Source organism: Jatropha curcas, chromosome 1 (genome assembly GCF_041381405.1).
Source record: "Jatropha curcas cultivar XTBG-Jc1 chromosome 1, XTBG_Jcur_1.0, whole genome shotgun sequence".
Classification (NCBI taxonomy): Eukaryota; Viridiplantae; Streptophyta; class Magnoliopsida; order Malpighiales; family Euphorbiaceae; genus Jatropha; species Jatropha curcas.
In genome coordinates, this window is record NC_143151.1 from 31951371 (window position 1) to 32222838 (window position 271468).

General features: G+C 33.8%; 45 protein-coding genes, 4 long non-coding RNA genes, 6 other non-coding genes and 2 pseudogenes across 74 annotated transcripts; 30 read left to right on the forward strand and 27 right to left on the reverse strand.

The window, feature by feature from the left end:
* The first annotated feature begins 2041 nt into the window (after positions 1–2041).
* On the forward strand, positions 2042–3138 carry LOC105635002 (dynein light chain 1, cytoplasmic). The gene is given in 3 exon segments (XM_012217980.4): positions 2042–2401; positions 2702–2857; positions 2859–3138. Coding segments are annotated over 3 exon segments (369 nt in total). The 5' UTR covers positions 2042–2263; the 3' UTR covers positions 2934–3138.
* A 388-nt stretch (positions 3139–3526) lies between these two features.
* Positions 3527–5621, reverse strand: LOC105635003 (hydroxyphenylpyruvate reductase). The gene is made up of 2 exons (XM_012217981.4): positions 5012–5621; positions 3527–4880 (listed from the first exon to the last, which is right to left on the reverse strand). The coding sequence occupies exons 1-2, from the start codon at positions 5432–5434 to the stop codon at positions 4362–4364; spliced, it is 942 nt and encodes a 313-aa protein (XP_012073371.1). The 5' UTR covers positions 5435–5621; the 3' UTR covers positions 3527–4361.
* Positions 5622–6121: 500 nt separating this feature from the next.
* On the reverse strand, positions 6122–9252 carry LOC105635004 (D-isomer specific 2-hydroxyacid dehydrogenase family protein). Its single transcript, XM_012217982.3, has 2 exons — positions 8677–9252; positions 6122–6852 (listed from the first exon to the last, which is right to left on the reverse strand). The coding sequence occupies exons 1-2, from the start codon at positions 9100–9102 to the stop codon at positions 6334–6336; spliced, it is 945 nt and encodes a 314-aa protein (XP_012073372.1). The 5' UTR covers positions 9103–9252; the 3' UTR covers positions 6122–6333.
* Positions 9253–10607: 1355 nt separating this feature from the next.
* Positions 10608–13728, forward strand: ROPGEF12 (RHO guanyl-nucleotide exchange factor 12). The gene is made up of 7 exons (XM_012217984.4): positions 10608–11130; positions 11237–11353; positions 11716–11870; positions 11964–12038; positions 12147–12419; positions 12504–12824; positions 13012–13728. The coding sequence occupies exons 1-7, from the start codon at positions 10992–10994 to the stop codon at positions 13408–13410; spliced, it is 1479 nt and encodes a 492-aa protein (XP_012073374.3). The 5' UTR covers positions 10608–10991; the 3' UTR covers positions 13411–13728.
* Positions 13729–13987: 259 nt separating this feature from the next.
* On the reverse strand, positions 13988–15314 carry PSAH2 (photosystem I subunit H2). Its single transcript, XM_012217983.4, has 3 exons — positions 15111–15314; positions 14918–15044; positions 13988–14274 (listed from the first exon to the last, which is right to left on the reverse strand). Exons 1-3 carry the CDS (start codon positions 15236–15238, stop codon positions 14095–14097), a joined length of 435 nt encoding a protein of 144 aa, XP_012073373.1. The 5' UTR covers positions 15239–15314; the 3' UTR covers positions 13988–14094.
* Positions 14722–14795, forward strand: TRNAT-AGU (transfer RNA threonine (anticodon AGU)). Its single transcript has one exon. It is a non-coding gene; the product is annotated as a tRNA-Thr (tRNA).
* A 617-nt stretch (positions 15315–15931) lies between the features above and the next one.
* Positions 15932–16631, forward strand: RPS17 (ribosomal protein S17). Its single transcript, XM_012217985.4, has one exon. It carries the CDS (start codon positions 16022–16024, stop codon positions 16481–16483), a length of 462 nt encoding a protein of 153 aa, XP_012073375.1. The 5' UTR covers positions 15932–16021; the 3' UTR covers positions 16484–16631.
* Positions 16632–18795: 2164 nt separating this feature from the next.
* On the reverse strand, positions 18796–23870 carry GL2 (HD-ZIP IV family of homeobox-leucine zipper protein with lipid-binding START domain-containing protein). The gene is made up of 11 exons (XM_012217986.4): positions 23711–23870; positions 23284–23579; positions 22561–22678; positions 22225–22419; positions 21750–22121; positions 21571–21672; positions 20973–21182; positions 20123–20297; positions 19766–20037; positions 19586–19672; positions 18796–19504 (listed from the first exon to the last, which is right to left on the reverse strand). Exons 1-11 carry the CDS (start codon positions 23786–23788, stop codon positions 19124–19126), a joined length of 2286 nt encoding a protein of 761 aa, XP_012073376.1. The 5' UTR covers positions 23789–23870; the 3' UTR covers positions 18796–19123.
* A 6871-nt stretch (positions 23871–30741) lies between these two features.
* Positions 30742–36588, reverse strand: LOC105635009 (uncharacterized). 3 transcript variants are annotated; one of them, XR_005177739.2, is made up of 3 exons: positions 36354–36588; positions 35977–36106; positions 30742–31169 (listed from the first exon to the last, which is right to left on the reverse strand). It is a non-coding gene; the product is annotated as an uncharacterized LOC105635009 (long non-coding RNA). The 3 variants fall into 3 exon arrangements; XR_002284459.3 differs by lacking the exon at positions 30742–31169 and adding an exon at positions 31775–32574; XR_001046903.4 differs by lacking the exon at positions 30742–31169 and adding an exon at positions 31775–32383 and having other exon boundaries at positions 36354–36587.
* Positions 36589–36892: 304 nt separating this feature from the next.
* Positions 36893–40124, forward strand: LOC105635011 (CURVATURE THYLAKOID protein). The gene is made up of 7 exons (XM_012217987.3): positions 36893–37050; positions 37160–37268; positions 38051–38145; positions 38418–38504; positions 39420–39482; positions 39720–39757; positions 39894–40124. Exons 2-7 carry the CDS (start codon positions 37166–37168, stop codon positions 39946–39948), a joined length of 441 nt encoding a protein of 146 aa, XP_012073377.1. The 5' UTR covers positions 36893–37050; positions 37160–37165; the 3' UTR covers positions 39949–40124.
* Positions 40125–40437: 313 nt separating this feature from the next.
* On the reverse strand, positions 40438–40632 carry LOC119370180 (U2 spliceosomal RNA). Its single transcript, XR_005177757.1, has one exon. It is a non-coding gene; the product is annotated as a U2 spliceosomal RNA (small nuclear RNA).
* A 741-nt stretch (positions 40633–41373) lies between these two features.
* LOC119370181 (U5 spliceosomal RNA) lies at positions 41374–41489 on the reverse strand. The gene has a single exon (XR_005177758.1). It is a non-coding gene; the product is annotated as a U5 spliceosomal RNA (small nuclear RNA).
* A 674-nt stretch (positions 41490–42163) lies between these two features.
* LOC119370179 (U2 spliceosomal RNA) lies at positions 42164–42357 on the reverse strand. Its single transcript, XR_005177755.1, has one exon. It is a non-coding gene; the product is annotated as a U2 spliceosomal RNA (small nuclear RNA).
* Positions 42196–44826, forward strand: LOC105635088 (pentatricopeptide repeat-containing protein CRR2, chloroplastic). Its single transcript, XM_020679663.3, has one exon. The coding sequence runs from the start codon at positions 42538–42540 to the stop codon at positions 44014–44016; it is 1479 nt and encodes a 492-aa protein (XP_020535322.1). The 5' UTR covers positions 42196–42537; the 3' UTR covers positions 44017–44826.
* Positions 44534–48924, reverse strand: LOC105635090 (Tesmin/TSO1-like CXC domain-containing protein; the record flags this gene model as incomplete). The annotated part of the gene is made up of 10 exons (XM_037637721.2): positions 44534–44874; positions 45090–45173; positions 45281–45460; positions 46013–46104; positions 46204–46310; positions 46672–47028; positions 47818–47986; positions 48084–48137; positions 48247–48411; positions 48656–48924. Coding segments are annotated over 10 exons (1521 nt in total), but the record flags the coding sequence as incomplete, so codon positions are not given.
* Positions 48925–53480: 4556 nt separating this feature from the next.
* GC5 (golgin Putative 5) lies at positions 53481–62272 on the forward strand. The gene is made up of 20 exons (XM_012217988.4): positions 53481–53638; positions 54037–54243; positions 54498–55375; positions 55536–55607; positions 56231–56305; positions 56955–57069; positions 57398–57459; positions 57897–57944; positions 58493–58777; positions 58873–58932; positions 59026–59109; positions 59208–59273; positions 59355–59453; positions 59531–59749; positions 60174–60288; positions 60365–60579; positions 60786–60845; positions 60940–61053; positions 61765–61839; positions 61938–62272. The coding sequence occupies exons 2-20, from the start codon at positions 54096–54098 to the stop codon at positions 61971–61973; spliced, it is 2826 nt and encodes a 941-aa protein (XP_012073378.1). The 5' UTR covers positions 53481–53638; positions 54037–54095; the 3' UTR covers positions 61974–62272.
* A 1087-nt stretch (positions 62273–63359) lies between these two features.
* SGB1 (Major facilitator superfamily protein) lies at positions 63360–71827 on the forward strand. The gene is made up of 15 exons (XM_012217989.4): positions 63360–63790; positions 64256–64374; positions 65017–65122; positions 65218–65285; positions 65371–65503; positions 65905–66004; positions 66152–66264; positions 66359–66452; positions 67322–67475; positions 67557–67700; positions 67792–67865; positions 68461–68549; positions 68968–69082; positions 69961–70145; positions 71055–71827. Exons 2-14 carry the CDS (start codon positions 64272–64274, stop codon positions 70135–70137), a joined length of 1470 nt encoding a protein of 489 aa, XP_012073379.1. The 5' UTR covers positions 63360–63790; positions 64256–64271; the 3' UTR covers positions 70138–70145; positions 71055–71827.
* A 732-nt stretch (positions 71828–72559) lies between these two features.
* On the forward strand, positions 72560–74186 carry CCMH (cytochrome c biogenesis protein family). 2 transcript variants are annotated; one of them, XM_012217993.4, is made up of 4 exons: positions 72560–72920; positions 73071–73247; positions 73568–73699; positions 73791–74186. In XM_012217993.4, the coding sequence occupies exons 2-4, from the start codon at positions 73104–73106 to the stop codon at positions 73989–73991; spliced, it is 477 nt and encodes a 158-aa protein (XP_012073383.1). In that variant the 5' UTR covers positions 72560–72920; positions 73071–73103; the 3' UTR covers positions 73992–74186. The 2 variants fall into 2 exon arrangements, with proteins under 2 accessions (XP_012073383.1, XP_012073382.1); XM_012217992.4 differs by having other exon boundaries at positions 72562–72882.
* A 109-nt stretch (positions 74187–74295) lies between these two features.
* On the forward strand, positions 74296–75628 carry LOC105635091 (protein PLANT CADMIUM RESISTANCE 8). The gene is made up of 5 exons (XM_012218080.4): positions 74296–74502; positions 74664–74812; positions 74900–74971; positions 75047–75259; positions 75339–75628. Exons 1-5 carry the CDS (start codon positions 74471–74473, stop codon positions 75428–75430), a joined length of 558 nt encoding a protein of 185 aa, XP_012073470.2. The 5' UTR covers positions 74296–74470; the 3' UTR covers positions 75431–75628.
* A 1047-nt stretch (positions 75629–76675) lies between these two features.
* LOC105635015 (protein PLANT CADMIUM RESISTANCE 8) lies at positions 76676–77957 on the forward strand. The gene is made up of 4 exons (XM_012217994.4): positions 76676–76961; positions 77214–77285; positions 77389–77601; positions 77743–77957. The coding sequence occupies exons 1-4, from the start codon at positions 76760–76762 to the stop codon at positions 77832–77834; spliced, it is 579 nt and encodes a 192-aa protein (XP_012073384.1). The 5' UTR covers positions 76676–76759; the 3' UTR covers positions 77835–77957.
* A 1237-nt stretch (positions 77958–79194) lies between these two features.
* AAE13 (AMP-dependent synthetase and ligase family protein) lies at positions 79195–86639 on the forward strand. The gene is made up of 17 exons (XM_089725880.1): positions 79195–79612; positions 79798–79967; positions 80189–80362; positions 81035–81194; positions 81360–81448; positions 82054–82122; positions 82267–82320; positions 82457–82564; positions 82996–83094; positions 83325–83417; positions 83505–83582; positions 83674–83775; positions 84733–84823; positions 85365–85438; positions 85626–85805; positions 86102–86155; positions 86250–86639. The coding sequence occupies exons 1-17, from the start codon at positions 79426–79428 to the stop codon at positions 86292–86294; spliced, it is 1827 nt and encodes a 608-aa protein (XP_089582006.1). The 5' UTR covers positions 79195–79425; the 3' UTR covers positions 86295–86639.
* Positions 86640–87056: 417 nt separating this feature from the next.
* On the forward strand, positions 87057–88310 carry LOC105635017 (uncharacterized). The gene is made up of 3 exons (XM_012217997.4): positions 87057–87459; positions 87577–87717; positions 88040–88310. The coding sequence occupies exons 1-3, from the start codon at positions 87292–87294 to the stop codon at positions 88193–88195; spliced, it is 465 nt and encodes a 154-aa protein (XP_012073387.1). The 5' UTR covers positions 87057–87291; the 3' UTR covers positions 88196–88310.
* Positions 88311–88554: 244 nt separating this feature from the next.
* Positions 88555–89790, forward strand: LOC105635092 (hypothetical protein). The gene is made up of 3 exons (XM_012218081.4): positions 88555–89142; positions 89223–89363; positions 89464–89790. Exons 1-3 carry the CDS (start codon positions 88984–88986, stop codon positions 89668–89670), a joined length of 507 nt encoding a protein of 168 aa, XP_012073471.1. The 5' UTR covers positions 88555–88983; the 3' UTR covers positions 89671–89790.
* Positions 89791–93412: 3622 nt separating this feature from the next.
* Positions 93413–97086, reverse strand: LOC105635016 (Major facilitator superfamily protein). The gene is made up of 4 exons (XM_012217995.4): positions 96800–97086; positions 96312–96529; positions 94736–95289; positions 93413–94662 (listed from the first exon to the last, which is right to left on the reverse strand). The coding sequence occupies exons 1-4, from the start codon at positions 96897–96899 to the stop codon at positions 93699–93701; spliced, it is 1836 nt and encodes a 611-aa protein (XP_012073385.1). The 5' UTR covers positions 96900–97086; the 3' UTR covers positions 93413–93698.
* Positions 97087–100888: 3802 nt separating this feature from the next.
* On the reverse strand, positions 100889–104438 carry LOC105635020 (Isochorismatase family protein). The gene is made up of 5 exons (XM_012217999.4): positions 104143–104438; positions 103944–104057; positions 103050–103284; positions 102852–102968; positions 100889–101127 (listed from the first exon to the last, which is right to left on the reverse strand). Exons 1-5 carry the CDS (start codon positions 104188–104190, stop codon positions 101054–101056), a joined length of 588 nt encoding a protein of 195 aa, XP_012073389.1. The 5' UTR covers positions 104191–104438; the 3' UTR covers positions 100889–101053.
* A 2232-nt stretch (positions 104439–106670) lies between these two features.
* Positions 106671–110184, reverse strand: LOC105635021 (transcription factor bHLH68). 2 transcript variants are annotated; one of them, XM_012218000.4, is made up of 9 exons: positions 109534–110163; positions 108980–109349; positions 108809–108883; positions 108460–108525; positions 108177–108242; positions 107968–108024; positions 107780–107824; positions 107447–107494; positions 106671–107178 (listed from the first exon to the last, which is right to left on the reverse strand). In XM_012218000.4, exons 1-9 carry the CDS (start codon positions 109704–109706, stop codon positions 107047–107049), a joined length of 1032 nt encoding a protein of 343 aa, XP_012073390.1. In that variant the 5' UTR covers positions 109707–110163; the 3' UTR covers positions 106671–107046. The 2 variants fall into 2 exon arrangements, 1 of the variants encoding a protein (XP_012073390.1); XR_002284423.3 differs by having other exon boundaries at positions 107131–107178; positions 108106–108242; positions 109534–110184.
* Positions 110185–111419: 1235 nt separating this feature from the next.
* Positions 111420–116510, reverse strand: TED3 (Pex2/Pex12 N-terminal domain-containing protein / zinc finger (C3HC4-type RING finger) family protein). Its single transcript, XM_012218004.4, has 8 exons — positions 116196–116510; positions 115492–115605; positions 115212–115365; positions 114506–114642; positions 114306–114406; positions 113639–113756; positions 112334–112500; positions 111420–111944 (listed from the first exon to the last, which is right to left on the reverse strand). Exons 1-8 carry the CDS (start codon positions 116310–116312, stop codon positions 111821–111823), a joined length of 1032 nt encoding a protein of 343 aa, XP_012073394.1. The 5' UTR covers positions 116313–116510; the 3' UTR covers positions 111420–111820.
* A 989-nt stretch (positions 116511–117499) lies between these two features.
* Positions 117500–118351, reverse strand: EMB3123 (PPR containing protein). The gene has a single exon (XM_012218006.4). It carries the CDS (start codon positions 118310–118312, stop codon positions 117593–117595), a length of 720 nt encoding a protein of 239 aa, XP_012073396.1. The 5' UTR covers positions 118313–118351; the 3' UTR covers positions 117500–117592.
* Positions 118352–118473: 122 nt separating this feature from the next.
* TRNAS-CGA (transfer RNA serine (anticodon CGA)) lies at positions 118474–118555 on the reverse strand. The gene has a single exon. It is a non-coding gene; the product is annotated as a tRNA-Ser (tRNA).
* A 7916-nt stretch (positions 118556–126471) lies between these two features.
* Positions 126472–129936, forward strand: LOC105635024 (auxin-responsive protein IAA27). The gene is made up of 5 exons (XM_012218007.2): positions 126472–127249; positions 127970–128199; positions 128859–128997; positions 129342–129403; positions 129592–129936. Exons 1-5 carry the CDS (start codon positions 126690–126692, stop codon positions 129627–129629), a joined length of 1029 nt encoding a protein of 342 aa, XP_012073397.1. The 5' UTR covers positions 126472–126689; the 3' UTR covers positions 129630–129936.
* A 296-nt stretch (positions 129937–130232) lies between these two features.
* LOC105635025 (DNA-directed RNA polymerase subunit beta) lies at positions 130233–134784 on the reverse strand. The gene is made up of 4 exons (XM_012218009.4): positions 134256–134784; positions 132909–133353; positions 132680–132795; positions 130233–130863 (listed from the first exon to the last, which is right to left on the reverse strand). Exons 1-4 carry the CDS (start codon positions 134650–134652, stop codon positions 130442–130444), a joined length of 1380 nt encoding a protein of 459 aa, XP_012073399.1. The 5' UTR covers positions 134653–134784; the 3' UTR covers positions 130233–130441.
* Positions 134785–135471: 687 nt separating this feature from the next.
* LOC105635026 (protein JINGUBANG) lies at positions 135472–138287 on the forward strand. The gene is made up of 2 exons (XM_012218010.3): positions 135472–136198; positions 137367–138287. The coding sequence occupies exons 1-2, from the start codon at positions 135647–135649 to the stop codon at positions 138093–138095; spliced, it is 1281 nt and encodes a 426-aa protein (XP_012073400.1). The 5' UTR covers positions 135472–135646; the 3' UTR covers positions 138096–138287.
* A 942-nt stretch (positions 138288–139229) lies between these two features.
* Positions 139230–145723, forward strand: LOC105635028 (Putative eukaryotic LigT). 6 transcript variants are annotated; one of them, XR_001046906.4, is made up of 15 exons: positions 139466–139632; positions 140010–140079; positions 140427–140568; positions 141027–141262; positions 141965–142002; positions 142083–142162; positions 142364–142431; positions 142918–143233; positions 143561–143673; positions 143750–143815; positions 144039–144129; positions 144311–144378; positions 144707–144762; positions 145252–145289; positions 145404–145504. XR_001046906.4 is itself a non-coding variant. In XM_037637656.2 (14 exons), the coding sequence occupies exons 1-13, from the start codon at positions 139601–139603 to the stop codon at positions 145281–145283; spliced, it is 1440 nt and encodes a 479-aa protein (XP_037493584.1). In that variant the 5' UTR covers positions 139230–139600; the 3' UTR covers positions 145284–145289; positions 145404–145625. The 6 variants fall into 6 exon arrangements, 5 of the variants coding, with proteins under 5 accessions (XP_037493584.1, XP_012073401.1, XP_012073402.1 ...); XM_037637656.2 differs by lacking the exon at positions 144707–144762 and having other exon boundaries at positions 139230–139632; positions 145164–145289; positions 145404–145625; XM_012218011.4 differs by lacking the exon at positions 144707–144762 and having other exon boundaries at positions 139473–139632; positions 145404–145723.
* Positions 145724–147722: 1999 nt separating this feature from the next.
* Positions 147723–148969, forward strand: DELTA-TIP (delta tonoplast integral protein). Its single transcript, XM_012218014.4, has 3 exons — positions 147723–147947; positions 148035–148285; positions 148378–148969. The coding sequence occupies exons 1-3, from the start codon at positions 147821–147823 to the stop codon at positions 148744–148746; spliced, it is 747 nt and encodes a 248-aa protein (XP_012073404.1). The 5' UTR covers positions 147723–147820; the 3' UTR covers positions 148747–148969.
* PNSB3 (NDH-dependent cyclic electron flow 1) lies at positions 148817–150688 on the reverse strand. Of its 2 annotated transcripts, XM_012218016.4 has the most exons (6): positions 150402–150686; positions 150214–150324; positions 150067–150123; positions 149712–149774; positions 149478–149540; positions 148817–149345 (listed from the first exon to the last, which is right to left on the reverse strand). In XM_012218016.4, exons 1-6 carry the CDS (start codon positions 150609–150611, stop codon positions 149262–149264), a joined length of 588 nt encoding a protein of 195 aa, XP_012073406.1. In that variant the 5' UTR covers positions 150612–150686; the 3' UTR covers positions 148817–149261. The 2 variants fall into 2 exon arrangements, with proteins under 2 accessions (XP_012073406.1, XP_012073408.1); XM_012218018.4 differs by lacking the exon at positions 149478–149540 and having other exon boundaries at positions 150402–150688.
* A 401-nt stretch (positions 150689–151089) lies between these two features.
* Positions 151090–157069, forward strand: TRZ4 (tRNAse Z4). 2 transcript variants are annotated; one of them, XM_012218019.4, is made up of 12 exons: positions 151090–151533; positions 151677–151766; positions 152754–152798; positions 152941–152995; positions 153183–153226; positions 153347–153721; positions 153807–154075; positions 154160–154307; positions 154410–154460; positions 155273–155676; positions 155761–156439; positions 156687–157069. In XM_012218019.4, the coding sequence occupies exons 1-12, from the start codon at positions 151168–151170 to the stop codon at positions 157005–157007; spliced, it is 2847 nt and encodes a 948-aa protein (XP_012073409.1). In that variant the 5' UTR covers positions 151090–151167; the 3' UTR covers positions 157008–157069. The 2 variants fall into 2 exon arrangements, with proteins under 2 accessions (XP_012073409.1, XP_012073412.1); XM_012218022.4 differs by having other exon boundaries at positions 151393–151533; positions 151677–151761.
* Positions 157070–157468: 399 nt separating this feature from the next.
* Positions 157469–162345, forward strand: LOC105635032 (ENTH/VHS family protein). The gene is made up of 6 exons (XM_012218025.4): positions 157469–157783; positions 157948–158189; positions 158826–159575; positions 159850–160005; positions 160682–161656; positions 161881–162345. The coding sequence occupies exons 2-6, from the start codon at positions 157983–157985 to the stop codon at positions 161920–161922; spliced, it is 2130 nt and encodes a 709-aa protein (XP_012073415.1). The 5' UTR covers positions 157469–157783; positions 157948–157982; the 3' UTR covers positions 161923–162345.
* Positions 162346–162918: 573 nt separating this feature from the next.
* LOC110008590 (uncharacterized) lies at positions 162919–168632 on the reverse strand. 3 transcript variants are annotated; one of them, XM_012218026.4, is made up of 14 exons: positions 168359–168631; positions 167320–167737; positions 166905–166996; positions 166431–166589; positions 165975–166341; positions 165586–165704; positions 165427–165499; positions 165133–165356; positions 164974–165030; positions 164699–164864; positions 164276–164371; positions 164018–164188; positions 163273–163332; positions 162919–163195 (listed from the first exon to the last, which is right to left on the reverse strand). In XM_012218026.4, the coding sequence occupies exons 1-14, from the start codon at positions 168403–168405 to the stop codon at positions 163049–163051; spliced, it is 2196 nt and encodes a 731-aa protein (XP_012073416.1). In that variant the 5' UTR covers positions 168406–168631; the 3' UTR covers positions 162919–163048. The 3 variants fall into 3 exon arrangements, 2 of the variants coding, with proteins under 2 accessions (XP_012073416.1, XP_012073417.1); XR_002284416.3 differs by having other exon boundaries at positions 163107–163195; positions 163273–163918; positions 168359–168632; XM_012218027.4 differs by lacking the exons at positions 164018–164188; positions 164276–164371.
* Positions 168633–168958: 326 nt separating this feature from the next.
* LOC105635034 (uncharacterized) lies at positions 168959–172610 on the reverse strand. The gene is made up of 4 exons (XM_012218028.4): positions 172106–172610; positions 171137–171225; positions 170881–170978; positions 168959–169324 (listed from the first exon to the last, which is right to left on the reverse strand). Exons 1-4 carry the CDS (start codon positions 172113–172115, stop codon positions 169231–169233), a joined length of 291 nt encoding a protein of 96 aa, XP_012073418.1. The 5' UTR covers positions 172116–172610; the 3' UTR covers positions 168959–169230.
* Positions 172611–172729: 119 nt separating this feature from the next.
* Positions 172730–176150, reverse strand: LOC105635094 (uncharacterized). Of its 2 annotated transcripts, none has more exons than XM_037637698.2 (9): positions 175905–176150; positions 175105–175181; positions 174219–174447; positions 173921–174075; positions 173745–173790; positions 173562–173653; positions 173323–173419; positions 173171–173227; positions 172730–173073 (listed from the first exon to the last, which is right to left on the reverse strand). In XM_037637698.2, exons 1-9 carry the CDS (start codon positions 176046–176048, stop codon positions 172987–172989), a joined length of 984 nt encoding a protein of 327 aa, XP_037493626.1. In that variant the 5' UTR covers positions 176049–176150; the 3' UTR covers positions 172730–172986. The 2 variants fall into 2 exon arrangements, with proteins under 2 accessions (XP_037493626.1, XP_089579976.1); XM_089723850.1 differs by having other exon boundaries at positions 175105–175186; positions 175905–176044.
* Positions 176151–183598: 7448 nt separating this feature from the next.
* Positions 183599–184659, forward strand: LOC105635035 (Integrase-type DNA-binding superfamily protein). Its single transcript, XM_089723863.1, has one exon. The coding sequence runs from the start codon at positions 183757–183759 to the stop codon at positions 184492–184494; it is 738 nt and encodes a 245-aa protein (XP_089579989.1). The 5' UTR covers positions 183599–183756; the 3' UTR covers positions 184495–184659.
* Positions 184660–191795: 7136 nt separating this feature from the next.
* On the forward strand, positions 191796–191868 carry TRNAR-UCU (transfer RNA arginine (anticodon UCU)). Its single transcript has one exon. It is a non-coding gene; the product is annotated as a tRNA-Arg (tRNA).
* A 5073-nt stretch (positions 191869–196941) lies between these two features.
* Positions 196942–201396, forward strand: LOC105635095 (uncharacterized). The gene is made up of 6 exons (XM_089722698.1): positions 196942–197137; positions 197278–197705; positions 197788–198129; positions 199586–199719; positions 200206–200747; positions 201338–201396. Exons 1-6 carry the CDS (start codon positions 196942–196944, stop codon positions 201394–201396), a joined length of 1701 nt encoding a protein of 566 aa, XP_089578824.1.
* Positions 201397–201779: 383 nt separating this feature from the next.
* LOC149499398 (uncharacterized) lies at positions 201780–205402 on the reverse strand. 3 transcript variants are annotated; one of them, XR_016322242.1, is made up of 4 exons: positions 204636–205402; positions 202700–203017; positions 202532–202611; positions 201780–202425 (listed from the first exon to the last, which is right to left on the reverse strand). It is a non-coding gene; the product is annotated as an uncharacterized LOC149499398 (long non-coding RNA). The 3 variants fall into 3 exon arrangements; XR_016322244.1 differs by lacking the exon at positions 204636–205402 and adding an exon at positions 203939–204076; XR_016322243.1 differs by lacking the exon at positions 204636–205402 and adding an exon at positions 203206–203343.
* Positions 201997–204290, forward strand: LOC105635036 (uncharacterized). The gene is made up of 3 exons (XM_012218030.4): positions 201997–202438; positions 202598–203022; positions 203141–204290. Exons 1-3 carry the CDS (start codon positions 201997–201999, stop codon positions 204188–204190), a joined length of 1917 nt encoding a protein of 638 aa, XP_012073420.3. The 3' UTR covers positions 204191–204290.
* Positions 205401–209358, forward strand: LOC149499399 (uncharacterized; annotated as a pseudogene). Its single transcript, XR_016322241.1, has 3 exons — positions 205401–205970; positions 206076–206489; positions 206639–209358. The product of XR_016322241.1 is annotated as an uncharacterized LOC149499399 (transcript).
* Positions 209359–219624: 10266 nt separating this feature from the next.
* On the forward strand, positions 219625–220868 carry LOC110009549 (uncharacterized). Its single transcript, XR_016322245.1, has 3 exons — positions 219625–219737; positions 219877–220300; positions 220383–220868. It is a non-coding gene; the product is annotated as an uncharacterized LOC110009549 (long non-coding RNA).
* A 3795-nt stretch (positions 220869–224663) lies between these two features.
* On the forward strand, positions 224664–233271 carry LOC149499400 (ankyrin repeat-containing protein ITN1-like; annotated as a pseudogene).
* A 383-nt stretch (positions 233272–233654) lies between these two features.
* LOC119370126 (uncharacterized) lies at positions 233655–237356 on the reverse strand. The gene is made up of 3 exons (XR_016322683.1): positions 236643–237356; positions 234414–236429; positions 233655–234305 (listed from the first exon to the last, which is right to left on the reverse strand). It is a non-coding gene; the product is annotated as an uncharacterized LOC119370126 (long non-coding RNA).
* On the forward strand, positions 233868–236295 carry LOC105631706 (uncharacterized). The gene is made up of 3 exons (XM_089726274.1): positions 233868–234318; positions 234480–234904; positions 235023–236295. Exons 1-3 carry the CDS (start codon positions 233868–233870, stop codon positions 236193–236195), a joined length of 2049 nt encoding a protein of 682 aa, XP_089582400.1. The 3' UTR covers positions 236196–236295.
* Positions 237357–237380: 24 nt separating the features above from the next.
* LOC105631705 (uncharacterized) lies at positions 237381–239997 on the forward strand. Its single transcript, XM_037637645.2, has 3 exons — positions 237381–237977; positions 238083–238498; positions 238648–239997. Exons 1-3 carry the CDS (start codon positions 237521–237523, stop codon positions 239932–239934), a joined length of 2160 nt encoding a protein of 719 aa, XP_037493573.2. The 5' UTR covers positions 237381–237520; the 3' UTR covers positions 239935–239997.
* Positions 239998–241687: 1690 nt separating this feature from the next.
* On the forward strand, positions 241688–244237 carry LOC105631564 (uncharacterized). Its single transcript, XM_012213721.4, has 3 exons — positions 241688–242368; positions 242453–242871; positions 242982–244237. Exons 1-3 carry the CDS (start codon positions 241924–241926, stop codon positions 244146–244148), a joined length of 2031 nt encoding a protein of 676 aa, XP_012069111.3. The 5' UTR covers positions 241688–241923; the 3' UTR covers positions 244149–244237.
* Positions 244165–245080, reverse strand: ENODL7 (early nodulin-like protein 7). The gene is made up of 2 exons (XM_012213878.4): positions 244760–245080; positions 244165–244678 (listed from the first exon to the last, which is right to left on the reverse strand). The coding sequence occupies exons 1-2, from the start codon at positions 244965–244967 to the stop codon at positions 244317–244319; spliced, it is 570 nt and encodes a 189-aa protein (XP_012069268.1). The 5' UTR covers positions 244968–245080; the 3' UTR covers positions 244165–244316.
* Positions 245081–245940: 860 nt separating this feature from the next.
* On the reverse strand, positions 245941–252670 carry EMB2083 (AAA-type ATPase family protein). The gene is made up of 11 exons (XM_012213720.4): positions 251101–252670; positions 250283–250455; positions 249840–249941; positions 249571–249735; positions 249313–249453; positions 248541–248699; positions 248053–248138; positions 247702–247780; positions 247047–247169; positions 246734–246790; positions 245941–246656 (listed from the first exon to the last, which is right to left on the reverse strand). The coding sequence occupies exons 1-11, from the start codon at positions 252434–252436 to the stop codon at positions 246444–246446; spliced, it is 2634 nt and encodes an 877-aa protein (XP_012069110.1). The 5' UTR covers positions 252437–252670; the 3' UTR covers positions 245941–246443.
* Positions 252671–258855: 6185 nt separating this feature from the next.
* Positions 258856–261446, reverse strand: LOC105631561 (CASP-like protein 3A1). Its single transcript, XM_012213718.4, has 3 exons — positions 260935–261446; positions 259961–260096; positions 258856–259281 (listed from the first exon to the last, which is right to left on the reverse strand). Exons 1-3 carry the CDS (start codon positions 261225–261227, stop codon positions 259060–259062), a joined length of 651 nt encoding a protein of 216 aa, XP_012069108.1. The 5' UTR covers positions 261228–261446; the 3' UTR covers positions 258856–259059.
* Positions 261447–263104: 1658 nt separating this feature from the next.
* LOC105631560 (mitotic phosphoprotein N' end (MPPN) family protein) lies at positions 263105–266320 on the reverse strand. 2 transcript variants are annotated; one of them, XM_012213715.3, is made up of 4 exons: positions 266162–266320; positions 264974–265580; positions 264139–264250; positions 263105–263648 (listed from the first exon to the last, which is right to left on the reverse strand). In XM_012213715.3, the coding sequence occupies exons 2-4, from the start codon at positions 265549–265551 to the stop codon at positions 263340–263342; spliced, it is 999 nt and encodes a 332-aa protein (XP_012069105.1). In that variant the 5' UTR covers positions 265552–265580; positions 266162–266320; the 3' UTR covers positions 263105–263339. The 2 variants fall into 2 exon arrangements, with proteins under 2 accessions (XP_012069105.1, XP_012069106.1); XM_012213716.4 differs by having other exon boundaries at positions 264974–265563; positions 266162–266319.
* Positions 266321–267252: 932 nt separating this feature from the next.
* Positions 267253–268257, reverse strand: LOC105631559 (uncharacterized). 2 transcript variants are annotated; one of them, XM_012213714.4, is made up of 3 exons: positions 267915–268257; positions 267757–267825; positions 267253–267609 (listed from the first exon to the last, which is right to left on the reverse strand). In XM_012213714.4, the coding sequence occupies exons 1-3, from the start codon at positions 268080–268082 to the stop codon at positions 267403–267405; spliced, it is 444 nt and encodes a 147-aa protein (XP_012069104.1). In that variant the 5' UTR covers positions 268083–268257; the 3' UTR covers positions 267253–267402. The 2 variants fall into 2 exon arrangements, with proteins under 2 accessions (XP_012069104.1, XP_012069103.1); XM_012213713.4 differs by having other exon boundaries at positions 267253–267612; positions 267915–268249.
* Positions 268258–271468: the final 3211 nt, after the last annotated feature.

Here is a 271468-nt window from a genome sequence, read left to right on the forward strand (position 1 = left end):
AATCAATAGGAGACGCTGTCTCTTTTCTGTAGGTTTGTAGTGTTGCGGTTCTCAGTAACGACAGTAGAGTCTAGTTTAAGATAGCTCACACGTCGTGACTCCTATACAACAGAGTCAATATTTAGACATCATGTTTAACGAAATGTTATCGTGAATGATTAATATAAATCAAGCAGACGGATGATCAATGTCTTTAAGAATAAACAATGCAACTCTTTTATGGATAGGTTTAATTTATAATTTCAATAAACCAGTTAAGTTTACTATAAGTTCAATATTATTAGAGTTAGATCTTTTTGGTGGAAGAGAATCTGAGTGTTTTTTTAAAAAAAAAAATTAATGCGATTTAAATAGGATTAAATTTATTTGAATGGATTCGAGACATATGTGATTTAGTAAAAAAAATCAGACATTGAACACAAGATATATGAAATTAGGATTAAGCAAACGGCCGATTCAGTTCAAATCGAACCAAATCAAAGCCATAAATACAAATTAAAATTTCTTTACAACAAATCAAACCAGATCGAAGTTTGTATGTGAATCAAATCAATCGAACCAAATCTGTCAATTCGGTCTATTTTTGTGAATTTATATAATTTCGGTTCGGTTCTAAATCTAACTGCTTAATTTTTATGTAATTGAATTGAACCAAATAATAAATTTGATTCAAACCAAACGAACCGACTAATTGAATCTCTCTTAGACATCTGACCGAACCAAATCGATATGAGTCGATTCGATTCTATCAGTAATTTTGCTTACCCCTATATGAATCCATACAAATACAGTTATGATAATATTTAAAAGCAGGATAAAGACACAATATTATATATTAATACTTTAATTATTAATTTAAATAAAAATAATTAAAATTGTTTATGAAACGAAAAAGAAGAAATTGTTCAAACCATTATTCAATTTCTTGAATAACGAAACTGCAAAATACATTGTATTGCAGCGCATCATAATTGAAAAACCTTTTGGCTCTTTGTTCAATTATTGCTTGTCAAGAAACATATTCTTCAATATCAAACAATAATATTTACGTAACAAAAGATGGTTTTCTCATCACATTTCTTTCATTTTAATAGATAAAATTTAGTAATATTACCCCAAATTAGGGTAAATTTATCAATATTGACTATATAATTGGCGACAGTAAATTTTTTTCCCATTTTTGATCTCAATTTTTTTATGGATAATTGAATATAAAAATGGGAAATTATAATCTATTCAATTATCGAAGCAAAATTGACAACTAATACTCACGAAAAAACAAACAATCCTTGACTTCATTTTGAGCCTCACCAGCTTTATCCTTCCATCTCTATCCTCAATGACTTTGACACAAGTAAGAGAGAGATAAAGAAAGAAAGAGAGTTACTTTTTGGTAAGGTAAAACCAAAAAAGGTCCTCAATATGACGAAAGAAAATGACACAGAAAATTGGACTATGTGCCAACCCCAGTATTGTTCCTCCACTATTGGAAATGAGAGAGAGAGAAACACACATGGTTTGTTCCGTCGGAGTGCGTAGGTAATTTCGTATGGGATAAATATAATTAATTAAAAGGATATATAATATAAAGATTGAATCAATCAAAATGGTTTAAATTATTTTGTATTAAAGATAAGTCTAACTCATTATAAATTTAATATTAAATATATAATTGAATTTGATTTGATTAATTTGCTCTTAAGGCCCAGATTCTCAATATGATATCAGAGCCTGAGACCCAAACTTGCATGAAGGAAGTTTCCATATTGGGTCGTACTCTGATTGACCCATGTGTTGGGCCATCGTATACTTGTCAAGTGGGTAGTCTCACTTGAGAGGGGGAATGTTGGAGTATGTGGGTAATCTTATATTGGATAAATACAATTAACTAAAAGGGCATACAACGTGAAGGGTGAACCAACCAAAATAGGTTTGGTCATTTTACGTTAAATATAAATTCAACTCGTTATAAACACAATATTAAATATATAATTGAATTTGATTTGATTAATTTGGTGTTAGCCAAGATTCTCAACATCTTCTCATAAGGCCTTGTGTTTCTTTTACATCGGTTCTTGCACTTTTAAAAGTAGAGTTTCAGAAAAAAAGGAAAAGATTCTCTTTTTTTTTCTTCTGGAGTTTTCTTAATTTGGTCATTTTCAAGATAAGAGATAAATTTGAGTTGATTGTTCGTATCAAAACTGGGTTTTCTTTGTTTTGAGAGAGAGAGAGAGAGAGAGAGAGCAAGAGAGCAGAGGTGAAGATGTTGGAAGGAAAAGCTTTGATAGAGGACACAGACATGCCTGTGAAGATGCAAATCCAAGCTATGGCTTCTGCTTCTCAAGCCTTAGATCTCTATGATGTCCTGGACTGTAAATCCATTGCTGCCCATATAAAAAAGGTACCATCTTTTTCTCAAATACACTCAAAAGTTGAAAAACAAGAAGAGATTTTTTTTATTAGTTTCTTACTGGCCATTGTTTAGATTATATTTACCCCTCTATACGTATCTATACACAGAGGTTTCTTTTTCTTTTGGCCTAGAACAAAAGAAAGGTTTATACTTTGTTACAAGACTAATAATTTCTTTTATTTTACTGGAATATACTAATTAAATTAATTACTGATAAAAGAAAATAAAAGAGAAAATGGGTTCTTATGCAATTTTTTTATTGAATTTTCTGCTATTCTATTTTGACAGGAGTTTGATATGAAATATGGAGGTGGATGGCAATGTGTGGTGGGTTCCAATTTTGGGTGTTTCTTTACTCATACTAAAGGGACTTTCATCTACTTCACATTGGAGACCCTCAACTTCCTTATCTTCAAAGGGACTTCTTCTCCTTCTACTACCCTAAGAGAAATTACTTGATCTATCAAGTAATTTCAGAGAACACGAAATAACTTCTATCCTTGAGAAATCGACCAGGTAAGTTCAGAGCAGAGCATGAAAAGTGACTCGATAGACTGGGGAGAGAGGTAGAAAAGAAGAGAACATAGATGACCACATGAAAATTCCTATGTATTTTCCAATGTGATTAGAAGCCTTGTAAATTTAATGGTTTTAAGGGCACTTGTTAATGTCCCTTATTGTATACTAGATGGTTGCTTCTAATTGTAATGGTTTCTCCATTCTCAGTTTTCTCGTTTCCCTTTATGCCTTTATTTTTATTCTTGGAAAATGTCACATTCAATGTACAGGACCCCAGGAATAAAAATAGTATCTGGCGTCATTTATGAAGATTCAAATGTATCATCATAAGACACTAATCTTTCCAAATTGAATCACTATCAATGCAATTATGAACTATATATAAAATAAAAGCAGGATGTAGATATGGCTGAAAATAGTAGCGTGTCCTTTCAAGGTTATCCTTACTAGAAAATAAATAGAGAGTTAATGCAAACAAGTAAAACAGTACTGATACACGGTATTTTCTACAAGCTCATCAATTTAGTGAAACTTCAATTATGGGGGTGGGAAGGTTCACTTCGATAAGACACCTTGCTAATCAGTATCGCATCATGAGAATAAGCTCAAATTTTATTAGATTTTAATGGTGGTGAAGAACAAGTAGCTACATGAGAAGAGTCTTGGCTTCCCCAAATTTCCTTGGAGGTTGCTACTAAAACCAAAAGAATATTGGAAAATTAGATTACTAAATAAGGCTAAATGCTTTCTCAAATTCCAAGCTAACAACTGAATGTTTTGTAATGATTTTTTTCTTCGACAAATTGATAGTGATAATAAAACTCATCAGATATCAATTGTACTTAAGTATACTTGACGACAGCATTTCAAAGCAATAGCTGAAGCAACTTTCCTCACATATAAAATCATATCACTGGAGTCGAGCGGGGCTTGTTGCTGAAAGTGTGCTCCCAAGTTTGCAATCACAAGGTCTGACGTTGCTTTGTTGGCCTCTTTAACTTCATTCCCCACCACAGGAGGTTGAATGACAACATTATTGAGGCCAAACAAGTATTCGGGAAATATTGGTTCGTTTCCATATATGTCAAGCACCACCTAGCCGGCCTTCAAACAGGTCCACCAAAATGTGTATCACATCCATTGTTGATAAGAACGCCGAGTAGTGACTTACAGTGCAGCAAAAAGATTCACTCTTTGCAATTGCTTAAGCCAGCAATTGCTTCAGCATAAGGTTCAGTAGAACCTCTAGCAATGTTGATGGAACTTATTTCCCAAATTAGATTGCTCTCAGAAATAACAAAGCCAACTGCTGAAAATTTGGAAAGCCTCATAATGATGGTGATATAATCAGTAGCACATAAGGATACAAAATGTCAGCATCTAGTTCAAGCCGCCAAATCAATCAACTCATGCACCTTCCTTCACATAATTATATAACAGGAGTCGAGAGTGGCTTGTTGCTGAAGTGCGCCTCCAGGTTTCTAATTACAAGGTCTGCCATTGCGTTGCTCGTTTCTATAGTGTCGCTTCCCACATGAGGCTGAAGGACAACATTGTGAAGGCTAAACAACTCTTCAGGAACATTAGGCTCATTCCCATATACATCAAGCCCAGCGCCGCGTAGCCTGCCTTCCAGAAGTGCAGACACCAGCTCATGTTCATCAACATGAGCACCTCTTCCAATGTTGATAAGAATCCCCTCTGGACCCAATGCGTCAACAACTTCGCGATTAATTATATGTCGAGTTTCCTGAGTCAAAGCACATGCCACAACAAGGATCTGGCAATTTTTTGCCAAGTCCAAAATATTTGAGAAGTACTTGTAACCTGTATGTGCCTTTTGAGTTCTGGAGTAGTAACTCACAGGGCAACTAAAAGCGTCAGCTCTCTTTGCAATTGCCGAACCAATCCTGCCCAACCCAACAATTCCGACTGATTTACCACTGAACTGAACAACAGAAAATAATTATTATAAATAAATTTGGAACTAGAAACCAGGTGATTTCAGTCTCAAGTCAAAACACCCAACGCAACCCATTTCAACAACCATTTAAGAAGGAAAAAGAAACAAAAACAAACCTTTGTTGCTAATTCAAAATCACCAGCTCTCCACTTTCCACGTCTCACATATCCATCACAAGCACAAATCCTCCTCAAAACTCCCAGTATCAATCCGATTGCGAGGTCAGCAACATCATCAGTCAACACGTCAGGTGTATTTGTAACTCTAATCCCCTTCTCTTCACACTTTCTCAAATCAATTTTATCTAGTCCGACACTGTAACTAGCCACAATCTCCAAATTTGGCAATGCATCAATCAGCTCAGCGTCTGCGCCAATTTTAGTGTTGCCCACAATTGCTTTGATTTTGTCTTGATTGGTTCTCAAGAACTCACCTTTTGAGTTACTTTGCCAGAGTTTGAAGAGCCTGAAGCGAGATTCTAGTTCTTGTTCGAGGTATGTGTACATTGGGCAGGTCATTAGGACTCCGATCGTCTCCATGTTTTAGTGGCTGTGTGTTTTTATGTGAAAAATTGAAATGTAAACGATACGAAAGAGAATTGAATTGGGAATTAGGGATTGGCATGTCTCTCTTTTTATACAGAATTTGATGAGCCCGTTAGAATTGTTTGGATTGGGGTTTTGGGGACCTTAGTGGCTGAGCTTAATTAGGTAAATTTGTTCTTTATTCAAAAATAAATTCATATATCAATCAGATTTATAGATGTGATTACTAATTAAAGAAATAAATCTCATTGTTTCGCATGAAATTAATTTGACAATAAATCTGTTAAAGAATGCTATTGACAAAAATTCTCATGTTTAATGTATTATGAACTAAATTTTTAAATTTTTAAAATTCATGGCTTTCTCCACATGTAATTTTATTAAAATAAATACATGTATAATTTTTTTTTTAAATCTTAATAGATTATTTCACATAATTAAAGAAATATATATAATTAACTCTATACTTTTTTTTCTTTTAAGAATTCATAATAAATCTTTACATATTTTTCATTTTCGTATCACAGACATCCTAACCTTTACAAGATTAATCAGTCCACCCTTAATTGACAATTTTTATACATATTCCATTGGACAAATTTGAAATAATTATTCAAACCACCCCCTTGCACATTGCTTCTTGCAGATGGTAAGCTTGTCAAATGAAGGGGAAAAAAAAAATACAGAAAAAAAGATGCAAACAACAATGTATTTAAGCAGCAAGAAGATAATCTTCAACATACAATTCAGAATCTCTGAGAATATTTTTCTTCCATTAAGGCATACCGTACTTGGCCAAAACAGGAAATAATGCTAGCTAGATTAACTGCACGTCACAAAAGCATAATGAAGGCTCCAGTCAATCTTGTATTCACAAATTTTTTATGTCAAAATCAAACCACTGGTGTTAACAAAGGTTTGTTCAAAAAGTGTGCTTCCAAGTTGCCAACAACAATATCAGCCATTTCTTTCCTCGTTTCCTCTGTGCCACTTCCTACATGAGGCAACAGGACTACATTCTCCAGCCCAAATAGCTGCTCGGGAACATTTGGCTCATCCTCGAACACATCAAGTCCAGCACCACCAAGCCTGCCTTCAAGTAGTGCAGACACCAGCTCAGGTTCATCAACATGAGGACCTCTACCAATGTTGATGAGGACACCCTTTTTACCTAATGCATTGATGACTTCACGGTTGACAATGTGGCGGGTTTCCTCAGTTAGTGCACACGCAACAACAAGGATTTGGCAGTTGGCAGCCAACTCAACAACACTTGGATAGTACTTGTATTTTACATCTCGCTTCTCTGTTCTAGCAAAGTAACTAATTGGACAGCTAAATGCTTCAGCTCTCTTGGCAATTGCCATGCCAATCCTACCCAACCCAATTATGCCAACTGACTTCCCAGTGAACTGAAAAAAAGGTAACAAATAATTCAGATAACCATCAAGAACCATAAACATATGAAATGAACCAATAAAACACCACCATTATAGTCTAATTTGGTTAAATTTTGTGCCTAAACAAAATTATAAGATGTGAACCGTTGAAACAATTTCTCACGTAGACTGAATTGTTATAGAATGCTAGAAAGTTAAAAGCTCAGAAAAATCTCGCATTCCCATATGTATCCAGTAAGTTGGAGTTAAGGTCTCACAGACAAGTCATAAAGCAACCAAGAGAAATAACAATTTATTATAGTAATAGTTTATTTTTTATATTAAAACATGCTGCACCTATGCTAAATAGAAATATAAGAGATACATGCAAAGCACAAAGAAATTTCACGGCTCCACATCCAAAATTAAGCAGCCAGCCTACGTCATATAAGGTTAATTAACTTCTGATTGCTCCACATAGATTTGCACTGCTGCTTTAAATAACTATCTGCACAACAAATCATTTACTTTCCAGTTTCCACTCAACTTTTGTTTCAAAGTCGAGTATCCAAAGGCATACTTGAAGCTGGAAGTTTAGAAATTTAGCTCTTTTAATTTTCAGCTATTCTAACATCACATGATATGCTCATTTATCATGTCTTACCCACATGCTACACGAAGATAGAATCAAGATAGACTTTTTATATTTAACTATGAATTCCCAGGATCAAGTATTTTAAGAATTTTTCATGGTCCTTTAAATGCTTTCAGGCATATGTTTTGTTTAAAATGCAAATAGAATATTAACCCACAGCATCAATGCTCCAATACTGAATTAAGCTGCCACGCCACTGCTTTCACAAACCAGGGATGTAAAAATCAACAAATCCCCAATAATGCAAATTGACAACAATAATTATAGAAATAAATAAATAAATAAATTGTTACAATTGTCAAATAAACTGAGCACACACCAACAAGCAACCAAACCTGTTTAAATGCTCTTGATAATAAACATATCAGCTAAAACAAAAATGAAAAGAACTACTTAGCGCAGCAAGAAGATTGAGATACAAACAACACAAAGCATAACTATTGGCTCACAGGTCAAGAAGTGGTTCATCAAATTATCATTGCTCGGAGGAAGAAAAATCACGTTCTCATGGGCTATGACTATATTTCAGATGCGGTCAATCAAAACAAGGTCTGATTTCTTTTGTTAAACTAATTTTCAAGTCCATTTCCTCACTAGCCTGGAAGAATACTGCAGTCACAACTTGCAAACTAATGGCATCAACTCCAAAAGTGACCATCAATGCCAATAGACACACAAGGGCCACCAACTAAAGCTCCACAATCTAGAACCACTAGAACCATTTGAGAAACATGAACCAATGTAATTCTCCATCCATATTACGAAAAGACAAAAATAAATTAGATGTGAGAAAGTATTAGTTTATCCGTTCAAAAAGACACAAACTACTAATTAGCCATCCCACAAGCCTACTTCCATAAGTGAATTTACTCTATCAGGCGGTCAATGCCAAAAATATTGCTCAAAGTCAAGAATGAATTCGAAATCCATCACATAACAAAATTCCTAATTTTTTTGAATCCTAACTGAATAATTTTCAGATACAACACAAACTTTTGGCCCCTAAACTAAATAAAAAATAAAGTTGTTTTACTTCCTATAAATTCCGCTCAATTGAGCATAGGGGTTCTGAATCATCACTAATCCCAATACATTGAGGCCAGTTTCTCACAATTTAAAAAAAAAAAAAAATGGAACACACGTCTGAATAACCCAGAAGTCAACAAAGCAAAGAAACGACCGCAAAATTGTAAAGCACAAACCTTAGTAGTCAACTTATAATCACCCTTTCTCCACTTCCCGCTCCTGACATACCGGTCACTCTCACACAACCTCCTTAACACAGCCAACATCAACCCTATAGCCAAATCGGCGACGTCATCAGTAAGAACATCAGGTGTATTTGTGACCCTTATCCCTTTCTCCCTACATTTGGGTAAATCGACTTTGTCGAGCCCCACACTGTAACTGGACACAATCTCCAGCTTCGGCAATTGGTCGATCAGTTCGGCATCGGCACCGAATCCGGCGTTACCCACGATGGCGCGGATCGAATTCTTATGGGAATTGATGAATTGGGTCTTGTCTGGGGCGTTTTGGAGTTTGAGGAGGGTGAAGCGCTTCTCGAGTTCTTCGACGAGGTAAGGATAGGTAGGCGGGCAGGTCATGAGAACACCGATCGACTCCATTTGGCTTCTTTGATGGATGGAGTCTGTGTCACCTGATAGTGAGAAATGAGGAGAGCGTTTTTGTACGAGTGGGGTTATGGAGCTGAGACTGAGACTGGGTTGTGGTTTTGCGTAGTTTTGGTTGGTCGGTTTGTGGCTTTCAGTAGCGAAGTGTGTGGTTCAGTGGTTGGTTTGGTTATATCACATATGAGTTTTGTTTGGATTTTATTGTTTGTTGTTTCATCTATGGACCGGTTCAGGACAGCAGAGGAAATTCAGTTTTGGGACGGCTAGTTGGAGTTGGACTTCCCAACATGTTATCAGTTTTAACGGTAAACGGACACGGAGACGTTATTTTATTCATAAAAATAAAATAATTAACTTTAATGGACCAGCTATTATAATTACCAATTGAATTAATACTGTCATTAGGATCAATATATAACCTTTTATAATAGAGCAATGCTAATGGCTCCAGTTGAGCCCCAGCTCAACAAGAATATTTAGTCATGCATTTACCTAATTGCCCTTTAAAAGCACTATAAACATTTCTTCTATCAAAATTCTAGTTGAGTCGATCTCAATTTGAGCCAAATATTTTTATTATTAAAATATCACCTTACCAACTACCAAATTCATTCATTCACCCTATTCTCTTTATGCAAAAAAAATTATATCACTCCTAATTCAATTTTTATTTTGATATATTCAACCCTCGAACTAATAAAATTATATTAATTAAATAATTTACTTTACATTATTTTTTTATTGAATAATCTAAACAATTAAAAATAAACAGATTATTATTCCATGTAGTAAACACAAATTACATATAAAAATCAAAAAACGCTAAAAAAAAATGAAAAATCATTGATAATATATAGAAGTGTTCAATATTATCAAAATTCATAGTTTTTAAGAATAAATTAAATCCCTGTAAAATTTGAAGTGTCGCATTATTTTTTTTCACGTAAATTATAATGTTAAATTTATGTATTTGGTTTATGATTAACAAATTATTAGACTAGTGGAGCTCCATATAAGGGTAAGAAAGTTAAAATCAAAATTTTCGGGAAGGTTTTAGCAAAATACCTCCCCAGCTCTAGCACAAAAATATACCTGAATACAAGTCTTTTCTTCGTTGGATCGAATCATAATTGGAAATGGAAACTAGAAAACAATATTGAAGAATCAACTTCTTAAAAAAAAAAAAAAAAAAATTAAGAAACGATGCCCATCCATCTTATTTATTTCCCTTTCTAACAAAAACAGTGTTTTAAGTTTTCTTTTCTCCTAAAATCACAGAGGAAATCATTTGAGAAATGGAAAATCACATGCAAAAGTATATATTTAGACTTCCAATCTGAACCGTCCATTTGTTGACTTGATGTTTTGACGAAAAATATAGGAGATTTAATGAGAGAGACAGAAATGGCGATTGCACATATATGTGTGTCTTCCCGAGTTCTTTGCAAGGTTTGACCTTTCAAAATTAAAAAACAACCATTCAATTCTTGAAAAGAAAAACACAAACACAAACACAAATTAATCAAAAATCTTTCCCTGTTGTCTTGTTTATTTCCTCTTAATACACCTCATTTCCTCAAACATGCACCCCACGTTCTACCAACACTTTCAATATTCAACAATAACATCAAGATTAACACAAAAACGATAATTATTAATTAATCACAAGAGCAAAAAAAATTCATTTTGAAGTTGAAAAAAGACCAAGAAATGTATTGTTTTCAAGTTTAAACTGTTAGAATGTATTGGGTTATAGTTTCTGTTCTTTGTTCATACCTTTATGTAAGAACTATAATGGTTCGAGCTATTGAACAAGAGCAAGAAATTTAGCTCTTGAATAAGAGCAAGAAATTTGTCAGGTTAAATTGTTACATTTTAAAGGTATGAACGAAAATTCAGGACGTTCTAATGTCAAGGGTCTTAGCGCTGATGATGCTGCTAAACTTGAAGGTGGTCCTAAGTCAAAGGCTAATAATAAAGATGACGCAGGAATTACACTTCCAGAAGTTAAAAAGAATCCAGGCAAGTTTAGTTTTAAATTAAGTTAGCTGGGATTGATTAATTTGCTTATATATATCAAATCTTTTATTGGTTATGCTTTTCATTTTCTTTCTTGGGTTTTCATTAGAAATGGAGCAGATGAAGGAAAGGTTTGCTAAATTGCTTCTGGGAGAGGATATGTCTGGAGGAGGAAAGGGTGTTTCTTCTGCGTTAGCATTGTCAAATGCCATTACAAATCTTGCTGGTACGTGGATCTCTTTCTCCTTTTATAATATGGAAGTATTTAAATTTTTATCATTTTCCTTTTCTCGAATATTCTTCTTCTTCTTCTTCGTCTTCTTCATCCTCTTGAAACAATAATTGGGAACAAAAGATTTGTTTTTCTTGGAAAAAAAAAAAAAAGTATTTACAGTTTATTACAAATCGTTTGTAGGTGATTTGACATTGGGATGGAAATTTTTTTTTTCCGAGAACAGCAATACCAAACATATCCTAAATAGTAATTTTCTTTTTTTTTTTTTTTAAGAAAACCAGGTTTCAACCTTGATGCCAATCGAGCTCTAGTATGCTGATAGCTTACATTGCTATTTCTTCTCTCTTTTGTAGCTTCTGTGTTTGGTGAACAATGGCGTCTAGAGCCCATGTCTGAAAAAAGGAAAGCAAGGTGGAGAAAAGAAATTGATTGGCTCTTGTGTGTGACTGATTACATTGTTGAATTTGTTGCTTCTCAGCAGAAAAACAAGGATGGGTCGTGTATGGAGGTAAAAGTCTCCCTAGATTCTGTTTCTTGAATTTATACATCTTTCTCCCTCACTCGCACGTAAACTTCTTGTCTTTATTTCTCCATTTCACAGATAATGGTGACACGACAACGGAATGACCTTCACATGAACATCCCTGCCTTGCGCAAGCTTGATGCAATGCTTATAGTAAGAAGACAAGATGTTTCATCTTCTTAGTTTGTTGAATGTGAATGATAATAAAATAAAAAAAAAAAAAATAATCTAATGGTATGGTAATGGCTTTGCAATATTCAGGGTTGCTTGGATAACTTCAAAGAACAAAATGAGTTCTATTATGTTTCAAGAGATGCACCAGACTCCGAAAAAGGCAACACCAAAAGAAAAGATGACAAATGGTGGCTTCCTACTGCTAAAGTTCCTGCAAATGGTCTATCAGAAGCATCAAGAAAATTTCTGCAGTATCAAAAAGATTGCGTAAACCAAGTGCTAAAAGCAGCCATGGCTATAAATGCAAATGTTCTAGCGGAAATGGAGATTCCTGAAAACTACATTGAATCCCTGCCAAAGGTAAATAAGGAAAACAGCAAAAATTCTCATCAACAGATCACTGATACAAGAGAATTGACCACATTTTAATCTTGCTTTTGTCAGAATGGAAGGGCAAGCCTTGGGGACTCGATTTATCGGTCTATTACTGTAGAATTCTTTGATCCAGATCAGTTTCTGTCCACCATGGACTTATCAACAGAACATAAAATCCTAGACCTAAAGAACAGAATTGAGGCTTCTATAGTGATCTGGAAGAGAAAGATGAACCAGAAAGATGGGAAATCTACTTGGGGTTCTGCTGTTAGTTTGGAGAAGAGAGAACAATTTGAAGAGCGAGCAGAAACTATCTTACTCATTCTCAAGCAGAGGTTCCCTGGAATTCCTCAATCTTCACTAGACATTAGCAAAATTCAATACAACCGGGTAAGGATTTGTCCCTTTCACCGTGAATCTCTGAAGCATTAATACTTCAATTGTAGACCTATATATCTATGTCCGATACTTCACATATTAAGTACTAATACTTTTCTTCCATCAGTGTGACTGAGAACTATTCTGCTAATAAATTCTATAAATGCTTATGAAATTGGAACTTCTTCTTGGTAAACAGGATATAGGGCATGCAATCTTAGAAAGCTATTCAAGAATTCTAGAAAGCTTGGCCTACACAGTTCTGTCTCGAATCGAGGATGTTCTTTATGCTGATTATGTTACTAGAAATCCATCATATGCTGGACAGAAGAGGAACCCTTTAAAAGAGACACCTCAAGAACCTTTAAAAGACGAGTTGTCAAGGAAATCGTCAGAGGGTTCAATGACACTGTTGGATTTTATGGGTTGGAACTTGGAATTGAATGAAGGGATAAAGAAGGAATCATCTGGAAATTCAGATGAGATGATTAAAGAAGAAATAAAGCTAACAGAAAAAATTGCCAACATAGTGACTATGAAGAAATCTTCCTACCTTGACAACTTAGGAGGCGTAAAAAGCCCAACCGCCCGTCACTAAGATAACAACAATAAGAGGAGGAAAGAAAAGAAAAGATAGAAGATATAAACAAAAGAGTGACAAACCAGCCTGCATTGACATAAGAATTTTGGTTGTTTTTTTTTTTTTTTTCTTCTAGTTGAGTTTTTTTTCACTTTTATTCTTAGTCCTTCCTTTTGTAAACAGGGGAAGAGAAGACACAAGGGTAAAAACCATTGTATTTGAAGTATTTCTATACATTCTTTCATTTGTACATGAAATGCAAATGTAGTAGCATCTTAGAGTTTAATGTCATTTTGATCGAGTTCAAAATAGACTTTAATGTCATTTTGAACAGAATTCTTTTTCTTTGTCTCTTAAATTGATTCTCTTCCTTCTGAAAATAGGGAAGAAAGAATATGAGAGTAAAAACTGTTATAATATTTGAAGCATTTGATTTATTATTTCATTTGTACAAAAAATGTTCTGGAAAGTCTATTTGATATCTATTGTTTGAGCTACTATTGCAAAACACTATTTTGATCAATTTCAGTCTATAGCAGCATTAACACAATGCACAGAATGGCTGTATAACTAGAGAATGGCCAAGTTCACACACTGGAAACAAATATTTCTTGAATTAATAACACTAAGTAGGCTTCAGAACTTACAAAGTAAAAAGATACATACTATGAAAAAGATAGAAGATTATCAGGAGTAAGTAAATTAGATCTTGCCACGTGGCCCCTTCTTTGGTGGAAGTTGTGGGCCCTTCTTGATTGGTAAAACGTCACCAGAAGCTGTAGCACTCAGGTAAGCTAAGGTGGAGCCACCTCCTAAGATCAAGAACTTGAGTAACAAACCCCTCTTGGTGAATGGAGCTGCAAATGTCTCAAAGAACTTGCTCTGCAATTTCATTGACAAAATGCAACGTATAAGTTACAAGAAAATACATAATGGCAAACAATAAATGGCTCCCAAATTATAGACATTTACGAAAAATGTATTATTATTAGCCTAATCTGCAATTATAAACTCAATGTCTAGAGTCATGTTGGAAAATCAAAAATGAAAGTTGATTTTTTTTTTTTTTTTAACTATTTGTTGTTACAAGCTATCATTCGCTATGTTGCATCTAACCATCACAACATGCACCAGCTGCCAAAAGTTTTCTTTACACTTTACAACAACTTTAAATCTTGAAACTTATCAAATTATTTATGCCCTCTACAAATTTTCTTCCCAATCCTGTTCATGTTTTATGCACATCCTTCACCTGGAACCAAATCATTTATGAACATTTTACAAGACCAAACCATGAACAATTTACAATTTAAGCTCATAATATTATTAGCTTCCATAGCTCAGTTGGTTAGAGCACCCGTTTAGTAAGCGGGAGGTCTTGAGTTCAACCCTCAATGAAAGCAATTTATTTATAATTATATTTTTTTAATACATTTTTTCTACCTTAGACGAATTACCTCTCTCAATGAAAGCAAATTTTTTTTTTTCAATTTCTAATTACATTTTTCTACCTTAAACAAATTACCTGCAGTGGGTTGTATGGAGATGGAGCATCTGATCCGTACAAGTCCCATTGGCCAGTAGTGTTACCCAAATCCTCCAAATCAAAGTATACACTCTTATCACCATACTTAGCCACAACAGCACCATTCCTATCAAAGAAAAACAAATTTTGTCAAACACTTGAACATTTCTCAATGGAAAAAAAAAGTTAGTACCTTATGTTTTTGGGTCTCAAGCTTTGGCGAGAAGGCTTGACATGGAGCTTTGTTCCTGAGAGGGAGCTGCCACCAAGGCCCTTAACGGTGGCTGGCTGCACAGAACCAAAGGTTGCTAGAGAAGCCATGCCTTAGATTTTCTTTTGGTTCCTCGCAAACTTGTGTGCTGTGTCCTTAAGTTTCCAGTTAGAGAGAGAGAGATGCAAAGGAGTTGGGGGTTTTTGATCTTTTGCGTGGATCTTAGCTGGACACGTGGCATAATGGGTTTGCTTGAGAGAGATTTGAAGAGTTATTTGTGTGGTGCCATGTGGTTGCAGATGGATAAGCCTATCCATTTTATGATTTCCTACTAAATTAAACCCATCAACTAGGTTACCCTTTTTTTTTTTTTTTTTTTTTTTTTGCATTGCATTGCATCAAAGGAGAATCCAAAATTGTAGAGTTAATTACAGTCATAGATTGCTCCGACATTGATTTATTTGCATAAATAAATACTAAAAAAAGTGAAATTAGAAAAAGAAGCCATAAATGAAGCCCATAATGATCTACACTCAATGAGCTAAAATTGTCTTCATGGCCGAGGGTAGAAAGCCCAAAAGGCCTAGCTCCTTTCTCAAAGTCTACAGTCCAAGCCTCCATTATAATTTGGTGGGCTGGAGCGCAGGGTACTATGAAATCTAACCTAAACAAAAAAGAAAATCAGAGAAAAGGATTCACCCTAGAATATAAATTCATGTTCTTTAAAAAATATGTCTGAATATTTTGTATAATTTCCTTATATGTAATTCCATATAAGAAAAATATAATATTTATTAATTAAAAAGAGTTTAGATAACTGATAAAGCCTCCCCCACTTCCCCTCTTATCCCTGAAGTCCCAAACTTCAGAGAGAGAAAACAGTGCCACTAACAATGTCTCTCACATCCTCTTTCAATTCTCTTACTCTTTCATCCCCTTTCCTCCATGGCACAACCCCCATTTCTCACTTGTCAAAGCCCACTTCTGTTTTTTCCTTGCAACCCCAGAAACCCTTCACTTCTGTCCCTCCAATCAGAGCCATGAGGTCAATGCAAGGCAAAGTGGTTTGTGCTACAAATGACAAAACAGTCTCGGTTGAGGTAACCCGGTTGGCTGCACATCCAATATACAAGGGAAGGATTAGAAAGAAGAAGAAGTTCCAGGCTCATGACCCAGAGAACCAGTTCAAAGTTGGGGACATTGTTCAACTCGAAAAAAGCAGACCCATTAGCAAGACTAAGGCTTTTATTGCTATTCCAGTACCTGCTAGGAATAAGAAGGAAAATAAAGAGAATCAAGAAGTGAAGGTGCCTCAGGAGCTCGGAATTCCTTTGGAGTCTCAACAGCCAGCTTAATTTGAGGTTTATGGTTATGTAATTGTGCTTCTTTTGTGAATTTTGTGATGTATTTTGATTTCTGGCACTAATGTTATTTGGTTTTTAGTGTAATTTAATGCTCTTAAAATTGAATTTTTAAATATGATTGTTCTAGTTTTATTATCAATTTACTTTTTTTTTTGGGGGGGAAATTAACATAAACAGGTTCGCTTATTGTCTGTGAGTTGGCTGAGTATTTGTATATAGGAGGAGCATATGAGTTATTTTGGGGTTAGAGTCTTAACAGGAGAAGAGGGTTGATCTTAATTTTCTTGGTTGCTTATTTGCAAATTGCAATTGATTTGAATGTAGTTAGCTGTTTTGGATTTTGTGGTGATACCTTAGTTGAATTGTTGTGTAATGCATGTAAAATGATTCATACCAGTCTTATGATACTGCTTTTAAATTTGTGTTGATTGTGAAGTTGGGTTATGCTATTTCAGAGGTATCAATTGGGTAAAAATAATATCTGACCAATCAGGAAAAGAAAAAAATGTTCCTACTGCATTTGCTCATTTGTCTGAATTGGATTTGGTTGATACCATTACATTATTGTTCATAAATAACTGTTGGTGCTTTGGTTTTATGGCTATATATATTTTCTAGTTATACAGATGAACTTGCTGCAAGAGCAACATTCGGAAAATGAATGGGGTTTCTTGTTGCACATTCTATTTCATTTTTTCTAAAATCTATTGATTATATATATATATATATATATATATATATATATATATATATATATATATATATACAGTAACATCAGCATTATTGTGTCTGAATGCAATCATATTTGATGAATTTCTGATTATGATGCTGAGTAGTCTTAATCTTGGGCTGGAATCATGAGATGAAATTACTAATATGCTTACTAAGATATTAACAGGGCATAGGTTTGATATGGAGAACTGAATATAGATAGAAGCTATATGAAATGGCTTGAAAGTTACACCATTGCATGTGTTGGCAATGATCATCAGTTTAACGCGTTTTTTTTCTTTTCATCCTCTGAATTTGGTTCCTGTGATCAGTGAAGATTTTCATGCTGCAATTGATTCCCATTGATTCCAAGAAGCAGCAGGATTAGTGTATGACTGTATTTTGATAGCCACGCTCAGTGGTATTTTTTATATGCCACTGAGATTGAATGTTTTGAGTTGTGCATCATTTTTTTTTTATGGAAATCGTTGATCAGTAAGAACTGAGTTTGGTCAAAGCTGCTGCTTCTCTTGGCTCTGGTGATGAGTGTGAAGGTAATTAAATAGTGATTATCTGTATAACTGAATTTCTTTGAATGGGGTATTTTTAATTGCTATGTAAAGGCTAGGGTATTTTGAAGGAGTAGCTATTTGAGAATTGGAAAAGGAAATAATCAAAGTAGCTAGTTAATTTTAGCAAAGATAAAATCGAGAGTGACAAAGTGATGCATGTCAGCAAAAGAAGGTAACTTTGTGGTTGTAAATCAGAGCAGCTTTTGTCTCATGCAGGAAGATGAGAATAGGTTGAAACTTGAAACTTCAGGGGTATGTCCAATTGAACGAATAAATCACATGATGAAGAAGATGATAACTGTTTAGAACTCATGGGAATCTAAGGACTTTTGTATCTTTAGCCAAGGACAAGCTACATATATGGATGACGTGTTGATATCAGGGAATGTTTTGGTTAACCTTAATCTTATGTCTGTGTTAAAGGTCAGGAAGCCTGTTAAGTGGTTGATGGAAATCTGAATGACAATTGTACATCAATGTTATGCATTTTTCAATTTCTGAATTTTAAATGACTATCAATACAAATAAAATTTTACATGATATACATGTTTCATGCTTCTTTTGGCAGTGATTGATTGCCTAAATGAATGTACACTGCTTTATGCAGTGTTTTTATGCTGCTATCTTTCAATATTAAAGATTCTCAACTAGTGTCCCTTATGGTTTGTCCTGAGAATCTGCACCTACCATCATCTGAATGTGTTGCAACATGATTACTCCAAGCTTGTCTGTTTTGTGACTTATGCATAATTACTTTATGGATAGATTCTTAGCATTAGAGTGAATATTGATAACAAATGATGCATATACACTACCCCAACTAGTTTGAGTTTTTGTTGCTATAAGATCACAAGTCGTGGTGATTTAGAAATGATTTTACTTTTTCTCATGATATGTCAGTCAAGTTTATTCATTCGAGAATGAAATTGCTTTGAATTTTTTGGGATTGCTTTTCATAACCATTGTGGTCTGATACTCTGCTTGAATCGTTTCAGATGGTGAACTTTGATAAGGTGGCAATTGAAACACCCACAAAATGGCATCTGATAAATATTAGTTATATACATGAAGATATTTCACTCTCCTAGATCTATAAAATTTGTAAAACACACCCCCCTCACACTCTAGAATACCAAACCAGAGAGATGCACTGGGCTCCAAAGCCCCCCACTCAACCACAAACAAAAAAAAAAAAAAAAAAAAAAAAAAAAAAAGCAATCCCATATAAAACCATCCCTCTATGAGAATTAAAATTTGGAGGGAATAAAGATTAAAAGAAAAACCCACCTAGAAACCTATAAGTTTTACAATTAATTTGTGTCGTTCTAACTATCAAAGCTAAATCTGATCAACTATCTTCACACTGCAAGCTTGTCTTAATATTTCGCAATGTGCAGGATATAAGCGTGTTAACAGACTCCACAGATTCCATAGTTAGTTTTGCTGTGGGGGATGTATTAGTTAAGATTTGGAACGCCATTGTCAACAAAGATCCCCCTTCTGTGCCCTTTTCTTCTTGCCTGGAAGTGATCACTAGGGGTCTTGATTCGAGTCCATCAGGCAGAATTGAAAATCCTGAGGGTAATACAGCTATATTGCTTGAATCACATCCAGTAATCACAGATTGCATTCCACTTATATCCACAGCTGCATACACTACCATCGATTCGTAAGCATTTGTGCAGCTATCTTGTAATATCCACATTGTATTTTCTTTTGATTTCATTGTCTGCGATTGAAAAGTTTAAACTCATGAATAAAGAGAGAGAAATAAATTTAACTCCAAACAGAAATAGAAGAACAAACTCACTTGTATAGCTACTGCGTTGCCTCGATCCTGCCCTTTCGCCAAATTTGCAATGGATTGTACTGTACCTCCATTTGACATTATATCCCACTGAAACAAAAACCAAAATATTTTATTAGATCAAGCAACTCTGCTGAATTGCAGTATATTTTATCTAAAGCAATCATATGTTTTAATATATACCTCATTTCTGCGTGCATCATCTCGTAAGAAATCGAAAAGGACATGAGGAGAGACAGGCAACCATACAGAAGAAACAGCACATAAAATCACTCCCAAGGGTTCACCAGGATCATTTAAATTCTTTCTGGAAGAAACCCTAATGTCTTCTCCTGTTTTGCTTGTGACTTTGTTCCATGTATGGTAGCTTGATGCTCCGATTGCGCGACAAAAGCTCCATGTCATTCTTTGTGCCAGTTTCAGAATACTTTTCCTCCCAGCTAGAGTTGCAACCCCTATTTTTCAAAAACGGTAATAGTTGGAATTAGAAGTTCCTAAAAATGGAAATCAACAGGGAAATTGCAGAGAATATTAGTATACCAGTTGAATCTTTTGTAGGAACATTGGTTGCCATGAAGAAAACAATTCTTTCACATTGAAGCTGCAGTGTTGCCATCCAATGCCTTGCACCAAAAGCTAGACCACTATTGACAATGGTACGGTACATTGTATGAACTGTGCTTTTCTGGCATTCTAAGTGTTCTACCCAGGTCACCTGAAAGATTTAAATCCATCAACTTCAAATATCTTAAAAATACAATCTTTATATTATTAATTTCCAAATAAATTCCCCCCCCCCCCCCCCCCAAACAAAAATCTTATAAACCAAAAAAAAAATCACAAATTATATGTACAAATTGTCAATTTTAAGACATTAATAAACATGTACAAACTATCTAGGATAAGTATAAGGATTTGAAACACATTGAAATACTTAAACTTTGTCCATTTCTGATTTTGAGGCTCAAGGTGCATTTTTCTATTTGAAAATGGACAGAAGATATCAATAATGTGAAACCAAATTATCAATCTTGATTCTTGAGGGGATTGAAAATTGAAACTAGATTTGATAAAAAGGGAGACAAAAGAAAACAAATAGAAGCAGCCAAAAGTATTTGTTTGCAAAAGACAAAAAATGGTACTATTGAAATGGTTTCAAGCAATAGTGAGAAAGAAACAAAAGAGAATTAATTAGTTGCGGCAAATGAAGTGCAAACATTTTTGAAAAATCTGCAACCATGATTCTTGTTGTCTCTCTACAAGAAGAAAAAACAAAAAAAATACCTAAACACTTGAAATTGTATAATTGAGTTTCAACATGACATTTCACCCAACTTCCGATTGAGATTTAAAAAAAAAAAAAAAAATGTGTGTACAGAAGACAAAGTACCTTGCAATGGCCATTTGATTTGTCCTCAATTATGCAGCCAGAAGGCCTTTTTCTGCACTTGACAAGTGACGCATCAATATTGTCTTCAACTTTGTCAACAGAAACATCAACAATTGCCCATTGCTCCGCACTAAGTTGCTTGCAATATCTAACAAAATATATTTCTCTGGTAGCCACCATTGGAGTCAGCATCTGCACCTCTGCAAACATCTGCAACAGAAAGTTAAAAAAAAAAAAAATTACCAATCAATTTTTATTCAAAACCCAATTAACCAAAAAAAGACGATTTAAAAAATTAAAAAAAAAAAGTGGTCCACACCAGTCTCTTTCTTTCTGTAGATATGATTATTATGTAAGTTTTCAAGCAAAAAGTATTTGTATTTATCAAAAAGTTTAAGACTTTAAGGGAAATGGGTCATCCCAATTATTATTTGCAGCGTAAATTTTTGCGTGGTAGTTGCTTCTTTTATGCTAAAAAAATCCCACTTCAATCAAGTGCTCATGATTTTGTCTTCACAAAAATTGATGTTGATTTCCTGTTTATGAATTCTTTTCTTAAATAAACATATTTATATGTGTAATAATTAACGAGACTCACCAATTGCACTGCCCCATTTCTATTTGGACCTTCCCCATTTGAGATAACATCAACTGTGGCTGCCTTAGAGATCAAGCATGGGAACATTTCCTTCCATTGATTCTACAGTAAACAAATTAAGATAATTTAGATAATTAAAGTGCATTATTAATACTTACAATAATTTTTATATCTCTTACCACATCGATGAAACTCTGAACTAATCTTGGAAGATCAACGAACACTACTCCAGTCTCTCTAGATGCTTCAATGGATCTTTTTGGTCTCCCATTACTTTGATTTTCACCTCCAAATTCTTTCATGTACTCGTCATAATTAAGAATTTCGCGACCGGTCTCCACACTCCTAATCCATAATGGTTCTCCAGCAGTAGCCATTTTTCTAAGCTCTTCCATTGCTTGATTAACAATTTCCATGATTCTTGACTTCTCAAGCCCAAAGATTCCAGTGTAAAAATCTAACGAACTTCTATTTTCTTGCTCACTTCCGGCCGAGCATGAAGGTGCTGCCCCTGGAGGATATTTTCCTAATGCTGTTCGAAGCTTTTCAACCTATATACACATATTTATGTATGCATGTAATTAATTAACATTTTTTCTAATTATTGCATCAAAATAATCTTGAAAATCAATTATTACAATTATTAATTCTAACCTCGACTTTAAGTTTCGCATTTTCGATACGTAATTGTTGTTCCTCAGTTGTTAAGGCAGTGTCTCTGCTGGTGGTAGCCATCCCACAATTAGGGCAACAAGCCTTATTAATTGTCTCCCTCATTGCCTTATTTTCCTCTCTGAGTTTCTCCATTTCTGTCTTCAATAAAGAGTTCTCATGTCTCTCTTGTATTGCCTGCAGCAATACGATAGTCATGCTATTATTATTTTGTATATATATAATAAAAATATACGGTAAATTTATTATTGGGATTACGACTTAATTAGTTATTATTGTTACAGAAAAATAAGAACATATTAGTAAGAATTACTCGACCTTAATTTGAGTTCTGCGATTTTGGAACCAAAACTTGACTTGTCTAGGAGCAAGACCTAGCTGTTTGCTCAATTGTTGTCGTTGTTTTTCATCTGGATGTGGAGATTCTTTAAATAGCCTGCAAATCAGTGCAAAATTATAATAATTAATCACATAAATATGGAAAATGATAAAAGTAATACTAGCATAGGCCACATTTTAATGACCCTAATTTGGAATATTCCATATGAAAAGAAATGCCTTTCTGTGTGTTCTTTTGTGGGTTAATTGATGGCAATAGACTTGTAAAACAAAGGAAAAAGATACTTTACAACGTAATTCTGAGTCATCTTTTTTAATTACTTTATCATAGTAATTATGTAATCTTTAGGACTAGGAGTTCATAGTAAAAATATGAAGTACGTAGAGGTAGACATAAAAATAAAGTATTCTTATTAAGTACATCGTACTTGCTAAAGTATGTATTTAATATATATATAGTCTTAATTATTAAAATCTCGAAGTTGATAATTATAATTATCATGCATAGTTAATTATTAAATAATTAACTATAGTTTATTATTAATCTTAAAGAAAACAGGCCATGCACACACCTAATAATAGCTCATGTATTGCACCTATAATTCCAAACTAACTGCAGCTATAATAAATTATTATATGTAGCAAAGAAATATATATTTTTTTTTTTTTGAAAATAAAGTGAGAAATTAAGAGAACTCATACGCTTCCATTTCTCTAATTTGCTCAGCAGTATGTCTATGATATTTCTTTCTCTTCTTTTTCTTGTTCTTATCATCACCACCACCATCTTCATCATCATGTTCTCCTTCGCCTTCAAAGTCATCATCTGATCTTGATCTCATTAACCCCGAGTTTTCGCTACTAATTTCAACAGTTTCTTCTCTTCTTTCTTTTTCTCCTTCTCCTCCTCCGCCTCCGCTTCCTTCATCTCCTTCCTCCACCTCCATCGCTCGACCTTCCGCCAAGGGTGCATTATTCGCTCCCCTGAATATTCCCGCCTTCAAATAACAATTGAACAAATAATTATTAACTATGTATAAAGAAAAAGAAGCAGTGAAGATGGTATAGTAAAGAAAAAACAAAAACAATAATAAAGAATAAAAATGAAGGAGAGAAATGATGATATTACAAGACTGAGAGAGAGAGCAGGAGAAGCAAAGAAATCTTTGGTATGAGAAGAAGGTGGATTAGACATGTCAACTCCCATGGCAAAGAGAGGGCTTTCTCCTTGGGGTGATGAAATGGTTGTTTTAAGGAGGAAGTAAACAACAATGGAGATAGAAAGAGAGAGAGAGAGAGAGAGAGAGAAAGAGAAAGTGGGGTCTTATTGAATTAAGGATATAAAACAAAAAATCAAGTTAGTGTTTGAGAAAGAAAGAAAAAGGGCTGGTAGGAGTTGACTGTTAGATATTCTTTGAGTGAAAATGTGAGGACCCAACTAACTCTAAGCAGTTGAATCTACTCTTTCCAACGGTATTTCCAGCTGGCTAGCTCCCTTTATTTCCTATTGCTATATATGGCTTTTCAGCTTATTGGCTCCACCCAATAAATATATTTATTAATAAATATAATTTCTTTTCAATTTTTATATTAGTGTAATATTCTCCCATTTTTAGCAATAGCCTTTATTTTTTTTACTAAAAAATCACAAGTTTCATGTAATATATAATCATGCATTGTCTCTTTGATATAAGAAAGTTTCAAAATTTATACACAGACGAATTATAATGATATTAATAATAAGATTTTTATTGGAAAAAATTATTAAACCATTATATTTACTTATTAAGGATATCAACAACGCAGAGTCAGAGTCAGGAATCAAAATTAAGAAGCAAAAAAAATTTTCAAAAATTTTGAGATCAAATAAAAATAATAATTTTTTTCAAGGAAAAAAATTTAAAAAGAAAAAATTTTCTGATTTAAAAAAAAATAAATAAAAAAAGAGGTAGGAGCTTTAGATATTAGAATCATAATCTAATATTGATGACCTTTCTTTAGTCATCAATTAAATTAATTGAATTTCGAGTGATGAAATTTATGTATTTTATTATTTATCAAATTTCTGTATTTATTGATAAAAAATAGTTTGGTTATGATCCATGTATTAATAAATTCTATCATAATTCCAAAGGTAAAATTTATTTATCAAATTCTACCATTTTTTTTACTAATAATGAAATTTAAATTACTTAATTCTATTCCAAAAATATCTCTTCAACAAATTAAATCTATAGATTTTATTTTCTAACTAAAAATAATAAATATAAAATTCCGTATATTTCCATAAAATTTATGAAATCATGAACCTCACATTTTTATATCCTTACCTTAATACTTTTGTTGGCAACTTTGCCAAGTTCTTTTCTAATTCCCATTCTTAGATAGCCCAATGGCCTCTCCTTTCCTTATATTAATGGCTAAGAATATATTTTTGTCAAAAAATAAAAGAATAGAGAGACTTTAAATCCATGAAAAGATAATGAAATTATATTTATCATTGCCTTTACTCTCTTTCAAATGAATGGTTCATATGTATATATATGTATGTATGTTCTTTTAATTTATGACCATACAAAAAATAAAGATAATGCATTATTACTTTGTTAATTATAATTAACTTGTTTTTTTTTTTCTTGGTATATTATTTAGAAAATAATAATTAAATTATGGTCATTATTAATTCAATTAATTATCTCCATCTTTCTTCCAAGAACATAAATATATTAGTATGAAAAATTTATTAAAGTAAGTTGGTGAAGAGTTAGGTATATATATGCATTTTCATCTCCCACACGTTTTGCATAACTCTCTTGATTAACAATTATTCATTGCATGTGGCTTTTATTTACTCCATTTCTAAAATTATTGGGCAATTTCACATTATAAAATTTCAAACTAATTTGTCAAAATTAATCTTACTCATAAGATTTTTTTTTTTTTGAAATTTTATATAATTAATATACATGAAAAATATATATAATTTATTTATTTAAAAATTGTAAAACATTCATCATCATTTATTATTAAAATTTATATATGATTTTGTTGCTTTCTATTATCTATTGATTTTTTTTTCAATAAATTAATTATTTTTTCAATTTAAAATTTTAAATAAAAATGTACTCTAAGATATTTTTTATTTTTTTAGGAAATGAGATATTTCTTATATAAATTGTTAAACTAGATATTTTTAATTGAATTTAAAAATTTCTTAATAAGAAAATTGTTGAATATTTTTTTTCTACAATTAGAAGAAAGAGATTGGAATATAATTTTGTTGTTAGGTCGTAATCCTGTATGCATTTATTATTAACTTATAGTTAATTTTTTATAAAAAAATTATTGAGTAAAAACATATATATTTGAACATGAAAACTTTTCTTAAAACAAATAAAAAACATATAATGTTCCTCTATTAGATTTCTATTTTTAATTTTTTTTTTTGGATCTTTTTAATTTTACATTTACATTGAAAGTTGATTTATTTTAATATCAATAAATGATCAATAAACATCTATGATTTATTTTTTTAATAATTTTAATTATATGATTAATTATTTAATATCTTTAATTATTTTGACATTAATATATTTGAGGAAAAAAAAATTTTCTTTATCAAGAGAGCTGACTCTGGACTCTATATGTATAAAAAAAGAGAAACACAAACAAATAATTAAAAATAATTCATATATTTGATTAAAAGTCGAAAACTACTTTTCCTCATTACAACTATGAAACAACTAATGGTCATAAATATATCTTAAACAAATCAAATTGAATTTAGTTTCAAATAAATTATTGAAGGTGTACATCAAAAAATTTAAACATATGCAACAATCCAATGACTATAATTTCTTTTAATTTTAATATCAATTATACTTTTCCCACGTTTTTGTTTACTATACAAATAATTTTTAGAAAAAGCATATCAATCTTCTTTAAAGAAAAATAATTATACATTTCAAATAATAATACTAAAACCAAAAATATTCCATCAATAATTATTTTATATATATATCAAAAAAATATCTCAATAATAATAGACATTATTAATAATTTTACTGCAACAATTTTTATTTTTTTGAGAAAGTTAAAAATCTGGTCTCTTATTATTTCCATATCTTTATTTATTTATTTATTTATTTACAAGAGGTGTTATCTTCTTTTTTTTTTTTTTCTTTTTGTATGAAAGGAAAGGAAAGCGGCTTGGATTAGCCGAGCCGTTTTACTGGAAGCAGCCAAGTGGAGGCTAAAGTCATAGAAAAAGATAGGGTCACAGCTAACTTGCACGGTAATATGTGAAGGTGGGGGTTATCCACTTATATTGTACTATGTGTCTTGATGTCATTTAAAAGGATTCAATTAATGAATTTGGCTCCAAGCTTTTGAAATTGGATAAGATAAGTCAAAATGACAAAATTCTTGATTCTATTATCTTAATTACACTTCACTTATGATAATAACACATTTTACATATTATTATTCTACAACCACTCCCATCACTTAATTAGAGAAAGTAAAGGCTTTTTTTTTTTTTTTAATTCACCAACAAATTTTCCCCAATTATTTTTTAATTGCTAATTTTTCAATTTACCTAACTGTAACATCCCAGGCTCTACCGAGATATTGTCCGCTTTGGGCCCCAGGCCCGCACGGTTTTGTTCCTGGGCCAGGGAACCACCTCCTAGCCCAAAACGCGTCTCGGGAACTCAAGGCCTGCTACTCCTTATGTACAGTACTTCCACCTTGTGCTTAGCCGATGTGGGATTTCGCCTAAGGTGCAGTCCCTGACATACACCCCCCCTTAGGGACTCAGCGTCCTCGCTGAGGTTTGCCCCACCACCAGCCATAGGGACAAGGCTTGGCTCTGATACCAAGTTTGTAACATCCCAGGCTCTACCGAGATATTGTCCGCTTTGGGCCCCAGGCCCGCACGGTTTTGTTCCTGGGCCAGGGAACCACCTCCTAGCCCAAAACGCGTCTCGGGAACTCAAGGCCTGCTACTCCTTATGTACAGTACTTCCACCTTGTGCTTAGCCGATGTGGGATTTCGCCTAAGGTGCAGTCCCTGACACTAACCCTAAATTATTTCTTGTTAACATTTATTAACATGAGCACTATTGAAAGTGAGTAAACCAAACATATCTTTTCTTTTTAAATGAGTTGTTAATCATAGCTAATTAACTTAAGTTGGAGAAGAAAATTCATTTGTGCCTTACAAAGTAATTTAAAAAAAAAAAAATTGATGAAATACCTAATTAGATTGCTAATTGGGATGGAGACACAGAAACTTCATTTTCCACTTGCCATTAATGGTCTTTAGGTATAAGATTTAAAATTTAACAGAATAAAAAATTTATTAGCCATTAAACCCTTAATTATATTGGGGAGATGAGGAGCCATATATATTATTTAACACAAAAAAAAAAAAAGTTAATTATTTTATTTTTGTGATCTAAGTAAAGGTCCAATAATTTTTCGGCTTGGCTTTGGTAAAGATATAATTTTTAGGGTTTTGACTAGCAAGTGTTAAAGTTTCATTCTTCAACTTACAGTTTTCAAAACTAACTCATGAGAGAGTGTTTTGTTGGGTGGCAAGAACAATAGTGGAGGTCTTTTTTCCCTTCCTCTTCTTTCTTTTATCTTGTGCCCATTTATTTATTTTATTTTATTTTATTTGAGAGGGATTTTTTTAATTTTTAATATAACAATGAAGTTGTAAAGCTAATTTTTTTTTTCCAAACTAATGGAATCTTCCCTTTTAATTAAAATAAATTAAGCTTATTTTCCCCCATCAAGACCAAAACATCTTGATCATAGTTAATGCTCCAGACAAGAGGGGGAAAAAAAATCTCATATAAGCCATTATTAGCCATCACCTTGTATAATTAAAGTTTTGGTGCTATACATGTTATGATTGAGTTGATCTGATCTGCAATTCAAACAACATCACAGTAAGTTTTTTTCCTTTCCATTGTTTTATTATTTCATATTCCCAATTACTGTTATGTGCTTTGTTAGTTAGGAATGGTAGCTGATATGAAGCAATCACATGATGCAGGAAAAATCTAATAAAAAAAAAAAGAAATAAAATATATTAATTGATTTGGAGTTCCTTTTGGATTTCTCTCTCTGCTTTATCTTTTTTTTTTTTTTCTTCTTCTTCTTCCATTCCATACAACTATTTTTTCATAAAGTTTCTTATAAGGCAAGTCGAGGATCCAAATCTTTGAAATGAAAAAGAGTCTTGAAAATCAAAAGGGATAGAGGAAAATGTGGAAATTTTGTCATAATTATTGAGAAAGAGAATTCAGAATTATGATGTGATTATTAGGAAGTTACAAGGAAAGAGGAGAAAAAGTTTAGTATAGAAAAGAAAAGATTACAGTACTAAAGTATCAGCTATTTCAATTATACAGAATGGTGTCCATAGAAAGTTAACTAAAAGAACTTGTAATCTATGAAGAAAAGGCTCCTCCATTTAAAGGATAAGTCAAAAAGTGATATGAATATACAAAATGTAGATAATGCAAGACTAATCAAAATATTATTTATGAGATTAACAATTGGTTTCCTGCTTTTCTTTTTCATTCAGCTCATTATCCATTTAATCATTCTTATTTTTTTCATCTTATTACTAAAAATATATTCTAATTCTGTCCCTAGCTCAAATAATTAAGTGTTTGCTTACAAAAGCAAATCACATTCAAAAGATTATAAACACTTAAGATATAATATTCACAGTTTGCTTGCATATTGTGATATCAGTGATATGCATGCATGCAGACAATTATATGTTTCACAAATACAAACTACAAATAGCATGTGTAAAGAATAAAGACAGATGGTAGACTTAATATATATAATACTTGTTGTGAATAGATCATGTATATAACTTTGCATATTAACAAGTTCTAATTTAAATTTCTTGATCACCATTATAATCCATATAATAGCTAGGCTACACAAATATATGTTGTTCTAGTAAATTCCTGCATCAACATCATCTTAATTATAATATTATATCAAAACAAAAGTTTCAAATTTACTGCTTTCTTTTTTTTTTAGTTAGGCTTCTGCTGGACTTTGAACTCACAATCTCACAGCAGTAAATATGACTGCAATACCATTGAACCAAAGCTCATTGGTTCTCTCTTTTCGACTCTCATATCTTTCCATGTCCTAGAACTTATGGATTTTGAATATTACCATATGTCTAACAAGAACTTTGCCTCTGTAAACACACAATATGATAAAAGCCTTCCAATATAGTAATTTGCATAAGCTAAGACTAATAAAATGACATTTAATTAGAATTTTCCAATTAAACTAGCCTGAAATTTTAACACGACACGAAATCTCATTAGACCCACTAAATGCAGAAAGAACACCTTTGTAGGGATGCTGTCGCGTTGGGAAAGTAGTCAAATAAGGGTGCCTTGACAGGCTGTTACGACACCATTAGCAGGAATCACGAAAAATCCTGCATTATAAAAGGGTTCTAATCCACATTGGGGAAGTGGTTCTAATCTTTATCCAACTTTGAGAGGCAGTTAGATGTTGAAGAGTAGATGTTGGAAGTCAGGTAAATAGCTACCACCACATGATGCCATGCAATATTGAGTATATCATAACAAAATGGAACAAAAGCTGATAAGATTTAATATAATAGATTTCTTACAAAGAGCCTTGATGTGTATCTGTACAATTTTATGTCACTCGTCCATGAATGCCCATTGCTTAACATTAGGTCACACAAGTTTCAAGATGAAAACGGATTGACCACCTCTTCCTCTCCTTGTTTTGATTGTAATTGAACTAATAAAAAAAATTTAGTTCTCTCCCTCTTCAACCCTCTTCGCAAAGGACTCGTTAGTTGAAAAGCAAAAACGTGACCTAATGAAAAAGAAATAAAGCACAAGCATGCACAAACTATAGCAACTGCAGATAAATGACCGAGTGAGATTGAGTAAATTCTGATTGTCACTTCTTTTCTATCCTATCATCAACTAAAAAGCTTACATCATGGAGTTAATTCTGTGAAGAATTGTTTTCTTTTTGTGTTTGAACCCTTAAATCTCTTTAAGCCTTAGCTACCCAGTTTTTATATCAAAGTAATCATTCCTTCCGACTTGAATCTCCCTATCAAATTCATCCAGAAATTCATTAGTTGAAATCACAAGAAGAGATTTTTAAAGCAAGCAACCTGCATCAGGAATTCTCCAAATTTAACACAATCAAGTATGGCTGGAGCTCTTAATTTCAAAGCAGTTAGACATTAGACCAAAACTATGTTATAATAAATAGACTAAGTAATAATACAATTAAAGAATTCATTAGCACTAAATTCCAACAATCTCTATTGAGTAGTTCAATTTTGTAACCAGGCCTGAAAAAATAACTACCAGTCCAAAACTAACTCAAGTATGCCTTCCCTACATCTCCAGCTTATGTTGTTGCTTTTATGAAGCTTAAAAGTAAAGCCAACTGGATTCTTTCAAGATAAAGTCATCGCAAGAACATGGATACACAATTGTCGGTGTTTATGATGACCGATTCTCTATAATCATATCCAGTGATCTTATCTGAACAAGGAATGACCCAGCCGATATTCAGCTTCAGAAAAAGCGAAAGATGTCTAACAAAAGTAGGGTGCAGCATAGACAAATAAAGAAAGTGTTACTAGAGATCTATGGATGAAATATGATATATCTAGGTTGTCACAAAAACCACAATGGTCAATGCAACTCATGCATCAATTTTAGACAAATAATCAACAAGCACGAAACAAATTTACATAGTTTTGCACTCACTGAATAGTGACTATTAAAGCAATTGCGACATGATTTGACACAACAAGTAATGAAGAAAATTCTGGAACCCATCCTTTCATCAATGGCATCCATGTATAGGATGCAAAACATACATTTTATGTTATTATGGGATTGGATAGCACAAAATTCAAGTCAGAAACTAGCACTGAGTCGGAAGTGTATTAAAGCATAAAGAATGGTTTGTACTTTGGAAATGTTCTTTGTCAACAATGTTCCGTTGGATATTTGCATAAATTTCTAAATATTAATAAAGAAGTATGACATAGAACGGTTACGTAAATGAGAATAAACGATTATACTCCACCAGGAGTTTTGATCAATGTCTTTTGATCTGATGAATAAAATAGATAATTAAGTTCTCAAAGAGGATTAAGTTCTCAAAGAGGTTTATTGATATGAACAATGATAAAAGATAATGAATATGTTCATAATACAAAATAACATATTTATAGGTTTAGGCTTAAACATTAAAAACCTAAAAATAACACAAGAAAACGTAACTAGACAAAACCCTAGTAAGGATGGTGGCACGGGCGTGCTAGAGGTGACACGGCTGTGCTGGAACTCTCAGAGGCTAGCACGGGGCGGGCTTGGCATGACACGGGCGTGCCGGAACTCGAATTGTAACTAGACTCGATGGCACGGGCGTGCTTGTCATGGCACGGGCGTGCTAGGACTTCCAGAGGCTAGCACGGTCAGGCTATCTGTGGCACGGGTGTGCCTGAATTTCTTGGTCTTGGGCATGCCTCGCGTCCTGGACTTCCAGAGTCTGGCACGGGCATGCTAGAGGTGGCACGGCCGTGCATCTTTTTCCTTGGTTTGCATCGATCCAAGTCTTCCAAATATTGAAGTGCAAGTTGCTCCGCATCAAAGTATCATTAACTTTAGTTGGCAGCTTAACAGCCCCATAACATTTGAGAAATGCACTTTAAGTAAATACAACTTTATTTCCACAAAAATGCACTCTGCACAAAAAGAACTAATGTAATAGATATTTTTGGTGTTGACAAGTTTATTTGAAGAAATTGTTCAAGAGTATGCTCTAGTGCAACAGGCTTCATGAATTGCAAGCCCTAGGATGGATGAGATGCATGTGGCCGTCACCCTGGATTAAGGTGTCCTTAAGAAAATATTATTACAGGATTAATCCCAATGCCTACAAGATCCACGATAACAAAGTGGAGGTTAGTTATTTCCCAATATCTATACAAGTTACAATAGGGAATGCACAAAAGGAACATAATGTCTAACAAATAAAACCCTGGAATAAGGTAGCAAGACACAAAATTCTAACTAAAAACTGGCAACCTTAACAAGTACAGACTAGAGGACTGAAAATTTAATGTGGAAAAATATTTTCTTCTGTTTGATTCATCAATAGGGACAAATATATATACACATACAAGATACTATAAACTTATTAGGAATCTAACTCCTAACAGAGTTCTATTCACAACTAATCCTTAACACTCCCCCTCAAGTTGGAGCATAGATGTTAATCATGCCCAGTTACAAAGATAGTTAACCCGACGTCCATTTAGAACTTTCGTAAAAATATTTCCTAACTGTTCACTTGTTTTAACGTGCTCTGTAGAGATAACAACCTGTTGTACTTTTCACGAATGAAATGACAATCAATCTCGATATGTTTTGTTCGTTCAAGGAATACTGGATTTGATGCAATGTGAAGAGCAGCTTAATTATCACACTATAACTTTGCAGGCAATGATGACTTGAAGCCAATTTCCTCTAATAACTGACGAATCAAAATTAATTCACAAGCAGATTGTGCCATAGCTCGATATTCTGATTCAGCACTCGATCGTGAGACTATATTTTGTTTCTTGGTCCTCCACGATATTAAGTTTCCATCCACAAAGACACAATATCCTAAAGTTGATCTTCCATCAACCTTCGAACCTACCCAATCTGCATTTGAAAAACACTCAATGTCCAAATGCCCATGATTACTGCAAAGGAGACCACGACCTGGATTACCTTGCAAGTAGCACAAAATCTGTCCTAAAGCTTCCTAATGGATAACAGTGGGAGAAGACATAAACTAGCTTAAGACGCTCACAGAGTAAGCAATATCTGGATGTGTTACTGTAAAGTAATTCAGTTTGCCCAATAACCTTCTATACATCTCAGGATCATCAAATAGCTCACCACCAATTGAAAGTTGCAAATTAGGAGTCATTGGAGCACTGCATGGCTTGACACCCAACTTTCCAATTTCCTTCAGTAAGTCAAGGGCATACTTCCTTTGAGATAAGAAGATGCCTCTCTTACATCTAGACACTTCAATAACCAAAAAATACTTCAACAATCCTAAGTCTTTTGTCTGCAACTGAGCCTGGAGAAATGACTTGAGTGATGTAATGCCGACTAAATCACTCTTTGTAATAACAATATTATCAACATAAACCACAAGTAGAATCAAACCAGTCTTAGTACTTCTGAAAAATACAGAATGATCAGAAGTACTCTTCTGCATGCCAAATTGATGTACCACATTGCAAAATCTACTAAACCAAGCTCGAGGACTCTGTTTTAGGCCATAAAGAGATTTCGAAGTTTACACACTTTACCTGACTCCCCCTGAGCAACAAAGTCTGGTGGTAGCTCCATGTTAACTTCCTCCTGAAGATCCCCATAAAGAAGGGCATTCTTAACGTCCAGCTGATGTAAAGGCCAGTCAAAAGTAGTTGCTAAAGAAATAAATAAATGAACAGAAGACAATTTGACGACAGGAGCAAAAGTATCAGAATATCAAGGCCACAAATCTAAGAATAGCTCTTAGTAACTAATCGAGCCTTGAGACGAGTAACAGACTTATCAGGATTCACTTTAACGGTAAAAACCCACTTACAACCAATAGCTTTCTTACCTACTGGGAGAGGCACAAGATCCCAAGTACCATTAGCATCTAAGGCAGTCATCTCCTCTCTCATTGCTGCACACCAACCAAGATGGGACAAAGGTTGGGCAATAGTGTTAGGGGTAGAGACAGAGTCTAGGTTACTTACAAAAACACTTCTATTCCAAATGAAAGTCCCTAAACATTTTTGGGCTAACACTGTCTCTACTGCATGTTATTTACTCCTAGAATGGTCACCAACACTGACAGCCACCACATGCAGGGAATCCAGTGATCGGATTTTGAGGGAACACCAGAATTTTCTATGCAAATGGGAAAAATCAAGTTTAAAGAGCCACAAGCTATGATACCATGTAAATTTAATGTAGAAAAATATTTTCTTCTGTTTGATTCATTAATAGGGACACATATATATACACATACAATATATTATAAACCTATTAGGAATCTAACTCCTAACAGAGTTCTATTTACAACTAATCCTTAACAAGGACAAAGGAAAGAATGATCTTCAAAGATAGTGACCACCAGTGTAAAAGAGCAAAGATGTAAAAGTTTGTGATAAAATCCTTCTTCTACTATAAAATGTAATTTCTCACAAAAATGCTAAATATAGGGGGAGATCTTTGTACATGGGAGGTATAAAGAAGAAACCATACCAGGATTAATTATTTTATCAACAAGACACTCGGGGATCCTATTGTGGGTTTCTATAAACTGTAAATGCACCAAGCAAAGGTAAATGCTCCTACGTGCAATTCTCCAATTCCCTAGTTGTTGTGCTTTTCTTTTTGAAAAGAAAAAATAATTGAAAATGGAAAGACATTTTAATGGAATGATAGAGGTCTGATCTGAAGGACCACATAATGAAGGAGGAAGGGCCTCCCTCTTCAATAGAATGATTCTTTTGCTAGGAACCAGCGTACTTGAGATAGAGTGCCAAGCCATGTATATCCCACTCTTGCTAGTCAGAAGTGGTTAAATTCCATAGTTTTGGTATATGTAAAGAACAATCTTCTGGAGGAGTTAAATTGTGAAGTGGAAGATAAATAATCATTTAAACTAGTTGTTTCCTTTCTCCTTTTTCTCCCTACATCAGATTATAGTTGATTTTCTAAATTCTCTTCTGCTGGCAATTGACAACATTTGCCTAATTCTCTGCTGTTGGACTCCTGTATCTGTTCACAAAGACCATCACCATCATTTAAATCCTCCAGAGCAAGCCTTGACTAATATTTATGGATGTGTAGTCTGCTAGATAAATTGTGCAAACAAGCTTAGGGAGAAATCTATTTCATCAATAGAGTAGGACTGAGGTATGTGAGTTGTAACCAACTTTAAGTAAGGCATAATAAATAAATGTAATTTTAGGTTTTAAAAAAGATTTTAAACAATGCTTTTTCTTTCTTTTACTCACCCAAATTTCAAACCCTATTGAAAGAATAACAAAGAACTGTTCAGTCCATATATTAAGCAATTAATTAAAAAAAGCATCGAGATAACTGCAAAGCATATCACAAAAACAGAAACATCCAATTCAAATGAAATTTACTACAAGAAAATAAGAAAAGAGATTCATAAAAATTCACAATAACTACACAAAATCCTCTTTGTCAAACTATCAGCAATCAAATCAAGATACAAAGCATTAACTAATAGATTAAAAAAAATGCTCACCGACATGATGCTAATCTGATTCTGCTGTTGTGTAAAACACGTTGCATTCTTCATCCAAATCCCCAAAATCAGGATGCCAGTTTATCCTTACAGGACTCACAAATTTGTCTCTTTAGGCCTTTAAGGACTCCTGCATTTCAGTTGAAATCTATTTAGAGTCACCCTCAAGAACAACGATCAACTTTATTAAAAGAAACCAAAAGTTTATATTCATAAAATCATCCAAAATTCACATTTTTCATTGTCTTGGGTCAATTACAATAATGAAGCAATATTATTAAAACTGAAAGCAACCTAATACAATCCATTGCTTTATATCACTAAAAGTTTCCATCTTTCATTTAATGTGAGAGCCAAACAGAATCAGTATCTCTCACCTTAATAATGACACGGGTCCGTTTGTTTAGTACGAAAAAATGTAGGAGGAGAAGATTCAAATCAGAATTTTTAATCCAGCCCTCTGGGTTGCGAAGATAACAAAAACTTATGCAAATTAATAGCGAAATATTTTGAATTCTCTGCAATTCTGGGAGTTGAGGGTTTGCGGACGTTAGTTTGAAGAGTAGTAGCTATTAGCTAAGCTGCAGGGATGGCGAAACAAATCCGTTCACCAACTTACAAAAATTTTGGAGATAAAACGCAGCGTTGCAGGATTTGGTAATATGGAATGGGCCTTTATTGGACTTGGTTGCCATCTCCTCTTGATGTCCAAGCACAACTGTAGAAGTAGGGCACGTTAACTGGGCTCAGGCCATGAAATATTGGGTTAGAAGGTTAACGCTTTTCCCTTGTTTAAGCGCATAAGAATGTCCTCCCTGTCGTCCACAAACGACAAGGAAAGTCTTTCCTGCCGTTTTAATGAGAGGAAATGTTTTTCGTCCTTTGTAGAGGGCCGGACTTGTCGTCGAGAAATACGGTCACTTCACTTGTTACTTTCTATACACCCAGCCACACTTGAAAAATCCTATTCTGAGGTTAGTAGTCGCTCTCGCACCATCCTGGCCAGAGAGACCGAACATTTCTGTGGTGTTCATATCTCAGTCGCTCCCTCTCTTTGTCTCCGCAATCAAAGAGGTAAAAAATGTGCCAATCCCAGTTTTGTTTTGTAAAAAGCAATTTACCAGTGCTTCTCATAATTTGATCTTTTCTACTACTTTGTTTATTCAAATATATTTTATTTCAGGTGGAGATGGCTTCCATTGTTGCAAACTTACCGCCTACAGTCTTGGTGATCCCAAGTAGAAGCACCCTTTTTAGTACTCGTCAAAAGCTTCGCGTTTCTCCCATTAGAGGTAAGCCTTATAGCTTCTAAAGATTCTAACATGGCTGTTATTCTACTTTTAACTTCAGGAACTCTATGGTTTGGTTCAACCGTTCTTGTCTATCTATAATAGTTTTAGAACGTTATTTTATTGGAAAATTTGATTTTTGAAGCTCTGTTGCTCTTGGTGGATAGTGCAAGAAAAACTGATATCTAGAAATTAAGTGTTAGGGTGAGCTGAGAGTTGGTTGAATGAGCAGGATAAAAACAAACCGCCTGCTCTTGCCCTTTGATGTCAGGATGAGTCCATCTTAAAGCAATTTAGAATTCTATATTTTAATTCTGAAATTGGTTATGTTTTAGCTAAATTCTATGGAAATTGATAGAATTTGCAAATGAATCTGAACATAATAAGGGTATAAGTTAATAGCTAAAATGATTCCATATTTACAATCCAATTCAAACAAGTGAATCCATTTGACGAACATTTGGTTTTTTAATGAAATTCATCTACACTTAGTGTAGGCAAGAATCAAATGAATGCTTCATTAAATCTACACCCTGCGAGCTAATGGAATTTGTCCACGAGTTATGAATTACGGTCTTCATGTTAAATTTAGGGTAATTTCCATAAGTTAGGAGTCCAGACATTGTTGTTGTGGTATTGAAAGCTTGGGTTTGTGATTGAGAATTCATAATGGAATAAATTTGCAGAAGTCGGTTTGTCATGCAAGGAACCTGGGTTACATTCCTCTTTCTTTGCTTATACTCTCTTTTCTTTTCTCCTAAAGACTTGACAATCTCGCATTGCAGAGAGACAAAGTTGTGCAGCTGTTGTTGTGAAGGCTGCTGGAGAAAGCTCTGAGTCATCTACCTCCCTCAGCATTGTTAAGTCTGTACAGAATGTTGTGAGTCTCCTTTATAAACTTTCTTTTCTGTTGTGTTCTTTGTCAGTTTAACTGTTTCTAGCCCCTTTTATAATCATTTCTTCTTATATTTGTAGTTTCTACTAACAAGCAAAGATGAAATTGTATTCATGTTGCTGACTACAAACAATATACTTGTTTTTAAGATTCACAGATGCTTTTATTATAGTTGTTATAATTATGAATATATATAAACTTTAATGCCCATGTAGCATTTAACTGTTTCTGATATATCTTTGATTGATTGAAAACAGTGGGATAAACCTGAAGATCGGGTGGCTCTTATTGGTTTGGGGTTTGCAGCTATAGTAGGTCTATGGGCATCAGCAAATCTTGTATCGGTAAGTACTTTCACTCATTCCTTTGAATATTATAAGATAATAATATTAGCAAAATGGATATACTGGAGACGTCTTGAACCAAAAATTAATTAATCATGCAATTAAATGAGTATGGTGGAAACAGCCTGCTTGCTATTGTTAATCGGTCTGTTCAAGCTCCAGGATCAGTTCTGGCTATTGCGAAATGAATCAAGTTTCTCTTGCATAACCGGCCATCTTTTTGGATTTACCACATTTATACAGAAGGCAACTTTTGTGCTGATTGGATGGCCAAGTTTGCTTCATCTCTTCCATTAGGTTCTCATATTTTTTATGATCCTCCTTCTGGCATTCCTTTAATGTTGCATGTTAGGGACATTGCTTATTCCAGATTCTGTTCTAGTTAGTTTGGTTTCTTTTCTCTTGTATTTACCAAAAAAAAGAAAAATGAGTATGGTGGAAATTGATGATAAAAAGATTAAATGGACCTGCATACAAGTATTAATTATTATTATTATTATAATACATCCATAATCCACCAGCCTTTTCCTTTTCTATTCTCCTACTTATGTAAGGAGTTAAGCATCTATCTTTTTCTAATCAAGGGAATGCAAGGCTCTATATACTCCCAATTTGCTTATGCCTTCTAATCGAGTCTAAAACCAAATTAAAGTTTAGATATTTTTCATGAAGATGTCTATATAGTTACAGGAAAAAAGATCTGGAAATTAAGTTTAAAGTTTAAACCATGAGAGGGGTGATTTTACTTATTTTAGTTATATTTATAGTAGAGATCTCCGAATAATATATTACCACCCTCCCAATCAGCACAGAGCAATACATATGCCAATGCACACTCTACTTATCGTTCTACTGCCTTTGCCATAACAATAAATCTGATAGTTTTATTTTGCATATTTTAATTGGTATTAACAGGCTGTTGACAAGTTGCCGGTCATCCCAAGTGCATTAGAACTAATTGGCATCCTGTACTCTTCGGTGAGTTCATATATCCACCAACTATTCCTGATAATGTGAGATGAAAAGAAGCAAAACTGGCAACAGCATAAACAGACCTTATGTTTGACAGAATTTAAGCTTCATTTACTACCTTATCTTTTTTTTTTTTTTTTTTTTTCTCTCTCGGTTGGTTGCTTTACAAGTTATTATGATCTCTACTGCATTTGTATTTTCTTTATTTGCTGGCACTAATACAAACTTCTGTATTCATTTCAGTGGTTTGTATACCGGTACCTCCTATTCAAACCCGACCGGTACGTAAAGTTCCAGAAACCTTTTGTTTTGTTTACCAAGTTAATTTAAAATGTTTTAATAGCGCATGATCCTCATATGGAATCCTTATTTTTCCAGTAACTGAACTTTTTAATTGTTACTCATTTTTGCCTACAGGGAAGAGTTAGTCCAGATCATCAACAAAACAATATCTGATGTATTGGGCCAGTGAATAATGCTTCCTAATGCAGTCTGTAGTGTAATTTCAGATCATGGATCTTTTCTATGTTAATGCGTCAGATGCATCTGTATTAGTATATAGAAGCTATGAACATTTGATTTAAGTATTTTAATTGGTGGATACAAGTTTTTGATAAATCAAATGAAATCCCAAGTTCCTTTTTTTTTTTTTTTTTTTTATTATTTTCACTCCGTGCTACTCTTCAATTGTTTAGATTATGTGAATTCGGTTAATTGAAAGACTGAGCCTTACCATAAGCCATCAGAGGTAATTCTTATATAGTAGTCAGTCCCAAGTATTTTAAGTATCTCCGTTTACAAAATAATTACGTCATAATTACACTATTTAGTTTCTACGAAATAACTTGGATGACTTACAGACTCGAACAAATCATCACCCACGAGCTACCCTCTTTTATATTGGGCATTATTCAATGAACTTCACTTTTGGCCCAGTAGGAAAAATTTAATACTAGTATTGGTGGGGCGCGCCAGGCCCTTGCAGCAGTTCAACGCATGGGCGACGCTCGAAGACCCCAGTAGCAAGCCACTGGAATGGGCCCTCCCCTAAAAAAATTAATTTAATATCATGTGGACCAATGGCCCACGTATCAGATATTAAACTGATAAGAACAGATACTACACTTGATCTTAGCCAAAAGGCCGAGAAAGGTATGCTTAATTCTGTGTCTCGTCTTCCATTTTGTTACCCTCCTCAGCTTGGCCATTTCAGATTATTTTTCGATGTGGGTTTTAGCATAACAGTTCACATCAAAATCTATTAGTGCATGAGATATATGATAATGCCAGGCTTTGGCTTATGGTTTGCTGAGAAATAGAATAATAACGGCGGCGACAAGGAGTATGTAATAAGTTAATTTCATATTTCTACCGAAAACTTCACCTGAATTAGGGATCTATAGATGAAATGACCAGCCATATTGATTTAGTTTTTATTGCTTGCCAAATTTATTTAATGAAACAGAGCTATCTGTTAACCAATGTGAAGATATCTTTTTAGCTAATTATGAAAACCCAACAAGGTGCTAGTTCAACACCATTAAGAACTAGATGTATTACGAGAAGGAAGAGGCATAGGAAAGTAATAGGAAGTTAAAAAGAAACTGATTTAATTTGAAAGGGTTGTTTTATATAGAAACATATGGAGAAGCCAACTCCCTCAGTTTTCAGTAGTTCTATGCAGAAGTATAATAAAGTTTATGTCAAGGCCTTTCTTATTACAACTATATCAGTTTAATGTGTTATTTCAATTGGGTATTATATATGTATATTCGCGTCACACATATTTACTAGTACACAAATAAAATAGCATATCGGTGCAGGGTTCGATCAAACTGTATCAGTGCAGTATACCCCTATAGGACATTCATCAAAGCATTTAACTCAGTTTGTTGGTTGGCTCTATAAAGAGCTAACCTTCAAAAATTAGCGTATGCCACTATTAGAGGCAAGCACACGGTATTCTTTAGTAAAAGGCGAAAGAATAGTTCGCTTTGTGCTTACCACATGGCTCCGTTGGTATTAAAGATGGAATTGCTTTCAACTATATAGGCAGGTTTCAGTCAAGGTTGTTAAGTTCTAACCAATGTGGGATTGAATTATTTCTATGAAAAGAATAAGACTGTACCACATTCTAATTAAAATGCCAAGGATATGATGCCTGCATGCATTATCTATATGCTACTATAGAATGCTTTTTGGCTCCCGATCGTCGCTGGTAACTATTCTCGTAAAAGAAAACATCACTTAGATTGGTTGTTAAAAAATTATATGAAAGAAATGAAAGTTAATAATTTCATTTGGATGACATTGTTTCTCAATAGATTTTAAATTTAAGTATATCAATCCTCTAAATTCAATCTCAGTTATTAAATAATAGAAATGAATATTTAAAAGTCTATGCAGGCTAATATCTTCTAATTAAATTAAAGCCTAATTACTCCAATGAACTTCCTTTAGAAAAGAAATCCACAAACAATAAATATAAATACTCTTAGGGAATACTATAAAATGAACTAAACATCCGAAACATTTGCTAACATAATTAAATGTTTAAAACTTAAAATTGCAGGGCTTCTCCCAAAACGGGAGCCCTTCCAGAAATTTTCGAAGGCCAAAGTTCAACCAACCCAGGCCCAAGCTCACCGTATTTGGGGCTCCTAGGAAAAGTTTTTTAACTAGCTTTGGTGGGGCGCGCCAGGCCCTTGCAGTAGTGCAACGCATGGGCGACGCTCGAGGACCCCAGTAGCAAGCTACTGGAATGGGCCCCCCCTAAAAAAATTAATTTAATATCATGTGGACCAATGGTCCACGTATCAGATATTAAACTGATAAGAACAGATACTACACTTGATCTTAGCCAAAAGGCCGAGAAAGGTATGCCTTCTTTGTTGTTGAGTTTCTTTATTTATAATAGTCGTTCCCTTTGTTCTCTTTGTTTTCTTACGATGTGGGATCTGAAGGCAGTAACCACATGCAACCGTCCGCGGCTGCAAGCTTAAGTTAAAATATGCTATGGCCAAAACGTTATTATTTGGCTCAATAATTGGCAAGTACTCAAATGAGTCCTTGCTTTCAAACAAGACTGAAACGACCTTTACTATGTCATCTGAAAACCCGATTTTCAATTCATTTAATGCACATCTCAACCACTGTTAAACCCAAAGCAAAATCACAAAATATCGTTTCTTTTTCATTTTCTTCCAATCAAACACCTTCATACTATGCACTCTTTCTCCAATGTTGCCTCAACCAAAAGGCTCTAGTCCCTGGAAAACAGCTCCATGCTTGCTTATGCCATCTGGGTCTTGGATTTGATGAATTTTTAGCGACTAAATTAGTCAATCTTTATTGCATTTGCAATTGTTTACGTGAAGCACACCTGTTGTTTGATAAAATTCCTAAAAGAAATTTGTTTCTCTGGAATATATTGATCCAGGGATATGCGTGGTATGGTCCCCACGGAGTTGCAATTGAGCTTTATTATAGAATGTTTGATTATGGTTTAGTGCCTGATAACTTTACTTTCCCTTTTGTTCTAAAAGCGTGTTCAACGGTTTCAGCTATTGAGGATGGGAGAAAGATTCATGGACAGGTAATAAGAAGTGGATGGGAAGGGGATGTGTTTGTAGGTGCAGCTTTAATTGACATGTATGCAAAATGTGGTCTTGTGGATAATGCACGTGAAGTTTTTGACAAGATTGCTGTAAGAGATGTTGTTTTGTGGAATTCTATGCTTGCTGCGTATTCTCAAAATGATAAACCAGATAAGTCAATTTCTTTGTGTAGTGAAATGGTGTTGTCAGGTTTGAGGCCAAGTGAAGCCACTCTTGTGACTGTCATATCAGCTTCAGCTGCTATTGGACTCCTTCCTCAAGGTAAGGAGCTTCATGGGTTTGCATGGAGATGGAGGTTTGAGTCAAATGATAAGGTGAAAACAACATTATTGGATATGTATGCAAAGTGTGGTTCATTGAAGGTGGCCCATAATTTGTTCGACCAACTGAAAGAGAAAAGGGTTGTATCTTGGAATGCAATGATTACTGGGTACGCAATGCATGGTCGTACAAATGAGGCGCTGGAATTGTTTGATAAAATGAGGGAAGTGGCAAAACCTGATCATATAACATTTGTCGGTGTTCTGTCAGCTTGTAGCCATGACTGTTTGCTTGAAAAAGGTCGGTACTTTTTTGAATCAATGGTGAGAGATTACCATATTGAACCAGCAATTCAGCATTATACGTGCATGATTGATCTACTTGGCCATTCAGGTCGATTAGTTGAGGCTTATCATCTTATAATGCAAATGAGAATGGTGCCAGATGCTGGTATATGGGGTGCTTTACTGAATTCATGTAAAATCCATGGGAATGTAGAGTTCGGGGAACTTGCACTAGAGAAATTGATTGAGTTTGAACCTGATGATGCTGGCAACTATGCGATATTATCAAACATTTATGCTCAAGCCGGGAGATGGGATGGAGTTGCAAAGTTGAGAAAATTAATGACTGATAAGGGACTGAAAAAAAGTATTGATTGATGTGGAAAACAAAATTCATGCACTTGTTTCTGGAGACACTTAAGCATACTTAATCTGAGGCAATATTTGCTGAGTTAAAGAGTTTGGAATTGGACGAATTAATGGAAGATGTTGCTTTGTGCCTAATATAGGTTCAAATTTTCATGGTGCAGAAGATGGTGGAAAAGACTAATAGGACGCACAGAAAAAGGCTAGCTATTGAATTTGGATTGATATCATTTTAGAGATGGATTATATACTGTTGGTCATTCTTGGTGAACTGAACATAAGTTGGATTGCAAGATTCATAGTTCAAGAACAAAAAAGTATGGTGCAATTGGTGCGGTGCATTGGAAAAATCTAAGGTAGGGAAATGAAGAAGAGCCTAAGTGATGGTTGCTGTTTTCAAAGGAGAAATACATAAAAAAAATTATGCAAATCCTTGGATTGGAAGTAGACAGGATAAATTTAACAAAATGAAGACATCGGTAGGAGGCAAGAGAGACATTATCCTTATTTTGGAAGAACATAACTTGAATTTTAGGAGCAAATATAATTATCCTTTGCATTTCTAGCGAATAACATCGAATAGGATAGATTCAAATAACATGCACTGTTCTCATCATTTTGTTCCTTGGAATTTGAATAAAAACTATGGAAGAGAATTGAGTCTCCAGTCATAGGTGAGAAAGTGGGTGTTTTTTTCATTTTTTTTTTTTTTCTCTTGGATTGTTACCAACTGTGGCAGTAACCTCACTTGAATTTGGAGATGTTTAAGCATTCTGTTCACCTTGAGCTTTTGGAGTAAAATTTAAACCTATCTTTCGGTCAGATCTCAGTTTAGATCAGATTTTAGTGCTGATTTCACTAATTCTGCTGCTGCAAAGTTCAAACCAAATGTATCACAATTCTAGCTGATAAAATTTCCACATTGCGAAAAGGTATGCTAAAATCAATAAAATTTCGCGTACAGAAAGTAACTTTTTGTTCTGTTGAAAGAACTGGTCTAACATATCTTTCTGTTGAATTGATGATGAAAATCTTTTGTGTTAGTAATTTTTATATTACATTCATAATCAATCGGAAAACCTTACCTTTTACCCCTCCAAAAGTGATGAGCTTGGCAAGACAATCATGTAAACATGTCAAAGCAAGCCTTTCCATCTCTCCATAGAAATCTGCAGTAAATCCATGATTCAGAATCTCTTCTGGAGAAGCAGGTCCATGGAATAATATTTCTTCCTCATCACACATCAATTCATCTCTCTGAGATAAAAAAGCCTACCTTCTTGCACATTAGTACCATCAGATCTAGAGACCTCTACATCAAGGGTATCAGTTTGGTTGCCAGTACTCAAGTTGTTATCAGACGTCACTTTCTGATCATCAGGTTCCTTCTCCTGATTTTTCCCATTCTGGTCTGCAGGAATTGTGGCTATCTGGTTTTCTTTTGCTTCCTGCATGTCTACAGTGGCATTTTTTTTTTTTTCATGGAAGAAACGTCGCAGCATTCAAATGTGAAAAGTCCCATCGTGCACACAACTCATACAAGATCAATCATAAAATTCTTCTAAGGGTGGAAGCAATCATAGGAAAAGGAAAAAAATTTACATAATTCATGTCAATAAAAAAATGGTAGGAAATAAGAAAGCAATTACAAGAAAAGAGAGAGAGAGAGAGAGAGAGAGAGAGAGAGAGAGAGAGAGAGAACAATAGAAATCTTTTGCAAAAAACACAGTAAGATGCTAATCAAAAGGGAGTTATTATAAAAACACATACTCAGTAGTTTTCTTCTGTTTTAAATAAGCCTAACTTATAATTTATATCAAACTAATTGAACCAGCAAATAGTCAATTGGCCAACTATGGAAGTGAGTTCTTGATTTAAGGAAGATGAGAGAGGCGGATGGCCAGATTGGGGAGTAATCCTACACTCAAATTCATGTGTTCTTAACCTGACCGTAAAATTTGTATGCTTTAATCCGGAATCTGTTATATTTCATGAGGTGTGTTAATACCGGGAAGAATTTTAGCAGCCTTGGATGCCACCACCAAAAATGAACAGAGCTCTCTCGTGTCGAGCGGTTGAACGACGTCCGCCAACAATGATCTTGCCACAATTAGCAAGGCTAATTAGTTCATGCAGATGGAAAACATAGAAAATCCTAATAATTGGAAAACTTTAAGGACTACTAGGGAAAACAAAGACCTGTATGCAAACTTTGAAGAGCCCAAGACTGTAGAACTAAGAATACAGTGAGCAGGAGTAACAGAAAAGGTAGGGAAGGAACCAGAAACTGTGACTGGATTTTCCTGCTAAAAATCATAGAATATACAGCAACTTAAGTAGGAAAAGATGGATAAGTGAAGTAATAAGTCAAAGAGAAAAATTAAAGAATAAAGAAAAGTCCATCCCTATCCAAGAAAACATAAATAATTGAATATTCAAAGGAAGGTGGAGATGGATAATATAGCACTGAACCGCAGAGATCAAGGTAATGTAGAGAATAAATATAATGAAGACAAAATCAAGCCTATTCGAGCTAAGGGCAAGATAATTCCACTTTTATTCTCATAGCAAAGCTAATTGCTAAAATATCATATTCCCATTAAACTTACAAACTACATATGTAAGATACGACCAAAGTCAGGACTCTGGATGTGAAAATTTCCATACCTGTTGATCTTGTTTAATGTCCTGAATTTCCTGCTCTTTCTTGTCCGAATCAAGAATCTCTTGGTACTTTCTCTTTCTGGTTTCTTGAGAGAAGCTATAGCCTGAGGATCCAATAGCAGCAAAAGTAGCAGCATTTGTCTCCTCAACAGAGGCTTTACTGTTATCATATTCTCCCCAAGAATGAGCCGTTCTCTGCTCATTTACTTCCAGATTCTTGCACTTAACACATTTGCAATTCTCTGAGCATCTGATGTTTGCTTGGAAGCACTCGCAGTACTTCTTGATGCAATTAGATTTTTTGCAGTGGCATCCCTTCTGTTCTCCTACGAGCATGATTGGAACAGTCTTCGCATTATCCTATGTTTGTGCAAAACACGTTAAATGCAGTTAATAAAGTTAAGACAGAGAAACAAAAAGACATTTATGTAAGAAACAAGAAATCCATCAGCAAATTCAAATTGTTATCCACTAATCAAACTGCATTGTAAAACTTCAACACTAAAACTCACATCTTTAAAATGTTCTGTAAATTGAATGTTCCATGATATAAGGCAACAATATTATGTCAAGTGAGGAGTTATTCGGTAATGCTGAAGTTTAAGGACCTAGGAAGGCTAATTCTACCATGTTTCTTTAGTTCATTAAGGATACACATTTGTAGACTTGATATTCTCTCATGGTAAATTTTCAATTCTTTCATTTCTTTCAGTCTGCTTGACGTTCAATTTTTTGCTGTTATAAATCCCAATTGAATTAAGACCCTAAGCAAAAAAATAAGTAACTGCTAGACATGCGAGCGTAACTGTTATAAGAGCATTAGCAACAACGGTAATACAGCAAACCTGAGGTGAAAAATCAGATCTTTAACTACTAATAGAGGATATTTTTCAGTTTACTGAAATTTCAAGAACATATGTTATATTCAAAAGTTGTTTAACTAATTTGACTTGTGTGATTTGCATTGGGCTTGAAGTAAGGAACAAATCCAGCAAGCAAGCTAAGAGGAGTGAGGGTGAAAGACAGTTTAGCATACAAACAGTACATAAATGGTTCTAAGCAACAACAGAATGAAGAAAGATGATCTGATCCTGATTAATTCAGGACGATGGCTTGCTGAATGGACCTACACGGATAACACTTGCATACCCCATCAGTTTGGGAACTGCTAGCAATCTTTGGCTTGAAAGCTTTTCGGTTACGCTTCAGAATACTTTCAATAGTTGATTTCCTTATAGCCTCATTCTCAATATTATTATGACAAGCAGAACAGCCGCAACCATCACAGAATGCTCCAGAAGCAAAGCATTCACAGTACCTGCCAATTTGTTGATGATCATTTTCTAGTTAGTGAGAGCCAACAAATGTAATTTCCTCCTATTATGCAGCATATCATTAGGAAAATCCATTCATACATGCATTGGGGAAAAACACCATTTTCGTAGGCCGAAGCAACAACTTCTGGACAGCTACAAAGAATCATTGATACAGGATAAAATAATGATACGTATATAGTTAAGTACATTAATGTAAGATTTGTCTTTTACTTTTTCAAATATATGTAGATTCTGGACTCACAGTTGTATGCATTTCGATTGCTTGCAGTGACATCGTCTGCGAATCATTGGAGCACCGCTGATTATTCTGGCGCGTAACCGTGGCATCAATCTTGGAGAGTCTAACTTCCCATCATGAAATAAATAAATGGAAAATTTCAACAAAATATTATCAACTTTTCCCGATCTGACAACAATAAAGCGTTAGCAAAAGCGATTCCGTATCAATAGAGGCAATCGCACGCAGAATTGCAAAGCTAAACATTTCTATGCACTGGATTTTTTTTTTTTCTTCTCAAGGAAGGTTTTCAACTAAAACGTTTTTAGTGAACAAAATTCAGAGGGTAGTTAAAAGAGAAATACAATCGCAAGTCATTCCAAATTCCAATTAATCAAATCAGGGAGCTATTTTAACTTAGAAGAGGACTCACATTGCAGGAAATGGAGAACGTGGAAGCGAAGGTGGATCTGCCTGCGGCGATGTAGAGACCAGAGGTGACAAACCGAACTCAGTGAAAACTAGCCGCCTAGCCAGCTTTCTTTGATTGAAACTTGATGTGTCCGTAACAATTATTGTAGTTCTTTCTACTGATTCTAGCGTTTTAGGCGGGAAATCCAACGTCACATCAACAGTATGTATTGCTTTTTCAAATGATTCAACTGTTTTTTGGCGGGAACTCTCCACCCTCGTTTTGCTCCATCAACACTTTAAATTCTCGGAAAAAGATGCTAGGTTAATTAAAATTCGAATAAATAAATACTTCTGGACTCTGTTTACAACCCGATAAAGTGTGAGAAACGATGAGGAAAGGCCAATGTTCAAAATTTTAATGTGATCTTGGAAAAGTAAAGTATGAGTATGTAGTAACGATTAAGTAAATGCCTAAAAATGAGGCAAAGTCCTTCGGTCTATAGTCTATACAAGAGCAAACTCATCGGGAAACGTACGCTACTAACCTTTATCTTTTGCTTTTGGATTCGTTTTCTCAGCAACCAAACAGAATTAAAAGCTTTCAATTACACTAAAACAATGCAAATAGGCAAAAAGAAGTGAAGGAAGAGAATTACAGTGAAGCTAGATTTCGGAGAGCTCCGAGTCACTGAATAGAGAGAAAGAGACAGATATTGGAACGAAACTTAGAGAAATTTGAAATCTGATGAAATGACTCGCTTGCAATTTGTAAACATGTATAGGGCGGAAAGTATCCTTGAGACGACAGGAAGAAGTTCTTTTGAAAAGAAAAAAACATATTTCTTGCGAGTAATTATAAGTTGCTCATTTCAGTCGCGGTTTATTGCACCTCCTTTCCGTTCCAACTCGACGCTAACAAACGATATTTTTACTTTGTTTCTACTTTAGGTAGTTACTAAAGCACTGGTTTTTTTATAAATTTTATCGAAATGAAATTTCAATTCTAATTTTTTAATTAATTTGTATAATGAAAGCTTTTAATATTAAATTCCAGATTAATTTTTATATTTATCTCTCAATATGCAGGTTTAAAATTTAAAAATATTTAAATATTAAAATATAAAGCTCATGTAAATCTAATCGTCTGTTTATCCTTAATTTTTCATCTAAAAAGCCCGAAACTGTCAGTACAAATATTCAAAAAATAGATTAATTTACAGCTGAATTAAAATCCACAGTTTATGTAAAAGGCTTTATATCATAAAATAAAATGAACTAAATTCTAGCGGTGATAGCATATAATTTCCCTATAATAACAAATATAAAAAAATGATTACATACAAATATTTTAAATGACAACATTATTTTTAATTGGTTATGCAAATAATAAAAATGTAAAATATTATATTTAATCTTTTCATCCATTAATATCATCTTTGTACTAGTAAAATATCCACTATTATTGAAAGACACATCCTACAATCGTGATACCCTCACTTTTATTTTCCAATTATCTTTATTTGTATTCAAAATTTCAATTATATCGTACTTTTAACTTGTATTGGATAATTTACAGCTGCAAAAACATGTTAAATAGTCTTTAAAAAATGAGACAAAAAAAAGTTTGAGCTACCCCATTACTGAAAATAGTTGAAATGAAGAAAATTCTGAACTTTAAGAAAAAAAAAAAGAATAATATATGTAAAATGAGATATCAATACACTTTTGTCAAAAATACATAAGAATATAGTGATACAACTTAATATATATTATTTTTAAGAAAGTTAAAGTGTTTCTTGAGAGTGAACAATTTAAAATTTTTAAAAAATGCATTACTGCACTATTTAAAAAAAATTAAACGAAAACACTAATAAAAATACACAAATAACCAAATCAAGCGTTAAAAACATTAATACACTAATAAAGCATTGAAATGTTTGTGTAACTTCACAAATTTGAAGCCATTAATATACAGAAACGTTTGTTATTAAACTTTATCATTTTTTAAAAAATTTAATAATTAATAATAATTACTTAAATCCATTAATACATTAAATAATCAAATCAAATCAAATCAAAAATATTAATTCAAAATAAATCAAAATAAAAATGTAAATAATCAAATCAAACCAAATCAAAAACACTAACTCAAAATAAATTCAAACCAAACCAATATATTAATACATTGAATAATCAAATCAAATCAAATCAGAAACACTAACTTTAAATAAATTCAAATAAAATCAAATCAAACCAATACATTAATATATTAAATAATCAAATCATAACATGCTAATTAAAAGCCTGATTGGAGGAATATACCACATGTCAAATTAAAATGCCAAGTGGATATGACACATGTCAACTTTCTAAGGAAAAAATGCTTACTTTATATATATACTAGCAATATATCCATGCTATGCACGGTTAAAAAAAAATTAAAATTAGAGAATATATATATATATATAAATATAATTTATAGATTATTAAATGAAATTTATTTTATTGTGCTATTAAAAATATTATAAAAATATATTAATAGTAAAAAAATAGCTTGATTTTTTATTATCAAATTTTTTATTATTAAAGTAAAAATTAGTAGATAGGTATGTGTTCAGGAATATGGATTAAAAATATTGAAATTTATAGAGACAAATAAAAAAAAAAAGCAAAATGGAAGGTGGTAAAATTCATTAATTTGATTTATTTTAAAATTAATGTAAAATATATTTAACTCATTATTTCATTAAAATTCATGAATAAATAATTTATTTTAAATAATTAAGAGTTGTATAAATCTTCAACTTATCATATTATTAATACTATAATTAATCAATTATATTTAACATAATTTAATTTAATATAAAATTTTTTAGTTTTTAATATTAAATAATAGTTGCATATATCATTCAAATTTATAAATTATGTAATTTATTTATATCATTAAAAGTTATATAAATTGTTACTCAATACACTGTTAATTCTCTAATGTTATATTAATCAATTATATTTAAGATAGTTTAATTCAATCATAAATTAATTAATTTTTAAATAAATATAAAAATAAACAATTAAGCCACACACATGTCATTAATTTAGAATCCCACGTGACAATACTAAAAAAAATTCTTCCTACTTTATATATATATATATATATATATATATATATATATATATATATATTGATATTGATTTATGAGAATATATTAATAATTTTTAATTTTTAAAATTTTGTTCATATTTATCGAGTGTAATTTATTTTTATATCATAGTTAAATTAAAAATTCACAACTATGATTGAGATGACTCAAACTCAAGACCTACTAAAGATTTTTCACTCTTCACATAAGTGAGAAGACCAACCAGACCATCACCTAATTGGTATAATAATGTTTTAATATGATATAAAATAGTGTTTTAATATGAGATAAAATTAGTATTTATTTTACAGTAAAATTAATTGCAGCATTTTTAATTTTAAGAATGACAATTTAGACCTTTTACTATATATTTTTAGAAAATCGATTTGTTCGAGTCATTTTATTAATTTTGTGAAACAAATGAAATGTTACTAAACGGATTGAGTATATTCATGTTGTTTCGAAAAATTATTAACTCATTCTTAAATTTATACTCATTAAACTATTTAATTATTCCATTTAAATAGTGATATTTTTATAGTTAAGTAGATGATTAAATAGTACTCTAATGTTAAATGTGAAGGACAAATAATAACATTATTTTAAACGTAAGTTATTAAAGAAAATTGAATATTATATAATATTTCATGGTAAAATAAGTACTTTTTGGATATAATAATTAAATATATTAACAACACTTATAGTAAACTTCTAAACAAAAAAAAGAAAACACTTATATGTCGTAAAAGATTTAACGGTAACTCAATCAGTAATCTTATCAAACTGTAAAAATATTTAATAAAAATTTAGAAACTGAATAATTAATTATCCTTTCTTTATTGATCAGGCATTTGAAATTGTTGAATGAAAAATGACACCAAAAGGTGATAACAAATAATGAAAATTTAGGCTAGAAGAGAAAGAAATTAGTTCTCCTTTAAGAACGGTGATAAAATATAAAGATAATTACTATGTAGTATGTACGTTTTAATTAAATATATTGGTAAGGATTTCAATTTTCAAAAATTTGCTTTTTTTATGAAAGTTTAAATGTGAATTTTTGCATTCAATTTAATATGTATGTTCACTAATTAAATTTTATTTATTTCATTCTTAAAAGTATATTATGCAAAAATATAAAAAATTTTACAATCTAATTTGCCACTTCATTGATGAGTTATCCATGAAAATGCATGGTTCATGGTATAAAAAATTAAAATTCAAAATCTAGATATCACTCTCTCTTTTAATTATTTTCAGATTCAAAAATAATATTCATAATTTGGTATATTCTACTGACTTTTTTTACGAGCATTATCATATATATTTTTAAGTGTGAAAGCTAATCTGATTTTATGTTAATTTATTTATTTTTTTATAAATTTGTTATGTTTTTAAATGACAAATAAATTAAAGTCTTCAATGAATGGAAGTCTAATAAAGATTTCTCTATATAAATATTTTTCCACAAATTTAATATCTCGTATTAACTAATTTTATTTTCTAATAAATTTTTTTTTTGGAAATTTTATTTTCTTATAAATTTGTTATGTTTCTAAATTACAAATAAATTAAAGTCTTCAATTTGGATATGGTAAAAAGATATTTTTGATTCAACAGCTTACCATCCTTTATGACCTATGTCATATTCTCATTTACTCAATCTTACTGCCCAGTAATCTACATTTACCGGTTCATTGGATCGACTGTCATTTCTCTATTTCCACACCGAACTAAAACCATTTCCCCTCTCTCCCTCCTTTTCCATTTCTCTCTCAAAGCCAGTGCCAGATAACCATCAACAGCTTAACCAAAATCAGAGGCAGCTATGGCTTAAATCCTATCGCATTCCCAATTTTAAGGTTTTTATTTATGCTCTCTTGCCTTTTCACCTCTTTTCTATATCATAATATTCTCATGAATTTCATTAGATTGATCACGTTCTTTGCAATAATTTTAGTATCTGAAACCCTTCTTCCATTTGTTAATCAAGTTCTGTTTAGCTACTTACTCAGTCTTACTCACGTTTCTTTTCTTCTTTTTTAATTTTTGAATTTGAATTCCTACTGCTTTTATAATTTAAGATGAAATCTGATTGCATTCAGATCTTGAAATATGTGTTAGTGTCGGTGATATAATCGAACTAATGATCTTGATTCTATTTAGAAACAGCTCCATTGTTGGATTTTTTGTTTGTTTGTTTGTTTGTGATCTATGATTAATTATTCTTTTTTTTTAATGGCGTATCGGATTTTTAAAGTCAGGGATTTGTATGTGGGAATAGGATTGAATTGTTTTCAAATTGGCTGTGCTTAAAAGATGGCGTGGTTTAGCGGGAAGGTCTCCTTGGGGAACTTCCCGGATCTTGCTGGTGCGGTGAATAAGCTCAGCGAGAGCGTCAAGAATATTGAGAAGAATTTCGACACTGCTCTTGGCTTGGAGGAGAACCCCGAATCTAGCAGCGAAGGTACTCTCAATCTCTCATGTATTTCTTGTTTTTAGTTCTCTTAGTTGTTGACAAAATATTAGGAGCTGCAAGTGCCTCTTTATTGAGGAGCGTAGTACAAGTTGCATTCTTATTCAATTTGAAATTGGTTAATTCAAATAATCGGTTTAACAGAAATTATCGAATGGCACATTCTGCATCTTTATACAAGAAAATTTTAAGTTGTAAATTAGAGATTGCTTATATTTATAATTTCTCTCCAATTTGCCTTCCAGCTTCGGGACTATGGCCGGTTATGTCCTTTATGGGGCAGAAAAGTGAGGATAGTGATACTGAATCTTCGGGGAAAAATGACTCTCCTCAGAAATTGTCTACAGTTGAGGAAGATGAGACACGGAGGTCTGTTGGCAAACAATCTACAGTTGAAGAAGAAAACCAAGGGCTCAAAAATGAGAAAGAGGATGAGCATCCAGTGATTGTGGAAAAAAAAGATAATGTGATCTTAGAGCCTGTCAAACATGAATCTGGACCTGTTGAACCTCCTGAATCTGTTGATCATGATGTTAAGACAACGGTTTCAGTTGATAATAAGCAGGAGGAACAGATATCAGAAGTGGGTCCTGCTGATGAATCAGAGTTGGTGGAGATTAAGTCAGGAGTTGTTGGAGTCAATCAGATTGAGGATGATACTGTCATGCATGCTGAGTTGCATAGCGTGGTTGATAGGCATGAGAGGAAAGATGAACAGAAGATGCAAGCAGAGGACACAGTAGAAGAAGGTCCTGTTATTCAGGCTGAAATCTCAAATGATGCCCAAGCCGAGGCATCAATTGATCCCCAAGCTGGAGTTGATCCATCTGGTTCACCAGTCAGCACTGAAGAGGTACAAAAGGATCGACGAGTTTCTTTCCCTACTGCACTTCATGTAGATGAGGCTTCAGAGATGGCTGCTTCTAGTGACAATGATGCAAATGTTAAAATAGTTTCAGAGGACAAGCAAGCTAATAGTGGTGAGATGGAGATCAAAGAGCAAAGGTTGAGCTCGGCATCAAATGTTTCTGACTCCATAGATTCAATGATCGAATTAGAAAAGGTGAAGATGGAGATGAAAATGATGGAAGCTGCATTACAAGGTGCTGCAAGGCAAGCTCAGGTATTTCACTTGATATAAAAACTGTTGTCTGGGAAAAATAAATAAAATACTAGGAACTTTTTGTAACTACTCTGATACATTCTCCTCGTGCTATCTTGTGTTTTTTAGGTGTCTTTTGGGGACATCTTATACTTGTATTTATTTGTGTAAAATATTTCAGGCAAAGGCTGATGAGATTGCAAAGTTGATGAATGAAAATGAGAACCTGAAAGCTGTGATTGATGATTTGAAGGTAAATATGAATCTTACTTCTTTTATTCCTTTGCATTACTATGGACTAATTACATATTTATGTTAGCTTATTTTATTAATAGACTTTTTTTTTTTTTTTTTTTTTTTTTTTTTTTTTTTTTTATATTCTGAATCATGAAAATAGCATTTTCCAACTACAATTTGTTGCAATACTCCATTTTTTTGGTGTAGGTTATAGTTTTGATGGTAAATGCAGTGGTATTTTTAACTTTTACTTGCTATTATTCAGAATTAGGATAAAGCTTGTAATGCATTGCATTCTACTTCTGTGTTTATCTAGCTATGCTCTTCAATATAGATGCTTTATATCTCCAATGCTGTCACATGCTTAGCTTGTAACTTAAAATTCTGATTTATGCCCTAAGATTCCCCCCATCTGATTAGTTTTATGGGAGGTGGTCATCGTGTGCTTGTTTGTACTTACAATTTGATGGGTTACCTAATGTCTATTGGAGAAACTTGTTCAGCTTCCTTTAATTTATTGTGCTGATGATAATTTTTTTTTTTTCCCTTTGACCCCTCTTTTTAGTTTGAAGCTTGATTATATTATGTTAAACTCTTTCTTCTGTCTCTGGGCTAACTTGACTGAATGGTATGGAACAGAGAAAATCCACTGATGCAGAAATTGAGTCTTTAAGAGAGGAGTACCATCAAAGGGTTGCAACTCTTGAAAGAAAGGTACGCTCTTTCATGTTTTTCCTTGATAAATCTACTTATTTTTAATAATAATAAAAAAAATCATTCATTAAAGCCTGATTTAGTGCCTTTTGTATATTTGCAACTGCAACCAGAAATGAGTTGTTATTGTCTTGGAGAATGAACAACCTTGATTGTTACATGTTTAGCCCAAGATATAATAAAGATTGGCTCATACAGCTATATGTATTGCTTAACATATAGATCCTTTCTGCTAATAGGTCGTGTACTGCAAGATATTCTTAGCTGTTCCATGCAATATATTCTTGAAAAATGATGCTAATATGTAATTTTTGTCTACATTTCTGAAAGCCAAGAATGATGTTTTGGCTGTTTTTCTGCAATACCTTTTGTCATATAATTATGTTACATGTAAAAAAAAATGATGCGGAAAAAGGTGTTTCATGTAGATTGTTGGCAGCATTTGGATTTCAATATGTCTTAGAAATGTATAATGTATTTTCAAAGGCCAGTATGATCTAAAAAATTTCATGCAGCAGATCTCGTACAAGTAAAACTTAAAAGTTTAGCTTCTTGTGGTCATATTTTCTGTATGCTTTAATGGAGAAAGAAACAGTTTATTAATCTTATTGCCTATATTTTTGTTACTAATTTCTAAGTTTGGTTATAGGTTTATGCACTTACAAAGGAAAGGGATACACTCCGGAGAGAACAGAATAAAAAAAGTGATGCGGCTGCTCTTCTAAAGGAAAAAGATGAAATTATCAGTCAGGTTATGGCTGAAGGTAGAGCTACCATTGAACCAATCTTCTCCTGTTCTTCTATGGAAAGAAATACAAAAGTTTTTCTGTTACCATTTTGTGGGGGCATGTTGAAGCTATTCTGTTTCTCATGTTTAGGCATGTAGGACCAGTTAGGCTTAGGCTTAGGCTTACATAAATTGTCAATTATTGTACTTATATTTCTTCTGCTAATAATTGTTATTTCGATGGAATAACTTGTTCACAAATGCATTATTTTTGCTCAATTGACATATACAATGACTTAGCAAAGTAATGAGGCTCTTGTTTTTGTACACACTACATGTTTGACGATATTTGTTTGCTATTACAGGAGAGGAACTTTCAAAAAAGCAGGCTGCTCAAGAATCTACAATTAGGAAATTAAGAGCTCAGGTTTTTACAACCTTAATAATTCTCTGAACTCTACACTTTGTTTGGGAAAATAAAGAAGGGAGGAAGAAAAATAAAGGGGAAGGAAAGTTTTGAAAAAAGAATTATATATATATATATATATATATTTTTTTTTTTCCTCGTGTTTGGATATGGGAGGAAAATAGAACTATTTTCCTTCTGTTAACACATTCTTATAGCTTTTTCTATTTTTCTCTCCAATTTGGAGAGAGAATTTTGAAAAGGAAAAAAAGGCTTGTTTTCTTTCCCTCCTGATTTTTCTTCCTCTTCCCAGATAAGGGAAAATCAAAATGCTCTCTTATTTTCTTGTCTCTTATTTTCCCTCATCCAAACAAGGGGTTAATGTTTAATAATAGTGCAGCTGCCTTTCTGATGTGGGAAATGTTCTCTTCTTTTACACTGTTTTCGTGTAAGCTTAGATTCGGGAACTTGAAGAAGAGAAGAAAGGCTTGATGACTAAACTTCAGGTAATTTGGTTTAGAACTTCTTTTTTGCTTTCTTATTTTTTTCTAATATTACTTTTCCTTCCATTTGAATCTGTGATGAAATTATCTACTCTATATATGCTTGTTTGATTTTTGGACCTCTATGTGCTTGGATATTTCTTTGTCAATAATGGATTAGTTCTTAGAGCACTTGCAAATGATAATTGTAGCATTTATTTTATGTATTTGCTATGGTTGGCTTGAATTTAGCCAGTTGAACTGTTTGCAATGTTTTTCAAATCATTGTTCAATATCTTCTGATATCTGTTTATTGGTATGTGCATCTATATGACGTGAAAATAAAGGCAATTCCACAAAAACATTGGGGTGGAGGAGCATCCATTTAAAATTTTATTATTGTATCTGATTTGGTCCTCTGCTTTTCATTTTATAAATTATCAGCAAGCGCTAGTGAAAGTCGGTTTCATAGTTGTCTATGAATGTGCTTGTGTTCAAATAGTTATTTTTATGGTCATTATTTCGTGGTGCAAATATTAAGTGAAGTTTACGAACTTCTGATCCACTTCCAGGTGGAAGAAAATAAGGTAGAGAGTATCAAGAAGGACAAGACAGCAACAGAAAAGTTGCTGCAAGAGACAATAGAAAAACACCAAGCAGAACTTGCAGGACAGAAAGAGTATTATACAAATGCTTTGACTGCAGCCAAGGAGGCTGAATCATTAGCAGAGGCACGAGCAAATAATGAAGCCAGAACTGAATTGGAGAGTCGTCTGAGAGAGGCTCAGGAGCGTGAAAGTATGCTAGTTCAGGCACTTGAGGAATTAAGACAAACTTTGAGTAGAAAGGAGCAGCAGGTTTTTGCTCAATTTGGCAAGATTGTTGATTGGATCCGGTTAACCTGCTATAAGTGATGGTTATATTACCTTTTTATTACTTTTGAATTTTGTAGGCTGTTTTTAGAGAAGACATGCTCCGAAGGGACATTGAAGACCTTGAAAAACGTTATCAAGTGTGTTCAACTTTCACCTATTGTGTTTTAAGTAAAAGCTTTATTCTGCATTAGTTTTTAGTTGTTATAGGTACTTTTACTTATTCTTTCTAGGCAAGTGAGCGCCGGTGTGAGGAGTTGGTTACTCAAGTTCCTGAATCTACAAGGCCTCTTCTAAGGCAAATAGAAGCAATGCAGGTATTGTGGTGATATTTAAAGTTCTACAGGGATCTTTATGCTCTTCAAACTCTGGTTGGTTTGTTTATACATTATCTTCTTTCAACTATTGGTGATAGGAAACAATGGCTAGAAGGGCTGAAGCTTGGTCTGCTGTAGAGAGATCTCTAAATTCTCGACTCCAGGTTCGTAAGCATATTTCTAGTTATGATATAAAGTGTGCAAAATTTGTATGTTGTATTGATTAATTTTTGGTACTTTTTCAGGAAGCAGAGGCCAAATCTGCCTCTGCAGAGGAGAGAGAGCGATCTGTGAATGAACGCTTGTCACAAACCTTATCACGAATTAATGTTCTTGAAGCTCAGGTATCCATGGGTAACCTTTTGTTAGTGATGGAGTCTTTTTTATCATTAAACTTACTGAAATCAGTTGTATGCTTCAGATTTCATGTCTTAGGGCAGAGCAAACGCAGTTAAGTAGGTCCCTCGAAAAGGAAAGACAGAGAGCTGCTGAAAATAGGCAAGAATACCTTGCAGCCAAGGAGGAAGCCGACACTCAGGAAGGTCGTGCAAATCAACTTGAAGAGGAAATTAAACAGCTGAGGCAGAAGCACAAGCAAGAGTTACAAGATGCACTAATGCACAGGGAGCTTCTACAGCAGGTTCCATTTTTAATTTTTTTTTTTTTTTTTTTTTTTTTTGGTACCATTCATGTAGAGTCAATGGATTCCATAATCGGGTGTTCAAGATCTACCTTTCTTTCCAATGTTTCTTGGCCATTTACTATGTCATAGCTAGGATTTGGTTTCATTGATGCTTTGGTGCACCATGCTCAACTTGATTTGTTTCAATCTTTGAAGAAATTAACCAATGAAATAGGGGATTGTTGCTTTTCTCTCCCCCAAACTGATCTGTTTGAAACTGATATTAAGGAAAACAATATATTGATATTATTAGAATGATTTCTTTGAGGCTATCTAGCTGGGTGGTTTTGCAGAAATTAGATAAGAAAATTTTCTTGAGACTTATTTATCATTGGCAGTATAAAGTTTTATACATCTTCACTAAGCTGTTTATTTATTACAGGAAATTGAAAAAGAAAAAGCTGCTCGGTTGGATCTGGAAAGAACAGCTCGCATCCATTCTACTTCTGTATCTGATCAATCCCCTATAGCAAAGAGCAATTCTGGCTTTGAGAATGGTATGGTTATCTATTTTGCAGCTTCGCGCTAGTTTATTTATTTTTTGCCTTGTTCATATTTTCTGATATTTTTCAGGAGCCTTGAATCGAAAGCTTTCAAGCGCTGGCAGTCTAGGCAGCATGGAGGAGAGCTATTTTCTGCAGGCTTCTTTGGACACATCTGACAGTTTCTCAGAAAGGAGAAATCCTGGAGAGTTGAGCCCATACTACATGAAGAGTATGACACCTAGTGCTTTCGAAGCTGCCCTTCGACAGAAAGAGGGTGAACTTGCATCATACATGTCTCGCTTGGTAAACATCACTTTTAAAAAAAAAATATTTGCTTTTGAAATATGTGCTGCTACCACATATTCATTCTGTATGTTTCTTGTGCTTAGTGAATCTGGCTTCTGCAGAGCTCTGATACATTTTCACTATTCTATGAGTTTATGGGGATAAAACTTGTCACTCTATTTCATATACACTGGTAGGTTAATTTTTTTTTTTATTTGCTTCAGGCATCCATGGAGTCGATCCGTGACTCTCTTGCAGAAGAGTTGGTCAAAATGACAGCACAGGTGAGTTTCTGTATGTTAATCTGGGCAAGTCAAATTTATGATATAGGTGATTTCCTACATCTCATCATTCTTTTCTGATTTCTTCGGTCTACAGTGTGAAAAGTTGCGGGCAGATTCTGCCTTGTTACCTGGAATTCGAGCAGAGCTAGAAGCACTTAGGCGCAGGCATTCTGCTGCACTGGAATTGATGGGTGAACGTGATGAGGAGGTACGTATATGATAACTCAGTTTGGGATCGCTTGTTTTGATTTCAGAGAAACTTTTGACCATTAAATTGTTGTGGAATGAGGCAATTCAGTACGGTATACAAAGCTGCTTCCATTTTTTTGTCCTCTATTCCTGCTACATGTTACTATTACTTGATGCTATCCTTCAGACTTTAGAAATTGTTCCAGCATTTTGGAGGAGTCTTATGATACAATTCCTAGCGTGCTCCCGACTGTAAACACTAGTAGTTCTAAGTTTTGTTTTATAGGCTAGGAAATAAATGGGTAAGGAGATAGTAGAAGCAATATTATGCTTATGTGGTGAATTGCAAGGAGAAAAAGAATATGCATGAAATGATTCTATAGCTATCGAGGGTTCTGTGCCTGGCATTTTACATACAGTTGACCACTTGTTTGATAAATACTGAGAAATATTTGAAGATAGAGAACTATAGCTCAAGGGTTGCCAAATTTTCATTTGCTTATTGTGCTTTCTACCAAAATTGGTGTTATTTTAACAGTGTGACCATGTATGAGAATCATTTCATTTTAGAGGGAGATGGTAAGAAAATCTTTTTAATTCATTGAAGGGGTCCAGTAGATATAATTGGTAGCAAATGTTCATCAGGAAATATTTTGTTCTTCTTTTGTTCAATTCGTATTTTATTCAAATGGAAAATGCCATTTTATTCCGACTTGCTGTTTCTTTCTAGTTGGAGGAACTGCGTGCTGATATTGTAGACTTAAAAGAAATGTATAGGGAGCAAGTAAACTTGCTTGTGAATAAGGTATCTTTCAACCTACTTAATTTTCTTGTTTTATCTTTCACAATTTCCCCAAAATTTGTTTCATTCATTCATTGACAGATGCTTGTATTTGTTGGCAGATACAAATAATGAGTTCATCAATGGGCAATACCTAAGAAGTCAACTTAACAGATCTACCAACGAGTTGGGAAGATCACGGGTATAGTTTATAGTGCATTTAGCTTCAGGAGTTTTTCCTCTATACTCAATCGTTTGGATTTAGCGTTTTGTTTCAAATGTTTTGACACGAGTCATTTAAAGAGCATATTCTTGTCAAAACTTGAAATGTATTGTAATTTAGATGAATCTGTTGTATAGAAGAAACCTGAAAAAAGATGGATCTGTTTTTTCGGCTTGAAGATGTTCTCAATTATTTGATTCATTGATCATAATTAAAGACATTTTTTGATTTCCATTTTCTTTAGAAAAGAAATCAAAGACGACTTGTGCCTGTGCACTTTCAGTATATATAACTCATTTTCTTACATTTCTAGGGAAAGATTCTCACAGGGATTGGATTTGCTCCAGATTGCTTGCGAGTTCACTTCCAGCAAGAAAGGTCTATAAGTACGTAACATCACCGATGTGCATTTTGGCTGGATACCAGCTGGTGACAGCCTACAAAGTATTCTATAATACTTTTGTGGTTTGATTAAGACGGATAAACTGTGCATCTTATTCAATAGTTCAATAGGATCTTAAACCTTTATTTTACGAGGGAAAAAAGGTAGAATATACTCTTTCGTACGATTCTCATGCGTAACTTTCGCTCGCAGAGAATGGCGAGGGGGGTACCAAATTGGTACCATGTGATAGGTGCAATCTGGCGGTACAAGAATCGTATTCGTTTTTCGATTGCCGTAATGTGGCTTGGGTTCTACACTACGATGACAAAAGCCCATTTCTGTAAATACACTCTCATGCTTGTTTTTATGAGCTGTTGGTTTCGTTTTTGTATCATCAAGCTTGGGCTTTGTTCATATTAATTTACATTTTCCTATACCATTTATGAATATTTTTTTCATAATAATAATAAATGTAAATACTCTAATCGAAAAATGGATTTATTTACCTGCTGTAAATTGTTATAATGAATGTAAAATCATAAAATAAAAAATTTCAAATTTATTGGGATTAAATCCAAGTTTCCCATTATATTGTTGCTTCTTTGTTAATTTTCGCTTATTTTAAATGGGCCGATAAAATAATTGGATGGGAGAAGGGTGGAAAGGAAACGGAAAAATGTTAAAAAAGAATTATTATTATTGTTATCATTATTTTATAGGATTACACATTTTTGCTATTATTAAGTGCTTTTTATTCCTTTTCAACAAAATAAAATCGTAATGTTTTGGCCTTTTTTATCAACCAATGAACCAACTTCTTTTACATTTTAGTTTTCCCTCGTGTCCGCATGTTAGTGGACAACTAAAATAAAACATATCATAGACCGAAAACACCAGATCCAACTCCCCACTGACCAGCAATCAAAGACGCAAAGGTGACAGGTGTTACGTGGCGAGCGTCTCCTACCTCTCCTCTCTCTCTCTCTCTCTCTCTGCTTCCTCTCTACTAAGCACAAAACACCAGTACCATTTGTATAACCACCTGCGCACGTTAGTAGTAGCCACTTTCCTCCCTCTATCTCTCTCCTTCATTCCGCAGATTTCCTTTTCTTCATAAAAAAGGAAAAAGGAAAAAGCGGTTTCGAAATGGTCGCTTCGGATTTCCGTTTCCTCAGTTGAAAGCTGACACCTTATTATTGTGTAATTAATATAAACTCACAGGCGCATTTTAGCCACCTGAAACACTATTCTCCTTTTCTTTTTCTTTTTCCTTCGCCACTCTGTCTGTCTCTGTTTTTTTGCCTTTCAATTGCAAATCTGTTTCTGTCGCTCCATTTTGGTCGCTCCTGCTAACCATATTCATATAGGTACTCTTTCTATATATGTAATGGAAATGTGGCTTCATATTGTGTTTACTTTTGTGAAACTGAAAGCTGTTAATTCTTCTCTGATTCTTAGATTGATTTGAAAATGGTGAGTTTTTGTAAATTTTTAATCTGTGAAACGGTAAGGTGTTTTCGTTCTTTTTCCTTTATATTTTCATTCCTCTCTCTCATAAATCAATGTTGTTGTATCAATTATACAATGTCCATTCCTGCTTTTCTTCATTTTTTTTTTCTTTGTGATTACGAGTCTGCGACTGGACTATATAACCGCGAAATTCAAATCGAGAGCTGTAGATGTTTGCTGCATCAGATCTAAAATTGATAATTTACGTTTTTTTTTTAATTTCATTTTGTGGATTTGTGTGTTAATGAAATTAATATTGCACCGAATTTAGTAACTTTTAATATTTAATTAGTAAATTTGATTAGTGGTTGATCATTTGGTAGTGGTGGTCTCTTGCTGATGTTTGCCATGAGAGGGCGTCATATGGACGTTGCGTCCTCGATGTACAAGCGTGTTCCATCGAGAGACTTTATAAGTGCTTACGATAGAGAAGAAAGTTCAGGTGTGTTCTTAAATTTCCATATTTTTGTTTTAAGATTTTTTTTTCTTCTTTTTTTATTTAATTTCAAGTTGGGCTTCCAATATTTTTAATTGCATAGGCAGTTTTTGTTTTGCCTTTTTGAGGAACTTTATTGACTATTGAGTGTCAAATATTCTTTTATTTGAAGACATTTAACATTTAATTATTATTATTGTTGCTCTGATGTGGCGGTACGTTTTGTTCCTCCAGTCTAATTAGATTCTGCAGGTGTAATTGATATATTAATGCAAGTTGCTTGGAATGGGAATTTTTCCTTTTATTTTTTGTAGGTTTTAGTGTAGTTCGATTATTAATTAATAAAGCAGCTGTGTGAGGAACCTCCTTATTGCTTGTACTGTAGGGATCTTACTTGCCCAGTTGGGCAGTTCAGTAGCCCATTGGTATATTCAGTTCAATTTTTTGAAATCTGATTGAAATCACTTTTCCTCGTCATGACAACAAATAACCATCAAAGAGCTAATGGATCTAATAATACAAGCATACTTTGTTTAGTTAGTTAATGTTTACAACGCTGCACATATAGCATTTCTTTCTATGTATAGCTAATTCTGTAATTCTATGACATATACTAACTCTAGACTGATTTTCTCTTGTGGACTGTAGTGCTGCATGGCACAGGCAAAGATAATGGAAACCCTCTGGGGAGGCGTTCTTTGTGGCATGTACTGGTTGCAACTATTTCTTCTTTTTTGTTTGGCTACCATCTCGGGTAGGCCTCATTAAAATTTAATCCTCATTTGCTTTCATTTTCATGTTAGAGGATTTCAGAAGTGATAAATCCAATTGTTTCCTTGGCTGATACAGTGTAGTTAACGAGACACTAGAAACTATTTCTTCAGACCTAGGCTTTAGTGGGAATATGATGGCTGAAGGTACTTTCCGAGATGGACGTTACTGTTTTGTTTTATGTTTTCCTTTGATATATCATTCTGACGTGTTCTTTTAAATTAAATGTAGGTCTAGTGGTGAGTACATGCCTAGGGGGTGCTTTTATTGGATCCATATTCAGTGGTTGGATTGCAGATGGAGTTGGGCGACGCAGGGCGTTTCAGCTGTGTGCTTTGCCAATGATAATCGGGGCTTCAATGAGGTATATGCCTGCAGGCTCATATATTTCATCTGCAAATTTTGTTATTCACTGGTCTTTCCATAAGGATGTTTAAAGCAGATATATATAGCAAAATAGTGGAGTTTTTTTCAATTAAGAAGATGGAAAATTCTTGGTTATGAAACGATGCATCATGAAACAAATTAAATTGTTTATTATGAGGTTTCACTCCTGTAAGTTTTATTGAATAGATGCCAAACATAATTTTGTGTGTATGTGTATTGTGATAGGCTGGAATTATGTAAATTATCTTGGTATTTTTTTTTTCTCATATATATCTGATAATTTCCTTGCTTCAAATTCCCTGTTTCTACACATTACTGTCCAAGTATTAATACGTTTTTCTTGTATGCTTATGGTGCTGTTCAAATGTAATATTGCAGTGCAACAACCAAAGATCTATGGGGCATGCTTTTGGGAAGGCTGTTTGTTGGAACTGGGATGGGTATTGGCCCTCCTGTTGCAGCTCTCTATGTGTCAGAGGTGTATATTAATTATCTGTTTACTAATATAATATTATTATTTTTAATTTACGTTGTTTTGGCTGCTAGCTCTCCTATTTTTCTTTCCTCAAATTCTCTTATTATGTTGATTTGAGAAGGATCCTCATTATATACCATCAAAAAGCAGGTTTCACCAGCTCATGTTAGGGGTACTTATGGCAGCTTAACACAAATTGCAACATGTCTTGGAATTATGGGTTCTTTGTTTATTGGAATTCCAGCCAAGGATAATGTGGGCTGGTACGATATGGAAAATAAATGTTTCTGGATTCTCGTTGAGAGACGTTGATTCTTACTGTATTTAAAATAATAAGTTTTTTTTTTTTTTTTTCAGGTGGCGCATTTGTTTTTGGGTGTCTGCCATTCCTGCTGCAGTCCTTGCTCTTCTCATGGAGTTTTGTGCTGAGAGTCCTCATTGGCTTTTCAAGGTTTTCTGCTCTCAGCTTTAGATCACTTTGGTTACTTGGGTTTGCATTTTGGCTGAGCTTTATATGGCCTTACTGAATTTGATTCCAAGTCTGGATGTATCTAAATACATGTCACCACTTACACAGTTCTTTGAACGACGTTGTTAAATTTCTTTTTATATATATCTACATACTCTATTCAATGAAAATTTCATCATGGAAATATATCTGGCCTGGTTTGGGGCATTGGTTGAGCTTAGTTTGGCTCTACTGAAGTTTGGTTCCATGTATGGAAGTATCTGCATGTATAACTAACTATACACGCAGATAATTGTAAAAACAGCAATTTAAATTTTGTTTTTAATGATGAAAATCTACATAGAATTCGAAGATTGCATTCATCATAAGGAATAGTTCTTAGTTTTATATCATCATCAGATAGATGTTTAAATAGTCTTGGCTCCCACTGACGACTTAAATTTTCCAACTAAATGGTTATCTGAGATATTTAATTTAAAAAAGTATTCCAATTAGATTCAGATTCGGTTGAATTTGATAAAAGTGATTAGGAGATCCGCTATAAGGTACACATGTCAAACCATCATGGTAACATCAAAAGATAATTCTGCTCAGTTCTTGCAAAAGGAAGTTCAGAATCATTTAATGTGCATGATGGATATGAAGCAGGTTGCCCTCCTTGTTTCTATTTTTCTTTTACCTCTTAAATTTGCTCGGAACTCTTTGAATAATGTTTTGTGTTCTGCTATATTTTTGGAAAGTCTATAATAGAACAACTGGTAACAATATAGCTGGACAGCTTTTGTTACCATTGATATGTTGAAGATAATTTTATCAAAGTGATGCGGACTGAATTTTCTGGATTGCATCAGAGAGGAAAGGGTGCTGAAGCGGAAGCTGAGTTTGAGAAGCTTCTAGGAGGATCTCATGTCAAATCTGCAATGGCTGAGTTATTGAAGTCAGACCGAGGAGATGAAGCAGAAAAAGTAAAGTTATCGGAGTTACTCTATGGTCGCCATTTTAAAGGTACAAATGTTCTTTTATTTGTGGTAGCATATATAGATCAGTTTCCCTCCAGATAATTACTTTTGACTTCTCTATTTGCAGTGGTTTACATTGGGTCTGCACTTTTTGTCTTACAACAGTTATCTGGCATAAATGCTGTATTCTATTTCTCATCAACTGTCTTTAGAAGTGCTGGTGTTCCCTCTGACTTTGCAAACACATGTATTGGAATTTGCAACTTACTGGGTATAGATATGGCTTTACTCCCGTGCCAGACATTTTATTTGTGTACTATGGTTTGGCTGTTTCTCCTGATTCTTTCTTAATATTACATCAGGATCAGTGATTGCAATGGTTTTGATGGATAAACTAGGAAGAAAGGTGCTTCTTATTGGGAGTTTTTCTGGAATGGTAAGGAAAAAAATATTTCCTGGAACAAGTTTCCTTGTTTTTGTTCCTTTTATGTGGTGGTTATGCCTGTTGTAAACTGAAGAAATACTCTTTTCAGTTAAGGTACTGAAATGGTGGCTGGGGAAGTTACTGTTCAGTCTCGTGTATAAAATAAAATAGTTGTTCTTATGTCTATCTGCACTCTTATGGTCACAAGCAGATGTTGTGATTTTGTCTTAAAACTTATATTTGATCATTCAGTTGAATGACTAGGTAGTCATCTAACTTAGTCATAAAATTAACTCTGATTATCCATTTTTGTGATGGCCTCAAACATTGAAAAGATTGGTCTGAGGTCCAAATTACAAGGATTTTCTTGACAATAATAAAATTAGGAAATCAATTATATGGTAATAAGGTTGTGAGATCAACATATGTTTGTACAAACTGTAGCATGTCTGATTTTCAGTTCTTTATTTTCTTTCACAACCATAATCCTTTGGAAAGAAACATGTTACATTTGTGATTCGTGATACCTATCCATATCTGATTTTGCACTGCGCAAAATAACTGTTGACGTATGTCAGCTTTTTACCTTTTGCATTATGATGTACAGACAGTGTCAATGGGTCTTCAAGCTGCTGCAGCTAGTTCGTTTGTGCCAAGCACTTCTGCATTATATCTATCTGTTGGAGGCATGCTAATGTAAGTAGCCAGTCTACAACTTGTACAGAAAGATAGTATATACAAGTATAAAATAACTGAGAGATTATCCAATCTCATGAGTCATGAGAGCTTGATTCATTTCTATCAGATGGTTCAATATTAATAAGAATTTTATAACTGATTCTGTTAGAACAAGGCATCATTTGAAGATTGAAATGGCAACTGGCCAAACCTGAGAATTATATAAATTGCTTTAGTGAATAGTATATTCTAATATTTGAGTACTTTGGATAGTGAGCAAACCATGTTAAAAGTTGCCAGAATTAGTCTTCTTCCCATAAGTTGTCAAATGGAAAGGAGTAACCTTAAAAGACCTGTCTGCTTTCTTAATATTTTATATCTCTGCCAGGCTTGCTCTTTGATATCTGTTATTTGAAACATGAACCTGATGATGCAGGTTTGTGTTGACATTTGCTCTTGGTGCCGGTCCAGTCCCTAGTCTACTTCTCTCCGAAATACTGCCAGGTCGAATTAGGGCAAAGGCAATGGCAGTTTGCATGGCCATACATTGGGTAATTGTCTTCTGCTAGTCTTCCTGTTATGTTTTTGTCAGCTTTCGTCTTTCTCCCTATTTTACAAGTCGCATCCAAAATTTTATGACTAGTGAAATTCAGTTTTATAACTCTAATGAATTTTAGATCGACTGAGATGTCACTTTCCAGTTGTCTCCTCTATCTATCCATCTGGGAAATTGCCATTTCTTGAGTGTGGATCTTTAGTGATTCAGAATGCAATATTCTATATCTCAACCAACAGTGCTGTATCTACCATTTATATAAATTCCCAGAATACAATTTATGTTTAAAATATTAATTACAGATTAGTGAGCTAAATAAGACATGGGAGTGGAAATAACAAAGTCTCGGAGTTTTGGTATTTTGCCGAAAGGCCTAGAGTTGCAAATCCTTGGGTTGAGTACTTGGTGCTGTTATTGCACTTAAATAATTTTTGTTTTCTATTTTGAGCATGTACATTAAAAGATGCCTATCCTCATGTACATTAAAAGATGCTTTACATGCTGATGTTCTTATTCTGCCTTTCTGTTCCCTTTCCATTTGTCATAAGACTTTTATTAGTTTGCGTTACACTTTCATACCTAAGAATAAATGGTTTGAATGGTGCTAAAGTAAATTATGGACATCTTGGCCACTAGTGCTGAAATTTCAATTGTTGGTTTTATGAACTAATTCCTTTGTTGTTTGAATAAATTTGTCCATTCCCCCTCTATTTCATGGTACAGTTTATTTGAACTTTTTCAAGTAATAATAATATAAATACAAAGTACACATTTTTTTCTGTTTTGCTTTCATTTCTCTGTGTAATTTCAACTTCTTAAACTTTTGAATTACTATTGCTGGATTGCTGATAGAACCTTGGGCGTGTCTCATAGGTGATAAACTTCTTCGTGGGTCTATTGTTTCTGCGTTTGCTGGAGCAAATTGGGCCTCTAGTCTTGTATACAATTTTTGGTAGCTTTTGTTTGTTGGCAGTGATTTTTGTGAAGAAGAATGTGTTAGAAACAAAAGGAAAATCTCTCCAAGAGATTGAAATTGCACTACTCCCATAAGAATAAAGGTAATTCCTTATTCTGATACTTTACATTTTGTTATGAACTCCTTTTTTTTTTTTGGGGGGGGGGGGGCTTAGCTAAAACATTTCCTTTAGTCTCTATTTTAATTCCCTCTATAACTTGAATTTACTGTTAGGTGCTAATTAAGCAGTTAGATGATAATAAAATTGGAGGGCATCCATTTTTAAGCATAGACATAAGTTTATCCATTGTTTAATGCTTGAAAACTTGACAAACAAACTTGGGCAAAGGAAGCATCCTGATTCATTCAATGTTCATTACAGGGCAATCAATGAATATCATGTTTACTTCTCAGTTTTAATATTGGTCATTTCACTTTTTTTCTCTACAATGAATGGCATCAAATGGCATCTTACTGCATGTTGGATTATTTTCATTATACATTTCAAGGTCAATTTCCCAAGTAGTGCATATTATGCAACAGTTCATTTTCTTTTTCCTCTTTCTGTTTCTATTAACGAATATCTTACTTGTGTATGTTGTTTTTTTATTCTTCTTCAACTATTTAATGTTCTATTTGTTGATTTCTCACACTCAGACGTGTATGGGTCAGATTGTTCCTTTTGGCACACTTCTGATATTGGTGCTTCCCTCCCCATAAAAATTTGATTTTCTACAATTGGACGCTGTTCTTTATTTATTCTCTCGTGTCAGTTTATTCTCATGGCCTATTAAAAATCATTTATGTTTCTGAAGATTAATGATCATTATATGGATCTTCTTTTAAAAAATAATTCTCTGTTTATCTTAAATAATTTTGGTGGTTCATCCGTGTCTTCTCTATATAAATTGGAAGCAAAAGTCAACCTACTTTGCTTCACAAATAAAGCTCAGATCAGAATCAAGAGTCAACTGTTGGCTAATCATTGTTTTCCAATTTCACTTGTGTTCAGTCCAGTATTGTACTTTTCACCCAGGAATTCGAGATGAAGTATAACGAAGAAGGTTTAGGCTAGATAGACGGCAAATGCAGCATACATATTACAATTATGGACTTGAACCTTTAAAAGGGCAGTAAGACAGGATAGAGATAAATATAATCATGATGCCTCGGAGTTGGTTTGGAGATTCAAAGAGCTGAATTGAGCTTCTTATGTTTTTGTCTTAACAAATTTGCTACTTGGAAGTTGCAACCAGCTGCTCTCTATTGGTCAAGCATGCCTAACCTCATAGCTTCTTCCTGCATTTAGTTGTACGCTATGGTTGGAGCTGGGACTTGAAAAGGGAAAAATGGCTGAAAGAGCTACTGGTTAAGATGGAGATTTATTTTGATTCTCTTATTTCATTTTCCAAATCTGAGGATCATTTATGATTTGCAGGGAGATAAATATATAATTGGCTATTCATTTTCCCTATATTTCTTGCACTGGTTCTTGGCTTGTTTATGGCTTCAAGTGAGCTTCTTCGTGGAATTATGGAGAGCTGGAGAACTTCAATTCTCAATTTATTTTTCTGAGAATATCATAGTTCCTTTGCATTGAAGTTATAGAAGCAATGTGATGGACAAAAAGATTGTTCTTACAGCATATGTTCACTTTACCGTATTCAACCGACGTGCAAGAAAAGTTTTTACTATGGCACTTATAGCATTAACTATCACTTGTAACAAGTTATGTAGTGGAAGATTTCAATAAAGCAAACTCCTTTTGAAGGTTCAACAAATAAACATTGCAAATTGTTGGTGTTGCAGATGGGTAATCTTTAAGGAAAATTTTGCCACAAAAATTACAATTTGAGATGGTGAATCTTTAATTTGTTATACATTTTAGACTTTTAGGTTCTGGTAAGAACAAGGGTGGAGTATCATTGGAAATTTAAAATGATCCGTTTGGGGGGTAAGCACTGTTTTTTGTCAATTTGGTTCAGTTTTCAATTTTTAAAAATCAAGATAGTCGAATTTATTCAATAAATTAATTTGAATCAAACCAATTTGAAATATTAAAAATAATCAAAAAATTTGAATTGAATTAGTGGAATTACACAAAACAAAATATATATAATCAAAATTGAATTAATTGAAAAATCAAAACTCCTATTCCCTTTTAAATGGTAAATCAATGAAAACTCTTCCGAATGGAAGGCTTGAGGGCTAAAATTCCTTTTACTACAATATAAAATTACTTATCAATTATTTGAAATGCATGGTGACATAACAAATGATGCTTGGCTTGTGACACAAGCTGATGCCATAAGACTTAATTGGATCCTTTTCCTGTCAACTTTTATTTATATATAATTTCTATCTTTAAATGAGTTTCTTCACCCCCTATTAGACTGGACTGTCCTTAAAATGGACATCCGTGTAATATGTAATTTTGTTTGGAATTTACTTGAAAATTGTAACTTGTTGTCAACAAGCACCATACTATGAATGAGTAATTGTTCTCTTAATTTAAATGACACTGTCAAGTACCAAGGTCAACGAGCCGTCGTTTTTATGATATAGAGTGGCAGAGTGGTCTGTTGAGGACAGGACGTGGCATGTTTTAAAGCACATGTCGTTTATCGTTGATGGATGCCTCTTGGATAAAGCTAGCGTTAAATGACAGGTCCTATAACTTACAGACGATTGCTTTCAACTGAACGAACCGTATTCTGCCGTTTACGGCCAATACGAAACGTCAACGTTTATCACCGAAACCAGAATATATATACTCGGTTCAAAAAATAAAAAAGAAGAATATATAGACAAAGCTCTCTCTGTTGGTTGTATTTATCCTGGTAGAGTTGATAAATTTATTAATTTTATGAGATTTTAGGTTTGTTTCTGCTGAATTCAGTCTAGATTTTATCAATGTTTTACTATCATTTGTATTTTTTTTTTTCCTGTCTAAATGCCTACCATGCGTTTGATGAAATGCAACACTGAAAATAGAGGTCAGTAATATTACTGGATTTGTTTGTTTCAGCTGCTGTGAAATAGGATTATATACCAACTGACAATGGAAAGCGAAGATGATGTGGTGAAGAAGACACAAGTTGTGGAGGCTCGGGCAAGGAATATTAGTCACAATGTTCGGTGCACGGAGTGTGGGAGTCAATCCATTGAAGATTCTCAAGCAGATATTGCTATTCTCCTCAGGAAGGTATAATATCATTCAATAAATCATATAACATATTGAGTTATGATTCTTACTGCTTGTTAAAGCTTTGATATTTATGGAACCATTTCTCTGTATCTGGGTTGCAATGCTTGTTGTATAATTGATCAGTTTATTAATTTTTGGTTTAGGCTTGAACTTTTGTTTTTCTTTTTTGCTGCTTAGCTAGCTTTTTAAATTGTCATGAACAAGATTGTGTAATTCTTGCCAGTTACCATTCCCTTCACTAGATAGGATTCTTCTTGGAGGTTTCTGTTATCATAGATTATTCCTAAATGACTGTTCTGATAATTATTTGGCTGTAGCTAATTCGTGATGAGATTCAGTCTGGGAAAACCGACAAAGAGATCTACAAAAAACTTGAGGATGAATATGGGGAAACTGTACTTTATGCACCAAAGTTTGATCTACAAACTGCAGCCTTGTGGCTATCCCCGGTTAGTTTAAATTCCAAAGTAATTATTATTAAGTAAATTAATTGTTTCTTTAAATTTTATACATTACCAAGTAATTGGTATCTTGGGATAGCTTCTAGTTGCAGGTGTTGCTGGAGGAATATGGGCTTTCAAGAAGCACAGGCAGAAGACTAATGTACACATAATGGCATTGAATCTTGTGAGAGGTGTTCCATTGACTCCAAAAGAGAAGGAAAATATGTTGGAGATTCTCACACCTCCTGCCTCAAATGCAGCTAGTCCGTCCTTCTGGTGGAGAAAGTGGCGTAATTGATAATGCCTTTCTTCTTTTGACTGCTGCAAATCTTCTTCAAGCTCTGGAGTTTTGTGGAGGGAACTAAAGTATTATGGTAGTGATCTGAAATTAACTTGTTTATAGGGGCTGGAATTGTTGCAAAAAAGAAACTTAAACCATTGGAGGATTTTGAATGTAATAGTGTCCAATTTTACTATTCAGCTTTGCTTATCATGCTTGGTAATGTTTATGATTTTTTTTTTTTTTAATTTGACTAAATTATCTTTTTATCTCACCTAATTACATTGATCTTGTAGCTAATATTTTTAGCAGAAACAGTGGTAAAATTGGAAATGATTAATTAATACTCATTAATCAACTTTTCAAAAGCTGCAAATAATAATCAACTTTTAATCTTAGGTTTTAAAAACACAGGACAATCAAGAGAAAAGCATAGAACCAGAACATAATCATCCTTTTTAAAATATGCGACGCCATGGAAAAGTATAGAAGCTTCCATGAGCTCCATTGGTCTTAGATTTGAGAGCAGGTACGCTATTGACTTCAAAACTTTGAAATCTCATAATTTCTGTTCACATTTTCCAAACAATCTTTATATTCCTTTTATGTTCGTCGACAAAGAATTGACAGACTGCAATTAAAAAGAAGATATTGATCAATTAATTTGAATTTGTTTCATCAAATGGATAGGCTTGAAATCACTAACCAGCTTGAAACTAGCACAACAACTATTGAGCCTCCATTTGAGACGACTCAAGAATCTTGGTATGCTGATGAACTGATTCTTGGGCATCCGTGGACGACAGGATTGTTCGATTATCGCAAGAATAAAAGAAACGGTAAAATTAGTTTCCCATCTCTAAATCTTCCAATTTTTTTTTTTTATTTGAACATCAATAAAATCATGTTCTTTCTTGTGTTGGTAGCCATTCTTACAGCATTTCTTCCTTGTATGACTTTTGGACAAATAGCAGAAGTGTTGGACGAAGGGAAGTCTAGTAAGTCCTTTTTTCTTCTTGCAATTCTATAAAAATGGATGATGATATTAAGGTACTTACTAGTGATGATTGCAGCTTGTGGACGAAGGGGTTCCTGTTACTTGTTGTTGATGCTTACTTCCTATGCTCAATGGGTTTGGAGCACTGAGTATAGAACCAAGCTAAGAAGGAAGTTTAATCTAGAAGAAGGTCCTTATACAGATGTGGCAACTCATATTTTTTGTCCTTGCTGTTCTCTTTGCCAAGAGTTTAGAGAGCTTCAAAATAGAGGACTTGACCCTGCTTTAGGTAAATCTCTCTATTCTATCTTTATACATTTACAAGTTCTGAAATTTGAGATGAGTTATTTTATGAATGTTGAATGTAGGTTGGAAGGGAATCCTTGCTCAACAACAGGGAAGACAGTCTGATGATGAAGAATTAAATGTTCCTCCATCAAACCAAGTCATGTCCAAGTAAATTTATTAGTTTTATTTGACAATAAAAGGAAAAAGGAAAGAGATTATTCACCTGAATTTTGTTCTTGCTTTGAATATTATGTTTCAAAGCTTGTATAGCAGAAAAAAGAAACCTGTGAAATTCTCAGAATTGTGTTATTTTCCAAGCTAACTGAATAAGCCAATAAGTGGTTATGAAATCCCTTCAAGTTTAATTTGATTTTGAAAGTATTGAATGTTATTAACCCTTGTTTCATTTCTTTTATTAATTTGGGGTGCTTCATATCAATGAACACTTGAACTCCATAACTTAAGTTTGATGTGTAAATGGAACTACATTTGTAACCAGGCGTTGGTCCTTCTCTAATTTCCCCCCAAACTGCATTAATTAATTATCAATTTTTTATGAAGGAAAATTTAATGCTTGTTGATTCGTCATTAGTGTATTTAATGATGTGTTTTTGTGAACAAACTCCTTGTATATCTTTCTATATCCGAATTGATCCAATTTTTTCTCTAATGGTATTATTTAGACTATATTTGTTTTCGGAAAATAACTTGTCTAGAAAATATTTTTCAAATTTTCCTATGCCTGGGTCCAGGAAAATCAATCAACAGAAAAATATTTTCTTGGTAAATCAAGAAAAGTCATCTTTAAGTAAAACTAGGTCATATCCAAAGAAAGTTGAACATACTCTGTTTTGTTTACTTATTTATATGTTCTCTGTTCAAAAACAGGATCGTCAAGAAAAGCTGGCAAAAAGAGATCAATTTGAAGAGTACTTCCTCTGAGCATTATTTAAAAACTAGAAGAAAGATTTCTTGTCATTTCAATTTTCTATTATTTGCGCTTCTAGAGCAACCATATACTAGGGAATAATGCATGTTGAAATTACATATCTGCCCAATGCTTAATCTAGTTTTCTGTTGCACTTCTTCTTTAAAATTATGATTAATTTACTAATCACCTGAGATTCCAACAAAAAAAAAAGAGGAATAACATATGATTCATTCAAATCCTCTTTCCCTCCAAACAAACAACTGAAGAAAAGAAAAGAAAAGAAAAGAAAACATAACAGAACAAATAAAATAAAATTAAAAAAAAAAAAAAAGAAAGAAGTATTACAATAAATGACAAAATTGTTCACTATTTTCTTTTTTTCCAAAGCCGTCTCTGCTGAATTTTTCTGCAGACTATTTTCGATGAAGATAAAGTAAGAATTTAATAAGATGTGATAAAGACAAAGATATATATAATAATGAACCCATTTATTAAGAAAGTCTCTCTAAGGATTAGCTTGGACTCAGGCATCAATAATTGGAGTTAGCTAGATATTGTATCTCTGATCATATGGGTAGGCCGGAGACCAACCAAGTTGTTGAAACAGTTCAGCCTGCAACAGTAACGCCACCAACATGGCAGCAAGTTCAAGAAAATATTCAACATGGGATTCCTCAGGATCCTTCTGCTACTCCTGTGGTGGTTGAGAATATGGTTACTGGACATCCTTGGACGACTGGATTGTTTGATTGTCATGAACACCAAACAAATGGTAATAATCTCATTGCACAATTTCTGAAATTTTCCCTTCTTAATTTAAATAAAGCCATGTTGATCAAATTCTACTTCTAAATAGCCTTCGAATGAACTCTTTATTTGTTCTATGTATTGTTTCGAATATTGAGGAGAGGATCCAAACTTACGTTCTTGAACTCCTGGGATTCGATCATAGGACTCCACTGTAATGTTAGTGGGATAACACAAGAGGGCTAATCTTACCATTTGTTCTTGTTTGTCTTGGCAGCCGTTATGACAGCATTTTTCCCTTGTGTAACATTTGGGCAGATAGCAGAAGTACTGGATGATGGAGAGATGAGTAAGTCACTTTCCTCTAACAAGTAGGTTAAGAATTAAGATTAGCAAGTTTCACACATTACTAAAGATATATTAACATTAATTATCATCTATTCTTGTTACAGCTTGTCCTTTAGGAAGCTTCATCTATCTGTTAATGATGCCTGCTTTGTGCTCTCAATGGATTATGGGCTCCAAGTACAGATCAAAGCTAAGGAGGATTTATAATTTGGTAGAAGCTCCTTACTCAGATCTTGTCTCCCATTTCTTCTGCCCCTGTTGTTCTCTTTGTCAAGAGTTTAGAGAGCTTAAAAACAGAGGATTTGATCCTTCCTTAGGTACCTTACATTTCAATTCCTTGCAGTTTTTATTATTTCATTATCTGACTGAAGAGGTGAACTTAATACAATACAAAAAATCTCGAAAAACATATTCTTTCTTTGTGGGTTTTAAATTTTAATTGTGAATTTTGATTGTAGGTTGGAATGGGATACTTGCTCAACAGCGCGAAAGACATTATCATGATCAGCAAGTAAATGCTCCTCCCCAAGATCAAGTCATGTCTAGGTGAAATTGTAGGTTGTCTTGTCAAGTTCCTGAAATTAAAACAGCTTCTGTCTTATGGTTTGATTTATATACATTGTTGTCCAAAAGATTATTTTTATTACAAAGAACACTGCATTTGAAGTTATAATTCCAACATCTTCCTTTCTTGGGAAATGTATTTGGTATTTGACAGAAGCTATAAGCCTGAAACAGACAGAAGAAAGACTGCTCAATTGAAGCTCGATGCCAATGTAGGAAATTCTTTCGGAAAAATAAATAATACACAAATAATAAGTACAAAATTATTCCACTACCAAATTTAAAGTTCATCAAAAAGTATTTCTTGAAGTATTTATGACACATTTGCTATTAGTAATCTGTCTTGTAATATCTCAAGGGAATCCAAAGTAAACTTCAAAAATTCAAGAATTATAAAAGGATTGGTGGTTTTTTTATAATAATAAAAAATAAAAAAAAAAAACATTGAAATTATAAAAAAAATTTCCCTGTTTATAAATAGGGGTAAGCACGTGCAAATGAATAAACCAAAATTTTTTCACATGTAAATCAAATTAAATATTAGTAGCTAGATGTGTAATTGAAAACCATGTGACATTTTAATTTCAATAATTAATTAGAATGTCTAATAATACTTCCGTTCCATTAAATTTTAACAGGACCACTAATCCGGTTCGAGGTTTATCGGGTTTGGGGTTTAATTATAATTAAATTATTAACTTAAACTATTTTAGTCATTTTCTTCAAAAAAAAAAAATGTCACTTTTAAGAAATTAAATACATCATAATAATTGACTATTTGATCATTCACGCTTAATTTAGAATTATTATTTAATCATTCACGTCAAATGTTGAATTACCATCTATTCACTAGCTATTTTTGTGTACATGAATAAATAATTTATGAGATTGAATTTTAGAGACTAAATAATTTATATATTTAACCCGAATGGATATCTCAGTAATAAAGAGTATTTGCGACATTGATCACTATGACTTAAGTAATGAGTTCGAATCTCTCGCAATACAAACTCTTTCGAAGCCGATTAAAACCGGCATGGATTTCCTAAATGAATTTATAACTGAATACTCCCAGTTTCCATCCAATTGATAATAATTCCTATATTTTTTACATGAATCAAATCAATAAAATTAGAGATTTTTTTATAAAATAAAGGCCAATATGACTCTTGAATTTATAGTTATGAATAAATTTAAGGGATTAAATAGTTATTTACCGTAAATAATATCAAGCACTAACAGCCACCAAACACATCCTATGGAAAAGACAGCTACAAAAGAGTACAAGGTACTGAAGTCTAAAACCACATGCGTAAAATAATATCGTTCACAACAGTTCCCTGAAAAAGTTAAAAATCTGTTATTTTCTTCTTTCTTTCTATCCAATCGCCATTTGTATTTTACAGTAGCAGTGGAGATCTTTCATCTTTCAAACAAAGGTTAAAAAACTAATTCACTGAACCTTAACCTTCAACTGTAATTGCGGTTTCTGAAGATCACCAACCCTCAACCGCACAGGACACCATCATTTAACTATTACTAATTTCTTCCCTTCCGAACCTTCTCTTCTCACCTAAATGTGCTCCTCATTTAAAGCTCTTACCAAACACTTAAACGTCAGTTACCGCCCTCTTCATTACTATCACACCTCTGCCTGTCGTCTATGTCTCGGCCATTATACGCGTCTTGGATCGCCGTTTTCTTCTCCTTCTCTATCTCTTTCGGGTTTTGGTTCTCGTTTCTCCTGTTATCGGTTTTACGCTTGTAAGTGTATTTGTCTTGATCACCATTGTTTGCTTTGCGGATTTTGATTTCTCTGTTTCGTTAGTTTTTGTTTTTAGCTTTTTGCCGGTTTTTTGTTTGAAGAAATGCCCAGCTCATGATATTGAAGAATTTTGTTTAATGTTTTCTCATTTTAGAATTGTTTTCTTTATATGGTGGTCTTGTAGCGCCACATCCTGGTGTATTTATGGAGTTGGTCAAAGCAGTTTATAAGCAGGGTAATGCGGCTGCAGAGAGCATAGCTATCAGAGCGGACCAGAAGAGTTATAGTTATGGACAACTTTTCTCCTCCGCTTCGAACATATCCAATCTTTTGTGTAATGCTGGATTAAAGACTGTGAGTTGAAAATTAACCAAATCATTATGATATGTTTTTGGCATTGTGGTCTATTTCACTGAATTTTGGGGCACTGTTAAAAGTAAATTACATTATGTTATCGCTTAGCCATGTTTAAGTTTGTACTTAAATGGGTCTTTCTGGTTGAAAATTTAGTTAAAGTTATTCTTGAATATTTGGACTCGTGAAGCTAGCAAAAACTAAAAATCTTATCTTTGTAGATTGATGGTGTTAGAGGAAATGGAGATCTTGGTGGAGCTCGGATAGGGATTGTGGCTAAACCTTCAGCTGAGTTTGTTGCCGGGGTGCTGGCAACTTGGTTTAGTGGAGGTGTTGCAGTTCCGCTAGCGCTCAGCTACCCAGAGACTGAGCTCTTGCATGTGATGAATGATTCAGTATGCCTGAAACCTATTCTCCATCTTCTCTCTCTCTATCTATCTATCTCTCTCTTTTGTTACTGTGGAATTGCTCTCTTTACATTACTGTTCAAGGTAAAACAAGTCTGTGTCAGTAACAAGTGGCCAGCGCCTGGAAAATGATTAATAATTTCTCTTTTCTTTTAAAAAACTGACTGCTAGCATCGAAGACTCTTATGGCTTGTTACCATACATTATGTTGATATTTGTAATTGCTACATGCCACACCAGAATGTTTTTCTATATATTGCATAACAACTGCAAATCTGGTTTTCTTCATGTTAGTTCTATTAAGTACTGATGTTCATCCTTCAGACAAATATTATATTGTCTTGATGTTGATAAAATTTTTTGGTTTCCAGTTCATCACTAGGATTGTTTCCCAACTAAAATCATGTCTTGAGTTATGCAAATATACTGAAAAGGAGTAGATTGTTCCCTTACGTTTTAACTCGTCTTGCACTTAGTCATGTCTTTCTCTAGTCAATTATGTAAAATTTGCTACTATTTAAGCTGGATAGCATAGTATGATAACCGTAGATTTGATAGGAAGTGCCTGGGAGTATTGCTATCCTGCAAAATTTTAATTATCTTATTTTGCTTTATTGTGAATCAATTGTCATAAATCTCTGATTTTCATTTGATTAATAGGAAATATCTATGGTATTGAGCACTGAAGAGCATTATGAGCTAATGCAAAATATTGCTGCAAAAAGTGCTGCTCAATTTTCACTTATTCCATCTGTTCCCAGTACTACTTCTCAGACAAGTCAACATCATTCACAAAATGGAGCCATGGATACAGATAGAGGTCTGTTGAGGAAAACTGAGGACTCATTTGAGATGGGTGGTTCATCATTTTAGGAAATTTATGGAAGATCTATCTTATACATATATACACAAGTGGCACCAATTTTGTTCTCTTTTTAAAAAAAAAAAATTTCTTTTGAAGATGTTGAGTATGTTGATGGTGCAGGTGATGATCCTGCATTAATTGTTTATACAAGTGGCACAACAGGAAAACCTAAAGGCGTCGTCCATACTCACAGAAGTATCACTGCACAGGTTACCTTATACTCCTAAGTTTGATCTTCTGTTTCTGTTTTAGTAACCCTATGATATGGCCTCCTGTACAACTTCTGTGTCAGTTATGTTACTTTCAGTAGTCAATCACAAACAATAGATGGTACCATATATAAATTGTATGATGGATAGGAGTTGTTATTAATACTAGAAAATGATACTGAGCCAACAATTATTCAGTGCTCCTGGTGCATGGTGCACCCTCTCTTGCGTTCATGTTGAACTTACCCTCCATAATTTCAGTGGATCCACGTGAATGTGAATGTAGGTTGCACTATTTTAATGTGCTTTGGGCGCACTATGTCAAAATTTCTATTTTTCTTAGTTATCCCTCCTTATATGGTATACTGTTATCTGTCTTACTGGTAGAAACGTGTCACTTTAGTCATTAGGTGGGATAATAAAGGTGGCAGAAAAATGGAGCATGTAGCAGTACTCTTACAATTTTAATCACTTTAGTATCATTTAACCGTACCCTGAAAATAGTACGGCTGAATACTGAAGACACAAAACTTTCTTTCTTTAGTTCCATTACTATTTTAATGATTTGATTTAGCATTGAGTATGAATTTTTGGCTGAATTGCAGGTTCAAACCTTGGCAGAAGCTTGGGATTATAGATCCAGTGATCAATTTCTCCATTGTCTGCCTTTGCATCATATCCTTAAAATTGTAGCCCATATATTACTGTAATAAAGGTTGCAAGTGATTAGAGGTTGAACATGCTACTGCTGATGCTTTCATTGCTTTAGTGAATTTGTGGAAGATCTTTTGTCAAACTGATCCTTAACTTATGATAAACATGTTCATGGACTTTTCAATGCTCTATTTGCCCCTATATATGCAGGTTCCACGGTAATTTTGTGTTTTTGCTAGCTCCAATACAGACATGTGTTCATGTGTACACATGCAGATATTCCTGCTGGAAAATGATATTTCATTTAGTTGGTCATATTGAATTTGGCTGTAACACCTGTTCATGTTACTGAAGGTTGAGTTTATGCCTAAATTTAGCGTGAGGGGAATCTGGCAAAGATGGCGAGAATCATATCCGATCAGTGGGAATAAAGCTGATGATGCTATTACAGTGTTCACAGGAGTAAGTCTGTTCTTTACATTAAGCATGCTTATGCAAATAGGAACAACTGTTTGACTGACTGACCATTCATGTATTATATAATTTTTCTAGTATAATTTTATTGGAAAACAGTACACTGTATCTCATTCATGGTTTCTCTAACTTCATTTTCTTATTCTCCAATTTCTTACTGTTCTAGAATCTCTGAACTTGCAAATTCTTTTTCTTTTGCACATCAGCTAATATGTTTTTTGTTATACTTTTGAGTAAATGTTGGAATTTGTGTCACTTGAATGGATTCAAAAGGAGCCTCATAAGGTCACCCTATAATACACCTGCTTTCTTGGTTAGAGTTTGTATTTAAAATCTGAAGTTCTAAATTTAACAAATTGTGCTTAAACTGGTGAAACTGTCATTTGAAGTTTTAAGTCATATGCCTTTTTAATGTACAGGTCCCGACCATGTACACTCGATTGATACAAGGTTATGAAGCAATGGACCCAGAGCTTCAAGCAGCTTCTGCCACTGCTGCAAAACAGTTGCGCCTAATGGTAAATACACTTGTAAAACTTGTTCGTTATATATATTGATTTTGAACACCTGGAAGTATTGCATTTAATCGATCAATGATTTATTCTGCAAATAATATCTTCCATCGGTATGATCTTTTTTCTATCACTTGAATTGCTATTGACAATATCACTTCTTTCTTTTCCTGGCCAAAGCCAACTGCTTAATGTTTTGGTCATATGCCAAATCTTTTTTTGTTGTATTTCGCTAGATGTGTGGCTCCTCTGCACTCCCTCTTCCTGTCATGGAACAATGGGAGACCATCACAGGACATCGCCTTTTGGAAAGATATGGCATGACTGAGGTAATTGATCTTTTTAAGAAATGGGGAAGCGCAAGTTATGGTTTTCTTTCTGATATTCTTACTTAATATCCGAGTTTAATTTTTTAGTTTGTCATGGCAATATCAAATCCATTAAGAGGTGAACGGAAGGCAGGCACTGTAGGCAAACCATTTCCTGGAGTGCAGGTATATACACTTTTAATTAAAATATTTTACTTCTGTGTTACTCTGGTCTCAGCAACTCCTGACTCTGTCTAAATGCCTTGTATTCCTACAGGTCAAGATTGTAGAAGATCAAAGTGAAAACGACACAACAGGGATGGGTGAGCTTTGCGTTAAAAGCCCCTCATTATTCAAGGAGTACTGGAAACTTCCTAAGGTATTACTGCCTATCACTTTGGCCTTTTTCTCTCCCTGTGCCCTTTTTCTTTAAAAGAATATATATATATATATATATATATATATATATATATATATATATATATATTGCGGATATTGTATTCTATTTGGGCCAATTTGGATGGGTTCTTTTATTCTGATATCTAGTTCTGTTTTATATTTTCGAATTTTCATGTCATTTTAAGTTCTCCGAATTTATGTGACACCATTATGACTCAGAAACATGATGTATTTCACAAGGTTTTTCCTTTTATTCAAATGAAACTATAATTGATAGAATAATTTAGCGTCCACTTCTTTTAGAAGAAGTTAATATTTATTATTTTAGCAGAATTATAGAGCTTCACTCATATTTATATTTTTATGTGCTCTAAACTATCTGCAGAAGTGTTGACCTGATTGTGATCTTGTTGTTTTCAAGTGTTAGCATGATTGAACTCTTTTCAGATTTCAAGTTTAGAACTTGCACAATATAGTGCTGTAATATTTCTTCTAAATCTGTGATGATATACTTAGAGGCAGGACTCATTCTCCTGTCTGAACATATTTGGTAACAATTTAAGTGAAAAGTCATAAATTTTCTTTTGATTCTAATTTATGTCATTGACTCAACAAAGTTCAGCTCTTTGCTGGAAAAGGCTACTAAGGAAACCAGGCAATGGCCTATCCAAATCTATCCCATTTCTTTCTTTTTCAACTTTCTTTTTGTTTTGAATGTTTTGGATAAGAATATTTCCTTATAGATTAAATATCCATTTGTAGTTTCTTCAAGGTAGAAATATGTTTTCTTTTTTCATGCTAGCACTTTGTTAGGCTATGCATTCTCTGAGGTGTACATGTTCTAATTAAGGATGGGCTCATCCTCCAGCTTAAATTATATTTAAAGTATTTGGATATTAATGTCTTCAGTTATAATAACCTTTTGATTACTTTGCAGGTAACCAGTGAATCTTTTACTGATGATGGCTTCTTCAAGACAGGTGATGCTGGCAAAGTAGATGAAGATGGATATTACATCATTTTGGGACGTAAGCAGATCTTTATTCTCCTGTATTTTTATTGATCTGTTGTATTTTAATTGCAAAATATACCCTTCTACATGGAACATGACCTGTTCTCCAACTTATTCTGCACATTGATAATATGTGACAGGCATATTTATTGTCTTTGCCACCTGCAGTATCAAGTGAACTAATATCGCATGCTGATTGTTAAATTTAGTGTTTGCTTCTGGCTGATTCAGAATGGAGCTTGTACAATTTTCTTCAGTTCCCGTACATTGTTTTTCTATAAAATAAAATTCATTGTCTCATCAACCCACGTTGAACAAGTCTCGCATGTTGAAATTCCCTTCTTGATTTCCCTACCACACCCCCTTCTCACTCTCTTTCTTTCCCCTCCTATGTAATGCACCCATTTATTCCTTGCCATCTGTTAATATGCCCATAAGTCATTGAAGTTAGTTTTACCAGCATGCAAGAATTTTGGCTTGGAGAATGGAGTTGATCCAATTTTTTCTGCTGTGTTCCTTCGTCTTGTAGCTCATAATTCTTTGATGTTACTTTTCAGGTACAAGTGCTGATATTATGAAAGTTGGGGGATACAAATTATCAGCATTAGAAATTGAATCAGTTCTTTTGGAGGTGATTATTTCTCATTCTCTCTATTACAGTAATCCGACTCCATGGCCATAAATCACTGTCTACTATAGCATCTAATGTTTTTCCTTTTTCTTTTCTCTGACTGTTATTTTGATAGTTAATACAAAACAGTTTGATTATCTGTTCTAAGAAAGAATAAGGTTAAAACAAAAACTTCCCCATTTTACAGCACCCATCAGTTGCAGAATGCTGTGTTTTGGGTTTGCCAGATAAAGATTATGGGGATGCTGTGTGCGCGATTGTTGTTCTAGAGGAAGCATCAAAGAGAAAAGGAGAGGAAGAATCAAAGCCTGCTCTAAGCTTGGAAGAACTCTGTTTGTGGGCTAAAGACAAACTTGCTCCATACAAGGTATTTCAGCCTGGCCATCTCTCTCTTTCTTCCTTTCTATTGGCAAATATGAATGAGTTATAATTTGTTAGGGTGCCTTTTCTTCTAGATGTAGTTATGTTCATTCATTAACAATGAAATACTGTATCAGGTACAGTAGTTTCCAAGTTTTGTCTTCTTTTTTTTTTTTCCCCTTTCAATTATTGGTAGTTAGGCATTGAGCAACAAGTCACTTGATCTTGATGATTAAAACTATTATGATTCATCAAATGACAACAACAATATTCAAGTATTCACAACATGTCTGCTTTTCCCAGTTACCTACTAGATTGTTCTTGTGGGATTCAATGCCTCGAAATGCTATGGGAAAGGTATATGACTTTCACCTTTTATTTTTGCAAGCATTGCAGCAATTTCTATTCCTATACCATTATTTAGTTAATGACCTTTTTACATGAATTTCAGGTGAACAAGAAAGAGTTGAAAAAGGTGCTGGCTGCTAACCAGTAAATCCATAGCATTTGGCTTTCAAACAGAAATGAATGAAATACCAAAATATGCGGCTTCACATACCATTTTCAGATCGCCCGCGGTGGTGCATACCTGTAGAAGCATTATTGGAACTAGGCTTCGTTTAATTCATGGATAGGTTAGGAGTAAAATAAAATTTTCTTGTTCTAATAGTTGTTTCAACTCTGAGTTAAATTTTAAATGCGGAATGTTATTCCATAGCACAGCTATTTCATGTTGCCAATTTTGACTTTGAAGTTCAATAATGTAATTATTTTTGTAAAGACTAAATATTTTACAAAGTTATACAATTCATCTTCTACACAAAAGGGAAGAATATAGAAAGTGGGATATCTCGTATTTAAATTGTTTTAACTGAGTTTTCATTAATTTGGTGAGGTAAATGAAATACTATCTTGTATTATATATCACAATATTATTCGAATCTAATGGATCTTCCTATGAAAATAAATGTATGCACCGTTAGGAAGAGGACTCTTGTTTAATCCTTGAGGATTGTATTGTGATAACTGAATTAGTTTTAAGGCTTTATTTAATTGGCTTGTAATCCCAATTAAATTGGAGGTACAGGGCAACAATTTAATCTTTTCCTTCGAAATTCAATTGAAAAATTGTTATTTTTGTGGTTAAAATATTTTATAATGTTTGACTATTTTATGTTCACATTTAATTTAATATTACTATTTGATGTTTCCCTAATTTTTAAATGGGAATACTAAATAACCTAACCAAGCTTAACCTCATGGATGAGTTCGTTAATTTGTTAAAACAGCAGGAAAAGGAATGAATGTGATATTAATTTCAAATCTTCAACCGACACTGACTCATTTAGAAATTATATTGGGTTGGGAGGCGCCGGCAATTTAATTCTTTCATCTGATTTGGTTGAAACCCACCAAACGCAAGAGGCACAATTTCCCTTCTACTGATTACAAGAAAACTTCACCATTGATAGACCCAAAACAATCAGAGAGAAATGGAAGAAAGCGACCGGAAAGTCCAAATATCCAACAGATGGCTTCAAGCCCTATCTAAGGGTACTACAGGTCATCAACTGGAAGCCTTCTCCCTTGATGGCCTTGAAATTCTGGAGGCACACGAGGGTTTTATTCGCTGTAACTTCGTCGTCTCCAATCGCATATCTGTTAGTTTTATTTTTTTCTTCTTAATTATCATATTTCGTTCAGTGGCCATCTTCTTCTTTTTTTATCTGTTCTGTTTGTGAAGGTTGTGATATTTTTGATTATTGAATGATTTTCAGGACGGAAATGGAAATTGGCATGTAGGAGCCATGGCCACTCTAATTGATGATGTTGGGGCGGCTGCCATATTCTCTTTATCTGGCCATGTCAAAGCATCTCTGGATTTCAGCATTTCCTGTTACTCTACCGCTAAGATTCAAGTACAATTTCTTTATGTTCAATTCTTCAAACCCTAATACACTGACAATTGGCAATTACTTGATTTGAAAGCTCTAACGTATTTCAATTTGTATAAAAGATATGCTGAAAAAATCTATGCTTTGACAAAATCTTAGAGCCAGTTCATAATTAGGACAAATTACAAGTTAATTAAATAGAACGTTTGAAATTAAAAATCTTCAAGCACTTTGCGTGAACTAATGATAAATTATATTAATGGTAATTGACTTTATTACAATTTGGTTTGATTTTTGATTTATTTATTGAAATTTAGAAGAACAACAATGTATTTTCACATGGCAGGAAGAAGTTGAGATAGAGGCAAAGGCTGTAGGAGAGAAAGGAAGGCTTATGTCAGTATTGATAGAGGTAAGAAGAAAGGGTAATGGAGAATTAATTGCTTTGGGTAAGCAATGGATGGCCTCTAATAACAATGCAATTAAAGCAAGTAAGCTTTGAGCTTAGACCCTCGTCTATGGTTCTTATGTTGTTTCGTATTAATTAACAGAATATGTCAAATTAAGACACAGTCATTTTTGTAATTGAAAATGTGGTAAAACTATTTTTACTGTTATATGGATTGATGCTGAGTAATTTTTACATTACAGATTAATATTTAGGAATGATAAATTACTTAATGTATACAAGTGACATAAAATTTGAGTATTTTTAAAATATGAAATTTCTATAATTTTAATATTTTTTAACTAATATTACAATCAAACAATAAAAAATGAGTTGTCTGAAAAGTATTTTTCAACAAATAACGTCAGGTTATTTTTAAAAATAAACTAAATTTAATTTATTGAGAAGATCATGATTCTTATAGAACTCTCAAATCAAATCTCAATGGTCTTTGAATTTAAAAATTAAAAAATAATATATATTCCCTAAGCATTGGAGAATTTCTAAAATATAAAATATCCTCAGTATGAAAACTTAAACGGACAAATCGATTCTTGTATCTTACATCAATCAATTACCCACTGCTTCACGTATGTATTAATGGAAATTTAATTAAATTCTAAGAATTTCCAGAGCTTCAACCACCAGGCCACTAGCAATTAATGTGAACTGAGATTCTGTAATATCAACAATTTTATTTATTTTATAATGAAGTAAGGCTTCCCATTACAGCAAGAAACATTTAATCTTAATATTTAATTTAATTTTCAAATCTAAACAGGAATTTGCAAGATTATATAAACGGATTCATCATTCCATCTAGTCTGCCAAAATAAACAGAAATGGAAGAAGAAAGAGTCAAGATTTCCAAGAAATGGCTTCAACAGTTATCAAAGGGCAATGGGAGTCCAATTGATGGCTTAACTTCTGACAGCTTGAAAGTTGTGCAGGCACAGAAAGGCCTTATACGTTGCCGTTTGGTTGTTTCAGAGCGCCAAGCAGTTAGTTTTCATTTTATCTTTAAGCTCAGTTAATTAATATTCTTGTGATTAATTATTTATCTTACATTAAAAATAAATAGGATGGTGATGGAAATTGGCATGTGGGAGCTATGGCAACTCTGGTTGACAATATTGCAGGAGCTACAGTCCATTCTTTTGCTGGCCAAATTAGACCTACTCTTAATTTCAATATGTCTTATTACTCTTCCGCCAAAATTCATGTTCGTTCTCTTTTCTTGACTCTTTTTTTTAAAATATATATATGTATGGAAGAAAAAGAATTTATGCTTCTTATTATAATATGAAATGATACGAGTACAGGAGGAAGTAGAGATAGAGGCAAAGATAGTGGCAGAGAAAGGAAAGCTAGCAGCAGTGATGGTAGAGATAAAGAAGACTGATAATGGAGACCTAATTGCTTCAGCGAAACAATGGACTGCTTCTAATAACAATGCAGGCAGAGAAAGTAAGCTTTGGACGGCTTTAAATTTTACTAATAATAAGAAAAACCCAAAACCTAAGCTTTGAGCTTCTAATTAATTAAATTTAATCACGCCAATTAATCTCACCCTTCACTGTATAGATTTTAATTAGTTTGGTAGCTCATTGGACTTTATTTTTTCATGGAAAATAATTTTTAATTTTTTATCGTTGTACCGTCAGTTGTATGAAGATTATGCTAATAATAATAATAATAATAATAATAATATATTAATATTTTAGAAAAATATATAATAGTAGTTGACGAATTATAGAATGATTGGGACACGTGTAAGATAAAATATCACAAAAAATCTGGGGTGAATCACGTGGACTTTTTATGATTCAATGTCAACTGTGTTGCTTGGTGGTTCATTGAGATCTTATTACATGCAGACGCAGGTAAGTTATTCAAGATTTGTCAAGCATGTTTAATCAACTAAGCACAAGTGTGTTTATCCAACTTATTTAATAAACAGACATAATTTATTACAAATTTACCATCGTCTTCTTCTCTGCTCTGTTTCCTGTTCTGTTCATAAAGGATAGATATGATATGCGATTTGTAGAATGGAGATGGAAAATGGAATCCGGAGCCATAGCAACTGCAATTGATGTTGTTGGGGCAGCTGCCGTTGTTTCTGCGTTTGGCAGCTATATCAAAGCGCTAGCATCCCTTGATTTCACCATTTCCTGTTATTCTACGGCTAAGATTCAAGTATTTTCTTTAATTATTTATTATCTCTCAATCCACAAATATAAAAAATTAATTTAAAAATATTAAATCGTGGTTTTCAAAGGAAGAAGTAACAGGTGATTATAATAAAAATTAATTGATTGCGAATACATAATTCTAAAGTCAACAATTTATATTGTAATCTAATATTATGATCAAAGATATAGTTTTTTTTTTTATTAATTACCTATCGGTTTGATGGTATGAGACACTAGATTTTTTAAGCAACATCGAGACTGAATGGTTTAAAAAAAAAAAAAAAAGATATAGTTTATTTAGATGTTTGTTTTATGGGGTCCAAAATATAAAAGATGAATATTTTTAAAATAAAAGTGAGAAGCAAAAAACAATAAGGATTTGCAATTATGGTTTGGATGGAGGAAGAAGAGAAGGGACCATCCTCAACTGGACCTTACTTTGTTTAGTACTAGTATGATCCAAATGCTATTATGCTAATGCTCACTGGGCCTAATGCATATGGACCAACAACTCTTCAATATCCTACAGCTCATGGTTACACTTTTTTTTCTTTTTTTCTTTTTTTTTTTTTTAAGATCAGATATTCTTAGAAAAATAATAATAATAATAATAATAATAATAATAAGTTGGGCAAGTGGTTGTAAAATATGGAAGAGGACTGAGGAGAATATGCTGATAAGAAATGGAATTAAATAATATATTCTGCAGTTGGATGATGAAGAGTATATAATGGCCTACATGCAAGAATGTTATGAGACAGATAATAAGTTTTGTTATTTATTCATTATTATCCAAGTAGTCATGTCAGATTTATGGTATTAAAAAAAAAAAAAAAGCTGATTTTATACTTTATAAATAAATACTACAAAAGAATTTATATTTAACTAATAAAACATTTTAAAAATAGGAAAAAGAAAACTATCTTTATAAAATAATAAAAAGACAGAAATAAATAATTAAAGGTCCAAAACTCATTAAAAATCTAAGAAATAGTGATGTGAACTTTCTAAAAAAGGATATTCATATTAAAAACACGAATTTAAAATTTACGTATCAAAATTAGAGGACTCAATAAATTATAAAAATGTCCTGAGATTCTTATACAGACGATATGAAATAAAGAATTTGAATATTCTTTGTAGAAAAATGTTTTAACAAATTAATTAAAATTTTGATTTATAAATCTTTTTGCAAGTTAAAAAAAAAAAAAAAAAAAAAAACATTAAACGTGGATTCGTTTTACCAATTGGCTTGCGAGTACTTGAGTTGTTCACATGCAATGTAACAGTGTTATTATATGTCACTTGCCAACAAAATCTAACCACTGCCTTTTTGACTTGAGCACCTCTGCCTTTGTTAGTGATTCATATACAACTTGGCACATGCTTCAATTTGTCACCCAAAAAAGCCATTTATCAAGCAGAGAAAACACAACTTTGATTTTATCATTTATGGTCCTGTCTTTAAAGCTTTAACATTTATTAGAAAATTAATAAATAATATCACTTTAATAATATTAACCAATTTAATAAATATTATTTTAAAAAAATTATATCTATTATGTATTCTACGACGATGTCTCCACTTAATTATTTGGCATTTAATCAATTAAAAGTATTAAGTTCATTGTCTTAATTATCAAATAAAATGATACTCCCTCTGTTTTATTTTAATAGCAATAAATATACATTTTACATTGTTTCATTTTAAGTGATTATTTAGGATTTTGAATACTTTACTTAAAAAAAAAAAAATCATATGCAAAAGCAGATTATAATTATTATTTCCAAATCCAAAAATTTGACAATAGGTAGAAGCGAGTGAATTAAATATCAATCTTTGTGAACTCAAAAAGAAAGAAATAATTGGAAGTTGGCTTCTTTTTTTTTTTTCTTTCCATTAGGTGAAGAAGGACCACGACAGAGGGGAATAGACACCCTTTAATTTCTATAAATGTGATAATAATATATACCTAAACAACATCATTTTAAAAGGACCTACCCTACATTTGGGACAACAGATTCCTCTGCCCTAACATTATTATTCACTATTCATCTTCAAAGGCTGGTATGGACTATGGATCCCACCACCAATCTTTTCTTTTGCTAATCATCACTATCTCATAAACCATACCAATCTAAAAATTTACTTGTATACTTATATTGTTTTCTTTTATAAAATACAATTTATTGAGTTAAGAATGAAATAATAATTTTGGTTAAACATTAGGAATTTCATAGTAATTTTTTCCCACAAGCAAATCTTCAGGTAAAAAAAGAAGACAGTAAAAATAATTGGGTTAAAGAGTGATTATGAAATGATTATAATAAACCCTTGCAAAGACTTTTTCAATGATTGCAAACAGTGGGCTTTAAGCAAAATAAGAAGCTATAAAATTAAAGTCCACATGCATCTTCTTTCATTAATTGCCTTTTTGCATGAAAATACGTGCACCTTTCACCGTTTAAATCATTAACTTTTTTTAGTTAATTAACATCGTGCCTTAACTAATCACCTACCATGTTATAAATATGTACATTTCATATGAGAGTGAATATGCTCATTGTTATATAAATTTCAAAATTTCTTTTTGATATCATCACGATCGTTTTTCCATTATTATTTAACAGTGAAAGAAAAACTAATTTTTGTCGAGTCATGTAGAATTATATTAAAAACCCTCTCTAATTCCATTACTCGTTATGCTATTACTGACGTAGAATTTCTATATAGATTAGTTATTGTCTAATTAAAATTGATTCCATATAAAAAAGAGAGACCCAACAACTTTCATAAATTTCTGCATAAAATATAAAAAAAATAATGATAATGATGACCATGTTGACGACAAAGACAAGGCTGATAATAACACTCTAACATATATACCCTCCATTCTTATTTCATTAAAGTCACAATAATGTTATCATAATGGATCTTATTTTAGATCTCGAATGGGATGTTTTTATCATGATTGTGATGGTTTAGATATCAATTTTCAAAATTAAGTTTATGTCTCAATCTTAGGTATATATCTATAACGCTATCCGAGAGAACGACTAAGAAAATGTAATCAACTGATACGCAAAATATAATAATTCAGAATTTCGTTGAAAAAATATGTTACAGAATGTGTATATTGTATATATATATATAATTAAGACTCAGAGAACACCCATATGTGATATGCAAATGGGTTTACAGGAAGATTTAATATATAATAACTGCAAAAATGATATATAAATATACTTAATTCTCACTATCACACAACAATCACACAATGGTTACACTCCAATTGATTAATTAATTAATTAATCAAGCCAGAAAATCCACTAAACTCTTGATAATTCTTCTCCTTCCACCCCTAAACTCTTGATAATTCTTGTCCTTCCACCCCTTTATTATTAGCTTCATCTTTAATCATCGCCCCTAAAATAGATAGTTCTTCCTCTTCTTCCTTACTGAACCCATTCCCTTCATCTCTAACCTTCGTTATTCTCTCCTTACAGGGTCCATAAGCCCAACTACAGAGTACAAAATATACCAAATTAACAGAACTCATTATTGCAAGAAGCCAATAATAGTTATCAATGTGACCTTTGTTGATATTACTTGGAACCCAACCATCTCTGCCTCCTTTTGAAGTAACATTATTAACAGCACTTAGAATAACACTTGCTAATATGTTTGCTACTGCCATTCCAAGTCCGTTCAGTGCTCCGGCTATACTAGACATGCTCTTAGGAAACTCCGAGTAGTAAAACTCCGTTTGGCCGATTGCATTAAATGCTTCTGCTAATCCATTCAAGCAAAACTGTGGTATAAGCCATGATGCAGACATGTTCAACACAGCTTGAGGATTATTTAAGTACCCATCTCGAATTGCTTTTCTTCGACGAACGTTCTCAACAATGCCTCCAACTACCATGGCTATGCAAGAAATGAAAAGTCCTATTCCCATTCTTAGTTTAACGCCAAGGCGAACTGGTTTACCTTTGATTTTTGCTGCTAAAGGAAGGATAGCGCGGTCATACAGAACAACCCATGCTGCTAGAGAAATGACTACAAATGTAAAGTAAGAGCCTGCAGGGATTTTGAAATTCGAAGTAAGATGTCGGTCCATGGAACTCGCTTGCAACACTTGAAATGTGCTTTGGCTAACGTTAATTGATAACATTATTCCTGTCGACCAAATAGGAATAACTCTAATAAGTGCTTTTAGCTCTTCTACTTGCTCTACTGTGCATAGACTCCATGGATTTGCTGCTGATCCATCTGGGGCTAAATCTTGTTCTTGATTTCTTATTATGCAAGCTTTGTTCAAGAACCTAATGGCATAAAATTTTATTAATTACAGAACATGTATAAACAAGTTGATTAGTTAATCTGTCTAAATCATACCTCAGATTTTCAGTTGGGGCAATGAACTCCGAATTCTTGTTTCGATGATATTTATCATCAGAATCTTCAAGAGGGAAAGGAACATTTCTATTCTTGTAGGCAACAACAAGAACTTGCATAAAGCCAGTGAGCAAACTCTTTTTTGCTTTCGGTTTAAGATAAAGCGGAGATGCAACCAAGAACAAGAAAAGTGCAAAGAACATTAGAATTGCAGGAACTCCAAAACCAACTCTCCAACCTTGATGATCTTGAATATAAACAATTGCTGTCAAAGCAATAATAACAGAAACAGCTGTGGAAGCATAGTACCAGCCAAAATAACTCTCTAAGACCCTTTCATTTTTGGGGTTAGATCTGTTGTCTATTTGATCAGCTCCATATGCTAAAGAACATGGCCTAATGCCACCGGCACCAATGGACATTAAGGCCATGGAAGAGAAGAGCATGGTCAATTGACCTCCTGTTGGGGTTTTACAGCTTGTTGGAGTCATTAGATCACAAGGTAGCGGCTTCAGTCGTGGAATCATTGCTGTTAACCATAGCAGGATCACCCCCTACATCAGAATTTGATGTCATTTACTATTAGTGCATTTATCTTTTACTAATTATTAATAATTTTTAATTACGCCACAGCTGCAGTTTGAACTCATGACTTTACATTCCTGAAAATGACTTGTATGCTCCAATTTAAATCCAAGGATTCAACATAATTGATAATCAAGATTGCTTAAATTCCTTTGCTGACCAACTTCAAGATTTCTAAAAAGTTTATGGTTCTGTTTCAATACCTTCCATGGAAATAAGTAAATAAAAAGAGATTATGATTATGATGAATTCATTATTTTTGTCCTTTTGCTTTATTATTATGATGACTCCAGTTAGAATTGAGACTTGCAAAACCCAGTTCAAATTAAGGGTTTTTATGCATAAAAAGAAAACAAAAGGAAAAAAACAAAAATTCAAAAAATGAGATTGAATCGTTTCAACCAACGACCAAACTTGATAGAATGTGGCCCTGTTTTCACATGTCCAGTCAGTCCCTTTCAGCTTTAAGAGGTCTTTAAGGAATTGTTGCCAACTAGTAAAGACTAGACACAGACAGTCACACTGAAGAGATAACAGCACACAGTAGACACCCACTTAATCCTCTAATCACATAGTATTTATTTATTTATCCCTTTGAACATAATTAACTTAATCACATACATAATTAATTAACTCGAGCATATAATCACTTAAGGTCATAACGAAAAAGAAAGCCCATCGAGTCTTTCTTTTTTCATTGGTTTATTATTAGGCTTTCATAAATAGTTCAGACTTACATATTCACTATCTGGACATGATTCTAACAACTTATTTTTTAAAACTAAAACTTCTGTTTCTTTTTCTTCGAATTATTTTGGTTAATTTGAGTGTAACTAGATTTAAAACTCTCAACCTTGTATCTCTGGTAAAAATACTGATAAAATCCAATAAATTCTTCATTATCATTCTCTTTTAGCAATATCACGGCAGAGTGAAAACAAGATTAAACTCATAAATTGCAAAGGAAAAAAAAGGGAAACTAATTAATTACCGAGAGACTGGCGATGGAACCAATGCCAATGGTGAGGAAGCGACCCAAGTAAGAATCAGAAAGGAAAGCACCTAAAAGAGGCGAGAAATTGGTTGCAGCATTCCAAAGGAAGATTATATTGGCACCCTTAGCCACACTCATGTGATAATCTTTCAACAAGTATAATATCATGTTCGGTAAAAGCCCATAGCTTGCCACCTTCTCAAAAGCCTCATTTGCTGTTTACAAATTATAAACATTATTACTCAAAAATCAAATCAAGATCCAAACACATTGAACAAAGAAAGAAAGAAATTTACCGTAGCAATTTTCATTATAATTAAAAACCCAAAAGGTTTCAACAAGATTTAAAGATAAATAAACTTCAAGAATCCAAGAAACTACATGTTCTTGAAAAGTTTGTGCTTTTCAAGATTGTAAGACCAACAAAATTTCAAGAAACCAAGAAACTGCATTTTCCTGAAACTTTATGCGTAATTCGTACGTACCTATAATAAATGGCAAGGTAACGAAGCCACCTTTTCTTGTTTTTGGAGTAGTCGTCATGACTTCAGTTTGTCTTGATGCAGTCTCTTCCGTTTTCTCCATTTTCAGTGCACTCTAGCTTCTTCAAAGAAGGAATACCATAGAGAGAGAAGAGAATACTGAGAGAGACTCTTTAGTCCTAGGAGTTGCTTAGTTTATGTGATTTAGTGGACAAAGAAAAGAATGATCTTTGTGTAGTAGTTCCTTTGACAGGAGATAAATATAAATAAAAAACATAAATAATAATAATAAGAAATTAAATAATTATCACAGTTGCACTCATATTTATATTTATATATAAGATAAAAAGATAAATTATTGAAGTGGAAAGGGAACACACCATGATCCTATCAAGCTGCAACTTTTTGCTTGCCGGTTACATATACACTTCACAGTTCACACACACCTCCTTTTTCACTTCTTTTCATTTTCCAAAAATACAAAATTGCAAAAGAAATAATTAAAAAAAATAAAATAAAATGGCTTCTATTTTTTAAAAAGAAAAGAGTACATCTGACTGACAATACTCTTTTTGGGGATAAGATGTGGTAGGCTCCACAGTAATATAAGATGGTCCCACTTCCTCTTTTGCTTTTACTTGTGAAACTCTCTCAAGTCAATTTATGCAGACACTGAGAAGCTCAAAAGGAAAGTATAATTATAATTTCTGTAAAAGCTCAGAGAATTTGTGGAAAATGGGGTGGCCTAGGCCCACCAGGTCGGTTCAATTCAAACTAGATTAGAACCAATCTGAGAGAAAAGCGGCTGAAATCGGTCACATTTGAATCCAATTCTGGTTCTAAAATTTGAAACTTTAACCAGCTGAAACCGGTCAATTTCAACCATTTAAGATGAGAAAAACAAACAAAAAAGGTTCAGAAAATGGCAAGAACCGAAATCAAAATTAAACCGGCTCAGCCTGAGTCGGGCTCGATTCCTATTTCTAGTTGAACCGGGCAAACCCTAGGGTGGGGTGGCTGCACGTGGATTATCGTATTTTAATTAATATACTATTCTATTAAGCACATAGAAAAATATAGGATGACTAATTTTATAAGCCATCCGATGTAATGATGATGGATGCAATATTGAAACTTGAAACCTGAGGCAGTAGAAAAGCTAAATTATAGTATATAAAGTACAAGTCTTACAAGAAAAATAGTTTGAACCTTGCAACTATATTGTAATAGTACTATATTCCTACATTTTTTTTGATAAATATATCACAATATATAGTTGATCATGGTGTATTTTATTTTTAGATTCTAAAATAATCAATCACATTATAATTTATTAATTATTTCCGGGTATCTATACACATTATGTATATTTTGATCATGGGATGCAATCAATTCATTTAAGACAGTGAAAATATATTTTAAAGTGTACTTACCAAAAAGCCAAAAGTTGAATACTACATAATTTAAGTTGCGGGACCAAAAAATTCACGAGGAAGCAATTGAATTGAAACTTTTTCAAAAAAGAAATATATATATATATATATATATATGTAAGGTAGTTGAAAGTACAGTTATTAATTGAAGTCGGGGGGTGGCTCGTGAGTGGTTATTGGTTAGGTTATGTGACGAATTTTATTAAATTGGGGGTACATTTAGTACAGTAGAGACAAATGAAATTTGAAATGCGGGTTTCAGGCTTTTTTAAATCATAACTGTAAATGCTCTAGTATAGTGTCTTAATTTCAAATGTTGATGCCTGTAAAAGTAATCTTTATCTTCTTTTTAAATGGTAAAAATTTATTGACCTGAGAGCAACTTCTACACATTAATAACATGTGTATTATCCCAAAACCAAATTAATAATGTATGTTCAATTGTAAAAATAAAATTTTAATTTTGAAAAAATATGATCTGGTGAATCCCATAAAAGATCTGATATCGCCAGTAAGAATAAGAAATCACACGTGTGGGTGGAGAGTACAGTACAGACTACAGCAGGAGAAGTGGAAGTAAAGGTAAAAATGTAAGAAATTGAGAACAAGTAATAATTCTACCTGAAAAGTCAGAGTGAGTTTTGATTCTATCAAAATTTGCAGAATCAGATTGTCAAATAATGGTGGGCCCTAAATAAAAGACAACAGAAAGACGATGCCCATGTCCCTCCCTCTACTTAGCCAGCCCTTTTGCGTGTTCCACTCTCGCCCTATATACACTCTTCTCCTTTATCTTATTTTTTTTTTTATTTATTTTTTTCTGGATAAAGGTTAGACAATGCTGGTGAGCAAAGGCTTTTTCTCCTTACTTTTTCATGTTGTAGGAAATAATTTTTGAAGATTTCACATTGGTTGTCTTAATTAATTAACAAACGTTACCTGGTGGGGTGGGACCAAACATGCTTTATTAGTCAATATTAATTGTTGAATGATTTTTCTTATCAATGTCTAATTAGGGCTCACATTCGTTAATTCCGTCAATAAACATGCAACTTAAAACAAGGAAAAAGGTTGTTCCCCCTCCCCCCCTTACATTATTAGCTTAGAAAGATTAATGTGGTCATTAGTTGTCACATTCCAATCATTTCAACCTTAATAATAGAAACCACTAAATATATACCAGTTATCTTATCTGTGCATGGCTCGGAAACACAGAATAGTTAGTTAAATAGTAGCAGCAGGAGGCGAGGCGAGGCGTGTTCAAGAACGATCACATTCAAATGCATAATTAATGAAAATAGATTTGCAATAAATCATTAGAGGAAAGAGGGTAGTCCTCCTGAGTCATGTAGATCAAGCGTCAAGCTCACACCAATGTTCCAACTCTAATATTTTTCATGTCAACAGTGCTGCCTGATTCAAACAAATTAACCTGGGACCCATATATAATCAATATTGTACTTTGATGGGACAACACAAAATATAATAAAATTATTATTATTATTATTATTATTATATTGAATAATTAAAAAATTTTATATAAAGGATTATAGCCTTGGCCTTAAGAGTGAATCTCGCAGACACACTAATGTTAAGTCACACAAAATTGCATAAAATTAGAAATCACCATAAATCTGCAATTTCAAAAATTACCCAAGTCAACAAAATAGAAATATACACGCAAGCCAATGACCATCAAAGCATGCGTTTCTATTCATATGCCATGTCAAATTTCACAACAGCAACTAGAGTCTGAAAATAGACACAGTTACTACAGTTCCTCAGGTTGGAGGTTCATCTAAGCCGGTAGTCCCTAATGGCATTTCATAGGTTCTTTTAAGACGAGTCATGTAAGAATTGCAGTTTCAAACAAAAATTGTGGTACAATATATGTATAAGGCCTATGAAGCACTGTCTTGTCTTATATTCTGTCTGGCAAAATGTATATATAACCTGGTAGAGGACAATTTTTTGTCATTCTCTTCAATCTTTTGAGAATGACAAGCCTATTGAGTACTTGAAGCATGGGTTGTGATGGATCAATGCTAATGAGAATGATGCAAGACTCATCAAGTTGAAAACTTTTTGGTCAAGTTATAACTTGCCAAAATGTGTAGTCCACACGGATGAAACATTAACATCTAGTCCCATTTAAACAATTACTACTTAAAAAAAAAAAAAGAAAAAAAAGAAAAATCTACTGCTGCTCAATACACAAGGAATGGTCTTCAATCCAACCCCAAATGGCACCCAATTATGACATCACATTTTTTCCAGCAATGTTAAGAGTCATGATAGATGATATTAGTGTAAGAATCATAATATGAATATTATGATAGATGATATGCATTTCACTTTAATTCCTTTTCCGATCACAGGGCAACAAATGCTACCTCATGACTTTTTGGTGGACTTCACCATTCATCAATTATTTGGTTCCAATCCAGAAGTGCCCTCAACAATATAATATTGCACCTAGTGTGTTCACATCCAATAATTACATTGAACTTAACCAGGAAACATAGTCAACATCATTCAGAACTTGAAAAGAAACTGAATAATTCACTTGCAAGTTGCAAACTCTTTCAAATTCACAGTAAAGTTTTCAAATCGTGATACGGATTGCTCAGCATCAACTCAATAATACAAAGCAAGAAACTGAAAGAACAAATATTTTATTGCATTTTCTCAACTAGATTTAGTACATTGATGAGCACGCAATAGCAAGTTCATGAACCAGTTAGAACTTGTCCATGAGAGAGTGTTTGACAGATTCTGATATAAGGACCATAAAAGATTCAGTACTTTGTCATCATCCGGTAGATCAAGCATCGGACTCGCACCATTCATTTAAAGTGGGGATTGCAACTCCTATATTTTTCATGTCAAAAATATTGGCTGGTTCATAGAAATAGAAATCCAGGTCAGTCATGTGTGCCAATTGTGCAATCAGTACAGCAACGCGATATAGAAAACTCTCAAATTATCAATTACAAATTAAAAGAACATCCACACATGAATAACAGACAAAAAGATAATAATACACTTTTCCATAAGCCAAGTTACCAAGCATGCTGAGTGGGAAACAATAATCAGAAGTTAAGCAATGCGAATGGACAGATCTTGTTTCATTAAAAAAATGCAATGCGAATCGGGAGTTCAATAAAGTCCCACCTAGTTTGGAAGTATTTCAAATTAGATAAAATACTTGTACAACAACTATCTTAATGTTATGGTATGGCCTAATTGTCCAATCAGTTTACAGTGCTAAAGTTGTTTCATCTGCCTTATCCGTTTACAATATTCCCATTTTAATATCGCGTATTTTGCTTTTTTTTGTGCATTGAAATCTAGAGAAGATCCCAAAATTCATATCCAGAAATCTATGAAGAAACTAGCCGGTTTGAAAAATCTTAACCTCTCCTCAAAGCTTATTTTCATTTCAGCTGTCTTACATGATATCAGAACTAACAAAATTTTGTCCTAGGAACTTTTATGCAAAATTTAAGATCGATAGGGAAAAAAAAAACACCTTTATCCAGTGAATGCAGTTGAGAAAGCATTTAAATTTTTCCCTTATATCCTATAAGTTTGTGTACAGCATCCAATTTTGAGTTCAAGATTTTAGCCTAATGATTTAAACATACTTCAGCCACAATATAACAGCTTAAGGGGTGCATTTTAGTCTCTCAAAGAGATGATTCTCTTCAATTCCTTCCAGCACTTAAAATGAGGACAAGACATGCAATTAATAAACGCATTATACTTACCATGTCTCATAAATCAGCTCTAAGAAAAGCCAAAAACAGATCAATTGGGTTAGCCACCTGATATTTAGCGGGTCTTACTTAACTGTAATATTTAAAGACAAATTAACCACTCGCCCTTGCATGTGTTATATCTAGATTCTCAATTATGTGTCTATCTTGCATTTTCAATTACCAAATAAGCTGCTTGTTTTCATAACTAGTCCAAACAAACTTGAAAGTAGACCAAACTTTGTACTGCAAACAAATTGAGAAATTTCATATAAGTTTAAGTTGCCATGGTGTGATTACAGTATCATTGTTATCCAATTTTTGCTAAAACACACAAACTGAAGCCTCCCAATCTATGTGTCAAAAACACAGAGAACATGCTCGAACAGAAGACTGACCATGGATACACATATGTATATATATACACACACACCTCATAATTGCAAGTAAGCTCTAATATTGAAAATCTAAAGTCTCCTAGATACTTTACTAATGCAGCAAAGAATAGATGATAAACTAGGTATGGACAAACAAGCCATCAAACTTTAGTCTTACTGTCAATTTTCTCGGGGAAATTAGAAAATTGTCCTCATGCCCATGATTCAGAAAAAAAGGGAGCCGACTTAGTGAGACAATTACACAATTATAAAGTAAATTATTTGTAAAAGAAATTTGAGGCAGTATCAGACTTGATGCCCCTCTTAATTCTTATTATAACTCCCCCCCTCTCTTTCTGATTTTAATCTGACAATGACCTTTATTCATTTAAAATTATCAAAAATCTTGAAAGTGTTAATTAAAACACAGGACAACATCCATTCTAAAATAAGCCATACTCGTTTCGAGCAATGCAAGTATACGTACCAATATGTACATCAGGTGTAGCAGCAGCTGTGGCATCAACAACAACGGAAACATTTTGGTAATCCAGAGCTACTGCATCAAACACAGTCTGCCTAATGCAATTTGGAGTTTGAACACCTAGACATGCAACAAATTACTCAAACCACATGTATATCAACAACAATAGTAAATGGGTCAGTTTCCTGGAGTTGCACCTACCAACAATCACCAAATTCTTAATTCCTTCAGTTTGAAGAAATGAATGGAGATGGGTGTTAAAAAATGCACTGAAGCGTGTCTTCACCACCTTATAATCCCCCTCTTTGATCACAAGGCCATCAACCAGTTCTGCACCCTCACTTCCCTTAGAGGTGGGACCCACTTTACCCGCAGAGTAATAATGCCGGCGGAAAAGTTCGACATCTCTTCCTAGTGGGTCATGTTCGCGAACAGCCTAAACCCAAAAGGTGCCATCATACTCATTAGCGTTATGAACTTCGCTTTTCCAACTCATATATAGCAACAATATATTAAGATTGCATTAAATTCTATAAATTTTGCAAAATCAAACAGAGCGCAAAACAAAGCATACAAAGAGCAACGCAAGCCTTCGTGGATTTGAGACAATTGGCAACTAAGATGTTGCCTTCCAAGGAAAAAGAAAATTTCTCCAAAAAACTAATTGAAGCATTCAACATCACAGACATGTTTGAAACTTGGAAGTAGCCCCCAAATTTTTTGAAAAACCTATCTATTACAATAGTTCCTCAAGTCTTTTGCTTCTTTTTTCGCCTAAAAACCCTTTCTTTAATAGGACAGTCTTTTTGCAACGACCATGGCCATTTAAACAATTTATCAAGTAGTTATAAACATAAATTCAGCAGAATTCTGTTTGGGAAAAATTTTCCCTGAAAATATTTGGTCCCTAAACAAACAACGCAAATGAATTTGGATTCCAACAATCACCAAAATATACAACATCCTTCCACTTTCCAGTGGAAATCAAAATTTTCCCCAAGAAAATAGCTTGCCCATGAAACAAGCAGGTGTATGATAGAAAGATATCGAGTTGTGTGTGTTAAGAACAAATGCGAAGCAGTAGAAAATACTTACCCAAACAACAAGGATGCCGCGCTGCCTAGCAATTTCAACTGCCTTAATCACATTCGGGACGATGGCTTCCCCTCCATTGACTCTCATCAATCCATCTTCTAATATAAAATCATTCTTCAATCCACAACAACCAAAACTAAATTATACAAATTTCATATATATATCAATAAAGACACAGAAAGATGTAAAAAGAGAAAACCTGCATGTCAATGACTAAGAGAGCAGTTTGTTTCCATTTATCTGCCATGTGACTTCACAAATTCGCTAATACCAGCTCAAGGTCCAAAAATACAGACACAGGCGAATTGCTAATCCTCTACTTTCACACATCTCAAAGGTTCGACTGACAATAGAACGGTATGTGGACGACATGCCGTTTCATTGTTTTGACAGTATGATATAACGATGACTCATTCCCGACTCACGAGCAATATCAACGACTGGTCATTGAAGTTCAGATAATTAGATTACATACGAGCTCAAATGTCTGCTTCATCCGTCCAAATGACAAGCACACGGCCAGAACATTCATGCCGTTTTGGTAGTGAGATTGAGAAGTCCAGAGAATGGCCCAAACGGACCATCAAACGAAACTGAGCACAGAAGTCCAGAGAAAGGCCCAAATGGATCATCAAAATGAACTTATTTCAGTAACGATATTTTAATCTGAAGCGTGAGTAAACGTGCGGCGTCCAACGACCGCGCGTCGTTCCATATGCTGATATTTTGACGTTGAGCTTGAATTAATCTCGACCACGTGTAAAAGTAAAAGCACATAACTATACGCCGTCGTTTCCCGTGATAGGAGTATGATTTGATGTAATAAAAAAAATTTGAGGTTTGAAATGATTGAAGTAAGGGTAAAAAGTTTTTATAGTAACTTTCAAGATAATAAAGGGAACATATGTAATCTGATCATTGACGAGGTAACAACCTTTTCAATAGACGTAGGTTTGAACATAAGCGTGCTCTTCTTCGTCCTTTACACATTCATTAATTATTGTCGCAGACCAAATTAAACACAGTACTAAGAAACATATAAATATACACACACACGCATCAAGTTACGTGTTAACTTAACAAAGCCTAGCTGAGTGTGACGCAAACAAAACGTCAGAATGACGAGGGATAATACGTGTCAAAACGACAAGGCAAAGGGTGTGTGGCTCCATGTCACTTGAGTGCATCTAAAAAGCGGTCTAAAAAGACCCAAGAATGGGGTCCATATTAGCATATTCGGGTCAGGCACTATCCACATGCATTTTTTTTTTTTTGGCTTTTTTCTATTTTATTTTATTTTTTCAGAGTTATGTATGAGTTAGATAAGGTTAAAGAACAAATATGCATTCGTATAATGAGTACTGAGTAGTAATAAAAAGTTGCCTTTAGCTAAGAAGAAAAAGAATGTTTTTTTTTTTTTTTTTCCTTTTTTCTAAAGAAAAAAAATTGATAAAAATAATTTACCCTTTTTTTCAAGATAAAAAGAGAAAAAGAAGTCTTTAGAGTACAGTGTTTTGTTGTGTAGTTGCAGACTTATAATTGTGAGGATGAATAATAATGGTGAAACAAATGGGATTGGATTCATTTCACAATTCATACAATTCTTTCTTTCTTTCTTTCTTTTCTTCTGGTTTTCTTTTTGGTTGCTTACAATAATTTCAGAGACTGTCATAAAATTACAAAACCAGAGAAAAAGGCAAAACTATGTAACATGAATTTCTGTTTTCTTTATAAACTGTCTCATTTTAGGTATATATATATATATATATATATATATATAGAGAGAGAGAGAGAGAGAGAGAGAGAGATTCAATCATAGAATAGAAAACCTAGCCTGCCTGCCATCTCTTTCAGTTCCTTGATCGTCTATTGGCTCAAATTTTATCAATTTTCCTCTATATTTATTTGGAAATAATAATAATAAATTAGTATACATTCCAGTTTATTTGATTCTTTTATGGCTAAGTGAATGTATAAACTGTAGTAAGAAAAGACTTAATTATATCTGATGCATACGTCCAACAAATTTAATAATCACGGTTGACAAATGAAATGGTAATAAATATACGTACACACAGTATAAGTAAACATTTTCCATCAACATGGGCGCATGAACTCATATATATCTATATATCGGAAAATCAAACTTTAATTTCAATCATTGTTAATTAGAATTATCCAAAAGGGTTACAGTTTAATGCAAATGCTTTGAGATTAATCAAGTCATTTAACTAATAAGTGGTGCTCTAAGAAGCACAAATAGACACACAAAGAATGGTTTATGTTCTTCCTTGAAGCTACTTATAGACGTGGATGATTTCTTAAATTATCAATCGTTTCTCTTTTTCATTTTTAAAAATTTGAAGGTGATGATCTTTCTACACCATAATCACTGCTACAAATCTTCGAATTTCCATAACTATTTCAGACCCACTCATATAATAAAAGTTTACAAATAATTCATCTTACTACAATCAATTTATTTAAATCCTTTTCAATTCCTCTATAATTTGAACATTACTATTATTTATTTGTTACTCTCTTTAACCCATATATATATATATAGTCTTATTTTATTTTTTAAAAGACCGTTTATTATTTAATTTCTTAATATATCCCTATTTAATTTACATCAAAATTTGAAATTGTATGTACTACAACTGGGCAAAAAATTGCTTAAAAATGTACTTAATGGATTGGAATGAAATGAAATAACACATAAAGAACTAAGACTAAAAAGAATGGCATTTCTTTCCTTTGATATAATATTGAGAAGAAAGAATGTCATCCCTAAATAAGCATCTTGAAATCAACCGAAAAAAGAAAAACTTAATCGAGAAGCTTCATTATATGAAATGAAGCTCTATAACATAGAGAAAAACATAAACAGACGTACAAAGATCATTAATTATCTTAATTAAGTTAATTAATTAGAGGGTACATGCAGATGCAGGAGCAATAGCTTGGGCACTTCCAGTAGTATCTTTTAGAATGCATAGCATCATGAGCAATCAGCCTTTGGATTGTTTTGCAGAGTGACTGCTCATGATGTTATATCATTCAATCAAATTATTTTCTCCAAAATGAAAAATGCCACCGTCGATCAAAACCCGCCCCCGATTGCCGGAGCCCAATAATCAGCACCATTGTCACTTCCAACATGTTGAGTGCAAGATACAGGAACTAAGCACAACCCTCTACTCTTCAAGTCTTTTGGCTTGTCTTGGCTATTATCCTGATATATAATTAATTAACAAATCAAAATAAAGCAAAAGGGTATCATTACCAATACTTTTTTCATAATTAACTTAATTTCTACCAATGATTTAATTTCAATGTGCATAATATAATATTAGAGCTATAATGAGGGATAAAGATAATGATGATTGTAAAGTAATATGTATATAACAAGGAAAAAATTGTGTATATATGTATATTAATTAACAACAAGTCAAATGAAGGAGAAAACTATAGTATAAAAATGGAGAAAGAAAAAAGAATACCTGCTGGTTAGGACCTCCTTTTCTTTTCAGGCAGATGTCATTCAAGAGCTAAATGAAAAATGAAAAGTTCAAAAAAGAAAAGGATTAGTGTTTTCCATATCTTTCTCATATATCCCTTTTTTTGATTCCCAACTATTCTATTGCTGTTAAGTATGCTTTTTAGTTAACTTTCATTTAGGTAAAGTTGTATAAAAAGCTGGGAACCTTGTTCTTGTTCTTGTTCTTGGTCTTGGTTAGCTAGCTATATATATAATTATATAAATATATACAGATTAGACTTGTTTTTCTCGATTTTTTTAATGGAACTGATGGATTCAAAAAAAGAATGCATACCTGACCTGGGTCTTCAGGAAATACACAGTTCCTTTCTCCTTGAACCTAATGATAAAAGAATTCTTTCCCATTACTTGAGTGTTTAATTATAAATATAATTTTGTACAGAAAATGTATATATATATATATATATATATATATATATATATATATATATATATATATATATATATATATATAGAACTTACAGAATGTTGATTTCTAATGTTTGATGATGCAGTGGTCAAGTAAGGAGAGCTAAGGGCCTGGATATACATAAAGATTATTTATTTATGAAAGAAATATTAATGATTAGAAAAAGAAAGAATAATTTGAGCAACTTTAACTGCATGCTTTGTCTCGCTGATTCTGAGTTAGTTGCAGAGCCAGAGAGTATAAAATGTGGAAGAAACATCACCTCAATTTGACCTTGAAGGAATCTGATATATCCAATAGCTTCTAACAAGACAGAAGCTGTGTCAGTCTGCAAAAGAGGAACAATTAACACATCACACCCACACTCCCCAACTCTTCTTTTTCTTCTTCTTTAATGTTAAAAAGAGAGAGCCAAAAGAAAAAAGAGAGAGAGAGAGAGAGCTCAATTTGATTCTAACTTTTTTTTTCTTTGTATTAGGGTTTTATATTTTTGTGATAAAAAAATTTAAAAAACTTCTTATTGAGAAGTTAATTAGAAGTTTTACCTTTCCAAATGGGGAAACTAGCTGGTGAAGGGCTGTGATTCTGTCGCCCAACTTCTCCTTCCTTACCTGGATTAGTTTAGTAAAATTATATATTAATTAAAGTAAATTATTGTATACATAGAGAGCTAGAACTTAGTTTTGTTAAAACTTGTACTATTATATATTTAATTTAATAGATGAAACATAGCAGAAGAATCACACATGCCTAAAGAAATGACAATCAAGAAAGACATTACCCAAACACACACTCAGTGACTCAGACATATGCGCACACCCATGCTCTCTGAGTTAAAGAAAGAAAAAGAGAGAGAGAGAGAGAGAGAGAGAGAGAGAATTGCTATAGTTATACCTTTAGAGGTGGCTGACTTGAAGATGGCTGAACCCTAGGCTTCTTACATACCCCACCGGTGGCAGTGCTATTACACTGATTAATATTTGATAAAAGAAGAGAAAAGAACATATGTAAGAAACCCAAATGAACAATTTATTACTATACAGGAAAACAGTTGTATGTACCCACCTCGGATGATTGATCTGGATGTTGATTTCTGATATCTGGTGGTTTATTATAAGAGAAGTCAAGAATATTGCTACTAAGAGTTGTAACACAAGACCTAGGGGAAGAGACAGGCATGACTTGTTGTTGCGACCAGCAAGTAGCAGTAGTAGTAGTAGTAGTAGTAAGTTGATGATGATGAAATTCATCATCTCCATGACCGTACAAATTGCTATTATGTGCAACTTCTTGCTTTACATCAGCAACTACCTGAGGAATTCTTGAATATGATGGATTCAAGATTTGGTCTTCCCAATTTTCTAACTTCTTTGGCTTAAAATGACCCACTCCAACTCCATATCTGTCTTCTTCTTGATCTCCAGTCAAACCACCCCTAGGGAAAAAAGTTAAGAAAAAATAACCATTTGAGCTTGATAATGGATAATTCAAAGAAAAGTGTAACACTTTAACTGTAAAAGAAATTGTATCTGAATTTTAGATCAGAAATTAAAGAAACTTTATAAAACAAAAATATAATAAGAGATAAGGTTGGAAAAAAGATAGAGAGAGAATAATACAAAAGTAGTTGGCTCCATGATTGAGGAAGTTCTTGATTATCAGGCAAAGAATTGAAAGGAAGTGAAGAAGAAGAAGAAGAAGATCCAAACACATATTGAGAAGGAAAGAAAGCAGCAGAAGTCTGTTGTGATGGTGGATGCATGCTCCACCTACTAGGGTTTCCTGCCATCATTAGCTTTGCACTGAGGAAGAAGATGAGCACTCTTTCACTCTTGCCCAATAATCTTCATTCTTGCCTTCAAAAAAGAAGCATATAAAGATAAAATTTTCTTTCTTTCCCTTCACTTTCTTTCTTTCTTTATTTTCTTTTCACTTTGTCATACTATTTCCTTTCCTTGTTTATGCAACCTTACAAGAGCTTATTATCTAAAGGTTTCAAAGTCCTGTTTACTTTCTCATATGAGGCTGAAGAAACTTTGAGTCCATTTCCTCAAAGAATTTTTATAGAGGATGTGGGGTTAGAGAGCTTTGCATATGTTTCCTTCTCTTTCCCTTTTCTTTCATTTATTTATTAGCCTTTTTTATTCTTTGCTTTTTTGCTTTATTATAAAGTGGGGGCAAGAAAAAGCTGGTGGGCAGTGTTTCAGTACATATAAACTAATGGTTTTTGTAGGAGCTTATATAACTTGTTTCCTTGATTTGGGGTGCTACATTGGGATTGTAATTTTGGAGTTAGGGTTAGGGTATTGTGTGTGTGCACACACACACACATATATATATATTTAGGATTATTAGGGTATAATTGTATTAAACCTCAATCTGTCTATTTCTCCTTTTTCTAGTGCAATAATTCAACTTACCAAACAGAAAATACTCATAAATCTAATCAGTGGATGTAAAGCCCTAACATTTTAAGATAATACAAAACACAAAAGCAAAAGAAAACTTCTATACCCACACCCTATTTTATATGTTTGTGTACTATTTAATGTATTTATTTAATTTCCTTTACATTACTCTATTATATTTATACTGTGGTTGGAGGCTGCTAATTTTGCACTAAGCGTGCACATGCTTCCAAGCAAAAAGTTGGATCAGCCAGTTGATGGTTTTCATTTAATTTAAACTGCAACTCAGGGACAAAATATAATGATTGAACATTTTAGCCTATAGTACTTCTTTTATTTTCTTGCTTAGAATTTTGAGTTTCATTAGAATGTTTTTTGTGGTACTGTACAGATGCCTGGACATGAGAAGAAGAAACCAGGATGCCAAGAGATGTTTTCTTATAAATATCAAAGAAGAGAGCATTTTGTTTTTGGATCATTTGATTTGTTGTCTTATAAGATGAAGCAATTCTTGAAGGGTATATATTGTAAGTGAAATATTCAAAAAAAATATAAAATTATATATATCTAAAACAGTAAAGATCATAGGATTGACAATCCTTTGACTGATAATGAATCCAACATTTAGGAAGGCCCACAAATTCAATGAAAATGATTGTTTTGTGGAATCCTAACATATATAATGTTGCAATATATTGTACGATTAATCTGAAAATCAGACAACATTGCTCTTCTAATTACAAAAGCCACATTATCTGGCAGTAGTGAAGAAATATAAATTATTTTCAAATCTTGATGATGGATGTGCATAGTGCAGAGCTCTAGACCACAGTAATATTATAAAAACCACCCAGAGAAAGAGTAAAAGAAGATAATGCAAGAAGAGAGAACATCATAACCATTAAAGAAGGCAAAGCTATTTTGGGTCAAAGCACCAAAGTTTTCTTATCTTGTTTCCAATCTTGTGTTTGGTTCCGATAAAGGGATAAATAACATCAAGCTTTGCACACGCTTCCACTCAAAAAGTGAGGCTTTGAGTTGGAGACATGAATGAACCATACGCATTTCTCATGAAAAACAGAAAACCCAACAATTGCTTCTCTCGTCAATAGTGATTGAAGCCACTGATATGAGCTTTTATTTGTTGTAATCACATGAACCAATTCATATACAGAAATCAAAAGACTTTGATAGGACCCAACTATGAGTCAAACTCCAATAATTCAAATAAGCTGCCGAAACGTTTCTGTATGCAACTGTAAATCAAGAAGCCAAGAATTGGAGAGCTTTTGAAGAATTATTTGTGAGCCAGCTAAAAGAATTTTTTTAATTTTGCATAATAATGGAGACAAAGAATGATTCCCGGCTCAATTAGGGGAATAATTGCTTCTACAGGAAACTCTTCATCCCTTTGCTTCAATTGTATGTATGCCTAATTTAGGCACATTACAGTACTCTATTGTTTATCTTCTTCCTACTGTTCTCTATCATTCATTGACTAAGAATTTGTATGACTGGCTGAACTGCCATGCCGCTGCATAGCTACCACTGGTTCACTGCATCTCGGACACCGGAAAGATGGAGATGCAGCACATCGTGTTCGAAGGCAGTAGTAGCAGTACCTGCCAATCAGGGAGGGGGAAACAAAAGAGATTGAAGCAAAACTTATCCACAAAAAAGCCACACTTAGAAAGAGATGTAAAGAATGTGAAGATTGCTGTAGACCGTGTTTGACCATGAAGTGATGGTAACCCAAAATTAGTGTTCATGTATATTGTACAAACTTGGAATTTAGGACATTACCACTACCACTTGCATATGAACCCACTGGGCTTGGGGAAAAAGGTAAATATAATAAATAGGAATTAATAGGCCCAAGGATCAGGAATGGGTAATTACGCCGTACCACCATGCTATGCATGCAGAAACAAAAAGATGCCTAACCTCCAAGAAGAAGTAGCTTTCCAGAATTTGAAAATAACTGGGGTAAACAGGTCAACAATTTATATACCTGTGCTGACAGGGGAGAGCCAGGAATGGAATGGTTGGAGTTGTCTGGCAAACAGGGCAATTACCATCATCTACTGAGGAACTGGAAGATTTGTCTTTTGAAAATGGGCTAAGCAAGTTTTTAATGGATGATGAATTAAGAAGAGGAAGCAGCAGCAGCAACATTTCCTGCACGTCAGCCAATAAAAGTAACTCCAATCAGTGGCCAGAAGACAAAAAAAAACTCCAAAAGAAGCAACCATAATCGAGTAACTGCTAACTACTACATATCATACACAGCTAGATTATATAATCTATGGTGGAGGCTGTCATCAAGAAAAAAACAGAGTTTCAGCAGCAAGCCATCTAATAGAAGCCTTAAAATGTGCAACTTAATATGAACTTACTCCAACCAACAGCAAAACATTAACTTACACAAAATGGCAAAACTTGGTTTCATTAATTTCATAAACAATTTATATGCCCCCAATTTCCAGCAATATATAGTCCTTAACTTTGTAGCCAAGGCTAAACACTCAACTAGCAGTGTTCATGAGAGGTGTCCACCATTATCACAAGGAAGCCAGACAAGAGGAACAGAAAGACTAAACACGTATCAAATCTCTGCATAAGGCATTTGCAGATAGTAGATCAGGCACTGCAGTTTCAGTAAATGCTGAAGCCTCGGTAAAGAACTTGTATATTATTAAACAGTGGCAGATCTAGAAATTTTTCTTCTCAGTGCCAACATTTCAGTGCCTCAAAACTCTTAATTTTTTTTTACATGGAAAGGGGGCCAATCACGAAAAAATAAGGGGGATCAATTGAGTAATTACCCTATAAATAAAGGAAATTTGCAAAAAAGAAAGGAGGGGCCAGTTGACCCCTTTTTATGAGAATACTTCCGCAGCTATTATTAAATTAAGGTAACAAAGAAATGAATTTATAAGCTGACATCCTGAAAACCACCATGAAAGACTTGTGAACTAGAGGTGCAAAAACTAGGAAGAAAAACCTCATTTTATATCCTGTGACTATGTAAGAGTAAAAAGTGACCCAGCATTGCCTTGGATTCCCCCAACCTCCCCCCCAAAAACTCAAAAGAAAACCCCACCGATAATGTACTGTTCTTTAAGCAGAGTCTGGAAGTTATAAGAAATGAGTTTGGAAAGTCTGGACAATGAAGAGTATTATTAAATACTCATACTCCAACTGAAAAAGAAGTTAAGTGCACAGCAGCACAAAGCCGATTTGTTGTGGGCTCAACACCTAAATGTAAATCTCAAGATTAAATGCTTATAGATTATGGGAGTTAAGAACCAATTACCGAAAATTCATTCCACACTAATTGGCGATTCATGTACTCAAAGCTAACGGCTCGGTTCATATTAGGGCTTCCATAGACTAGCCTTGCTCTTAAGACTCTCTCAACAAGGTTCCTAAATCTGCAAAAAATGAATACAGGAAAATAAAGTTTTATCAAATTCAAAGATGTCATCAACCAAATAATATTTTCTAGTAACAATTTTTTCCACAAACAAATTGTAGAGTAGGATATGCATCTTTATCAATCAAATAAGCCATTTACTTCATTGTAAATCATAAAAGACCAATATAAACCCATTTCTTTCTCTATCAAGAATGGCAACCGATGTCGAATATATATCTATTGAATTGCACACCTATTGCTTATTTTATTTTTCTCTCAAAATTGAAATAATACAAGACATTACTATTTTATTTTGCAAGGATTGAGGTATAACTAATTTTTCAATAATAAGTAAATAAACATTGATTATAGAGCCACCTATAGGAAGAATAAGAGGTGGTCATCTAATAGAACTTCAATATTTTGCATGACTCTTTTAAACCGCATATAAAAAGCATTTTGCCACTATGTGCATATCAAATCTTAAATAAAGATTGATTTTAATTTTCATGGAAGTCATTCTTTTCGAAAAAATTAATTTCATGAACCATGTTCAAAAACATACCGTCCTGTGTAAAGAAAGATGAGTAGGTTGCCAAATGAAGCAGCCTTATAAAGTCCCTCAATACGTTGTATCAAAGTCCATACTCGTTGTGCCAGTGGCCTCTGAAGAATACAAAAGGTAAATCGGCAACCAATTTAATCCTCCAAGAAACCGAATGTGAAAGAAAATGAAGTCAAAAAATAAAATAAACAAAATGGCACCTGCTCAGAATCACCCCATCTACGAAAAATGGAGAACGACTGCAAGCGAGCCCATATATATTGACCGCCAACAGTAGCAATGCAATACCAAAGTTTCTGTGCCATAGTAAGTCCAGGTCCTTCTAAACCTGTTCTGACTGTAGGAAACACAACATGCCAAGCAAAAGTTAGAAGACAAATAGTTCTTGTTGCTAACAGATAGAAAGGGACGTATATTTCTGTAATGGCAAATCACTGAAGAACCTGTGCATGTCCTTGCTCACCTATATTATTTAACTTATACAAATTGCCCAGCTAGAATTTTGAAATAGTCTTCTTTTGAATGTTCAAATACATGAATCATTCATATAGAAAAGACTGATCCACATTTGAAAATCCATAAAGAATAAAGTCATATTGGAAGTATATAGAAATTGCATTTAAAATTCCCAAAAGGTGTCTACAACCATTGAATTTGCTCGAGAAGCATTTATCAATAGCAATAGAATTATATATGAAACATAAATATTCTGAAATTAGAAAGAAATACTTGAAAGGCAGAATGCATATTATGACACAATGATATGAAGGCATAATATTGAACACAGTAGCAAACAAGCAAAGCCACTCTCTTTAATCAACCTCGAAGCAATCATAACCAACACATAACAGTGGAGCTAATATCATAAAGTAACATCAAAAGCAGGAAAAGTGCAGACCTGCTTACCTTTTTCTCTGGGTTCCACCGCACGTTCATCTCTGTATCTCAGATTCATCAGAGCATTTCCAGGAGTAGGCTTATCTACCCAAATAGAGAATCTCCAAATAAGAAACTCAAGGAAAGCATCAAGTTCTGGCTCATATTGAAATAACATTCCTGGCTAATCCCAATAAACGGAAGAAAAAACAATTAAACACTGTCTCTTGCTGCATCAGATAACTAGATATGATTCTAAATAATTTTTAAAAAAAATTCAATTTTGTGAACTGGAATAGCTTGACAATACCTTCATTAGAGAGAAAACCTTTACTAATTGCTCTTTTAACATAGCTGACATTTCAATATCCAATCTTGCAGCATCAAATTGATTAACTCTAGATATTGAAATTGGTATTGTTGACTGCCACAGAAATCAAAATATTGGAAACAATTCACAGCATTAAGAAAGAAAGAAGCAATTACTCGCACATAGGCCCAGTGAAGTATTCAGCTACCCTTAACCAGATATAAAAAATCAGATTTTGCTCCACATAATGGTAGAGAAATTATATATGTTCAAAATTAAATAAAAAGGAAATTGTTGTCCTCTAATCACTAGATTTGCACAGTCATTTTGACAATAAATAGTTTCCAGGCTAAGCTTTCTCCAAGATTTTTTTTTTTTTAACCCAGCTAGTGATAGTGCAACACCATTTAACTCGATAATCATTAAACAATTATAGGTGGAAACAGGAACAATAACTCATATATTATAGTTCAACAACTCATTTCTTGCAAACAGAAGTTCATAACTTTATAGCCACCAACAAAAACCAAGACACGTATGGTTAACCTGGGATTGATTTTCCCAAGAATGTGAAAAAGAACACAATAAAATTTTCAGCCAGAACAGAGAACAAGCAAAGAGGGAAGAAAGCCCTAATTCAGTTTTGTTGTAAGGTTAAAAATTAAAGGAACTAAATTGAATAACAAATACAATAGAAGGAATACCTGGCGAGAGAGGGTAAGAGATTGCCATTGAGGAAGCAATTCTCGGTAAGAATGAATCCAGGCATCTTCCTCCGGCGGTTGTGACGGTGGCGGCGAAATACTGGAAGTAGTCGTCATTTTTGAAGCTGTAACTGATGATGAGATTCTATGATTCTGCAATTGCTAGGGTTACAGAAAGAGAGATGGTGCTCTAACTGCTAAGCATTATTCAATATTGACAGAACTAGTTAAAACAATAAAGAGATAGAAGCTCTGCACAGTGGCTGACTACTGGAAGCCTGGTAATAATAAGATGCCGTTTTTATCTTAGTTTTTTAAAATTCTGCGACGGGATATTGCAGTTATACCTTGTAGATTTGAAGGATATTTTGGTCTTATTATCACTTTTCCAGAAAAGGTGGAGGCAAGTGCCTGTCCTTTTCCTTCTTCCTTCTCTAACATACCGTTTTTTGATGGTCTAAACTCGCGTCAGCAAAGTTTTTTGTACCAAATTGAAGTTATCTAATATCTACAGATAAAAATAATAATTAATTTTGAAAACCGAAAAAAAAAAAAATGAAATCACGAAGACAAAAATAAAGGTTAAATCATTAAAAATACTCATGATTTGTTGGTAGTTTTAATTATATTTTAAATTCAATTTTTTTTCTCTTAATATTCTAAATTTCAATTTTAATTTCAATAACACTTTTGTATTTAATTTAATAAATATAATATTATTTTTACTGAATTTATATTCTCTCTTATAATCAGGTTAACTAAAAATTCATTATTTAATAACGTTCTAACTAATATTGATTATAAATTTAAATTCATAAAAAGTCAAGTAAAATAATAAATTATTTTTTATTTTAATATTTATATATATAAATATAGAAATTTATTTATTTATAAGCAATGTTGGCAGAAAAGAGTCTAATTTAGGAGCAAAAGTTAAACGGGATCCCATAAAATAATATTTTAATCATTAAATTAGGTATAATTTGAAATTAGAGTGTTTTTATAATTAAAATTAATGTTTAAAGGCTAAGAGAAGAAAGTTGAATTTATGGTACAATTAAAACTACCTACTAAATTTAGGATATTTTTAATGATTTAGCCAAAAATAAATGTTATGCGAAATTAGAGAATTTTAATAATTTATTTTAATAATTTAACATTTTTTAAAGTTAAGTTTGTTTAATAAATTTAACGAATGAAGATTAAATTTTCTTATGCAACTTATTTAATAAATGGATTAAATTCTAATTAAGCTGAAGTTTGTAAACAGGCTACTATATTTGTTTTTAAGTAAATAGATGATATTGAATATAAAATAATTACATTATTATTCAGTACGGTTAATTATTTTTCAATAAATCAGCCAAAATTTAAACTAATTATTTAAAAAAAAAATTTTACACACTCAAATTTTCAAATTTAGGCTTGAAAATCCCTCCAAATTCTTTCTCAACCTCATTAGCCAAATCTACCTCGCCCATCCTCCTCAACCCTTTACACAAAACATTAACCACATACTCATCAGCTGGCCACGTGTCCCCACATCCACCTCTCCTCATCATCTCACATATCTTGACCGTCGATTCTCTTCTTCCCGCATCTACCACACCCCTTATCACCCTCAACAATCCCTTGTCGCTCTCCCATTGGATCCCACCCTCATCTTTCTCCAAATCATCAATCAAACGGTCGATTTCGTTGTACACTTTGTTTCTGGAGAGTGCAGAGATGACGTCGCCGTAGAGATTCAAGTCAATCAGACCTGAATATTCAGTTCGGAGAGTGGAGAGGACGTGGATAGCAAGAGAACAGAGATCTTGGCGTAGAAGTTCTCGGAGTATAGCGAGGAGGTCTGCTTTGAGGAGGCGCGACAGATTGGGAAGGTCTGCCAGCGAGAGGTTCGACGATGATGATTTATTATACGCGCGCTTGAGAGACTGGATAGCAAGTATTGCTTCAGTGCTTAAGATACGACCTTTGACGAGAGGACCACGGTTAGATCGTGGACCGCACCGTATGAGAATAGCGGTTGAAGGTTTGGTATGGGAATTAGGGATAGACTTTGGAGCGAAGAAAGTTGCAGGAGAAATGAGGTTTGGGCGGAGAGAGGAGGCCATGGGACGGTTAGAGTGACGGCACGCGCTATTTTGTTGATTTATATTCGTTGTTCAAATATCTTCAAAGCATAAAAAGACTTATTAACCCATGCGAAAATATTTGAAAGACATACTTATCCTCGCAATGCAAAAAGAAATTAAAAGAAGACTTTCAAAAAGCTCGTCGACAGCAGGATTCGAACCTGCGCAGGCAAAGCCCAACAGATTTCGAGTCTGTCTCCTTAACCACTCGGACATATCGACGTTGTTGCATCAACTCGAACAATTTCGTAATACTGTAATAGGCCTGCATTCAATCTCCAAAAGTGGTGTTACCCAGGCCCATCATAATGGCAGCTATCAATCCCAACTTCTAAAGCACATAACTGACCTTAAAAACTATGAGCTTCAAGCCCAGACCTCCAAGAATTTGTTTTTGCTCCTAGCATGTTTGAAGTGACTGATGGCAATTTCCCTTTTGATGTATGATTGATAATTCTATAAAAATTTGTAATAATAAACATTTTGTCATACCCTCTTTTTTTTTTTTTTTTTTTTTTTTTTTTGTCATTGTTAGCTTGGCACTTTTCACCACCTAAGAGATTCTACAATCTATAATCTTGATCCAACATCAAGAAGAAAGAATCCAATGAGAAATTAGATAGGCACAAAATATCATAGATGTATAATTTTGTTTTGATCTTATTAAGTGAAACTTAATTTTCATTCCTAAAATAATTACTCATTAATTATATAATAATCGACCCTATCATATGAGTTGTGATACCACAAAATTAATAACACGAGGACCATTTTCTCCAATCAAATCTGCACATAAATTTAAATGTATCTGCAAATTTATTATATGCTCAGCGGTTTGGTGGATTTGGACCACATGTCAATTACAAACACATAATAAACAAATTCAGAAAAAAACTTAATAAGTTTCGGAATCTAATCCCGAAATATACTAAACACTATTAGGATTATACTAAAATCTTGATTTCCCAAATTCTGCTCTAACATTCCTGAAAATCTAAAATTTACGTATACATATGTAATTATACTAAATTGAGTCGATTCTGATAATGTTTTCCAATGCAAATAGTACTTGGAAGAAATCAAGAATTTTCAAAGTGATAATTTTGAGCTCAATTTCCAACATTGCTCGATTGACTTTGGAGCAATAATATTATGACAAAATTGAATTGTTCTTCTTGATAGATATCATTTCATCTTTTGAACTTTTTGGCAGATTAAAAGATTCTCCCCCACTATGCAAATTCTCACATTTTCTTGATAAATTTTGTTTTTTTTTTTTTTTTTTCCTCCTTTATGGGTAAGTGACTGACGACTGAGCTCCGGCCTGTTTTTATTCCGACAAGTTTCTGAACATGTACGGATTTAGGATTGCACTATTGCTCCCACTGCCTCCATATTAAAAGATTTTTGTCATTTGTTTAGTTCCAATTCTCTTGTTCCTGAACCGATTCCATTCAAATTTCAACTCATTATTAAAAAGTTCAGTAATCACTTCTTTCTAATCAATCAAGTTGAAGGCAATTTGCCATGGACAGCTTAAAATCTATTGGATATATTTGGATTATCCTACATTTGAAGGGGCCTACTGAGTTGTGAGTAGTGACCGCAACCCAATACAATACATGCAACCTTTTATTTTATAAATTGAATGGAATGTGCAATTGGACCTCACCAATAAATAATGCATTCTTTCTTATAGCTAAAACTTTCCCTACCAATTTATATCTATAGACCAAAAGCACATGCAAGGTTATCAATCTTATGGCCTTAGAGGATGCTTGACTGTTGGGGAACCAAAAACCTAACTTTGCATAAAATGGGGAGAACATAATTTTTCATTTTTTGTTCATTGCTTCAATTATATCTATCTAATTGTAAGAAAAATGCATAATATTGGAGCCAAATTTTGTAAAAGTGTAAAAATAAATCATGGTCTCGTGCAATTGGATTGATTTAAATTTATCTGAAATATGCTTAATTACATCATAGGAATAACGTTAGGTGTAACTATTTTTTGATATTTCAACTGTTTATATAAATAAATATATAAATAAATCAAAATAAAATTTACGTAGACAGTGATGTAATTACAACACCTGGAATTGTAGTTAGGATTTTCATATATATGCACAGCACAGGGAAAATATGGTTAAATTGTTGATTGATAGAACCAATTCAGAAGAAGGCAATATTAACAAAATGGCCTACCATTCCATTTCGTGCCTTTAGCCCATAGGACTTTGAGAGCCACAATTGACGCTTGGATATCAAAATTCTTCCTTTTCCATAACAATTTGCCCCACCAAATTAACATGCTTCTATTTAATTAAGATATACTCAAATTATGTTCGAGATCGATAAGTTTCGAGTTTGAAATTTAGTCGGAATCAAATTAATTGAATAGTTTTGCTAATAAAAATTTTTATTTTTTAATTAAATTTCAAAATAGAATTAATATTTATCGAACCTAAGAAATTAAGGTTTGCGGTAGTTTTTCATTTTTTTTACGAAGAAACAGAAAAGAAAGTTGGGGTTAAAGAAGAGAAGACATCATTTTCAGTTCTTGACACGTAACTGAGAACGTTAGATCAAAGCATTTGACAAAAAGAATTCTTCTTTTTGAAGAACAACTTTGTTGAATCTCTTTCTTTCTCACTATATCTTTTTGGTTTAGCCTTAGCTTATCAACTCGCACTCACTGTAGCTATGGTGCGCGGCAAGTAGGTCCCATCTTTCCGATGTAAATATATTACTAGAAATAAACATATGATCAAAATGCAATATGTCAGGCATCGTATTGTTACGCTCGGATTAAAAATGACTTTTTTTTTTTTTTTTCCCCTTTCAGTTACGGATAAAGAGAAGAAAAAAAAAAAAGTAAAAGTTCGGACAAAAAAAAATATAATTATCGCTAATTTTTTATATGTACTCGTGTTAATTTATAGAAGAAAAACACGAAAGATTTAGGTTTTTTTTTTTTGTTAATTTTAATTGTCGACCCCACTATAGTTCTAGTAGAACCCACTACTAGTGGTGTGGCACAGTGGGAGGCACATTTTGTCATTTGGACCCACCTCTTAAGTGGACCCACATCAATCTCTATGCTGATAGTCAAACAATGCGGCGATTTCGATTCCTTCTCTTCTTAATTGTTACATAGAAATGAAATTCAAATTACAAAAAATACAATTCTTAACCAACTTATAAATTTACAAATTATTTATATTTTGTTTAGTAAATCAGATTATAAAAATAGCAATAATTTTTCTTTTGCAATAATAATTTCTATTATACATATATATATAAATGGGAAAAGAAAAATTATTGCACAGTATTATCCTTAATTATGAACCGACAAATTAGCAAGCCAAAAAAAATAGTATCAAGAAGAATATTAAAAACGTGATCATGTGTTTCTTATTAGTGCCGTTCTTTTAAATTTAAAGAGAATGAAAAATGTGCCATTTTGAAACAAAAATCCCCTATGGCAGAAACAGAATAAAGATTGATGTATGAAAATAGCTGGGACAGACAGATATAGTATATATAAAAATTTTTGCCTCTTACGTGTAATAGTGTCATTTTTTGCACGAGATGGAAGGGACTGTGACCTCCTCAATATTTATTTTTTAAGATTATATATTTGGGATTTTATATTAATTTTATTTTAATAGTTTTCCAGTTGTCTTGTCAACCGTTTCTAAACACGAAAGAGAGTAATATTATAAAATCCATTGTCACAATCTCTTATCGAACAGTATAAATAATATTTGTCAAAACATTGTTGTCAGTCATGATCATGTATTTTCCCTCTTCTTATAAAAAATTGTGTTGGCAATAGTTTTTAGCATTTTAAATAGTTAAAAAGTTAAATGCTGAATTTTATAGTTTTCGGTAATATAATATTTGAATTATCTTTTAGAGATTAATATAGCGTTTTATACAAAATAAATTCATATAACATTTAACTTTTAACGTTTTATAAAAAATTATTAAAACAGCTAATATCTACAAAAACAGTTAATTTTACAGAACATATCCAAAGAGAGACTATTTTCGTTAGTTATATGTATCTTTAATAGTAGCTGGAAAAAGTTAAATTAAGGTGCTTTTTGCAGGAGAAGAGATGTGATATGGAATGAGTAGCTAATTTAGTGAAAGTCGTTTTTATTAGATAGTTGTTGTTTTCGTTAGTCTCTATTATTGTATGAGAAAAGAGAATGCAAAGTGGGAAAGCGACCTTTGCTTAATCTTTCTCTTATGTATATTTATACCAAAAATAGGTTAATTAACATAATATCCATATTACGTATGAAATACACTATTATACGTACTGGTATGAATAACCATATATAGTGTGTGTGTGTGAGAGAGAGAGAGAGTATACTTAAATCCACGTGGAGGGACCAAATCTTATATTCTTAAAGTGCTACTCCAATAAGTATAGGGACAGGGATGTGTGTTAAGAGGAGGAGGTTCAATGGCCGAAAATAATATTATGACTTCCAGCTTATAATAATAGTAATTTTTTTTAATTAATTAATTGATGAAAAATTTTTATAATTTAGAGAATTTAAATTTAAGACCTCTCGTTTCTCAGATTAATTAGAGTTTAAAAGTCAATTTTATTATTAAAGTTTAAAAAGTGATTTCAACAGAAAGAAAATCAATGTTCAGTTTAGCAAGGTCATACGACTTAGACCAAATTAGGTTATACCTTATTAGGACTTCAATTATTGAGTCATGTGTCTTGATTAGTTTATTTTTTAAAAAAGATTAAACATTTAAATATTGAGATCATAAAGTAAACAAAAAGAAAATTAAAGTATCAAGCAGCTCTGTCATGTTAATTTTATACAGTTTCATAATATCATGATATCATCCAAGTCATATGTATTATGCTATAATTAAATTAATTAAAGAAAAAAAAGACCAAAAATAAATAAATGCATAAAGATTAGCCCAATAATACTTCTAAATATAATAAATCATGTACTAATTATAAATTGCTAATATTTAATAGTATTTGACATTTAACCACCAATAGCTAACCACAATCATCAAATCAAACAAATCAGCAAATCTTTTTTTTCCTTTTTTGTCCAATGAAAGACAATACTGCTTTGTTAGGTCACCAAGTAACATATGGTCAAACAAGCATGATATATAATGGGATTTTGTTAATTTTATTATTAATAAAGAATTAATTAAGGACCTCATTACATGGCTAAAATGGGTAAGAAAGTTTAGGGACTAAAAAAAAATATTAAAGGTTGCTAAGCATGCTTTATATTGGGATTTTCTCAAAAGTTGATTGGATGTTTCAGATAACACTTTTTTAGGTCCATCAGACAGCATCTTGTGTGTAAAGATTTTGCATAGTTTGCATCCTTTATTAAACTCAAATTAAATCCTAAAAGTTGATTTTTTTTCTTTTTTTTTTTTAATTTTAATACTTTAGTGTTCAACAATGAAATCATGTTTCTAAAGAAACTAATAATATTTAATTATTATAAAAAAACAGGATTAATAATGATTTATACCTACCAATTCCTGTTCTAAAATGCCATCACTTGGCGGCTATTCCAGTGATGCAATGTACTGACCTCTAATAAATAATAATAATAATAAAGAAAAACCTTTGTATGATTACAATTTTTCTTTTTCATTTTTAAGAAAAAAATATGATTACTAATTATTTAATATGTTATGAAATATAAACTAAATAAATGAGAAGGATGGACATGGTTCTTATTAGGTGATTTTCTTTCATTATTCATTTTTTTATTCTTAAATTTTTTTCATTAAAATAATTTTTAAAGAGATTATATGATTTTGCTAATGATAATAAAATAATTTTGAATTTTTTGAATTAAAAAATATAATCTAATTATTATTAAAAGTAGATTAAAGTTTATTCATTTTAAGCAAATATTTTGAATTTAGTACGGAACCTTATACAGTGGCGAATCTAGAAATTTTTTTATCCGGATTCAATATATAATTTTTTAGAAAAAGAGGAGTCAATGATATAAATAAATTAAAATTTATAGATTAATTTAAATGAATATACATATATTATTAAAATATTTTTTAAAAAAGAGGGATCAATTGAACTTCTTTTTATATGCCGTATCCAATGCTGACCTTATGCATGGAAAAATTTATTTAAGAAATTCGCTTCGAAAAAAATAATTTTTATTTTTATACAGAAGATACTCTTAATGTATACTAAAAAATGAAAAGTAAATTATTATATTACATCTCATTAGTAGAATCACGTCAAAAATATTAATTACATGAAATTTTGATTTTAATACACACCTTGAGGGAAAAAAATGGATATATATTTCATAAATTTCTATGATAAATATTTCAGAAGGCAAAAAGAAAATACTGTGGTGGTAAAGTGGAAATTAGCAAAGATAGAGTGGAAAAGGTGGTAAAGGAAGAAGGTTTACCTTTAGGGAACCAACAGTAAGCGGTGTCGTCAATAATTTACCGCTTTACTTGACCGTTTACTACAAATGGGTCAATGGGTCAAGGACCCAATCATGACGGGTTTACTTCCGTCAACTGTAATAAGCAACAACTAAACGCCGTTATGTCCCCTAACTACCGCATGCTATGACGTGGGAAAATCGTAAGCGTTCTAGTCACATATTTTGTTACTCACCGTTGGATCTGTTGCGCGTGGTTACTACTTTTGGATTAACGCACAATAATTACGATAAGATACAGGCGTGGTAACAAAAGATTCACCACCCGACACAATTAAGCCTAATATGAAATTCACCTGACACTTCACTGACCCAATCAGTAAAAACTTAAAAAGTGAAATTCAATTACCAAATCACCCTTGCCCGTTAGAATATGCCGTGTTTCTAACTGAGCTTCCTCATTGGTAAATTATTAGAAATACCATTCAGAAAAAAACTCATTACATAAATTTAATAAATTAATTATAAATTTATTCACCAAGCTTGTTCAAGAAATGAGTCAAATTTAAATTTCACAACAAAGTTTATGAACTGACTTATAAACTTTAATATCGAGCTAATACACTTTTAATTGAATTTAAACTTTATAAGCTATAATCTTTTTTCTAGTGCAAATGATTCTGAGTTCAATTCATAAATTAAGTTCGGATGCGAATACACTTTTTATGAATATCAAAATCGAATTTGATATAATTTGGTTCGACCCATTTTTATTTAAAGTCTAGATTGTTTCTCTCGCTCCCTCGCCTTTTTTTTTTTTTTCTTCTTCTAAAATGAAAAAACAAAAGAAAAAAGAAAAAGAAAGCCTTAAAGACACAAAATGTATTATAGCAAGTTGAATTGGCGATTTCAATCTTCACTTTTTTCTGGTGCTCTGATTGTTCTATGTCAGCTTTCCAGCAATTTCCCACAATACACACGAAGAGAACATATTTATATGTATAATGATGAAGAAAAGTAAATAAAAAGAAAAATAAAATGAGTACTGAAAAGTTATCATCACATTCACAGGGATCTGAAATTTGATATTTGGACACACAGTTGTTCATTTTCGTCCTATCACTTTCTACTCTGTTTCTGGACTGTCTATGCTCTTTTCTCTCTTTTCTTTTTCCTATTAAATCTATCTTTCTTCCTTCCTTCCTTTTTTTTCTTTTTTCTTTTTTCCTAATAAAAAGGTTATACTATAGTGAACAATAATGAGGCTAGTAAAAGTGAAAAACATGAAAACACTCTGTAAAATGTTGCCGGAGGATACTCAGTCAGCTGTCGGTGGCCACTTCCCTGATATACATTATGATGTGTGAAGAAGGTAATAATAAAACATAACTATAATTATTAGATGGGACGTTATGTAGCAAAGTTCATCGCATAAATTTATGCATTTTTAAAATATTACAAATTCTAAATTTTGATATTTTTAATTAAATTTCAATATTAGAACAAAATAAAAGAAAGTTGTGTTTAGTTAAAAAAAAAAGAATCAATAATGTTCTATGACATATGGTGGAGAATTAAGAAACTGTAGAACTGAAACTGGATAAGCATTAATCCCATCCCAAAGTCACATTGCCTTTTTAACTTTGTGGTGAGGAGGCTGGTAAGGAAAAATGACTTTAAATTTTAAGCACAAAAATAAAGAAAAGGTAATGTTTTTTTAAACAGATATCAGAGGTTTATATATAACAATGAAAAGCTAAGTAGCTACAGAGAGCCAAAGAAGCTTCTTTTCTGCATCAACAAAAACCAGCTCTTGCAGACCTTAGCAAACCATTCTCTTGATCTTGTTTACAAATTTCTCAACTTTTTTGGTGGTCTGTAATTTTCAAGTTCTTTCATTTTGAACAGCAACTTTGATGTCTATACCAAAAGAACATGATTACATAGGCTTATCAGAGACTTCTTCTCCTATGGAAAGAATCTCTGATAAGCTTTCATCCTCTTCTTCTTCTTCCTCTACTCTATCAACTGAAGAGAACAGCAACAAAAACAAAACTTCTCTCAACCTTAAAGAAACTGAGCTGAGGCTTGGTTTGCCTGGGTCACAGTCCCCTGAAAGAAAACCACTGACTGGGGTCTCTCTTTTTGGAAAAGATATTGAAACCAACAATAATGGGTACTCTCTTAGCTCATTAAAGAATTTGGTCTCAGGGGCTAAGAGAGGTTTCTCAGATGCCATTGATAGCTCCTCTGGAAAATGGGTTTTCTCTGTCAATAATGGATCTGAGACTGATTTGAGTAAAGGAGCTGTCTTGTTTTCTCCTAGAGGTGATAATGGTAATACCCAGAAATATTGTGAATCTGAACCGGCCAAGAAAGAGGTTGTTGGTGTTATTGCTCAATCTCCAAAGCCAGTTCAAGGGAAGAGCAGTGAAGTCTCTGGTGCAAATGAGAACAGTAATGCTCCTGCTGCTAAGTAAGCTTACCTAACCTACTGCTTTAAGTTGGTTTTCTTGTTTATGTTGTTTTGGTTGGTTTCTTACTCTGTTGCCTTGGCCGATCTTTAATTTCAGTGAAGATTGTAGAATATATGGACGGAAAATATGTTCTACAATTTATTGCATGTTTCTTGCTGCTGTGGTTTGTGGGAAGATAAAGCCATCGAGTTTACTTACTGCAGTAGAATTTTATTAGACATGGTTTTGGGACCTAGGATGTGTAAATTATGCTTAAATTTGCAAATATCTTTTTCTTTTCAAACTATGTGCTTAGTCAATTCAATTTTATTTATAATTTTTGCTGTTTCTTTCATGTATTGATGTAATTGATCTCTAGTTGGCTTCCACATGCCCTTGCATGTACATCTTGTTAGTTTATGGTTAAAAATTTAACTTTCTGTGACTTTCTTTTGTGATACATAACGTAGAAGCATGTGAAGTTTCATGTTTATCACTTTTGTAGTCTTCGGATTATTATGTTAAATAAATTGCCTTCCAAAATCTGCAGATTCGTTTGTGCTGTTGAAAATTGGTAGTGTACGCTTTCTAGATATAGACCTTTTCATTGTAATTTATGAAATCTCCCTTCAAAAAATATTTTTACTTAAGTAGCTCGTCTTTTTCTTTCTAGAACTACTCAATTGAATTTCAATGGTACATGATTTTGGTGAATGCTGATCCAAGTATTTCTGCAACAGGGCACAGGTGGTGGGGTGGCCACCTATCCGTTCTTTTCGAAAGAACACGATGGTCTCTAATTTGGCAAAGAACACTGAAGATGCTGAAGGCAAATCAGGATTTGGGTGCCTCTATGTAAAAGTTAGCATGGATGGTGCACCATACCTTAGGAAGGTTGATCTCAAAACCTACAGCAACTATGTGGAACTCTCATCTGCTCTTGAGAAGATGTTCAGTTGCTTTACTATTGGTATACTCTCTTTCTCTCTCTCTCTCTCTCTCTCACGCGCGTGCACGCTCGCACGCAGGCGTGCACACAAAGACGTACCTGATGAGCAAATTGTTTCAGTGAAAAATATCTGCCCTCTGTTGGTTGGTAAAAGGGTGGCTTCTGACAAGCATAAAGTGTGTATTCACCTCTACATAACGCAGTTATGATCCCCTTGATCTTACAAAAGTCAAGCAATCGTCTGCTGCCTGATCAACAAATTCAAAAATCTGAATTGGTTTACTGTTTGTTTTCTGCAAAGTTGAATTATATATCCATTTCGTGAAAGTTTCTACTATTAACTTTCCAGTGAATTTTCTGGTTTCGTACTTGAAATAAAATGTTTAGAAGTTGTGATTTTGTTTTTTCAATCAGAGAATTCTTTTTGGACTGCCTGTCAAATATCACTTGCATGTTCCACTGTTAATATTGACTAGCCCTACCATTGGGAATTTGGTGTTTCGTGGTTGACCAAAAGTAAAGAAGAACGTTTTATTCTAGTGGATGTATGATTTCCAATCTAGTATTTGCATTGGAAGCATGGTTGCTTGATGACTTCTTTGACTAGTTATTTTCTCGTTTATGTTGTTTGCATGTCTTGAGAGGTTATCGACTTGTGTTTATGAATGACTATGATTCAGGACAATGCGGCTCAGGATTTCCAGGGCGAGATGGCCTGAGCGAGACTTGTTTAAAAGATCTTCTCCATGGCTCTGAATATGTTCTCACATATGAAGATAAGGACGGTGACTGGATGCTTGTCGGCGATGTGCCCTGGGAGTAAGTTTCAACAATCTGTTTCCATCCAATAATTTTTTCCTGAGATGAGATGTACATTATCTGTTTAGTTGATACATGATACTTCGATATAACTATACTTCCAAAATTTTTACATTTATGAAGGTAGAAGCAGAACTCTGCTATGCTTTATGTTCCCTTGAATGAATTTTTAATTTGATCTTGAAAAGTCAGTGGGCATAAGCTGATATGCAACTTGGAATTGCGATTTCTTGTAATAATATATCGTTCTTAATCCAATCTTCTATAACCTGAATCGTAACAAGTTATTATCTTATAGTTAACCATATATCACTGGCTTCTGATCTTGTTCTATGTTATTACAGGATGTTTACGGACACATGCAGGAGATTGAGGATCATGAAAGGTTCAGAGGCTATTGGGCTTGGTAAGTCCTATTAATTTATCATGCTAGATGAACAAACATTTGTTCCCTCATTATTCCAACATGGCTAGTCTTTGATAACAAACTCCAAAATCCATTCTGGTCTTTAATTTTATCTTCTGGACTTGGTCAACATTTATATGTTTCTCAACGAATTGGTCTTAACTTTTAATCCTTTTGTCTGTTTGCAGCTCCAAGGGCCATGGAGAAATGTAAGAATCGTAATTAGTCTATAAGCATATCATTGAGCAAGGAAACTCAAAATGAAGTTCTTGAAATTGCAAGTCCGTCTGAAGATTATTCAAATTGAGCTCTTTGCTCATTTGCAATATGTATTTGGAAATATCACAGTTTGCTGTATTTAGTGAATTGTCAGGGAAAAAATGTCTATTTGGAGACAAATATTTAAGTATGCTTAGTTAAACTTGTTCTCTTAGCTTTACTTTTTCCATGTGTACTTCAATTGTGTAAATGAATGGGTTGCTTGTTATTATAATCTCCACCTTTATCTAAAGAGAGAAGAGTTTTGTGTTCAAGTGTTATTCCTAAATGCTTCCTTCTCATTAACGTTGCATTATGGTCCATCAGAAGTTCTGCAATCAATCGAATAGAGGCACCAGAATAATTGTAAACATATTTGACATTAAAAGTATAACTATGTACATTAGCTGTCAGGATTGGTGCTAAGAATCACTTATGATCAGTTATTCTCAATTCAGCAAAAAAAAAAAAAAAAAAAAGAAAGATTAATCACTGAGCACATCACAAGATTGTATAAAAAGCCCCACCAAGGAGACTAGAAATTTGATGACAGCAAACACAGCAGTAGATGTTAATGGGAAATTGCTAAAACACGTTAGAAACAAGAAATTGGATGAAGTGATTCAGAAAATTGAATTAAACATAAATATAAAAAGAAAAAAGGGAAAAAAAAAATTTAACTGTTCATTTTGAACCTGTGTGGAAAAGGAATTAATATTAACAACTTGTGTGTTTCAATCTAGGCAAAACTAACAGCTCCATCATCTGCTCTGAACAGCTTTAAGATTCTTGTTCAGAGATTTGAAGATATACCATCTGGGTATAGCCATTAAATACAGAATTCTCTAGTCTACCTAGACCAATCCGCTGGAAAAGGCCATAGCGACCATCTTCAACAATAGGAGGGGTGGTTCGAGCAGGATCATATCTTGTTTGATGAGTGAGAGAAGGACCAGCTACTGGGGGAAGCTCCCAATAAACATCAAGGATTGATTCAATAAACCTGCTGTTCTGAAAATGTTCCAAATAGGAAATTGGCTTGTTACTGTGATTAAAATTATCTCGCATCCAGCCTCTAACACCCCACCATGCTTCATTTGGGCCACACAGTTCATCTACATCAACTGCCTTCTCCCAGAATTTCTTCCTTTTTGATCTAATCCTGCTTTCATCGCTATCCCTAAAGCAGCTATGACCGCCTCCTAGATTCAGGAAAATTTTAAAACCAAGAAAAGAAAGGAACACTTAAATGAAGTGAATATTCAAAATACAAGACTCATTTCTAATCTACGATGAGATGCTGATAAAGTACAAAAAAAATACTAAGACAAAGGAAGAATGAGTCACAAAAAAATACTCATTTCTTCAGTGAATGAGTCACAATAAAGTCTGGAATATATATTTCAAGATGCATCTAATGACGAAGAAAATCACATCACAAAATATTTAAGACATTAAATAACTGATTTTCCCTATTCAAGATTATTTCTTCCTTTTAGCCCTCTATTCCTTCTTCATGGTTATAATGCAATTTGTGCACTTCGGGAAGAGTGGATAGAAGGTGAGCTTTCACTATCGGCTATTTCATCTTTCTTAGCATTGAAAAACTAACATTCATGATTCATGTCTTTATTATTTATTTTGGAGTAGACTAGTTTTTATTTTTATTCGCTTTTTCTTTGGGAAACAAAAAGAGAGTAGAACCCAGTAAAGTTTTTTGGGGGAGTGAGTACTCTTCAGTCTTCACTACTGTCCTTGAGGCCATTAAAGAAGGGGCAGAGTATGAATCAGACAAGGAACACAAACATGAATCAGATTTGGGTCCTTTACTTCCAGAATCCTGTGTTTGATAATGGATAAATGAACACCATTATTTCTTATGTTCAATGATGAAAAGTGATAAGTCGAGCTCAAAGAAACCGAAATTAGGAATGTACTGGTCAACAGCAAACGGAGGTACAACCATATTCCATGAAGGACAAGGACGAAAATCAATAAGAACAAGATTAACAAAATCAATAAATACATTTGATAATAATAATGAAAATAAGTATATGTTTTCTCGAAAGAATTGCAGAAACAGTAAACGCTGATGCATTTAAGTAGAATTATATATCAGTCCCCAATAAACTTAAGTGAAAGAAAATGACTCAAGTTTAACACCCAAGTGTTAGTGTGAGTTAAGGCTATATAAAGGATACTGCTAACAAATGAAAAGACCATAGAATGAAGTAATGAACCCATCCCTGGAGCTGCTGTGGTCAGATCCTAAATCTGATTGATGAACCATCCAAAATGTCCTCTGCAATACATGAAAAGCAGTATTTGCTCCCAGCTCCCTAGGTATTAATCCTTTCATTTTGTCAAAATCCCTCGTCATCAACATTCCTTTGTAATAGAATTGGAAATTTCTCACGTATAGAAACCTTTTTCATTTAGAGGGAGAAAAAGATTATATTTATATCTATGTTCTGAAATCTGAACCAGACACAAAAAAGCCCGAGGCAGCAAGCAACTACCTATGTCAATATGTCCTATAGTCAATAAATGAGGTACTGCTGAACATCCTGCCTATTCAAATGCAGTCATCAATTTGGTTGACCTGGTCTGTTTAATTGCAGATCAGATGATTTTCATGTGAGTTGCAACAATTCAACTGGTTCACTTAATGTTGGCATGACACATTTTTGTAGCACCATGTTTGCCATTTTTACCTAAAATAATTTTGAGTGTTAGAAATCTACAAGGCTAAAACCTACACTCTGACTGAGCTGTCATCATGGCACCATGTTCACATTGTCTATAAATATATTGGAAATTATGTATTTATATTTTCTTTTTGCCAACATCACTAAGTCAGCCTATCAATTCAGCTTTGGTCGAGTCTTAAAGGCTCAAACTTTGGCCCTCTCCCTCAATGTTCAGTTCTCAAAAAATAAATTCATACAGTAGAAATCCACCAACCATGCAATGAATACAACCAGGAAGCTTATAGGATAGAGATGAGAGAGAACACACCTCGTATATAGGACTGATCACATATCTGTCTTAAGGAATAATGATCTCCAGTTCCAGTATCATAGTTATCCTCAAAAACCAGATGCCGAAAGCCAGCACTCAATGCCTGCCGTACTCTGCCACAAAAACATTAATTAAGAAAAATACGCATAGGAAAATTAATAGACTTGACTATATCTGCATAGGCACAAGGTATGGAGGTACATTGCTAGTTTTATAATTCGAATACCTTTTCAATTCATTTTGATGGTCATCAAAAAAGATAAGAACTCGACTGAGATCCGTAATCCCATGTTTCTTCATCACACTCTTCCATTCAACACTTCCAAAATCCACAAAATCTTTTCCAGCAAAGTATGTGCAGTTTCCATCAACATAAGCAGGTCCCTTTTTCAGGTATTTCTCAGGATGTCTAGGTGACAGAGAAATGATTGGCATGTCTGGCATCGCTTGCCGCAGCACCCAGGTGGAATGCCCCTTGAAAGCACCACTCTCAATCATTAAATCTGGCTTCAGCCACCTTGCAATAAACCAAAGCCCAAAGCTATGGTCAAAACCCATTCCGTACATGTTGTTTTTGATTGGCCTAGTTTCATATATTGGTACAAACTCTTCCAAGCCCTTGAGTAAATCCTTGGCTGTCCATTCAACTTTTTTTCCATGTTTCGATCTGCCTTTTGCCAAGGACAAGAATTAAATGGGAGTCGATTATAGGAACTCAAACTCAAATTTTCCATAGATCAGGAAAGCTAATCAGTGAAAAATAAAATTAAAGTGAATATAGACGACCATGAGAATGAAAACATCCCAACACCACAAATAAGAAAATAGATATGAGCTATATACCAACTTGCCAAGCAGAGCACATAGCATACCACCAAAAACAGCAAATTGCACAAGGTGATCTCGGACCAAATACATTATGTTAGGGAACCAAAAAGTCCATAAACTCTAATAAAGTTCTAACAAGTATTGAGAAATACCTGAAAATATTTCAAAATTTTCAATTATCTGCTAAAATGACAATTAGCAACTAGTTTTCACTTCACTCATCACTGTAATAGGAGCAAAAGCACCACTCTTTACATTCTCTAAATACTGCATTCTCTCTCCCTCTCTCTAAACACACACACAAAAGGAAAAAGAAAAAAAAAATCTTTGTTTTAATTAGGGAAAAAATAATGTTACGTTCAGTTAAAACTCTTTTAAAAAAATCGGACGAACGATTATAAACCGTCAAATGGAAGCACAAGGAAAGCCATGAACTTGCACAATTAACTGAAAATTCAATGGTAATAAGCCAACATGTATCTATCTAGAGTGGGCTCCTAGTTCAGAGAATGTTGACACAGTTTATACCAAAACTATGCTAAGCAAATGCTGAATAAAAAATTCAACCAAAGCTAAAGATGTGGCCTTGTTCCTCCTCTGTTATCAAAAAAATATTGAAAATTCAAAACTCTCAAAGCTGTAACCTTTCCTTTGCCTACACTATGATCAATATAAAGATCCAGACCCAGATCTGAATCAAACCCATATACACACGAATACAAATTTAGAAGAAAAGGGGACTTACAACAAGGAACACCAAGGACTCCAAAATCCGATTCAAGGCCATCTAACCCGAAAAATCCGACCCGGATAGCGGGATCAAAAGGAGAAACACAGACGAAGTTTCGAGAATGAAACAGCAGAGACGCAATGGACACTGAAACCAAGATGAGGCAGAGTATGAGACAGGGAGTTGGACAAGGGCAGAGGTGGGACAAGCGGGAAAGGTAATTGGCGGCTAACAAAGAGAGGCTCTGTTTCTTGGTCTTGGACTCATCGCCGGAGAGGGGTAAAGTATCGTTATCAGAAACGGCGTCGTCTGGGTGAGGACTGGCCCGGCGAGAAGAAAGCACTCGCTCAAGCATCTTGGAAGAGGCGGAAGTGGGTGTCTTTGGACTGAGTGGATGCTTTAGAGTGTGCATAGTTAAAGGTGAAAATTATGGCTTTCTTCTTCTTTAAATTTTAACCTTCAAGTTTCAGAGACATGGCGTAAGCAGAGGAACTAGAGATCGAGTGAGGAGCTTTCTTTCTACTTCTTTTTCTTCTCTTCTTTTTTGCATTATTTTATATTTATAAGATTTTGTAATATCTCAATTTCTCGTAATTATATAATTATTTTTGTTATGAATAAAAAAAATTATAAATAAAATCATTCATAATTTATAATGTTGTTAATGATTTAATAATATAAGATTTTGGTGTTTGGTTCAAACACGAATATTACATTTTCAGTAAAATTAGAACACGTATGGGAGGGAATTGGTTGATGCTAATTGGTAGTTTGGCAGGGCATTGTTGCTTGGTAAAAAGTAAAAAAACCATTATTATTTTCAAATATTACCATATATAAATATATTAATTTTATGGACCAAATTTATGATTAAGCACAGGATTTAGCTGTTCTAGTCACTACAACAGAGAATATTTTGGATATTATTATTGTCTGTCATTTTTTTTTTTCTTGGTAAAATTATTGTTGTCCGACTTTAATACTGCTTTAACTTGGATTAGCGGGTTAGAAAAACAATATTCCACCACCGATATTTGAAACATGAGAGGGTTAAAATCTGTTATACTCCTATAATCTGAGAAATTAGTGCATCTAGTTCTACCAAAACAAATTAAAATGATTATTAATAATGGCAACTAACTAACAAGTCTTCAGATTTTGGAGGAGGGTAGGCCTTAAATTCACATTTACAATAAATATATATAGGTTAAAACACAGTGATGTCGAATTCTTGAGGGACCCTGTTCATATATATACATATAGATACATACACACAATTGTGTCAAATTTTTCTGTTTGGATTTCATTTATAACCGAGCCTACCAATATTAATTTTCATAAATCATATACTATCTCAGAGTTTTTATAGCAGTTCTGCATCTGCATTTGCTTTGCATTTTGGAGATATGGCTTCAATGGGCTCTCCAAACTCACCACCAAACCCATCTTTTACAATTAGAGAAACAAATCACGAGTTCTTGAAGAGTCTCTCTTCAAAAGAACCTTCATTTGCAGATTTTCTTTTTAGTCCACCAAATTTAGCTACACCACACCGCCTTTCTGTTCCATATTGCTCTCCTCCTCGACCTCAAACACCAACTAATAGTCTCATTTCCAACTCTAAAACTACATATACTTGTTTATCTTCAGTTCTTAAAAAGGACGGTCAAATATTATCTATGGCAATGTCAAATGGACTTGTTTACACGGGCTCTCATACCAATTCCATAAGAATATGGAAATTGCCTGAGTTTGCTGAGTGTGGCCAACTGAAGACCAAGACATGTATGGTAGTTGCATTAGAAGTTTCACATGATAGAGTTTATGCTGCTTATGGTGATGGAAAGATACGAATTTGGAGAAGAACATGGGATGCAGGTTTTAAACATGTAAGATTGGCTACCATACCTAAGACCGGAGGTTATGTCTGGAGCTATATGGCCGGAAAAGATAAGACGGTAATGTTCAATGTCACTCTTGTTGATGTATATTTATTGCATTTACTTCTTGTTGGTTTGTGGGGATACATATATGAATATCATTTATGTTGACTGATATATACATGTATCTACCTTAGGATGTTATTTTAATTTGGCTTTAAATGGGATTCAAATTCTAGACCTTTCAGCTATGAAGACAACTCCAATGCTGCTGAGCTAACGCTCGTTGGTCATAGGATGCCATTTTACTAAAAAACAACATGCGTAAGGGAATGGTTCAGCTTCACTTACCTTTCCAGCCACTATATAAGTACTTCATATTTTTTGCTACTGACAGCATTTTTATGACCATAAAATCGTAACAGAAGAATTTTGGTCAAGTTATACAGAATACTACAGTAGAAAGGCTTTTTGTTCTGTAACCAGGATTAGTTCACAGACGATGTATTTTTCTTCTTCATGCTTGCTATTAATCAAATCAAAAGGTGGTATGTAAAATTGGGTTGTGGTACAATTTGACTGAAAATGACAAATAAAGAAGCGAAAAGGCCTATACTTGAAGTTGCTTGCTTACTATGAGATGTTGAGCCCTAAAATGGGAGCACACACCGAACTGCTATTTATATCTTGCACGGATTTTGAGTTGTCTCTTTACATATATATATGATCTGTTAAGGGGATCCACATGATTAAATATTATGTCTGCAAGTTCTTGCTGAAATATATCACTGTAACTAACCAATCTGTATTCTTCTTCTTTGGACCCAGGACTTAATGAAATTCACAGTCCATTTTTGCTTTTTCATAACAAAATGTACCTATGATAGATTGACCTTGTTAGTCTGTTAGCTTTTTGCTGCTTGCTTCTCAGAATATAGTGAATTGGTATGCAACTTTTATCTGCATTTGATTGGTTGGTTTTAGTTTGTCTGAATCCTAAAAGCTGAAAGTACCGTTTTTATAGCTCAGTTAGAACTACACATAATAATGTTGAAGTAAAAGAAAACAGTTTGTATATCAGAATTTCACTTAGGTAAAAGTTTAATTTTATAGGTAAGAGATCAAGCATAGTTTTTATAACTTCGCAGGAGATGGGTCTAGTACCTTTGAACAGAAGCTGATTAGTAACTGTGTTTAAAATTGACCTACTAGTGCGTAATTGTATCGCTGCCATCAATTTTAACAGATGAAGCACATGGGCCCAATAACATCACTAGCAATCAACATTTCTGATGACACCTTATACTCAGCTTCACTTGATAAAACAGTGAAAGTATGGAGGCTATCAGACTTAAAATGCATTGAGACAATACAAGCGCATTCCGAGCCGATCAATGCCATTGTAGTAGCTGATGATGGAGTACTCTACACTGCTTCTGATGATGCCTCTATCAAAGTCTGGCGTCGCAACTTTTACATAACAGACTTACCACATTCTCTTATCACAACCGTACCTGCCAAGTCCTCTCCTGTAAAAGCCTTGACTCTAACTACAGATCACAATAGAATCCTCTATGGCGGATGCACTGACGGATACATTCACTATTGGCTTAGAGGTAGATTCTCAGGCCAATTACAATATGGCGGTGCACTACAAGGTCACACACATGCAGTTATGAGTATTGAAAGTGTTGGAAGTTATGTTATAAGTGGGTCAGCTGATTCATCTAGCCGGGTGTGGCTTAGAGAGTCAGATGGGCAGCATGGATGTCTAGCAGTTTTAGTAGGGCACAGAGGTCCTGTTAGATGTGTGTCAGCCTATCTGGGATGGTTAGCAGAAGATAACAGTGAAGAAGACTGCACAATTTGCACAGGAAGTCTTGATGGTGTCATAAAATTTTGGCGAGTAACTCGTACAAATAAAGATATTGGAGGTTTGTCACCTAATGGTTATGAGTATTTTGAGCTGCAGTAGAGAATTTCTCAGTGTTTTAAACTTCTAATTGTACAGTATAGTTATTTCAGAACTGCATGTGAAAGTTGATTTTCTTTAGCGGTGGGCTCGTTTTAGTGACTTTATTAATGTAAAATATATGATAGTAAATAAAAGAGGAGGAGGAGCTCCTTCTCTTTCCTTTTTTTTCTTAATCTAATTTTATTTCTGGTCTGCAGCCTATTAATTGGCTTGCCTGTGAGTCTAGCTATTATATATTTGATGAAAATGAAATCACTAATTAAAGAACCTTTTTGTGATTCAAAGGTTACCTTATCTTGAATATTCTGCTTTTTCTTAGATAAGGTTTTCTCGAATTTTTTTTTTCTTTTACATCTTAGATAAATATTTCAAAATTTTCTTCGACTTATATTTTGCTTCACATGGTTATTAATTTGATCAGCACGACGGTTATTGGAAACAAAGAATTTATATAATTGATTCCAATTAGTTTGGAACTCGGGCTTACTCGTTGTTGTTATAGTATTTTATTACTTTCCTGCTCTTGTCCATTAAGGTTTGCTCCTCCAGTATAACATTATCATCTTATCAAGATTAGAAAATATGATCATCTCATCTCATCAAGATTAGGAAATCGCAAAATAATTTTGTTTGCAATCATTTAGTTATATGATCATACTTATCCCAAAGCAAATATAATCATAACAAGAAACGTCATAATAAAGCCATTAATTAAAAATAAATGACAAGAAGAGGCACAATCTGCTCTGTTGCGAGGATTGTCTTTCTGGCAATGTTCTTCTTCTTCTTCTTCTTTACAGATTCTAGTGTGCATGACTTGTCCTCTGTTGCATCTCCATTCCATAATCATGCCGTTCTTCTTTCTTCAACAACCGATAGATGGAATAACAAAGAACTCGTAAGCAAATGAGAATGGCAATGATCACCAGAGCTGTAACAACATAATCTGTTATAGAACGAGAGCGCTTGCACCCAAAAAGAATTCCTATACACACCATGGCTAAGCCAAAGATATGTATGTTATATGTAATTTATATACATAGCAAGAGAGAGAAAGAAACCAGTTGGGTTCTTTGCTTGAGTAAATTGCAAAAGATGGCTTCAAGAGGTGAACAGTTCAATCATTGTATATAAGGTTAAAGGTTTTCTTGGTGTATCCTTGCCTTGAATGGAAATTGTTTGCTCACTTCTGGTTCAAGTTTGGTATAGTCAAACGTAGGACGTTACTGTGTAGAGGAGAAAATAATCAAGAATGTCTGTCTCTCTTCTACTTCAAATTGGGTTCTTTACTTTTGGTCTGTAAAATTGTACAGAGGAGAAAATACCGTTGCTATTATTAAGAGCTCAACGTAGATTTGAGCATGTCTCTGTTAGGTAAACGACGCCGTCGCATTTGCGAAAATGGCCACTTAGTGTTCACACGTGTGAAAGTAACGACTCGAGGAAACTGAAAACCTTTTTTTTTTGCCCTTTTCCGTCGAAGGAGAGGAAGAAGAACGATACGAATGTTTGCTTCCAGTTCTATCTTTCTCTTGAGGTACGCCATTTGTTTCCCAAGAAAATGTTAAAGAAATAACGTGCTGTTCGTTTTTCACTTTATTTTTCTTATCATTCATTAATAAATTAGAAATAAGAAAAAAACTACTGTCACTGACTCACTGAAACAAACTTAATATCAAAAGAATTAGGTTTCCACTTGCTATGGTAAGGATTTGCTTCTTATATCAGTTGCAATTCGAGATAAAAAAGTTTTTTGCTTCAATCTTGAAGTAGAGATACCCTTGTTGCATATTTATTGCTTGTTTACTAATTTTTACACTCAAATTAAGGAATCGCTGATTGGAGCTGTTAATAGCTGAAAACTTGTTTCTCGCAAGCAGTTGAATTGAGTTGTTTGCTTTCACGTTGTTTTAGATGCAGAACAAACCGTGTGCTCACATATGTGAATTTGAAAGTGAACTCAAAGCCAGCCAGTTACTTTCAGGTATTAAGTTTGGCTGGCATATCTTTTTGATGTTCAATTCTGTAAGAACTAAGTTGTTTCAGTGTTTTCTTTTCGTATTATTTAATGTAAAATTGTAGCGTCCACTGCATGCATAGAATGTCATAAATTGTTAGATTTTTTATACTTTTGCTTTTGGTTTGCATTTGGATAGGGGATTTGAAATTGATGGATTTGGACTTGATTTAAGAAGTGAGCCTCTTAAAAACGCTTATAGAAAATGGGGGTTTAATTATTCATTTTGAAGAAGAATGAATGATTTTCCTGGCTAATTATATTCTGAGATTCTTAGCTTAATTTGGAGGTCTTTACTGGAATCTGTGTGACAGGGACACTGTTCTTATTATAGTTTCAGCTTCAATAAGATGGCTGGGCCAGAAGTTAGGTTAGCTGGCATGGATAGGAACAAGAAGCAAAAAACAGTCACTCAACTATGGAGACCAATCTCTGTTAAAGCCAGTTCTGCTGAAGGTTAATTTTCTTTTACATCAGAACATTTCTCATTATGGTACTGTTTGATAATGCTTTTCCTCTTGTTTATCTTTTTGCTTCTGGTCAATTTAGCAGTACATAAATACAGTATAGCAAACCTAGTTCTACATCGCAATAACACCTGTCATCATATTCATATCATGTCTCTGTAAAACTTTTCAGTGTGACTACAGCTTGATTACAAGTTAGCTGAAACATTAGGAGGACTTTAGTGGTTACAAATTGCTTTTTATTTTGTGGATTCACTCGAAGAATTTTCAAATTTTATTTTCTTTTTCTTGCCCCTTGGTTCTCGTTTGACCTTTTCTGGCAAGTAGTCAGTTCCCAAAGCATTAACATTGTGCTGGCTATGTGATATTTGGTTTAGCCAAATGAGTTGTTATTCTTTCAAACAATCTTGGTTTTGATATTGCTTATGGATTGATGTAAAACTGCAGAATCCCTTATAAAGGATGTGACTATTGAGTCAGAAGACGGAGGTCAACTTCAAAAGGTACACAGCAGCGCATCTAGCTCCATTCCAAATACTCAAGAAGTCATGAAAGTTGTTGACTCTGTAACTGAAGTAACTCAAACAACTGTCACTTTTAGCACCGTGGATAATAATGTTGAAGATAGAACTTTGGAAGGAGAGTCCATGATTTCTGTAGAGAAGCATTCCCTTTCAGTCGAGGTATATTAACATTTATTTGTTGAAGTTCAAAGAGTTTGTTGTGTATATATGTATATATTTACAGATTGTTTGTCAGGTTCATCCATGAGATGGGTTTTGAGTATGACATGGTATCCATCAATAAGTTTTCAGCTGAGCTTTTTGTTTCTGTTATGCTCTGTGTTTGTGGTTGTGTGACATGTTTCTTCCTTATTGGAAATGAAAGGTGGTTAAAAAAATGAGTTCTCTGTGTTTCAAATAGGATTATATATATATAGTGCTATTCTAGAACTAGAAGAAAGCGCCTTGCCACGGATCTGTAGGCATATTAAGCCTTCAATCAAGTTGCTCCACTATGACATATGACATACCGTCCAGCTTATGTAATGTTTGGCTATGATTTCTTCTATAGGATTACATTATCTGCAAGATTATGTTACTCATGGTTTCTATTGTAGCTCTCTATTGCAATCTTCAAAACCGATTTTATGCTTTCTTACCTAAGTTGTTATTCAGGTAAGACACCAAAAATCATCTCTCTTTGTACTTCGCATGTCACTTAGCTGCCTCTTCTTTATGCCAACACTTTCATCTTTATATTGCAGCTACCTTGTGGTTAACTCTTTTGTTCCCTTGATTATGTCTATTCTTGCTCTTTTTTCTTTTTGCATATATATAAAATTGCTTTTAATACATTGGCTCAATTTTGTCCTTGATTTGTAGGTAGGTGCTTCTCTATTTCGGTTTATCAAAGGAAAAGGGTATGAAATTCACAGAATATGGGCATTCTTGAACATAAATCAAATCTGTTTTTCTTATTCTTCTAAATTTCCTGCCTCAGAGGATCTACACAGCAAAAAATTGAAAAGGAGATGGGAGTTAAGATTATAATTCCAGCATCAAAGAAGGAGGAATCCATTAGTAAGTTTTCTGGATTTTTTTGGTGAATTGTTTTCATCAAATTACCATATGAAAACTTTCGGAGTACTTTGACTTCTTTACCAATGATAGAACTTAATAGTTACTTTAATTTGAAATTTTCATTATTTTATGCCAAATGTGATTTGCAACAATGTTGGTTGGCCTTTTATTTAGGAACTCTGACATGGTTCTTTATGGCAGTCATTGAAGGCAATTCAGTTGACACTGTAACTCGTGCTTCAGAAAAGATACAGATTATTATAGATGAGGTTTGTGCCCAATCAATGTTGTTTTCAAAGTGGCTCATTTATGTACGTTATTACAGTGTCTCATCTTCGTATTTGAGAGCTAGTTTTGTTTGTTGATTTGTGCATATGAAAAATCTACTATTCCATAACCTAAGCCATATGCGTGGGATGGTGAATTTTCCAAGTTTAGATGGTAAACCAGTAAATACTTTTTCCATACTATCAAGGGGAAAATTAAATTTGTAAAGGGCTCATACTGTTGATGAAGCCAAGTTCGATGTCAACTAACAGAGCTGCACGCAAAAACGTGTTTGTTTTGTTAACTTGTCAATCTTAAATATCCTGTGCTAAGGACTTCAGCTTGATAAAAGTGATTCTGTATATTTTGGCACATATTTTTGTACCTCTTCTATGTGCATGTCTAATGAAAACCTGATTAATTATCCTTCCTAGGTGTGATCCTAACAGTTTTTTTTTTTTTCCTGTTTCCGGGGGTCTGAAACACAGGCAGTTAATAGCCCAACTCTCGATTACTCTCACTTCATATCTCTTCCTTTGGCTATACACCCAGAGTTGGTTGATAAGCTAGTCAAATTTCAGAACTTCATATTGGGAAATAGTGATGCTTCTGTGGATGAGACCATGGAGAGTGATTCCAATGAAGATGCTTCTGACGCTGAAGACAAGGACCAAGAGTTAAGTAAAGGATCTGATGTTGCAGTTGAACTTAAAGTTGAAGATGACAATCATGTTAAAGTGGATCTAACTAGCATACCTCTTGTTAGTTATGCATCTAAAGCATCCAAGTCACCTACTTTATCTGGTAGTGCTAACAAACTTATCAATTTTAAATCTAGGGACAGTGGAGCATATCTTTCTTTAGTTGTTGCTGTAGTTTCACAAAAACATAATATCACTTATAAATTACTGACCATTTTTGCATGTGAAATCTTGGTTCTATTTTTGCCTTCACTTATTTGGAGTAATAAAAAAAAAAAAAAAAAGAATTAGATAAAGGTGGTTTATTTGGTCTGATTGGTGAACTGATTTGCTTCTCTTTCTTTGGCAATTAATCCATTTCTTTTCTTCCTATTTTTCCTTTTCTTCTTTACTTGAACAAAATCTCGCTGATTTATGTTGCACTTGACAGATTTGGGAATAGATAAATCGATATTTATCAAACCTAAGACATTTCACTTAACTGTGCTCATGTTGAAGCTGTGGAACAAGGAGCGAGTCACTGCAGCTTCAGAGGTTCTGAAGGTATACTGTTATTGAATAAATAGGTTTGGCTGGTGGTGACACTGATTTATCATGAAATTTTATATTTTTGTATTAGAGTATATCCTCAAAAGTGATGGATGCATTGGATCATCGACCGGTCTCTGTAAGGCTTAAGGGGCTAGTAAGTAAAACAGAACTTCATTTTCATTGTCTTTTTATCTACTCTATAATAAGATACAATGGCCTTTTGATGTAGAGCTTTATCCTCAGTAAATTATTTGGATGCTTCTTAAGTTTTAATGGTGTTTCTTGTGAAAATGATTGTGTATTTAATAATAGTGGGTCAAGATGCAGGTCCATTTCCCTTTCCATTGAGGATGTGAATTGCTTTTACCCCTATGCAGGATTGTATGCGAGGTTCCATGGCAAAAGCCCGTGTTCTTTATGCCTCTGTGGAAGAAATTGGAAATGAGGGACGACTATTACAAGCTTGTCGTATCCTAAGTGTCAATAATCTAATGTCTTGTGCAAATATTATTTTTGCATTAGCTGCGCTGGGAAACAGCAGTAGGAAAAAAGGAAACCAATGTTATCTAATAGAATTAGATTTAAGGTTTTTTTTTTTTTTTTTTTTTTCCAGTTGAATAAATCTTTTGGATTTCCTTAGCTTTCATAGAGGTCATTACTGATGCATTTGTTGAGGCTGGACTTGTCCTGGAGAAAGATGCTAAACAAAAGTTAAAGGTACTATATATAACCCTTCCATTATCCATTTTTCATTATCAAATGGCTATGCTTGATATGCTGATGTTACATTTGAAATTATTAATGTGTTTGTCGCCATATGCCTTAATCGCTTCCTCACTCTCTCTCTCTCTCTCTCTCTATATATATATATATATATATATATATTTTCTATTCAACCATTCTCTACTTTTTTATCTAATTTGACAATAAAATAAGGTCTTAAGCTTGCTTCATTCTATAGTGAGTTTAAGCTTTCTTCCAGTTGAGTAAGTTGCTTATCTTTATCCCACCCTCATTTCCTTCTATCTCCACCTGTATTATTCAGGGCCTGATCTTCTTACATACATAATTTGGGAACAGAAAAGTGAGGAAGGCTTTGAGGTATCATATGAACCAAGGTTGTCTAGGGAAATAATTATTGTGCATATCTTGTCGAGGATATATAAAAAAATCATCTTTAATTTTAAAATACGTATAGTAGCACATGTATGCTGCGAATGTTGCATGGAAATGTTCATTTCCTGGTATTGTTGAATGGAGCTCTACTCCTTTTGAACTCCTTACTTAGGAGCTGGGAAGTCCAGATTTTGCTACTGGAGAATATTACTAGAAATGGTAATGCAAGAAAAAATTTTACCAAAATGGAAAGAAACATGCTGTAAAACTTCTGAATTATGGTAAACACATGACACAGTATTTTGTTGAGCAGCCCATAACCTGAAAGTCTGGCCACGTTGTTAAATTGAAAATTTCAAAGGACTGCCTTAAACTTTTATATGCAGCAATGTAGCAACATATCATTGACTACGTCTTGCTGTCCCTTTAGTCTCAAAGCACTGATGTTAACAATTTGTTTCACTCGAAACGCAGTTGCATGCTACGGTGATGAATGCAAGGCATAGGAAAGGGTATTCGCTCTCTCTCCCCTATATTCCTTTATCTTAACCTTCCGCTGCTGGGTCTTGCTGCTGATTTGATTTTGCTTCTCTGTCTGCATTGCTAATACACGGTGAAATTTTCAGGAAGAAGAGAAGAAAGAAATACGATTCCTTTGATGCTAGAGGCATTTTCAAGCAGTTTGGTTCAGAAGAATGGGGAGATTATCTCATACGCGAAGCTCATCTTTCTCAACGTTTTATGTTTGATGAAAATGGATATTATCATTGTTGTGCTTCAATACCTTTTCCTGAAAGCATGCAAGCGGATTGATCATTTTGAAAAATTCCAATCTGAACTTTTCTCGAGTAGGAAACTAGCTAAGTTGTAGTAATAAAATATATTAATATTTGTGTTGCATTACATGTATATGCTTGTTTTCTTTATTTCAGCTTCCAGATTTGTAGCTTTCCTTGTTTAATTTCCTAAATAGATTAGCCATGTGATGTGATATCTTTAAATTGCAGGATACATCACCCTAGAAACTCACAGAAATCATGTTTTATTTATTTATTTCAAAACAAAAATTTTGCCCTTTCCCTTTTAAATAAGTAATGTGCATTACTTCTAGATTATTCGATATTTTTTTTTTGTTTCTAGTATCGTCTTTATCATCACACTAAAATATTAATAACACAAGACGTATTTGAAATCATTTAAAAGAAGCAGAAAGTGACTGGAAAATTTTGCACTCTGATCAAGATCTACATCCACAGTAATATCATACAGAATTTTTACAGTTCTTACTATTAATGGTTGGTGGGTAATCTATTAGGGTAAAAAAAAAAAAAGAAGGGCATATTGTGGATTTTTGGATTTCAACCATGGGAAAAAAAAGGAAGAAAGAAGTGGATTGGCATCACATACAATTAGCCAATTCACAACCACAACATCCCAACCACCCCAAAGAACAACAGAATCACATGGTGGATATCCAAAATTCTCTTTTTGAACTAGGCAAAAGCAAGGACACAAATTTTCAAAAGGAAAAAGGCAAAAGCGTGAAAAATAATAATTACAATAATGCCAAACATCCAAAATGATAATTAATGATAATAATAAGGAAACAAACAAAAACCCTAACCTTTTTTTTTTACCAAAATTTTCTCCATGAATGACAAATTGTCATTTAGATTCCTTTCCATCCTGTCCATTTTGGCCGACCTCCTCTCTTTCTTTAGCGAATACCTAACCTAAACACAATTGTGTGTTTAAATTACATTTAAAAAACCCTAATTTTTCTCAATTATGTGTATATAAAATACCATCAAGCACCAATGAAAAAATTGTGTCCACTCATTTAAAAAATCCCAAAATTTCCAGCCCATTTTTGGAATATGGTCGGTGGGTTTTGTGGACCAAAAGGTAGTGCTCCTCCAAGCACGTTCCTTTCTTTATCATTATTTTCTGCAGACTCTCTTCTGTTGAAGTTGCTAACATGGAAGAATTATTGATGCACGTCCAGACATTTCTAGTAAAGAAAAGTTAATGACAGCTAGGATTTCAGAAACAAATTCTGACGGGATGTGCATGTACAAATACACTTCTCCATATTCCTTATCTTCAAAAATAAGATAACACACACACACACACACATATAATATACACTTCAACAATAATATCCTAAACAACTCATGACTTCATTTAATATTAGGAAAACGACATAAAAATTTTTCTATAAAATAAATATTGAGATGATATATCAAATAAGACTCTAACGTTTTATTATAATTTCTATATTTTTATATTTAAAGTATTTTATTTTTATTTATTTTATAAATAAATATATTCACTTTTTTAAAAAATTATTTTTTACTGCAAAAAAACGCATATTTAAATTTTTAAATTTATTGAGTGTTGCTCATTAATCCTTCATTTTTTATTATCAACCTTCAATTCTATTTTTATTTTGTAAAATTAAACAATTTAACTTGCATTCTTTCGTTTTTTATTTAATGGTTAGATGAGAGATTAACCCCTTTGGATCGAAAAATAATTATATTAAAAGTCTTTTTAATATTGAATTCATGACTCGATCCTACAATCATCAGAATTAGATTTAACACGTTTTGTCTTAAATTTTAAACTTTTATTGTAAAAATTGAATTCTTGACATTAATAATAGTTTTTTCACGTCACACTATTTTAAGATATATTTATTGACATTAATGACTTAGGATTACCGCTTACTTTAATAATTTAGAGTTTAATGCGTACAAATAAAACGGTTTAATAGACAAAACTCCAAAAGTTCAAACACTTAAATGATTATGGCCTTTGTCATTCGCTTTTCATATGATTTACCATGATATTATAATATATTTAAATAATAATACAATATTTATTTCTACAATATACTTGATCTTTTTGCTTATATGGGTAACTCATACTTGCATATATATGTGTGGCCTGATAAATGCATTTTTGTGACATATATCCTTACCTTCTCCTCCATCAAAGCTAGTTAGTCCAGTTCCCTTATTAAGCTAAATTTTTTTCGAAGATGGCCAAAATTGCCTTTGGTCGTTTTGATGATTCTTTTAGTTTAGGCTCTTTTAAAGCTTATCTTGCAGAATTTATCTCAACTCTGCTCTTCGTTTTTGCTGGTGTTGGTTCTGCCATAGCTTACAGTAAGTTCTCTTTCTAAGTTTTCATGGCTCCTTTTAGTTATAAATACTATGATGTTTATAAACTAACTTCTTGGTTTTTTTTTTCAGATAAATTGACAGGAAATGCAGCTCTTGATCCTGCTGGTTTAGTAGCAATTGCTATTTGCCATGGATTTGCTCTCTTTGTTGCTGTCGCCGTCGGTGCCAACATCTCCGGTGGCCATGTTAATCCTGCTGTCACCTTTGGATTGGCTCTTGGTGGTCAAATCACCATTCTTACTGGCATCTTCTACTGGATTGCTCAGCTTCTTGGTTCCATTGTTGCTTGCCTCCTTCTCAAAGTTGTCACCGGAGGCTTGGTAAGTTCTGACTTTTTCTGGCTTATCCTCAAATCTTTTACAATATTACATAATCGTCTCTTTTGACTTAATTTTTGTGACTTGGGTTTCAGGAAACACCCACCCACAGCCTTGCAGCTGGAGTAGGAGCCATTGAAGGAGTGGTTATGGAGATTATAGTCACATTTGCTTTGGTATACACAGTGTACGCAACAGCAGCTGATCCCAAGAAAGGATCACTAGGCACCATTGCCCCCATAGCCATTGGCTTCATCGTTGGTGCCAACATCTTGGCTGCAGGCCCATTTTCCGGTGGATCCATGAACCCAGCCCGCTCTTTTGGCCCAGCTGTGGCTAGCGGTGACTTCCATGACAACTGGATCTATTGGGTTGGGCCCCTTATTGGTGGTGGGCTAGCAGGCCTTATCTATGGAAACTTGTACATTAATAACGATCATGCCCCATTGTCCAATGATTTCTAAGTTATTGTGTTTCTAATCCATTTTTATCTGTGTTTTGAAATAAAAGAAAGGGAAGCAGCTTATGTTATGCTTTCCTTTCTTTTTCTTCTCTTTTCTTTTCTTTTTCGTTTTTTTTTTTTAATATTTCCTTTTTAGTTCATTTAAATTATCTTTGTTGTTGTAAATCTTTGTTGTGATAAGTTTTGCATTTATGAGAAGTGGACGATGTGCTATCACTTTTGAATTGTGGTGTTGGTTTGCTTCTTTTTGTTTTCTACTCTTTTGACAGTTTATGGGCAAATTTCAAATGCAATTCTTTCATACATTAGAAAAAGTTGGGTTACAGCAAAACAATCTTTCATTTTGCAGCGTGAGAGAAAGCACTGACAATAAGAAGTAAGCTTTAATTCTAAATCAGGATGAAAGGAGGAGAATTACAGTAGATTGACGGCCACTGTAAACATAATTTAAACCCTAATGTGAATCTTTTGAATATTGAGAGAGCTATATATATAACAGTACAGGAAGAAATTTGTTTATTGTGGTAATAATTCTGCTGGCAATATTTTTTCATATTTCCATTCATGATTTTTCCACTCAGGCAGTTGCTGGATGACAACCTGCATCACATATAGGGGAATAAGATTCAACATATTTCTTTATAGTAAAAAGAACAAATGGTCACCATGTTCAATTAAAAAATTTAAAATATGAATATGATCATCAGCATACTGCAGAGAGGGTTTACAAACCAGTCCTCTTGAATCTGGATTACCCACTGTTGTTTGGCAAGCAAGTCTCCAATTTTTGGGTTTCTATAAAATAAAAAATAATAATAATAATAATAAAAAACAAAATAAAATAATTTCCTACGTATGAAGGTTAATTTATGAAATCAGTTTATTTCAATGGGAAAAAAAAAAACTCCTTTTGTTGTACTAAAACGAGCATAATTAACTCCTTGGAAATCAAAATAACAAAGACACCTTCTTGAGTATCTTCTTCTCTTTGTCTGTACGAGGGTTAAGTAGCTCCTTCCCCATTATAACCTGTAATGTAAGATTAAGACAATGGTCAGAGACTTATTAGAACATTTACATTTTTATTTAATTAACTGCTAATCATATCAGTAGAAGAATTGATCGACATTTCTTTCTTTAATTAAAAAAAATATTATCTGCAATTAATCCTATAAATAATTTCCCATAATAAACTAACTCATTCAAGAAACACAAACAAAAAAACGCGTATAATTTTGGAAATGTGCTCATGATCATGGTTAAGATGATTGCCAAGTCCCACATAAATAAAAAATTAGTTCATTTTCCTTCAAAAATTCACCTCCACCATGCAAGTTCCACATGTTCCTCCTCCTCCACAATTTAGCAATGGTCGTGCCTGGTAAATCAATTAACCAATAATTAACAATTACTTAGAGTGTTCCTATTCTTACAAGGCATGTCACAAAATATAATTCAATTAACTTACATATGGTCCATACAATTCAATGTTTGAATCCAACATTATGTCTCTAAGTTTTTTCCCACCACAGCTTGTCCGAAAATGCACATCAGGAGTTCCATCAGGCAGTAAAACAGACTAAAACCAAAACAATATTAATAATCCCACCATTTGCAAAAGAATCACTCTTGAATTAGCAAAATGCTTTCACTTACATGAACAAATGCAAAATTGACGGACGGTGGTTCTTCAGGCTCCTTGGCATCGGATTTACTATCGGGGACCGTGCCGATGGCCCTGATTTTAATTCTAGAGAAATTGGTATGGCTCAAGGGTCTGAGGGTTTTGTGGGTAGTAGTGTATTTCGACTTGTGGGGAGCTTTCAAGGAAGCTATACCATAAGAGTTAAGTTGGAGAGTGCTCATTTTGTTTGTTGGATATTATTTCAAGATTCAAAGTTTCTGTAAGATTGCTATATTGGATATTTTCATAAATCAAATTTCCAATGTCTGTGTGGTCGGTCTTATTTATCTTATCTAAAACTATAATGGGTCAACATGGGCTTTTTTTTAAATATTATTTTTCTTGGTTCTGAATAGCCTTGCAAGAAAATTGGGCTAAGTTTTGCTTTTTCTTTGTGCTCAACATTTGGTTTCTTGATCTGAAAAAAAAAAAAAAAAGATTTCTTATTTTTATTAGGATAATTAATTATTTAATTTGTGAGTTTTGCTCGTATTTACTATTGCATTGCTACAAAATTATTTATTCGACCATTTAATAGGATTAAACTTCTGGTTGAATTAGTGATTTCATTAAGCAATAGGGGTGTAATAATAATTTCGGTTAAAATTTAAGCATTAAATAGTTAATTGTCCTTTTAATATAAATTGGAAAAAAATTTGCTCATTTCAGCGCTTCAATCTTCCTCTCCCACCCAACTAAAACCCTTGCAAAATCTCTCTATACAAAAAGGCCCTTAAAATGCAACTGCTCCCATTCTCAAATCTTCGCCTCTTCTTGTCGCCTCTAAAACCCTCTTCGCTAATCTTTTTTCGTAAACCCAGGCCTTACTCTCTCTTCGCGGTGCTCTGTTCCTCTTCTTCTTCGTCAAAACGACCCCGTACCTCATCTAATCGCCAGTCTTTCAATTTTAGAAGCAGAAGAACTCGCAGTTTTAGCAGAGAGAGGGACAAAAAGCTCCCAATGGAATTGGAAGAGACTGGCAATGAGACTTTTGGGTTTAATAAAAGAAGAGCTGAAGGCAAAGATAAGAGTGATAAACCCAAAAGGAATCTCCAGATGAAAGTTCGAAAGCTCAACCCTACCAATACAATATCTTATGTGCAAGTAAGCATTTTTTTTTTTTTTTTACACAAAAGATGTGTTTGTTTCAATTTGTTAGGGTTATTCTTACCTTTTTAGTTTTGGTTTGCATATTTGTAGTATATCGTTATTTAGTGACACTGACTGCGTTTTCCATTGTTTTCCAGATTCTTGGGACTGGAATGGATACTCAAGATACTTCACCTTCTGTATTGTTATTCTTTGACAAGCAAAGATTCATTTTTAATGCTGGTGAGGTAATCATAACGTGGCAGTAATGTCAACAATCCTTTTTTGATGCAAAGATACTTGTTGTTAATTCTTTGGTTATTAGAAATTTAACTTGGTGCTTTCATCTATATTATGCTTAGTTAAATTGTACTTAATAACGAGAATAAAAAAGCTGAATAAACTATCGGTACCTATTATGAAATGTTAACTTATGCTTAATATTCTTATGTCTTCCCATGTGATTTACACTTTATACATGAGTGGATTGAAAGTTAAGTTGTGTGCACTCTGGCCTTGCCCAATTTGTCTTTATAACCCTATAATTGATCAAACTGATATATGAAACTAATTTGCGCATTCTGCATTGATGAAGGCTTGGTCTTAGCCTACACGAACAAGTTAGCGTTGCACTTTTCCCTTCAGTGAGTGAATTAGATTTGCATAAGACGTAAGCTTGTTTTACACTATTGTTCATGTTCAAGGGGTGTTATGTCAACATTTCTTGGTGCACGTCTGAATAATGCTGCCATTTACTGAAAGAAGGAAAAATAGATGATCAATCTATCTGCCCTAGCTTACTGCTCTAAGCAATTCACATTTAATAGTCTTCATTTTCTTTTCTTCTTTTGTTTTAAATCATCTTTGAGAAAATATCCTCTAAAGATGGCTTCTAATATAACTCCAAAATTCTGGTTATCCTTCCAAGGGAATGATACAAATTGCACAGTTGCAAATCGCGTGTACTTCAAGTATGAAGATACAAGCTTCGTTATTGACAAGATGAAAGGATATTTTATTATTTCTAATCATAACATAATTATTATAATTTTTTAATTGAGGGTTAACTTCAGAAAGCTTACAACAAATCATGGGATATCTCTCTCTTATATATTCTTTATTGTTTGGGATGGAACTTGTTTTGGCAGAATACCTACAATATTGCTTGGCTTTCATTTGTGTCATTAGCTGCAGTTTCAATATATATTTTCTGTTAATCTGCTATTGTCATACAGGGATTGCAACGATTCTGCACAGAGCATAAAATTAAACTATCAAAGGTACGAGATAATCTCAAAACAGAAATGCACATATATAAGCATCCATATTCAGATGCTTATGATTCTTCTCAAGTTCTTTATGGCTTCAATTTGTTGACATAGTCTAATGTGGAGATGTTTGGATTTTATGGATATGTTTCAGATAGATCACATATTTCTTTCTCGAGTATGCTCGGAAACTGCAGGTGGAATTCCAGGTATAAATATTGTTAGATCATCTAGGATGTAATACTTGTGAACTTCTTTTGCTTGTAACTACAAAATTTGCAATTTTGCAATATGCTCTCGTTGTCAAGCATCATTATTTACTGTATTTGGATGTTCATGCAATAACCACGACATCCCCTAAATTGCTCAGAATCCACCTTTTCTTTTTTCTGACAGGTTTATTGTTGACTTTGGCTGGCATGGGAGAAGAAGGAATGTCGGTAAGTGTCAAATTGAATTTGATGTATGTAAATGCCTCATCTTCCTAATAATTTATTGCCTGAATTTATTATTGCAACACCTCCTTGTCAATTAAAAGTGTAGTTGTTGCTTTTATGGAGGTCAACTTATGGGGCCCTTCAGATCTTCATTATTTGGTTGATGCAATGAAATCCTTCATCCCTCATGCTGCCATGGTTCACACAAAGAGCTTTGGTTCTGATGCTGCTGGATTTAGTGCAAGCAACTTTACAGATCCCATTGCTCTTATCAACAATGAGGTTGTCAAAATATCAGCCATTCTCTTACACCCGACATGCTCAGAAGAATATGTGGTAAAGCCAGGTGATATGTCTGTGATATATGTTTGTGAATTGCCTGAAATTATGGGGAGATTTGACCCTGAAAAGGCAAAAGCCCTTGGTCTGAAACCTGGGCCAAAATATAGTGAACTGCAATTAGGGAAATCTGTGAAGTCAGATCGCCAGAATATAATGGTGGGTTCTGAAGTCAATGATTTATACTTGTAGTGTTACCTTTTCTGGGTGTTGACAAATATGATTTACTTATTGTATTCTGTAGGTTCATCCAAGCGATGTAATGGGTCCTTCAGTTCCTGGTCCAATTGTACTTCTTGTTGACTGCCCAACCGAAGCTCATGGACAAAAATTATTATCTGTGCAATCCCTTCATAATTACTATTCAGATTACTCAGGCAGTCCACTGGAGAATGCAAAAACTGTGACTTCCATCATTCATTTAAGTCCTGCTTCTGTAATAGGCAGTCCTAATTACCAGAAATGGATGAAGAAATTTGGTTCTGCTCAACACATTATGGCTGGACATGAAATGTAAGCTGCTTTTTCTGAACTACTGTTCTTCTAATGGAATGATGTCACTAATTCATGCTTTTCTTGGGTACTCAATCTTTACAGGAAGAATGTGGAAATTCCTGTCCTTAAAGCCAGTGCTAGAATCGCTGCAAGGCTTAACTATCTGTGTCCACAGTTCTTTCCAGCTCCAGGTTTTTGGTCACTTAAGCAGCTTAACAGGACAAGTGTTGACTCCAATTTTTCAGGCGAGGTTAGTTGGACATCCTCAGATTGCACTTGTTGATTCTTTAGATTTTGTGGTTATTATTTAATGTTCAGGGCAATTATAGTGTTTAATTTTTCCTTGTACCAGGGTTGTGTCTCAAAGTTCCCTGAAAGCATTTCAGCTGAAAATCTACTTAAGGTGTGATACATTTTCTTTTTACAATTTTCTATCTTGGTATTATCAGAGTATGATTCACTCTTTTCTTCTTAACAGAGGAGAATGATTCTTATGATTTTTCTTGTTTGAATGCTTTTTAAACTGTCCATTCAAGCCCTTAAATTTATCTTGCCCAATTTTTGCTTCCCATTTGGTGTTGCTAATTAATTTGATTTGTTTTATCTTCTTTACTTATCAAGGATAGTCGAGTTAAGTACCATTATGTGTTATGTCGTTGAGTAAATGCTGCTTTTAATCTTGGGGATTAAATTGACTGCCGATGTGACTCTTTTTTCAAGCTTATAAACCCAATGGAATCAATATTATATTACCCTTCTATCCTGAATTTCTATTCCTTTTTGGTTTTCTAATTCTTGAGGGGACTTCATTTGTTGTTTTGTTTTTCACATGCATTTCTAATGTTATGATGGATATATAATACTCGTAAAATAATTGGGTGTTGCAAAATCATGTATTACTAATCATTTACGGAAAGCAGAAAAAAAAGTTGGACCTTCAAATGAGATTTGGACAAACAAAATAGGTTGGAGGCGTAATAGTTTCAGTAGTGTTTTCTTTTCCTTCCTTTTTCTGTATTCTGCAACATCTTAAGTCATTCTTGAAAAAAAAAAAAATTCTGATAATTCTTCTAGTTATTATATTTCCTAGGGTCTTGTTTAGCTGTTCATTATCATGTCATGACTTGCAATTACTTTTTGGATGTTCTTTGCCTGCATGTGCATGTCCAATTCCTCTTAAGTGACAAGGATTTTGCTTATTTCAATGTTGCGCAGTTCACTTTGCGTCCTCATGCTCATCTTGGATTGGACAAATCAAATATTCCAAGTCTGAGGGCTCCCTCAGAAGTCATTGATGAATTGCTTACAGAGATTCCAGAAGTTGTAGATGCTGCTCAACGTGTCCGCCAGTTCTGGCATGAATCTGGAGAAATAAAAGGAGGCATAACTGTTGGGCAAGCCAACAAAGTTATGATTGAAGAGCCATGGCTAGGAGAGAATACTATTCCTAGTTGTTTGGAAAACATAAGGAGAGATGATATGGAGATTGTCCTTCTGGGGACTGGTTCATCCCAGCCTTCTAAATATCGAAATGTTAGTTCTGTGTACATTAATCTCTTCTCTAAAGGAGGTTTACTCCTAGATTGTGGGGAAGGGACACTTGGCCAATTGAAGAGAAGGTAACATAATACGAATTTTTGGTTAAAATGCGTTCTTATTGTTAGCATAACATTCCTTTTTAACATGTGATTATCGTGGAACAGGTATGGTGTAGAGGGTGCTGATAGCATTGTAAGAAATCTGAAGTGTATTTGGATTTCTCATATTCATGCTGATCACCATACAGGATTAGCAAGAATACTTGCTCTTCGACGTGATTTATTGAAGGACATGGCCCACGAACCAATAGTTATTGTTGGTCCAAGGCAGCTAAAGAGATTTCTAGATGCATATCAAAGACTGGAGGACCTAGATATGCAGTTTGTTGATTGTAGGAGCACCACTCTAGACTCATGGGAAGCTTATGAGAGCAATAGTGGGTACATGGATTGCTCAGCTCCAGGAAGTCCAAGTAATCTTGAGTTTATAAACAAACCTATAGTGAATACTGAATCGACTTTATTTGCTGGAGGAAGCCGTATGCAGAGCTATTGGAAAAGACCAGGCAGTCCAATTGACAATGGCAAGGCATTTCCAGTTATGAAGGCATTTCCAGTTATGAAGAGTTTGAAGAAAGCGCTCAGTGAAGCAGGGTTGGAAGCTTTGATTAGTTTTCCTGTTGTGCATTGTCCTCAGGCATTTGGTGTTGCGTTGAAGGCAGCAGAAAGAATCAATTCTGCTGGAAAAATGATTCCAGGTTGGAAGATTGTGTACTCAGGTGACACTAGGCCCTGTCCAGAACTGGTAGAAGCATCTCAAGGGGCTACAGTACTTATACACGAGGCAAGTAATAAAATTGATTGTCTTTTTGAGAAATCTAGTGCAATATTTATGATTCTCCTGGTTTGAAATTGTTGATAATATATCCACCTGGAATAGCAAATTGATAATGATTTCAAAGTTTCAGAAGAGAAAGCAGCTGCAGATTGTCTTCTCTCACTTTTTATCTTCTCTCACTTATGTTGAACTACAAATATTTGTTTTGGAAACAAAAGTTGGATAATGTGATTGAACTTTGAGAATTTTGCAGGCAACTTTTGAAGATGACTTGGTGGAGGAAGCTGTAGCTAGAAATCATAGCACAACGAAGGAAGCCATTGAAGTAGGAGACTCTGCTGGTGCATATCGTATCATCCTCACCCACTTCAGCCAGAGATACCCGAAAATACCTGTTTTTGATGAGACACACATGCACAAAACATGCATTGCTTTTGACATGATGAGTGTTAACATAGCAGATTTGCCTGTGCTTCCTAGAGTACTCCCATACCTTAAATTACTTTTCAAAAATGAGATGATAGTTGATGAATTGGATGATGCTATAGATTCTGTAAGTGCAATTTCGAGATAATTAAATTAATTGAGTTCTTTCATAACTCAACCGACCAGTTTCCCATCTGGTTTAAGATACTATGTGTTTGGAGCAGTGTTTTACTTTTTGTGGAAGGAAAGAATGGCTTTTTAGATAAATTTAATTTGCTGTCTGAAATGTAGACTTTTATGGGGAAGATCAATAATTATACAAATACGAAATCTGTACCGAGAAGGCAAGACTTGATTGCTGATTAAGCCATAGAATTCCAGAGCAATTTAAGACTTGTGTGGTTAAAGATTAATCTTTTTTTATTTTTTAATTCCATTTTCATAACTTAAGTATTTAATTTAATAATAATAAAAAAATTCAATAATGAAAAAAATAATTTTTTTACAAAATGATAATTGGTTCCGTGTAATAATTCAAAGTCTTTAGCATTTTAAACGTGAGGAAACAAAAAAATATATAAATGGGTTGGGAAAAAAAAAAAGCTGTGACTGGTATTAGCTAAATTGCGCATGTAGCGCAGTTAAAACGCCAACGCGAAGCACAAGACGACGTCGGCCATTCACGCACTTACCAGCTGACCTGTGTATTGTATTTCCAGAAGACCTGTCCGTCTATGCACGATACCTCTCTCTCTCTCTCTCTCTCTTTCTTCCACATTTCAATTCCAATCTCTCCTCTCTTTTAACCCCCAATTTCAATCTAATCCAAAACTCCCTCCAACTTCACGCCCAATTCATTTGCAGAGCTTTCAGTTGGTCCAATTTCAACGGCCCATATTCAATCTTCGACCTTGGATCCTCGAAGTATTTGCCATCGCAATCTCAATAATCTCATGGAGTCTGATTAAGTTGATTTTGGTTTGCAGTGTTTTTTTAGTTTTCATAAAAAAAAAAAAAAAAAAAAACATTAGTAGTTTGTGAATTGTATTTGATTGATTAGGAGCTAAGTAATTGATTGTGGGAATCAGGGGTTTTCGTTTCTATTAAGAGGAGATTTGGAATTATGGATTCGAGTAGGAGAGCTGTGGAGTCTTACTGGCGATCGAAGATGATCGACGCGGCAACTTCCGATGAAGACAAGGTCGCGCCTGTTTACAAATTGGAAGAGATTTGTGAGCTTTTACGTTCTTCTCATGTCAGTATTGTTAAAGAGGTATCGGAGTTTATCTTGAAGCGGCTTGAACATAAGAGCCCGATTGTTAAACAAAAGGTATAGTATTTCATCTTTGGATTGTTGAAATTTATGATGTATAAGGGCGGAGTTATGCGCGCAAACGCATTTATCCTATGTTGTAATATATTTACCAAAACTCAATTTTAGTTGTTTTGAATGATTGTTTTGGCGAAGTTTTTTTATGCTAATAAAGGTACAAAGAGAAGATATTGAATCCTATAGTGTTTTGTTGATGTTGTGGTAAGAATGGTGGATGGAAACTGGGGTTCTAGTAATTTGATAGGAGGTGGTATAATTTTTCCCAGCTGCTGGAAAACTTTGAGAAATAGGACAATGATTGTCTTTGGAAATTAGGAGGTCTTCGAGCCAAGTTCAGTGGATATAGTAGTTTCTAATAAGAATCAAAGTTTTTGATTTTTTTTTAGATGCATTTTATTAATGTTAGGTAAATGCTGGATAAATAGGAACTAATATCGTTAAAGCTACAATTACAGAACTAATATTTTATTTTGGCTGACAACTATTCCAAACTACTGTCAAGTCTAAAAAAAGGAGAAATTGCTTGTGTTGTGTAATGCAGTTTTGAATAGCATGCCATAGAATTTAAAATTGTTACTTGATTATATTTTATTTTAGACCTCTTGATGTCCATTATGCTTGAATCCTATGCAGACTCTGAGATTGATTAAATATGCTGTGGGCAAGTCTGGTGTAGAGTTCAGGAGGGAAATGCAAAGACATTCCGCTGCTGTGCGTCAGTTATTTCATTACAGGGGTCAGTCAGATCCATTGAAGGGTGATGCCCTTAATAAGGCTGTGAGAGACACAGCTCATGAGGCTATCTCTGCTATTTTTTCAGAGGAGAATAAGCCAGCAACAACTACAGAAGACCTTACTAAACGAATACAAGGATTTGGGAATACAAATTTTGAAATGCCATCAGAAGATAGGAAATCATTTCTTAGTGAGGTAGTCGGTATTGGAAGTGCATCTATCAAGCAGGGACTTAGTAACTTCACACAAAATCATTCTTTAAGAAAGAATGATAATGGAAACTACAGGAGTCCAAATCTACGGAGGTCATTGACCATAGAAAGTGACCACTCAGATAAATATGAACCAGTTCAGTTACGTAATGAAACTCAGGGTACTTATGGAATTTCAAAGAGTGTGGCTAGTGGACCTTGGGACCAAGACACTGGGGCCTCGAATGCACAGGTGACAAATGGGGACTCTGGTTCAAGTCATACAGCAAGTAAGACTCGTGAAGAGAGGTTATTGGAGACTATTGTAACATCTGGTGGTGTACGTCTACAACCCACCCGTGATGCCATTCAAGTTTTTCTAGTGGAGGCAGCAAAATTGGATGCAGTGGCCTTGAGTCATGCCCTTGAATCTAAGCTTCAATCTCCTATGTGGCAGGTGTGGTCTTTATATTCATGAAATAATAATATGAAATTCCTCCTCTATTTCTCCCCCTTCAATTACAAACTCTCTTGCCTTTCAGAAATCTTCAAACTAGTTAAAGTTTTTGTTGATCTCTTGGCAAATTGCTGTACATTTTTTTGGGTACAATAGTTTAGTAAGGTAATTTGTCAGGGGGAAAAAGAGAGGGAAATAAGTTGTAATCTGTTTGTGTTATGCTTGTATTTTGGATATTATTTCTTAAACTGTTATGGGGATTATCTTTTTTCAGGTTCGCATGAAAGCTGTGTGTGTGCTTGAGTCAATTTTGAGGAAAAAGGAAGATGAAAATTTTGCATTTGTGGCTTCATTTTTTAGTGAAAATAAAGATATTGTGATCAAATGTTCCGAGTCACCCCAATCTTCTCTCAGGGAAAAGTCTCTCAAGGTAAATATTACTTATGAATATGCATTAGGTTCTGTTTTTGCTCCCCTCATGTGCTTTGCTTTTCTCCCCACTTGGGCAAAGAAAGGGGAAACTGTTATTAATTAGTGATTATGATGGATCTATTAGGATAAGACAAGTTTCCATTTCCTTAGATATTAGGCTTGCTTCTCAACTTTTGTTGTAAGCATTATCATACTCATTATTTCATGAAGGATTAAATACTTAATGATATAGAAAAAGATTCCTGCCAACTTTTACCTTTCACCTGCTTTTTGGAATTTCGCTAGATTCTAATGTTGCTCATGTCTTAGGAGATGTATCAGTTGAACCTACTTGACTTCTAGTTTGATACTAAATTGGGTGGTTCTTACTACTGATTGATAATCAACACTTTTTAAATTTTGACAGAACCAATCCTTTTAGTTTGAACTATATGATAAAGATTCACATTATTCTTTTCTTTTCCTTCCTTTTCTGCCTCGCCCCTTTATGAAATCGCATTAGTTTTTAAGTCATTAAATAGACTAAGTATTCACCGTGCAATGATTCAGACGATATTGGTACTGGAGAAACTGAATAATGTTAGTCATATGAATATACTTTCTTTAAGTTTGGAGGTCTACGCTGTGTGGCTATTTGAATTCTCTATGATAATTGTTTGGCCTTTGATGAACAGGTGTTGAGCCTTTTGGGTGGGGAACAAGGAAATGGCTTGATGGGCAGTTCAGAAAAGTCAATAAAGGCTGAGACTACTTTCGCTCAGATGCCTGACTTAATAGACACTGGAGATTCAGGTGACCTCTTTGAAACAGACTATTCTGCAAATAACCCAAGTGAACAAAAGATGACAAATCTGACAAGCACGGCAAGTCCTTTAATAGATGATCTATTTGGAGATGGTTATGGTGATGGCGGGAGCATTGGAGAACAAAAAAATGACGATGACCCCTTCGCAGATGTCTCATTCCACACTGGTGAGAGTAAAGAACATATAGATGATCTCTTTTCTGGGATGACTCTAGATAGTAAGTCAGGTACTAATGAGAATCACGTGCCAACAAATAAAAATGGACCAGAACCATTTGATATTTTTGGGTCAATTTCTGAACTTCCGCTGGAGCAAGAAACTCATAAAACAGATGTTAATGATTTAATGGCTGGTATGTCTATTAATGAAAATGTCTCAAAGACGAAGCAACCAGAAACCACTTCTGGCATGCTTCCAGAAGGCATCTTCTCAGATTCAAGTTATAATTCTGGCAATCAACTCGCAAATGATGCTTTAACTGGCACACTGGGTTCTCAAGTGACTGGGATTAATACAAATCCAATGTTTGCTTCTGGGAGTATGCCATATAATATACCCCCCAGTATGATGTTGAATCCTGCTTTTCTTACTCAGCCTGTAAATTATGGTGCTATGGGTAGTTTTTTTGCTCAACAGCAATTTCTGGCTAAAATGTCCAACTTCCAACACTTGAGCAACCTTAATGCACAAAATCCTGGAGTTAGTCATGGAGTTGGTACTGATGGAGTTGGATATCCCACACCACTTCCTGATATTTTCCAACCAAATTACCCAAATCAAGTTCCTACTTCAATGATGAACAACACAAAGAAAGAGGAAACCAGAGCATTTGATTTTATCTCGGTAAGATTTGATTTCTTGCAATTGATCTTTGACTGATATTTATGTAAATTTTCTTTCTTTATGTTTTGTAAATTGCTGTTGTTATCTTCTTGAAACAATTGAAATTACAAACCTACCAAATTACTTCCTCCTGATTGTGCATTCTATATACTACAAAAGGAGTAGTTGGATGAGTAATATATAGATTGCTGTCTGGTACTAAATTCATCTTGCCTGCCTTGTAGGACCATCTTGCAGCAGCACGTGATCCAAAAAGGGTGGCTTGAATCTTTGAGGATTATATGTCTGACCTTGGTAGGCATCCTTTCCTTGGTATTTGGTTTGATACTTTATTTATTTGAAGTCCAGGTCAAACATTCTTTGGCAACAATGGAACATCAATCCAGTGGATTGTATCCTTGAAAATAGGATTGCAAGTGACGATGAAGGTGTGTGGAGATCCCGGAAGTAGATTCTGTGTTTGAGATTAGAAAGAGAAAATGTGATGTTTGTGTTTGTATTTGGTAATTCAGACGTGTTTTCCCTCCCTAGACGGATTTGTAAATTTTTTTTTTTTCTTTTTTCTTTTTATTTTATTTTATTTTTTAAAATTTTCAGCTTGTGCTTTTTTATTCCTCCCACACCCACAGGAGTGCTTGTGGTGCATGTATTTGAACATAGTGAATAAATAGACGTGCTCTTCGTCACAACGGTAGTGCGAAACTAATTCTTTATTGCTATGATGTGCTGACCATATAGTGCGAAACTAATTCTTCGTCACAATGGTCTATCTAGTTCGTTTAGTATCTATAATTTGTCCAATGAGAGATTTAAAATTACACGATCGCCATTCGAATGGGCCTATTTCTATTGTTACTCTAATGTCTACGTCATCATGAGCCTCTTTTTTACTCTGTAGGCCCAAAAATATACTAAGGACCCATTATGGAAATTCAGGTCCAACTTTAACTAGATTCAGATAATATTAAGCTTATTTTGGGTCCTCTAATGAACATACTTTAGACCACACACACGCAAGCTAGTTTGAAATAACTTGGACTTTTTTTGACTTTTTTTATTTTTTTTACACTTGGCCTTTAAGAGACTTCTACAGATATTAGCTTCTCAGTATCCATCTCATTCGGAAAATGATAACAACCAAAACGCAAACTTTAGATGGATTTACCTCTGCCTAATGTCTTTCCTCTTCTCCATTTTGCATATGGTAATTTGCTTCAGAAGAGCTTCCTATAATTGTCATCAGCAAACAGACCAGAAGGTAATGGATTTCAATCTATACTCTGTAGGATGTAATTATTATTTAAATCATGCATCTTTATCATGTATTTACAAATTGAGCATTTACAATTATGTATTGTGGCTTTATGGAGACGCAACCATTACAGCAATTTATCAGACATCAGAATTAGCAGATGGGTCCTCAAGGTTGATTCTACAGGATGGATCTTGAAGGTTGCTCAACGATAGAACTTCAATCTTCTTGGCTCTGTTTAGTTGTTTTACAACATCAAGCCGCTCAGACGAGTATGGGGAAGGAATCTAATTACAGTACATAAGAACATTATTAGCAAATATATAGTAGAATAGCACAGCAGGAACAAGTGAACAAAACATACCAAACGCGGCATGTATCTCTGGATAGCTGCTAGCATTGCTGCATGGCCTACGGCAGAGACCTGATAATAGAGAAGATTACAATTAATCAGTTCTTTTCAAGAATCGTACACTGTCTGCTTAGATAAACACCACTTCGTGGCAGCTCATGGAACTATAATGGTTAACTAGTGGGAGAGAGTGTGCATGTTGGCTAACCATTAAGAATTGGCATGAAACTAAATTGCAAATCATATGGCTGTTACCGTCTATGGATTCTGAGCAAGAGAAGGCAAAAGAAAACATGCAAGGTCTTTAGTTGGGGTTTTGTTGATTCAACTAATGCCAAAACATCTCTAGATTATTGCGGCCATACGCTTCAAACAAATTCCATGACCACTTGATGTAAGAAAGAGGCTAGAATCTCAGGATAAATGACACAAATGCTCTAGCCTTGAGGTGCCACCTACCAAGACCACTATAACTGGTGGTGTGAAGCTAGAGAGCCGATAACAAGGATCCTTAAAATGCCAAAAATGTTATAAGGCAGAATTTTCAGTTTATTATATCCTGCAAAACTTCTAAAACTTAGCTGAGAAGTTGTAGAGACTCAGCAGCAAGTGATTAGGAGCCAAAACGTGGATATGTTGAAGAGTTGCTACAAGAAAACTTTTGCAAGCAATATTTCCCAAGAACGATGTCAAGTGAATAACATGATTATCAAGTTCCACAACTTAGATTGAAGACATAGGGCGGATAGGGCCTTACAGGAAGAAGCATTAGAATTGTAATTGGGATAAGGGTCGCAATGTCATTTAGAGTTCTCTTCAACTTCCTTCTTTCCCTCTTTGAAACTCTCTGACCGCGTACTTGCTTTAAGAGTAGTTCCAAAGCATCCATAATGTCTACAAAGAGCAATTGGGTTCCCATCCATACATCCTTTAAAAACATTACAGTTAGCAATCCGGGATCCAAAATTTAATTTAATTCTGCTTATTGACAGGAAGCAGGGTTCTTTTGGCTTACGGTGCTTGTAGATACTAATTTGGCACTGTATCTCCTAAGTAAACTCTCATGCAGATGACTTGATTTGGTGGACGTGCTGGGGGCCGCTTCCAAATCCTAATGGACCAAGAGAAAAAAGAGAAAAAACTATATCACATAAATTTTTTTCTTTTACTAGTCACCAGAATCCTACTATACCTTTCCATGGCTTGAATCTACATTGCCTATTAGCCAGTTTCATATAGTTGGTATCTTGGTTCATGTCTACTTTAACTTCAAAGTTCTACTCAACATTCCATTACCCATCTATTCCAGCAACAAACAATCTTAAAATATTGACACTTAAAGACCATAGCTTGGGTAAATTAATTGGTCATGGTTTCTTTATGTCGATATTATTTTAACCAACATTATGTCACACAGTGGTATTATTAAGCGACTTACCTTTCTCGGGTTGCCTTCTCGAGATTTAACTTTTAAGCATCCCTGTAATGTTAACTCATTTGACCTCTGTTGTGCTTCCAATTGAACAGACAGCTTGTCTGCAGCCCTTATTCCTACAGAGAGGGTGTGATCAGAGGCACCTACTTCTGCAATCTTCCGTAATTCACTGCAGGAGGAATTCAACAAAACTGCAGTTATCTACCTCAATATCTCTAAATGTATGTCATTCCAATTGCATTGAAGTAATGACATATCATCCAAAAGAGACAACATACGGATATCTGTCATAAACTGCTCGGTAGTCTTCCAGACAAACAGTTAAGAGGCTCTGGCTGTAAAAGTAAAACCATAATGTCATCAAAATCAATTTGCCATTGCAGAAGATAAAAAGTTAACAAATAAGCTTCAAAGCTGAAGTTTCATATGTTTACGACCTCCGGAGCAAGAATTCTAGTGATTCTGCATCTAAGGACTGTTGAGTTGAACGGCTGAAGTGAGCAAAGCCAGAGAAAACATCATAACAAACAGTAAACACTGTGAATAGGATAATCTCTTTCTCAGCTTGAATCGGATGCTGCTTTGACCTTTTCCTTTCTCGTTTGCTCAGAGGAAAACAAGTAGCATAAAAATCGAGCCATCCAATTTCTTCAGTTACTACCTATAAAGGTGGGTTTTACACATTATAATACCACTTAATGAATTCCAATATACTTATAATAAGAACTCACCTCCATGAAACTTTCATATGCTGATATGGAAGCAAGTTCAGGATGAGTGAAAAGGATACCACACTCCAAGTAGCTGCAGGCAAAGCATTTGGTCCATTATAGATTTTGTATACTAAAAAAAAATGGAATGTTCAGCATTAGTCCACATAGAGAAGTTACTTGAGGAAGTCTTTGACAAGCTCATCGAGATCCTTAACACTCATTTTGGACAAGAATAATCTAGTCTTCTTCCCTAGATATGTAAAAAGTCCGAGAGTAGCCAAACTGTCTGCCTGAACCTGTCAAAATTTTATAACTTCTCTATTGTTGAAATGTCAAAAAAATTATTTTTAACTAACACTAGAAATTCCAAATTTTAGAAGTTGATGAAACATGATGAGGACTTATGCATGAGATCTGCATATTTTGCAAGCATCAAATCAGGATTTGGAGTTGACCAATAATTTTTTTTTTTATCATGAGTTCTGTCTTCTACATAAATTTTCTGTTAAAAAGCATGCAAACTAAAATAAACCTATTGGTTATGAAAAAAAATAAAGAAAATATACCAGGAGACTTTCATGAACCGCAGAATTGGCATTTTCATGAGAGTTTTCTATGCCTCCAACCAAAATTTCTTTGTAAAGTGCTGCTGAGAGTTTTTGCTGAGCCAGCCCAATCCAGAATTCTAGCTCTTCAATTTTGTTGCAAGGCATAAACTTTGCTCCAAAATGGAATAGGAAGTTGAGTTCAAATCCTGCTTCAGTTGCTAGCTGGTGTAATTTGTCCACTTCTACAAGACTATGTGAAAGATCCAAGAGCTCTATTAATACATCCTCAATTGAAAATATAAACAAAGGACAGGAAATTCTTCCAGAACCCAGTTTTCCAACAGCAGCACAGCAGCTTGTTGCCACAATGATTCCTGCAACACCACTGAATACATATATCTATGTGCTAAATTCACAACTCAATTACTATAGTAAACTGCATTAAGATAAAAGCAAGGAATGCTTCAAACAAACCTTCCAGCATATTCCATGGACCATTTCTTCAGCAAGGGAGTGAAAAAACTTACTATACGAGGCAATTCCACCACTCTAAACCATTGTACTAAGTGTGCATGCTTCATGTTCAATAGACTTTCAATGTACTCCCCCACCAAGTTTATCTTTGAGGTCAAGCTAAAGTAGTAAGGGAAAAGGTGTTAAGAGTTAGTTGCTACTGTGACCATTAATGATTGCATTAAATTGCAGAAAACAAGGACACTGAATCAGAGATACACGCAGCATCTTAGCCATGTACAAACTTGCAACATTGGCTTAAGCCAAAATTTCCAGAAATGAAACTACTCTCTCGAGCCAAATTTTTTATATGCAGGCATTCAAGATTGAATCAATATTGTCTAGTTAAGTATTAGTTGATAGTTACTTTACTTTGTCTAATTGAAGCATTATATTGATTTGTATTTTGAATAAAAAAAGAAGAAAACTACTCACATTTCTTTAACTGGAAATGCATTTTTGTGACGATCAAGAGAAAGCAACATCTCAACTTCAATTGCCGTTTTCAACAAAGCATAAACAGCTACCTGGACAGCCACAATAATCAATGATTCTTGTTCCAATTTTTCATGTCTTCTAATGATTCATAAAGATTGTTCCACCTCCACTCAATTAAATTATCTCTGTGATAGTGGTTAGAAGACAACGAACAAAATGAGCAGAAACATGTGAATAGATGTATTATGGGAATTGCTGAAAATAGCCTAAAACATTAGAAAGAACAAAAATAATTTCAATATTCATAAAAGAAAAATGTACTAGCTGGATCATTCTAAAGTATCAAATTTATTTAGGTAATAAGAAAATAAAAAGAAAAACAGCATTTATGTTTGATATGACAGGGGAATACCTGATAAGCAATACGTTTATGCCATTCATGGACATCCTTCCCATTCCAAGCCATTGTAAGCTCTGAACTACTTCCTGCAAGTCCAAGTGACTGAACTGCAAGAGAAAAGCTAGCAGCAGATTCATGCAACACCCATACAAGACAATTTACGCGATTGAACTCCACTTCCTTATTGCCAGCTTCACCCATGGCAGCAGTATTATTGTCACCATCAGTTTCTTCAGCAGAAGCAGAAGAAGCCAAAGGTGTTAATGCTCTCAAAGAAACGGAAACTGAAGAAGCATAGTGTGCAAAGAAAAGTCCAATTGAAACATTATTCCTCTGAAAGAGAGAATTTCCAAGTTCTTTCCCATTTAATTTTAATAAGCTGGTCACATCGGCATTCATCCTCTTTTTGCCTTTTGATCCAAAAGATTTTCTGTGACATCAAATGGACAACCAATTAATGTTCACATCTATAAGACAGAATATACAACGCCAAATATGATGCTTAATTTTCTTCTAATGTTGTTGAGCAGAATATTTCAGGGTCAAACTATTACATTATCAATCTAATTGCTTGTAGTAATCAATAACTTTGACACAATCTTTTCTCTTTTCTGATTTCACATACATATCCTAAAAGACAGTTAATGTGAATCTTTGCACAAGAGCGTTTAGTTGAGCCAATGAAGTCAAATCTTTCTAAATCTTTTCAATGATATGCAGTCGTTCTCCGCAATTTCTGGGCCCATTTACTGGGTCCCACAAAAGAACTTCCTAAAAATTAAAATCCCAATTACTATCCAAATTGCATTTATATACCCATCTGGGTAAGTTGTTAAACAATTATTTTCATGCTTAATTCCAAGATAAAGCATTTTTAAGCTAAGGAATCAAAAGCATCAATATGAATAAAAAAGAAGATCAAGAACACAAATCTTTAGATCGAAATATTCTAAAGAATCACTATTTTCATCAATTTTTATAGAACCCAAAAACAGTTAACACACATGAATATCTGCGCGTGTGCATTGTAGTAAAGATAGAGAAAGCTTACGAGAAGAAGGATGGCTTGAGGAGTTGCAGAGAGAATTGGGATGCCATAGAAGCAGAAGAACAAGTCAGAGAGGAAGAAACAGAAGGAAATGTGAAGCCATTGGCAGTTTTACAAGAGGGAGAGTTGTTTAGCGTAGTCTTCGAGGGAGAGAGAATTGTTTTATCTTTTCTTGTTAGTTGTTTAATGCAATGTGCCTTACCTAAGCTTAGGGTTTGTCTCCCGCCAGCCGTAGTGCTTTAAAGTTTTGATTGTTGGACTATCAGGAAAGAGTTAAAATTTTTATTTCCAGAGAAAATACTTATGTGTGATTGCTGAGACCCAAGCTCCTGTAAATGGTGGATTTTACATTTTAGAATTAATTTTTACAAACATCACCAACGACATTGAACTTGTCTTGGACAGATAGCCCAACCTGGCATTCTAGAAGATTAAATCAAACATACCAAAACTAGAACCAAAAAAAAAAAAAAAAAAAAAAAAAATTTCTCTTAAGAATTTTGGATGGTTTTACAATTGTTTTTCATTAATTCAGCTTTGACAAGATAGATGTACGAATTCACAATCATCTTTTTTTTCTTTTTTTTTTTTTTTATCCAGAGCTACTTGGTATTATATGATCTTCATTGCAACATCTACTAACCTTAAAATCAAGTTCAAGCTTGCTAAAAATCATCATTTGAATTACAAAATCAGCCAAAATAATCTAATCCTATATTTGACAACCCTATATCTAAGATAACAATGAAAAGTGTACAGTCAAATGAAATGAGAATCCTGATCAATTCAACCAGCGGATTCAAAGCTCTTCAACTTCATAAATCTCCAGTATTTGATTCCACAGTGCATCCATATGACCTACTTCCATTGGTTAATCAATTATTAATACTCTCATTGTTCCTGCCAGAAGCTTCTGAATCTTCTTTTCCAAACCCGAGTTCTGACATGGCTTGCCTTGCCATCAAGTTTCTGCAGAAAATTGAAAATTTTGTGTAAGAAACGCAAAATTTATCTAACCAGAAAATAGAAGAAAGCAAATGCCTCAGTGGCTACAAAACAAATTTAAAAAACTGACAATTGTAACCTCCGGACAAAATGTTTATAGTTGATCCTTCTGCTCCCTTTGAGAGTACTATGTTACCGATAAAAGAATTAGTTTCCATTTTCAAAAATCACATTGATTTCTATTTTTAGTTCATAAATTTTATCAGCAAGTATCTTGTGTATCTATGTAACATTCTAGCAGAGCAATTTGGCTGAAAAACAGATATCAACCAAACGTGGAGGATTAGTATGAACAGTGAACTAGCTCTCTAACTTCTTAGTGATAGATGCCTGCTTCCCATGAAATCTTCAGGCAAACTTCAACAATGTAGAGTTCTCCTTAATTATCATTTCCATCAAACACATTAAACAGGACATTGAAAATAGCGATCAATCGTTACGTCAGTGGTTGTTCAACAGGCTTGCTAAACTTAGGCTTTTTAAAGCTTGTTTCAGTTCAGTCGCGTCAAAATGGATCATAAAAGACATGCCCATCCATTTACTAACTTAATTAATTGGGACTTTCTGAATGTTAATATTCTTTCACAGTCAGAGGATATACAAGTATAATCAACCACTGATGAAAATTGAGTCGATCCCTTCTGCATCCAAAGCCATATTTCAGTAATATTGCAGCCGGAAAACTATCTAGGTCAATTCAATATCCTAATATGCACATACAGAAATGGCATCCAGTAGAAACTTTACTGTGATATTACCAAGTCAAAAATATCTCAGAACGGGGGCGCACATACCATGAACAGAAATGGTTGCATAATAAAACTTTGATTAACAGTAACTGTGCTGCTGATTGCTTGTGGAATCTCTAACGTGTTAACTAAGAAAAATATAGGAGGTTCTTAAGAAAATATTTAGCAAAACAAAGAGCTTTCCATTCCCTATGCTTTATGGCTTTTAGCTATTGGATTATGTTGATAATTTAGGATATAGTTGTTCATGGTACTTATCTTTATTTTTCCTTTTCCATTTTCGTTGCAACCACTATAACTATAACCTTGGTTGCTCACTATTGAGTTTCACATAAAAAAAAAAAAAAAAAAAAAAAAAAAAAAAAAAAAAAGGAACGGAAATCAAGATGGAACCTGTCTCAACCAGGGCTGCAGCTGCACTATCTAACAATAAATGTTATATTATGAATCATATATAGATATTCTACAAAAAGAATATTGGAACTGATAGATTCTGATCATATGAAATTTATGCATTTCCTTTCCGTAAAAAGTGGAAAAAAAAAATTCCAAACAAGTATGCACTTATTCTGGCATACCATAAACCCTACCCCCACCCCCACCCCGCCATATCCTACCCACAACATCTATAAAACTCCATAAATATGCTTCTCATTCAGATCTCAGAATTTAAGCAAAATCCAAGTGAACTAAGCTGTAAAATATAAATTTGTACCAAAAGCATAAACATCCACATATGAAGGTAGTACTATAGAAAACAAACGAACTTACTTTTCCATGCGGCATTCCAGGTACTTTTTGGAGAAACGTCTACATTTTTCAGACTGATGGCTAGAAGATTTCAGACAATTAAGGTAATCTTTCTTCTCCTGTAACCAATAAAAGATAGTAATTGAAAACACAATTATAAGGAAAATTAATTAATAAGAAGAGATCAACATTGCTTTCTGATCCATTACAAGCAAGAAAGTGATCCTTCTACAAAATGAAGAATCTATAGTCAGTGGAGACTTTATGAAATCATTACCACGTCGCATTGATGCATGTGATCCAAAGGGAAGACTCCTTTTTCTGGAGGTACAGGTCTTAGTCCTCTATTTCCACCAAACGCACCACCTGCCAAGAATTTTAAACTTCACAAGAATACAGAGAGAATCCATGAAATAAAGCATGTGGAAGAAAGACTTTTCAATCAAAATTGAATTTTATACGAGTTGAAATTTTGGCTGTGATTTTAAGGGATCAAAACTAGAGCAAACAATGTATTGGATAGTATCCGAACAAATCTTCGAGCTAGGTAACCAAAATCCTAAAAAATATTTTGGTTTTCCACTTGATTTAAAGACATAAAAGAATCCAAATTTCTTTAATTTTTTTTCTTTTGCAGGAAAATAACTGTTGAGGATGTTTCAAGGAAGCAGACCATGGATTTTCGCCTTATTTCATGAGTTTCATATGGGCAGTATTATCATAATATAAGAGTTTGGTTTCGGAAATCCAAAATGAAGAAATCTTTAAACTTATTATCTTACTCCAATAATTCAGAAAATGCAGTTTATCAATGTGGACTGATCTCAAAATCATAAAATTTATTGGATAAAGATTACAATTTACAAATGGAAACCTCTTTCAGAAATACTCTAAGAAGACTAGTTGTTGTTTCGTTAAGACAGCCCACATCCAACATAGCAAAGGAGAAAAAATAAAATTTTGCCCAAATCAAATGCACATATGATGCGTACTGTCCGCAAGATTTTCTAAATAATCAAAGGAAATCAGAGCTTCAGTTCACTGTATTGTTTTCCCTCTTTTGGGTTGCAATTAAATATCGGGTAAAACTCAGTAAAGATTAAAGTTCCTGTTTTAGAATAAAGTTCGGTCCTTTGATTGGTAATAAACCCATTCAACCCATAGAGTTTGCACAAATCAATGGAAATTCGAATGCCTGAGAAGAATTCACTGTTGTATATATACAGAGAAAGAGAAAAGATTTTACCTGCACTCATTTGGATTATTTTGATGCTTTCTGCTCTGTATTTTTATATTCTGCAGGGATTCTTCAGATTTGAATCCAGGGGTACATGATGATACAAAAAACCGAAGACAATTGAATCGGTGGACTGCATTCTGGGTGTCCAACCCGAATTCTGGAGTCGTGAAACGACACTGTTTTGTAAAAGGAAAAGAATATTTTAATGGCCCTCAAGATTAATAAGAACGGCTTGCTTTGGTGATGGGCTAGTGTATTTTATTACTCATCTATGGACTTCTTAATCAAATTACTCATCTGACGTGAACGACAGATCGTTACAGGGCTTTGATATTTCTCTCTGTTGTGCCTTAGTGAAATAGCAAAATTGATTGGCGCTCTTGCATTTCCATATACAAAGGCAAAGTCTTTCACTAAAACTATGCGCAAAGGAAACCCTAGAAAGTCAAAAAGGCATGGAGGGTAACAAGACAGTTCCGTGAATATGTAAAAGTGTTAGCTATGGACAACTCAAATCTCTCTTACAAAGCCTCTGCAACATTTTATTAAATTTGAAATTTTAACCCTCTTTGCCCTCTGATACCTATTTACTCTGTTAGACCATGTCTATGTTTGTGACACAGTTATACATTAAAAAGATGGAAAATATATACATTTCTTTCTTTCTTTCTTTTTTTTACAGGATTACAATATTTCAACAAATACATTTTCTAGGCAGTACAGATCATCTCAAAGTGAGCTAACCCTATCAAATTTCTATGAAAAGTAAAATTCTGCGAGAAAAATTGGAATACAATTTGCAGCTACATCCGTCTTGCCCAAAAAAAAAAAAAAACTGTACTGTACTCTGTTCCTCTGTCATGAAGATGCATCTGTAGTATGGGAAGCTATGCAATTCGAGGGAGAGAACAAGGATGTTGAATAACTACTATAACTGAATCCCTGGAGCTTTTATCACAAGACGGTGAAATTGGCTGCATGAGTAGAAAGAACATTTCAGTTCACAAGCCAACAGATAATCAAATAGTAACAGGCTCATCAACCGATAGAGGCCTAATTTCATTTACTTACCACTCCAATGTGCCATGCATGACGGTTAAAGTCATTGAAAGTTGCTGCATCCATTTCCTGCAGTAAAGAACTTCTCATTATTAGAAAAGAAGATATGTCAAGGAATAGTTGAGGTATGTTGTTTAGAGAACTACTATTTTGAAATCACTTACCATGCTGTAAATTGGAGGCAACATTATCTCTCCTTCAGATTTTACGGTTGGCATCACAAAGAACCGGGGTGCTAATTCTTGTGGCCGAAAAGTCCATCTGTAAAAGAGAAACTAATAAAATAAGAAGTGATTGAATTAAAATGAATAAAAATCTAACTCGGGGAAAACATATCTACTTTATACTTCTATTTTAGTAAAATGATCCAACGATGTCTTGCTCTTGGAATATTTATACATACCCGATGAACAGAAAGATGCAGAACTGAGCCCATTCCTTAACTAACAATCGTAGCCAGTAATTTTCTGAAGAGGTATCCATATTAATGCATATCTGAAAATTAATATGCTCAGTCGTCTCATTAGTCCTGCCTATATTGCATTTTATAATGAATGCATAACAGGCACAATAGATAGATTCATACCACAGTTTCAGCCAAAGCTACTACTTGCATTGCACTCTGAAATTTCCTAGACAGTAAAGAGAGAAAAGAAATTTGAGGTCACCTTTGCTAAATTAAATGCAAGGTCACTAGAAAATATTATAGTATTGTCCAATCAACAATACCAGGAATTAGAATTTTTAATGAGCAACACATACTTGAACATAATGTACTTTGTATACACTGCATCATGCATGTCTCGAACGTCCTCATCCTCTATAAAAGTTAATTGTTCCCTCAAAACTGATAGATTTTGAGATATCTGGCGGAAAATCAGATAGAATGAAATTAAATAATTCAGCAACAGCAGGACCTGCAAAAGAGCATATTGAAAGAAATCAGTGTCTATTGTACAATTCAGTTGGGAATAAGCATTAGTAACTCCTCAAAACCAGAAAAGCATAGCAGCTGTTACAAATCTAATATCAGAAAACAATAACGAGTCAGAAAAACTACCGTGAAGTATGGGACAGAAGCCCTGTATCCAACAAGAGTCAAGTAAAAGACACAGCCAAGTGCAGCTGTAGCACGGCGCTCAGTTGCTGAAAGGCGCTCACACATGATGCAGTAACCATGAGAGATAAGCAAGAAGGAAACGAAAGAAGCTGTCTGGAAAAGCACTCCAGTTATGTACACCCCAAATGACAACCACAGTGAACATATTTCATGATAAAAGCATGAATACCTGCAAATGTTGCTTGGAAAATTAAAACAGAATCTTTCATAAAAGGATATTTCAAAAGTTGAAGTGCCTGCAAAAAAGTAGAGGCATACACATTTCACTTGCTGAAAATTCATCAAAGATGCCCATGAAAAGATCAAGATGCATAAAAAGATAATACTGGCTCTCAAATTTAATGGCTTCAAGCAAACCCCTTTCTTTTCTTTTATGTTCTATAAGATCCTTGAGAGTCTAGTATGGTTCTTTCAAGACTTAATTTTGACCATTACCATCATCCCCAAAAAATGTACCAAAATCTCCTGTGCTCCACGGGTAGGTAAAAATGTTTGTTTGTTGGATTCAAATATTAGTGCACATAGTTGATTACTTTTGTTGCATTCAAATTTTATTACAAGTTGCACATTGTGCATCTCATTCTAATATAGATAAATTTTCACTATAATAACTTCCTTACTTTAATAGTATGTCCAAAATTTCTTTGCTATTCACATTTCTCATTTGGCAAGCAGGGAGCAAAATCTGATTGAAAAATGAAAAACAATATCACAGAGATAGCTTCTATCTCACTTGATCATATAGAATATTTTGTCATTTATGCTTTTACACTTGCCATAATTTACAACCTATTCTTTGTATTTATTTTCGAATGAAGAAACCTACCAGAAGAGGAAAGAAAGCATTAGCTGCAAAGCTTTGATCAGTGGCACCGATGCCAGCATCCACTGCAGATTGTTCATCTGTTCTAGTATGACCACAATGAAAGGATACACAATCACAAAACAATAATAATAATAATAATTAGTAATTTCTCTTAAAAAATAAAGGGAAATGTCCAATTACAACAGTAAGCTGAAACAATTGTGTAATGAAACAGAACAAATTAGTCCTATACCAATAATTACCATAGCAGAAATGGAAGCAAATAAACATTTTGGAAAGCTAATTTCTTATCCAGCTATATCAGCTTAACTTGCAAAACTCATCAAAGCCCAATAAAATGCAATTTCACTTCCTTTTCTATTTGAAAATTTCCCAGGAATTAAAACAAAAAGAAAATACAGATAAAATCATAGGAACCATTTGCGAACAAGACAAACTAAAATAAAACAACTGTTGTTGTTTGGCTGCTGGAAAATTTTGAGAAAACAGAACTCCATTAAATTTTGGCTCCGATTCATCTGAATCAAGAAAAAAATTGATCAATTCAGGTCTTAACTAAATGGTGTTATTTTCTTGAACAATAAACGATAAACGAAAATTCAAAATAGGGTTTTCTTGTCTCCTCCTATTTTATTTTTTTTCTTTTGCTTTCTCACGAACTAACGAATCAGACCAAAAACAAGAACTTCAACCCAGAAAAACAAAATTTAAATTCAATTTCAACGTTTTATTGAATCCGACCTCAAATATCAGTTACCGAAATAGCTCGAAAAGAAAATGAAGTAAAGAAAATTAAGGACCTGAAAGTGGCGCTTCTTATAGGTGTTGATAGTCCAAGAACAAGCGGAGACCAACCAGACAGAAAGTAAAGCGAAGTAAACTGAAGGGAGAGGACGATACGACTCATCGAGTTCGCCGCGAAACGGCCCTATACTTCTCGGCATTTCTAAACCGAAATAACTTGCGATTCTGATTCAGTTCAAAATTTCAGACTTTCAGTTACGGTTTTTTCGTGCATTTCCAGGTGCGAGTTGCCTTTATACATATGTAGGCACTGCACTTCATCTACGTGGCCGTTCGTGGCTAAGTGGCGTTGCTTTAAATTTTGAAACTGATGGTAAATTACAATTACGCACATAGACGCAATTCTAAATAGCAAGTGTTGCCCTTGTATGATTTTTGCCATATTTTTCTCTTTTATTATAATTACAAATTTTTTTTTTCTGTTCATAAGTCATGCATTTATTTATTGTTTTCATAAAAAAAGTCATAATTATATTATATATTTATTAAGATAATTATTAAAATAATTTAATTAAAAATATCAATATTCATGTTAATTAAAGTGTATTTTTTAGAATAAAAAATTATATTATATTCAATTATTGATCAAAGACAGAACATAGTAAATTAAATCTAAAATTCTATTTTAATTATTTGGTAATTTTTCCTTACCTTAATAGATAGAAATTTAAGGTTAATTATCCATAATGAGAGAAATAAAATAATTAATTTACAATTTTGTTTATCAATATTAACATATGAATAATAATTTTGGCATGAATGAAAAAATGATGGGCCATGTTTTGAGGAAAATGAAGTTGGTGGGAATAAGTGCATGATGCAGTCATGCAACAAAACCACCCTTCCATTTGCTCTTCTCAAATCTCAAGTCTCATCATCATGACAAATTTTGGAGGTTCAACTAAATCAACACAAATTGAGTTACATGTACCCATAGGATATCTACTTCTCAAAAGTTTCAAAATCTACATGCCCTAAATAGATATAATGAAATACCAATTTAAATTTTCTAACAACTTATATATAAATATGTTTTGGAAGACCAACAACCACTTAAATGTGTCAAACTCTATTATGATCTAAAATATAAATGATGTCTAGTCTGAATGGCAAAACGATTATAGTTTCATGTTCAATCCCCTTCTTTGACTTTTATAAATTTATAATTCCGCTCTTTATATATTTGTAATATAATCTAAAATGATGTATTTAAGTTTAGATTGATGCAATTTATAATTATATTTTTGAAATTGTATTGATATAAAAATATGTCATGGAACAAAAAAGAAGAGTATATGATTTGAATATATGTGTATGACCAACTACCATCCAAAGTTTAGGCAACTGGCTTTGACCATCTTGAAGAAGTTCAAAAGAAGCCTTAATTCTTTAGTTAAGTTAGATCATCAAAATAATAAGTAACATTAGGTCAACAAACTCTTTAGCAAAACTAGTTTCTTTCTATCCTACTCCATTTAAATTACACATTAAATCCTACCATATTTTAATTTTTTTTTAACTCACAAATTTTGTAGGTTCATTGTGATTTTTCAAATTGAATTTGATAAATGTGATATAATTGATGGTTTCTAATTATTTTGAGTGAATTAATGTTTTTACAATTTCATTGTCTAAAAATATAATTAGACATTGTTAAATTAGTTTTTAAATATGATAGCAGCTTATAATTTTTATCTAAATAGTTCTAGCTAGAATTTTATATGTAAATTGTAAAAGAAGGGTTTGAATAAATATATTTTTGACCATCCAACTTATTTCAAGCACCACTTATTGATAGTATAGTTGCAACTAAATTTGGAATGAATGATTCGTGAGTTATGATTTTTTACTAGAAAAAAAAAAAAACAATAATGAGGTTTTTTCTATGATAGTCGATACGTATTATCTTATTATGTCTAATTATGTTTTATTTCATAATAATAAATATAAAAAATGAGTATAGTCAACGTGCGATGCACGTCATAAAAAGAACTAATAATAAATAAATGTACAAATAATATATGTTTTTTTTTTATTTTCAACAAGAATTTGTAGTATTTTACACTCTTTTGGTTACTTTTAACCTACAATCACTCAGGCAGTGCTCCAATCAAAATAGAACTTAATATCGACTTTAAAGGCGGTCCACATCATAACAACTAGCTGTCAAAAATGATTGAATGCATAAATTCACCTCTTAACTTTATAATTTAATTTTGTGACACCATGAATTTTACAGATGACCTATTATGCATTTGAATTTGTAAATTTTAGTAGAATGACACACTTTTTGACACTAATATCAATATTTTTTGAGATTTTTGACTTTTATTTGTAGAATATCGACTTAATATGTAATTAGCATGACTTTTGAAATAATAATTTTCAAATTTAAACTTTTTAATGAAAGTTTAATTGTTCTAATTTTACAAGTTGAAGTATTCAATAAAATAAATTTGAAAATTGAAGTATTTAATAGGTATAATTTTATAAATTGAAGCGTTTGATTAAGTAAAGACTGAGGGTGTCATAAGTTTAAATTAATCAAATTCAAAGAATAAATTTATGTATTCCGCTGGAGAAAAATAGCAAAACCCCATAATAGCAATGGAAGCATATATGGGCTAAAATGCACTCCTTAGGGATTAAAATAAAAGAAAAGCCTATATGGGCTAGAATAAAGTGGGCTGGGCTCACAATAAAATTCCACTGGAGGAGTTCACAACCAATCCAAAGGAAGATTATCCCACTTTAACATATTAACTAATTAATGCAATATTATTTTAGAGATTAATTTATTTTAAATATTTTCATATTATATTATAGTAATAGAACTGTTTTTAAGTTTTCCAAATTTATTTTCAATTATATTCAAGTGAATAAATTTTAAATTATTTTATTTTCATCATCAACACAAAAGTAATATCTTTTTTTTTTTCAAAAAAAACTTTTGGAAGGTCCTATCTCATGCTAGTATGTTTATTATTTCCATTGATCAATGCGTTGTTTTTACATATATTGAAAATTGTAGGAATGGATACATTTTTGAGAGTAAAATCAACAAATTCTTCACGAAATGTCAAAATTCCCTTATTTATAAAATTGAAATGGAATGGTATGTAAATTAAAATTGCAGCTATTGTTTTGGTCCAAAAGGGGCAACTCTAATATTTATCAAACATGTGATGGATACTTCCTTTTTTTTTTTTTTTTATTACATGTGATGGATACTTTCAATATAAGAAGTACCAATATGTTAGCAAAAAAGATTGCTATCATTGAAATAATCAATAGCCAAATAATTATTTATTTAAGACTAACCATAAATTCATTATTTAATAATATAAGAATTTAAAAAAGAAAAGAAAAAGCAACAATACTCAACAATAGACAATAGCTAGTGCCCTAGTGATTTGATAGAATATTTGAAAGAAAAAGAAAACCCGTTCTTTTGATAAAAAAAAGAAGCCAATACAGCCATATGCTTATATTAAATTCCCAAAAGAAAAGATTTCTTAAAAATGTATTAAATTCGTAAAATTGAAAAGAAAAGGACACATGATGATTATTTTTTACCTTTTTCTTTTCATATTTTATAAAATAAAAATTGATTACATGTAAAATTGACTTTAATTGCGTGTTAATCCCATATTGGATAAATATAAAATGAGTAAATGATATATACTATATAATAGGGAAGATAAACAAACTAAAATGGTTTCGTCATTTTGTGTTAAAAGAAAGTCAAACTCATTATAACATTAATGAATTTGATTAATTACTCTCATCACACCAGTACTCAAAAAAAGAATCAATACTATTTTTTTTATTTGAAATGAAATTTGGATTCATGATTTTTGTTTGAACAAAGATTAAGAAAATGGAGTTTACTGTAATTGGTCAAGAGTTGTAATAGAGATGATCAATCTTAACCACATGATGTTTGAATTTAATAGTCCTAACATGTGTAAACAATAATTGAGGGACAACATCCGAAACTCATTTACATTTTTTTATGGCATTTGAATTTGCTCTGAATCTATCTCTTTCGCTCAAATAGGACCTCCAGCAATCCTAAAGGAAAAAAAAAAAAAAAAGGACCTTAAGCACTTAGGCATGTTACTTTTATACTGACATAGCAAATTAGCATGTGAGTAGACTTGGGTGTTTCAAGTTTGTTCTTATTGTTTTCTGCAAGTCATAGTCTTATTTTTATGAACAACATACGATGTATATGTCTTTGAATGTGCATTTCTGCCACTCTATGTTCTCTTCTTCTTTTTCTTTGTCGTTTTCATTTTTTTCCATGTGTAATTCTTTTAGTACGAAGATATATTTTTTTGTAAAAAAAAAATAAAAAAAAATCATGTAGCGCTCTTAACTGTTATTTTGATTTGCACATATTAAACACTTCAATTTATAAAATCATTTTCTTGAATACTTTAATTTATAAAATTCAATCGATTAAATACTTATTTAAATTCAAAAGTATAAAAATTATTGATTCATAAGGTATATTAAGAATGCATCAAATCAATATTATGCATATAAAAGCTAAAAATTCTAAATTATTGTTGCTAGTGTAAAGAGGTGTACAATGTTACTAAAATCTATAATTTTAGAGGCATAATAAATCGTGCATAAAATTTAGAGTCCGTAAAAATTTTTCGCTAAGAAGTACAAAAATGAACCTACGTTCATCTACTTGTCTTTCCACATAAATATGAGTTTTTACAAATTTGAAATTCCACATGGTCATGTCTGAATATTTACTCAAGTGATAGGGACAATACACAAATCTATTCCCCTCAAACAATTGTGATACTCGTGTTAAATAATTGTCGGTAATATTTATAACATCTCATAACAGCCATCAATTAATTAAATTTTATAGATAAAATTTATTTATAAATACAGTTCAGTTGTATAGATCCAACATCAAAAAATTAATCTCAACCTAATAATTCATCGTTTCAAATCAATAATAAAAGAGACAAAAATTTTCAACCAAGATACAAAATAAGCATTTTGTATATTTTGTTTTGGGATACACATGTATAAAATACAAATAAGCTTTGTTGTCATTTGATTAACAAAAAGATACGATGAGATTATAAAATGTGAACAACAAAACTACCAACAACAAAATCTTGTCTTTCGAGTAAGACTGATTTAAACCAATTATTGTGGATTTGGGGGCCTAAAATTGAGACTAATGAGACAAAAATATGAAACTGATCCTTACATAAATTTATATTATAAAGTTTCCTAAGAAGAGATAATAAAAATTTAGAACATCTTATATTAAAAAAAAAAATCTTAGTTAAACTAGTTGTGGTGTATGAATCTATAGCTATGAAATCTAAACTAGTAGCAAACAAACAAATAGGAAATTTTTTTAAAAAAAAATAGAAATTCAGAGACAAAATATCAAGAACAAGCATGGGAAAATCTAATAATTAGCAAAATGGACCCATTTGGTGAAATCTTTGAGTTGTTTTTTTAAATAAATGTGCTGGCAGATATGAAAATGAATGCATGCATCCTCGTGCTCGGTGCCATGAATCTTCTCCGCTCTTGCAGAGAGAGGGAAGGTTATGGCCTTATGGGTGCTTTCTTTCCTTCATCTTCTTTTCTTCTTCCTAATTCTTCCAGCTTCTTATTCATCATATATTTATTTATTTATTTATTTTTAATTATTTATTTATTTTTAGATGTTGGGATAGAATGTCTACTTCAAGTCTTCAACTACCAGTTAAAATAATTATGTTTTGTAAACTCACCAACTCCAGGATTCTATGGTTTAATTAATAATCTTTTTTTAATATAGAATTCAATCAGTTTAATGGCTTTGAAGTGGATTTTTGTACCATGTAATTAATAAATATCATGAGAATAATATGATGATGTTAAATTTATTGAAAACACTTTCTTATTTATGGAATATATATTTATTTTCTTGCACTCAATTAATAGTTGATTATTTTTTTTTTAAAAAAAAAATATCACTCATTATTAATGTTTTCAATCATCGACAAATAACATATATGGAAAGAGAAACAGAGAAAGATTTCAGATCGTTTTATTTAAAATGAAATTTGTAAATTTTGTTTTAGGGTAAGAGAAGCAAAACGGCGTGTTTTACGACCTTTCACTATATTGGGTTAAATTAAACTATTATGTAGCTACGAGTCTCATATGCTATCTTTTTAATTCTTTAATTAAATTCAATTTTGAGATTAGGAGACAATTCAAATGAAAGGTGAAATTTGGGGTTTCCAAGAGATAAAAATTATTTTAGAGTGGTGTATTATTTTAGCGGAATAATACATTATATTCATGGTTGATTTACAAATTAACTACCATGTTTGAACACGTGCAGAATAAGAGGAAAAGGCAAGCTAGTTCGTTCAGGAATCATGTAAGGACTTGATTGCCCTTTCTTGCTTTGAGGAGACAAATATGAAAGTTTTTAGCTTTTGAAATATGTCACACATATTTAACACAACAAAATAAATGATTTTCTTTTTTTTTTTATTAAAAAAATGACATTTCTTGATCCTCTCTTATCTGTTAATCTTTTAGTTTTCTAAAAACTACCATAGAATTTTTTATAGAACCACTAGATATAGTCCAATCTTTGAGCCGTAGGATATAAAGATATTTGGCACTTGCAATAAGTGTATTTTTGAGAATCAAATTTATATTTTCATCTTTATAGAAATTGAGTTTGTGTGTGACTTCAAGTAACGTATCGTTAATGAAACTATAATAGAATTCAAAACAAGAAAACTCAGTTGAATGATGTCAATCCAAATCAAATGTCTTTTTTTGTATATTTAATTTGATTTGATGATGCAATTCTAACTACCAATGAGACAATTCAAATTAGTAATAATACAGTAAAAATAGTACACGCATTTTCGATCGTGTATATAAAAAAAAGGAAAATAAAAAAGAATAATACATCAAAAATTTTAAAAAAAAGAAAAAAAGATAAAGGCTCGTAAAACATATAAAAGGTGAGGATTAGAGAAATTTTTATTTCAAATGAATTGTTATTATGCTTGTGCTAATCCAAAGGTTATTGATTTTTTATACCTACATATATATAAATAAGTAGTGCTGTTGATTTTGTGATAGCAAAAACCCAAAGAGTTGCAGTGAGTTAGCTTCCAACTTTATGAAGAATCCAACAAGATTTGCTCTTTTGTCTTTGTCCTCCATTTTTAACTTGTTAAAAACTTGCATTGCTCAGGAAAAGATTAAAAAAGCACATTACAGACAAAGAGGCAAATCCGTAACGGACAAAACAAATAGAGAGAAATAAAAAAAATTCCAAATTTAATTGAACGTTGTTTGGTTCAACAGCGTTATTACTAGTCGTGCTCTGTCTTTACAGCAACACCCATTCTTCTTTGGGTCCCCCACTCCCTCATCCTACTCTTTTTGTCTTCTTTTACCTCTTCTCAAGTTTTCTACTTTCTACACCAAATCAATCTACTAATACTGTATACACCAAATTATTTGTATATAATTGAGAAAAAATTTAATACGATATGCAAAATTATACCGTATTTTAATTTTTTTTTTTCCTCAACTGTCTGAGTTAGCAAGTTTTTGTCATTGGAAATGTATATTCATAATTCATGGTAGGTTAAGGGTCACTATAAAGGAGCGTATACTCCCTTAACCATTTCCCCTACAAAACCCACTCACATTATTCTCTTCTTTCTCATTATCTTCTCTCTCTCTCTCTCTCTCTCTCATTCTCTCTCTCTCTCATTTCCAGTATTTATTATTCCACTTTAAAAATCATCTTCTATACTATACAGTTCCCTTTTAGCAATGTCAGAAGAAAGTACTAGCTCCAACTCCTCTTCATCTCCGCTACCATCACCATCTTTGCCCACAACCGCCGCCGTGGGCACTGCCATTAGCAAGTCCAAAATTATTCAAGAACCAGTAGAAAAAAAAGCACCGAAAAGAGCAAGAGATAACAGTAGCAAACACCCAGTCTATAGAGGCGTTAGGATGCGAAGTTGGGGTAAATGGGTATCGGAAATCCGTGAACCGAGAAAGAAATCACGTATTTGGCTTGGGACATTCCCCACGGCGGAAATGGCGGCCCGTGCTCATGATGTCGCCGCTATGAGTATTAAAGGTAATGCTGCCATTCTTAATTTTCCAGAAATCGTTGACTCACTGCCTCGGCCAGTTTCATTAATGCCGCGAGATATTCAAGCAGCCGCCGCCAAAGCTGCTTCAATGGTTGAATTCAACTCATTATCATCGTCATCTTCTTCGTCTTCGCTGCTGTCGGAATCGTCATCATCATCGTCGTCGTCTTCGGTGTCTGTGTCCGATGATGTTTCAGAATCTGAAGAATTGAGTGAAATTGTCGAGTTGCCGAATATAGAAGGGAGTTTTGACTCGGCCGAATCCGTGACTGAGTTTATATTGTTTGATTCCGTTGATGGGTGGGTTTATCCACCACCGCAGGACATGTGTGGAGAATTTTCTGATCAGTTAATGGGATTAGAAAGTCTGATTTCCAGCAACTTTGGAGCTTCGGTTTGGGATTAAATGCTAAATGGGTGTGTTTTTTACTTTTTAATTTTAATTTTTGTCCATTATTAGGTTAATCATAGTGATTTTAGCTTTTAACTAGATGCCAAATGTTGAGCTACTTTTGCTGACATGTGACTTCTGCTGCTGTAATATACTGTTCACCAGTAGCTTTTCTTTGTCCTTTTGATTTTTTTTTTTTTTTTTTTAATGTCTAAAATCATGGTCATACACATCAAAATTAAATTGTTTCTTTGATATTACAAAATAATAATAATAATAATAATTTGTTTCCTCAACGCATATAATAATATATACAACCTGTAAGGTGTTTATTTTTTGATTCTTGGAATGCGCGTATTTATTTTTAACATCAACTGGAAGGAAATAATCGATTAAAGTCCTCTCAATAAATACGTTTTCGACGCTTACGACCTTCTAAATAAATTTTACCTAAAAAATATAATTTACTTCTATCTAACTGTTTAAGAAGTCTTTCTTTAATTTATTTAGCGTACACTAGGAGGACTTAATTATTATTTTTACTATTTCTTTCTTTCTTTTTTAATGGAGAGTGGCAATGAAAATTTAAAATATCTGACTTTTATACTTCAAATGAGATAAACAATTGATTAGTTAAAGAGCTATTCAAATTGAATCATTCAATTTTTTTTATAACAACTTTCATATTTATTTATTAATTATTAGTTCTTATAATTTAAGGAGAATAATTAAATTACATGATTAATTAGGAGGATTTTTATATTAATAAGTTTCTTTTATTATATATAGATTATATTTTAATTCAGTAAAGTTTAGTGGTTTGTTTTTCATCAAAGTGACATTAGATATAGAATTTTCAATCTGGAACTGTTAGTCAGTCACACTTGTTTAAATTACTAGACTATCTTGTCACAAACAAATTATTGGAAAAGATATTTGCCACAGTAATACACAGCTGGAAGAATATTACAATCTTCTCAAAATAATGGGATATTTTTCATACTGTGGGGGAAATAATTTTCTCTAAATTTAATATTCATTAAAATTGTCATCACTTTTTGTCCTAAAAAATATTTAAATTCAAGAGTCAAAATGTTCCGCTACCTATATTTTATAAAAGACGTTATTAGATTAAATCGCGCATGTCTATTTATAAATTATATTGTTAGTCTATGCATCTTATATACACTACTAAAAAGAATATCATGGCCTTTTGATATGGAAGTAGAAACACAGCTCAAATTTGTTATTAAAGCAATGGAAAAAAAAAAAAAAAAAAACATTGGATTCAAAATGTTAGGACACTCGTTTGATTTGTTGTCCTGATTCCATTCCTAAATACATAAAATTATGTGTGAGTTTTAAATGGGCGTAAGCAGTGTAGTGGCGCAATCACGACAGCACTCAGCGCAAGCAAATTGCAAAATGTACCGTTGGAAGGTTTGGAATTTGGTTGACATGACATAAGCAGAATGTACCGTTGCAGTTTTACTTTTTATTTTATTTTATTTATTTATTTCGTCCTTGTTTTTTAAATTTGTTGACTTTGCAACAGGATGTTCGGACATCATTTACGACATTTTTAAGTTACAGGAATTTGCCAAATGTAATTTTCCTCCACTCCAATGTCCAGAAACTCGAACAAACGACACCGCAGTATCAATCCCAACGGATTCAATAAGATGCTATCTTCCAATTACAAATGAATTCTTTTTTTTTTTTTCCTAATCTCCCACTTTTTATACATAATGTTAGGGTTGATTTCTTTGCGGTTTAGCTATTTATTTAACCATTTACGGCTTCAATCAGTTATTAATAAGGATAAAATTGCTTATGCTCCCGAAGGCTATTGCCTCCAAATTAAAAAAAAAATTTATTGGCCCCACATAAAAAAAAGATCTTAGTGAAAAAATTGCTATTAAAACTTAAAAATTATTCATTTTGCTCATAAAATTTTAAAAAATCACATTTAATTACTCCGTTGAATTTTAATTTTTAATTCTGCCATTGGTTGATTGAAATTTTTAAATAACATATGTGACTTAGCCGTAACTGGTGAAAAATTCTTAAAAAAAAAATTAATAGAGAATAAATTAGAAAGAAGGATGTGACTTAGAAAAAAATAATTACGGTTGACGTGGTAAGAATTCTCCGGTGTAACTGGGAGGTAGAAATCAAAGTACCAAACGAACAGTACTTCCAAACGCATGCTACTTTCCAATCAGCACGTGACAAGAGTACACAAATGGGTTCTTCATCAGTTATTGATTAGTTAACACATGATTCAATGCGGCCGGTTTTTAATTGGCAAAACAGCATTTCAATTTTTAAATAGAAACCGTACCTATATAATAATATATAAGTTGTCCTTCTAACTTAGAAGGAGCGGCTACTCTGCCTCCTAATTTTATTTTATTTTATTTTTTATTCTCGATGATTTTATTTAATGATACCTCGTCTTTTTTTGATTTAAAAAATACCATTCTAATTATTTTCAAATCAATCCCTATTCCTTACTAGAATTATCTTTGCACCCATTGAACTTTATCTAAAATTATGGTCAAACATATCAATAATTATTTTTTAGCTAATTTTTGTAGATGAAAATTTTATCTTACTCCATATATGTTGAATAATTCTTTTTTTTTTATTATTTTGCACATGGTAAATATTAACGGCAACTGCAAATTTTAGACCCTTAATATTATAGATAAAATTCACCTAGTATATAATTCATTTCCGATGATCTAATTATTTATTGATATATTTGTTTAATAAGTAAGAGATTTAAATCACCTTCTTGTGTCCTTAAATTAAAAAAGAAAATTGAAAGACCGAAGTTTATCTTATTTCATCCGATTACCATTCCAATTATTTTCAAATTGAAAAAAAAAATTCCTATATTTACTCTATATGCGTGAAATATCAATTATATCTTTGATCAATTTAATTATTAATAGTATTTCTTTTTGCAATTAAGATGAGAGGTACAAAAATCAGAACCAAAAAAAATAAAAAAAAAATAAAAATCCAAACCAATAGACCGCTTCTCCACCTACCAATGTATCCAATGCTTAATCACGGAACATAACTTGTTTCGGGTGGCACGTAACTATATATGCACACGGCTTCCTGAGTATTGGTTGGATTAATACTATTTAAAGTGAAATAAAGTCAGAAGTTTAAATACAAAGATCCATATATATGCTCTTAAATTTTCATCACAGTTGACAAATTGTGTTAAATTAATTTATTCACGTGTTTTTTTTTTATATAATTAAGTGTGTTTGAAAGTCCATTAGACTCCGACCACGTTCAGTTCGAGTATTGCAGAGTTTATATAGGGGGAGACTCTCCCAACGTAGCAATTTTCTTACCCAATACTCAAAGTGGAAACCTTTAATTAAAAGAGAAGGAGTCTCAACCAATCCATTCTAACCAACGTTGGTTATTAACACGGTAATTTGACACGAATGCTTTCTTTAAAGCTTTAATTAGGGCAACATTAAAATGTCTTTTACAACTTTCTAAGGGCTAACTATTGTTTAAAAAAAAAAATACACATAAACAAATACCAATAGAAGAATTAATGTAAACAAGTAAATGTTTAGGTCAATGCAATTTGAGTATTTAAATCTTTGAAAAAATAGCCTAATCTTAATTATTTTTTTTATCCTCCTTCACATGAAATTATGGCTGTACTATATGCATATATAAATATACCTAATTAAAGATCCACGCTAGTTCAAAACTTTTAGTTAATTAATTAATTAATTAATTAATTAATTAATGTAAATTGTGGCAAATCCTGAATCACAGTAGAGTTTGCTAGATGATGACATGTCAAAATCAAGAACCCTAGTCCTTCCATTTGAGTTTTACTTTAGGGGACATTATTTGGTAAATTAACAAAGTGAGTCGTGAAATGACATTTCTCTTTTGGTGAGGACCAATGAGACATTTTACACTAATCTATTGTCTTTTTAGTCCTTAAATTACGTATTTTTATTGGCATATTAAACAATTAATAGTGCTCAAAGAGTTCCATATAGTCTATTTCCTGTCGTGTCTCAATAATAATCCAATAATTGCTCTTCTTTAATACATGTATCCAATAATTGTTGTAGCTTATTTTTATTATTCAATTATTTTTTTCGGTACGACATATTTGGAATATGTTTAATTTTATTTGCGTCGTGTCAGGCTATGAGGAGACACGCTCTTTCTCCCTTCATAATGATATAATTTCAATCTTTTATTTAAATAACCTGAATTTTTTTCACTCAACAAACTTCCGTTACCGTTACATTTTAGTTGTTAGGTTTTTTCTTCAAATACTTTTTCTTAGCCAGTTTCATTTATTTTAACACTAATTGAAGTCGATGTGGGTATTTGGTAGGTTAGATTTAAATTAAATTCAACTAAATCGAATTAATGTAATTAAATGAATCAAATTTTTATATTGAAAAAATAAAAAATTGAACTAAATTATTTATGCAATTGAATCGACTTGATTTGATTTTTTGATTTTCACTTATTTTTTAGGGTTTCTAAAATACTAAATCAAGCTAAAGAAATTAAATTTTTCTATTAGAACTTAAAATTTAATTATTTTTTAAAACTAAATTGAACTAATCGTTTTGGTTCAATTCAATGAGTTGTACCAATTACTATCCCATCATAAAAATATTGACTTTCGATTAATGGAAATAAACTAACAGTATATTTTTTTTTTTAACAAAAAGGAAAAGGTTTAACTCGTGATTTGCATTGCATCCCAAAGTCAGAATTAAAAAAAAAAAAAAAAGAAAAAGCAAAGTAAACTTGTGACTATATTCATGCCATTCATAAGAAATGAAATGGTCAGTTTGCGTAGACAAGAGATAATTGAAAAAGAAAAACCAGTGGAGCCTATATTATAATATTCCATAAATTTGTTTTATATTATTTCTTTTTTTTTTTTTTCTTATTAAAGCTCAATATCTATCTAGGGATGCAAACAGGTGCGAGTCAGATTTTTCTTTTACCATTTTTAAAACAAAAAGCACAGACAAAGACAGAGAAATAAAATAAAAATAAAAACACTTGTTGGGTAGGGAATTCTCTAAAAAAAGTTTCATTAGGTTTCCTTTTTGGGTTCGGGGCAAAATAAAAAATTTATTCATTAGGGGAAAGTGACCAGACAACTGCTATTTTAGTGCTTCAAAACAAGCCTCAAGATTATTCAGTAACAAATTATTTTTCATTGTTCATTGTTTTAGAAAAGAATAATTGCTTTATCAACATATTCATTTCAGGCTTAGGTGCTAGGATTAGGGTGTATGGAGTAGCCGACCGATGTATATATAGCAATCTAACAACCTCCCACTTGTATCCTTTTTATAATATAGTTCGAGCCTATTAAAAAAAGAAAAAAGAAAAGAATCTTTCTCTATTTTCCACTGTTTTGGATCAATAGCACCAAAATTTAGTTCAACATAGAGGAAAAAGAAAAAAAAAAAGGGAAATCATGATTTTGCCAAATGAGATGTATTTCTCTATGTCTACAGGTTAATTTATTGTTGAACAAGCATGATTGGATGATTTACATGGAAGGAAATATCTCCAAAATAGTCTAATAAATTGATCTTAATCTATTAATTAATTGAACCAACTCCTAAAACTTGTTTGATTCACTTGGGATAGAATGAAATAAAAAAAAAGCATGTATACTAAGTGATTGGACTTAGGGTCTGTTCAACAAAATTAGCTGTTTTGGTGGCTGTTAGCTGTTTTAGTAGCGTTTCATAAAACGCTAAAAATTAAATGTTAAATAAATTGACTTATTATAAAAAGCTATTTTAATTTCTAAGAACTAATTTAAATGCTATGTAATAAAACACTGTAAACAGCTAATTAAAAAGCTGCTGAGCAATACAACTTTAAATATAAAAGAAGAAAAATATTTGAAATGAAGAAAAATGAGAAAAAAATCCATGGTTTTTGTTCCATTGCAAACACATTTTCAAGTTGGTTGGGAATGATTCGATGTTACCAAGTTGATGGTACATAGTCGTGAGGCCCACGTCCTTGAAGGGCAATTGCCCTACCATGATTTTGCATACCATGGAGGACATGGGCTTAATGGCACAGTTGCATGGGGCATGTGGTTGAACAGACAACAAATGAGCTAGCCAATACTGGGGAGTGGGTCTACAGTTCTTAGTTATGCATTGGAAATATGAGGTTTATATGCCATCGATGTTATGATTTTTGTCTATTTTAAAGGGAAATGCCATTAACAAAATTGACCCTTCTACACCTACAACTGGTCCCAGAGAAAGCTTGTATTATTTGCAGATGATATAGCACTTGCTTGATCATTCGTACCCTCTCCTTTTCTTACGTGGTTTAAAACACAGTACAATGCCCTTCTTGGCTACCTATGAATTTGAAACAAAATCCCATTTGGGGTTTGTATAATATAGGCACAAGTATAGGTAGTTCCTTGAAAAGTGACCATCTTATTGCATTATGGGGGGCAAACAAAGGAGTCTAATCAAGCTAGGCTGATTGGCTAAATTAATTAAGGATATATTCGGTAAAATTAATTGTTTTTATAATTGTTAGCTATTTTAATATTGTTTAACTATTAGTTATTTAAGTAATTTTTTTATAAACCGATACCTTAATCTCTAAAAGTTATTTCAAATGCTACATTTCTAAACATTATACTAAATTGTAAGATTTTTCAAGAAAGGAGATAAAATGAATCTAGGCAGCCAAGTAGTTTGCAATCCAATCGGTGGGGCTGCCCTAAAATGCATATATGAATGCTAAGCTGCCTTGCTGAGTCTTGTCAAGTTAGAAACTTTGAGCTAGCCAAAGTCCAATGTAATGAATCTGAAATGGTGGTTAAGATGAATTAATCATTTGGAATTTTGAGGCCCTTAATATACTATATATATATATATATCCAGCTGGAATCAATTTACTTGTTTGTTGCCCTTATAATAAATGCTTTATTTAGTGCCTCTTGTCAAACACTATTGGCATTCCCATTTATCTTCTTCTTTTTTTTTTTATTTATTAATTTTTAAGTGGATAAGTTGCTTAATTTCTTTTTTCATTTTATTCACTCCACCAAAAAAGATTCAAATCTTAATCCCTGTAATGAAAAATTTAAAACCTCAATAAGATCTTCTAAAATAAAAATTTAGTTGGATCGCAACAGCATGATCTGTTGTCTTCTAGAATTCGAAGTTTCCCACAGGGAGGGAGGAATAACATTGCGAATGTAGTGAGGATAATATCATCAAAAATAATGTTATTAATTAGCGCCCATGGCCTAATGGATAAGGCGTCTGACTTCTAATCAGGCGATTGTGGGTTCGAGTCCCACTGGGCGTGCATATTATCCTCGAAGAAAATTCTTCAGTTCTTTGAAATATTTGTTTTTTTTATAAATACATTATACATGTATTCTAATCCAGATTTTCTTTTTTTTTTTTTTTTTACAAAGACATAGTATTTAAATATCTGGTTCACTATTTTTCATTCTCAAAAGTTACTTAAATAGATTTTCGAATTGAATTATGTTTTCATATAAAATAGGTTAGGTATGTTTGTATTTGATATTATAGAATTTTATTTTATTAATGTGAATGCTACATTTTAAGACAGCAAAGAAAAAAAATTGAAAAACATGGAATATTTAGAACAGAAAGGAAGAAAAGTGAAATGTGATGGAGATAAGAAGTTTTGAATATGAAATATTTATATACGCGGATCGAAAAGTATACATATTTTATTTATAAATTCATAAATTTTTAACAAAGAAATATAAAACAAGGAAAATAATAATTAATTTTTGTTCAGATTGTCATTTAATTAAAATTAATTTGATTGAAAATTAAAATTACAGATAGATTAAATTCGAGATCTCCATTAATTTCTCAATAAATAGGGGAAATTTTTTAGTTGCGTAAACTACATGTCACGTTGTGGCCCACGCAGCCTCGTGAGTCGTGCCATTATTGTCACAATTATCTAATCTCTACATACTGAGGGGCATTTCAGATATTTCACAAGGTAATTGAAGTATTGAATGAATACCGTTCACTTGCGTTCAGCTTTAACACGTGTTCTTTTTTTATGTGGTTTAAGACGCTGGGCGGGGCCAGTAGGGTGGCTGTGGTGCCCCAAGGTTGGCAAAGAAGAAAATAACTTACTTATGCTAGGTAATATAGATGAGTCTATATACCCAATTATTTAATATAAATTAAATTATTATTAATAATAATTTATTGGAAAAGAAATGATAAATTAGTAAAAAATTGTAACATTTTTTCTAATATGACATTCAATTATTGTTTCATATATAGAACTATTCATGCATTAAATATAGATAAATAGTTTTTATATAAAATTAAAATAAAGATGAAAATTCAATTAATTGGATTCTCTTCGAGCCAAATCGAATTAAATTAAAAGTTTTAAAATGAAAATAAATTAAACTAATTTATTATGCACAAAAATAAATCAAATTGATCAATCGAATCAATTTCGTTGATTTAGTTTTTAATTTTTTTTATGAATTTAGATTTATTTTTTAAATTGAATGTAAATTGAGTTGGGTTGGCTTTACCAAAATGTACCCAGCCCTACTGCCTTAGTGCTCCACCCAAATGGAAATTAAAGGAAGGAGCAGCTATTTAGCACCAATTATCCTAGCCTCAGTGCTTGACATTTTCTACATTATCATTATTGAGTACATATGCCACTAAATTCGTATAACGATTGCTCCTTTTATACCAAATTCAAAAATCTTAATCTCTTTGGGTATCTCTATTTGCATAATTGCATCATTTAAGCTTAATTAGATGCAAGGAAATGGCAAAATCAAAACCCTAGTTGGTAAAATGTAATGTCATTAATTTGCTGGCTTAATCCCCTTTTAGGCTGTGTTTTATTGCCTCTAAGTATACATTAAGGTGGGTAGTATGTCATATTATTGTATTACTATAGCTAAATTATGTTGTTAAATGGATAAGACAAATTGTGCATGATTAATCTTGATTCAACCCAAGTTGGTTGGTTGGAAGAAGTTTCTTATGGAAGAGAGTTTTAGTAATTGGATCTACTTAAATAATTAGGGATTGTGATTAACAGCATATATATACTTAACTGAAATTGATTTGTTGAAAATAACCCATTTGGATTAATTAAAAAACCCACTATATGCATGATAATATATTCTTTGTTTAACATAATTGTGTCCGGTAATGGTAACTAATGCTATTATCTTATATTGGAATTGGGTTTTGATTGATTTGGATTTGTTAATTGCTTGTTTATGTTATTATCTATTTATTTAAGAAACAATTAAGCTCTAATGATTATGGTAGCCGACGTGATGGATCTTTTTGAAAATGAAGGAATGGAGACAAATTTAGTAACGTGTGCCCCTTTTGTATGTTTCCCGAAAGATAAAGCTTTAGTGTCCCCTTCTTGCTTTCTAGATATTCAACACAGCATACATGCTTCTGTGGATGATAGCTCAATTTGTTTTCATTTTTTTTTAAAAGAAATAAATTTTAGGTATTGTTCTACGTCATGTTTTCGGCCTTGTTCCGCAACAGCTTTTAGCTGAACCCTCTTTCGACAATCATTTTTGAATTGACTTTTAGAATTTTGACCAAGTCAAAATTCTATATTTATCAATTATACCTTGATTACATAGTTTTTCTAATAGTTTTTAAGGGATTGAGTGAGTTTTTATATGAAATATTAACATACTCTAACATTTAACGTTTCATATAGATTAATTAAATTTTTTGACAATTAGATCTATTTTTACTTCGAATTTTAAATACCTAATCTCTTTTTTTCTTCATTTTAAATTAAATATCTAATTAAATAATTATGTTTACCGAACACTTTTAATTTAAATTATTATATAAACAATTATCAGCGAAAAGCTAATAGTTAACTGCTAAGAGTTAAAAGCTAATAGATATTATCATTGTTAGTAATAATAACTAGACTAAAGCAGCAGTTGATGTTTGTTTCATGGTTAATTAATAGAGAGAAAAAAGAAAAATAACAAAAAAGCTAAATAAAGACAAGTTGCAAATAATTGCTATAGACAGTGAAAAGGGATTTCTGAGCAACAACAAATTTCAGCCCATTTTAATGGTTTCGGGCCCAAAATATCGACTATGTTGTGAGTGGTATGGGCCTGAGCTTCTTAATTGCTTCTCTATTGAGAGTGTGGAAAAGTTTTATTTGCCCAAAATGGTTTGGGGCCCATTTTGTAGACTAATAAAAACTCATTGGAAATGCAAGCAGTAGGATGTGTTATGCATAGTTCTTCTTACGCTCAGCTACGTTCCTTGAAGATGCTAAGAAGAAGCAATACTACATACTTTTCTTCGAACACAAAAATTTACAAGTCGTAAACGTGTATCAAAGCTTGTGGTTCCATACGACATTCTCTGTTACAAATATAAGTCAAATTTTAGAGAGTGATTAAGAAAATAATTAAGAGAACCAAATATCATAACTAGTGAAAGATGATGGTCTTGGCGCGTGAACAGCTAATGGTCGAAGATATTTGCAGGAACTTGCACGTTAAAGTTGACTTAATGGGTGTTGACTTCCAATTTCCATGTTAAAAACAAAGGAAGAAAGAAAGCTAGCTTTTATGGAGTTATATCACATCATAAATCTATTTTTTTCGTAACAGTTACTATTAGAAACTGAAAGGAAATGGATACAAGGCTTGTTAAACCAATTGTTGAAAATGATGCAGAGACTTTCCTGGAGCTGATCGAAGAAGACAATACAATTCTTGATCGACGAACAAACGACACATCAAGCACAGTGTTGGACTTTGCTTTAATGTATAGACGCCCTGAATTGGTCAAGATAATCATCGAGTGGCGTCCTCAAATGGTTGCAGCACAGAATGCAAATCAAAAATTTTAAAACTATTTTAAATGGTTGAGAGATTACATCGTATGATTGTGCTAGCTATGATAGGCTTTGTGTTTTAGTTTTATAGCTATGAGCAACAACTAGTGTTTAGACTATATCTTAAACTTTACGTATGAACCTAGGTTATAAATAAATAAATTATAATTATTTATTTAAACATTTTAAATAAATAAATTATAATTAAAATATATATGTGCCTATTTATTTCTTTAAACAATTTAAATAAATAAATCATAATACACATAGTAATAGGATTTTCAATTTAATCAATTATATTTATTTATCTAACTATTTAAATAAATAAATCATAATTAAAATATTAGGTTTATTTAATCTAAAATTTATCTTAAGAAATTTTAGACATAAATCAAGTAAGTCAATACTTAATTAAATATAAATTACAATTTTCCCTTTAATGTCCCAAAACTAATTTGTAATCAAGTTATACTTGATTTGATTTCTTGTTTTTACTTTCTCATACCCATTCTTGTGTGTGTGATCTTCTAGGTTCTAAATATGTTGGTAACAAATATAAATTAAACTAATTAATTAGTATTTAAAGGTCAAATACATTGTCTAGCAACATGTCAAAACTATCCAAATATTTAGAAAGTCAAAGTGGTTTGACTTAACCTTTCAGTGCATGATTTATCAGTATAATTAATATCCCTTCATCATTAATATTCTAATTTAGTAATTAGGCATAGAGTGTGTCTGCTTTACTATATAATATTGGTTCTCTTAATCTTAGTTATTGATTGTTTGAATGAAATTTCAAATCTAATTTACTAATTTCATTCTACCTTGCGCAATGATTTCTTAATCAATACTAGTAGAGAACAATTAGAACATTTTTCCTGATTTACCTAGGGTGATGGATCATCTCTTAATCACACAAGTATCTCCATACAGTTCCTACTATGTTTAATTAATCATTGCTTATTATTCAGGTAATGAATAATGTGAATGAAGAATAAAAAAATAATCTTCCCCATATAAAATAGCTTAGTAATTTCAAGTCAAAGGATTATTTACACAATCATTATTTGAGTATTCCACAGACACATGTAACTCTCCATATGAAATTTTCATGCAGGTAAATTCAATGGACTTGTTTAAATGACAAGCATCTACATATTAGTTTTAGATATCACATATATTTCAGCTTATTTGGGCAGCTGTTTCTCTAAGGAAAGAGCAAAATATGCACCAATCTCAACAGTTCTACTCGTTATCCAATAATGAGGAGAACATTGATCAGAAATATTTAAAAATATTGCTTTAATGCAAATATAAAACTTATAATTACAACCACAAGCAGTATTGTTTCATAAATTTTATCTTTTACCAAGATTCAAATAATAAAATATAAAAGATAAAATAAATATTTTTTATTAATAATAAAATATTTATTACATAAAATATTATATCGATAGCCACTCGAAACGGCTACAGGCGTATAACTAAAACCGTGGGCCATGGAAAATGTTGACGCTGCTATTTGGTGTCAATCCAGAGGCAGCATATAAAGTTAACAAAAAGAACCAGAGTTTGCTTTTCTTGGCTTGCTTCAATGGGTTTCTTGAGGTGGTCAAACTCCTTTTGAAGCGGCCTGATTTGGTGCAAATCGATTGTTTTGGTCAAACTTGTCTTCATGTTGCTGTAATGAAGGGACATATAGGTATTTATTCAACCAAATAATTTTAGCTTCCGACCTCTTAAAGTAAATTATATATTCAATTCAATTCTTTTGGCAAGAAAGCTGTCGCGTTGCTCATTACTAAATCTGAGCATCAGTTAATTAGAAGTTTTATACTACAGATATTGTTGAAGTGTTATCGAATGAGCTTCCAAGCTTAGCCCAAAAGATTGACAAAAATGAAAATATGCCACTTCATTGCGCTTGTATCAACGGAAGCCTAGAAATGGTGCTGCTACTGCTTCAAAAAGGCAGCAAAGATACACACTGGTGGTGGTATAATAATGATGGCTACACGCCATTACACTTGGCGGTGATGAATGGGAATGTTAAAATTCTGGAAGAATTTCAGGCGAAAGCTCTATCTAGTTTCGAAAAGTTTCCGAGACATAGTAAGCAATCAGTATTTCACTTAGCAACCAAACGCAGATCAGAACCTGAAGACGTTTTCTTTTTCTTGGCACACATACCAAGTCTTCTTCACCTCTTATATTACAAAGATGAATTGGGTAACACAGTCTTACATCTCGCTTGTGAAAACAACTACAAGGTTCTGAAATAAAGTGAAGGTTTATGTTATTTTATTATTTATTTATTTTTTAACTTAATGATTGAGTGTTGTTTTGAATCAGATTGCAGTGTACTTGATCAAGGAAGATGAGATGTTGGATGTGAATGCCTTGAACTACAAACAATTCACAGCCCTTGACATACTTGACCAGAATAAGGACATTGGTGAAGATAAGGAAGCTCTTGAAATTTTATTAATTAGTGCAGGTGGCAAAAGGAGGAGAGAGATGTTATCAAAAAACAATCTTGCTGTAGTTAGAGCAAAAGAAGATGACAAGAAAGAAGTGGCCGGTTTCGAGTCAGAGCTTGTCTTATCTCCTACAAGTTATTCATCAAATGAAGGTCAAGTTTTTGAAAAGGAGCCTGTCTTATCTCAAGCAAGCTATCCATCACCTCAACCACATTGAAGGAGAAGAAGATCCAAAGTAAAACCCATTACCTCATTAAGTAGACATCAGCTAAGTAGGCCTCGTGGCAGCACAAGGAAGATAGATGTTATGGTCCCTAGATAAGGATCTAGTTATGGGGCGATGGGATGAGGGATTGGTGGGTGATTGGGATGATGAAGGGCGTTTACTGCGACCTATGGTTGCAGCCGTTCAGGCTCAATAGAGGGACCCTAAAAACCTCTTGAGTTTAAGTCTCAAAAACTGTAGAAAGTTCAAACTGAATTTCATTAACAGAAATGAAAGATTAAATACAGAAATATAAGTAACTGCCTCTACAAATAAGGAAGTTACTGCCTTAGTGGAATTGGTAAACCACCCACTAACTTAGGGAAAGCAAACACATGACAGAACATGAGAAAAACAGAATAGAAACTAACTGCTGGACAGACAAAACAGAAAAGAAGCTAACTGCTGGACTTGACTGACTTAGCTTTCTGTCCATGTACACCTGGACGGGCTTGCTAACATTACTCCCCTCCTCCACAAGGCGTTTGTCCTCAAACGCAAAGTTTGGATATTTGAGGTGGAACTGATTACCCATTCCACTTTCCTTCTAGACGCATCATTTGAGGGTTTCTGATTCCCGTGATTGCATTCAATGAGATCTCTGGAGGGAATTCTTCTTCATGGAATTCAGCCACTGCATTTTCAGTCTCTCCTTCAACTAATTCAATCCAGAAGAGTTTTTTGCATTGATGTCCCTGCACAAAAGCTTCATCACAATTTAAGCAAAGGCCCTTCTTTCTTCTATCCTCCATCTCTTCTCTGGTTAATGTTTTCACAGAACGGGTAGGCCTTATGTTTGTCACTGCTGTTTCCTTTCTGGTATCACGAAAATTTGAGATTTTGGAAGACAACCTGCGTTCATACAAACGGGACATGCTCATTATTGTCACCAAATCCTTGGGCTGATTTAATTCAACCTCCACAGCAATTGCTTCCTGCAGCCCACTAAGGTACAATTGTACCTTTTGGAATTGGGTAAGTGTGCCGGCACGAGATACCAAACTCTCAAATTTAGTTTGATAATCCGCTATGGATCCCCATTGTTTGAGTTTGGCTAATTCCCGCAATTTGTTGCTACGAACAGGTGGTCCAAACTGAAGATTACACTGGTGGCTGAACTCCTCCCACGTGGGACCCGTCATATCTTCCAATAATTGCATGTACCAAAGCTATGCTGCCCCCTCTAAATGATAGGCAGCCAAGCTGACTTTCTCTTCCTCCGGGGTGGATTGATGACGGAAAAAGTGACCGCAGCGGCTTAACCAAATCAGGGGGTCTTCAAGCCCATTGAAACGAGGGAAGTTAAGTTTGGTAAATTTCGGTACAATCGTGTTTCCTCCAGTAGATTCAGAAACAAATATACCAGAAATTCCCTTATCTTTGCGGCCCTTGGAATGACTTTCAGCACCAGCAGACATTCCTCTTTTACAGGATTCCAAATCCAGAGAAATTGCATCAAGCTTGGCTTGTATTTGGTCCACCTTCTCTTGTCGAGCTTGGTTGGCTTGCTGCTCGGCTAGGACAATGTGGAGGAGTTTGGTAAGTTGTTCTGAAACTGAGTCTCCCATAACTATTGGCTCTGATACCAATTTGTTATGGTCCCTAGATAAGGATCTAGTTATGGGGAGATGGGATGAGGGATTGGTGGGTGATTGGGATGACGAAGGGCGTTTACTGCGACCTATGGTTGTAGACGTTCAGGCTCAATAGAGGGACCCTGAAAACCTCTTGAGTTTAAGTCTCAAAAACTGTAGAAAGTTCAAACTGAATTTCATTAACAAAAATGAAAGATTAAAAATAGAAATATAAGTAATTGCCTCTACAAATAAGGAAGTTACTGCCTTAGTGGAATTGGTAAACCACCCACTAACTTAGGGAAAGCAAACACATGACAGAACATGGGAAAAATAGAAAAACAGAATAGAAACTAACTGCTGGACAGACAAAACAGAAAAGAAGCTAACTGCTGGACTTGACTGACTTAGCTTTCTGTCCATGGGTGAACCTCTTGTACACCTGGACGAGCTTGCTAACAATAGACTTCACTGAAGACATTAATCATCTGCACCAAATACATGGAGAAGCATTGCAAAATGCAAGAAACACAATCATTTTGGTTGCTACTGTGATTGCGACAGTGACTTTCACTGCCGGAATAAATCATCCCGGTGGTGTTTACCAGGATGGAACTATGACAGGGAAGTCCACCGTAGCAAGAACTGTAGGTTTTAAGGTTTTTGCAATAACTAACACTATTGCATTTTTCACATCTCTTTCCATGGTGCTTATTCTAGCGAGGATCATACCCTTTCGAAGAAAAACACAAAAGAGAATACTGAAAATTGCAGATAGGATAATGTGGTTAGCAGTGTCATTCATGGGAGCAGGTTACTTTGCAGGCTCATGGGTGATAATTTCTCCTGTTCGAGGGACAGAATGGATGCCTGTCATTGTTTTGTTAGTGGCTGCTGCGATAGTGGCAATTACTTTTATTGGGATATTGGTGATGTTGGTTGAGCAGAAACGGAGGAAAAAGCATCGAAGGACAGAGAAGAAAGAAGGGAGAGATATAGATGATAGGAAACTGATGCGGAGCAACTGGCGGTTAAATATATGGAAGATTTGGATCGATGCAAAACCAAGAAAAAGGAGCAAGGTCGTGCTATCTCCAGCACGCCTGTGCTAGACTCTAGAAGTTCAGGACGAGAGACATGCCCAAAACCAAGAAGCACATGTACGCCAGTGTCACAGCTAGCCTACCGTGCTAGCCTCTGGAAGTCCTAGGACGCCCGTGCCAATGGGTCCAATTACGTTTCGTGTTCCGGTACACTCTGTCATGCCAAACACGCCTGTGCTAGCCTTTGAGAGTTCAGGCACGCTCGTGCTTTGTCCAGCATGCCCGTGCCGCCCTCCTTACTAAGGTTTTATCTAGTTACATTTTTGTGTTATTTTAGGGTTTTAATGTTTTAAAAACTAAACCTATAAATAGGTTATTTTGTATTAAGAACATGGATCATCTTTGATTATTATTGATATCAATAAACTTCTTGAAAGTTTTAATTCTCTATTTTAGTCGTCAGATTATACGTTATTGATCAAAACTCCTGATAGAGTATAATCGTTATTCTCATTCACGTAACCGTTCTGCATCAAAAACTCAAAATTCTAGAATCAGATATTGAGACTAATTATGAGCGAGGATATTATTCATTTTGATTGTATTGAAATACCCAATTCAACAATACATTAAACATGGCATTTTCAAATAAAAGCTATGAATTTCTCAATAAATTAGAATAAAATCAGTCGAAGCATCTTAACGCGGGATGGTAGCTGGTTAAGGAAAAAGTTTCAACCAACCAGCTTGGATTTTACTTTAGTTTGTCAAAAGGTGACCAGAATGAGGACAAGTCTTTGAGTTATTATTCTTAATCAATGCATTAACAACTGTCATTAAGTGTTTTTCGCAAATTAAATTTAAGGAAAGGCCAAGTACCTATCGGAGTCGGGGTCGTCCTCGGTCAACATTGGATCAAACAATAATTAATGGATATCAAACACTAATTAGTGGGTGATGGTGACATGTGAACAAATTAATGTGAAAGGGAATGTAGGAACCTTCATATAATGCAAATTAATGTTTTTTTTATCACCTAATACATTGACTGATTTTATTGGTGTTTGACTTGAGAAATTGAAAAAAAAAAAAAAAAAAAAAAGGGAAAAGAAAAGAAAGGAGGTCCTATATGATCTTGTGTTTATGACAAGAGAAGCAATTAATAAGGATTAAACACAAATACTAGAAACAGAAACGAAATGGATAGAAGGCTTGTTAAAGCAATTGTTGAAGATGACATGCAGTCTTTTCACGAGCTGGTCGAAGGAGATAAAGCAATTCTTGAGCAGAAGACAGAAGATACAGCGTTACATTTTGCTGTAATGTATGGACACCTAGGAGTAGCTAAGAGAATTATGGAGCTGTGTCCTGAACTGGTTGCAGCACAGGATGGAAAAGGCGACACTCCATTTCATTTAGCCTGTCGCCATTGCAATCCTGAAATGTTAAAGCTTTTGCTTGGTGTCAATGTCAAAGCCGCACATAATAAGATTAATAAAAAGAACCAGACTCCACTTTTCTTGGCTTGTCGCCATGGGCATCTTGAGCTGGTGGAACTCCTTTTGCAGCGGCCTCAGTTGATTCAAGTTGATGGTTTTGATCAGACTTGTCTTCATGTTGCAGTTTTGCTGAAATATACAGGTTCAAGAATTTGTACAATCAATTTTACTTTATAGGAATTAATTAGTGGGAAAAAGAAGTTGTGATCACCATGAAAATTTTCTCTTATTTTACCTTATTTCATTCACTAGCTCTGCTACTAACTTGTATATATTATTAATTACAACTGTTGTTATGCAGATATTGTGGACATCCTGTTGAAAAAGGTCCCAAAGTTAGCCCAAAAGATTGACAAAAATGAAAATTCACCACTACATTGTGCTTGTATCAAAGGAAACTTACGTATGGTGCAGCTATTAATTGGAAAGAGCAGCAGACAAACACACAGGTTGTATAATAAAGATGGCTACACAGCATTGCACTTGGCAGTGATGAGGGGGGATGTTCTATTTCTTGAAGAATTTTGGAAAAAAGCTCCATCCGCTTTCAAACTGCTCACCAGAGATACTAAGCAATCAGTTTTTCACTTATCCGCAAAACAAAGTTCAGCATCCAAGGATTCTTTCGTTTTCCTACTGCAGAAATCAAGTATTTATCATCTCTTATACTCTACAGATGGATCGGGTAACAGCGTCTTACATCTCGCATGTGAAAACAACCCTGCGGTATGAAATTAGGATGTATTAAATGGTATTTAACAATTACTTGTTATTACGTATATAAGAAACTATAATAGTAACAATCAATAAGTTGTTATGTTAAGTTAATATATGTTTGTCTCAGATTGCAGAGTACTTGATCAAGGAAACGAATATAGATGTGAATGCCCAGAACAATAAAAAACTTACAGCGCTTGGCATGCTTTACCGGAACAGGTTTAATCGAGATAGAGGCGTTATTCAAACCTTATTAATCAATGCAGGTGGTAACAAGGGAGTACAAATTTTATCAAAAACCAATGATGTTGTTAGAGCAACGGATGATGAAAAACAAGTGTCCGATTTTGATACAAAGCCAGCGGATGATGAAAGAGAAGCAGACAATTTCGATTCAGAGCCTATCTTATCTCCTACAAACAATTCATCACATGAAGATCAAGAGCCTAATATATCTCATGCAAGCTATTCATCACCTCAACAACATCTAGTTGGTGAAAGAAGAAGAAGATTGAAAGCAAAACGCAATGCTACAAAACAAAAGGACAAACGTGGCAGCACAAGGAAGATGGACTTCACTGAAGACATTAGTGGCCTGGAACAAATACATGAAGAGGCACTGCAAAATGCGAGAAACACAATCATTTTAGTTGCTACTTTGATTGCAGCAGTGACTTTCACTGCTGGGATAAGTCCTCCTGGTGGTGTTTACCAGGAAGGAATTATGAAAGGGAAGTCAATTCTAGCAAGAACTGCAGGTTTTAAGGTTTTTGCAATAACTAACACTATTGCGTTGTTCACATCTCTTTCCATGGTTCTTATTCTAGTGAGGATCATACCCTTTCGAAGAAAAACACAGAAGAGAATACTGAAAATTGCAGATAGGATAATGTGGTTAGCAGTGTCATTCATGGGAGCAGCTTACCTGGCAGCCTCATGGGTGATAATGTCTCCTGTTCGAGGGACAGAATGGATGCCTGTCATTGTATTGTTAGTGGGTGCTGCTATACTGTCAATTACTTTTATTGGGATATTGGTGATGCTTGTTGAGCAGAAGTGGAGGAAAAAGCAAAGGAGGTCAGAGAAGAATGGAAGGAGAGATATGGATGAACGGAAACTCAAAATTCCAGAATCAGATATTGAGACTAATTATGAGCGAGGATATTACTCATTTTGATTGTATTGAAATACCCAATTCAACAATAAAGTCTTTCACAAAAACCCAATACCAAGCATTAGACTTTAATTGTAAGGAATAAAGCAATTGGTTCTTGTCATGTTGGAATCCTTCTTCAGACACCTTTCTCATTAGTCATCATTTTCTGTCTCTTTCTGTATGTGCATTGTTCAGTTTGCCTCATCGTTTAGTTTTAATCTCATACCTCCACGCTTTTTATCGGTATCACTAACCCTTCACAAGAATTATATCAACAAAAAAAAGTACATAAATAGAAAAAAAAAATTGCATTACTTGGTTATTTTCATAGACTTTAGAGAACTATGGTTTTTGAGGTAACTAGACATGAGCAAAAATGAAGGCACAGTTTATAATAGCAATTCCATAATCATACATCACCATTGACAATTACATTCAAATTGATGGACGCGATCGAGAGCATTACCGGTTGGGTTGATGGTGGAGCAGTGGTGGAGATAGAGAGAACGACTGCTGACTCCGTACGACAAGTGCTTTCGATGGATTTCTCTGGCGACGAGGGAAACTTTTCCATGTCATTCAAGAGCGACGAGAGAAAAGTCATCATTTTCAAAACTTCCGTACTCAAATCCTAATTTAGCGGTGGCCGCTATCTCCACTCTCCAACGACAGGTCGTCCAGTTATTTTTCTCTAAATCTATATTTGGGCTTTAAGAAGCCCAAATATATATATATATATATATATTTAAAAAAAAAAAAATGAAATGGTACTACTTGTATAGAAATTTCCAAGTCACCTTCCGTCTCAGTTGATGCCTTCTTTCCTAGAATCTCAAGAGATAAAAGTTGTACCTCTCAGAGATGGGGAGAGGACTGGCTGGCTTTGCTTCCAGGAAAAACATTTTTTGGGCCCCTTAATGGTAAATTCCATAGTCTTTCTTGAAAATGTTGAGGATAGGACGGATCTAAAGTTACATTTTTGCCCCATATTTAAAATATGTTTCGAGTTTCATGAATCATGACTCCATGTACGCATATTTCCCCCAAAACTAGCCCAAATTTAGGTTGGACCCATTTGAACATTAAAGTCAAAATGTTTGGGCCCATTTGGCAAAGAGTTAGGTTGGACCAAAAGAACAAAGTTTCTTGGAGATGCCTGGAACTTTAACGGAAATGAATGTCCATTTCTTGAAACTAGCAAGTTATATAAAAATTTGTAAAATCACTAAACATGTCATATCTTTCCAGAACTGAGCTTGCTTAAACTTCAATCTGAAAATATATCCTCTTTATTTCTTTTTCAGTCTTCGATAGAGTTCTCGATTTTCTAGAAGCTCAAGGAAATGGATCTAATGCTTTTTGAGTCCAATTGGAGAAATGATATAGTTGAATTTAAAAGAATAGCTCAGCAGGATAAAAGAGTTCTTGAACGAAGATTACCCATAACTTTGGACTCGGTGTTACACTTGGCTTCAAGAGTAGGCCATATAGAATTGGTTGCGACAATTGTTAAGCTGTGCCCAGATTTGGTTGCAGCGGTGAATGAAAATCAGGAGACTCCATTGCATGCAGCTTGTCGTCTTGGGAACTTCCAGGTCGTAACAAAGCTACTACAAGAAATTGATCCACTAGTGGCTGCGAAGCGAAACGAAGAAAAACCAGAGTGCCTTTTCACTTGCCTGTGAAGAAGGGCATCTTGATATAGTGAAACTCATGTTGAACCTGTCCTGTTTGATGGAACATGAAGAGGATGCAGTGTATGCAATTCCTCTACATGTAGCAATCTCAAATGGCCACAATGGTGAATACAATCTCATTGTCAAAATATGATCATTTCATTTCATAAACTCCAATCCCAACTATTTGAAAATCTCTGCATTTGCTCATGACCAATATAGTTTTGCAGATATTGTAAAGGAGATATTACAAGCACGGCCTAATTTTGCTCGAAAAACCGACAAGAATGGATTTTCTCCTTTGCACTGTGCTTCTAGCAGAGGATAGCTTCATATGACTAAAATGTTATTGAGTGCTGATCCACCTTGCTTTGCAGTACAATAACTATGGGTTTACAGCATTGCACTTGGTCGTGATTAATGGTTATTTAAGAATCCTTGAAGAATTCATTTCTGCCTCTCCCAGTTCGCTTCATTGTCTCACAAAGAAGGGAGAAACAATTTTTCATCTTGCTGTAAGATTCAATAGATATAATTTAATCATTTCTTTAGCAGAGGTTTCTGATATATCTCACCTTCTACACCAACAAGACCAAGCTGGTAACACCATACTTCATCTAGCAGTTTCTACAGGAAACCTTCAGGTATCATTCTTTCACTTGTTGATTTTATCACAGGCACAAAGATTTTGTTGGAATATAAAAACATAACATAAAAGAAGACTTGTGCTTTTTTGGTATCATTCTATACTTGAATTGTTGAGTAATACCAATTCTTTGAAACTCACTTTCAGTTAGTGGAGTTCATCTTGAACGCAAAAGTGGACGTGGGTTGTCAGAATAATAAAGGACAAACAGCTTTAGACATGATTGAACAGATTGGGAGTAGAACAGATAAGACGCTACTTAAAGAAATGTTAAAGACAATCGGTCTTAATATGAGCATTGAATTGCCATCTGATAAGCTAGAGCTAGAAAAATACTTCTCTCGGAGCTTGGAATTGCCCATGACAGATACTGAAAAAGCTAATCCAGAAGAAATTCAGACAGTTGAAGACCCCAAAGCTGGACTTGAGGAAAAAATCACAGGTCTTCTTCAGTTTAGGAGTAAGCATAAATCAAGGGGGAAGCGAAACCCAATAACCAGTTTGCTTAACCAAGAAGATAATCCATCTCATCCAGAATGGTTGATGGAAAGAATGGATTTTCCAACCAATTTGCTTAAGCACAAGCATCTCAGTAAGTCTCTAGGACGCTCGCCTGCACTAACTGCGGAAGTCACCTCAACAAATGGTTTACACAAGCTTCAATCCAAAGAGAAAGTTGATACCGTTGTGGTCGTGCCCACTCAAGTGGACCCACACAGTATGAAAAGAAAAAAAAAAGGGGGAAAAAAAACAAAGTGCTGTTTGAAAAAGCAAAAGGTTGGCAGAAGGTTTGCAACCAACCTAAATGGAGAGCTCTCACATTTCCTCTCCTAGACACACCAACAACACATACAACAGAAATACGAAAGAAAAATTTAGAGAGTTAGTTATCTAGTTTTAAGAAGGGTTACTAAATAGTGAGGAGATTATTTTGAGTTGTTTTTGGGAAACACTTTGTGTGTCACTATTTTTGTATTACTCTCTTTGTGTACCTACTATTTTTAATAGTGGAAGAATGATTCGGAGTTTGTGGACGTAACCCTAAACAGTTGAGGGTGAACTACGTAAATTTCTGTGTGTCACAATGGTGATTATTTCGCTGTGTTAATTTTCTCTTAATTGGTTGAAAGGGCCAACAAGTGGTATCAGAGCTGATGCCCAAAAACTGGTATCAGAGCTGATTCCTAACAACTGGTATCAAAGCCGAAGGTTTCGGTAGGTCCAGCCGATCAGATAGCGGTACCGGATCCGTGGATATACTTTGAAAATAAATATACCACGACGACGAGAAAATTACGACGAGTCTATTGGTGCTGTCCGCTCGGAAAGATATTATAGTATCGACTTAGTGGTGAATAGTAAAACAGTAACTCAAAGTTGGTGGTGAACAGTATTATTGGCGTTACTGTTGCTGAGCCGTGACTCTTAAGCCCAGCACTATTCACGCATAGTACTATTGACGTGTACAGTTACTATTTACGTGTACTGATACTATTCACGTATACTGTTACTATTCACAGCTACTATTCACGTATACTAATAATCGAGGCGGAATCAGAGTAGAGTGGGCCAGTGTTTGTAATGGTGGACGATATCTGAGAAAGTCCAGTGGCCAACGACTCAGAGCAGAGTGGGCCAGTGTTTGCAGAGATGGACAATATCTCAGAAAGTGCAGTGGCCAGTGACTCAAAGCAGAGTGGGCCAGTGTTTGCAGAAATGGACAATATTTCAGAAAGTCCAGTGGCCAGCGATTCAGAGCAAAGTGGGCCAGTGTTTGCAGAGATGGACAATATCTCAGAAAGTCCAATTGCCAGCGACTTAGAGCAGAGTGGGCTAATGTTTACAGAGGTGAACGATATCTTAGAAAGTCCAGTGACCAGCAACTCAGAGTAGAGTGGGCCAGCGTTTGTAGAGGTGGACAAGAGACATAACACAGTTGCCAGCGACTCAGAGCATAGTGCGCAAGTGTTTGCAGAGGTGGACGATATCTTAGAAAATCCAGTGGCCAGTGACTCAGAGTAGAGTGGGCCAATGTTTGCAGAGGTGGACAATATCTCAGAAAATCCAATGGCCAGCGACTCAGAGCAGAGTGAGCTAGTGTCTGCAGTGAAATGGATTTTCAGGTATCTTCGAGGTACAACCAAAGTATGTTTATGCTTTGGAGATGAGAAGCCAGTATTAGTCGGTTATACCGATGCAGATATGGCTGAGGATGTTGACTCGAGAAAGTCTACATCAGGATATCTAATCACATTTGCAGGGGGAGCCGTGTTGTGGCAGTCCAAATTACTAAGGTATAACAACAAGACCAAGACCGGAAAAAGATCTGCAGGTGGTGCCTTGTGTTGAAAGTCTTCCCGACAAAAGGAGGTCGGGCGGCGTGTCCCGCAAAGTTGTAGCGGCGGTACAAGATGGTGGGCAGATCTAATAGATTATAGCTGCAGGGATGATGATGGCTAATGTCCCCACTTGAGTGTGCAGAGGGAGATTTATTGTGGTCGTGCCCACTAGGACCCACACAGTTTGAAAAGAAAAAAAAAAGAAAAAAAAACGTGCTGTTTGAAAAAGCAAAAGGTTGGCAGAAGGTTAGCAACCAACTCACACACGGCTCTCACATTTCCTCTCTTATAAATAAGAGAGGATTTTCCTCAGTTGAGACACACTAACAACACACACAGTAGAAATACAAAAGAAAAATGTAGAGAGTTAGTTATCTAGTTTTAGGAAGGGTTCCTAAAACTAGGGAGAGAAAAATAGTGAGGAGATTATTTTGGGGTATTTTTGGGAAATACTTTGTGTGTCACTATTTTTGTATTACTCTGTTTGTGTAACTACTATTTTTAATAGTAGAAAAATGATTCGAAATTTGTCCCGCGGACGTAGCCCTAAACAGTTGAGGGTTCCTAGCCGTTAATATTTACCGTATCTATATAATAATATATAAGTCCTCCTAACTTAGAAGGAGCGGCTACTCTCCCTCCTAATTTTATTTATTTATTTTATTCTTGATGATTTTATTTAATGATACCTCGTCTTTTTTTTGATTTAAAAAATACCATTCTAATTATTTTCAAATCAATCCCTATTCCTTACTAGAATTATCTTTGTACCCATTGAACTTTATCTAAAATTATGGTCAAACATATCAATAATTATTTTTTAGCTAATTTTTATAGATGAAAATTTTATCTTACTCCATATATGTTGAATAATTCTTTTTTTTTTTAATTATTTTGCTCATGGTAAATATTAACGGCGACTACAAATTTTAGACCCTTAATATTATAGATAAAATTCACCTGGTATATAATTCATTTCCGATGATCTAATTATTTATTGATATATTTGTTTAATAAATAAGAGATTTAAATCACCTTCTCGTGTCCTTAAACTAAAAAAGAAAATTGAAAGACCCAAGTTTATCTTATTTCATCCAATTACCATTCCAATTATTTTCAAATTGAAAAAAAAAAATCCTATATTTACTTTATATGCGTGAAATATCAATTATATCTTTGATCAATTTAATTATTAATAGTATTTCTTTTTGTAATTAAGATGAGAGGTACAAAAATCAGAACCCAAAATTTAAAAAATAAAAATAAAAATCCGAACCAATAGACTGCTTCTCCACCTACCATTGTGTCCAATCCTTAATGCGATCTTTTTCACAGAACATAACTTGTTTCGGGTGGCACGTAACTATATATGTACGCGGCTTCCTGAGTGTTGGTTGGATTAATACTATTTAAAGTGAAATAAAGTCAGAAGTTTAAATATAAAGATCCATATATATGCTCTTAAATTTTCATCACAAGTTGACATATTGTGTTAAATTAATTTATTCAAGTGTTTTTTTTTTTAATAATCAAGTGTGTCTGAAAGTCCATCAGACTCCGACCACGTTTAGTTCAAGCATTGCAGAGTCTATATAGGGGGAGACTCTCCCAACATGGTAATTTTCATATCCAATACTCAAACCGGAGACTTTTAATTAAAAGAGAATGAGTCTCAACCAGTCCATCCTAACCAACGTTGGTTATTAACATGGTAATTTGACATGAATGCTTTCTTTAAAGCTTTAATTAGGGCAACATTAAAATGTCTTTTACAACTTTCTAAGGGCTAACTATTGTTTAAAAAAAAAATACACATAAACAAATACCAATAGAAGAATTAATGTAAACAAGTAAATGTTTAGGTCAATGCAATTTGAGTATTTAAATCTTTCAAAAAATAGCCTAATCTTAATTATTTTTTTTATCCTCCTTCACATGAAATTATGGCTGTACTATATGCATATATAAATATACCTAATTAAAGATCCACGCTAGTTCAAAACTTTTAGTTAATTAATTAATTAATGTAAATTGTGGCAAATCCTGAACCACAGTAGAGTTTGCTAGATGATGACATGTCAAAATCAAGAACCCTAGTCCTTCCATTTGAGTTTTACTTTAGGGGACATTATTTGGTAAAATTCTCTTTTGGTGAGGACCAAGGAGACATTTTACACCACTCTATTGTCCTATTAGTCCTTAAATTACTTGTTTTTATCAGCATATTAAACAATTAATAGTGCTCAAAGAGTTCCATATAGTCAATTTCCTGTCGTGTCTCAATAATAATCCAATAATTGCTCTTCTTAATATATGTATCCAATAATTATTGTAGCTTATTTTTATTATCCAATGATTTTTTTCCGTACAACATATATGGATTAAGTTTAATTTTATTTGCGTCATGTCCATAAGGAGAAATGATCTAATGAAAATTTTATCTTTTCATAATGATATAATTTCAATCTTTTATTCAAAGAACCTGGATTTTTTTCACTCAAACAAACTTCCGTTACTGTCATATCATTTTAGTTGTTGGGTTTTTTCTTCAGATACTTTTTCTTAGCCAGTTTCATTTATTTTAACACTAATTGAAGTCGATGTGGGTGTTTGGTAGGTTAGATTTAAATTAAATCCAACTAAATCGAATTAATGTAATTAAATGAATCAAATTTTTATATTGAAAAAATAAAAAATTGAACTAAATTATTTATGCAATTGAATTGACTTGATTTGATTTTTTGATTTTCACTTATTTTTTAGGGTTTCTAAAATACTAAATCAAGCTAAAGAAATTAAATTTCTCTATTAGAACTTAAAATTTAATTATTTTTTTAAACTAAATTGAACTAATCATTCTGGTTCGATTCATTGAGTTCTACCAATTACTATCCCGCTCTAAGAATATTGACTTTCAATTAATGGAAATAAAATAACAGTATTTTTTTTCTTTTTAACATAAAGGAAAGGTTTAACTCGTGATTTGCATTGCATCCCAAAGTCAGAATAAAAAAAATAAAGAAAAACCAGTGGAGCCTATATTTATGCCATTCATAAGAAATGAAATGGTCAGTTTGCGTAGACAAGAGATAATTGAAAAAGAAAACCCATTGAAGCCTATGTTATCATATTCCATAAATTTGTTTTATATTATTTCTTTTTTTTTTTCTTATTAAAGGTCAATATCTAGGGATGCAAACAGCTGCGAGTCAGATTTTTCTTTTACTATTTTTAAAACAAAAAGCACAGACAAAGACAGAGAAATAAAAACACGTATTGGGTAGGGAATTCTCTAAAAAAAGTTTCATTAGGTTTCCTGTTTGGGTTCGGGTCAAAATAAAACATTTATTCATTAGGGGAAACTGACCAGACAACTGCTATTTTAGTGCTTCAAAACAAGCCTCAGGATTATCCAGTAAAAAATTATTGTTCATTGTTCATTGTTTTAGAAAAGAATATTTGCTTTATCAACATATTCATTTCAGGCTTAGGTGCTAGGATTAGGGTGTATGGACTATGGAGTAGCCGACCGATGTATATATAGCAATCTAACAACCTCCAACTTGTATCCATATTTATTTATCCTTTTTATAAAATAGTTCGAGCCTATTAAAAAAAAAAGAAAAGAATCTCTCTCTATTTTCCACTGATTTGGATCAATAGCAACAAAATTTAGTTGAACATAGAAAAAAAAATAAACAGGGAAATCATGATTTTGCCAAATGAGATGTATTTCTCTATGTCTACAAGTTAATTTCTTGTTAAACAAGCATGATCGGATGATTTACATGGAAGGAAATATCGCCAAAATAGTCTAATAAATTGAATCTTAATCTATTAATTAATTGAACCAACTCCTAAAACTTGTTTGATTCACTTGGGATAGAATGAAATAAAAAAAGCATGTATACTAAGTGATTGGACTTAGGGTCTGTTCAACATAATTAGCTGTTAGCTGTTTTAGTAGCGTTTCATAAAACGCTAAAAGTTAAATGTTAAATGGGCTGGCTGACTTATTATACAAAGCTACTTTAATTTTGTTCTATAAATCCATGGTTTTTGTTCCATTGCAAACACATTTTCAAGGTGGTTGGGAATGATATTGATGTTACCAAGTTGATGGTACATAGTTGTGAGGCCCACGTCCTTGAAGGGCAATTGCCCTACCATGATTTTGCATACCATGGAGGACATGGGCTTAATGGCACAGTTGCATGGGGCATGTGGTTGAACAAACAACAAAGAAGCTAGCCAATACTGGGGAGTGGGTCTACAGTTCTTAGTTTTGCATTGGAAATATGAGGTTTACATGCCATCGATGTTATGATTTTTGTCTATTTTAAAGGGAAATGCCATTAACAAAATTGACCCTTCTGCACCTACAACTAGTCCCATAGAAAGCTTGTATTATTTGCAGATGATATAGCGCATGCTTGATCATTCGGACCCTCTCCTTTTCTTATGTGGTTTAAAACACAGTACAATGCCCTTCTTGGCTACCTATGAATTTGAAAACAAAATCCCATTTGGGGTTTATATAATCTAGGCACAAGTATAGGTAGTTCCTTGAAAAGTGACCATCTTATTGCATTATGGGGGCAAACAAAGGAGTCTAATCAAGCTAGGTTGATTGGCTAAATTAATTAAGGATTTATTCGGTAAAATTAGTTGTTTTTATAGTTGTTAGCTATTTTAATACCGTTTAACTATTAACTGTTTAAGTAATTTTTTATAAAACGCTATCTTAATCTCTAAAAGCTATTTCAAACACTACATTTCTTAACATTATACTAAATTGTCGGATTTTTCTAGAAAGAGCTAAAATGAATCTAGGCAGCCAAGTAGTTTGCAATCCAATCGGTGGGGCTGCCCTAAAATGCGTATATGAATGCTAAGCTGCCTTGCTGAGTCTTGTCAAGTTAGAAACTTTGAGCTAGCCAAAGTCCAATGTAATGAATCTGAATTGGTGGTTAAGATGAATTAATCATTTGGAATTTTGAGGCCCTTAATATACAATATATATCCAGCTGGAATCAATTTACTTGTTTGTTGCCCTTATAATAAATGCTTTATTTAGTGCCTCTTGTCATCACTATTGGCATTCCCATTTATCTTCTTTTTTTTTTTTTTTATTAATTTTTAAGTGGATAAGTTGCTTAATTTCTTTTTTCATTTTATTCACTCCGCCAAATAATATTCAAATCCTAATCATTGTAATGAAAAATTTAAAACCTCAATAAGATCTTCTAAAATAAAATTTTAGTTGGATCGCAACAGCATGATCTGTTGTCTTCTAGAATTCGAAGTTTCGCACAGCGATTCAGGAATAACATTGCCAGTGTAGTTATTCTAAATTAATCAAAAATAATTTTAATGATTAGCGCCTATGGTCTAATGGATAAGGCATTTGACTTTTAACCAGGCGATTGTGAGTTCGAGCGCACTGGGCGTGAACTTTATTCTGGAAGAATATTTTCCGGTGCTTTGAAATATATATTTTTTTTTATAAATACATTATACATGTATTCTAATCCAGATTTTCTTTTTTTTTTTTTTCCCACAAAGACAGTATTTAAAGATCTGGTTCACTATTTTTCATTCTCAAAAGTTACTTAAATAGATTTTCGAATTGAATTATGTTTTCATATAAAATAGGTTAGGTATGTTTGTATTTGATATTATAGAATTTTATTTTTTTAATGTGCATGCTACATTTTAAGACAGAAAAGAAAAAAATTGAAAAACATGGAATATTTATAACAGAAAGGAAGAAAAGTGAAATGTGACGGAGATAAGAAGTTTTGAATATAAAATATTTATATACTTCGATCAGAAAGTATATGTATTTTATATATAAATGCATATAAATTTTTAATAAAGAAATATAAAACAAAAAATAATAATAATTAATTTTTGTTCAGATTGTCATACGACTAAAATAAATTTGATTGAAAATTAAAATTACAGATAGATTAACTCGTTCAATTGAAGGTAAAATTTTAACATTTATTCAAGACCTCCATTAATTTCTCAATAAATAGGGGAAATTTTTTAGTTGCGTAAACTACGTGTCATGCTGTGGCCCACGCAGCCTCGTGCCATTATTGTCACAATTATCTAATCTCTACATACTGAGGGGCATTTCAGATGTTTCACAACGTAATTGAAGTATTGAATCAATACCGTTCACATGCGTTCAGCTTTAACACGTGTTCTTTTTTTATGGGGTTTAAGACACTGGGCGGGGCCACGGGGGTGGTTGGGTTGTGGTGCCCCAAGGTTGGCAAAGAAGAAAATAACTTACTTATGCTAGGTAATATAGATGAGTCTATATACCCAATTATTTAATATAAATTAAATTATTATTAATAATTTATTGGAAAAGAATGATAAATTAGTAAAAAATTGTAACAGTTTTCTCTCATGTGACAATCAATTATTTTTTCATATATAGAACTATTCATGAATAGTTTTTATAAAAAATTAAAATAGAGATGGATATTCAGTTAATTGGATTCTCTTCAAACCAAATCGAATTAACGTAAACTAAATAAATTAAACTAATTTATTATGCACAAAAATAAATCAATCAATCGAATCAATTTCGTTGATTTAGTTTTTTAATTTTTTTAATGAATTTAGATATATTTTTAAAATTGAATGTAAATTGAGTTGGGTAGGATTTACCAAAATGTACCCAGCCCTACCACCTAGTGCTCCACCGAAATGGAAATTAAAGGAAGGAGCAGCTATTTAGCACCAATTATCCTAGACCTCGGTGCTTGACATTTTCTACATTATCATTATTGAGTACATATGCCACTAAATTCGTATGATTTTATACCAAATTCAAAAATCTTAATCTCTTTGGGTATCTCTATTTGCATAATTGCATCATTTAAGCTTAATTAGATACAAGGAAATGGCACAATCAAAACCCTAGTTGGTAAAATGTAATGTCATTAATTTGCTGGCTTAATCCCCTTTTAGGCTGTGTTTTATCGCCTCCAAGTATACATTAAGGTTGGTAATATGTCATATTATTGTATTACTATAGCTAATTAAATGGATAAGACAAATTGTGCATGATTCTTGATTCAACCCAAGTTGGTTGGTTGGAAGAAGTTTCTTGTGGAAGAGAGTTTTAGTAATTGGACCTACTTAAATAATTAGGGATTGTGATTAACAGCATATATATACTTAACTGAAATTGATTTGTTGAAAATAACCCATTCGGATTAATTAAAAAACCCACTATATGCATGATAATATATTCTTTGTTTAACATAATCGTGTCCGGTAATGTTAACTAATGCTATTATCATATATTGGAATTGGGTTTCGATTGATTTGGATTTGTTAATTGCTTGTTTAGGTTATTATCTATTTATTTAAGAAACAATTAAGCTCTAATGATTATGGTAGCCGAGGTGATGGACCTTTTTGAAAATGAAGGAATGGAGACAAATTTAGTAACGTGTGTCCCTTTTTTATGTTTCCCGAAAGATAAAGCTTTAGTGTTCCCTTCTTGCTTTCTAGATATTCAACACAACATACATGCTTCTGTGGATGATAGCTCAATTTGTTTTCATTTTTTTTTAAAAGAAATAAAATTTAGGTCATGTTTTACATGATGTTTTTGGCCTTGTTCCGCAACAGCTTTTAGCTGAACCCTCTTTCGACAATCATTTTTGAATTGACTTTTAGCGTTTTGATGAAATTAAAATTCTATATTTATCAATTACACCATGATTACATAGTTTTTCTAATAGTTTTTAAGGGATCTGAGTGAGTTTTTATATGAAACATTAACATACTCACTCTAACATTTACCCTTTCACATAGATTAATTAAATTTTTTGACAATTAGATCCATTTTTACTTTTGAATTCAATTAATTAAATACCTAATTTTCTTTTTTTTTTATTTTAAATTAAATAACTAATTAAATAATTATATTTACCTATTATATAAACAATTATATGCGAAAAGCTAACAGTTTACTGCTAAGAGTTAAAAGCTAATAGATATTTTCATTGTTAGTAATAATAACTAGACTAAAGCAGCAGTTGATGTTTATTTCTTGGTTAATTAATAGAGAGAAAAAAGAAAAATAACAAAAAAGCTAAATAAAGACAAGTTGCAAAAAATTGCAATGGACAGTGAAAAGGGATTTCTGAGCAACAACAAATTTCAGCCCATTTTAATGGTTTCGGGCCCAAAATATCGACTATGTTGTGAGTGGTATGGGCCTGGGCTTCTTAATTGCTTCTCTATTGAGAGTGTGGAAAAGTTTTATTTGCCCAAAATGGTTTGGGGCCCATTTTGTAGACTAACAAAAACTCATTGGAAATGCAAGCAGTAGGATGTGTTATGCATAGTTCTTCTTACGTTCAGCTACATACTTTTCTTCGAACACAAAAATTTACAAGTCGTAAACGTGTATCAAAGCTTGTGGTTCCATACGACATTCTCTGTTACAAATACAAGTCAAATTTTAGAGAGTGATTAAGAAATAATTAAGAGAACCAAATATCATAACTAGTGAAAGATGATGGTCTTGGCGCATGAACAGCTAATGGTCAAAGAATATTTGCAGGAACTTGCACGTTAAAGTCGACTTGATTGGTGTTGACTTCCAATTTCCATGTTAAAGCAAAGGAAGAAAGAAAGCTAGCTCTTATGGATTTATATCATATCATAAATCTATTTTGTTGTAACAGTTACTATTAGAAACTGAAAGGAAATGGACACAAGGCTTGTTAAACCAATTGTTGAAAATGATGCAGAGTCTTTTCTGGATCTGATCGAAGAAGACAATAAATTCTTGATCGACGAACAAACGACACATCAAGCACAGTGTTGGACTTTGCTTTAATGTATAGACGCCCTGAAGTGGTCAAGATAATCATCGAGTGGCGTCTTGAAATGGTTGCAGCACAGAATGCAAATGGCGACGCTCCATTTCATACGGCTCTCATCCGCCCTGTTGGATTTTAATATGAATATTACTCAGTAAAATAATATAATTAAAATAAATTAATTATACCTATAGGAATCCGTTTAAAAAATTATTTAGAAGAATACCTTTTTGCAGATTCTTCGAAATTTCAATCTACGTTGTTATGTTGTCACAAACTACAAGTCGTCTAAGTGTCTGGCATCTAGTAGTATCCACGCGAATAAGCAATCGAAAAATTCTAAAACTATTTTAAATGGTTGAGAGATTACGGCGTATAATTGTGCTAGCTATCATAGGCTTTGTGTTTTAGTTTTGTGGCTATAAACAACAACTAGTGTTTACACTATATCTTAAACTTTACGTATGAAAACCCTAGGTTATAAATAAATAAATTATAATTATTTATTTAAACATTTTAAATAAATAAATTATAACTAAAATATATATGTGCCTATTTATTTATTTAAACAATTTAAATAAATAAATCATAATACACATATTAATAGGATTTTCAATTTAATCAATTATATTTATTTATCTAATTATTTAAATAAATAAATCATAATTAAAATATTAGGTTTATTTAATCTAAAATTTATCTTAATAAATTTTAGACATAAATCAAGTAAGTCAATACTTAATTAAATATAAATTACAATTTTCCCTTTAATGTCCCAAAACTGATTTGTAATCAAGTCATATTTGATTTGATTTCTTGTTTTTACTTTCTCATATCCATTCTTATGTGTGATCTTTTAAGTTCCAAATATGTTGGTAATAAATATAAATTAAACTAATTAATTAATATTTAAAGGTCAAGTACATTGTCTAGCAATATGTCAAGACTATCCAAATATTTAGAAAGTCAGTGGGTTTGACTTAACCTTTTAGTGCATGATTTATCAATGTAATTAATATCCCTTCATCATTAATATTCTAATTTAGTAATTAGGTATCAAGTGTGTCTACTTTACTAAATAATATTGGTTCTCTTAATCTTAGCTATTGATCGTTTGAATGAAATTGCAAATCTAATTTGCTAATTTCGTTCTACCTTGCTCAAGGATTTCTTAATCAATACTAGTAGAGAATAATTAGAACATTTTTCCTGATTTACCTAGAGTGATGGATCATCTCTTAATCACATAAGTATCTCCATACAGTTCCTACTATGTTTAATTAATCATTGCTTATTATTTAGGTAATGAATAATGTAAATGAAGAATAAAAAAATAATCATCCCCATATAAAATAACTTAGTAATTTCAAGTCAAAGGATTATTTACACAATCATTATTTGAGTATTCCATAGACACATGTAACTCTCCATATGAAATTTTCATTTAGGTCAATTCAATAGACTTGTTTAAATGACAAGCATCTACATATTAGTTCTAGATATCAAATATATTTCAGCTTATTTGGGCAGCTGTTTGTCTAAGGAAAGAGCAAAATATGCACCAATCTCAACAGTTTTACTCGTTATCCAATAATAAGAAGAGCATTGACTAGAAATATTTAAAGATATTACTTTAATGCAAATATAAGACTTATAATTATAACCACAAGCAGTATTATCTCATAAATTTTATCTTTTACCAAGATTCAAACAATAAAATATAAAAAACAAAGTAAATATTTTTTATTAATAATAAAATATTTATTACATAAAATATTATAGCGATAGCCACTTGAAACGGCTACAGGCGTCGGCTACAGGCGTATAACTTAAACCGTGGGCCATGGAAAATGTTGACGCTGCTATTTGGTGTCAATCCAGAGGCAGCATATAAAGTTAACAAAAAGAACCAGAGTTTGCTTTTCTTGGCTTGCTTCAATGGGTTTCTTGAGGTGTTCAAACTCCTTTTGAAGCGGCCTGATTTGGTGCAAATCGATTGTTTTGATCAAACTTGTCTTCATGTTGCTGTAATGAAGGGACATATAGGTATTTATTCAACCAAATAATTTTAGCTTCCGACCTCTTAAAGTAAATTATATATTCAATTCAATTCTTTTGGCAAGAAAGCTTCGCGTTGCTCATTACTAAATCTGAGCATCAGTTAATTAGAAATTTTTTACTACAGATATTGTTGAAGTGTTATTGAATGAGCTTCCAAGCTTAGCCCAGAAGATTGACAAAAATGAAAATATGCCCCTTCATTGCGCTTGTATCAAAGGAAGCCTAGAAATGGTGCTGCTACTGCTTCAAAAAGGTAGCAAAGATACGCACGGGTGGTATAATAATGATGGCTACACGCCATTACACTTGGCGTGATGAATGGGAATGTTAAAATTCTGGAAGAATTTCTGGCGAATGCTCTACCTAGTTTCGAAAAGTTTCCGAGACATAGTAAGCAATCAGTATTTCACTGAGCAACCAAACGCAGATCAGAACCTGAAGACGTTTTCTTTTTCTTGGCACAGATAACAAGTCTTCTTCACCTCTTATATTACAAAGATGAATTGGGTAACACAGTCTTACATCTCGCATGTGAAAACAACTACAAGGTTCTGAAGTAAAGTGAAGGTTTATGTTATTTTATTATTAATTTATTTTTTAAATTAATGATTGAGTTTTGTTTTGAATCAGATTGCAGTGTACTTGATCAAGGAAGATGAGATGTTAGATGTGAATGCCTTGAACTACAAACAATTCACAGCCCTTGACATACTTGACCAGAATAAGGACATTGGTGAAGAGAAAGAAGCTCTTGAAATTTTATTAATTAGTGCAGGTGGCAAAAGGAGGAGAGAGATGATATCAAAAAACTGTTAAGATATCAGTACATAAAGGAGCAGATTTGGTCAACACGTTTGGTTTAATTCTCTTGATCATGTATATATTTAACTCCGTGATTATTGTGTATATTAACTGTGTCAGGATATTTTGCCATTAACTTAGCTTCAGTTACATTGTATTTGGCTATATAAAGCCATCAGTTGACAATTCATAAAATTGAGAAAATATCTATTCTTCTCTATTGTTTGTACATGGTATCAGAGCCATGACTGAAACAACAAACCAAATCTCTTCCCATCCTATGAATGCTCAACATTCTTTCTCTGTTAAACTAAAACCCACCAATTATTTAGCATGGAAAACACAATTCCAACCTCTCTTAAATTATCATAATTTTAATCACCTAATTGATGGCTCTTCTCCACCTTCAAAAACCATCAAATCCCCATCCAACCCAGAAGTTGACATTCCAAATCCAGATTATCAATCTTGGTTTAAACAGGACCAGCTCCTGCATTCTTGGCTTCACTCCTCCCTATCTGAGGAAGTTTTCTCGCATATTGTTGGGTTAAATACCTCTCACGAGGTCTGGCAAGCCTTAGCACAGGCTTTCGGTTCTCTCTCACAAAACAGACAACTTCAAATTCATATTGAACTTCAGGAATTTAAAAAGAATGATTTGTCAGTATCTGCCTATCTTCAACGTGCAAAGCAATTAAAAGATGAATTACAAGCTGCTGGTAGGCCTCTTTCGACGGCAGAATTTAATGCTATTATTTACAGGAATATTGGTATTGAATATCATAACATTATCACTGCCTTAAACCTCCGAGCTGAACCAGTACCATTTCATGAACTTCATGGTCAACTTGTTGCTCATGAAATACTCCTCAAAAGTTGTCTTGATCCACCTCAAGCAAATATGGTCTCTAGACAACCATCCAACAACTTTCTCCCACCACTACTTTCAACGCCAAATACAAATACCAGTTGGCAAAAGAACTCGTTTTCCAAAGCCAAGGGTCCTTGTCAAATCTGTGGCTACCGAAACCATACAGCAGACAAATGTCGCCGTCGCTATCACCGCTCAAATCCAAGCCAAAATCAGAATCAAGTTCGTTACCCACCACCAATGGCCAATTACTCTTATAGTTATCCCTCACCATCACCTTATCCCTCACCTTCATCTCATTTTTCATCACCTCAATCAGTGACGAACTACTACTCACCATCTCCGCCCATGGCAAATTATTCCGCTGCCTCACCTACACAAAACCTTTGGCATCCTGACACTGCAGCCAATTATCATGTCACACCTAATATCCAATCTTTAAGTGCTACCACTGAATATCAAGGTCATGATAATCTTCATGTTGGAAATGGCGTTGGATTACTGATTTCTCATACTGGTACAGTGGTCATTCCCTCTTCTAATGGTGCTCTCCAACTAAAGCATACCCTTTGTGTTCCTAAAATTGTTAAAAATCTTTTGTCTGTTCAAAAATCTACCACTGATAATTGTTGTTTTTTTGAATTTTGGCCTCATTGTTTTTTTGTTAAGGATCAGGTCACCAAGAAGATTCTTTTGCAGGGTCCAAGTGAAGATGGTATCTACTCTCTCAAACTACCCTTGAAGTCCGTCATGTCAGCTACAGTCCCATCCTTTTCCGATTGGCATTCTGCCTTGGGTCACCCCCATCGTCGAACTGTGTCTAAAATAATTAAAGATTTCAATTTGCCTTGTTCTAGTTTTCAGTTCAATCCATGTTCTGCCTGCAATTTAGGGAAATTGTCTAGACTTTCTTTAGCTTCTGTGGAACATAAGAGCACGGGTCCTTTCCAAATAATTCACTCAGATGTTTGGGGCCCTGCTCCGGTTATGTCTAGCTTAGGTCATAGGTATGTTTTGTTATTCATTGATGATTTCACACGTTTTACGTGGCTATATTTACTCAAAAATAAAAGTGATGTGTATGCCATGTTTCTTCAGTTTCAATCTCTTGTTGAACGTCAATTTAATTCAAAAATTTTAGCTTTTCATTCTGATTGGGGAGGAGAATACCAAAAATTGAATAAATATTTTCGGCAAGCTGGTATAATTCATAGGATAGCATGTCCTTACACCCATGAACAAAATGGCACTGCTGAAAGGAAAATTCGTCATGTTATTGATACCACTCTCACGCTTCTTTCTCATGCTCAAATACCCTTGAGATATTGGAATTATGCTGCTGAAACTAGTGTTCAATCAATAAATTTAATGCCATCACCGGTTCTCCAAAATCATAGTCCTTTTATGACCCTATACAAATCATCCCCAAATTATCTTGTCCAACAACCTTTTGGTTGTACTGTCTACCCTTTTCTCCGACCTTATTCTCATCATAAATTCTCATTTCGATCTACTCCTTGTATTTATTTAGGAACAAGTCCTTCACATCATGCTCATCGATGTTTAGATCCTACAACAACACGTGTCTATCTAGCTAGGCATGTCAAATTTGATCCAAAATTGTTTCTTGGTCCGCAATTATCTGCAAGTAATACTTCGGTTCCACCTCCTACCCCATGGCTTTCCATTACAAATCAGATATCACCTCACTTGGACACTCCGGTTGAATCAGGTATGACGTTATCTAATACAAATTCAATTGCAGAGTCTAATTTATTGGCACCCTCACCAAATCAGAACCCATCACCTCTCCCCTCACCCACCAATAATCTGCCAACTGTAAATTCTTCTCAAAATCAAATTGTACCATACATAGCTCCACAAAACCAACCACCATTACACCCTCTCCGCACCCACCCAATGGAACTTCGCCCAGCTACTAGACAAAGACAGAAAAGATATGCTTCATTGTGTACCAAAAAGCTTGATTATTTGACTCATGAACCCCAAACTTATAATCAAGCTCAACCTCATCTTCAATGGCGGCAGGCAATGGAAAGTGAAATCAATGCACTTTTACAAAATAATATATGGCAATTGGTTCCTCGCCCTCTTAATACCAATATTGTGGGAAATAAATGGTTGTTTCGTATTAAAAGAAAAGCTAATGGTGATATTGAGCGTTACAAAGCGCGGTTGGTGGCGAAGGGTTTCTCTCAACAACCCGGAATAGACTACAATGAGACCTTCAGTCCAGTAGTCAAAGCAACAACCATTCGCACTATTTTGTCTCTTGCTACTGTGCGTAAATGGCCAATTCGACAACTGGATATATCCAATGCATTTTTGCATGGATATCTTGATGAAGATATATATATGGACCAGCCACCAGGTTTTATTGATTCTGTTCATCCAGATTATGTTTGTAAGTTACAAAAATCACTATACGGGCTACGGCAGGCACCGCGTGCGTGGTTTCAAAGGTTGAGTAATTTTTTATTACAACTTGGGTTTAAGGCTTCCAAAGCCGACACCTCTTTGTTTATTTATCAAGATGGTAACATTCAATGCTTTATTTTGGTTTACGTTGATGACATCTTACTCACATGTTCTGATTTTAGCAAATTAGAGTTCTTTTTGCACGCTTTAAAATCTGCCTTCCCGGTTAGAGATCTTGGCAAATTGACTTATTTTTTGGGTATTGAGGTGATTCCAACCTCAAATGGAATTCTACTATCACAGCAGAAATATGTTCGAGATTTGTTGCTCCAATTTAATATGAATGACAGCAAGCCCACTTTGACTCCTATGGCAACAACTCCTCCACTTTCTAAACATGGCGATGAAATTTTGGCTACTGCTGATCAGTTTCGAAAATTGGTTGGTACTCTTCAATATGTCACCCTCACTCGGCCGGATGTTTCTTTTGCAGTCAATAAATTGGCCCAATTTATGCATCATCCTACTGCAGCTCATTGGATAGCAGCAAAACGCTTGCTACGGTATCTACACGGTACTGCTTCTATGGGTCTCTTTCTCTCTATTGATTCTCCCATTTCTTTGCAATGTTTTTCAGATAGTCATTGGGCTGGCTGCCCTGATGATCGTAAATCTACATCTGGCTATGCTATTTATTTGGGAATAACTTAATCTCTTGGTCCTCAAAGAAACAATCCACTGTAGCACGATCCTCCACTGAAAGTGAATACCGTTCGATTGCCCATGCTACATCAGAAATTATGTGGATTTTGTCTTTGTTATCTGAACTTGGAGTCTCTGTTTTACCAGCTACGTTATGGTGTGATAATATTGGGGCAATCTACTTAACCTCAAATCCTGTCTTCCATGCTCGGACGAAACATATTGAACTTGATGTTCACTTTGTAAGAGATCAAGTACAACATAAAAAGATTCAAATCAAGTTTATCTCAGGTCAGGACCAGATTGCTGATATAATGACTAAACCTTTGGGGTCTGGCCTCTTTCTGCGCCATCGTGACAAGCTTCGTCTTCAAGCTCCTCCAACTTCAGCTTGAGGGGGCATGTTAAGATATCAGTACATAAAGGAGCAGATTTGGTCAACACGTTTGGTTTAATTCTCTTGATCATGTATATATTTAACTCCGTGATTATTGTGTATATTAACTGTGTCAGGATATTTTGCCATTAACTTAGCTTCAGTTACATTGTATTTGGCTATATAAAGCCATCAGTTGACAGTTCATAAAATTGAGAAAATATCTATTCTTCTCTATTGTTTGTACAAAAACAATCTTGCTGTAGTTAGAGCAAAAGAAGATGACAAGAAAGAAGTGGCCGGTTTCGAGTCAGAGCCTATCTTATCTCCTACAAGTTATTCATCAAATGAAGGTCAAGTTTTTGAAAAGGAGCCTGTCTTATCTCAAGCAAGCTATCCATCACCTCAACCACATTGAAGGAGAAGAAGATCCAAAGTAAAACCCATTACCTCATTAAGTAGACAACAGCTAAGTAGGCCTCGTGGCAGCACAAGGAAGATAGACTTCACTGAAGACATTAATCATCTGCACCAAATACATGAAGAAGCACTGCAAAATGCAAGAAACACAATCATTTTGGTTGCTACTCTGATTGCAACAGTGACTTTCACAGCCGGAATAAATCATCCCGGTGGTGTTTACCAGGATGGTGTTAGTGTAAGATAAGTTTGTTATGGTGTATACTTATCTTTAGCTTTTCTGTTACGTATTTGTATCTCAATCTTATCAATACTTGTGTATATATACGTATTATAGCAATACAATGATATACAACTTTCCTTTGCCATTCAATCTCTTTATGGTATCAGAGCCTTCTTGACCAAAACCTTTCTTTTTTTTTCTCTTTTTCTTTATGCTTTATCATGTCGATCGTTCCTTCCACTGGAACAATGGCAATGCCCAATATCACTAGCCAACTTCTGATTAAGCTCACTACTACTAATTATTTGATCTGGAAGATGCAATTGGTACTAGTTCTCCATGGATACAATTTATATTCTCATGTTGATTCTACTCATACTGCTCCCACTAAATTTCTTCCTAATTCAGAAACTCCAAATTCTGCGTACTTGATCTGGTTTCGTGAGGACCAGCTTGTTTTGTCCTGGATTGTGCAATCTATTTCTGAATCAATGATGGCTCAGCTTGTTGGTGTTACAACAGCTCTTAAGGCCTGGACAAAATTGGCGACTGCTTATTCTACTGGTTCCCAAACACAGATTCGTCATCTTAAAAATGAATTGCACAGGCTTTCTCGGGGTACTGATTCTATTGAGACATATCTGCAGAAGGCTAAAGCTATTTCAGATAACTTAGCTGCTCTTGATAGTCCTGTCTCTAATGATGATTTATGTGGTGCTATTTTGGATGGTCTTTGTAACATCCCTTCCCGGTCCACCCGTAAACCCGAATAAACCGAGCCGAGACGTTACAAACTGGTTGACTGTATGGCCTGACATGCTGAAATCATAATGTCTATTGAATATAATATCATGCTGAAGTTGTTTACATTAATAATGTAATTAAAATTTATAAGACATGATACTAGTTTCAAAATGGAATGGGCCCAACTGAGTGCCCTGTACATGCCATGAAAGGATAGACAAAAATACACATCCAAAAGAGTAGCTACCCTGAAGACTGAGTCTTCTACAGATGAACTGCAGCAGTTGTACGTTGACTCTCTACGGACCAGTCTCAAAACCTGCGAGTTAAACAGGTAACTCGCTGAGCAAAGAAAGCTCAGTGGATATCTCATAAAAGAAACAAATAAACACATACATGTGTAGAAAGAATCATGTAAACACATATGGCACATATAAGCACACATACAATACTGTATGATTCATGAAATGTTAAGTCAAGATCTCTGTATGGCTCCATAAGGTTATAGTGAAACCGAAGTGATAAGAAAAACTGTATGAACACTGTATGCTTGGCTGCTATGGCCCATATATAATCATATCCACTCAACGGCCTTTAGCCGGAGTACCAAACTGTATGAGATGCAGATCTGCTATCCTATGTCACGACATGGTCTTATCTACATGGTTTCTACCTAACCTCAATGGAGCATAATGTTGGTATGTCAATAGTATAACACAATATCACATTAATAGTTCATAATGTATGTTCATAACTTCATAAATCATAATGTTTCCTTGATTCATATCATTTGTATGCTTTCATGTTGTTTTGATACATGTTCTAATGTTGTCTTTTTGTTTTAGAATGATTGGAGGCATACATGGTGAGCAAAGGAATCCAATTGCAATGAAAATGAAGTCCAAAAATGCATGAAAAGACAAGTCGCGAGCGCGCCTTGCAAAGTCGCGAGCGCGAGAGGCCAAAATGAGAGACAGTGAGTTTCCAGGCCAAAGTCGCGAGCGCGTGATGAAGGTCGCGAGCGCGTAAAGCACAAGTCGCGAGCGTGCACCGAAAGTCGCGAGCGCGTAATATGCCAAATGAGAGTCAGAGAGTTTCAGGTGAAAGTCGCGAGCGCGCACTTGAAAGTCGCGATCGCGTATAATGAAAAATGAGAGGCAGAGAGCTTCAGGCACAAGTCGCGAGCGCGCAAGTGCAAGTCGCGAGCGCTCGACGTGTTTCCAGCCTGCGCGGTCGCGCGACGTGTTTCCAGCCTGCGCGGTCTGCACTCTTTTGGTCATAACTCTCAATATACAACTCCGATTTGGATGATTCAAAAACCCATGTAAAGCTAACACATAGAGAAACAAATAACTCTTCTATGACACTTCCTAATTCCATCACTAAATGGGGTCAAAATCAAAATGAAGTTGCTGGTAACATTTCCAGCAAACTCTGTTTCAGCATAACTCAATATCTACTTCACTTATTCAATTCCTCCCCTGTTTTCTCACCATTACCCGTCCTCCCACTCAACATAAAACAATATATGGTCTCACTATCAACACTCCACACAAATGCTCATGCAAAGAAAATGGTAAATGAAAAGAGATATCAAACCTTTTACGCCAAAAAGCTTGCGCTCTTCCTTAGCTTCTCTTTTCTACACTCTTTGAACTCACTTCTCCTATACACATCAAAATTCTTATAACTTATCTACAATATAACTCAATTAGAGGTTGAATAACATAAAGATTCAAGAAATTCTACTTACTTGGAGAAAACTAGAGGTTGTCTTAATGCACTACCATGAAAATGGATGGAGAATGAAGGAGATGAAGAAGATGAAGATAAGGATGACAAATGGGAAAGTGGAATGAGTAGTACGGGTAGACCATCAAAATAATAAAGGGATTTATGTCAAACTTACTAACTAGTACCTCAAAAATCAACAGGTTCCAACTTAATACCCAAGCTTAATCTTTTAATGCAAATAAATCCTAATCCTTATACTTTGATCTTTTCTCTCATTCAAGTAAGTCCACTTATAAACCCATTCTACCCCAACCGGGTTTGGTTCAACTCGACTCAACTCGACTCTATGCAAGGACTCGACTCGGTAGGATGTCACAGTCTTGGTGGTGATTACCGACCATTTGTTCGGATTCAGGAGGCTCGAATGGAACCGGTCTCTTTTGATGACTTGCTTGAGTTGTTGTTGACCGAGGAAAAACAACTTAAACGTGATTCTCCTGATCTTGTTCAACCTGCAACTGCTTTTTATACGTCCAAGCCGACTTCGCGTGGAGGAGGTCGCGGCGGACGATCTACTCGTGGTAGGGGTGGTCGTTCCATTCGGAATCATGATGGTTCCTATCATCAGTCTGCTACATCATTCCATGATGTTTAGTGTTACAATTGTCAAGGTTTTGGTCACACTTCACGTACCTGCTCATCCCCAAAAAGGATTTCACATCATCCCTCATCCAATCTTGCTGCTGCTAAACAAGGGTCTTCTCAATAGTCTCAGCCTTGGTTGGTTGATTCTGGTGCTACACACCATCTAACGGGAAATCTCAACAATCTCAAACTTGATTCTGAGTACACTGGTCCTGAGGAGGTGGTCATTAGTAATGGTAAGACCTTACCCATTTCTCATGTTGGTCACTCTAGTCTCTCGTCTTCTTCTCATCCTTTCTCTTTGAATAATATTCTTTTTGTGCCTAAAGCTACTAATAGTTTGTTGTCTGTTCAAGCATTCACTAAAGATAATGATGTTTCTATGGAATTCTTTCCCTCTTGTTACTATGTCAAGGATATCTGCACAAGGGTGCCTCTGCTGAAAGGCCGGAATAAGCATGGCTTATATGTTTTTCCACCTACTGCTGTTCCTGCTGCTGCTCTTTGTCAAGCTCATGGAGTTACTCTTGCTACTTTACATGCACGTTTAGGACACTTAAATAAGCGTGCTTTATTGCAGTCTGTACGCGATAATAAAATTTCTGTTTCTTCATCTGAGTTTCCTATGTGTTCTGCGTGTTGTACTAGCAAATCTCATTAATTACCATTTTCGGATTCCATCTCTAACATTAATGCACCATTACAATTGTTATGTTCTGATGTTTGGGGACCTGCTCCAGTTGCTTCTTTGTTTGGGAATCGGTATTATGTTCTTTTCCATGATGCTTTTAGTAAATACACTTGGCTTTATTGTTTAAAGAGAAAATCTGATGTTTTGCCTACGTTAATTAAATTTCGGTCATTAGTTGAAAATTATTTCAACACTACAATCAAACAATTTCAATGTGACTGGGGTGGGGAATAACAATCTCTAGCCAAATATCTTTCTGTCAATGGTATCTCATTGCGTGTTTCGTGTCCGTATACCCCTCAACAAAATGGGATAGCCGAAAGAAAACACCGCCATATAGTGGAAACTGGATTAGCAATGTTGCATCATGCCTCTATGCCTATTACTTACTGGGATTTTGCCTTTGAAACCAGTGTTTACTTGATTAATCGAATGCCTCCTGCTTCCAAAAGCACTCCTTATCAATCTCTCTTTCACTCGCCCCTATCCCTTGATAATCTTAAAGTGTTTGGTTGTCTCCGTTTTCCTTATTTGCGTCCATATGCGAAGCATAAACTTGATTACCGTTCTAAGCCATGTGTATTTCTCGGGTATAGTTCCATTCACAAAGGTTATAAGTGTCTCCATGTTTCCACCAATAAAATTTTTATTTCTCGTCATGTCGTGTTTAATGAATCTGTTTTCCCTTTTTCACAAGTGTGTAGCAATTTTTCCAATTCGACCAAGGCTGAGACTTGTGATCCCTATTATGTATGGGTTGGAAAAGGCATCTTATCTATCTCCCCATCAACACCATCTACTACGACATCTGCCCCATCTGCTTCTGTTTTACATCCTTCCCAATTTCCTGTGATTTTGGCAAATAATAGATCATCAGAATCTTCTCACGATACTGTTCCTATGTCTGCTTCTCCCACTATTAGTACTTCTGTCAATCCGCTTGCTACATTAGAACGGTGGCAGAATCTAATTCTGTAGTTGATGTTGGTTCAGCAGATTCTCAATCACCTGATTCTCGGTTGGCAGTCACTGAAAATCAGATTGTTGCAACTCCTATCACTCGAACACACTCTATGGTGATTCGGTCTCAAACTGGCTCATTGAAACCTCGGGTATTTTTATCTGTTGCTCCCTCCCACTCTTTACCATTGACGGTAAATGATGCAAAAAAAATCAGAAAATTGGCGCAATGCTATGGCTGCGGAGCTTAATTCGTTGATTGCTTTGGGTACTTGGTTTTTGGTTGAACCACCTATTGATGCAAATATAGTGGGATGCAAATGGGTATTTCGTATTAAAGAGAAGGCAGATGGAACTCTAGACAAGTACAAAGCGCGTCTAGTTGCTAAGGGATTTAATCAACGTCATGGGATTGATTACAAGGAAACATTTTCTCCAGTTGTGAAACCTACGACCATCCGATTGGTTCTTTCTGTTGCTGTTACCAATCGGTGGTTAGTCAAGCAATTAGACGTGTCTAATGCCTTTTTGCATGGGTCTCTTAATGAGAAGGTTTATATGAGTCAACCCCCGGGGTACAAAGATCCCACTTTCGCCAATCATGTTTGTCTGCTCCATCAGTCAATTTATGGCCTAAAACAGGCTCCTCGTTAATGGTATAGTTGCTTGGCTAATGCTTTACTCTCTGTTGGCTTTGTTAAGTCTAAGATGGACACCTCTTTGTTTATTCTCTTGAAGAATGACGTCATTCAATATTGTCTTGTTTATGTCGACGACATCATTTTAACTGGTAATTCTGTCCCTCACATAACTCAAGTCATTAGTGAGCTTCAAAAGTCCTTTTTGTTGAAAGACTTAGGTCGGCTTAATTATTTTCTTGGGGTTGAGGCTTCTTGGCATGGGGATCAATTGTTTTTGTCTCAATCTAAATATATACAGGATCTGCTACTTAAAACCAAATTTCATGCTTGTAAGGGGTTGCCAACACCTGCAGTACCATCTTCAACAAGTCAAAAATCTGGTTCAACTTATTGTTCGGATCCATCCTTATTTCGGCAACTTGTTGGGCGCTTACATTATCTGGTTTTGACCCGGCCAGATATTAATTTTATTGTTAACAAATTGTCTCATTACATGCATGATCCAATGGAGGAGCACTGGCTTCAGTTGAAGCGGTTACTGCGTTATTTGAAGGAGACAATAGGGTATGGCATTCTTTACAAACCAGCTTCGTCTTCACGAATTTCTGCTTATAGTGATGCGGATTGGGCAAGTTCTGTTGACGATCGTCGGTCAACTACGGGATTTTTAATATATTTTGGTGGCAACTTGGTTTCCTGGAATTCCAAAAAACAAAAGACTGTATCTCGTTCTTCCACTGAAGCGGAGTATCGTGCCATAGCTTCAACAACTGTCGAATTAACATGGATACAAAGTATGCTTTCAGAAATGGGTATTGTATTAAAGAACCCACCCATCTTGTGGTGTGATAATCTTGGGGCCACCTATTTGACTGCCAATCCTATGTTTCATAGTAAGATGAAGCATGTGGAAATTGATGTTCATTTTGTGAGAGATAAAGTGGCAAGGAAAGAATTGATTGTTCGTTTCATATCTGGAAAAGATCAACTAGCTGATTGTTTAACTAAAGCGCTTCCGCGGCAACGGTTTCTTGATCTGAGAAACAAGCTACTGCTTTGTTCCAAAGAGTCATTAGCTTGAGGGGGCATGTTAGTGTAAGATAAGTTTGTTATGGTGTATACTTATCTTTAGCTTTTCTGTTACGTATTTGTATCTCAATCTTATCAATACTTGTGTATATATACGTATTATAGCAATACAATGATATACAACTTTCCTTTGCCATTCAATCTCTTTAGATGGAACTATGATAGGGAAGTCCACCGTAGCAAGAACTGCAGGTTTTAAGGTTTTTGCAATAACTAACACTATTGCATTTTTCACGTCTCTTTCCATGGTGCTTATTCTAGCGAGGATCATACCCTTTCGAAGAAAAACACAGAAGAGAATACTGAAAATTGCAAATAGGATAATGTGGTTAGCAGTGTCATTCATGGGAGCAGGTTACCTTGCAGCCTCATGGGTGATAATTTCTCCTGTTCGAGGGACAGAATGGATGCCTGTCATTGTTTTGTTAGTGGCTGCTGCGATAGTGGCAATTACTTTTATTGGGATATTGGTGATGCTGGTTTAGCAGAAGCGGAGGAAAAAGCATCGGAGGACAGAGAAGAAAGAAGGGAGAGATATAGATGATAGGAAACTGATGCGGAGCAACTGGCAGTTAAGTATATGAAAGACTTGGATCGATGCAAGACCAAGAAGAAGGAGCAAGGCCGTGCTATCTCCAGCACGCCTGTGCTAGACTCTAGAAGTTCAGGACATGAGACATGCCCAAAACCAAGAAGCACATGTACGCCCGTGCCACAGCTAGCCTACCGTGCTAGCCTCTGGAAGTCCTAGCACCCCCGTGCCAATGGGTCCAATTACATTTCGCGTTCCGGTACACCCTGTCATGCCAAACACGCCTGTACTAGCCTTTGAGAGTTCAAGCACGCTCGTACTTTGTCCAGCATGCCCTTGCTGCCGCCCTTACTAGGGTTTTATCTAGTTACCTTTTTGTGTTAGTTTAGGGTTTTAATGTTTTAAAAACTAAACCTATAAATAGGTTATTTTGTATTAAGAACAGGGACCATCTTTGATTATTATTGATATCAATAAACTTCTTGAAAGTTTTAATTCTCTATTTTAGTCGTCAGATTATACGTTATTGATCAAAACTCCTGATAGAGTATAATCGTTATTCTCATTCACGTAACCGTTCTGCATCAAAAACTCAAAATTCTAGAATCAGATATTGAGACTAATTATGAGCGAGGATATTATTCATTTTGATTGTATTGAAATACCCAATTCAACAATACATTAAACATGGCATTTTCAAATAAAAGCTATGAATTTCTCAATAAATTAGAATAAAATCAGTCGAAGCATCTTAACGCGGGATGGTAGCTGGTTAAGGAAAAAGTTTCAACCAACCAGCTTGGATTTTACTTTAGTTTGTCAAAAGGTGACCAGAATGAGGACAAGTCTTTGAGTTATTATTCTTAATCAATGCATTAACAACTGTCATTAAGTGTTTTTCGCAAATTAAATTTAAGGAAAGGCCAAGTACCTATGGGAGTCGGGGTCGTCCTCGGTCAACATTGGATCAAACAATAATTAATGGATATCAAACACTAATTAGTGGGTGATGGTGACATGTGAACAAATTAATGTGAAAGGGAATGTAGGAACCTTCATATAATGCAAATTAATGTTTTTTTTATCACCTAATACATTGACTGATTTTATTGGTGTTTGACTTGAGAAATTGAAAAAAAAATAATAATAAGGGAAAAGAAAAGAAAGGAGGTCCTATATGATCTTGTGTTTATTACAAGAGAAGCAATTAATAAGGATTAAGCACAAATACTAGAAACAGAAACGAAATGGATAGAAGGCTTGTTAAAGCAATTGTTGAAGATGACATGCAGTCTTTTCACGAGCTGGTCGAAGGAGATAAAGCAATTCTTGAGCAGAAGACAGAAGATACCTGGACCACAGCGTTACATTTTGCTGTAATGTATGGACGCCTAAGAGTAGCTAAGACAATTATGGAGCTGTGTCCTGAACTGGTTGCAGCACAGGATGGAAAAGGCGACACTCCATTTCATTTAGCCTGTCGCCATTGCAATCCTGAAATGTTAAAGCTTTTGATTGGTGTCAATGTCGAAGCCGCACATAATAAGATTAATAAAAAGAACCAGACTCCACTTTTCTTGGCTTGTCGCCATGGGCATCTTGGGCTGGTGGAACTCCTTTTGCAGCGGCCTCAGTTGATTCAAGTTGATGGTTTCGATCAGACTTGTCTTCATGTTGCTGTTTTGCTGGAATATACAGGTTCAAGAATTTGTACAATCAATTTTACTTCATAGGAATTAATTAGTGGGAAAAAGAAGTTGTGATCACCATGAAAATTTTCTCTCTTATTTTACCTTATTTCATTCACTAGCTCTGCTACTAACTTGTATATATTATTAATTACAACTGTTGTTATGCAGATATTGTTGAAATCCTGTTGAAAAAGGTCCCAAATTTAGCCCTGAAGATTGACAAAAATGAAAATTCACCACTACATTGTGCTTGTATCAAAGAAAACTTAAGTATGGTGCAGCTACTAATTGGAAAGAGTAGCAGACAAACACACAGGCTGTATAATAAAGATGGATACACAGCATTGCACTTGGCAGTGATGAAGGGGAATGTTCAATTTCTTGAAGAATTTTGGAAAAAAGCTCCATCCGCTTTCAAACTGCTCACCAGAGATACTAAGCAATCAGTTTTTCACTTATCCGCAAAACAAAGTTCAGAATCCGATGATTCTTTCGTTTTCCTACTGCAGAAATCAAGTATTTATCATCTCTTATACTCTACAGATGGATTGGGTAACAGCGTCTTACATCTCGCATGTGAAAACAACCCCGCGGTAAGAAATTAGGATGTATTAAATGGTATTTAACAAGTACTTGTTATTACGTATATAAGAAACGATAATAGTAACAATCAATAAGTTGTTATATTAAGTTAATATATGTTTGTCTCAGATTGCAGAGTACTTGATCAAGGAAACGAAAATAAATGTGAATGCCCTGAACAATGAACAACTTACAGCGCTTGACATGCTTTACCGGAACAGGTTTAATCGAGGTAGACGCGTTATTCAAACCTTATTAAATGCAGGTGGTAACAAGGGAGTACAAATTTTATCAAAAACCAATGATGTTGTTAGAGCAACGGATGATGATAAACAAGTTTCCGATTTTGATACAAAGCCAGCGGATGATGACAAACAAGTGTCCGATTTTGATACAAAGCCAGCGGATGATGATAAACAAGTGTCCGATTTTGATACAAAGCCAGCGGATGATGATAAACAAGTGCCCGATTTTGATACAAAGCCAGCGGATCATGAAAGAGAAGCAGACAATTTCGATTCAGAGCCTATCTTATCTCCTACAAACAATTCATCGCATGAAGATCAAGAGCCTAATTTATCTCATGCAAGCTATTCATCACCTCAACAACATCTAGTTGGTGAAAGAAGAAGAAGATTGAAAGCAAAACGCAATGCTACAAAACAAAAGGACAAACGTGGCAGCACAAGGAAGATGGACTTCACTGAAGACATTAGTGGCCTGGAACAAATACATGAAGAGGCACTGCAAAATGCGAGAAACACAATCATTTTAGTTGCTACTTTGATTGCAACAGTGACTTTCACTGCTGGGATAAGTCCTCCTGGTGGTGTTTACCAGGAAGGAATTATGAAAGGGAAGTCAACTCTAGCAAGAACTGCAGGTTTTAAGGTTTTTGCAATAACTAACACTATTGCGTTGTTCACATCTCTTTCCATGGTTCTTATTCTAGTGAGGATCATACCCTTTCGAAGAAAAACACAGAAGAGAATACTGAAAATTGCAGATAGGATAATGTGGTTAGCAGTGTCATTCATGGGAGCAGGTTACCTGGCAGCCTCATGGGTGATAATGTCTCCTGTTCGAGGGACAGAATGGATGCCTGTCATTGTATTGTTAGTGGGTGCTGCTATACTGTCAATTACTTTTATTGGGATATTGGTGATGCTTGTTGAGCAGAAGTGGAGGAAAAAGCAAAGGAGGTCAGAGAAGAATGGAAGGAGAGATATGGATGAACGGAAACTCAAAATGCCGGAATCAGATATTGAGACTAATTATGAGCGAGGATATTACTCATTTTGATTGTATTGAAATACCCAATTCAACAATAAAGTCTTTCACAAAAACCCAATACCAAGCATTAGACTTTAATTGTAAGGAATAAAGCAATTGGTTCTTGTCATGTTGGAATCCTTCTTCAGACACCTTTCTCATTAGTCATCATTTTCTGTCTCTTTCTGTATGTGCATTGTTCAGTTTGCCTCATCGTTTAGTTTTAATCTCATACCTCCACGCTTTTTATCGGTATCACTAACCCTTCACAAGAATTATATCAACAAAAAAAAGTACATAAATAGAAAAAAAAAAAATTGCATTACTTGGTTATTTTCATAGACTTTAGAGAACTATGGTTTTTGAGGTAACTAGACATGAGCAAAAATGAAGGCACAGTTTATAATAGCAATTCCATAATCATACATCACCAATTACAATTACATTCAAATTGATGGACGCGATCGAGAGCATTACCGGTTGGGTTAATGGTGGAGCAGTGGTGGAGATAGAGAGAACGACTGCTGACTCCGTACGACAAGTGCTTTCGATGGATTTCTCTGGCGACGAGGGAAACTTTTCCATGTCATTCAAGAGCAACGAGAGAAAAGTCATCATTTTCAAAACCTCCGTACTCAAATCCTAATTTAGCGGTGGCCGCTATCTCCACTCTCCAACGACAGGTCGTCCAATTATTTTTCTCTAAATCTATATTTGGGCTTTAAGAAGCCCAAATATATATATATTTAAAAAAAAAAAAAAAAAATGAAATGGTACTACTTGTATAGAAATTTCCAAGTCACCTTCCGTCTCAGTTGATGCCTTCTTTCCTAGAATCTCAAGAGATAAAAGTTGTACCTCTCAGAGATGGGGAGACGACTGGCTGGCTTTGCTTCCAGGAAATACATTTTTTGGGCCCCTTAATAGTAAATTACATAGTCTTTCTTGGAAATGTTGAGGACAGGACGGATTTAAAGTTACATTTTTGCCCCCATATTTAAAATATGTTTTGAGTTTCATGAATCGCGACTCCATGTACGCATATTTCCCCCAAAACTAGCCCAAATTTAGGTTGGACCCATTTGAACATTAAAGTCAAAATGTTTGGGTCCATTTGGCAAAGACTTAGGTTGGACCAAAGGAACAAAGTCTTCTTGAGGATGCCTGGAACTTGAACGGAAATGCAGGAATGTCCATTTCTTGAAACTGGCAAGTTATATAAAAATTTGTAAAATCACTAAACATGTCATATCTTTCCAGAACTGAACTTGCTTAAACTTCAATCTCAAAATATATCCTCTTTATTTGTTTTTCAGTCTTCGATAAAGTTCTTGATTTTCTACAAGCTCAAGGAAATGGATCTAAATCCTTTTGAGTCCATTTTCAGAAATGATATAGTTGAATTTAAAAGAATAGCTCAGCAGGATAAAAGAGTTCTTGAACGAAGATTACCCATCAATTCGGACTCGGTGTTACACTTGGCTTCCAGAGTAGGCCATATAGAATTGGTTGCGACAATTGTTAAGCTGTGCCCAGATTTGGTTGCAGCGGTGAATAAAAATCAGGAGACTCCATTGCATGCAGCTTGTCGTCTTGGGAACTTCGAGGTCGTAACAAAGCTACTACTAGAAATTGATCCACTAGTGGCTGCGAAGCGAAACGTAGAAAAGCAGAGTGCCTTTTCACTTGCCTGTGAAGAAGGGCATCTTGATATAGTGAAACTCATGTTGAACCTCTCCTGTTTGATGGAACATGAAGAGGATGCAGTATATGCAACTCCTCTGCATGTAGCGATCTCAAGTGGCCACAATGGTGAATACAATCTCATTGTCAAAATATGATCATTTCATTTCATAAACTCCAATCCCAACTATTTGAAAATCTCTGCATTTACTCATGACCAATATATTTTTGCAGATATTGTAAACGAGATATCACAAGCACGGCCTAATTTTGCTCGAAAAACCGACAAGAACGGATTTTCTCCTTTGCACTGTGCATCTAGCAGAGGACAGCTTCGTATAACTAAAATGTTATTGAGTGCTGATCCAGACCTTGCTTTGCAGTACAATAACGATGGGTTTACAGCATTGCACTTGGTCGTGATTAATGGTTATGTAAGAATCCTTGAACAATTCATTTCTGCCTCTCCCAGTTCGCTTCATTGTCTCACAAAGAAGGGAGAAACAATTTTTCATCTTGCTGTAAGATTCAATAGATATAATTCAATCATTCGTTTAGCAGAGGTTTCTGATATATCTCACCTTCTACACCAACAAGACCAAGCTGGTAACACCATACTTCATCTAGCAGTTTCTACAGGAAACCTTCAGGCATCATTCTTTCACTTGTTGATTTTATCACAGGCACACAGATTTTGTGGGAACATAAAAACACAACATAAAAGAAGACTTGTGCTTTTTTGGTATCATTCTATACTTGAATTGTTGAGTAATATCAATTCTTTGAAACTCACTTTCAGTTAGTGGAGTTCATCTTGACTGCAAAAGTGGACGTGCATTGTCAGAATAATAAAGGACAAACAGCTTTAGACATGATTGAAGAGATTGGGAGTAGAACAGCTAAGACGCTAATTAAAGAAATGTTAAAGACAACCGGGCTTAATATGAGCATGGAATTGCCATCTGATAAGCTAGAGCTAGAAAAATACTTCTCTCGGAGCATGGAATTGCCCATGACAGATACTGAAAAAGCTAATCCAGAAGAAATTCAGACAGTTGAAGACCCCAAAGCTGTACTTGAGGAAAAAATCACAAGTCTTCTTCAGTTTAGGAGTAAGCATAAATCAAGGGGGAAGCGAAACCCAATAACCAGTTTGCTTAACCAAGAAGATGATCCATCTTATCCAGAATGCCTGATGGAAAGAATGGATTTACCAACCAATTTGCTTAAGCACAAGCATCTCAGTAAGTCTCTAGGACGCTCGCCTGCACTAACTGCGGAAGTCACCTCAACAAATGGTTTGCACAAGCTTCAATCCAAAGAGAAAGTTGAGACTGAAGATGACAGTTCATCTGAACCCGAATCCTTGAAGGAAGCCAAAAATACGCCGAACAATCTACAGCAACAGAAGCATCTCAGTGAAAAACACAGGAATGAACTGGCTAACCTTTTCACAAGTCATCGTTATAAGCGATACGAAGTACATAGGGAAGCATTTCAAAATGCTAGGAACACAATTATACTGGTTGCTATTTTGATTGCCACAGTCACATTTACTGCTGGCATAAGCCCACCTGGAGGTGTGTACCAAGCAGAAGCAGGACCACTGAAAGGAAAATCAACCGTGGGAAGAACAGTTGCTTTTAAGATATTTGCAATAAGCAACAGTTTTGCATTATTTACATCTCTGTCTATTGTCATTGTTTTAGTTAGCATTATCCCTTTCCAACGAAAGCAACTGATGAAGCTATTGGCCATAACTCACAAATTAATGTGGGTTGCAGTATCATTCATGGTAGTAGCTTTTGTTGCATCCATCTATGTGATTTTGCCACAAGGTCATGGGACAGGATGGTTGCTTGGGGCAATTCTAGCTATCAGTTCCGGAACATTTGGAATTGTGTGCTTTTATCTAGGAGTTCTCATAACCAAACACTGGTTGAGAAAGTTGAGGTGGAGGAAAGAAAATGGTAGAAAGAAAGGATTGCATTTAGAGCACAAAAAATCCAAACAAGGAGAAAACCTGTCTGAATCCACTAATTCTGATGTTGATAGCTCCACTTCTTTAGGATACCATACATACTAATGTTTGTATTTCTTAATTAGACAAAAAAGAATAGCCAAAAATGAAGATTTGATTTTGCAAGAACAGATCCTTGTAATCTGAAAGCTGCATAATTGATAACTTACTATGTCTTATTACATTTAATTTTCTAACAACATCATAATTTATAAATGTATATACAATTCTTTACAATAATTAACAATTTAAATATATATCCAATTATCAAATAAATTACCTATCAAATTTAGTTGTATGACAATATCTACTTACAAAAATAAAATATTTTATATTTAATTTATTTCTAAATCATATTTTTTTTCACCGACTAATTTATAGTAATGATTTTAGTCATCATAGCATGCGGGTGTTATGTCAATGTTATTTAATTGTTCTACAATGATTGATATCGCAGTATATATTATGTTTTCACAATAAATAATTTATACAAGTATTAGTTAATTTTATGGTAGTATATCTATACTACTTTATGATTAACAATAAATTATTTTTATTACTACAGTTTATATTATATTTTGATGGTAAACAAATTAATTATTGTATTATAATCCTTTTTTTTTTCTTAATCCGAAGGAACATCTAAAAGAATACAAGGAACCGATTCTAATATTATTCTCAAGAACCATATTGAAATTGAAACTATACAATCCTAATAAAAATTGGGTTTAATTATGATAATTCAATGAAATCAAATTTCTCGAATGAATTCAAAATGTTTTTTTTAAAAAAAAAAACTTAATAATTCATTAATAATGATATAAGTCAAATACATCATAATATTGTCCATTTTCAAATAGAATGACAAAAAAAAAACCTTCCACGATATTATCTTATTTTTTTGGAAACTTATTACAATTGATGCTCATACAAGAGTTTAATATACCAAACCCTGAGAAATGGAGGGATAGGTCGCAGGCTCCATTGGTAAAGAAAACTTACCCAAATTTAAAGATCTAAAGTCTCTAACTACAAACAATTAATAATCTATCTTGATTCTCGAACTACTTGAGAAATAAAAGATTCATATAAAAACTCTTCAACAATGAGGAATAATCCCATGATAAGGAAAGAAATTAATAACCCAACTAAAAGGGTAGCAAAAACACTCAAGATTCACATAGCTATAAGAATAAATCCAAATTTCATTCCAAACGATTATAAATTTAAAAATTATTAAAAAGAAAATAAATCACCTCCCGTAGATCAAAGAAGATGGCGGTGGTTTAGAAACAAAATTAAAAAGAATATAAGAAAGAGAGAGACGGAGAGAGACATTTAGGGTCCTTTGGGTAAGTTTAAAACAGAAAAATAGTGCTAACAGTATCTTAGAAACGTGTATTCATTAATTTTGGTTCTACTCATCTACATTCATTCCTTTTGTAATTCAATTTTTTTTTTTTAAATCAAACATATCGAGTATGAAGTTTAATTCATTTCACTAAATTTTGTTTCCCAAGAACTGAGAAATTGTTTGCTTCCAACTACCATGTTGTAACTCCCAGTTATTCCAAAAATGCACAATTCTAAATTTAAAACGCAAAGTTTCGGGTCAGTTTCCTTTTTCTTCCCCCCTGGTTCAGCTGCTTTCGGTCTTTCATTTTTTTTTTTTTTTTTTTTTTCTATATCAAATGGAGGGCTATAGACTTAGATTAAAAACGAACCACACGGATCAAAGTCTTTGTTTCATTTTGTTTTATTTAAGGAAAAGTCTTTGTTTTTTATTTGCTATACATGCCGCCAAAAGAAATAATGGAGAGAACGCTGTGCCTGGGAGTGGGTGGCTGGGTCCATTGGAAAGGAGGAGGAAGAGAGGATATCTTCAAGGAAGATACAACGAAGAATTCCTGGAATGTTACAAGAAATTGATGACGATGAACAAAAAAGAGACAGAATATATTTAGAGCCCATAATGTTTCTAATTCTCTTCCAATCTCCTACCAATATAGTTATATAAGCAGAAGGGAGCTCTTTAATTTGTCTTGAATATAATTAATGGATTCAAGACTAATAGAAGCCATTGAAAGAAATGATATAGTTGGAATTAGAAGGTTAGCTGAACAAGGTATAGAGGTTTTTGACAGAAGTTCAGATACTTTGACCACAGTATTGCACCTGGCATCAAGATTTGGGCAGACAGAAGTGGTTAGAGAATTAGTTAAGTTGTGTCCTCACTTAGTTGGAGCCAAGAATGTTAGAGGTGAGACGCCATATCATGAAGCCTGTCGAAAAGGAAATGCTGATATAATTTTGCTGCTGTTAGAGACCAATCCATGGGCGGCTTCTACACTTAACAATATGAACAAGAGCCCACTTTCCATAGCTTGTAGTTTGGGGCATATTGATATTGTTAAGCTCCTTCTGAATCAACAATGGCTGGACACCGAAGATGGGATAGACTCAACTTGTCTCCACGAGGCAGTATCAGCAGGAAACATAAGTAAGTTGTCATCTTCATTAGCTTAAATGAAATTCTTTGGAATTTATTGGTGTTTAACCCTAATTTTACTTATTTCTAAAACAGAGATTGTGAAGGCAATATTAGAAAGGAGGCCAAATTTTTCTTTGATGACTGACAAGGACGGGTGTGTGCCATTGCACTATGCCTGTCAAAAGAGTCTTCTGGAGATTGCAAGAATTCTTTTGGAGTATGTTCCTGATAGTGCCAAGGTGTTCAACAAAAATGGCTACACACCTGTTCACTTGGCAGTAATAAAAGGTGACGATGCTATCCTTGTTGAGTTTATTTCAAATGCTCCAGCAGCATTTGAGTATCTCGCGAAAAACAAGCAAACAGTGTTTCATCTTGCTGTTAAATTTGGTAAATATAATGCCTTCATTAGCATGGGAAGGATTTCCACAAACACTCATCTTCTCCACCAGCCAGATCAACATGGTAATACAGTTTTACATCTTGCTGTTTCTGCAAACAATAATTACAATGTAAGTATCCAGAGAGCTATTTTATCCGGTTGTCTGCAAATTCTTAAAGCTTTGTTCTTGAATCACTTGACCAAGTATCTAACCCTACTTGTTCTGTTCAAATTTGCTAGCTAATTGATTACATAATCAATGTAGCAAAAGTTGATGTCAATCTTGAAAACCATCAAGGATATACTGCGCTTGACCTTGTCAACCGGACTAGAGTCACTGATAACACCAACCTCATCAGAGAAATGTTGATCAAAGCTAGTGACGTGAAGACTAATGGAATGCCATCACTTTTATCTGAAGAGGTTAACACAAATCAGAACACTGTGATCAACTCAACTCAAGTAAGCTTTGATCCCATGCTACTTGAAGTTCAAACTTCAATTAATCAGAATGTGACGTTCCAGCTCAGAGATGCATCTGAGCAGTATTTAATTACTCGAAATGTTATCAACAACGAGCCAAACAAAACCCAGCCTGTAAATCAAGTTATTGAGAAATCTGATATCGAGGATGGTACATCAGAAATAGAAACCTCAGCAAGAATTGAATTGCAAGAACGATACAAGCATCAAAGCAAGAGGCGAATGAAAGAACTAAGGGAGTTGCACAGAAATCACCGCAATAAACAGTATAAAGCACATAGAGAAGCACTATTAAATGCGCGAAACACAATAATAGTAGTAGCCATTTTGATTGCATCAGTTACTTTTACTGTTGGTTTAAACCCACCTGGAGGTGTCAATCAAGAAGGAATTGATAAAGGGCAATCAACAGTTGGTGGAAAAACAGCTTTCAAGATTTTTGCTGTATGTAACAGCATTGCATTGTTTACAGCTTTGTGCATTGTAATAGTTCTAGTTAGCATCATACCATTTGAGAGGAAAAAATTAATGAAGCTAATGGTAGTTATTCACAAGGTTATGTGGGTAGCTATGTCTTTCATGGCAACAGCTTTTGTTGCGGCTTCATGGGTACTACTGCCACAAGATGGAAAAAGAGGATGGGTGCTTGACATTCTGCTGGCTATAAGTGCAGGGAGTATGGCAACTGTTTTTATCTTTTTGGGATTTAAGTTGGCTCGACATTGGTTAAGGAAACTCAAATGGAAGAAAGAAAAACGCAAAATGAAAAATAATATGTTAGCTGTCAATATTGGAAAAGATGCACTTGTTGAAGGAGGAATTCAGTTTGAAGCAGAGAAATTCAGCAATGAAGATGGTGTTCAATTTGAATCCTCCAATTCTGATGTTGAAAGTTCCATTTCTATTGGGTATCACCCATACTAAAAATCTAGAACCATACTTGGCACAATTAACTCATCTTTGTATTAATATTCAAATAAAAAAAATTATGTTCCAGGTAATTAAGCAAATGACTCAAACACAAATTGATCAGAAACAGAAGGATTCCGACAGCTGGAATCTGACACTGACAAAGAATTCAATACCAAATAACTAAAACAAAAATGACCAAACTAAAGCTACTAATGTTGTAATTAGAATTGAACAAAATCCTTGATTGACGATTGCCCCTGAACTTGGCTGTGGTGATGGTGCTAAGTAAGAAGATTCAGGTGGAGCCGCCATAGATGGTGGAGAATATGATCTTTGGTGGTGCAGACCCATTACTTCAACAATCAAACGTTGCCCATTCTTGCAGTGATCAGAAAACCCACTAATGAAGTAAAATGGTCCTGATCTCTCAAGATTGAAAGTACTCCTGCCATTGTTAAAGGCAACAATGGGGTTGCTTGTGTTGCAGTGGTAATAACCCCATTTCTCAACTTCAATAACAGAGTCATTCTTGTACTCAAATACTGCAGTGCAAACAAAAGAAAAATCAATAACTTGAAAATTTCAAATTCAAGAAAGTATGAAATATGAAATCAAGAACTTACAGAGAGAATCTCCAACTCGAAATCTGTTACTTGCAGCCCACTTGCTATACAGTGCAGTGTTATTGTCTTCAGGTTCTTGCCATCCCAATTCATCACCAACTTTGAAGACTCTTGCTGCATCAGCAGCATAACCATACACGGTTACTAAAAAGGCTAGAAAACAAATGTAGAAGAGTCCCATAAGAGAAACAACGTTATTGATCTTCATTTTCTGGGAAAGCGAGAATAGATATACTGATCAGAGAATGTAGGAGCTAAAGTTACTGCAATTAAATGTAATATTTGTAGGGAGTGATTGATCGAAGAGATTTATATAGAGCATGGTGACCGGTGAGTAGTGGGTAGTTTTTTCTTTTATTGTTATTTTCAAAAAACGTGTTGGGTTGGCGGTTAGCAGTAGCTATGGATAGTTGGAGAGTGAACGTGCCTTTCAAGTTGTGAAGGCGGTTAAAAGTTTTTAACAGAAGTGAAGTGGTGCGCTTATTGGAATTTTGACATTTTCGAAAGTCTGAAATTTACACGTGTTTTATTAATTTTTCTAATTTTTAAGTACCCAATGTCCATTCCCATTCTAATTTTCTTTCCCTTTCACTTCTCCTGGAAAATTTTGAAGCCTAGAAAATCTTCTATTAAAGCCTCAATGCTGACCTTTTTTCTCGTTGAACAAACAGGGAAAGAAAAAAAAAAAAAAAAAAGAATCTTCACAAGCTTTGCATGAACAAGGGCGCATACGAGGAGGGAATAAGATACACAAATCTCTAGAAATACAGCCTTTGCATACCATCGCCATCATCTTCTTCTTCTTTCTTGCTCTTTATTCTTCTGTAATTTTGTTATTACCATAAAGTTCTCTGTTTTTTCTTCTTTGCCCTGTTTCCCCTGTTTCATCTTCTGCTTGTTCTCTTAATACATAAAGTTTAATATACTTTTGCTTATTAAGCCACTTTTTGTTAAAGGTTTTAAATGGTTGGGGTGAATAAGAAAATCCTTGAAATAAATCGGAAATATTAGCCTGTGAACATATAAAAAAGTAGATCAGATAAACGTGCATATTTATCATATACATAACCAGTCACATTAGTTTGTTTTTCAGCTGTGTAGATGGTGGCATGAAGGAGATTTACAAATGCTATGCAAGTTAGAATTTGGCAAGTAACTCCACACTCTTAAAAAGCTTCAACTTGAAAGAAAACAAAGCAATAGGAGGCGCTCTCAAAGAGCCATTACCATAAAATTGATTCAATTACAGTTTCAACATTTTTCAGTCTGGTAACTCCATCAAATGACAAAACACTTCAACTGGTTTTGTTACTATAATTCATGGAATAGCAAAGCGAAGGATTTCTATTTAATGATTGGATCATAAACAATAACAAAATTGAATCAATTCTCGCCAAAACACCCCAACTAAGGTCAGAGTAATGTCAAAACACCCCAACTCAGTTTCCCTCGACACATCCCCCATTGTCTCTGCGTGCTGTGTACCAATTTACCAGAAATTGATAACTTTGGCATGTTTAAATTTCTCAGTCAAAGTTGACTTCACAGAGATACAACCACAGCTATTCAGCAATTTGCACCATCATTCAACGTAATGACTGCTCTGCTCACCGTGGCTAATCCCCCATTGCCACCCCAAGCAAAGATCAAGTCTGTTGCCACATGGGTTCTCCTAGCATATTGCTTATAAATTGCTCGCGGTTGTTTCCTTCTGGTTCATCATTATTTCTTGAAACTCTGCACGCTTGGCAACCCTGAGATCAAGTATACTTGGTGGCATAGGTTTAATAGAACCATGCAACTCAACTAGGTGAAAAAATTCTTGCTTGGTTAAACTTTTCTTCTGAACAAGTTCATCAACAACTGCATCCATCAGTTTTCTGTTCTGTTGCAGAATCTGTTACAGAAGCAGATTCATATAAGAAAATTAGCAAGTTGCAGATTAGTTTATTGTTGAAAATTAATATGGAATACCTCTTTTGCACGATCATAACACGAGTTCAAAATCCGTAATGCCTCTAAATCAATTTCCTGCAATTTTCAATTCTCCATTAGATAAAGCATCAGCAAATGGTATCCATATGATAGATGATGGAAATTCTATAAAAATTAATGGAGAATAAAAAGTGCATGTCATGTTTTGAGCCATTTTCAGTCTGCAACTAGCTGGGCAGAAATGGCAAAAACATAATTTTCAGCTTGGTTAATAAATGATAATGAAGGAATAAAAATTTTATCCACAGTTCTTAAATCAGTAATTAAGGCATAGAAATGAGCATTGACAAACATTAATTCGATCTGCAATCCAGAAGTCAAACAGGCCATGATGCTTCTCTGAAAGGCCACCAAGGACATAGGTTCGTGCTGCTGACCTAGCATTGTCTGCTGTTTCTGCCCATATTGTACTCAGCTGGAAAAATTTCACATAATAGGGCAAGTTTTAGCAGATCATTCACATAATGAAAAATGATGTTACATTAGTAGAATGCAAGTCCCAGTAAACAAATAACAAAACAATCATGTGGCAAACCAGATAGCAATCATATTGAAAACACTAAACATGCTGAGATTCAATACTATGCTGTTGCATCTTGGGGTCTTATCGGCTTTGAGGCTTGAATTATGGAACAGTATACAGTGGTTTGAAAGCCGTGGCTGATCTGATACAACTGAAGAGAACACAAGATTTTGCCATATCTTTTCAAATGATTTTTACAAGGAAATTCATTTTCTCAAGAAACTTAACATTTGAAAAATTGCTGGTTGTCATATACCATAATTTCCTTTCTGACTACACCAATTTTCCCTGTTTTATAGTAACTAGGCATGTTCAGGTCCTATCATAAAAGACAAGCATCACACTGTAATGACCACTTTCTGCACAAGAATTTAAGTCCAAGATGCGGAGCAACACAGATATATAGTAAAAAAAGGTTCTTTACCTGACTCTCACCGAACCAAAGCTCATCAGCTGCACGAGGTGCCAGTTGAACAGTGATATGATCCAGAAGGGATTGCCGACTGTATTATATGAGAATAAGATGATATGGAAAGACATCAGATATAACTCCCTAAAGAAATTCAATGAACAACTACATGAGTGAAAATTATGAAATCACTTGAGGTGACTCGGTACCATTAGAAAACTAGCTTTTCAGGATAATGCATGGTTGCATCAACCACAGTTTGCATGGTTGCTTTTATTTGAAACATATTTTTGGAGTGTTGCTTATTGTTTTGATACTCCTCTGAACAATAAAAGCAAATTAAAAAATATACAAAGGATAATATACCTAAGCATTCCCTCCTTAAATTTGATGTGATCCATTTTCATCCGAACATAACCAAGCTCCCTGCCAGATCTAGGAGCAATTGTGACCTGGTCATAAAGCCAAAAAAAAAAAAAAAAAAAAAAAAAGTTAATCTATCATGTCACGTTATTTTCAGTAATTTCTCATTGCGTAGTTCTATTGTCCATTGAAATGCAATGCAATTGGTATAGCAATTCAACTATCCATTTAAGAGGTCTAGGCTAGCAAAGTCTACTGACTAAAGATATGTGCAAGAGAAAAGTTGTAATGCTATGTACAACTACGCTACTGATGATGCATTTAAACAAGCATTGGGTTATGCCCCTTTTTATTTACCATTAATGACTACAAATATTATTGTAATGGATCATCAACAAAATCTCACTCTAAACAAGGCATGATTTATGCATCCACATGCAAGTATAACCTAGTGTATCCAATAAAGAGATCGCAAAGTTTAAAGACCGTACAAACTCAATATTTTTAAGATCAGGAAAGTTCACAGCTACAACAGCCATGGCTGCTTCATTGATAGCTACTTGTTTCCATGTGCCAGGGCTTCTCTCCTTCCTATCTAGCATTCCTCTCTCTTCTATTTGTGCGGCTTGTAGCAAGTCATCAGTTGTAATCTGCACACAGTAAATTCTTCACTTACATGTACAATCCACAGGGAGATTATTAAATTTAAATATCAAGATACTGAAGCAAAACAAATGATTAGCAAAATAATTTTTGACAGTAAGGTAACTAAGTCACTCAACTTAACTGGTCCTTAATTCAAAACTAGTTAGGTCAGACACAACTCCTTTTACTCCATTTTACCCCGTTTCAGACTATAACTTATTTTGATCTGGTGCCACTTCATTAATTTTTTCACCACTTCCCACCACAACATACTTGGTCTGCCCCTTGCATTTTTACCTCCTAAAAAGTCAACAAACGCACAAATGAACTCATATATAGTATTAGTAAAAATTTAAAAATAACATCCGGGGAAGATAATATTACTGCCTTATCAAGTGGAGAATTCAAAAGAAGAGTTTCCATTGTCTCCAACAATTTTAATCTCAGACCTTGGCATCTCACTTTCTTTGCAGTTTCTATCTTTTCATAAAATATTGTAAAACTATCGAAGTTTCATATTATACAATTTCTCACAACTCCTCTTAGCAAGTTGGTCAAGAAGTCTAATCATAGTGACCGGACAATAAAGAGGACAACTATCTAAAAAGGAGGCACTACCTCAGTCCTTCCATCACGCATCATGTTAATTGCAGCAACCTCAATTATGTTGGCCAGCTCAGCACCAACCATTCCATCTGTCATACTAGCGACAGCCATGTAGTCCACATCATCAGCCATAGGCTTCTTACGAGCATGAACCTAATTACAATATTGGACAAGAAAAAAATCAAACAGAAGAAATGGAAGCTGGCAAACTTTGAACCCAAGCAGAACCATAACAGTAGAACATGAAAACAGATGAATATATCACATCACCTTCAGAATTTCCATGCGGCCTATAAGGCCAGGTTTGGGAATAAAAATTTTCCGATCAAACCGTCCAGGTCTTACTAATGCTGGATCTAAAATGTCTGGTCTATTAGTGGAAGCAATAGTGATCACCTCCCCTCTTCCTTCAAACCCATCTAAGCATACAAGGAGCTGAAATTTACGATCACTGAACATGAATCCCCAGATAGAGATTTAACTTGCAATAACAACATCAACTGTCCTGCATTATAAACATGATAAATGTCATGACCAACCTGATTAAGTGTAGCATCACGTTCTTGTCCACCAGACCCTTTAATCAAGCCACGCTCCCTTCCAACAGCATCCAGTTCATCAATGAAGACGACAGATGGTGCCTACACAAACAAGAATATATATGATTGCTGTTGAAAGCCATCTGTTTCTGATAAAAGCATCAGAAGCTTGAAAAAAAATATTGGCTTCAGAAAGATTTAGATAAAAGAGAATATTAAGAAAGGTGTAGCATTCTGAAACAAAATTTTATGTTCAAAGGTTAATTAATTAAATGATAAAGCTCTAGTATGATATCCAGTACTTCAATCAAAAACATAAAAGGAAATCAACAATGATGTCAGACATTATTATCAGCTATTCAAAACTATGATATTGCAGAACCTTATTTGGAAGTACTAGTTATGAAAAAAAGTGCAATGCAGCAGCTGAAGACAACACTTACATTTTCCTTTGCTTCTTGGTAAAGTGATCGGACTCGGGAAGCACCAACTCCAACATATATTTCCACAAATTGAGATGCAGAAATGGAGAAGAAGTTCACACCTGCCTCACCAGCCACAGCTTTTGCCAGTAAAGTTTTCCCCACCCCAGGAGGCCCGCAAAGAAGTATGCCACCTGACAGTAAAACCAATTCAAGCAGAATATGTCATGCACAAGTGATAGAAGATGGAAATAGCTTTACAAAAGGAAATAAGCAAGAATAAAAAAATTCATACAAAGCTTAGGGCAGTTATATTCTATGACTCTTCACTCCAAATTTTTTTCTCTTCCTCCCAATAATATTATCATGGAATAAATCTGTTCCAAAATCAACCTGATAACTTAATTAGATCAAATTTATTGCATGGAAGTGATCTCACAAGAAGTAGAAAAAAGCGCAGTGTTTTATACGATATTGTACAAGTTATTACACTAACCCTCTCCCGGTCAGGGCAAAACATAATAGAACACAGAAGATTAAGATCACTGGTTTGCTATTTTGCTAAAACACTTTCACACAAAGGTAAGTCTATTTGAATAATTTCACTCTCAACTTTACACATTAATATGACCCCATAACAAGTAAAGCAAAAGAGTGGTGTTTCTTGCAACTAAATTACAAATAATGTGATAGCTTTAAAGGCCCTCCTGATCACAAACAAAGGAGAGAAAATATATAAATTAAACTGCCACTCAGAAAAACATCACAAAATACATCTAGTAGAAATCAGAATAGTGCCATAAAGTGAAAATAACTTATTACAGTTTTCAAAATCTGACCTGGTATCTTCACTCCTCTTCTCCTATACATTTCCCCATGTGTGAAAAACTTCACAATCTCCTCAAGTTCAAGCCTTATCTTCCCAAGCCCGGCAACATCTGAGAACTTCACATCTACGCCTCTCTCCAAATACTGAGGCAATCTCCTATTATGTGCACGCCTAACTCGTGCACCTGACTTCATGAACTGCATAGCCATCTTCAAATAAGCATTTTGCTCTGCTTTCCCTTGCTCACTCTCATCCTCTTCCTCTTCCTCAATCCCCATCATCTCCCTCTCCAACTCTCTCATTTTCTTTCTCTCCTCTGCCTCAGCCTTCTCAATCTTCAGCCTATCTTCATAGTCCTTCTTCTGCTTTCTATAACTAAGCACCACTGTCCTATAAAATATCACAAAGAACACCAATCCTAGCAATGTGGCTACATTTGAGTCCTGTGCCAAATCAGCCCACATATTTGCCATCCGCGTGTAGTTCCTCTGTGCATCACGCAACGACTCCTCATACTTCTTTTTCCTGACTTCCTTCTTTGCCCTTCTTTGCTCCTCTTTCTTTTGCATTTTTATTGCCTTTTCAATCATTTCTCTTTCCTCTCTCATTCTTTCCAACTCCTCTTTCCTTTGCCTTTTAAACTCCTCTCTTGCTTTCCTCAACTCCATAGCTCTCTTGGACTCCTTCTTAGGCTTAAACTTTGATAACATAAACTCCGGAACTTTCCACAAAAATCCTAAATATGGTTTAGGCAGCTCTGGTTTCTTAACAGGAGGAGTGTATGCATTAACACACAAAGCATCAATTTTTAACTCATCCCATGAATCCCAGAACCTCTTATTACTCTCCATTGAAGGCAAAACAGTCCTAAAAACTTGATTATCATCTAAAACCACTAAAACAGCCTCCGCCCGTTCTTTCAAACAAGCCTTGGGCGCTTTAATTACATGTTTAAGCCTGTTGGTTTCTTTAAAACTCAATATTTCAGTATATGGCATTCGATTTGATACAATTGGGAGATCTTTAGACCATTGTTTAAGCTGGTCTGGGGTTAAGGTTTCTGGTGGTGCTTTCTTATGGGTTTTCCTTTTGTGGCCAGTCTTCGCTGCTGCTGCAGCAAGTACGGGCTTCGCCGGCAAAGAAGTGGAGATTACAGTTAGAGTTATGGGTATTGTCAGAAAATTGAAATCGGTTTTATTAGCTTTACGCGTTTTACTGGTTTCACTATCATTTTCAAGACTTCGGTCTTGTTTTTGGCATGAAATGAAAGGGTAATCGCGTGGATTCAACAGCAATTTGTGGGTTTGGGGGTATAGTGAAGAGCTAAGGGAAAAATGGGTGGCCATTAGAAAATGTAAAGATGATTTGAAGAAATTTAAGAGAGGAAAATAAAAGAAAACTTACATGGCAGAAGCTGCCTTTTTATAAGCACAGTAGCTCTCTTTAATAGAATCAAATTGAAATTGCAAACTGAAATAGTTCTCCATTTTCCTGCTTCTGTTTGAGCTTGTAGATAGACCCATAGACTGAGCGTGGAGATGATACAGTTAACAGTGGAAACAAGGCAGTCTTCTGAACGCACCGTTTCCCTACCTCAAAGTTGGGACTTAGTCGTTTGGTTTAAAAATTAAGTTTGAACCGGTCGTTTGAAAAGGACTACTCGGGTTTAATGAACGACAGGTCGTTAACATGCTGGTGAGTTAGTAGTGAACGACGAAGTCGTTTAGTTTACATAGTTTGGACCCAGCGTTAGCCAAGGATTACTTCTGGTCAACTGAACGACGAATCATGTAAAAGGCAAGTGAGTTATTCGCCAATCAGAATGCGTTTCCCACAACAGAATTAGAATCAATTTGGACTGATCGTTTCCTCCAATAATGAAAGCAATTCAAGTGAGCGACAATGCGTTTGGTTTCAAGGGGGATGACGCTTGAATAAGCAACAGTTAATTTCTTGTCTTTAAGGGTATTTTTGATTGCCATAGGATTATACAAAGTGGGAATTTAATGTTTATATGAAGTAATTACAGATCCTCAAGAAATCCCTGAAAAAATTAACTGAATTCATCTTATTGAATAAGAAGATGGAGAGAGCGACGGATACAAGAGAGACCTAAAAACAGAGGAAGATTACAATATTGAAAAGGAGAAGAAGAATACTCTAGAAAACTTCACCACCCAAGATCTTTATACAGTTCTTTATACATTTTTTACGGACGCCAATGACATATCAAATTTAGCTCTTAAAATCTATGACAACTCATCTTTCTCTCTTCATTCTCTGTAACTGATTTGCAACTCCTTAACTGTTTTCGTTATCAGCAAGAAGAAGGTATACTGCATATGTTTTGTCACTTGCATTCGTTAGCTGTGCGACGCCGTTTTTCTGCTTTTAATTTCTTTCTTTCTTTTATAAAACGGTGTCGTTGGCTACTAGCCGTTATTAGTAATAACGGCTTTCTTCTTCAAAACATCAGCATCTTCAACCTCTGTTACCCCCCCGCAAGCTGGGCCATGGATGTCAGACATGCCCAGTTTGGACATGAGAAACTTAAAGCGAGAAGGGGAAAGGGATTTGGTATACAAGTCAGCAAGCTGCAGCTCTGTAGAAATAGGCATAAGATGAACAAGGCCAGAATTAACTTTTTCTCGAATAAAATGGCAATCTATCTCTATATGCTTCGATCGCTCATGAAAGGCAGGGTTAGCTGTGAGATAAATTGCAGATTGATTATCACAAAAGATACTGATGGGTGCAGATAAATTATGACCAAGATCTGACAATATATAGCTCAACCATTGAAGCTCACAGGTTGTAACAGCAAGAGCTCGATACTCTGCTTCTGAAGAGGATCTGGACACAGTCACCTGCTTCTTCGATCGCCAGCTGATCAAGGAATCTCCCAGGTAAATTCCATAACCTGTTATGGATCGCCTTGTATCAGGGCAACCTGCCCAATCAGAGTCGCTAAAAGTAGTGAGCTTTGGTGCTGAACTAGCTTTATAGAATAAGCCATTACCAGGACTAGATTTAACATATCTGAGAACCTTGAGTAAAGCCTGATAATGAGATGTTCTTGGTGCAGATAGAAATTGGCTCAAGGTATTGACAGCATAAGTGATGTCTGGCCTTGTGGTAGTGAGATATAAGAGTTGCCCCACTAGTTTTCTGTAACCAGTTACATCATTCAACAAGTCACCATCATCTTTGGACAGTTTGACATTATAATCCATAGGAGAGGAGGAAGGCTTAGCACCTAAAACTCCATACTCAGTCAGGAGCTCTAGTGCATACTTTCTCTGACATATATGCAGTCCTGCCTTTGACCTAGCAATTTCCAATCCCAGAAAATACCGTAGATTACCAAGATCTTTTATTTTGAATTTGGCATCAAGAGAAGCTTTGACTGAGTTAATCTCTGAAGAATCATTTCCTGCTAGAACAATATCATCTACATAAATCAATAAGGCAGTAAATTGTTCCCCTTTTGATTTAGTGAATAGAGAGTGATCTGATTGTGATTGTTGATAGCCAATAGCAACAAGGAAATCTGTTAACTTGTGAAACCATTGTCTACTGGCTTGTTTCAAGCCATATAAACTCTTCTGCAACTTACAAACTGAACCAACAGGAACCTGCAACCCCAAAGGAGCCTCCATATAAATTTCTTCATGCAAATCGCCATGAAGAAAAGCATTGTTTACATCAAGCTGCTCCAAAAACCACCCTTTCATTGTAGCTAAAGCTAAGAGAATTCTGATAGTTGTAACTTTAGCTACAGGAGAAAAAGTATCAAAAAAATCCTGGCCCTCAACTTGTGTGTAACCCTTGGCAACAAGTCTTGCCTTGTGCCTCTCTACAGAACCATCTGACTTCAATTTTGTTTTATACACCCATTTACAACAAATAGGCACCCTGTTTGGTGGAAGGGGAACCACAATCCAGGTATTGTTTAAAGCCAAAGCTTCAAGCTCCTTATCCATAGCTTCCCTCCATACAAGATGTTTAACAGCTTGTGTATAGGTTTTTGGGTCTTGAAGACAAGAAACATTTAAAATAAAATGTTTGTAGGAAGGAGACAACTGAGAATATGTAAGCACTTGGGAAATAGAATGCTGTGTAGAAGCAATAGGCATAGTTTGATTATCATATGCCAGATTACAATGATAATCCTGCAGGTATTGAGGAGCTCTCCTTGTCCTTGTGGATCTTCTTGAGCCATTATTTTGCATAGAAGCATCAACTACATCTGCTGCAGTGACTGCATCTGCTGCAGGTGACATAGGAACATAGTCTGCATCTGCATATGTGTCATTCACTTGAGGCAATAATGGTTGAAACTGTTTTTCTGAATAAGGAAAAATAGTTTCATAGAATATGACATTCCTTGAAACCAATAATCCTCTAGTATGCAAATTCAGCATTAAATACCCTTTGGTACCCTCTTTGTAGCCTAAAAACAAACATTTTTGAGCTCTTGGTTCTAACTTAGTTCTCCCAGCCTGTAAAGTATTGGCATAACACAAGCTCCCAAAAACCTTTAAGGTTGAAAGATCTGGTAGGCTATGATAAAGCTTTTCATATGGAGAGCATTCCTGTAATAGTGGAGTTGGAATTCTATTAATGAGATAAGTGGCATGCAATACAGCAAAATTCCAAAAATTCTTTGGCAAATTAGCTTGAAACAAAAGACTTCTTGTGACATTGAGTATATGCTGATGCTTTCGTTCTACAACTGCATTTTGCTCTGGGGTTTCTAGACAAGTAGTTTGATGTAATATACCCTCTGCTGCATAGTAATCTTTCATCAAGAATTCTGCACCATTATCAGATCTGATGCTTTTAACTCTTTTGTCAAACTGTGTTGCTACCATCTTAACAAATTGTTTGACTAAAGGCCTAACTTCATTTTTCTCTTTTAGCAGGTAGACCCACAAGAATCTGGTATGATCATCAACTATAGTCAAGAAATATCTATGCCCTGTCCATGAAACAGTGCCAACTGGACCCCAGATATCCATGTGTAACAAATCAAAAGGAGATTGAGACATAGTTACACTAACAGGAAAAGAAAGTTTCTTCTGCTTTGCCATATGGCAAATATCACAAGGTAAATCAGTCTTATTCATATGAATTTCTGGATGTTTGGTACATAAAATGGATAATCTGGTCTTGGGAACATGACCAAATCTAAAATGCCACAAATTATTATTACTACACTGAGTACTAAACAATGTAGTAGCAGCCAGCACTGCTTTATTTTGTCTAACATCAGTAAACTTCTTAGGATCTTCATTTTGTAGCAACTTGTATAGTCCATGGAACACTTTAGCTATACCAATCATCTTCCAGGTCTTGAAATCTTGGACTAGGCATAAATCATGATAGAGAAAGAGTGAACAATGTAGTTGAGCAATAAGGCTTGTAACTGAGACAAGATTGAAAGCAAATCCAGGTATATACAGCACATCTTTAAGGAAAAATACTTCTGAAAAAACAACAGTGCCAGAAAAATGAGCTAATAGGTATTCTCCATTTGGCAGCTTTACTCTTATTGGTGAAATTCTTTTGAAAGTTGTAAACATATCAAGAGACTTGCATATATGATCTGTAGCTCCACTGTCCAAAAACCACACAGAATTAGATACAGATTTTAATATACCTGTTTTCTGTGTTTGATTAGATATGGAAATTGCTGATTGTTGATCATTGGTTGCCATGATGCTATTGACTGCATGCTCTCTATTGATTGTATGTGTTGTGCCATCTGCTGAATCTTGATTAATGAGTGTCATAATCTTGTTATATTGATCCGGTGTAAAAGAAATAGCTGCTTCAGATGGTTGTTGTTGAGTTGCACTCCTTGAACAGTTTGTGAAGTTATTCTCCACAGCTTGAATAGGAAACACATTAGAGTTAGGATCATAAAATTCACTTGCATTTTGATAATAAGAAGGATTCTGTTGATCTCCATAAACTGCATTGACTGCTGCATTTGCAATCACATTTGGTCTCCCTAAATTGTAGTTGTTTCTTGGCTTGAATCCTGGAGGATAGCCAATTCTCTTGTAGCAACTGTCTATAGTATGATTAGTTCCATTGCAAAAAGTGCATTTTCTTGTTGTATTAATTTGTGCAGGAAACCTTTGTCCTCTGGATGTCTGCTGTGGAAAACTTTTAGCACCAAAATTTGGTCTATAAGACTTGTTGAGCATAATCTTTGACTCAGATTGTGAACTGTGATTAATCTGCCTTTCTTGCTGTATTGCCATCGAGAAAACTATAGTTAAATCAGGAAGAGGATCCATCATTAACACATTAGATTTAACAGACTCAAATCTCTCATTTAAGCCTCTTAAGAATCTTATGACTTGTTCATGCTCAAAGTTTCTTCTGTATTGTGTAACTGCTCCACAATTACATGCATTGATACACGTACATGCAAGTATTGGTCTAAGAACTAACAGCTCATCCCATAGGATCTTAAGCTGTGTGTAAAAATCATTCACAGTGGAATCTCCTTGCTTAAGACTTGCAATTTCATCTAACAAATCAGCTATTCTGTAATTATTTCCTTGAGAAAATCTGATTTGTAAATCTCTCCATACTTCTGAAGCATTGTCTATCCACAAGATACTTTGTGCAATGTTTGGAGACACAGCCTTCTGGATCCAAGAAATCACCATTGTATTGCATCTGCTCCAGATATTATACAATTCACTGTTCTGATCAACTGGTGCAGGTATCGCTCCAGTAACAAAACCTAGCTTATTTTTGGAGGCTAGCGCTATCTTCATTGCTCTGGCCCAAGAATGATAGTTGTAATCATTCAATGGAACTGAAACAAGAACTAAGGCAGGCGTTTCATTTGGATGCAGATAGAAAGGATTAGAAGGATTTGTCAAATAGTCATTTTGAGCCATTTTAACAAAATTAAAGAAAGAAAGTAAGAACGACAGGATCAAAGATTAAGAATGAGATGGAAGAACTAACAACAGATCAAGGAGATCAAAGAAAACAGCAATCGATTGAAAAGAAAGAAAGGAAAAAAAAACTCCAAATCAATCAGTAATAAGTTGCAAGAAGAAAAAGCATCAAATCAAAGAAGAAACTGAATAAACCTGCGCAGCACTGCTCTGATACCATGAAAAAATTAACTGAATTCATCTTATTGAATAAGAAGATGGAGAGAGCGACGGATACAAGAGAGACCTAAAAACAGAGGAAGATTACAATATTGAAAAGGAGAAGAAGAATACTCTAGAAAACTTCACCACCCAAGATCTTTATACAGTTCTTTATACATTTTTTACGGACGCCAATGACATATCAAATTTAGCTCTTAAAATCTATGACAACTCATCTTTCTCTCTTCATTCTCTGTAACTGATTTGCAACTTCTTAACTGTTTTCGTTATCAGCAAGAAGAAGGTATACTGCATATGTTTTGTCACTTGCATTCGTTAGCTGTGCGACGCCGTTTTTCTGCTTTTAATTTCTTTCTTTCTTTTATAAAACGGTGTCGTTGGCTACTAGCCGTTATTAGTAATAACGGCTTTCTTCTTCAAAACATCAGCATCTTCAACCTCTGTTAATCCCTTTAACACTTTCTTGAGAGGGTTAAAAAAAAAAAAGACATGGATTTTGTTGTTTGCATTTGTTGTTAACTGGTGGAGTGGCTTGCTTGCTCGGAAACCAAATTAAGCAAACTCCGTTCTCATTCACAGCTAAAAATTAGGAACTTAAACGTAAATCCACCTGTCTGTATAGCTAATCAAGCTTTAGTCCTTTCAATTGCATTCTCAAACATGCTCTTTACAAAGGCAATTTAAACATAGTAATTAGTTAACTACAAAAATTTCCATTAAGAAAGTAATATCTGCAACTAGACACAGCATACATATAATTCCTATAAGTGTACTGACACAACACAGACATTAAGCATTGCAGGCAAATGAAATTTCCCCCTTCAGGACTTAGACTTGGAGAGCCAGATAACCTCCTGAACAGCCAACACAGCGAGCAATAAGCTGCTGAAGAAAGTGAAGGCGATAGACGCAGCAACATGATTGCAGAAGTAATGTATAGACTTGCAGAAATTCGGCAAAGCTGTATGTTGGATTCCTGTCCGATTCAGGTTGCTGACCCCGGATGCAGCTGCCCCAGCACTAATCATTGCGTAGGCAAACACCTTAAAAGCAGCAAATTTTGCATGACTTGAAACATAATTCTTGAGATAATTGATTCACGAGTTTTAAGTGCATTGTAGAAGCAGAAATATTGGAAATAAGCAAGTTAAGCACAAAATGATGATAGAATCCTTGACAACACATTATGTTATGTAGAAAGAGCATTGAATATGTAATTTTATTTACTTCAGCTCTTTACCATATGAAAATAGCTTCACATTATGAATAGGCTCCTCTATCGTAAGCTTAAGTTATTTTTTCAGCTGTCTTTCTTATTAAATTTGGTTTTGTTGTGTAAAATTAATTGGCAAGATTCTAATAGTTTTCCAGATTGCTAACTACTGGAGCATATGCATATATATATATATAGTACTCTTCCAGAAAAAGAAAAGGAAACTTGTGAAGAGTTCACAAACACAACCCTACTTATACAACGCATTGATTACAGTTAAAAAAGAGTTCACCTAACAAAATTTTACTAGTTCATCAGAAACTCGTAATATTGTACTCGAGTCTAATTGTTAGTGTATCGAATCTCTTTTCCCCAATAAAAATAAAAATAAAAATAACAAAAGAAATATATACACACAAACACACTTTTCAAAGATAGTACCTTTGTGGTCAAAAATGAAAAATGTGTATATATATATATATATATAGTGTGTGTGTGATATGGAATACCTGATCTCCTGCAAAAATAAGCCAAGCATGACTTGTTGATGGAATGATTGGAGATTTTCTAAGCAATCTTGACACGCTAATTAGCAGTTGCAGCAAGCAATGTGCAGCTACTGCTGCTGACACTCCAACTAGATACCTTCGTTACAACAAAAATAACAGAATCAACAATTACAAATGATTGATTCATTCCTTAATCTGTATGCATTGGAATTGAATTATATTGAAAACTGCTTCGACCCTTCCATTTTAGGAATAATACAGTTGATACGTGTGAAATCAAATATGTTAAAATAGGTACAAAATTTTAGTTTAAGACATCTCTAGCTAACCACCCTATAAGGCCATAATTAGAACAATTAGGAGAAATACATGTAATTAACGATTAATTAATTAATATCACTCATTTCAACATCAATAGCCTTGAAAATTCTCTCTCAAAAAACTCCAAATCGCATTATTACAAGACTAAAATAAATAATTAATATGAAAATTAGAAATAAAAGCTCACGGGTTTGGTTCTGTTCATCCAAATGCTATGAACGGGAAAGGTAGGACTACCAAAACTTGTTTTTACTTCAGACAAGCAACAAAACCAAGGGCAATTTCGTCAACACGATGTTCAATAGAATCATAAGTTTTTGCATAACATGACAAACGTGCAAGGACAGGACCCCGCTTTTGTCGGTCAACTTCCAGTAATTCAAACCATAGACTAAGGATGTTTTAGTAATTATGAAATAATTAGAGAACTGGACAGTCCGTAATGGACCGTTTGGTTGCTAGGAAAATGTAGAAAGGGTAAAGAAAATAAAGCAAATACACTGTCCGAAACCATAAAAAAAACTCCATTCTTTGGCAATAATGTTATCTCCAAACTCTCATTTTTCGACCATTTTCTTTAATTTTCCCTTATTTTCTCGGCAACCAAAAAATAAAGGAGCAGGTAAATTACCAAATTTTTAGTAGCTACTTACTCGAAAGAGTGAGAGAAGGACCACTTGGAGTGAATGGGAAGCATAAACCCATAAATGGAGATAGTGCTAGACTGATGGGCTGTGACCATGAAAGACAGAGCTGCTACAGAGGTAGCCATGCACAAGAACCTAAGTGTGACGTGCATGACTTCAGCTTTCCGATCAAAAGGCCTCGCCGCCCCAATCAGTGGCCCACTCATTGTGCCACTGTTCTCCGTCGCGGCCACTTTGGATTCCGCTAGCTGCACAGCCACTTCCGCTGGTGGCGGCATTTTTTGGCCATTCATCATCATGTATAACTTCACTCTCCCGTGATTGATGATTAATGATATGTATATAAAAATAAAAAGTTTCTTTCTTTTTCTTTTTCTTTTCTCCTTTCCTTAGGCAGTGTTTGGCTGTTGTTTATATGGAGGTTTTGGTTGAGCAGGAGATGAACGAGAGTGGGTTTATATAGAAGGTGAGGGTTGAGTACTCTCTACTCACTGCTTACTGTACTATGTTATGAGCACGAAAAGCGTATTTTGACATGATTTTTATTAGGCAGAAATTTTCCAAGGGAAAGAAATTGCGAGAAGGAAATAAAAACTCTAATCTATTGTTTTAAAAGACAATACAAGTCTCACACATAAGTGCAGAAAGAAAATACGAAATGAAATTTAAATCACAAATTTCTTACGTTATAAAGTAATATACTTATTCACGTATTTTGTAAGCATACAGAGAGAAAATACGAAATGGAATCAAATAAATGAAAATTTAAGCATATTTAATAAATTTTTAAAATTTGTATACAATATAGAACTCGTTCTTTTAAGATTTGTAGATTATCTTGAGGCTATTACTACTATTCGTAACAAATAAAACAACTCCCCTTTCAAATATAAGGGCTGCAATTTGAATGATGTGCAACCTTAATGATCCTTTAAAAATTATTCACAAATTTTTTATCAAGTATTTAAAACAAATCATTTATATGTCAATATATATATATATATATATATATATTAACAATAATTGTTATACATTCTTTGCACTATTGGCAGCCCATCAAGAGCCGCAATACAAATACAAATTATATCAAATGCTTATAACGTAAGCATTCAACCTGGAACTTATTAATTCCAGAGCGTCATCCTTACCACTACGGCAAGAGATCATTTGCATAACTTAACTATTGTTTCATGATATTGATATAAAAAAGAAAATTATTTTAATAATTGAAAATTTTGGTAATATTAGATAATTAAATGATAAGATTTATTTCACTTGTAAGAAATGGAAATATGGCAGGAATATGGTGGACCACAACATTGCCCCGTGACTTAATAAGAGTAAAATTTTTTACTATTACTGTGTTTTTCTGTGTCCCTACTATGGGAAAGAACATTATTATGCTTCTACGAGATTTTCCGATGAAAAAATAAAATAAGGATAGACTGAAGAGAATTCAAACTCCTTTGTGTTTAAATTTTCTAGGTTTCAACCAGTGAAATGGTAGAATTAATTAAAGAATAACATTATAGGAACAAAATCGAGGATGGCTACAGGTGGAGCTCTGTGGACTTCATATCCTGAACTTGATGATGTTATTCTAACTGTTGGAAATGAAAATCTAAACAGCCGTTGGATATTTACTAAGAAACAAGACAATAAAGACAAAACTCCGGAGGTTGGCTTCCATTACTACTTCTCAGAAATATGCAGATTTTTAGTTATTATTCATAAATATGCAATTATGCAAATAAGACATGCAAGCTCACCCCACGTATTTTTTTTTTTTTTTTTTTTTTTTTTGATAAAAGCTCACCCCACGTATTAATGAGAGGTCATGCGTCGAACGCTTCCAATTCTGACCAAATAAATAATTTAAGAATGCATTAAAAAAAACATAGTCTCTAATTTTTTGGTAGTGGATAGTATTCCCATTTTGTGTTTTGGTCCCAATAATACTAGGTATATAACGCTCTCCTTGGTTTTCTAACAAATATTTAACTTACGAATTGTTTAAATTAACAAATATTTGCTTTCAGTTCCATTAAGAAACTTGAACTAATCGACTCTCCTAGCAGGTTATTTTTCTAGGATTGAGAAACTTAAAAGCATTGCAGAAAAACCCTCATATTAATTTGTTATCTATGTATCCAAGAACGCCCTGCAGAAAGGAAACTGAGAAACAGAGAACGGGATAAGGGTTTTATAATCTCTTACAGATTTTGATGGCACACTGCAATCACTTAACCTTCAAGCATCTATCACTCCAGTCTTTTTACAATTTCAAATTTCAATATCATGGGAATATAACCCACATGGCCAAGATATTGAATCAAATAATTTGCCGAAAAAGTTACTCATCTCATTTTAACAAGATAATAAGGAGCCATATGAGTGTACAAAATATTAATCTAAATGCCAAACATCACATCAAAGATTTTGGATACGATGGACTTGGTTGGGGAAGCAATAGTACCTCCTGACTGACGGGTGCTGCTACTACCATTTTGAAGATAGTATGAGCGAGAAGAGGGTTTTAATGTGTTGAACTCTGAGCTTCTAGAAGATGGCTGTGGTGGTAAAGTCATGAATCCCTGATTGTTAAGTCTTTCATTCAAAGATTGGCGTTGCATTGGATCAACTGGCTTCACACCAACTATTAGCACCCCATTTATTTGCATCCCATTCTTGCTGAGAGCTTTCTGAGCATCAGATCGACTCTACAATAAGAAAATGGCACAGTTAGTTAGTTTTACCACCATATATCATCAGCAAACTGAAAATTATATCACATCTCGACATTGTTGGCTAAAATTAACAGTAAAAGTCATACCTACTAGACTATAGAGCAGAAGCAAAAGCTACAAGATTCACTAGACCAGACAATCTCCATTATGAATTTATGGTATATATAATTACTAAATAGATGGATAATAACAATCGTCCAATAAAGCATAAACACTGACATTTATTTGAAGTTGAAAAAAGGAAGCAGGAAAGCAAAGAACAAAAAGGAGGCAGCAGCAACTCATTTTTACCGTCTCAATTGCATTCTTTATATCATAATTACTTTAACAGAACTAATAAAATTGGTGTTACCAGCCACAGGAAGCGTTGGAACAATGAAATGACAGATCAAGAATTAACATATCAACAAAAGCCATGGATTCCCCAAACTCAAATTTTATATGCTATACAAATAAGTAGAACCTGATAAAGAATGTGCATCCAGTTAGCATCCCTCGGACCAGGAACATGTTTCAAGATAACACCGCATTTCTCAAACTCCCGCAAAACTAAATTTGTATCACCGGGAGAAAACCTGGAAATAAACATTTAGGATCAGTGGTGCAGAGCTATAATGTCAACAGAAAGAGCAAATAAATTATGATAACAATTCCAAGTTTGCTAGATAGGTAAAACAATGAAATACAAGGCCAGCTTTTATGGTTATAATCTCCCAGCTGGTAGCTGGATGCTTATTCTTAAGTCGCCCCTGATGTTCAGATTCACAATAAGGAAAAAACAAAAAAGCAATTAGTTTCAGAAAATCATCTGAGTTGAGGCAATTTCCCCTGACTATAACACTTGAGAAGAGAATCCACCACAGATTCAAATACCAAAGAGAAAGTAAGGATATGGCAAAGACAGGATCAAGAAAATCAATTTTGGATGGGGCTCAAACAGTAAATATTATCTTTCTTGATGAAAAGATACCGGATGAGTTAACTGTCAATCTACTGAAACCTGCAACGAAAAATGCTAATCAATATCATTTGCACCTTCACCTTTCTAAAATGCAAAATTTTTAGTTGAACCAAAAACTGAGTTTATCTTGTTCCAGAAGTCAATCTTTAAACTTCCAAACCTGAGTTTGGTAATCCACAACGATCAATACACTTGCTCAGAAAAAGGAAATATCAGGGTCATAAAATGCACAATTGGTAAAAAAATAATTAGGAAGGGAGTTATCATACACAAGATGGCAAAAAATACTGAACAATACAAACACCAGGTACGTATAAAAAGAGAGGCAAAATCATACCCATAAACAGTAACCCATTCTTCCTCATCAAGATTCCCTGCAGGAAAGGAGTTTCTCTGCATCTCTGGCCTTGCAACTTCTCTTGGTGGTGGAAGTGTAATTAGAGCACCAGGCCAGACCACACCTTCAACTGGAGAGCCTTTCGCCTTCTCTTCTTGCTCAGTGCTTCTAGCCTTAGTTGGTGACCACCAAGTTGAACCTGTTGAACCCTGCTGGTTCTGATGCCCACTCATCAAAGCAAACGAAGTGCTTGCCTCAGGTTTGCTTTTTGCTGGAGTCATGAGGTCCCTCCCAGAACTTTGGAAAGGAGTTCTGGGGTCCGACTTCATTTCTGGGGAAAGAGGGTAATCAGGAATTCCAGACTCGGGAGAGAAATCTGAACGATCCTCCAAAGTATACATGGGAGGTGGTGGAAGATCTGAACCACCAAAATTCTCACGCCATAGAGCAGATACAGCAGCTGCCTGACCTGGACTTGAGAATTTGCCTTTACGAGCAGAGACAGGTGTTGCCAAATCTTGGTAAAACAACGAACGACTCCCAGAGGATTTGGGAGTTCTATGTACTGCAGTGCTCATTTGCTAATTTCCCTTGGAGAGAAATTGATCTTTATCAGCAAACAACAAATATTAGCATCAAGATAAGTATATATAGCCACCTTAATTGCAACTAGGTAACTCATTGCCATAAATGATTTGAATTAATAGCTATAATGCCATCTCATGATACTGCAATTCCCCAACAATGAAGACAAATTTCACACAAAAATTCCAACATAAAATTTGAATTCCAAGCAAAGTGCATAAAATAAACCTAGGTTCTTAATGGCCAGATCATTTAGTTTCAGCACAATTTAAAACCAAATATATACTAAATGTCACTCTAGGTTATTAAACTGAAGCTACATAACAAGAAGAACTAGGAAGCACCAAAAGCAACGAGAAATGTCAAAAACTGGAACTCTATGTCTTCAGTTTAGCAATAAAAAAAAAAAAGGAAACAAAAGGAAAATATACAAACAATCAGAGTTTATTTCAGGAGCTTAGAGAAAACGATAACTATTGTTCCTTTAATTTTCTCAGAAAGCAATCAGAGTTCTTCTGAGATTTCTGGTTGGCGTTCACACTTGAATTTTATGACACAGATAATGCAAATAAATCTAAATATATAAGAAGCGAGAGAGAATACCTGTCACTGTGAATTGGGATTTTATGTCTTTCCCTCCCAAAAGCTTTAGAAGGAAGCTCTCGCTAAAATGGAGCCGGAAACCAGAAATTTGAAACCCTAAACCCCGATCTAACGTAATTCAAATTTTAGTAATGGGCTAATGGCTAGATGACGAAAATAGCCTTTTTTTCTTCATCTTACTCGTTAGCTTTAGGCCAACAACCACGCTAAGGGTAATTTTGTCCTTAAATACTAATTATTTCTCTATGCAACTTTTAGCCCGTTGGTTCATTGAATTATCAATCTAAACGAATTAAATTGATTCTATACTATAAATTTTAATTATAAATAATAAGATTTTGCTTATACAGACTAGTAATATAATTAATACACATCTACATTTTAAAAAAATAAAAAAATTTCAAATTTTAAATATATTTTTACAAAATTTTATAAGATTCATTTAACCAAAAACAAAAAATAGAAATTCTTCTTAAAAAAAACAAAAGTAAAAACACCTAATTCTGTTTTAAAAACAAAAACATTCCTAAACTGCTTTAAATAAAAAGTATTATCAATTATATATAATTATGTAGAATTACTAGATATGGATAAATATTTAAAAATTTATATTGATAGACTGGAATTTTGGGAAGCAAGATTTACTGTACTCTACTACTAGCCAACTAAGTTATATTTTCACTATAGTTTGTTATTGATTTCTTTGGTTTGGTTAATTTATTTAGCTTGCTTCATAATTTTACATTATGCAATCATCAAAATTGTAACTAATATGATAATTATACATATTAATTTTTAATATATCAAGAAAATCATTAATATACATCTCCTTATGTATTATTTTAATAAATTTTTTATCAATTCATGAAAATAAAGTAAAATTTAGTTTTTTACCAAAGGAAGTAGAATTTATCAATTCATAATTTATTAATAAAGCTACAATGAAGTGCCAATATTGATTAATTAAACCCTTTTCGATAATAATTTTTTAAAATATAATTTTATTCTCGTTAAGGGATTACAGATACAGTCGAGTTCATTTAAATCAGTATCCATCAAAATGAATTCATATAAAGTTCTACGAAAATTAGTAAAGTAAAGTGGAGAACATTGATTTAAAAATAGTAAAGTGATCTAAATAACAAGTATGACCAATTAGAAGCTGATTCACATCATAAAATTAGTTTCCAGAAACTAGAGTCAAGCAAATAAACATTTATGACATGATTAACAAAATAAAATCAAAAAGGGGCTGAAAGGGGCTCCTTAATTTGTTCTGGAAATTCTAAGTTAGTAGTACTAGTACTAATCACTGAGCATTGGCAAGGACTGTCAATAATTTCAGAACTCTCCTTGTTGCAATCAGCAGCAAGCCTCTTATCATCTTCCCCATATCCATTTTCTTCAATATTATCCATTTCCTTGATTGAAACAACTGCTGTCATTCCCTGCTGCAAGAAAAAAAATTACAAAAACTGCAAGTTATGAGGCTTCTAATAACGATTCCTCTTAATACAGAAAACAAAAAGGTCCAAGGTCTAAAGATATATATAACATGGGTATTTGAATGAGAGAAATTTTATACAAGAATACACCTTAATGAATATAGTAGAGGCTTGAGCTTCTTCTGGTTCCATCTTTTGAACCACATCTGCAGCCACCTCCTACATGACAGATATAATAAGTTCGAATTTCGGGATGATAGAATATATTGAAAATGAAAAAATTATTTCAGTATGTTAGACGAAGTTACCCTAGCATGGATGAGCTGGTCTTCTTTCAAGGTTTTAGGCTCCAATTCAATAGGGCAACAAAGTTTAGCCATGGAGGAAGATGAAGAAACAAAAACCTTTGAAACATAAACATAAAAGGTGAATTGCAGCCCATCACCTCTAATTATGTTCTTATCACTCTCTTTCATGCATAAATAGCCATATATTAAAGATTATATAGTCACGGATTAGGTTTTTTGTGCTTCAAATTGACCACAAACTTAAGGCTATAAACCAAACCCAACCCTTTTGTTGTTTATATCTTGTTCATTCACATCCCGTGCCATTGTACTTACAAATTCACGGGTCAATTTAGCATTTTCCTCTTTGGGAGAGAAAGTGAACCATCCTTTCTTTTCCGTGGTTATATATGATTAATAGAAAAGATTCATCAATTTTACACACTTACCCGTACACTAAATCAATTAAAAAATAAATTTTTTGTTATAAAAAGAGTTTTTCTGATTCACTGGGTAAAAAAAGATAAAATAATAATAAATTTTAAAAAAAAAGTAGTTAATTAACTGTTTTGGACCTATAAACTGATGTGTAGGCAAGTCTTATAAGTGATTAACATTGGTTGTAATAATAATGCCGTATAAATTGGTGAAACATTTTCCAGTTTTCTTCTTCCTTTTAACTTTGAATTTGGGCCTAAACTTCATAGGCCTTAAAAATGGGTCTCTTGGGCCTCCTTTAGCCATTTTCAAGATGGATGAGTCAGATGTAGCCCAATAAAGATTTCATTTTCTATTAGGAAAATTTGTCTTATTTTAATCTCTTAGTCGATGAAATAAATAACACTTTTTTAGACGGATAACTGAATAATTTAATTACCGAAAAAAACAGTGTATTTTCAAAAGAAGTGCATGTGTTTGTAAACTGTAAACTGAGTTGGGTCATATAAAAAACAAAATGATAATATATATTATAGTTAGTGAGAATCAAAAATGTGCCTACTAGTGATCATGTAGCTTAGCCATAGCTAGCTGCTTCCCTATCCAGCATATATAAGCTTTGGTCAAATTCAAAAGCGTAGAGACAAGGATTATATGCTGTTACAGTATCTCCGATACAATTATAAATTGTTTTAATTTATTTATCACGGTTGAACAATTGAAAATTAAAAATAAATTTTTTTTTAATATTATTGTTTGTTTAATCTATGAGTCTGACGTATCAATAAAAAAAAAAGACATGTTCATCACGCTCTCTATTTTCAGAAAATCTGTTAGATAGAATGATTCAATTTTTTATTCTTTTTTTCTATTTATTTATTTATTATTGTACTTTATATATTTTCTTTTATTCGCGATCAAATTTCTTCCTTTAAAATTGATTTTTTCTTTGTTCCTTAGGAGCTATTTTCAAAAACTAATATCTTTATAGTTGAATTGGAGATGTTATTACTTGTTAGTAGGCATGGCCACGGTTCCGGAACCGGCGGTTCCGGTTCCAGAAAAGCTGGAACCGGAACCGAACCGAAATTGGCCGGTTCCGGTTCCGGTTTGGAACCGTCCGGTTCCGGTTCCGGTTCCGGTTCCGATCCGATTACAAAACCGACGGTTCCGATTGGTTTTCCGGCGAATCGCATAATTTGAAATTTTAAATTTTTAATACCGGTTTAAAAAAAAAAAATTATATTAACATAAAAAATTTAAAAATACTGTTAAAAAATTTTAAAATATCAAGACCAACTAAAAAAAAAATTATTTGAACATAAATGGAGAATATGTCGGAACTTTGTCTTGCTCTTGTAACAATTTTTGCTCGTTGCTCTTGCTCTTGCTCTTCATCTTCTTGAAATTGCTCATTAAATTCGGATTCTTGAGTTGGAATATCCAAATTTTCATTTGGAAAACCCTCAAAATTAAATTGGTCGGGAATCATATCATAGATGTCGTTTGTAGGGATAGATGATTCTCCAATTTTTCCCTTGCCCTTACCCGAATTTGAGTTTCCTCCACTTGCCATTATATGATAATAAAATATAATTTGGAAAATTGAATAAAAAAAATTAGAGAGAATAATTACCTTAATAAGAGATAAATGTTGAGTAGAGAAAAATAAATGAATAATATAGAGTAGAGTGTAGTATATTGTAGAGAGAGTAAGTAGAGAGTGTAGTATATTGTAGAGAGAGTAAGTAGAGAGAGTTGAGATTTTTTTGTAATGAATTTGTAAATAAAATGAGGTATTTATAATAAATCCAAAAATTCATTTTTCCAAAAATACCCTTCAAACTAGCCGTTATGTAGCCGTTTATGACAGTTGGGAGGGGTAATTAAGACATTTAACAACAAATTTAAAAAAAAAAAAAAAAAAAAAAAAAACAAAAATCTGACAGTTACAACGGCTAGAACCGCCGGTTCGAACCGGCGGTTCTAACCGGCCGGAGAACCGGCGGTTCCATTCCGGTTCCGACCGGTTCTATGGAACCGCCGGTTCTGGTTCCACATTTGCTGGAACCGGAACCGAACCGGAATTTTCCGGTTTCGGTTCCGGTTCGTCCCGGTTCCGGTTCTCACCGGTTCCGGTTGCGGTTCCGGGCCGGTTCGAACCGACGGTTCCGGTTCCCGGAACCGCAATATGGCCATGCCTACTTGTTAGCCGTAGATAGAGAGATGCAAAAGCAGTCTATCGTTGGTAACAATCTGTGATGAACTGGACACTAATAGGATATCCAAATGGCATAATTGAGGGTGCCCATGTGCGTTAAAGCAAGTCAATTTTATTAAGTATTATTATTATTATTTTCTACAATATTTGAATTTCAAAATCACGTCCCATTACTAACTTAACCTTATTATTATATTTTTAAATTTATTTTTGTTTTATGAAGAATTTTTCTGTGTCCTGTTGATGATCCGTGTATAAATTGTGTATTTTTAAATTGTTTAATCAACAAATTATTTTACATAGAGTTATAAACACAATCGTTTTTTTTTTTTTTTTTTTACCATTAGATATCATGTATATTACAATTTGCACTCTTTTGATCATGGCCTTTTGATCATGGATACCTCACCCTACCCATATAGACTAAAAGTTAAAAACACAACCTGAATTAAAAATGGAGATAGAGCAAATAAAATCTTCATGGCCACGTGAGGTGAAGGAAAGTTTGTCACACAGATGAAGGTTATAGAAGAGTGTGTGTGGCTATGAACTACTTGTTTTGGAAAGAGAGCCTTTTTGGCCCTGTACATGAAGATGAAGATGAAGAGAGACCAATTAATCTTTGCCCATTACCTACTATTGTGTATATATATATTCATGTGGCTAGCTACTCTTGTATTGTAATATTAATATATTCATTTTTGCCACTCATGTGGGGTCCTTATTTTCTAACATTTCATAATTTAGCCTTATATATGTATTCTCTACTCTATTTCATAAATTAGTAAATCTTTTTACAATGTCGGTCTTGGAGATGCCTTTCTTTAGCAATTTGGAAAGTGGGTTTTGGATTTTCTGCTATTGAACAAATTAAGCAGAAGAAGAAAAGGCAAAGGAAGAAAACCCATACACGATG

What these genes read in the sequence shown, in the direction of transcription:
- TED3 (XM_012218004.4), bottom strand. Translation starts at nt 116,312, where the DNA reads ATGACGACTACTTCCAGTATTTCGCCGCCACCGTCACAACCGCCGGAG. An exon ending in GATGGGGTGATTCTGAGCAG is followed by an intron (nt 114,407 to 114,505) that starts GTGCCATTTTGT and finishes TGTATTCTTCAG; the next exon opens with AGGCCACTGGCACAACGAGT. An exon ending in GCTCTCCCCTGTCAGCACAG is followed by an intron (nt 111,945 to 112,333) that starts GTATATAAATTG and finishes CCTGATTGGCAG; the next exon opens with GTACTGCTACTACTGCCTTC.
- LOC105635028 (XM_012218011.4), top strand. Translation starts at nt 139,601, where the DNA reads ATGTTTGCTTCCAGTTCTATCTTTCTCTTGAG. An exon ending in AGCATTCCCTTTCAGTCGAG is followed by an intron (nt 141,263 to 141,964) that starts GTATATTAACAT and finishes CTTGATTTGTAG; the next exon opens with GTAGGTGCTTCTCTATTTCG. An exon ending in CAGCTTCAGAGGTTCTGAAG is followed by an intron (nt 143,674 to 143,749) that starts GTATACTGTTAT and finishes TTTTTGTATTAG; the next exon opens with AGTATATCCTCAAAAGTGAT.
- LOC105635035 (XM_089723863.1), top strand. Translation starts at nt 183,757, where the DNA reads ATGTCAGAAGAAAGTACTAGCTCCAACTCCTCTTCATCTCCGCTACCA.
- GC5 (XM_012217988.4), top strand. Translation starts at nt 54,096, where the DNA reads ATGGCGTGGTTTAGCGGGAAGGTCTCCTTGGGGAACTTCCCGGATCTT. An exon ending in GTGCTGCAAGGCAAGCTCAG is followed by an intron (nt 55,376 to 55,535) that starts GTATTTCACTTG and finishes AAAATATTTCAG; the next exon opens with GCAAAGGCTGATGAGATTGC. An exon ending in CTGTGATTGATGATTTGAAG is followed by an intron (nt 55,608 to 56,230) that starts GTAAATATGAAT and finishes GGTATGGAACAG; the next exon opens with AGAAAATCCACTGATGCAGA.
- LOC105635026 (XM_012218010.3), top strand. Translation starts at nt 135,647, where the DNA reads ATGGCTTCAATGGGCTCTCCAAACTCACCACCAAACCCATCTTTTACA. An exon ending in TGGCCGGAAAAGATAAGACG is followed by an intron (nt 136,199 to 137,366) that starts GTAATGTTCAAT and finishes CAATTTTAACAG; the next exon opens with ATGAAGCACATGGGCCCAAT.
- ROPGEF12 (XM_012217984.4), top strand. Translation starts at nt 10,992, where the DNA reads ATGAACGAAAATTCAGGACGTTCTAATGTCAAGGGTCTTAGCGCTGAT. An exon ending in AGAAGTTAAAAAGAATCCAG is followed by an intron (nt 11,131 to 11,236) that starts GCAAGTTTAGTT and finishes GGTTTTCATTAG; the next exon opens with AAATGGAGCAGATGAAGGAA. An exon ending in GCAAAATTCAATACAACCGG is followed by an intron (nt 12,825 to 13,011) that starts GTAAGGATTTGT and finishes CTTGGTAAACAG; the next exon opens with GATATAGGGCATGCAATCTT.
- LOC105635016 (XM_012217995.4), bottom strand. Translation starts at nt 96,899, where the DNA reads ATGGAGAAAACGGAAGAGACTGCATCAAGACAAACTGAAGTCATGACG. An exon ending in GTTCCATCGCCAGTCTCTCG is followed by an intron (nt 95,290 to 96,311) that starts GTAATTAATTAG and finishes ATTCTGATGTAG; the next exon opens with GGGGTGATCCTGCTATGGTT. An exon ending in GCCCCAACTGAAAATCTGAG is followed by an intron (nt 94,663 to 94,735) that starts GTATGATTTAGA and finishes TTATGCCATTAG; the next exon opens with GTTCTTGAACAAAGCTTGCA.
- LOC105635094 (XM_037637698.2), bottom strand. Translation starts at nt 176,048, where the DNA reads ATGCCGAGAAGTATAGGGCCGTTTCGCGGCGAACTCGATGAGTCGTAT. An exon ending in ACAAAGTACATTATGTTCAA is followed by an intron (nt 173,791 to 173,920) that starts GTATGTGTTGCT and finishes TTTACTGTCTAG; the next exon opens with GAAATTTCAGAGTGCAATGC. An exon ending in TGCCTCCAATTTACAGCATG is followed by an intron (nt 173,228 to 173,322) that starts GTAAGTGATTTC and finishes TCTTTACTGCAG; the next exon opens with GAAATGGATGCAGCAACTTT.
- AAE13 (XM_089725880.1), top strand. Translation starts at nt 79,426, where the DNA reads ATGTGCTCCTCATTTAAAGCTCTTACCAAACACTTAAACGTCAGTTAC. An exon ending in TCCATTGTCTGCCTTTGCAT is followed by an intron (nt 82,123 to 82,266) that starts CATATCCTTAAA and finishes ACTTATGATAAA; the next exon opens with CATGTTCATGGACTTTTCAA. An exon ending in TTGAATCAGTTCTTTTGGAG is followed by an intron (nt 85,439 to 85,625) that starts GTGATTATTTCT and finishes CCCATTTTACAG; the next exon opens with CACCCATCAGTTGCAGAATG.
- SGB1 (XM_012217989.4), top strand. Translation starts at nt 64,272, where the DNA reads ATGTTTGCCATGAGAGGGCGTCATATGGACGTTGCGTCCTCGATGTAC. An exon ending in TGGGAATATGATGGCTGAAG is followed by an intron (nt 65,286 to 65,370) that starts GTACTTTCCGAG and finishes AATTAAATGTAG; the next exon opens with GTCTAGTGGTGAGTACATGC. An exon ending in TTGGGAGTTTTTCTGGAATG is followed by an intron (nt 67,866 to 68,460) that starts GTAAGGAAAAAA and finishes TATGATGTACAG; the next exon opens with ACAGTGTCAATGGGTCTTCA.
- PNSB3 (XM_012218016.4), bottom strand. Translation starts at nt 150,611, where the DNA reads ATGAGCACTCTCCAACTTAACTCTTATGGTATAGCTTCCTTGAAAGCT. An exon ending in AGAAGAAGATACTCAAGAAG is followed by an intron (nt 149,541 to 149,711) that starts GTGTCTTTGTTA and finishes TTTATTTTATAG; the next exon opens with AAACCCAAAAATTGGAGACT. An exon ending in ATCCAGATTCAAGAGGACTG is followed by an intron (nt 149,346 to 149,477) that starts GTTTGTAAACCC and finishes TATGTGATGCAG; the next exon opens with GTTGTCATCCAGCAACTGCC.
- TRZ4 (XM_012218019.4), top strand. Translation starts at nt 151,168, where the DNA reads ATGCAACTGCTCCCATTCTCAAATCTTCGCCTCTTCTTGTCGCCTCTA. An exon ending in CAGATCGCCAGAATATAATG is followed by an intron (nt 153,722 to 153,806) that starts GTGGGTTCTGAA and finishes TGTATTCTGTAG; the next exon opens with GTTCATCCAAGCGATGTAAT. An exon ending in CTACAGTACTTATACACGAG is followed by an intron (nt 156,440 to 156,686) that starts GCAAGTAATAAA and finishes AGAATTTTGCAG; the next exon opens with GCAACTTTTGAAGATGACTT.
- LOC105635020 (XM_012217999.4), bottom strand. Translation starts at nt 104,190, where the DNA reads ATGGCAGATAAATGGAAACAAACTGCTCTCTTAGTCATTGACATGCAG. An exon ending in GCGGCATCCTTGTTGTTTGG is followed by an intron (nt 103,285 to 103,943) that starts GTAAGTATTTTC and finishes TTTTGGGTTTAG; the next exon opens with GCTGTTCGCGAACATGACCC. An exon ending in TACACCTGATGTACATATTG is followed by an intron (nt 101,128 to 102,851) that starts GTACGTATACTT and finishes TCTATGAACCAG; the next exon opens with CCAATATTTTTGACATGAAA.
- PSAH2 (XM_012217983.4), bottom strand. Translation starts at nt 15,238, where the DNA reads ATGGCTTCTCTAGCAACCTTTGGTTCTGTGCAGCCAGCCACCGTTAAG. An exon ending in TTGAGACCCAAAAACATAAG is followed by an intron (nt 15,045 to 15,110) that starts GTACTAACTTTT and finishes TTTCTTTGATAG; the next exon opens with GAATGGTGCTGTTGTGGCTA. An exon ending in CTCCATACAACCCACTGCAG is followed by an intron (nt 14,275 to 14,917) that starts GTAATTTGTTTA and finishes ATGAAATTGCAG; the next exon opens with AGCAAGTTCTTTGAGACATT.
- DELTA-TIP (XM_012218014.4), top strand. Translation starts at nt 147,821, where the DNA reads ATGGCCAAAATTGCCTTTGGTCGTTTTGATGATTCTTTTAGTTTAGGC. An exon ending in TGGTTCTGCCATAGCTTACA is followed by an intron (nt 147,948 to 148,034) that starts GTAAGTTCTCTT and finishes TTTTTTTTTCAG; the next exon opens with ATAAATTGACAGGAAATGCA. An exon ending in AAGTTGTCACCGGAGGCTTG is followed by an intron (nt 148,286 to 148,377) that starts GTAAGTTCTGAC and finishes CTTGGGTTTCAG; the next exon opens with GAAACACCCACCCACAGCCT.
- LOC105631705 (XM_037637645.2), top strand. Translation starts at nt 237,521, where the DNA reads ATGGATCTAAATCCTTTTGAGTCCATTTTCAGAAATGATATAGTTGAA. An exon ending in GATCTCAAGTGGCCACAATG is followed by an intron (nt 237,978 to 238,082) that starts GTGAATACAATC and finishes ATATTTTTGCAG; the next exon opens with ATATTGTAAACGAGATATCA. An exon ending in TTTCTACAGGAAACCTTCAG is followed by an intron (nt 238,499 to 238,647) that starts GCATCATTCTTT and finishes ACTCACTTTCAG; the next exon opens with TTAGTGGAGTTCATCTTGAC.
- LOC105635003 (XM_012217981.4), bottom strand. Translation starts at nt 5,434, where the DNA reads ATGGAGACGATCGGAGTCCTAATGACCTGCCCAATGTACACATACCTC. An exon ending in ATTTTGAATTAGCAACAAAG is followed by an intron (nt 4,881 to 5,011) that starts GTTTGTTTTTGT and finishes TCTGTTGTTCAG; the next exon opens with TTCAGTGGTAAATCAGTCGG.
- LOC105635025 (XM_012218009.4), bottom strand. Translation starts at nt 134,652, where the DNA reads ATGCACACTCTAAAGCATCCACTCAGTCCAAAGACACCCACTTCCGCC. An exon ending in AGTCCTTGGTGTTCCTTGTT is followed by an intron (nt 133,354 to 134,255) that starts GTAAGTCCCCTT and finishes CCTTGGCAAAAG; the next exon opens with GCAGATCGAAACATGGAAAA. An exon ending in CATCAAAATGAATTGAAAAG is followed by an intron (nt 132,796 to 132,908) that starts GTATTCGAATTA and finishes TTTTTGTGGCAG; the next exon opens with AGTACGGCAGGCATTGAGTG.
- LOC105631706 (XM_089726274.1), top strand. Translation starts at nt 233,868, where the DNA reads ATGGATAGAAGGCTTGTTAAAGCAATTGTTGAAGATGACATGCAGTCT. An exon ending in TGTTTTGCTGGAATATACAG is followed by an intron (nt 234,319 to 234,479) that starts GTTCAAGAATTT and finishes GTTGTTATGCAG; the next exon opens with ATATTGTTGAAATCCTGTTG. An exon ending in CATGTGAAAACAACCCCGCG is followed by an intron (nt 234,905 to 235,022) that starts GTAAGAAATTAG and finishes TGTTTGTCTCAG; the next exon opens with ATTGCAGAGTACTTGATCAA.
- LOC105631560 (XM_012213715.3), bottom strand. Translation starts at nt 265,551, where the DNA reads ATGAGCACTGCAGTACATAGAACTCCCAAATCCTCTGGGAGTCGTTCG. An exon ending in GAATGGGTTACTGTTTATGG is followed by an intron (nt 264,251 to 264,973) that starts GTATGATTTTGC and finishes GTTTATTTCCAG; the next exon opens with GTTTTCTCCCGGTGATACAA. An exon ending in GGATGCACATTCTTTATCAG is followed by an intron (nt 263,649 to 264,138) that starts GTTCTACTTATT and finishes TTCTTATTGTAG; the next exon opens with AGTCGATCTGATGCTCAGAA.
- EMB2083 (XM_012213720.4), bottom strand. Translation starts at nt 252,436, where the DNA reads ATGGCCACCCATTTTTCCCTTAGCTCTTCACTATACCCCCAAACCCAC. An exon ending in GGATTGCAGATCGAATTAAT is followed by an intron (nt 246,791 to 247,046) that starts GTTTGTCAATGC and finishes TGAAAATTGCAG; the next exon opens with GAAATTGATTTAGAGGCATT. An exon ending in GTTATGATCGTGCAAAAGAG is followed by an intron (nt 246,657 to 246,733) that starts GTATTCCATATT and finishes CTTCTGTAACAG; the next exon opens with ATTCTGCAACAGAACAGAAA.
- LOC105635021 (XM_012218000.4), bottom strand. Translation starts at nt 109,706, where the DNA reads ATGATGGCAGGAAACCCTAGTAGGTGGAGCATGCATCCACCATCACAA. An exon ending in TCATGGAGCCAACTACTTTT is followed by an intron (nt 109,350 to 109,533) that starts GTATTATTCTCT and finishes TTTTTTCCCTAG; the next exon opens with GGGTGGTTTGACTGGAGATC. An exon ending in TCCTTCAAGGTCAAATTGAG is followed by an intron (nt 108,025 to 108,176) that starts GTGATGTTTCTT and finishes ATGTATATCCAG; the next exon opens with GCCCTTAGCTCTCCTTACTT.
- LOC110008590 (XM_012218026.4), bottom strand. Translation starts at nt 168,405, where the DNA reads ATGGCATCCCAATTCTCTCTGCAACTCCTCAAGCCATCCTTCTTCTC. An exon ending in CTCAAGCCATCCTTCTTCTC is followed by an intron (nt 167,738 to 168,358) that starts GTAAGCTTTCTC and finishes TTGATGTCACAG; the next exon opens with AAAATCTTTTGGATCAAAAG. An exon ending in TCCATGGAATATGCTGGAAG is followed by an intron (nt 166,342 to 166,430) that starts GTTTGTTTGAAG and finishes ATATGTATTCAG; the next exon opens with TGGTGTTGCAGGAATCATTG.
- EMB3123 (XM_012218006.4), bottom strand. Translation starts at nt 118,312, where the DNA reads ATGGCCTCCTCTCTCCGCCCAAACCTCATTTCTCCTGCAACTTTCTTC.
- GL2 (XM_012217986.4), bottom strand. Translation starts at nt 23,788, where the DNA reads ATGGGAGTTGACATGTCTAATCCACCTTCTTCTCATACCAAAGATTTC. An exon ending in ATGATGCACGCAGAAATGAG is followed by an intron (nt 19,673 to 19,765) that starts GTATATATTAAA and finishes TTTTTGTTTCAG; the next exon opens with TGGGATATAATGTCAAATGG. An exon ending in GCAACGCAGTAGCTATACAA is followed by an intron (nt 19,505 to 19,585) that starts GTGAGTTTGTTC and finishes TTTCAATCGCAG; the next exon opens with ACAATGAAATCAAAAGAAAA.
- LOC105631559 (XM_012213713.4), bottom strand. Translation starts at nt 268,082, where the DNA reads ATGAAAGAGAGTGATAAGAACATAATTAGAGGTGATGGGCTGCAATTC. An exon ending in ACCAGCTCATCCATGCTAGG is followed by an intron (nt 267,826 to 267,914) that starts GTAACTTCGTCT and finishes TCTGTCATGTAG; the next exon opens with GAGGTGGCTGCAGATGTGGT. An exon ending in CCTCTACTATATTCATTAAG is followed by an intron (nt 267,613 to 267,756) that starts GTGTATTCTTGT and finishes TTTTTCTTGCAG; the next exon opens with CAGGGAATGACAGCAGTTGT.
- LOC105631561 (XM_012213718.4), bottom strand. Translation starts at nt 261,227, where the DNA reads ATGATGATGAATGGCCAAAAAATGCCGCCACCAGCGGAAGTGGCTGTG. An exon ending in TCCTTCTCTCACTCTTTCGA is followed by an intron (nt 260,097 to 260,934) that starts GTAAGTAGCTAC and finishes GTTGTAACGAAG; the next exon opens with GTATCTAGTTGGAGTGTCAG. An exon ending in TTATTTTTGCAGGAGATCAG is followed by an intron (nt 259,282 to 259,960) that starts GTATTCCATATC and finishes GCTGCTTTTAAG; the next exon opens with GTGTTTGCCTACGCAATGAT.
- LOC105635004 (XM_012217982.3), bottom strand. Translation starts at nt 9,102, where the DNA reads ATGGAGTCGATCGGTGTTCTCATGACCTGCCCGCCTACCTATCCTTAC. An exon ending in ATTATAAGTTGACTACTAAG is followed by an intron (nt 6,853 to 8,676) that starts GTTTGTGCTTTA and finishes CCTTTTTTTCAG; the next exon opens with TTCACTGGGAAGTCAGTTGG.
- LOC105635011 (XM_012217987.3), top strand. Translation starts at nt 37,166, where the DNA reads ATGGCTTCCATTGTTGCAAACTTACCGCCTACAGTCTTGGTGATCCCA. An exon ending in TCGCGTTTCTCCCATTAGAG is followed by an intron (nt 37,269 to 38,050) that starts GTAAGCCTTATA and finishes CTCGCATTGCAG; the next exon opens with AGAGACAAAGTTGTGCAGCT. An exon ending in TTAAGTCTGTACAGAATGTT is followed by an intron (nt 38,146 to 38,417) that starts GTGAGTCTCCTT and finishes GATTGAAAACAG; the next exon opens with TGGGATAAACCTGAAGATCG.
- RPS17 (XM_012217985.4), top strand. Translation starts at nt 16,022, where the DNA reads ATGTCTCTCACATCCTCTTTCAATTCTCTTACTCTTTCATCCCCTTTC.
- LOC105631564 (XM_012213721.4), top strand. Translation starts at nt 241,924, where the DNA reads ATGGATTCAAGACTAATAGAAGCCATTGAAAGAAATGATATAGTTGGA. An exon ending in AGTATCAGCAGGAAACATAA is followed by an intron (nt 242,369 to 242,452) that starts GTAAGTTGTCAT and finishes TTTCTAAAACAG; the next exon opens with AGATTGTGAAGGCAATATTA. An exon ending in CTGCAAACAATAATTACAAT is followed by an intron (nt 242,872 to 242,981) that starts GTAAGTATCCAG and finishes CAAATTTGCTAG; the next exon opens with CTAATTGATTACATAATCAA.
- LOC105635032 (XM_012218025.4), top strand. Translation starts at nt 157,983, where the DNA reads ATGGATTCGAGTAGGAGAGCTGTGGAGTCTTACTGGCGATCGAAGATG. An exon ending in GCCCGATTGTTAAACAAAAG is followed by an intron (nt 158,190 to 158,825) that starts GTATAGTATTTC and finishes AATCCTATGCAG; the next exon opens with ACTCTGAGATTGATTAAATA. An exon ending in TCAGGGAAAAGTCTCTCAAG is followed by an intron (nt 160,006 to 160,681) that starts GTAAATATTACT and finishes TTTGATGAACAG; the next exon opens with GTGTTGAGCCTTTTGGGTGG.
- LOC105635092 (XM_012218081.4), top strand. Translation starts at nt 88,984, where the DNA reads ATGGAAGAAGAAAGAGTCAAGATTTCCAAGAAATGGCTTCAACAGTTA. An exon ending in TTGTTTCAGAGCGCCAAGCA is followed by an intron (nt 89,143 to 89,222) that starts GTTAGTTTTCAT and finishes AAAAATAAATAG; the next exon opens with GATGGTGATGGAAATTGGCA. An exon ending in ACTCTTCCGCCAAAATTCAT is followed by an intron (nt 89,364 to 89,463) that starts GTTCGTTCTCTT and finishes ATACGAGTACAG; the next exon opens with GAGGAAGTAGAGATAGAGGC.
- LOC105635095 (XM_089722698.1), top strand. Translation starts at nt 196,942, where the DNA reads ATGTTGACGCTGCTATTTGGTGTCAATCCAGAGGCAGCATATAAAGTT. An exon ending in CTTGTGAAAACAACTACAAG is followed by an intron (nt 197,706 to 197,787) that starts GTTCTGAAATAA and finishes GTTTTGAATCAG; the next exon opens with ATTGCAGTGTACTTGATCAA. An exon ending in AGAGAAGAAAGAAGGGAGAG is followed by an intron (nt 200,748 to 201,337) that starts ATATAGATGATA and finishes TGCATCAAAAAC; the next exon opens with TCAAAATTCTAGAATCAGAT.
- ENODL7 (XM_012213878.4), bottom strand. Translation starts at nt 244,967, where the DNA reads ATGAAGATCAATAACGTTGTTTCTCTTATGGGACTCTTCTACATTTGT. An exon ending in TCGAGTTGGAGATTCTCTCT is followed by an intron (nt 244,679 to 244,759) that starts GTAAGTTCTTGA and finishes TTTGCACTGCAG; the next exon opens with TATTTGAGTACAAGAATGAC.
- LOC105635091 (XM_012218080.4), top strand. Translation starts at nt 74,471, where the DNA reads ATGAGCTCCATTGGTCTTAGATTTGAGAGCAG. An exon ending in GGTCTTAGATTTGAGAGCAG is followed by an intron (nt 74,503 to 74,663) that starts GTACGCTATTGA and finishes TCAAATGGATAG; the next exon opens with GCTTGAAATCACTAACCAGC. An exon ending in AGGACTTGACCCTGCTTTAG is followed by an intron (nt 75,260 to 75,338) that starts GTAAATCTCTCT and finishes TGTTGAATGTAG; the next exon opens with GTTGGAAGGGAATCCTTGCT.
- CCMH (XM_012217993.4), top strand. Translation starts at nt 73,104, where the DNA reads ATGGAAAGCGAAGATGATGTGGTGAAGAAGACACAAGTTGTGGAGGCT. An exon ending in TTGCTATTCTCCTCAGGAAG is followed by an intron (nt 73,248 to 73,567) that starts GTATAATATCAT and finishes ATTTGGCTGTAG; the next exon opens with CTAATTCGTGATGAGATTCA. An exon ending in CAGCCTTGTGGCTATCCCCG is followed by an intron (nt 73,700 to 73,790) that starts GTTAGTTTAAAT and finishes ATCTTGGGATAG; the next exon opens with CTTCTAGTTGCAGGTGTTGC.
- LOC105635017 (XM_012217997.4), top strand. Translation starts at nt 87,292, where the DNA reads ATGGAAGAAAGCGACCGGAAAGTCCAAATATCCAACAGATGGCTTCAA. An exon ending in TCGTCTCCAATCGCATATCT is followed by an intron (nt 87,460 to 87,576) that starts GTTAGTTTTATT and finishes AATGATTTTCAG; the next exon opens with GACGGAAATGGAAATTGGCA. An exon ending in ACTCTACCGCTAAGATTCAA is followed by an intron (nt 87,718 to 88,039) that starts GTACAATTTCTT and finishes TTCACATGGCAG; the next exon opens with GAAGAAGTTGAGATAGAGGC.
- LOC105635015 (XM_012217994.4), top strand. Translation starts at nt 76,760, where the DNA reads ATGGGTAGGCCGGAGACCAACCAAGTTGTTGAAACAGTTCAGCCTGCA. An exon ending in ACTGGATGATGGAGAGATGA is followed by an intron (nt 77,286 to 77,388) that starts GTAAGTCACTTT and finishes TTCTTGTTACAG; the next exon opens with CTTGTCCTTTAGGAAGCTTC. An exon ending in AGGATTTGATCCTTCCTTAG is followed by an intron (nt 77,602 to 77,742) that starts GTACCTTACATT and finishes TTTTGATTGTAG; the next exon opens with GTTGGAATGGGATACTTGCT.
- LOC105635034 (XM_012218028.4), bottom strand. An exon ending in ACATGCATCAATGCGACGTG is followed by an intron (nt 170,979 to 171,136) that starts GTAATGATTTCA and finishes TATTGGTTACAG; the next exon opens with GAGAAGAAAGATTACCTTAA. An exon ending in CTGGAATGCCGCATGGAAAA is followed by an intron (nt 169,325 to 170,880) that starts GTAAGTTCGTTT and finishes AATTTTCTGCAG; the next exon opens with AAACTTGATGGCAAGGCAAG.
- LOC105635036 (XM_012218030.4), top strand. Translation starts at nt 201,997, where the DNA reads ATGGATAGAAGGCTTGTTAAAGCAATTGTTGAAGATGACATGCAGTCT. An exon ending in AGTTTTGCTGAAATATACAG is followed by an intron (nt 202,439 to 202,597) that starts GTTCAAGAATTT and finishes GTTGTTATGCAG; the next exon opens with ATATTGTGGACATCCTGTTG. An exon ending in CATGTGAAAACAACCCTGCG is followed by an intron (nt 203,023 to 203,140) that starts GTATGAAATTAG and finishes TGTTTGTCTCAG; the next exon opens with ATTGCAGAGTACTTGATCAA.
- LOC105635024 (XM_012218007.2), top strand. Translation starts at nt 126,690, where the DNA reads ATGTCTATACCAAAAGAACATGATTACATAGGCTTATCAGAGACTTCT. An exon ending in GTTCAGTTGCTTTACTATTG is followed by an intron (nt 128,200 to 128,858) that starts GTATACTCTCTT and finishes ACTATGATTCAG; the next exon opens with GACAATGCGGCTCAGGATTT. An exon ending in GTCGGCGATGTGCCCTGGGA is followed by an intron (nt 128,998 to 129,341) that starts GTAAGTTTCAAC and finishes ATGTTATTACAG; the next exon opens with GATGTTTACGGACACATGCA.
- LOC105635088 (XM_020679663.3), top strand. Translation starts at nt 42,538, where the DNA reads ATGAGTCCTTGCTTTCAAACAAGACTGAAACGACCTTTACTATGTCAT.